We start from the raw sequence: 285106 nt of genomic DNA on the forward strand, positions 1-285106 counted from the left end.
AAGCCATGTCTGAGAGGCCCGTGGGGACCCTGCAAATTTGAGCAGCAGTTTCTAATCACTGACGATCATTAGCATTTTAGTGAATAGATTTTTGATAAGAAAAATCTTTGCTCTGTGGGAAGGGGGAAAAAAAAAACCCTGACATTTGATAATGCAAACAGAGTTGCAGTTTTAATTAGCACTCCAGCACTGCTTGACTCGCAGGCACACTGCAAAGGGCCCAGATGTTTCCCAGCTTGGAGGATGCGGGCTGCGGGCTGTGGCAAGGTCACTGGCAGTGGCTAGCACACTCTCCAGGCCCGATAAGCATAGCCGCTGTTTCCTGGGCACTGGCCTGCTGGGTGCCAGGTGCCCTGCAATTTCACATACACTCTCTCAATCGTATCAGCCAGTCCCATTTTACAGATGGAAAAACTAAAGGTCAGAAATGTTCACCAACCCAAAGGCCATGAGCTTGTTCGCGGTGGACACACTGCCTGTGTGACTCCGGAGTCTCTGCGCTCCCCACTTAGCCACACTGCCTCCCTGATGCCACTGAAGTGGGCACAGGGTGAGTGGGCAGGGAGGAGTATTGGGCTCTGGCTCTGCTTCTGTCACTGCGGGTCCTGTCAGCTGTGTGTTCTTCACTGGACTCCCCGGAGACTCTGGGGAGGAGCACGGCTCTCCCACGGCGAGTTTTCTTCCCATCGATCTTTCCCTACTCTTGGGGGTCACTGGAGGAACTGAAATGCCTTGTCCTCTGAGCTTCTGGAATTTGTAAGCAGCTCTGCGGTCTTCTCAATGTTGCGGTCTTCTCAATGTTGCGTTCTCCAGCTAAGCACCTGCAGTTCCTCCAGCTGGTGGCGCTGGGCTTCGATACTTTCTGTAGCAGAGAATCTGCCATCTGCAAAATGGAATACTACCAGGCGAGCTGTGAGACCCAGGCCGGCCTTGGGATTGTGCGGGTGTCCAGTTTCCCGCCCACGATTCCTTCTGCCCTTCTGCCTCGTGATGGAGCTGACTTAACCTATCCCGGGGGCGTGACTGTCCTGCCTCCCTTGCAGGTGGCGGCCGACCCCGCTGGTGTAATTTGTAGTGAGCGCTTCGGGTCCTAAGTGTGTGTTCCATCAGTTTCACGAGCACATTATTAAGACAGGGCTTTGGGGGCGGTGCTGTGGCGTAGCAGGTAGAGTCGCCACCTGCAATGCCGGCATCCCATATGGGCACCGGTTCGAGTCCCAGCTGCTCCACTTCTGATCTCACTCTCTGTTGTGGGCTGGGAAAACAATAGAGGATGGCCCAAGTCCTTGGGCCTCTGCACCCATGTGGGAGACCTAGAGGAAGCTCCTGGCTCCTGGCTTTGGATCAGTGCAGCTCCAGCCGTTGTGGCCAATTGGGGAATGAAGCAGTGGATAGAAGACCTTTCTCTGCCTCTCCTCTCTCTGTGTAACTCTGACTTTCAAATAAATAAATAAATCTAAAAAAAAAAAAAAAAAAAAAAAAGACAGGCCTTTTCCAGGCAGCCCCACCTCAACTAATCTGAGTTCTATTAGTACAGGTCAGCTGGGCCTGTTCTAGACGAAGTGGAATCATGAATTACAGTTTTTGCTTCAGGCTTCTTCCATTTATCATCATACTTTGGGAGTCTTCCATGTTGCTGCACGCATCTGTGATGGTCCTCCCTATTGCTGAGTGGAATTCCACTGAGTGACTACACACAGCTTCCTAACCCATGCCCTGATGGTAGACAGCCAGGTTCCTGCCAGTGTTGATCTCTTGTGGCTTTCTCTGTGCCAATCCTCGTACTGCCTCTCTGAGGACGCAGGCTTTTACTTCTCTTGGAAGAATGCTGGAGGTGAAATTACTGGGTCTACAGTAGGTCTACAAGGGGCTTCGCAAAGATTGTGGACATTTCGCGCCATCTTTTCATGCTATTTTTCTTGCATGTTTAACTTTTTTAAAAAATATTTATTCATTTTGGAAGTCAGAGTTAGAGAGAGAGAGAGAGAGGTCTTCCATTCTCTCATTCACTCCCCAGATGGCCACAATAGCGAGGGCTGAACCAGACCAAAGCCAGGAGCCAGGAGCTTCAAAAAGATCTCCCATGTGGGTACAGGCCCAGAGCACTTGAGCCATCCTCTGCTGCTTTCCCAGGTGCATTAGCAGGGAGCTGGATCAGAAGTGGAGCAGCTGGGACACAAACCAGAGCCCATGTGGGACGCCGGCATTGTAGTCAGCAGCTTTACCTGCTATGCCACAGTACTGGTCTCGTAAGTCTAACTTTTCGAGAAATAGTGGGGCAGTTTCAGAAGTGGTTGTACCAAACCACAGTGCATGTGACTTACGTCCTGCATCATCTTAGCCATTCTAGATGGCAGGTGGCCTTGCACCATAGTTTTGATTAGCAAATTCCTGATGGCAGATGATGTTAAATGACCTTTAGAGCACGTATAAGGCATTTCTATATCTGCCTTTGTGAAGTGCCTGTTCAAGTATTTTGCCCTTTTTAAAATATAAATTGTACTACTTACCTCTGTTTCTGGGTTATGGGAGTTTATATACTTTGGATACACGTCTTCCTGTCCAGTGTTGTAAATACCTTCAGTCTAGGGCTTCCCTATTTATTTTCTTGCTAGCACTTGCTGATGAGATTAAGCTTGAAGTTTGATCAAGTCCATTTTCTCAATTTTTTTTGTTTGTAATTGATATTTTCTGTGTTCTTAACAAAACTTTGCTTTCCCTAATATCACAAAGATATCCCATGCTCTTTTAAAATAATTTTATTGTTTTCACTTTTTTTTTAAAAAAAAGTTTTGTTTATTTTTAGTTGTTTGAATGACAGAGTGACAGAAGGAGAGAGAGGGAGCTCTTCCATTTTGCTGGTTCATTCCCCAAATGCCTCCAACAGCCAGGGCTGGGCCAGACCAGAGTCAGGAGCCCAGAACTCCGTCTTGGTCTGATGTGGGGAGCAGAGACCCAAATATATGATCCATCACTCGTTGCCTCCCAGGGTGCTCACTAGCAGGAAGCCGGATCAGAAGCAGAGGAGGGACTCCAGCCAGGCAGTCTTTATGTGGGCTGAGGGGTCCCCAGAGGCACCTTAACCACTGCACCACAACACCTGCTCCCACAACACCCGCTCCCACAACACAACACCTGCTCCCATGATTTTTTTTTACCTTTAGGTTAATAGCCACCTTGAAGTACTGCTACATATGGTGTGAGGTGGGTCAAGGTTCCTGTTTCTCCTACGATGGCCAGCTGTTCCCGTGCCGTTTGTCTTTCTGCATTTAACTGCTGTGCCTTCCTCGTAAAAAGCTGAGTGACAGTAGATGTGTCCGGACCCTCTGTTCTGTTCTTTTGACTGATTTGTCCTTCCTTTCACCAAAACCACACTGCTTTGACTGTTATAGCTTCATAGTAAGTCTTTTTTAAAAGATTTATTATTTATTTGAAAATCAGAGTTACACACAGAGAGAGAAGTCTTCCACCTGCTGGTTCACTCCCCAGTTGGCCGCAATGGCAGGAGCTGCACTGATCCGAAGCCAGGAGCCAGGAGCTTCTTCCGGGTCTCCCACGCGGGTGCAGGGACCCAAGGACTTGGGCCATCTTCCACTGCTTTCCCAGGCCACAGCAGAGAGCTGGATGGGAAGTGAAGCATTCAGGACTTGAACAGGTGCCCATATGGGATGCCAGCGGAGCAGCTGGTGGCTTTACCCACTATGCCACAGTGCCAGCCCCCTTAGTAAATCTTGAAATCTGGTAGGGTAAGTCTCCTCATTTTGTAATTAATTTTTTTAAGATTTATTGATTTATTTAAAAGGCAGAGCTACACATAGAGAAGGAGAAACAGAGAGAGAGAGAGAGAGAGATCTTCCATCCACTGGTTCATGCCCCAAATGTTCACATTGGCTGGGGCTAGGCCAGGCAGAAGTCAGGAGCCTGGATCTTCTTCTGGGTTTTCCACGTGGGTTCAGGGACTCAAGCACTTGATCCATCTTCTACTGCTTTCCTAGGTGCACTGGCAGGGATGTGGATGAGAAGTGGAGCAGCCAGAACTAGAACCGGCGCCCATACGAGAATCTGGCGTTGTGGAAGGCAGCTTACCCCCTGTGCCAAAATACTGGCCTCAATATAATTCACTTTTGGGATTGTTTCAGCCATTATCAATCAGCCTTTGCCTTTCCAAATAAAATATAAAATTCTTTTGATTGGGGCTGACACTGTGGCATAGCTGGTAAAGCCACCGCCTGTAGTGTCAGCATCCCATATGGGCACAGGTGCGAGTCCTGGCTGCTCCACTTCTGATGAAGCTCCAGACGTTGCGGCCGTTCAGGGAGTGAACCAGCAGGTGGAAGACTTTGCTTTCTCTCTCTGCCTCTGCCTCTCTGTAACTCTGTCTTTCAGATAAATAAATAAATAAAAATTTTTAAAAATCCTTCTGATTAGGATTACAATAGATTTTTATATCCAGTTGAGGAAAATTGATCTCATAAAAATATTGAGTCTTCAATTTATTATTTTTACTTCAAGTTTTCACTTACTCAATTTGTTTGTCTTTTAAATTCCTTTCAACTTTGTTTTACAGTTTCAGTATAGAAGTTTTTCATATATTTTGTTAAGTTTATCTTTTAAGTTTTTGAGTGTTATTATAAATGGTATTTAATATTATTTTCTAATTGTTCACTCCTAATATATAGACATTCAATAGATTTTTATACTGGTTTTTTACATAGTTAGTCAAAGTTCACTAATTAGATTTTTTGGTAGTCTTTAGGATGTCCTATGTCCATAGCCATTCCATCTGCACACTTTGTAAACTGTAGGCCATTTATTTATTTTTCTTGTCTTACTGCACTAACTAGAAATTTCCCCTTAAGATATCCAAGATGTTCTTGATTTTAGTAAAAGTCAATCTTTGAATAGATCTTAAATGTTTTCTTTTTCTTTTGCTCTCCTAAAAAAGCACAAGTAGTCAGTTGCAAAAAAAAAAAAAAAAATCCCCTCTCTCCAGAGTTGATATTTGCCTGAACTTAAAGACAAGCTTGAGGATTTGGCTTTGAGGTGGGCTTTTAGTCAGTTAAGATGCCCCAGGCCACATCAGAGTACATGGGTTTGGCTCTTAACTCTAGCTTCCTGCTAACACAGACCCCAGCAGGCAGTGGTGATGGTCCCTGCATCAGGTGAAAGTCCTGGATTGAGCTTCGGGTGCCCAGCTTCCACCGGCCAAGGCCCTGCTGTTTCAAGTATTTGGGTGGGAGCTGTCTGTCTCTCTCATGCATGTGCTCTCTCTCTCTTTCCCCTTCTCACATACACACAGAAGCATTCTTTAACAGCCCAGAATGTGGCCTCAGCTTTCCTGGCGTGTGGTGAGCATGAACTTGTACAGCAGTTTTCCTGCCGTGTGCCAGGTATTTCCAGCCCTCTCTACCTCTGGAGACAGAAGCCTCGTACTTCCCGGATGCCTTGTGGTTCGGTGGAACCACGCGATTGGTTTTGGCCAAGAAGCCAGTGCTGAAATGAGGACTTGAGATCCCACTAATGCAACAGTTCCTGTGATCCATTTTTTCCTTTAGCACATTGACCAACGATGTTTGAAATGAAAGCTACTTCATCCGCCTGCGCCTCTGGGTGTCTGCAATGAGCAGAGCCCCTGCCCCCACTGCTGGCTTGAAGTCGAAATTTTGCAGTGTAAAAGCACTGTGATTTGGGGATTGTTTGTCATAGCACCATTACGTGGCTGAGCCTGACTGATAACAACTAGCAAGGAGTTTCCAAAGCGAGACGGCCAAGCAAAGCATTAGGTGGAGGTGACGCAGATGCCACACTGTCTGTCTCTCTGGGTAAGACACAGGTCACCCAGACATGTGCTAGAGCCTGGAATGAGATGCAGGGCTGTGTCCAGCCAGCTCCCAGGACCCAGCGCATAGTGGGCATTCTAACAAAATGGTGCTTGCATTCAATTAGGCCAGAGTTCTCCTTTCAGCTCACGCTCCGCCCAAGCAGAAGCACAGCACAGCGCTCCCCATCCCCTTCCCACACTACCTTCTCCGCCGCTGCGGATGGGAATGCCAAGGGCAAGCTGTCCTGGAGAATTGTTGGGAGAAGTCGTGTTGATTACACAACACTTTGCGAAATGTAAAACCCCATCTAAGCAGCAATTTTCTCCATTTTCCTGCCAGTTGTAATAAATAAATAGTGTGTTTTAAAGCCTGCTCCTGGCTTGCTTTCCCACGCCTGTTGTATGAAACACGCCAACACGCCTGGGGGCCTGGTGCACTCTGGATTTGCCTGTGTGTGCACGGTGCTTGTGTAATGCTGTCTACTGTGGAGGGGAGTCAGCCCCTCCGGTAGCAATGACACCTGAGAAGGATGTCATAGTTCACTGGAGAGGGGCTGGGTCGGAACAACCCCCACAGCGGGACTGTACCATGTGCTCCCCCAGGGCAGGGGTGCTGGGCAGCCGTTTAGGCAGCCCCAATGTGCCTGGACCAGGGAATGTTCCCCATAGTGATGAAAATATTTCCATTCTTGGTTCAGCTCAGATTAGGGCTCTAGGTCCATGGCTCATGCTGTAACCTTAGGTAGTGCCCAGGAGCTGTCATAAACTGTGCACCTGCTGATGTTCAACTCAAGTTCACTGACCATCTCCTGTGATTGCATGCCGGGAACGATGAGGGGTGTAAAGACCAGTGATATGGTCCCTGAATCCAGCGAGAGAACTAGGCGAGACCTTTATTTCAGTCCTTCCTTTGCACGTTCAGTCACTGATTCTAGCAGTACAGATTCCACTAATACTGACAGAGGCTCCAGGCGCCATTCCAGTTACAAGAAAATGGTCTCAGCCTTCAGGAGCATGTTACAGGCGTTAGTCAAATAGTCATTGGAAATATTTCATATGTTACTATGCATGCTCAAGAAGGATTTCGAGTGCAGTGAGCACGGGAAAACAACGGAAATAAACTTGGCCAGGGGAAGGCAGTCCAGTTTTCTCTGAATGAGGGACCTTTGAGTTGAGACCTAGAGAGTGAATTGTGAATTAAGAGTTATCCATGCTGGGGCAGGAGAAAAGGTGTGTTTTATTAAAATATTTATTTATTTAAAAGTCAGAGTTACAAAGAGAGTGAGAGTGAGAGAGAGAGAGAGCAAGAGAGAGAAATGTCTTCCATCTGCTGGTTCATTCCCCAAATGGCCACAATGGCTGGAGCTGGGCCATTCTGAAGCCAGGAGCCAGGAGCTTCTTCCGGGTCTCCCACACCGGTGCAGGGGCCCAAGGACTTGGGCCATCTTCTACTGCTTTCCCAGGCCATGGCAGAGAGCTGGATCAGAAGAGGCGCAGCCAGGACTCAAACTGGCGTCCATATGGGATGCCTGCACTGCAGGCGGCGGCTTTACCCACTACACCACAGCGCTGGCCCCAGAAACAGAGTATCTGGTGCAAGACAGATTACGTGTTGGGCCACAGAGCGCAGAGCAGGGCGGGCCCAGCATGGCCGCATTAATGTGGGGGATGAAGCCTGCTGAGGGGTAGGCTGGGCCTAGAAGCAGAGGGAGGACTTCCGGAGGTGAGGAAAGGGGAGGGAGAGCACAAAGACTCAGAGTATGAAAGAGAGGATGAGGCGTCCAGGGTGAGCTGGGAAGGCTCTTGAATTCCAGGCTAGGACAACTGGGCTTTCCCCGACGGCCAAGAGGAGCCATTGAAGACTGAGGCAGGAGAGTGACGTGGTGTGAGCACCTAGGGGAGAGGCTCCTTCATCCCACAGGGAGCTTTACGTGTAACCCAGAAAGGTCCGGGCCTCTGGCCACCCATGAGCCCAGAGACGGGTTGCAGTAGTCAGCTGTCCTCTGCCCATGAGGAAGACGCTAAGACCTTGGGGAGACAGGGCAGGAAAGGCAGAGGGGCCACAGGGTCCCGCAGCTGGCATCTTCTTCCCCAGCGATGGACAGTGTGCATGTGAACACTGTACCCAAAGCGGCTCCAGCAGAGGGCTGCCCCGTGCCAACTGTTGTATAAAACATGCTGACAGGCCCGGCACTATGGTGTAGTGGGTAAAGCTACCACCTGCAGTGCAGGCATCCCATATGGGTGCGAGTTCTAGTCCCGGCTGCTCCACTTCCGATCCAGCTCTCTACTAGGGCCTAGGATAGCAGTGGAAGATGGCCCAAGTCCTTGGGCCCCTTCACCCACGTGGGAGACCTGGAAGAAGTTCCTGGCTCCTGGCTTCGGATCAGCACAGCTCCTGCCATTGCAGCCAAATGGGGAGTGAACCAGTGGAAAGAAGACCTCTCTCTCTGTCTCTCTCTCTCTCTCATTGTCTGTGGCTCTACCTGTGAAATAAATAAATAAAATCTTAAAATACAAAAACAGACAAACAAACAAAAGCCATGCTGATGGGGCCGGCATTGCTGCATAGTGGGTAAAGCCGCTGACTGCAATGCCAACATCCCATAAGGATGCCGGTTCATGTCCCGGCTGCTCCACTTCCTATCCAGCTTTCTGCTGATGGCCTGGGAAAGCAGTGGAAGATGATCCAAGTGCTTGGGCCCCTGTGCCCACATGGGAGACTTGGAAGAAACTCCTGGTTCCTGGCTTCAGACCATTCCAGCACTGGCTGTTGCAGCCATCTGGGGAGTAAACCAGAGGATGGAAGACTCCTCTGTTTCTGTCTCTGTCTCTGTGTCTGTCTTCCTCTAACTCTGACTTTCAAAATAGATAAATAAGGGGCTGGCGCTGTGGCTCAGTGGGTTGATGCCCTGGCCTGAAGCGCCAGCATCCCATATGGGCACCGGTTTGAGACCCGGCTGCTCCACTTCTGATCCAGCTCTCTGCTGTGACCTGGGAAAGCAGTAGAAGATGGCCCAAGTCCTTGGGCCCCTGCACCTGTGTGGGAGACCCAGAAAGAAACTCCTGGCTCCTGGCTTCGGATCAGCGCAGCTCCGGCCATTCTTGTCATCTGGGGAGTGAACCAGCGGATAGAGGACCTCTCTCTCTCTCTCTCTCTCTCTTTCTCTCTCTCTCTCTGCCTCTCCTCTCTCTGTGTAACTCTGCCTTTCAAATAAATAAATAAATAAATATTTTTAAAAAATAAATGTAAAAAAAATCACAAACATGCTGAGAAGGGCTTTGCACTAGTCTGAGCAAGGAGAAGAATCCCAGATCGATCTAATGTAAAGACTAAAGAAGATCAGTTGATCCAGGAGACTAGGTACCTCCCAGTTCCTGGCTGAATCCAGGCTTAAGCCAAATAAACAGAATTCTCTCTTTTTCCCTCTATTTCTGGGATTTTCTTCCATTTGTATATTGACCTAATTGTTTCCCACTTGCCGTTTGGTTTCCTTGATGCAGGTTAAAAAAAAAAAAAAGTTGTTGAAAGCTTAAGCCCTACATCACAGCATACAGCAGAGAGGGAGTTTGTGTACAGAAATCCCAGGGAAGCACTCTGATTGGTCCTTACGGATCATATGCTCATTTCCTAGACCAATCATTTTTGCTGGAGGGAAGAAGTACTAGAGGTGGTGAGGCCTGTCCTGAGAGATTGACTCCCAGCCCCAGCCAATCAGACACAGTGCAGGAGAGCAGAGCCCCAGTGGGAGCAAATCTGAGCCAACCAAACAGCCCCAGGGCTGTGATGGTCCTTTCTCAGCTGTCCATGGCAGAGGAAATGAGCCGTGGGAGGTGTTCACAAATCAGCTTCTTCATCCCAGAAATGTGGGAGACCAGGCCATTTGAGGAGTGAATACACACACACACACACACACACAAACACATATAGGCTGTAGAAGACAGATATATCGGTAATTTCAATATGACAAGGTTGATTAGCACTGTGGACTCTAGAAAGGGGTCTTGTTGCTTCTCCATGAAAGTTTTTTTTTTTTTTTAAGGTTTATTTATTTTATTTATTTGAAAGACAGAGTTACAGAGAGAGGCAGAAACAGAAAGGTCTTCCAACCTCTGGTTCACTCCCCAGATGGCTGCAAAGGCTGGAGCTGTGCTGATCCAAAGCCAGGAGCCTCCTTTGGGTCTCCCACATGGGTGCATGGGCCCAAGGACTTGGGCCATATTCCACTGCTTTCCCAGGCCCTAGCAGAGAGCTGGATCAGAAGAGGAGCAGCCAGGACTGGAACCGGCGCCCATATGGGATGCTGGTGCTTCAGGCCAGGGCTTTCACCCACTGTACCACAGCGCTGGCCCCCTCCATGAGGTTTTGATGCCAAGGGGCAAGTGGCTGTGCTGTGTTGTGGGGAGAGCCCTGGTGGGAAGTCAGGTGACCTGCGCCCTGGCTCCGGGCTTGCCTCTGGCTCATGCTGTGGTCTCGGATGAGTCCTGTCCTCTCTCAGGGCCTCAGTTTGGATCTCTACAGTGAGAGGGGTGGTGTCGACCGGAAGGGCTCACAGGCAGGCGCCCACGCCGGAAGCATCAGCTCTCTCTACAAAACTCTGCAGGAGAAGTCCAGCGCCCCCGCAGGCACTGGCGGCTTCACACAAGCAGCGGAGTTCTGCTGTGACCGGCTTCCCTGAGGGCTGCAGAGCCCAGAGCACAGGACTTGGAACGAGCTGCAACAGCATCTGGACGCTCCTGGCCTGGCCCACAAACAGGACATTTGCCAGCCGGGGTGCACAGAGTCCCGGGGAGCCTGGGCTCGCAGATCCTGGGCGGTTTCATCCTGCAGTGGTGGCTCCTGGTGGTCCCAGGCCTGGGACCTCTCCCTACAGGGCCCTGTGCAGAGAAGAGAATCCCAGCCAGCGGAAGGGAGGGGCCCCACGATGGGTGAGGGAGGGGCCGGGGAGAGGGAGCCCTTGCTCAGAGACTCAGGGAACTAAGAGCCCCGGAGGGCTGGAGCGTTGAGCAAGTGGCAGGAGCAGGAGGAAAACTGGGCTCCGAGGCTGACCTGCAGTCTGCCAAGCTCAGCCCCCTTCAGAAGGGCCCCAGACTGCAGTGCAGGGGAGGGTGGTGGGGCCACACTGGCCTGGGAGCCCCACCAGGCGAGCGGGGTGCGAGCCAGAGAGAGATGACGGACCCTGGCACTGGGGGAGATGGGGGCTGGGCAGGCGGGAGACCGAGCGGTCGCTGAGCAGCTCTGGTGGGTGACCTGTTAGGTATGGGTTACAACACAAGTCAGAGGACAGGGGCTGTCACTCAGCGCAGGTGCAGGAACGTTGCCCTATCCCCTGGGAGTCAGGGGCTCTTCTGCACCGCCCAGGTCCCCAGCTGGTGTCTCGCAGGGGTGCCCCCAGGTAAACTCATCTGGGCATTTGGGGCAGGTGAGGGGCCTGTGGCCCCACCCGGAGAGTTCAGGCAGAAGGGTCAGACCAGGGCGCCATATCTGTGCAGGCTCCACCCTGGGCACCCGAGGGAAAGAATCAGACTGACTCCTGGGGGGAGGGGGGGCTCCTGATTGCATAGTCCTGCGGGGTCTGTAGGACCGTGGAAGGGACTGGCGGGGGCACCTGGGCCGGGCAGAGGTGGCAGAGGTACTAGAGGTAGGCCCTGACTCTCGGGGGACACGGCGAGTCCCCCACAGTGACAGCTCCAGGCCAGCTTGGCGGGTGGGTGTGAGCCCCCAGGTGGCAGGGCTGGCCCCAGTGTCCTCTGTGCTGCTGGTTGACCAAATGCACCTGGGGACCCTTCTTTGTGCCAGGGGCCACCTGAGGGGACCCCGAGAATGTCATGCGCATTGAAGAAAGGCAGAGTGCCAGGGTGACAGCGGGCCTGGGTTCCCCACCCCTGTCTTCCAGGTCCAGCCCGCGGTCCTGCAGGCCTTGGCTTTGACCTTGGGCCACCTCCTCCGGAAAATGGGCCGAGGCGTCCGGCGGCGGTGTGGGGGCGGGGCGGGCGGCCTACAGCCAGGGGGCCCGAGCTGCTGACGGGCACGAGGCAGGGGACGCGGGGAGCCGGCTGGAAGCTGGTAATTAATAAATGAAACGCCCTGGGACCGCCGCGAGCCGCCTCAGATGACATATCTGTCGCGGGCTCGGCAAACCATTAAATGACCATTTTCTGACAGAACGACTTCCCCGCCGCCGCCGAGCTGCCACGGCTTGCCAGGGGACGCGTCTTCTCCCCTCGCCCTCTGCCCCCGCGGCGGCCCCCGGCCCTGCCCTCCGGCGCCCCGGCCCCCGCCGGGCGGCGCCCCCGGCGGGTGCGCCCCCTGCCGCTCCGGGCCGCCGGCCGCCTGGGCCCCGCACCGCCGGCGCCGTCTCCCCGCGTCTCCCGCTCTCCCGCCTGCGCCCCTCCCCCCCGCCGCTCCGTGTCTGGCTCAGCCTCCCCCCTCCCCGGCTGCCTGACGGCTCCAGTTCATTTCTGCCTGTTTAATTGGGCCCCGGATGAGTTTGGTCGACAGGGCCATTCATCATGTGGCCGCGGCTGGCGGCGGAGCCCGGGGGAGCCGGGCTGACAGCTCCGCCAGGCTGGGATGCGGCCTGCGTCGGGAAGTTCACATATTTGGGCATTAGTGCAGCTATTAGTTTAACAAGCTTCGTTTATCCTTGTCACTACCACTTCAGCTTCCCATGTAATCATTTGAAATGTAGATTACAGCCAGACAAATGGGACAGCGCAAGACGCGCGGGGTGGAGGGAGTGACACGCAGCTCGTTAGGGCCGCCTTCCCGGCCGCAGCCCTGCCCAGGCAGGCTTTTGATTAGCTTAATATTCGCATGATTTCGGTGGGAAGCGCCAGTCACCTGTGCCCAGCCCGGGGGCCAGGCGGAGGTGTCCAGGGTACACGCAGGTGAGGGTCCGGTCCTGCCAGGGAGGGGTCTCTCTGACCCAATGACTGACCCCAGCCCTTCATGGGCCTTGGCGGTGGGCGGGGCCTCAGACGCGCCCCGCCCCCCAACTCCGCGGCCTCCTGGGAGGAGGGGGCTTCCAGACCAGGTTGTTCCTCCCACCTGGATTTCCGCACCTGAATCCTGGGTTTCTCCCTAAGCAGGATCTGCCCTCTCTGGACTTGGTGCCCCGATCTGGGAAGTCGGGGTAGGGGTCTCAGATTACAGTGGGTCCACTACTTCCTCTCCCCTGCCAAGAGCTGGCTCACTCCAGTTCCTCTGACCTCTGGAGTTACCCAGCCTCCTGCCTGTTTCAGTTCTGTGCAGTGTGGACCCAGGGCTCTTGTGCAAATGTAAACCTGGCCCCCAGGGAGCAGGCAGAACCCTTAGCAGGGCTGGGGCGGGGGCAGAGAACTGCAGATCTGCACGCCGCACCCCCCACACCCTTGTGTGTGCAAGCTCCCTGCACCCCTGGCAGCTGTCAGACGCCCCGGCGCTCCTATCTCTGCCTTCTGTGCCTGCTGTCCCCTCTGCCACGAACACCGCCGTGTCTCTTTCTCACCCTTGGGCTTCTCAGCTTGGATGTTCCTTTCTCCAGGAAACCTTTCCTCCCAGCCCCTCTGCCCAGAGCCTCCGCTCCTCCGTGCTTTCAGAGCCCCGAGCCGCCTTCTGACAGCACTTAATGCATAGGATCATAGGAGCATGGGTGTATGTTCACCACTGCGCTAGAAACTCCACGAGCACAGATCCTGCCTGGGCCCTGCAAGTGGCCCATCCAATTCTTCCATGTTTGTTGAGAGATTAGATGAAGCACAGGGAGTGACGTGCCTGGGAAGCCTCAGGTGAGAGGCAGCCAAGCCCCAGTATTCCTCATATAACCGCTCCATTACGGCCAGGCTCCTTCTCCCTGGCTCCCCTCACCCCATTCTGCAGGCTCCGCCTTCCCCAGGCCCCTTGCCAGCTCCCGGGAGGAGCAGGATCTGATTCCCTTAGGAAAGGCTCTACTGCAGGGTCCCTTCAAGAGTTTCACTGTTTCCCGGTTCCCAAGGCCCCGCCCAGTTCCAGGAATTCACCTCTGCCTGCTACCCCTACCTGCCCCCATCCTTAGCCCTCCTAAAATATAGGGGGTGGGGCCTTCTGCCACGTGTTCCGTCATGTGCACACTGACAGTTGGTCTCTCACCTCTGCGAATTTATTTTCCCTGGATAAATCTGGTCTGGCTTTTTTTTTTTTTTTTTTTTTTTAAGAGTTTCGCTGGGAAGACCACTGGCTGAGCGGTGAGCAGGCAGGGCTGGGGCAGCCTCAAGGGGGAGCCCAAGGGCAAAGGGAGGGAGGGAATGAGTCACCAGGACCTTGACAAAGACCAGGAGCCTTGGGAGAGTTCTAGGTGGCAGCAACTGCGGAAGGCGAGGAGAACAGGGGGATAAGTCCCTGGACCCTTCACTCCTCTTCTTCGGTCTCCTGCTGGTGCCACCCATTGGTCTGCTCCATCCAATCAGAAGGCAGAGGGCCAGGGGGTCTGGGTGATGTGGTCCACAGAGATTGACCTCCTGGGATCCAGGATGGAGCACAGTGCAGAAGTGGTGGCAGGAGAGGACAAATTAAGAGAACCCAGCCTGGCCCGGTAGTGCCTCAGGCCAGTCCCGCTACAGGGGGGCCACAGGCACCCCCAGGAGAAACGATCCCAGGACCAAATGGAGGAGTCTCTAGGGCAGACTCCCAGGGAGTGGGCCAGGTCCTCAGCCGTCATCCCTCGCTGTCACGTCTCCCTGCCGGCTGAGCCGTCCCCAACTCTGAGCTGCTTCTTTCGCCTCCCCCGCTGAGGAGCTTGTCTTTGCTTTTCCTGACACCTCCTGAGTAATGACACCAGACCTTGAAACCAACGAGTCGTGAATCAAAGTGGCTTCTTGCTATCATAAAAGAGATGTTCTAAACCCCAAACATAAAGATCGTTTTATCTTTATTAATAGTTTAATGCATCTGAGAAAGCTATTTGACATTTTTTACACCTCCAACTCTTTCCTTCATGCATTGCTGGTCAGATTACACCAGGGTTCAGCCACTTAAATCCACTTAATAACTGACTAAATTCTACACTGAATTTACATTGAGCTACAAGCTGATTCTAGGATACAGATGAATTTTCTAGTGAGGAAAAAAAAATGCGCCCAACACCCTGACTCCAAAGTTGTAAATCTGCTGTAATAATGAAAAAGGAATTAGTCAAACGATTGGGATTGATGTCATGTTTAACAGCACTCTGATGAAGCCTGCACTGCATAGTGACGGAATGTACCTCGATTAATAATTGGGAGTGAGACATTATCTTCACCTATATAATCAAAGCACTGCACTTGCAAACACACATGTGAAATCAACTGAAAACACACAATAGTTGGGGCAGGGAAAACAATTTAACCCTCCCAACTGCTGTCAGGTCCAACACACATCTGTGCAGGATGTTGTGAGGAGAAAAGAAAGGCTTAGTTATTAATGACATTGGAACTGGACTAACATCCAATTGGTTAATGTTTCTATCATAGACATACACACATACCCCACCACTGCCTAATCACAAACCCATTTCCAAATATATAGGACTATCCTTAACAGGTACATGTCCAGAACTTCAGCCCAGCATACAATACACAAACATATTACCCCACATCTGGACACACACACTCAAATACTGTTCAGCAGGAGTTGCACATAGATGCATATTCAATATTACACACAGAAGCTTCTAAGCAAGACCTAGTGGAAGAGGGGAAAATGTGTTCTCTGACTCTCTCTAACTTCCCAGAAAGAAAAAAAAATTGTAACTGTCGGAACTGTGACAGGACTGTCAAAGACATATGGACAGAACCTAAACAAACCACACAAGTTGTGAAACATAAATCCCAATTCTATTTGTTCTGCGACAGTGTATAAACCACACATTTTTCATCAAGATAGAAAATTAAAACCCTCACCAGGCTCAGAATTGCCAGGGAAGTCAGATAGAAACCTTAGCATCCTGGCAAATGGAGAAACATCTGTTGGCAGGGCCAGGCGGGGATGACGCTTTCAGGACCATGGACAGCAGGTTGAGGGGGCCTCCGTAGCCCTGAATGTTGGCCTGCCAGGGCTGTGATCAGCCAAATAGTACCTAGGCGTATCCCCCTTTAAAACTTTCTCCAGTTAAGCTTAAGTTCCACTTGTAGAGAGTCCTCAAGCAGCCTTAATCTGCACCTGCTCCTGAGCTGTGTCTCCTATTCCTCCAAATCCCCCAACTCTTGTCCACCTAGTCTGATTCAAATCTCCACTTAGCCTGGGAGCCCTTCTGGTGCTTGAATTCCAATGGGCTTAACTTATTCCTCATGAGAAATGGTCCTAATAGCTATCAAATATTAACTAAACCCTGTTAATCCTAGTCCTTAGAGAATTACATAGTGTTGCTATATTCCATTCAGAGAAATAGCTATCTCCACATTTGTTTTTTCTTTCTCTAAGCCAGTTTGTTTATCATGATGAAATGTCCAAAGCTCAATGTTTTTAGTGGATTTCCTAAAGAATGTCCCCAAATCCATTTGAAGTCCAAATAACATATTTTGGCTTATTCTTATCTAGACATCATTGTGAAACACATCTGGGTCCTCTACCATCCCCCACACAAGTCCCTCCTAGCTCCCATCTTCCCTCAGTTCAGCAAACATTTATGCAACAGCGATTGGTTGAATAAATGAAGGAATGGGTCTCTACTCTGAACCCACAGGCGATGCAGATGTGGCAGAGGCATCTAGGTGTGTTCCAGTGTCCACCTCTCTCCCCTTCCCAACACAATAGAGTTCATACCCAGACAAGTAGCGCTCTCAGAATTGAGATCACACCCCAACCTCTCTTGCAGCGATGTGTGGCCATGCACTTCTGTTCGAGTCCATGGGATAAATGCAGAAATGGGATAAACGCAGCTGCTAGCCTCTGGAACCTCACTCAATAGACAGCTGGTTCTCTTATCTTTGCTTCTCTGGCTGCTTGAGATCCTGTTGCTCCCTCTCGGACCTTGGAGCTGAGGAACACAGCCTCGAAAGCCCGCAGAAAACGGAGTCTGGCCCCTGCAGGCTTTCGCAGCTGAGGTGTCATTTCAGCCATGGGTCACTGGCCTCCAGACCCCATGTGTGAGGGAAAATTCTGTCTTGTTTCAGCCACTATTATTCTGGATCTTTCATTCATAGTCCACCCAGTTCTAACTACTACACGTGGGGTTGAAAATATTCCTATTTACCAAGGAAAAATTAGACTTTTTTTCAAAAGGAAGTTTTACTGAGAAACTGGGTTCTATGGTTGAAAATATTTTAAGTGAAGTGGTGTATGTATAAATATGTACAGTCTGCCTACATATATGCTTGTATAACGTATGCATTAATCATAAGGGCACAGAGACAAGAAACTGCAGGTGGGATGGAGACTCACGTTTTGCTTTTTTGTGTTAGCTTTTTTCAAACACTTTAAAAATGACACTCCAGCTTATCCCGTACGGTCCCCCAGTGCAGTCTCCATCGGATGAGCCCTTTCAATGCAGCCACAGGGACATTCAGCTTGTGCTTGGCATCCCGGTGACATCCTGCCTCCTCCTCAGACAGCTTTATCTGTGGAGAATGAGAAAAATGACAACAGTGCCAACCTCTCTGGATGCATTTCTCCATCCGGCAGAGGTGCAGAGTGCCCTCAGGGTGGCCTGGAGAGCTCACCAGGCGCGCATCGTCGGCACAGCCTCTGCCCGAGCGCTCCTAGAGGGCCTGCCCCTCAGCACCCAGCAGAGCCCCCTCTTGTTACTGCTGTTCTGCTCTGGGTTTGCCTCCCCATCCACCAGAGAGGGTGCCCCTGCACCCATGGCCCCATCTCGGCATGAGGCAGAGACCAAGGAGTGTTCCTGGCAATTGCAATCAAGCAGCAATCATTTCAGAATGCAGATCCCACCAGCAGTTCCAAGTCAGCCCAGTTGATTCATGATCTTTGCTGGTGTTTTGTTTTTTTCTGGATTCGATTTTCCAGTGTATCCAGAAGTGCCAAGATGAGACCAATAGGAGGAGGGGCCCTGGGAACGCTGCTGGAGGAATCACCAGCAGATGCTTTCCCTATGGAGGACAAGAAACCCCCTTGGCTTCTCCACCAAGCATGCACCACACGCTGCAGAGCATGCATTGTGGTGTAGTCTTGTTCAGGGACCTCCACCCTGGGGGCTTATGGTCTTGCTTTAAGTCGAGCACGCTGCCTGACAGCTATGTGACCCCAGGTGAGGCCACCAAGCTCTCCAGGCTTGGTCCATGCCAGTGTAAAAGTGAGGATGGCAACAGCCATACTTGCCTCGTGGATTTGGTGAGATGATGCACGTGAAATCGGCTCATGAGGGGGTCACAGCTCTCGGGGGTATAAGTATGACATGAGGTTAATGTTTCCCTCCAGTTCTCCCTGTGTAGCTGTGCTATGTAGAACTCTCTCTTCCCTGTTTTTGGAGGGGTAGCAGGACCCTTACTGAGCTCTTGGTCACATTCCAGAACTTCTGGTCATTTTGGTATTTAACACTCAATCTTACTCCTTTTGAAACTGCAGCCCCAAACATAACTCAAAGCTGAGCCTCTGCCCCCCTCTTCCCTGCCCTCTTGCCTCCTGCCATGCCCCAGAACAGGCTGGATCTTTCTGTAGAGAATCTATATTAATTTTCTTTTTTTAAAGGAATTCCTGGTCAAAGGATGCACTTTTTTTTTTTTTGACAGGCAGAGTTAGAGAGAGAGAGAGAGAGAGAGAAAGGTCTTCTTTCCGTTGATTCACCCCCCCCAAATGGCCACTGCGGCTGGTGCACCATGCCAATCCAAAGCCAGGAGCCAGGTGCTTCCTCCTGGTCTCCCATGCGGGTTCAGGGGCCTGAGCACCTGGGCCATCCTCCACTGCCTTCCAGGGCTACAGCAGAGAGCTGGACTGGAAGAGGAGCAACTGGGACTAGAACCGGCACCCATATGGGATGCCGGCACCACAGACAGAGGATTAACCAAGTGAACCACGGCACCAGCCCCTATATTAATTTTCAATCACTGTATAACAAGTCACCACAACAAATTCGGTGGCTGACAACAGCACTGGTTTACCCTCTCCCAGTCTCCGGGGTCAGGAGCACAGGCCTCCCTTAGCTGGTCCTCTCCTTGGAGCATTGCAGGGTGGGAGTCAAGGAGTGAGCTGGGGCTGCAGCTCACCCTGAAGCCTTGGGGTCCTCTCCCATGTCAACTACTTGGTGACTGAACCTGGTTCCTCATGGTTGTGGCGTGGATGCCCTCAGCCCTCGAGTTTGCCAGCCATTCCTTACCATGTGGCCCCCTCTACCACCCAACACCCTGCTTCCTGGTGGTGGGGAAAGGGTAGCTGTTTTCAGATCTCTGCTTAGATTCAGCCCTTGTAGCTTCCCTTTTGTGTTTAAAGACTCACTTTTATTTATTTGAAAGGTAGAGTGATAAGAGCAAGAGCGAGAGAGATGGATCTTCCATCAGCTGGTTCATTCCCCAAATGGCAGCAACAGTCAAGGCTGAACCAGGCTGAAGGCAGGAGCCAGGAACACCATCTGAGTCTCCCTTGTGAGTGGCAGGGGCCCAGGTACTCGGGCCATCGTCCATTGCTTTCCAGCTGCATTAGCAGGAAGCTGGATCAGTAGTGGAGCAGCCAGGAATTGAACCAGCGCTCCAACATGGGACGCCTGTGTGGCAGCAGGTGGCCACAATGCCAGCTGCCCTTTCTAATACTTAAAGTCAACGGATGAGGACCTTTGATTGCCTTTTCCGTCTGTGCTGATCCCCTAGGCCTGTCCTTCCGACTCCTGCACACAGCCCCCGGGCTGTGGGAAGCGTGCCCCTATTTCTTTGGCTCCTTCCCTCAGCCCTCACCAAAGACCACGCATTGCACAGGCTCCAGGTGGCAGACGTCTCCTTGGAGGGCGAGGCGCTTGGGATGGGGGTCCCAGCAGGGCAGTGTGAAGGCAGCTGTGCCTCTGCCTCACCCCGAGAGGTGAGAGTCTCCCACAGCCAGTGTGCTCTGGCTCTGAGAGAGGGAGCAGCAGCCTGCCTGGGGCTGGGGGGTGGGAGGTGGGGGAGGAACTAGCGTCTTTCCTGCCCCTGCAGCAGCCTGGAGCTGACCACCTCCTCCTCGCTCAGCCTGCTCATATTTGCGCTGGGGACATTGGGGGTGTCATCGGACGGTCAGGTCAAGTCTCTGAACTGTCACCTCTCAGCACTGCAGGGGGTGACTGCACCATCCGGAATTCGCAGATGTCACCAATGAACAGCTCTGCTAACCTGTGCCCCTGGATCCCTGCCTCCTCACCGCACAGCCCGACCACGTGCCTCAGCCACCCTTGCAGCGGGGGTGTGGCCGCGGGACGGAGCTGTGGCCAATAGGATCTGGGCGGAAGTGACGCGTGCCGCTGCTGCCCCGCCCCCCAGGGCGGGGCCCGCCGCGTGCTGCCCTGCTCTGCAGGCCTCACTGAGGCACACGGACAGGGCGGCCGCCTCGTGGAAGGTGCCTGCCGGTATCCAGCGGTTCTGAGAGTGAGAGACAGGTGTCTGTCGTGTTGGGACACTGGGGTTCTGGGACATGCTCGTTAGGCCAGCTGGCGTGGCCTTGACCGCACACACGGGTTCGCGGGGTCAAGGAGACGAGTCTGCAGCCGCGGTGGGAGCTTCCAAACGCCCAGGAGTTTCAGGAGGCCGGCTGCGCGCTCTGCCGCTAAGCACAGGGTTTCCATTGCACTTCCCAGAAAGGGCTTCTTGCCAAGCCCTCTTCAGGGGCCGTTCCTATCCACAAGGCCCATTTATAGAAACCACGACTTAGCGTTTTTGGAACTTGTTATCCTACTCAGCAGAGTCTGAGTCAGACGGCTTTGAGCTCGGACAATTACTGCTCTTGATTAACAACAAGAACTGATGAGCTGGCCTTTCCCGTGCTCGCAGCGAAGTCAGCCAAGCAGAAAATACCACTGAAGGGGAAACAACGGGCGGCGATTTTCTCAGTGACATTACGAGCCGTCGCGATATTTACACGTGTTTGTGGATAATGCGGAACCTCTGCTGCTAGCGCCTTCCAGAGGGTCCCGCGGGGCGGGGGGCCATGCTTCCCACCCGACCTGGGCTCTGCGTGCCTCCCGCAACCGCTGGCAGCTGGCCATACGGAGACCACAGATCTGGGGGTAGCCTGGGATTCCCCGCTCTGGCCCTGCCGGGCCCCCGCTCCTCCCAGAGTCCCAGGGACCAGCACCCAGGCCGGGACACGAACCCTCGGCTCTGGATCCTACCATCAAGCCACTCAGCCACAGGGACGAGTGTCCATTTCTCTGTACCCTCGCCAGTGCTGTTTCCTTTAGTTCTTTTTGCTTGACTTATTTGAAAGGCAGAGAGAGAGAGAGAGAGAGAGAGAGAGAGAGAGAGAACTCTTCCATCCACTGGTTCACTCCTCAAATGGCCACAACAGCAGAATTTTATATGGGTCTCTTAAGTGGGTGCAGGGACCCAAGTACTTGGGGCACCTTTCACTGCTTTCCCTGATGTCTTAGCAGGGCGCTGGACCTGAAGTGGAGCAGCCAGGACTCAGTCTTGTGGGCATCACCAGCAGGGGCTTAGCCTGCTGCACCACACCACCGGTCTGTTTCTTTTCTTTTCTTTTCTTTTCTTTTCTTTTCTTTTCTTTTTTTTTTTTTTTTAGACTTATTTATTGATTTGCAAGTCAGTTACGGAGAAGGAGAGACAGAGGCAGAAAGAGAGGAAGAGATCGATCTTTCACCTACTGGGTCACTCCCCAGATGGCTCAGAACAGCCAGAGCTCAGCTGGTCTGCAGTCAGGGGCTTCATCCGGGTCTCCCGTGTGGGTGCAGGGGCCCAAGCTCTTGGGCCATCTTCCACTGCTTTCCAAGCCCACAGCAGAGAGCTGGATCAGAAGTGGAGCAGCTGGGACTCAAACTGGTGCCCCAATGGGATGCCAGCACTGCAGGCAGTGGCTTTACCCACCATGCCACAGCACCGGCCCCAGTCTGCTTCTTTAAAAAAGGGTCTTTGTGACCTTGAATTTTGTCTTCACACTTATATTGAACATTTACTAATAGTACGTGTTCATTTGTGAATGATCTGTGCGTGTCCTTCCACACATTTCCCTGCTGAAGATGGTAGTATCTTCATATGGTTGCATACAAAATTTTCATATATTAAGGGGATCATAGCTTGTCACACCCCTTAGGTTTCTTTTTTGGTTATTTGTATTTTTAAAAAGATTGATTTGTCTATGTGAAAAGCAGAGTTACAGAGGGAGAGGGAGAACCAGGGAAAGAGAGCTCTTCCATCCGCTGGTTCACTCCCCAAGTGGCCGCAATGGCCAGGGCTGGGCCAAGCCAAAGCCAGGAGCCATCCAGATCCTCACGTGGGTGGCAGGGGCTCAAGCACTTGGGCCATGTTCCACTGGCTTCCCAGGCACACGAGCAGGGAGCTGCATGGGAAATGGAGCAGCCAGTACTTGAATTGTGCTCATATGGGATGCCAGCATCAGAGGCCATGCCTTAAGTCACAGCACCATAATGCCAGCCCCTGGCATTTGTATTTTGTTAAGATTTTTGGGACACATAAAAGTAAACAGAATTAAATATGTCAGTCTTCTCCTTTGAGACGCTTCCATCTTTTTGAGCTTGCAAAGTCCCACTCCACATGGAGGTGCGAGACACATAGCCATCTGCAGCCCACTGGTCTCGTGCATGTTGTCAGTAACTCTACTCCTCCAGAAATGCATCTGAACGCAGAGTGGGAGTGGGAGACTCTACCTGGGGGTTCCTGTGGGAGTTAACTGGGGGCAGAGCCTCTGGCTGGACATGCAGAGGGAACAGCGCTGGGTGAGGCGGCATTGCACAGCCCAGGTGGGGTGACTGTGGAAGAGCAGTCTGATCCTCAGGGCGTGTTCCCCCAGATGTGTCCCCCCAAAGTCCCACGTGGAAGTCCCAAGTGGCTCAGGATCTGACTGCACTGGAGACAGGGTCTGAAGAGATACATTGTATTTATTTATTTTATTTATTTATTTGAGACTCAGAGTTACAGAGAGACAGGGAGAGACAGACAGAGAGGTCTTCCGTCTGCTGGTTCACTCCCCAAATGGCCGCAATGGCTGGAGCTGGGCTGATCCGAAGCCAGGAACAGGAGCTTCCTCTGGGTCTCCCACGTGGGTGCAGGGGCCCAAGCACTTGGGCCATGTTCCACTGCTTTCCCAGGCCATAGCTGAGAGCTGGATAGGAAATGGAGCAGCTGGGACTCAAACCAGCACCGACATGGGATGCCAGTGCCTAAGGCGGAGGCTTAACTTACTGCGCCACAGCATTGGCCCTGATAATTAAGTTTTTTAAAGAATTATTTTATGTATTTGAAACAGTGACTGGGTTGGGGGCTGGGGGGAGGTCACAGTAACAGGCCAGACCCCCCTCCCCCAACACAGCGGTCTCCTCACTCCCACGGCTTTGTTCACACTGCTGCCTCCGCCTGGAATGACTCTTATTTGCCATAAAATTTCCTGTCAAAGTCCTATCCACTCTTTTCAGATTAGAGCAAAAGCCACCTCTTCCAGGAAGCTTTCCATGCCCTCCTTCAACTGAATGGCATCCACTACTGGACCCACACTCTGCACCTGCCTTACCAACACGTGACACTGGTCATGTGGTGCCTAGAATTCAGCTATCACGTCACCCGCCCCACGCTCCTGGGCAGTTCCTTCTGTATTGCACCCTCCTCTGGCCCCCAGCACAGAGAGATTCTGAGTTGAGTTGGACTTTGAGGTATAAAATTTGAGGTGGTTTTTTTTTTTTTTTCCGGCAGAGAAAACATCTTGAGAGACTCGTATTTCTCACTTGGCAAAGCTTTCAGGCGATGCACAACATTTGTTTCTTGTAACACCATTGAGATAATGAGGTTTTATCCCCATTTCACAGATGAAGACTCAAGGCTTCTTTGAGATGTCAAGAGACTGCTTAGATCAGCAGGAGCTGGCGCTGAGACTCGCACACAGTGCCCCCGAGGCGCCTCCCCCCGCTCCAGAGGGCTCTTTCGCACTCAGCACCAGCATGGGAGAACGAGGGAGGGGAGGGCCGGAGCCTGACGCGGGCAGCGCCCTGTGGCCTCTGAGGCTATTGCGGGGCCTTGCTCAGGGCTGGCCTGTCCTCCGTCCTCCCCTTGTGGTGGGGGGGCTGCACCTGCCCTGTTGATTGCAGATGCTGACGCCCCATTTCTGAGAGGGGCAGGTGGGAGGCGTCTTTCCCTGCGACACCAGGGACCAGGGCCGTGGCAGCCTCAGGGACCAAAGCGCCTGCCCTACCTCACCTGCTCCTGGAGCTCCGGACTCCAATTTCAGTTCCAAAACCCGGCTACTTTTCTTGGCGGCTTGTGCTCTAACAGGCAAGCACTGGGGAGATGGAGGGGCCCGCGCTGTGCTGTGGCCGTCTCTCCCCCAGGAATCGCCTTCGTCACCATCCATTGTGGAAATGAATGGAGGCCGCGCAGCCTGCTTTATTAAATATGAATGAGCCGCAGTCCACGGCCCCCACGCGGTCACTCACCCACTCCATCTCTGGCAATTACGGAGTTGCACACACTGTGCCAAGGGGCGCCAGGTCCCTGCCCACCCTTGCACGCTGACCCTGCCCGGCAGGGGCAGGGCTCGGGCCTGCAGCTGCCTGGCCCTGATGAGAAGCCACTTCTGGGCTACCCGGCAGCCACATACACCCAGTTTTAAAGGCTTCGGGGCACGGCACCTCCCGCAGAAGGATGGTAGTGCCCCGGGCTCTGAGTCCTGACACTGAATAGCTATCCAAGCACTGAAATGACATTTCGTGCGGGGCCCAAGGCCAGGGCTCCACCTGAAGCCAGGAGCCAGGACCTTCTTCTGGGTCTCCCAGGGGCCCAAGGACTTGGGTCATCTTCTACTGCTTTCCCAGGCCGTAGCAGAGAGCTGGATGGGAAGGGGAGCAGCTGGGACTCAAACCAGCACCCATATGAGCTGCCAGCGTTTCAGGCCAGGGCGTTAACCCACTGTGCCACAGCACCGGCCCCAACTTCATTCTTTCTTAAGACTTATTATTATTATTTTTTTATTTAAAAGGCAGAGTAAGAGAGAGAGAGAGGAAGGGAGAGATACAGAGAGAGACTCTTTCATCTGCTGGTTCACTCCCCCAAATGGCAGAAATGGCTGGGGCTGGGCCAGGTTGAAGCCAGGCGCCTGTAACTCCATCCAGGTCTCCCACGTGGGTGGCAGGGGTCCAAGCACTTGGGCTTCCCCGGGTACACGAGCAGGGAGCTGGATCGGGAGCAGAGCAGCCGGGACCAGACCCGTTGCTCCCCGCTGCGCCACAACACCAGCCCCGTGAGTGACCTCGAGGCCATGCCTGTCCTCAGACAACTTTAAGTTCTGGGCGGTTGGGACCAGGTCAAGGGTAAACGCCTCAGTGCAGGCTCACTGTACACCATCACTGAGCATCTTCCCTGTGTTGACTTAAGCTTCCCCACAACCCACTGGACTGTGTGAGGGTGTGCGGGGCCCGGGTTGCCCAGGTCCCTGCTGTCTCCCAGGGCTGCGGACACAGCAGCCACTGCAGCGATGTCTCTAGAATGAATGTACGGACTTGGAGCTCAGGAGCTGCCACTCAGAGAGCCGGCCAAGGCTCCACGGCGAGTGAGGACTGCACATCCTGGGGCCTCGCAGGTGGACTCTGCCCGCTGCCCTCTGCCCACAGGGGCCCCTGCCCCCACGCCGGTCAGTCCAAGCTGTCACAGACCCTCTAGGAACCGGAAAAACGAAGGAGATCAAGGGCCTTTTCTGAACTTAAAAAATTACTTTTATTTTAGGAACCAATAAAATTATGGCAAATATTTACAAATAATTATCTCACATAAAGTTTACATAAAACCAATTCTTCACAAGTAACAGTCACTCATGAAAAGACACACAGATATTGAAACTACGCCAATCTTATTGCATGTTTCTCCGACTAATCTAAAATAAAGGTGTTGCAGTCAATCATTTAACTTAAAACAAAACCACAAACTCCAGGTTTGACGAGAAAAATTTTTTTTAAAAATTAAACCAAATCCCCCCCTTGTTCTTCTCCCCAAGTCCCACCCCCAGCCCCCTGCCCACCTCCCAACCAAAGAAAAATATGTCCAACATCTTTGGCAAATTGGCACTGCTGTAATTACATTCAAATAGTATCACACACAAAAGCAACACACGGCACTAAGAAAAAAAAAACCACCAATATTTCAAGTCAGTTATTTTCTACTAGAAAAAAAGAATACAAAACATACACATTTTTAAGAAGCATTTTTTTTCAATCTGTTGGAGACCGATTATCTCCCACTTTCAAAGGCAATTCAATTGTGGGTTTTTTTGTTGGGTTTTGTATTTTTTTTTTTTTTTAACAAGTAAGCGTCTATGCAGGCATCACAAACTTTGGCGGATACAGTAGATATGTATTTCTTTGATGCTGGAAATTCAGTCCCTAAGACAATGTCAATTGCCTCAAAGGATGAGAAGCAAAATCCATGTTTTCCTGGTAAGGAGCTCCACTGGCAATGCAATCTGCTCTTCTACTCAACGTCCAAAGGCCACTCGAGGGTGAAAAACCAGGGTAGCGTCTTCCAGCAGGAGTCAGGGTGAATGCAGTCAGAATGCCACCCTCAGCCCACGCGTGGAGGCCCCGCTGCTGCGACTAAGGGGCCCTGGCAAGGCCAGGCCCTCACTGCCTGCTACTAGCCACTGTGCTGGCGGCTGGGGCCGGGCCCAGTCTGCCCCTTCCTGAGCCCCGTGGCGGGCCGCTACCAGGTCTGCTCCCCCTCTGTGACCAGAGGCAAGGAGAGCAGGCAGAAACTGGCAGGGGCCCCGTGCTTTTTCTGAGCTTCAAGTACATCTCAGGTGTGGGTACGCACACCCACGCGGGCTCCTGTGCACACGGCAGGGGGAGGGAAGGCAGAGTCTGAGGCTCCGAGCTTTGCAGGGTGTTTAACATAGACTCAGGATTTATTTTCTTTTTAGCTTTATAGCAATTAATTGGCTATTGATTGGTTGGAATGCTCAACTCTCTGTTTCCTCAAATACAATAAAATAGTTTCATTAAAATGTATTCATGCTTGAAAATAAGGAAGCCATCAAGCGGTTTCCTTTCTGTTCCACTCCAAGGGAAATGCACCGTTTGTAAATCAAAAGCCCATCACCCAAATCATCCGTTCTTAATGGTGCTTTTGGAGAAAACGAGGGACGTGACCAGGAGCATGGCAATTTGGGGGACTGGGCAGGGGCACCCAGCGGCCACCACCACCAGTGACAGGTGGATCAGGGTTACAGCAAGTGAGGCTGCAGAGTGGCCTCTCCCATGGACCCCAGAGTCAGAGAGGGGGCACAGAACTGCCGAGCCCCTGCCCCCGCCCCCCCCCCCCAAATCAGGCCCAGAGCTGTCCAAAGCTGGAGGGCGGGTTCCTGCCCCCTGTGTCTCCTGTCACCTGCCAAAGGCACTTCCTGAGGCCAAGTCTCTTTCAGAATCCACTGTGATGCGCCCACTAAGCAGATGTGCAGCTGAGTTTTCTCCTGGGGCTGCTTGGGGAAGGAGGAAGACCGTGTTGACTAATTACAGACACGGTCCAGCTCACTGTGACTGGGACATCAGCTACACAGGCCCCTCTGGGCTGAAATCCTGAATGGCAGTGATGTGGTTGGTTCTGAGGTCCACTTCTTTCCAGGAACTGGGCTTGGGCGCTGAGAAGTCAGCAGACAATGAATGCAAGACCTGGTACCCGCTCCCCAGCCAGGCAGCACTCACCAGCAGTTCTCTGCTGCCGCGGCCCTTGGGGACCTGGCTGACAGTGGGAAGTGCCCATCAGCACTGTGGCTCCCTCATTAATATGCAAGAGGGAATCCTGGGCTTGGGGACAATGGGCTGCAGTGGCTGCCAGGAGTCGCGGCCTGTCCAACTTTCCCAGTGACTACCTTGTTACCTAGCCTGAAACCTCTCCGAGGTCACAAAGAGCTAAAGGAGTAAATTTAACCAGGAGTGCGGCTGTGCATGCCTGCAGTCTGTCAGAGGTGGGCTCCAGATGGGTGACGAGGCCAAGGCTGTGGAGCTGGTCTCAGTGAGTGCAGGCTCCCACGGATCCACCTTGTCTAACCTGGACCTGGACTATCCAGGGGCTCGGTGCTTTCTCTACCCTCTTGGGAAGCAGCGTCTCAAACACAGCTTGCTGCCAGCTGTCTGTTGGGAGTGCTTGGTTTGTTTTGAAGATTTGCTCCCCAGGGCTTAGAGCTGTTACAGCTGAAATGCCATCTGGAGGCCGGGGGTGGCTGCTAAAGGCAGTGCAGGCGATCTGGGGTCTGCTTCTCATAGAGGGCTTTCTCCCTTGTGTCCTGTAGCCTCATCCAAGGCTCGTCCCCTATCCAGGAAAGGCCCCCAGCAGTTGCTGGGTTCCCACCACCGGCCCCCGCCTTCAGAGTTCTCACCGTATGCAAGAGCCTGGCTGAGGCCTGGGGAGGTGGCAGAGCCTAGGGTTGGCCTGGTTGTGCCATACCCTGAAGCCCATCTGCACCTCCACCTCCTCCTGACCTGCAATGCAGAATAACGGGGTGTGAAGCAGCAACGGGCATTGGACAGAGACTGGAGGTGACAAGCTGGCAGGCAATGGGTCAGCTCTGGCTACCAGTGCTTTAAACATTTCCACATTTGAATGCTATGCAGTGCAGCAAGCGCCCTCCTGGGTGTCTCAGCTCCACCACACCATGTGGCGTGCGCCCTGTCTGGTGGTGTGAGGTTCTGCCACCCAACTGGCCTGGGAAGCAGTTGATGCAGGACTCTTCAGACTGTGTTTGCCAGGCCTCCTGGCACCCAATGGCCCTGGCGTGGCCACTCCTGCCTTTGGTCACAGCCAGGCCGGGTCTCTTCCTAAGTGGGCAAAGTGAAAAAAAGAGAGTGAGCTCTTGAGCCTGGTCCTTGGAAGTCCGAGGAAGCCCACGTCCACGCCCTGCTGCAGGTCGTGGTGTGGCCCTGGACAGGCGCCAATCCCCGCTGAGCCTCAGCGTGTAACAGAGAAGTCTGGACGAAGCCTCGGAAGAGTCGCTGTGAACCTGCGCAAAGACGCGGCCGCTGTCAGCGTTACTGGGACTCACACTGGGGCCGCAAAGCCACCAACCCTGGCCCTGCTTCCAGCTCCTGGTCTTTCCTCACTGCGGGCCTGGCGGGTAAGCATCTTTAAGCCATACACCCCCCAAACTCTGGCGAGAGAAGGGGGCCCGGATATCTGCAAACTCACTTCTCCTCTGTCTTCCCATGTGAGCCCCAAAGCTTGGCTTCCCCATCCAGAAAGTGGATGTGACCTTTGCCCCATCGAGTGGCTGGGGGTCGCAAAGCACCGTTCGATGTCAGTTATGAAAGCGCTGCTCCTAACTAGGGCACTTGGGAACAGGGCGTTGGGTTTGATATGTCACCAGATTTTCCTAGATGGAGCTAGACAAATGGTATGAAAAATTTTCACAAAATCCACAATGTCCTTTTTCCAAAAGTCAGAGCTGGAACACGGGCTGAAGGCCCGGGGGGCAATGAACGCCCCAGGCCTCCTGCGGCGATGCTGGTGAAGCCCCGGGCTGCTGTGTCCCATCCTGAATTCTCTGGCATCTACTCGGCGGCTGGCGTCCTGTGGAGCCCTCCTTCCCAAGCCCCCGCTGGTGCGAGCAGGTGTGTGGGAGAGAGAAGGTCCGTGTGCATCCTGTGCGCTTGTGCTTCTGCCTGGCAGCCCGGGCGCCGAGTGCTCGTCTGCTAATCACCAATTCCATCTGAGGACCGGCAAGGCCTCGGGTGAGGGAGGCCAGGAGGAAACAGGAGAGGGAGAGGAGGCCGCGGTGGGGCCAGGTGGGCTTTGCAAGGAGGGCGGGCGTGCGGCATAGGCTGCTGCCGGGGGGGGGGGGGGCTGACTTCCCACCAGCCTGAAATCAACAGGAGGACCCCAGATCCAAAGATGTGGGTGCACCTCACACAGGGGCCCAGCGGAGAGGCAGAGGCCCAAAAGGCTCTTACTGAAGACCCCAAGCCCGCCACTTCCTGCCAAAGGGAGGAGCCAGGGAGCGATCTTCTCCCACCTCACCCAGGCCTCCTGGCTCCTGCAGGTGGGCATGGTCTCAGCTACCTCCTCTCCTTGCCTAGCAGGTTCCAGGGGTAGGTGTGCCTTCTGTGAGCTCGAGGGCCCCACAGCTGCTGGCGGTCACCTCCTGCGGCTCTTAGGGTGAACTTCTCTCCCAGGGTTGGGGTGATGAGGAGCTCAGCCTGCGCCAAGGGCAGGGGCCCCGAGTCCCAGCCCACCCCGCCAGTCTCTGCTTGGGAACCCCATCTTGTTCAGCCTGTGCCCCACCACCCTGTGAGGGTGCTGATGGACAAAACACATGGTGCTGGCCAGAGGAGACGTGCTTGGTCCCCTGCACGGCCCAGGCTTCCTCTGGCTGAACCTCAGTTTCCCCCCGAGGGGAGCCAGACCAGGTCGTTGCCAAGACCCTTCTGGTTCTCCCCATGCCTCTGAATGTCACTTCCCACTTGGTCCAGGTACTAGAGGACGCGGCCCCACCCCGACCCCACAGTCGCCCAGGAGCCGGGTCACAGCTTCAGCTCTCTGGGAGGAAAGATGAGACGGAGGCAGTGGTCAGGTGACTGCTATCCCTAGGCGGCCGAGGCTCAGAGAGGTGAAGGGGGCTCTGAGGCCCCACGGCGAAGCAGAGGTGAGGCCAGGCCTCCCAGGCTGTGCCGTCTCCGCCGCACCTCTCTGTCCACCTAGTGACAGGCAGACACTGGGGGCACTGCCACAGGGGAAGAGCCAGCCTGCTGCTGCTGCTGCTGCGCTCTGGCCCAGCTTTGCCAGGACGCTGCTGTGGGCTGTTCCAAGTTGGCAAGAGAGATGGCAAGGAGTGGAGTCCCCCAGAGAAGACATGGTGGCGCCGAGTACCTCTGCTCCCCGTCTCACACCCATTCCTCCCTGCTCGCCCTGCCCTTCCCCCCAGGGAGGGCTTCCTCCCTCCCCGTTTCCCCAGATGGCTTCCTCTGGCCACCCCACCCCACGCTCAGCCGTGACCCTGCGTGTCACCGCTCCTTGGATCAACGGTTGGGCACACACTGTGCGAAACAAGGCATTGGCTCCCACTGCAGCACCTCTGCACCCAGCCACAGGCCAAGCTCAGAAGTTCTGGCTGGTGGTAGTAGGTTCTTGTGGCCCTCGGCACAGGAAAAGTCCTCCTTGTTGACCACGGTCTGTGCTGCTGGGCCGGAAGCCACTCGCTGGGGTCCTGGAGGGTGGGTGATGTGTCCACGGTGGTATCCGAAGTGATCTGAACCTGGGCGCACCTCAGTTTGGTTCAGGGCTCTCCGGGCGTCAGGAGCGCCTCCGTCACCTCCACCCCCAGGTGCCACAGCCCAGAGCAGTGATCTCCCGTGTCCCGTCCAGCCCTGACATTCCAAGTCCCCCTGCCACCAGCACTCGATGCCACCTGGCTCTAGGTCAGCAGTGGAGGACTCTCCCAGACAGGCTCTTTGAGTCCTCTGATCTGGAAAGCAGTGGCTTGCACTGCCCTGGCCCCGGGGGAAGGAGGCAGAAGCCAGGGCATCACCCCTGGGAGATGACTCTCAGGGGAGGCCTACAGTACAACCAGCCCCAGGAGACTCCAAATCAGGGCGTAGGGAAGGAGAGGTGAGCAGGAGGCTGGGCCCTGAGCTGGGCCAAGGCAGTCTCTGACCGGGGCAGCCAAGGCAGAGGCGTCCGCAGCACAGGACGTGTAATGGGTGGGGCCACAGCAGAGCAGGAAGGTGTGTACCTGGGGGCCGGCGAGGCGGCAACAGCAAGCTCTACTGTCTGCCTAGGCCGTGGGACGGACGGACAGACGGTCGACGGCAGGGGAGGGGGCTGGGCTGCAGCTGTCCCTAGAATAGTCTGTTGGTTTGCAGAGACCCAGTCACCACTGGGAGAAGCTCACGGAAACAGACAAGTGTCCCAGAGTCCCACTGTCCCTGCCAGGGAACCTGGGAGTCCCTGGCAGGGGCAGGGGCGGGAGGGAGTCATGGCGAGGAGGTTGCTATGGGGGGACGGTCTTGTTGGGCCCCTCTGGTTGTCTTGGGTGGGGGCTGGGAGGCTCTGGCCCTCAATGATATGTGACGGAAGTGCTCGGCGCCCGCCGGGCTCCACGGGTCAGTGACGGTCGTAGGCGGTGGCGGCTGCGGGTGGGGCGGCTCCTCGGGCAGCGGCGCTGTAATAGTACGGGGAGCCTGGAGGAACAAAAGAGGCCGCTGTGATGGGGTCCGGGCCTGCTGTCCACTGTCTCCCCACCTCCGTCCTCCCACCCCTTCACCCGCTCCGGGCTGCCCTCCTCTGATCCCCGGCTGTCCTCACCACCCACACGCCCCACAGGGCAGCGTGAACTTGACCGCAGGTAGCAGACCACTTGCCCGCAGGGGGCCACAGGGGTGCTCCTGTGAGGGCACCACGAGAGGAGGAGGAAAGCACTCTGCAAACTTTAGTTCTTTCACTGTCCACCCCAGCCCATCAGGTAGCAACTATGAGTCCCCTGGTTTCACAAATAAAGAAAAAGGCACAAAGAGGCTAAGGAACCTGCCCAAGGCCACACTGCTGGTCGTAACGCCAATCGGGAAGCGATCCCCTGCAAACTCAGCCCAGGTCAGCAGGTTCACAAACTGCCTCCCCCAGCGCCCAGGAAGGCCACCGCAGCAGTGGCGGGCGCAACGTCTGGCCATCCCACAGGCGCCAGCTCCCATCGCACGCCCGAGTTCTCGTATTCACTGTGGTGGGGTCCTGGCTGCCTCCTGTTGCCCCCCCGGCCAGAGCCCTACCTCTGGGACACGAGGCAGCCTTTCCTCTGCTCTCTGTTGGGTGGGCTGGGGACGGCTGCAGGAGAGCCTCCGGCGGGCATCGGTGGTGCCAACCCCGGGTCCTGCCTGCAGGTGGGCCAGGACAACCACAGGGGCTGCCCCCACGAGGGAACCCCAACAGGCTCCCTAGAGGATCCTGGCTGCCTCCACCCCGGAGCCACTCATGCCCCTCCCAGCGCCAGACCACCAGGCGGGTTCAGTGTGAGAGTTTGCATTTACAGAGAGAACTGGAAACCTCGCTTCACAAAGCACTGTCTTCCGGGGCCCGCTAGACGTCCACCTGGAATAAACGTGTCCTTCCTTCTGCCCTTCCTCTCTAATTCACATGCCCATCCCCTAACTTTTTTTTTTTTTTTTTTTTTGATAGGCAGAGTGGACAGTGAGAGAGAGAGAGACAGAGAGAAATGTCTTCCTTTTGCCGTGGTTCACCCCACAATGGCTGCTGCGACCAGCGCACCGCGCTGATCCGAAGGCAGGAGCCAGGTGCTTCTCCTGGTCTCCCATGGGGTGCAGGGCCCAAGCACTTGGGCCATCCTCCACTGCCTTCCCGGGCCATAGCAGAGAACTGGCCTGGAAGAGGGGCAACCAGGACAGAATCCGGCGCCCCGACCGGGACTAGAACCCGGTGTGCCAGCGCCGCTAGGTGGAGGATTAGCCTGTTGAGCCGCAGCGCTGGCCCCTAACTTCTTGACATAGTCGTTCTGCCAGCTCCCTCTCTGACCCAGCTCCCATTCCAGCCCTGATCGACTTTCTCCCGGCGGCCCTGGGTGCAGTTCACTGGCTGGGTGGCGTGCAGCGAGCCCTTGTCTTCACTCATGGGCTCTGCTGACCCTCACTCTGACTGTGCTTCTGTGGAGGGGGCTTGAGCCAGGCTGCTCGGGGTGCTGGCAGCGACGGTGGGTGTGAGCACGCGCGCGGTGTGCCCAGTGGCCCTGCTGATCTGAAGGAGCTCCGGGGCAGGTCTGCGCATCCCTGCACCCTCCCCCGAGAGCAGAACTGAGCAGGCTGGGTGCCCCTAGACTGAATCCCTGAAGGACGCTCCCCACTAGGGCCCTGAGGGTGCTGTGGGCAAGGGCAGGCTGATGGGTGTGAACCGGCCTGCAGCTCCACGCAAGGCTATGCTGGGCTGCGTCCCTGCTCCCTGGAGGCTCCAGCAGATCTCGGGGGACGCTGGGGGCGACTGAGGCCCCAACTGGTTGAGGGCCTCCGAGAGTTCCCAGATCGCAGAGCCGGGTAGCGGGAGCAGTAGGAATGTGTCCTCCCAGCTTCCCTTGCTGCTAAGGTTCTGCACGTGACCCCGACTGGGCAGGGAGAAAGGGAGGCAGAGGCTGCAGGGCTCCACCCACTGGGAGGGTGACAGGCCTGCGATTGGAAGGTGGCAGGGCAGCTTCCAAGGCCTGGGGGGGGGGGGGGGGGAGCTGCAGTGAGGGCGCCGGCTGGTGGCACTGCTAGGGCGGCGCCGTGGATGTGGCTGGGCGCTGTTCCAGGCTGTGGGGCCTGTGCCTCCTGAAGATTCTGGGAGCCCCTAGACACCCTTAATAAGTTTGTTTTCTGCTAAAATCAGCCAGAGTGGATTCTGTTGTTTGCAGCTTAAAGTCTGACAGACGCATACACCTAGGGTAACCTGTTTTTCAAAATAGCCAGGAGCCTTTCTCATCATGCACAGGACCCGCCAGGCCGGTCTCTGCAGCCCCGGCTTTGCTGAGACCAGCTCGGGACGGAGGGAAGAGCACCGCGCCACACCCTGGCTCTGGGGCCAGGCAGACCTGAGGTCCAGATCTCGTTTTGCCACTTGAATTAACGAACCTCTCTGGGCTTCACTTTCCTCATCTGTACACCAGAGAAATTACACCACGTGCTCCACAAGAGGATAAAACGAGGTAGCCCACGCCAAGGGCTTTGCCCAGTGCTGGGGGCAATTAACCAGTGCTCGTTTACTGGAATGGATTTTTTTTTTTTTTTTGATAGGCAGAGTGGACAGTGAGAGAGAGAGAGACAGAGAGAAAGGTCTTCCTTTTGCTGTTGGTTCACCCTCCAATGGCCGCTGCGGCTGGCGTGCTGCAGCCGGCGCACCGCGCTGATCCGATTGCAGGAGCCAGGTGCTTCTCCTGGTCTCCCATGGGGTGCAGGGCCCAAGCACCTGGGCCATCCTCCACTGCACTCCCTGGCCACAGCAGAGAACTGGCCTGGAAGAGGGGCAACCGGGACAGAATCCGGCGCCCCAACCAGGACTAGAACCCGGTGTGCCGGCGCCGCTAGGTGGAGAATTAGCCTAGTGAGCTGCGGGGCCGGCCCTGGAATGGACTTTTGATTCCTCTTCCTCCCCTCCACACTGTGTCCGCCCCAGCCCTCCAGGCCCTGGTACGTGGCCTGCGTCGTCTCCGTGTGAAGCACACAACCCAGGTGCGGGTGTGAGCTGGATGCCCTTCCAGCTTGGGCAGCAAAGCCTGGGGTGCCATCTAGCACCCCCGCCCTGTCCCCCTGGGCGCCTGGCTGCCCACACTCCAGCTCCAACACAAGGGGAGCCCTGAGTGCTGCTCCGCCTGGCGTCCGAGGCGCCTCATCTCCAAAGGATTCCCGCACAATGTCCTCCCAGCGCTCTGCCTCTTGAATCCCCCAGGCGAGTAAACGAAGGCCACTGCTGTCCTGCAGCACAGCCCGGGCTGGACTTCAGCCCCCACCCCCACCCCACGTCACCCTGGGGTGCTACGCTGCCATGTACACGGCAGCCCCATGGCCTCCTGGGGGCCACATGCCCACCGGAAGGAAGCACTCCTGCAGGCTGCCACCCCCGCCTCCCTACTGCCACATCCCCTGTGTGTCTCCCAGCAGCACTGGCACCAGGGCCCTGCCCGAGGCCGATTTCCAGCAAGGGACCCCAGGCTCAGGCCTCAAGAGCCCTCCCCTTGCCCCATTCCAGTGGGAAGACACTGGCTGGGATAGAGCTGACCGGGCTGGCCCCTGCCTCCTGACCTGACAGCTGGGCCAACTCAGAAAGTCAGCTGAAGGAAAACTATCAGGTTCGCAGAGACCCCGGTTCAATACTTAGAAATGATTCTGATCAAGGCCAAAACCAGGAGTCTGAGAGGAGGTCAATCGGCAGATTCGGCCCCTCTGGGAGACTACAGATATCGGGCGCACACCGGTTGTGTGGGATGCTCACCGTCTCCCGCACACAGGGGCCTGCAGCACTAATTGGCATCGTTCCTGATCTCACCCACAAGTTAAGCACAGCACAGCGAACTGCTCTGGGCAGCCCGGGTCCCAGGTGCAGGGCATTACAGCAGCAAGCGAGGCGGCGTCCGTAGCATGCGTATGTCCTAATCACCACGCCAGGACTGGGACGGGGCCGAGGTGGAGACTTCCTGGCCTCCTCTGAAGCCCTGGGACCTGGCACCCTGATTTGAAGATGCCAGGATATTGCATTTCTGAAGAAGTCTATGTTTCTCAGTCCTAAAATAATTAAGGACCCAGGGAATTAACAGGCTCTCACTTGAGGAGGCCTTGTTAAGCTGGACAGGCAAACCTGGTGGTCTCACAGGGCCCTTCCGCGTCTGACCTTCCACTGCTCCAAGTGCAAAATTCTTAGCCGATTGCCAGGGGAGGAATTGGTGGTGCTGCCCGCAGGCTGATGGGCTGGCTCCACCCCCTGGGTGAGTGACATCTGTGAGCCCAGGGCCCCTGCTTCATGTTCCAGAATTTTCAGCCCCCCACCTGGCTCTCGTCAGCTGGTTTCATGTGAGTGTTTTTCAATAAACCCAAAGGCTCTTCTTGGCCCTGTGAGGGCTGAGTTAGTCCTGCTTGGCCTCTGGGGTGCTGACATTCAGAGACAGCATTGGCACCAGTCAGGGACAGCCTGTCAGTTCAAGGCGTGGGTACAGGCTGGGGACCAGTTGAACTCTGAGTGGCATCCTTGGCAGGCCTCAGAACAGCCAGTTCCCCACTAAGCTGGTCCTGGTGGTGTCCATGCAGACATCATTGATCAATCACAGAGCCTTGGAGTTCTTATCAACACAAGTTCTCCAGGCAGCCACTACCAATCCATCCAAGTTGGCATCTCTCCTGCCTCTTACAGAGCTCTCACCTGAATACAGGACGATTTTTAGGCAACACCACACACTCATGGACAGGTGCTGTCCCTCCCCTCCCCTTTTGTTCCCAACGCTCTTTCTGCTTTTTGTTCCCCTTCTGTGCTGCTGTCCTTGATCCACAAAACATCCAGGGGTGAGATGGGGCTGGAGTGTGCTCACTGCCCTCAGGCCCCCCGGGACCCCCATGCCCCACCCCACCTCAGAGACCAGACCTTAGGATGTCGAGGGGCCCAGCCCGGGGAGAAGGTCCAGGCGGGCAGCCGACAGCCCAGGGGCCCTGTGGCGCCTCTCTCTGCCAGTACTCACCGAGCAGCCCTGGATTGGGGAACCTCCAGGAGTCATTGTACGAGGAATACTGAGGGTGGCTGTAGGGACTCCCGGAAAACTCACTCCCTGCAGTTGGGGGTGGGGGAGAGAAACAGAAACCGAATGTCAGAGCAAGTTCTGAAAAGGCCCTGGGCGCCGCCAGCCGGGGTGTGGTAGCTCTCTCCCCTTCCGTGAGCGGCAGGCACCTATAAAGGCAGGTCGTGCCCATGCGCTTACCAAGAGGGTGGCCGCCATCAGCACTGTATATTTCCCCTGAAACCCTTCATATCACACGTGGGTCACAGAACTCCCATGCCCTCAGTGTCCCCTGAGGTACTGGCCCATTTTACAAGTGAGAAGACTGAGGCTCAGGTTCTCTCATGAAATGGCCTTGCTACACGCTGCCAAGTCCAAGACCCCAGACTGCCTGGTTCTCAGTCCTGACTTCCGCTCCCTGGTCACACCTGAGGGGCTCTGGCCAGAGAAGCCAAAGGAACCTCAGCTCTGGTCTCGCCCTCTGCACTGTCAACCCGGCAATGCCTGCTCCAGGCAGGGAGATGAGATGTACACCCAGGCACTCTTCCTGGAGGAGGAAGATGGCACTCAGTGGAAATGAAGGCACAAGCCACGGGACCGGGAGAACAGAGAGGGAGTGGACGGGAGTCTTCCGGGGCGCTGGGCAAGCGCAGCTGTGAGAGGCCCTGGATGTGCTCAGGCAGGAACCCTGAGGGGTGCATGGGCTGTGGGGAGCCTGGTGGGCCCCGAGAGTCCCTCGCTGTGGCCTGGCCACTCACAGGGCGCTGCTGCTGGCCTTGGGCACCTCCTGGGCACTCCCTGCAGCCCCAGCAGGGCCGGTTCAGCACCAGCCAGGACAGAAGGGAGTGTAAGCATCCTGTCCTTCACACCCTTGCTGCCCATCCCCCACGGCACCCCTGCAGGGCTGGGAGCGCCTGAGGCCAGGCTTGGGCCCTGGGTCCTGGCTGGGTGCCCAGCAGCTGGCTGAGGATATGCACACAGAGGCCCGGGGGCGATGCATGGAGAGCTGACTGCCCAGGCGCCCACAGCACATGAGCCCTCCCCGCCTTACACAGCCCCACGAGGCCACCTGCGGCCCGAGTCCCCCCAGCAGGCTTCGAAAGCGCTTCCACTGTGCTCCCAGGAGGGAGGCAAGCAGAACCTAGCACCAGGGTGATGCTCTTTCCAGCTGCAGTGAAGCCCAGAGGTGGGGCCTACAGCACTGGGCTGGGCCTGGACGGGGCAGGAACAATGAAGCTGGACCTGCTCCTTCCAGCCTCCTCCCGCCTCCAGACAGCCACAGGCGCGCGTGTGCGCGCACGCACACACACACACACACACACACGCGCGCGTGCTGCTCCTCCTCGGGCCTCTCTGGGGGCCACTCCCAGCCTGACAGGCTGAGCCTTGCAATTCTCTGTTTTTTATGCCTCAGTGGTCAGGGTGTCAGGCTCTGGCGTATGGAGGGAGAGCACTGGTGACAGTGCGGCCCGCAGCCCAGCCTCGGCATATCCATCAGCGCCACACGCCTCCTCCGGGGCAGGGCGGGGGCGGCCGAGAGACAGAGCAGCCTGGAGTGGGGCGGCCGCTCTCCCGTGCGGGCTGTGGGCGCTGTGGGCCGCCCCATCAGATGCACTTCCTGACAGCTCTGGGCCAGGCCCCGGGGCAGAAGCCCGCTCTGCAGCACCTTGTAGTGGCTTTGCTATTGCTGCCAGGCCCAGCACCAAGGCTGCCTCTTCCAGGAAGCCTCCCTGGTCGCTCTCCAGCCCCTAAGAGTGCAAGCCTTGGGTCCACGTGGCTGGAGGAAAGTGGCCAGACAACTGTGTACATGTCTTCCATGCCCCAGCTGGCATGGGTCCTGGAGGCCAGTGGCTCCTGCCTCCCCTGGACAGCAGACCTGAGTCAGTGCCGCCCACTATTCCCAACCCTGCCCCCACCCTCTAGGCTTACAGCACCAAGGACAGAGTTACTCAGATACCCCTTCCTCCGCGAAGCCCTCCTTCCTGCATTGTCCCGCAGCACCAGATTTGCCCTACCCTGTGGTGTGGGAGTGCCTGGTTCCTCTCTGTGCCCCAATGTCACCTCCACCTGCCAGCTTAATGCCCTGTGCCCAGCAGACAGTGACACTCCCTGGCCGCCCCTGCACCACAACGCCCTCCCACTGCTGTCCACCGGGCTCTCGCCCGCACCAGCTGCTCTGGGAGCCCTTCCCTGACTGTCGCGTTCTACAAGGAGACCCCTTCCACCGCTTGCCTCACTCCTACTTTCCTTTCCTTCTGAAGAACGGATCACACACCCCAGCCTCCCCGTTTCCATGCTCGGCTCATTCGTTGCCTGCCTCTCCCACTAAGGTACAAGCACTCGGGCTCACAAGCTGCGAGCTCACATCTCTCCCCCGACTTCCAGCACAGGGGCCGGGCACCTGGCAGGCACAGGGAACTCCTTGCTGAATGAAGGGAGGGCAACTCCTAAGTCAGCCAGGACCTGCTTCCAGAGCAGACTTTTCTAACTCAGGTGGCGCTGGCGTTAGCACCCACTGCCGGGGGTCCTGAGCACCTGCTACGCGCCAGGACTCAAACTGATTTCTCTGCCGTTATTGCCCACCACTCCGCCCTGCCCGTTGGTGGAGGAAATGTACCCAGCAGGCAGCCAGTGTGCTAAGTGTTGTGGTGTGGTGGGTACCCTCTGCAGGAGACCTTGTCCTGTGAGAGTGATGCACTCTGGGTAAGGAGAACTTGGCATATGTGGGGCAAGAGGCTGATCTAGGGCCTGGTGCAGCCATGTGATTATAAGTGTTACACAGGAAGCTGGCTGAGGGTAGGGAACCCTCACTGCATGAGATGTGGGGGAGGCCAGGTCCTCCATCACTGAGGAAACTACCTGTCTGTAGACCTGGCCCTGCCAGGCTGCAAAGCTGGCCAGGCAGTTAGCAGACCACCCAGGCACAAGCCCACATGCTACCACTGGACCCCAAGGGCTGCAGTCAGTTTGGCACAGAGGCAAGGTGTCAGGGCTCTGGAGCCAGACTTCATGGGTTCAAACCCTGGACCTGCCTCTTCTTAGTTCTGTAACCTCCAACAGGTCATTCAGCCTCTCTGTGCCTCCACTGGCTCCTTAGTAAAGCAGGGGGATGAAGAGGCTGCAGCCCAGGCCATGTGGTGGGTGTGGAGACCACTCAAACTGACACTCACAGTGCCTGGCACACAGTGAACACTGAGCAGGTGTCCGCATGGCAGCAATGACCCCACACCGGTCACCAAAGCCTGCTGGGCCTCCAGAATCCCATTCACCCCCCTGGCAACCCTGTGGGGCCCCCAGGATGGAGACAACTATCTACATTTTACACGTGAGAAAACAGAGTCTCGGGAAGGGGGTGGAGTTTGCTTCCCCTTCCTGCCCTGCGCCTCTGCCTCCCCATTTGTGAAAGGCAGGTTGGGCCAAGCAAGGTCTAAAGGCCCCTCTTGTCTGCGGAGCCTGACTGCGCTCAGCAAGCAGGGGGCTCCTAGCGGGGGGGGGGGGGGAGGCCTGAGCTCCCCTGGATGTGTGGGGGGGGTGCAGTCCTTTTCCCTTGCTTGAATGCATCACATCATCTCCTGTGGGGAGCACACACCGGGACCTCACAAGAGCCGCTTCCAAAAGTGACACTGGTCCAGCCCAGGGAAGGCCTGGGGACAGCACCCCGAGGTGCCTGCTGGGCTGCAGGGGAGTGTGAGGGCCCGGCCTTGGAGGACGGCAGGACTTTGATGGCACAGGAGGCAGGCAATCTGGCCACCAGCAGAGGCCTGGGGGTATGGCTGGCCAGGCCCTCCAGAGGGTCCCAGCAGAGGCAGCCACAGAGCACAGCTGCTGGGGGCAGGAATGCTGGGGTTTTCTTCCCGGCAACCAGGACCCAGGGAATACTTCAGACCAGGAGCACCATCGGCCCGAGGACAGGCTGCAGGAGGAAAGCCTGGGGCCATGGCCTCCTACCAGGTGGCTACTGCCACAACACAAGTAAGAGGACACAGAGCCTGGGGGTCATGTAGCTGTGATGTCCACAGGCACGAAGTGATGTCCCTCAAGTGCAGGGACAGCGTTTGCAGGCCAGGAGAGCCCCTGGTTCTGGCTTTAGCTGGAGGCTCCAAGGTGCAGACAGCAGGCCCAAGACCAACAGCACACAATGGGCACCTTTGCTGTGCACCCAGCACAGGGGATGCCAGTGGCCCCCCGGTCTTCTACGAACTGGTCCATAAGTCGGCATCGCTCAAAAACACTGTGTTCTCAAACTGGGAGGCCTTTGCTCTGTGTTCACGGGCACTCAAAAAGTTCATGGAAAATGAAAGATAATTTTGTTTCCTAATTTTTAAGAGGGAGGGGGAGGGGGAGGAAGGGGGAGAGGGAAGGAGAAACCACAACCACCCATTGGTTTACTCCCCAAATGCCTGTCACGGCCAGGGCTAGGTTGAGCTGAAGCCAGAAGGTAGAAACTCAACGAGGTCTCCCCACGTGGGTGGCAGGAACCCAGTGCCTCCCAGGGTCTGCAGGAGCAGGAAGCTGCAGTCAGGAGCCAGCGCCTGGCATCAGATCCAGGAATTCTGATAGGGGGTGGAGGGCTGAGCACCTGCCCCAGATAAGTTCCTTTTGGTGCAAAACACTTTGAAATCCAGGCACAGTGCTTTCATAATATGCATTTTTCATGAACTTTTTGGAGTCCCCTCCTATTAACAGGAATCTCCCATGAAGCTTGACCAGGGTGCCGGCTCATGCTGAGGTGGCTGTCACTCAGCGGGCGGTGAGACCTCCACCTGGGGCCTTCCTCAGGGACAGCTCCTGGCACTCGGTGGAGTTGGGCAGACGTGAACCCCTACGGGCTCTTCAAGAGCCAAACACTTGCCGTGAACCTCTCCATCCTCAGCCCCCTGGGAGTGAGCGGGCCCAAGGAGAAACCAAGGCTGGACCCAGGGCCTTCTGAGGCCAGGCCCAGAGTCCACACTTTGTGGTCCTGTGAGGGCGACAGCAGGTGCCTGGCACAGGCACTCCTGGGGCAGAGCAGAGCACACACGCTGCAGGCAGCCCCTCTCCTCACCGGCCGTGTGGCCTGGGCAAGAAGCCGCACCTCACGGGGCAGGGTTCCCTCCTCTTGAACATGGACCTGGCAAGGCACCCACATTATAGGATGAGTGGGAGGTACATGAGATCATGGAAGAACAAAGCTGGGAAGTTGGGAGACGGGGAGAGGAAAGCGCCGCCCCTAAAGGGTGAATCAGGCCCTGAGAGTCATTTTACAGCTCTCCCCGGAGTGGGATTCTCGGGCATGCCACAAAGGAAGCCCGGGTTAGGGTTAGGTTGGGGTGGAGGGAGTTGTAGTGTGTGCCCAGTAAGATGGAAGGGATTGAACTGTGTGTGTGTGTGGAGGGGGGAGGCTGTTATTGAGAGCAAGGGAGGAGGAGAAAGATGCAGGCGGCCCACGGTGCGGGGCAGTAGGGTGTGGAAGGATGTTAAGAAGGGGGTGTCAGCAGTCCCATGGTAAGTGGCCCGCGCTACCATCGCCCACACACCCAGTGGAGCCTGCCACACAGTCCCAGCGCCTCGGATCGCTGGGCTGTGGTTTGCTCCCTGCAGAGAAATCAGAGCAGGAGGCTGAGCTGCGATGGAAGAATGAGGCCAAGGAGCAGGAGGGAGCGCAGAGTCCGTGGAGCCTGGCGGGGGGCCACAAGCCTGGGGAGGGCTCTGGAGCGTCCCACTAGGTGCCATCCATCTGGTCTCGATTCCTGGACCCAGGGAGATGCCAGCCAAGCCACCACAGGCTGAATGCGGCAAGGGGTGGTGCGGCCAGAGGAGGCAACCACAGGAGCCGAGGACTGGCACATGGCCCACGGGGCCTTCTGGGGCACACAGGACTGAGAACACAGGCTCCTGCGGAGTCACACCCGGGGCATGCCCCTCCTCCACTCCGGCCCAGAGCTCCCCAAAAACAGCCTTTGCGCAGTCACAGAGAGGTGGACAGGTGACCCCCTAAGTCTCAGCTTCCTCATCTGGAAACCGGAGGAGCTTCTGCTTGTTCACTGTTAGGACAGATCTTTCCCAGCCCCTATGTGGAGACAATTTGGTATCTTCTCCTCCCTGATGCTAGGAAAAAACAAATTCAGGAGCAGTGCCTCCAGCCGAACCCTCTGACCCTGGTTCCACCCCCTCCGCCCTTCTGTCTTGGAGCAGTGTGCAGAGGAAAGCTAGAGAAAGAAACAGAGACACACACATGTCGGAGCAGGAAGCGCCCTGACGGCTCAGCGCACACGGCACACTCAGCTCCAGTCACAGGTTGGGAAACTGAGGCTAGGAGAGGCTCCTGGGGTCCCATATAGGTGAGCACGCTGCCGGTGGCTTTAGTACTGGGACCCATGGGGGACAGGAAAATGAGAGTGAGAGCCCTGCATTCCTGGGGCATCTCCCAGGGTGTGGTGAGCCATCCTTGCGGTAAGCCCGGCTCTGAGCATCTCACAGCCAGACGGCCTCCCCGGGCACCTGAGGGCTGGCAATCACTGCCTTCATATCCACCCAGCCCTGGGTAACCCGCCCTTCCCTGCATTGGCGGAAACAGAGCTGGCCGCCGCCCTCTGCACACAAACTTACCGTGGGGTAAATCTCACTCTTACTCACAGGACATTAGGACTGGGGGACTCCACAGATCATTTCCCTCAACCCCCCCAGCCCCAGCCCCAGTGCCATGAAGCCAGGCAGGGACAATGCAGGGCCCGGGACCCTGGCCTCTTCCCAGGCCACAGGCTTCCAGCATCCCAAGGGACATCTCATTGGGCGGGGTCGGTGGGGTCAGCAGGGGAGAGGGATCTCCCGCCCTGTCATAACCTTTCCCAACCTCTAAACACATAGCAAAGTTGGCAGAACTTCAAGCAGGCAGCCAGGGACTCGGTGAGCCGAGGAGCTGGCTGTGTCTCTCCGTCCCTACTCTGGCCTTTCAATAACCTCACTGCTAACATCAGTGCACTTCCCCCAAGGACCTGGCACGCACGTCACTAACCACAGTTCATTACGTGTTCCCATGTTTTCTCTTCGGATGTAAAATCTACTCGAAATGCACAAATCTTGACGTACTCTTTTTCTTTTAAAAATTTATTTGAAAGGCAGAATTACAGAGAGAGGAGGACAGAGAGGGACACACACACACACACACACAGAGGGAGTGGGAGAGGGAGAGGGAGAGGGAGAGGGAGAGGGAGAGGGAGAGAGGGAGGGAGAGAGAGAGAGAGAAGAGACGTTCCATCCACTGGTTTACTCCCCAAATAGTTGCAATGGCTGAGGCTGGGCCAGGGCAAAGCCAGGAGCTAGGAGCCTCATCCAGGTCTCCCAGGCAGGTGGCAGGGCCCAAGCTTTTAGGCCATTCTCCACTGCTTTCCCAGGTGCATTAGCAGGGAGCTGGACTGGAAGTGGAGCAGCCGGGACTTGAACCAGCACCCATATGGGATACCAGTGTCCCAGGTGGAGGCTTAGCCTGCTACACCACAGCACTGGCCCCACTTGACTATACTCTTGCTGCCTTTTGACAAATATGTGTTGCTGTGTAACCCAAACCCCACCCCTGCCCCTGAAGCACAGAACATCACAAAGAAGGTTCTCTCATGCCCAGACTGGGCCACCTAGGGATCTGGGTGAGTAGTCCCCCCATGAGCACACAGCTCCAGGCCTGGAAGTTCCCCAGTGCCACTAAACAGAGCAAAGCGAGAGAGCAAGTATTCTCTGCTCAAAGACCCAGAAGAGAGCAGGGGCCCGAGACACTTAGGATGAGGAGCGGGTTTCCCCCAACAGCACCGTCACCAAAATGTGGATAAAAGCCAATGGAGGGGCCGGCGCCATGGCTCACTAGGCTAATCCTCTGCCTGTAGTGCTGGCACCCCAGGTTCTAGTCCTGGTTGGGGTGCCGGATTCTGTCCCGGTTGCTCCTCTTCCAGTCCAGCTCTCTGCTGTGGCCTGGGAAGGCAGTGGAGAATGGCCCAGGTGCTTGGCCTCTGCACCAGCATGAGAGACCAGAAGGAAGCACCTGGCTCCTGGCTTCAGATAAGTGCAGCGCCGTCCGTAGCGGCTATTTGGGGGGGTGAACCAACGGAAAAGAAAGACCTTTTTCTCTGTCTCTCTCTCTAACTCTGCCTGTCCAAAAAAAAAAAAAAAAAAAAAAAAAAAAAGCGCCATTGGAGGAACCAGAACGTTCTGAGTGAAATACGACGCTCACAAGGACACACAGACAGTGGCCCTGGAGGTCCTGTGCGCAGGGCCAGCCCAGAGTCTCAGGTCTCCTCCACTTCTCCTACGCCAGGAGCTGCGAGGTGGTGAGAAGTCCAAGTCCCCTCAAACTCTGGGAAGTGACAGGTAAACGGCTCAGTATAGCTCTTAATTAACCCAAAGCGACACCTGCCAGATGACGGGGATTTGCCGCCCTCGATGGGGGCCGACCCCAGCGGCAGCTGCGGCTCCTGCCTCTGCTTGAGACCTTGGCCTGTGGTGATTAACATACGGAAAGTCTTTCAAAGTGACTTCCCGGCCAAGTTCTAGGTCTCAAGGATTCAAGCCAGGCAGAGGAGGAGCGAGCTGCAGGGACCCTGAGACTGCAGCAGCCGCACGGCGCACAGCGGCTCAGGGGAGAGCAGGGACACAAGTGTGCAGGACGCAGCACAGCCAGCCTCTCCTGAACATACGCACACGCGTGACTGACATGTGTACACGTACTGTCACCCCACGCATGACGTTATATTCATGTGTGCATGCCTGCACATGGATGTATAATATACAAGGGCTCTTCATAAAGTTCATGGAAAATGCATATTATGAGAAAACGGCATGGATTTCAGATTCTTGGCACCAAAAATGAACTTCACATTTACCTGCATCTCCCATAAGCTTTCTGAAGTATTCGTGTATATGAGTGTAAAGTATATGTGTGTGTGCACATGTGCACACAGAGACACACAAACTGGATTCTGGGCTCTGTCAAAGCACTTCCTGAGCCAGTCCCCTCCCACCTAGACTCAGTCTTCTGAGAGATTTAAATAAACGACCCACCCGTGCCTTCCCTCTCCGGTCTGCACCCTGTCCACCCTGCAGCCAGGCCCCTCAGCAGGCCAAGGCTCCTCACGCCCCCTCTCTCCACAGCAAGACCTTCCTGGGTTCCCAACGGCCAGCGAAACCCGTGCTCGGGAAAGGTCAGCCCTGTCATGCTGGACAGCCCCGCATGCCGGCCATCGATCCACGCCTGGGAAAACCTCTTCCCCAGCAGTGCGAGCCCGCCCCGGAGGCTTTCAGAAAAGCAGAGGGAAGAGAAAAACACAGAGAGAGGGTGGGTGGGGTGAGGAGGCTGAGTGCCTGGGGCTTTGCGGCTGGAGTGGCAGCTCCGGGGGCGGGGGCCATGGAGCTGCTGATCAGAGACCAGGGCTGAGCGCCAACCCCACCAGCTAGTTGTGGGGCAGGCGAGTGGACTTGCCTGGCCGCAGTAAAGAAGAGGCCTTTTTGCCCACCGCCTGCTGTCCACAACTCCAAAAACATGAATGGAAGGAACCTTCTGGAAACTCAACGGAAAGGAGTCCCAGTGCTGCGTGGTGCCCCCCACCCCCCACATACACACCCAGCAGCCAGAAGCCCATCCAAGACAAGGACAGGGCCCTCAGGCCACCTGGGCTGGGCTACAGAGCAGGCGCCTGTCCCCACCCCCCCCACCTCCCTTTTCCCATGCCAGTCCTCGATCCTGCGAACAGAGAGGCAGAGAACACGGCACCACACACAGAAGACAGGAGGGGGCTGTTGGCTGCAGGCCCCCTGGGGAAAAGGGACATTGCCTGGGTGCTCCCCTGGGGGACCTCGCCCCTGCCACTTAACAACAGTACCAAGCCTGGCTCACTCCAAAAGAGCACAACAGCAGGAATGTTTAAAAATAGAAAATAAGAGCGAATAAAATATTTCAAAACGGAAGGTGCAAAAACACTTTACTGGCAGTTACAGCTCAGAAAAGAGCAGGACCAGACTGAGGCTGGGCTGGAAAGGTGAGGAGTTCTGGGGTTTTCCCTTAGCATCTTTTCTCAGCTCCCACTTGGCCCCTGGAAGCCTGAAGGCCCCCTGCGAGTGCCCCTAGTGCTGCTGGAAGCCCCCATCCTATGGCTCAATCCACCAGGCCCCAGGTCCCACGGGACTCAGCTGGAGTAAGGTTGAAATTGTGTTCCCAGGAAAACCTGATGTATGTGTCTCCTTGGGGTGTCATGTGTGCGCCCAGACAGAGTTCATGCGTGGCACGGTCACAGCACACCCTCCACTGCTAGGGCAACAGATGACTGACAGGAAGCTGCATTCCCTGCAGACTGACCTCCTACAGGAAGTTGGGAGAAACTAAAATTACGTCTCTTCTGACTTTGGTTCCTGCACACTGGTGGCCGGCTGTGCTTTTGTAGATCACTCTCTGCAGCTCCTCTGCTCAGAGCTCTGTGCGGGGTCCCCAGTGGTCTTAGTAGAACAGACCCAGGCCTCCATCCCCAGGGAACTCCACGTATTGAAGGCAGTGCTCAGCTCCAGAACTAGAGATCTGGGTGCGAGTGAAGGGCAAGGTAGACTCAGATGTGTCCCCAGGAAGGCTTCCTGCAGGAAGCGACTACAAGCTTCACCAGTTCGTGGGTTGTGAAATCTGTCCCTGTCCACCAACTGCCAGCCCTGGCTGCACTCGGAAGACTGAAAATGCACTGTCCCCGTGTCCGCGGCAGGGAGTCCCCAGCTCCTCCCATGAGAGAGGCCACGTCGGCAGGACACAGTGTGTCCTGGCACAGGGCGCGCCCCAGGGACCCGACCTCTCTCTTCCGACATACACCTGCTCATGACAGACACTGACAGATGAACTCCAGACCCTGGCCGCTCCACACCATACCGCGGTCTTTGTGAATAGCTGTCAACAGGTGAGCGCTGATTTCCTGCACAGGTAAGGAGAGGATGCCCCGTGTTGACCCGTGGGAGGCCTGGGAAGCTCCCGGCCTTGGAGCCAGCGGGTCCTGGCCACGCTCTGACCTCTTAGCTGAGTGGCCGTGGAGAAGGTCCCAGCTCTCTGAGCCTGAGTTCACGGGTGCGGTCTGTTATGGCACGTACAGGACGAAGAAATCCTGACGCATGTCAGGGGCCTTTGTGAATTAACAAATTAACAAGCGCTAGAGAAACAGAGGTCATCGGACACCTAGTCAACCCCTGGCACACAGCACACACTCTGGCCGACTGCAAAAAAAAAAAAAAAAAAGAAAGAAAGAAAAAGGGATGGACCAGGGCTTGACTATGTTCCCAGAGGTTTGTCTCGTTTGTCTCATATTTCAACAAATGTCTAAAGTTCTAGCTTGTAAGGAAAGCCAGAAATCAGTAGTCAGGGCCCCTGACCTCGCTCTGTCTCTGTGGCTTTGGGCATGTCCCTTCTAGGTTCAACTTGGCCTCCGTTTCCCCAAATAGGCCATGGCAGGTGGGAGGAAGACACGATTGCCTTCCATCACTAAGGCATACTTTTCCTCCCCTGACTCTGGCCCAGACGACCCTTTGCTTGTTCAAGGGATGAGCTCAGCCCCATCGGTTCTGAAAATGTTCTAGGAGGCCTTTCTATGGGCACATGGACACCATCCACCCTTGTCATCAGCTCTCCAAGTGAACACCTGCCCTGCCCCTGCAGCCAGATACCCTCCCTGGGGGCCTGGCTGGGACTCTCCCTCCAGCCCAACACTCACTTACTTGCCTGTGCCCTTGACCTTGGCCTGTCTCTCCAAGCAGCCAGGGGTCTGCCTCCTCCACTCGCCAGGCCTGTGCTGAGGCCTGATGCCCCAGCGCTGACTAATGAGACGGAGGTGAAGGTGTCACACCTTGCTGGGAAGTCCCAGTGCTAGTCCCCGACCTGCACTGCCTGCCATCAAATTTTAATGCTGCTGCTGACATATTTATGGAGCATCTCGCCAAGTGTTTGTGAGCAGACCAGACAAGATTTACCTCCACAATTACGGCCGCGATGTGCGCACTTGGCTGTGCGCTTGGAAATTCGGCCGCCAAGAGGCCCTGAGCCCCTCGGCGCCCTGGGAAGGCACTCAATTCTGCACACCTTTCCAGGCCCCGGCAGGCAGGGCCTGGGCCTGGGGGCGGCAGAGATGAATCAGACACGGTCCCTGCCCACGGAGAGCCCGCAGTCTGCGGGAGCAGGCAACACACACATAAATCCCCTGCTCCCGGGCGGCCGGGGACCGGCATGCTGGCGGAGACAGGCACTGGGGCGGGCTGGGGCTGAGGCAGGGATGGGAGAGCCACGTCTCCCATCGGAGTCAGGGTCAGGATGGAAGCTGAGGCTGGGGGCTCTCCTGGCCATGCCCCCAGCCTGGAAGGGCTCCCGGGATCCTGATCCCCCCACCCCCTAGCTGGCCTCAGGGACTCAGAAACCTCCTCTGCTCCAGTGCCCACACCCCCTCTGCAGTCCTCAAGGGGTCCCTCTCCCAAGGCCGACTGGGAGTGGGATGTGGCCCCTGGCTCCTTCTCTTACTCCCATAGTGCGCTGCCCCACGCAGGGGTGGGCACAGCGAGGGGTGATCCAGGCTACCTGGAGGATGTCCATGTCCCACAGTGGAGTGTCTGGGCTCGGCACCTGCTCTGGCTCCAGACTCCAGCTTCCTGCTAATATGGGTCTGGGAGGCAGTGGGGATGGCGCAAGTGCTTGGGTCCTTGCCCTGCGTGTGGGAGACCCGCATGGGGTTCTCTGTTCTCCGCCTTGCCCACTGCTACTTCACACACTGGGGGAGAGAACCAGCACATGAGAGATCGCCCTGCCCCATCTGTCTCTCTACCCTTCAGATAATTTTTTTGAAAGTGTTTTTTACCTCTAAACTATCAGGCCCCACCCCACAGGAGTTAATCACGACCTCCACGGGGCAAGGCCGCATATCAGGATTTGCCCAAACTGCCGAGGTCCCAGCGTGCAGGGAGGCCCTGAGACCCAGAGCGCGCAGCACAGCCCGCGGCCAGGAGCCTGCTAGCGCCGTGGCACCAAGTCCCTGCCAATGACTCCTATGACCCATGTACAGTAAAGCTGGAGATGCACCTGTCCACTTGTAGTCTCCCGGCACCCCCAGAGGCTCATCGACATGGGGCTGCCGACCTCTACGGGGGCTGGGCTGTACGGGAGGACCCCAGGCAGGCCGAGGGGAAGCTGCCACCATTGTACCCGACAAGGCACGTGCTCGGGGCGTGTGGGTTTGCCCTCGGGACAGTCCTCACTGTCCCTCCCCAGCTGGACAGGGAGGCAGGGGCCTCGAGGAAGTCCTGTCTTTTCAGCCAACTCACGGGGCGGGCCCTTCCCTGGGAGCACAGGGAGGGGTCGGCCCTGAGGGTGGCCGTGCTGGTGGGCATCTATCTTCCTTCAGTTCAATGGCTGCTTTCCTCTGAGTTCCTGTGCCCAGCCCCCAGACAGGAGGCAGCTGCAGGAGGAGAAGGTAGGGGTGATGTCTTTGGGGGCCGAGGAAGAGGGGCTTCACCCAAGGAAGCAAAGGCCAAGCAGGTGGGAGAGCCTCAGGGGGCCTGGCGGGTGTCTGCACAGACCCCAGGCACGCTGTGGTGTTGGCTCACTGCTGCCTCCCACGCCAGGGACACGGCCCTGAACCAGACAGAAGTCCCCTCCCTCTCAGAGCTATAGTCCAGCAGTGCCAAGAGACAAGAAGCAAGCCACGGAAGTACAGCGTCCAGCGTGCATGGCAGCGAGAGTGGCACGTGTGAGGAGGAGCCACAGGGCCAGAGATATGGTAAGGAAGGGCACGGGGGAGCCAAGTTTTAGGTAAACAGGTGTGGCTTCACTGAGAAAATGATTTTTGAATCAAGACGAAGGAAGTGAGTCTGTCACGTGAATACCTAGCCCAGGGGCAGTGAGTACAAAGGCCCTAGGGCAGGAGTGTGGGTGGGTGGCAGCTGGGCAGAAGAAGAGGGAGGGAGAAGGGGGGGTGAGAGAAAAGGAGATCCTGCAAGGTCTTTGGCCCCCACTGTGAGTGAACAACGGAGGGACCTGAGCTGACCCAGAACATGACCTGACTCAAGCTGAAGGGGACGAGGCTGGCAGTGGGGAAACCAGCAAATGTTTACTGAAAGACGACCCTGGGCAGGTGTTTAGCCTGGTGGTGAAGACACTGGTTAAGATGCCCGTGTCCCACATCAGAGTACCTGGGTTCGATTCCCAGCTCCAGTTCCTGAGTCAGCTTCCTGCAAATGCAGACCCTGGGAGGCAGCAGGGATGGCTCAAGTGATGGATTGCCTGGCACCCAGGTGGGAGATGCAGACTGAGTTCCTGGCTCCTGGCTCCAGCTGGCCCAGCCCCAGCCATTGTAGGTACGAGGGGAGTGAACCAACAAACCGGGATATTGTTTGTCTCTCTGATTCTCAAACTTTGAGAAACAACAGAGAAAGACTGACCTCTTCCCTCTGGCTGTTTTTAGCCTAATGCCGCAAGGTGGGGAAGGGCCAGGTCATGTGGCCCTGGGAGTGGATGGCTAGCTGGCCAAAGCCAATGGCAGTCATGGGGCAGGGCCACGTGTGGGCTGCTGGGTGGACGGGAAGTTGTCTTGGGTTCTAGACCTGCCTCTGCTCAGCCTTGGGGCCAGCAGCCTTCCCCTCACTGAGCCCATGACAAAAAGGCACCTGCAGGATCGCGGTGAAGATGCAGTGGGAGTATGGGTGTGGAAACTCTGGGTAAACTGAGGAAAGACTGGGCAAGGGGGTCTCCCAACCCCCACACAGGAGGAACACAAAGGGGCGATGTGCCCTGACTCTCCACTAGGGGGAGCCTGGACAACTCTTCCTCCTCCAGAAACGAAGTTGGCAGGCTGAGTCCCCATCATCAGGGAATTTCAAAGCCCGCGGCATACCCTCGGGGAGGGGATGGGGTGCTCCTGCGCTGTCCTCACCGCACCTGGGATCTGGTGGTCTGCAAAAGCCCTTCCTAACAGCAGCAGGCTGACAGCGGGTCCGAGGGGCTCTCAGTCCCTCCCAGCTCATGGCAGGCATACCGCGTGGGAAGGAGGAGCAGCCCGGGGCAGGCTGATGGCATGGCTGCCCCTACACACACATGTGTGCCTGCTTCCTCTCTTGGCCCCCAAGCCGAGCGTCTGCCCTGTGCCAGGCTTCGTACTAGGTGGTGGCTGGGTCTAGGACACAGCAGAAACAGACTCACACGACCTCCTGCTGCCCCCATTCAGTCAGGGGTTTGAACTTCTCAGGGTCTCTCACTTTACAATTTATCTGGAGTTTAAAAGGCCCAGTTAGATGCCCTTAAAACAGAAACAGTGGCGGGGTGGCCAGGTCGGGATGAGTAGGTTGTTCACTGCACAAGAACAACCAGCTGATGGGGCAAGAGGGGACTGAGATCCAGTCTGCTTACCTCGCACTGAACTCTGAATCCTAGCCTGGCCTGGCTGGCGCTACATCTGCTCACGAGGAGGGAGGGGAGCAGCCTGCGCACAGCTCAGGAGCTCACTGTAGGAGGCACTGCCAGGCAGAGGCGTGGTGTGGGGCTCAGGACCCCGCATTTCCTCCTGTCCAAAGGGCTCCAGAGCCAGCGAGACTACTAGGTTCTACCCTGGTGCTGTCGCTCGGGCAAGTGATGCCTCAGTTTCCCCCGCTGTGGAATGGGACAGCAGCCACGCTGACCCGGTGGAGTTGCCGGGAAAGGCGAGCATTTTGGGGAATGGAAGAAACAGCAGCTTGTGCTGCAAAGCAGGGCCTCTGCCTGCCACCTGGTCCCCCCCGCAGAGACTGAGGTGGGGCGACAGGAAGGGGACCACCCTCAGAGGCCCCAGGTTGCTGAGATGGGTCCCAGGCAACCCGCCCACAGCTCACGGCTTTCCCTCCACCCCCCAACTCCCCACTGCAGCCCATGGAATTCCCCCAACCATCAGGACACAGCTGTCCTAGGCACAGAGAGGACGGCCTGGGAGACAAAGGAAAGGGCAGGGCGGGGCCTGACCTTGCTCATCTTCCCGCACCTCCCCCAGGGGGCCGCTCTCAGAACCCACCAGCTGGGCGGGTCCCTGTGCCTCAGCTAGGCCCTGACCCAGGGCCCACCCTCCACCCTCCACCCTCACTCTGCCCCCACGGCCCCCAGGCCAGTCAGGGCTGGTGGACCCGAGCCTGGGCCAGCCTCCCCCACAGCCCAGCCCGCCTCCTCGGGCTGGCATGGTGGCAGGCCCTGCCTGCTCCCCGGGGAGCCTGCCGCCAGGCCTGACGGCGCTGACGGAGGGAGGGAGGCCGCCAAGCTGTCAGTCTGGAGGTGCCCCTCGGAGCCCCTCCTGGCTGCAGCGAGGAGGGTGGGCCGTTGCCGGCGCCGGGCTGTCAGGGCCTTCATGGAGACGAGGCCGGAGAGGCGCTGCCTGACAGCTCGCCCACCGAATTAGGACCATTTGCATGCTAATTTCCAGCGCTCTAACGGGCTGGCGGCTGGCTGGGGCGTGTGGGGTATGCAGAGAGAGGCAGCGGCCTCCCGCCCGCCCCGCCATGGAACAATGCTTGACTGATCTAGCTGCGTTAACGAGCAAATTATGGTAATTTTGTTATTACAAATGCATAGAAATTTCCAAAGCAGGCAGCCATTCAGGGCAGCTCCCTGCCCCTCCCTGCTCCTAAATACCGAACCCCCTGTTTGTACACACGGGCCAGGCCCCCGTTCCAGCTCCAGCGACAGGGATAGCCAGGGGCCACGCTTCGCTCAGGAGGCCCAGGATGATCAGGGCCCAGGCTGGCCACGGGTTTGTCAGGGCACCCAGCTCTCCACCCCGACAACCCTCAAGCCGCACCCTCTTCGTACCCCCCAAGTGTCTCTGCCCGGTCCCCAAGGCCTCACATCCAAGCAACACCGCCACAGTCATACCAGCTCTCCCAGGTGTGCCTGGGGCTCCAGCTGCCCCTTCGGGCATTTTTGTGCCCATTCTACGAGCCGGGCTCAGTACCCAGGAGGGGCTGGGGGACAGACTAAATGAGGGAGCGAGCAAATGAATGAAGGAGAGAGGACAGATCCCACCCAGGAGGCCGATGAGAAGCCCCCTGCGGGCAGCTCCCTGATGGTGCGCTGACTCTGAGCAGGCACAAGGTGCTTTATCTGCCCCTGCAGCAGCAGTCCCTCCCGCTATGTGAAGTCTCCACTGCTCCACCATCTGTAGGGTTCTCCTGGTGATCCTTGCGATGAAAAGTCTGTGTTTGGAAGTGTGCTTTGGAAAGGATCTGGACAGGAACCATTTCCAAGGAAGGGAGGTGCCCGTCCCCAGTAGGGAAAGGGGGCTGGGCACAGAGGGGAGCTTCGAGGCTGTCGGGGCAGCTGGGCCCGTGGGCCGGCTCCTGGGTCCTCCTGCTTGCTCGTGGGGGTTTCAGGTCAGGGCTGCAGTGGCTGAAAGGTCAAGACGCTGCCTCAAACCCACTTTGGAAGCCAGTGAGGAATAAATCAGCAATTACGGAGGGAGCAGCAGGGGGCAGAGCCACTCCTGTTGGCTGCCCATCCCTCCACCCCACCCCACCCCCGCCCTGGGGAGGAGCAGGAGAGACAGAGGGCTGCGAGGAGACCCAGAGACCCCATGACCTCAGCCAGGGTCATGGTCAGTGTCTTCTATTTGATTTTCTAACTGGGTCCCAACTTCGAGAGAGGAACAGAACCTGGGAAAAGAGCACCGTTGCTTCCTTCTGTGGGGCTGGGTGAGAGTGGGAGGGGGCCGGGTTGAATCCCAGGGCCTGTGCGAAGGATCTGGCTCAGAGAGATCTCAGCAAAGCTTGGGTGGAGCAAGGGTCTTGATCCAGGCCCACCATGCAAATACCAGGTCTGCGTGAGACAGACGCGTCCCCGATCACACCGATCACACCGGGGCAGAACAGGAGGGCGCGTGGCCTTGAGCAGGCCCTTTCCTGGTCCTCATCTGCGCATGCCTGAGCTGACTCCTGAAGTCAAGTGCAGCCCTGGCCATCCGCAAAAACAGGGGTACAGCTACAGACTGCACGAGAGCCGTCTCCCACCCTCGGGGAGGAATGCGTAGAACAGCACACAGACACCGCAGTCGAGACTTGAGCCTTCCAGGCCTCTCTGTTCCCAAGCCAAGGGCAAGACCACAGCCTGGGGCCTCCTTGAGTCACTGCCTTGTGGCTGGAGTCCTGGCTGGCACTGGCTGGCCCAGGGCTAAATGAATTTTTTTTTAAGATTTTTTTATTTATTTACTTGAGAAGGCACTTGGACCACCTTCCACTGCTTTCCCAGGCCATAGCAGAGCTGGATTGGAAGAGGAGCAGCCCGGCTAGAACCAACGCCCATATGGGATGCCGGCACAGCAGATTAACTGATTGTGCCACAGCACGGGTCCCTGGGCTCCTATCTCACAAAAAAAGGCTGATACCACTTTCCTTGCAACCATCGTTGCTGGTGGTCCCTTGAGGGCAGTTGTCCCTTCAGGAACCCCGCGCCGAGTGCTCTGGCAAAGGCTGTGCACTCACCAGGCCCCGACACGGCGGGGTTTGCCTCAGTACCACGTAGCAGCTCCTGGGATGTCAGCCTGCTGGGGCCATGCCCTTCCCCGGGTCGCTGACAGCACGGAGTTCCTGAGAGTCAGACTCCAGAGGGGAAGAGCCTTTCCCCCGCCATCTAGATTTGGCCTTTAGGAAAACCCTTTCTGTAAGCCTTGGGTCCTTAAAACTATGCTTATTTGTTTTATTTGACAGGCAGAGAGTGAGTGAGTCTGAGTGTGCATGGGTGTGTGCACTCCCATCTGTTGAGTTACTCCTCCAAATGGCCACCTAGAGCCAGAAACTCACTCCAGGTCCCCACGCAGGTGGCAGGGACCCAAGTACTTGAGCCATCACCTAGTGCCTCCCAGGTTGTGCACGAACAGGAAGCTGGAATCAGCGGCGGAGCTGGGACTTCGTCCCAGGCACTCTGATGTATAGCGTAGGCGTCGCATGGAGCGTCTTAACCGCTAGGCCGAATGAGTGCCCGCCCCTGGGCCTTGAGCTTCGTCTCTGTAGAATGGAGCAGACCACCATGAGGGTCTCCTGGGAGGACACAGGAAGGCGGCCTGGAAATGGTAAAGGCCTGTGTGGTTAAATTCTTAGTGCTGCCATGGACAAGACCTCAGAGTGGCACGACTGTTGCACGCGCCGCCCTGCAGGATGCTGCCTGGGGCACTTCTGACCTGCTCTTCCAGAGAAGGACTGGAGGACACAGCTGTCACCAGAACCCTCGTCCCACTCTGAGCTCCGTGTTCTCCCTCCCACTCCCTCCCGCTTCCTTTCTCACAGCCTCACAAGCCGGGGTTTAAGCCTCCCTGCTTCGGGCCCTGTCTTTGTGCCACTGCACATAGACTCCTTATAAAGAAAATTCATTTGTTCAGGGTCACTGCGTGGTTTTTCATTAAAAACAAATTACCCGCATTCAGGGGGGACATCTGGGCTTCGCGGGGCCCGTTAATGACTATATTTCCAGCCTCCCGGCCCGCGTGGACTCCCCCTGCCTGTCACCCCGCGTGCCCGGCCCCCGGAGGACAATGACAGTGACAGTCGAGTGAAAGGGAAAACATGAGGGATGAGGGCGAGAGGCGAGTCCCCTGAGAGGGGAAGGAGGGAAAAGTGAAAAAAATAAATAACTCAAACAGAGGGCAGCAAGGGCCATTGTCTCAGCAGCTTCCAGTGAGAAAACAGCAAACACTGGAAAGGCAGCGGGGGCGTCAGGGGAGCTCAGACCCTGTTTAATCACATGGTTGGACCCTAAGTCCTCGACTCTGCACCGGCCAAGATGGGGAGGGGCGGGGGCTGGCGTGGCACTGGGTTAAGCCACTGTTTACAATGCTGGCATCTGACATCAAGAGTGCGGTTCAGGTCCTGGCTGCTCTGCTTCTGATCCAGCTCCCTGCTAATGCGCTGGGAAGGCAGCAGAAGCGGGCTCATGTACCAGGACAGAGTTTTTGGCTCCTGCTATTGCAAAGACTCGGAAAGTGAACTAGCAGATGGAAGATCTCTCTTTCTCTCCCCCACCCCCTTTAGTCTCCTCATTACTCTTTCAAATAATAAATAAATCTTTAAAAAAGATAGAAAGGGACATGAGCTGTATTCAAATAAACGCCACCCGTATCTACTGATCACCTACTCAATGGAGGGACTGATTGGCTGAAGATTCTGGAAGGGGGGCCGGTGCCATAGCACAGTAGGTTAATCCTCCACCTGTGGCTCCAGCATCCCATATGGGCACCGGTTCTAGTCCTGGCTGCTTCTCTTCCAATCCAGCTCTCTGGCCCCAGGTCCTGCCGCCCCTGGCTGGCCGTGTGGCCTGGCCAGGCAGCGCAGGGCCCTGAGCTCGGTCAACTTGCCTCTGCAGCAGGAGCAGCCCAGCCTCATAGGCTGCCTGCAACTGGCAACTGGGGTTGGCAGGTGGACATTTCCTTTATAGACTGCAGGGCACTGAGCGCATGAGGGGCAGGGGCCTGCTAGTGGCATTGGTCTATGAGTACGGACCGTTTAGCTTCATTTGAGAACATTATTTTGGAGGGCAGAAGCCCTCTCACCGCTCTCCCTGCCCCAAGGGCTTTGGGCACTGCCAGAGTCCTCTGGATGGAAGTGTCCCACAAAGGTGACCCCTGGGTCATAGGTGGCGCTTGGTTCAGCTGAGGCTGACAGCCGGTGCTGTGGAGTCCAGCCAAAGGGAGTGACACACAGAGAGGCTAAAAGATGCCAGCTGGGTTTAGGAAGACTCCGCTGTGCACCAGAGTGTGCAGAGTGATCCAGTGTGTCCTGCAACCTTGACCTCGCTCTATCCCTGACAACAAAGCTAGGAATCGTCTCTTCCTGAACTGCCTTCCAGGGACAGCACCACAGGCAGCTGGGAAGGCTTTAGCTATGCCCCTAATTGCGCCCATTCTCTGAGGTAGACAACAGTGCCATCTCAATATTAGCAAAACTCTCAGCAAAAGTGCCTCAGGTTTGTCCCCACCCACCCAACCCTTCTGTGCAGAAGTCGTGGAGCCTGCTAAGCCTGTGTTCCCACTGTGGGCTAGCGGCCCCTTGTCTGTGCTCCCAGAGTCCCTGGGCTCACCTGTCACCACACCTGTCTCTCTACTTCACTGACTTACCTGACAAGGTATCCCTAGGCTTACACCTGCCCAAAGTAGCTGCTTGATAAAGGAGGAAAGGAAGGACAGATGGAAGGAAAGAAAGGAGAGGATAATGGATGGATGACAGATGGAAGGATGATGGATGGATGGATGGATGGATGGATGGATGACAGATGGATGACGGATGGATGGATGGATGACAGATGGATGGATGATGGATGGATGGATGACGAATGGACGGAGGACACATGGATACTACAACCTGCTCATCTCGAGGCCCCACCACTTTTAATTACATTCAGTAGGAAATTGGGGTCTTTGCCAAGCCCCACCTTCCCGGATCCCGAGGTACCGCTTCACCCACCTTCCAGCACACTGTACGCCAAATGTACCACTGTAAAGACACTTTTTACTCTGAAAATATGGAGAGCTCACTTCTATGATTTTACTTTGGTGACATTATCTGGCCACAAGCGTTTCAGTAGATGATCAGCTTTGATTTCTCAGCAATCAAGGCCCAGGCATAGAAACCCTTGCAAAGTGAGAAAAATCTAACCCAAAATCTGTTTTCAAATGTAACAGAATTTCTCTGAGCCTGGAGTAGTGGTGAAGTTAGCATAATGTTACAATTTGTGGACATGGATACATTTACTCATGTCAGTTTTCCAGTTTTCTTTTTGAATTTTAGAGGCAAAAATAGTTTTTTCACATTTCAAATTGTAAATATGTGCCCTGCACCCTCACCGCACCTCACTTCCTGGTCCTGCACTAAGTCCTGTCTAGGACACCAAGCCTGCTCCGGCGCTAACTGTGGCAGGGGCTGGGACCCACACAAACGTGATAGGAGGAAAAGGAGAGTGAACACGCGGGAGAGGGCAGGGCGCCGAGCCTCAGCTGGGAACAATGCTGCGGTCCAGTGGGCCGAGCGGGCGGCCTGAGCCCCGGGCACTCCTGTGCGGGGAGCTGGCTGGGCCGGGCACCGCCTCCTCATTTCCCCTCTACCAACTCTCAACCATGTACTTCGAGACTCAGAAGCGGCCTCCACGGCCCTCTGAGTGAGAAGTGGCCCCGGGAGGCGTCTGTAGCAGAGCGGCTACAATCTCAGACCCGCTGCTTGGCCAGGTGCCAGGGTGGCTTCCCGGCTGCCCTGGTCCAACCCTTAGGGCTTATCTCCTGGATCTGGGTCCCCCCTGCCTCTGCTCAGGCTCTGACTCGGTTGTGAGGGGGCCAGCAAGGCCATCCAGTCTCCCTGGGATGCCGTACCCCTCCCATGCCCCTCTTTGCACCCCCGAGGACCCCCGGGGTTGGCAGGCTCCACTACACCTGCCCAACGCTCAGATTTCACAAAGATGGCCATTTCTTCCAGAGCATTTCCCGATGATGGTCCTTTCACCTCCTAAGAAGAATCATAACCTAGTTGCTTTGTTTGATGCTTGCTTGTTAAGAAACAGCACCAGGGAACCCCAGAGAGGAACAGGCCCACTGGACCGCACAGCTTTATGGACTCACGACCCTGGACTTGGGCCCCGCCAACCCCTGGCAGAAGGATCCAAAGCCTGGGGAGAAAGAGCCCACAGGCTCAGCCCAAGGAGCACCAAGGGGGCCGAGGGGTCCTTGCGGCCTGCTGCAAGCTCTTCTGGCACCACACACTTCCTAGGCGGGCCTTCCCCTCCAGGCCCCTGTTCCTCACCTGTCCTTGCAGTGAGGGGTCTGCTGGGCGTGAAAACAGAGCCATCCCCAGCACCTGCCCCAGCCTGGGGTGTGCTGCCTCCCCGCTCCACACTCCCAGAGGAGACACCTTGCTCGCGAGGACGGAGCACCCAGTGGTGCTGATCTCTGCTGCCTCTCTTGCCTTCAGGTTCCAGATCCCAGTATCTATAAGCACCCATCGCAGGTGCAGAGGCCCCAAAAGCCCGTCCTGGTTGGCACAACAGCTTCAGGGGCTTTCCCCTGAGGCCTGGGGAGGAGGGCTGGCAGCACTGGCACTGAGGTAACCGGAGCTTCTTCCTCCTGTTCTGGCCCTCAGTCAAGTCCCTGTCACACGGGACAGCCCCGGGCCAACGTCTTCTCCCTTCACAGCTCCGCATCAGAAGGGAACTGGTGGCATTTGCTGCCCACTTGGAACGGAAGCAACAGGGCTCAGGGGCCATCGATTCTGGCAGAAGGGACATATGTAGGTGTGGACAACACGGATTCTGCAGCCCCCAGAGTGGCAGGGCCAGGAAGGCCCCCTGGAAGCATCCAGTAAGGTCTCCCTGCACCCTGCTTCCAAGGTCACTCCCCAAGGTCACACTGTGTCTGCGGCTGGAGTCGGAGCCCAGGTCTTCTGAACTCTAGCAGGACTGTCACACCTCCAGCGTCCTCCCCATCTCTGAGTCTGCACTCTCCTGATTCTTTGCTTGCCAGTGTGGCCGTGAGCTCAGAAAGCCTGTGCAGGGACGCCAGTGTCTCCCTTGTCCCAGTGCCTGGGCCCTCTCATCAGAGCATCCAGACCAGACCACTGCACATTCCTGGTCCCCACCTTGGAGGGGCACAGGCAGCCTTATCGCTCAGACTCCCGTCCAGGTCTGTCCTGGTGCCCGAGCTTGCCACGGGCTGAGGCTCTCAGGCCTGGCCTGGCCTTTCTGCTCCCCCAGGCTTCGGTCCCTCCCGGCTCCTCGCTGGCACACGCTGCTCTCTTACCTATCAGAGCCTTCTTGATCAACAAACTCACCCCTCAATACCCAGCTCAAATGGCCTCCTCTGGGAAGCCTTCTCGGGCTTCTCCCTCTGGGCCCCAGGTCCCAGCAGACTCGGCAGCCCACTCCTCTGAATTCCTCAATGCTTTGTACATTTCTAGGCTTTAGCTCTTAATACAGCCATGGGGATGAAAAATATGTTTTTAATTAATTTATTTATTTGAGGGGCAGAGAGACAGAGGGCTCTCATCTGCTAGTTCATTTCTCAAATAAATGCCTGTAAGGGCCAGAGCTAGGAACAATCCAGGTCTCCCATGTGGGTAGCAATGACCTTGAGCCGTCACCACTGTGTCCCAGGGTCTGCATTAGCAGAAAGCTGAAGCAAGGAGCAGAGCTGGGACTTGAACCCAGGTACTCTAGCACAGCACATGGGCATCTGAATCACTGAGCCGAACACCTATCCACTTCCCTTCAGTGGGGAGGAGACCTTTTACCTCTGTCGCCCCAACCAGACTGTGAGCTTCCTGAGGGCAGGGGCTCATCTACAACTCCACAGGTAGCCCAGAACCAGCACCCAGGACCTCTCGGGAAATGTCTGAAGAGTGAATGAACTGAAGAAATGATTGGCCACCTCTCGTCTTTCCAGTTGTGTCTCCCTCATTTGTATGCCTGGTGTGACACAGTGACTGGAGGCCACTAGAGGGCAGCAAAGAGTCAGGAACCAGCAACAGGTGTGCATCCCCTGAGCTCGGGGGGAGGCTGCAGAGGTGTAGAGGGGGCTGAGAAAGTGCCCAGGCCTGAGAGCCAGTAGGATCTGGGGCGAGGGCTCAGGAAGGAAGTCAGGGTCAGGAGGGAGGAAGAGGTAAGAAAAATTCTAGATCACTCACTCCGAGATCAAACACCCACCCGGCCTGATGCGTGGGCCAGGGAGGCACTCAAAGGACGGACCCGTCTCCCATCTGATGCCTGAGTCCTCTCCCCAAGTCCTTACCAGCAGCTTTGCCAGCCCTCCCATGCCTGCCCATTCCCATGGCTACAACTCTGATTATGGGGCAGGTTCTTTATACAGGGCTAAGAGGGTGCCAGAGTGGAGACGCGTGTCAGATCCCATGGTGGCTGAGCTGGGCCTGGCCCCTGCCTGGGGTTTGCCCCACCCCTTCCACAGGGCAGGCCTGCAGAGCATGCAAGACTCCAGACAGAGCAATCATCCTCCCCTTCCCACCCCGGGCCCCAGAACACTTCCCACATCCTCGGCTGGTGCCTCCACCGAGCCACAGCAGGCCAGGCAGCTGGGAGAGCCATGGAGCTGGTGCGTGTGCCATAACTCTCAGTGGCGAAGCCACTCTTCCCACAGCGCCCTCCCTTCTCCTGGGCCACGTCCACACTTCTCTCACTAGACCAGACCTTGAGCCTGTGCTCCTGGCCTCTTCCCCCACCTGTCTGCAGAGGCCCCCAGCTGGATGTCTGTACGGCCAAGACCAAGTGCAAACCCTCCCCTGTTGGCTGCCAGCCAACAGGTTGTCAGCAGCTCCTCTTCCTGACAACCCCGCAGGTCTGGGCTGGGCTGGCTGGGCCACATTCCCATTCACGGGAACCTATGCCAGCCGCTGGGTTCGGCTCCCGCCATCCTCTGCAGACAGTGCCACACACACTCCACAGCCCAGCGAGGCCAGGACACCTTGCCCAGCTGCGCCGACCCTGCCTGGTGCCTGAGTTCTCCAGGCCCACAGCGCTCAGAGTCTGCCTCTGAATCCCACCTGTCAATGGCAGGGTTTGCAACCGGGTTTTTTTCTCATCGGCTCTCCTGTTGATCCTTGGGCTCCGTAGGGGTGTGGGCTGTGCTGAGGAGCTCCAGGCGTGAGGCCAGGCCAGCACCAGGCCCACTCTCTAGGCCTCAGTCTTCCCCACCACACCCAGCTCAGACCCCAGTCTACACAGTAAATTTCATCATAATGAACGCTTACATGCACCTGATACATGGCAGGGGACATTCCCAGAGTGTTCGCATCACCTGGGGCTCGCATTCATCACTGTGAGGGCCTCAGTCACATGGCTGGTGAGAAGCAGGACAGTGAGTCTGGCTCCAGAATCCATGCTCTCTCTCAGCCTCCCACTGCTTCACCACGTGACTGCCACCCCAGCCCCAGCATCCCTGGCTGCACCCCGCCTGCCTCAGACTTGCTGGGGCCAGAATGGATTGGGCCAAGCCCTCACTTGAAGCTGAGCCCAAAGTCCTGTGGTTACGGGGCAATGCTTCTGTATCCCAGTCTGGAGGGAAGCCAGGCTAGGAAGGAACCCGCTCACTGAAATGCCCACTGAGCCAGGCTCCATGAATGGGAAGAAGTTGCTTGAGACAGGGATGCAGGCGGCCTGGCTTAGGGGGGACCTGGCAGGTGGAATAGTGGGTCCCTCATCCTTACTCCCTGGGATCTGCGATGACGTTAGGTTTCAATGCAAGGGAAATGAAGGTTGTAGATGGAGACTATCAAAGTGGGTCCAGCAGAATCCCAAGAGTCGTTGTAAGGGGAAAAGGGAGACAGGAGAGAGAAAGGTGGCGGTGTGATAAAGGCTCCACCCAACGGGCACAAGCCAGGGAGTGGGGCAGCACCCGAATGCTGGAAAAGGAAACAGGTGCCCCCTGCAGTATCCGGATGCTGCGGTGCTGACCTCCAGACTCGGGAGGCAACGCTGTCTGCCATTTCCGGGCACAGTTACAGTCACTTTTGGCTCAGTGATAGGAAAGTCCTATGGGTCAGGTGTTAGGGACGGCCTCTCTGATTAGGGGATACTCAAAAGGATGAGAAAGAGCCAGGCAGGCTGGGCAGATGGCAGAGGGCCGAGCTGGAGGAAGTCACATGTGCCTCCCATCCCTCCTGCTGCCCCTGGGGGACCCCGGGCCCGCCTGGCACTCACAGCTACTTTACATCCCTCACCCTCACCTCCTACTTCTTCAGTATAAAGCAGGGTAGGTATTTGGTTAGCAGTTAAAATGCCACTCTGGATACCCCCATCCCATACAGGAGTGCCAGGATTCAAGACCCTGCTTCCTGCTACTGCACACCGGGGAGGCAGCAGGTCATAACTCAGGTACCTGGGTCCCTGCCGCCAGGTGGGAGACCTGAGTTGAGTTCCTGGCCCCTGGCTGCTGCCTGGTCCAGGCCTGGGTGTTGAGGGCATTTAGGTAATGAGTCAGTGGACAGGAGATCTCTGACTGTCTCTCTCTCTCTCTCTCTCTACCTTTCAAATAAATAAAATTAAATTTTTAAAAATATGAGTATAAATATTCTAAAAACAAGAGCCAATATAAAGCATCAGTCCATTGAGCAGCTTAGCAGGAATGCATCTAGACGTGCTGGCCACCAGGCCATGGTGAGAAGAGTGGCCAGGAGCACAGGGTTCTGGCCAGGCTCGTTTTGTGCGCACTGCACTGGCAGCTGCCCATCGATCGGCTTCTGCCTCTGCTAGAGCCCAGAACAGGGAGAAGACGGCACTCCCGGGTCTTCCAGGGACCCTGGCCTAAAGCCCCAGAAGAGGAGCCTAGGAAGAGGCTGGCAGGGCAGAGCCTGGGCCTCCCTTACTGACTCATCTCCAAGACGGGGACCTCGACTCCCAGATAAACGGAAGGCCAAGGGCGGTGAACTCTGTTTTCCTCCAGCCCGGAATCCTTAATAGTTTCAAATGCCAGGTCAATATCTGATAGGTTGCACAAATACCTGCAGGCAGGAACCCAGCAGTTACAGCCATCAAGATGCATGGAATCTTTGGTGCAAAACTTCTGGCATTTGCTTGGGCTGGCCGAAAATGCAATCTGAAAACTGACTCCATTCTAAGCTGACACAATATGCTGCGTTCATCCTCCTCAACACATACGGAGCTGGCAGGCTGTGGAAACAGAATCCACAAACACGACAGGAGCCACGTTTTACAGTCACAGGGAAGCCCTGGAGCAGCAGGGGCAGGTAGCAACTTGATGACGGAATCAGGGTTCAAGGTCAGCATAAGGGGCGGGTGTCTGGCTCAGTGTTGGGACACCTGCATCCTAGATCTGAGTGCCTGGGTTCAAGTCCTGCTCCAATTCAGATTCCAGCTTCCTGCTGATGTGCACCCTGGGAGACAACAGGTGGTGGCTCAAGTACTGGGTCCCTGAAAGCCACATAGGAGACCAGGATTGAGTTCCTGGCTCCGGCCTGGCACAGCCCCAGCCACTGCAGACATTTGGGGAATAATAGAGTATCTCCACCCCTCCACCCGTGTGTAAGTGTGTGTGTATGTGTGTGTGTGAGAGAGAGAGAGATAAGAGAGCGAGCAAGCATAGGTCTAAGCTAACAAGCTGACAGGTGATACAGAATGACCTTATAACTATTTCTCCCAGGCCGAAAGTGCCACCGTCCTGGGGCAGTCCCTCCTCTGTGTGTCCAGCAGCGACCTCATCAACAGAGGCCGTCACTTCTAGAAGGAAGCAGCAGCAGCTCGCCCTGAGGTTGCAGTAGGAAGAACAACCCAGGAGATCCCCGGTTTCCATGTGGTTGCGTTGCCAGCCAGCCAGAGGCCAGGAGTGGGGGAAGCAGACAGGTGCAGCATGGCCCCTCAGAGGGAGGACACACAGTCCTCCCACAGCCACCTGTATCTCCACGTGGGCCTCCATGTGGGGGTTGTGAACTGGCATCATCACCCTGCACCCCGTCATGATGGGATGGGTGTACCCCTGCATTCAGAAGCCCAGGAGGCTACACATCAGAAATCTGAACAAGCGCAGAGTGAAACGCTGGGCTAGGCTGTGGTGCCTCCATGTGCTGGCCCTGGGAGCTGTGGCTGCTACGTCTACCTCAGAGGAAGGGAGGGGCAGGGTCTCTGCAGGTGTGATCGCACTGGGCAGATTATCCGGATGGGCCCTACAATGTGGATCCCCACAAGCGGGAGAAGAGGGAGAACCGACCCACACCCAATAGCAGGTGATGCAAAGATCCTGGCCTTGGAGCAGCACAGCCACAAGCCAAGGACAGCCGGGAGCCACGAGAAGCTAGAAGAGGAAAGGAATGGGTCTCTTCTTTGGGCTCTGCCGACACCCTGATTTTGGCCCAGGGATGCGGATTCCCGACTCGTGGGCTCTGGCACTGTGAGAGGAACACTTCCGTTGCCTTCAGTCACTAAGCCCGTGGCAACTTCTTAGAGCTGCCACAGGAAATGACGACACCGGCCAGTGGCACCAAGTGTGAAGACTGCTCAGCTGTCGAGGCAAACGCGGAGCAGGGCCAAGCTGCCCGCACCACGTGTGTGTCCCCCGGAGCAGGCCACCCCTGCACCCAGGGCAGCTGGGGCTTGCACTTAGCTCGAAGGGAGAGGCTGGGTCGGCGTGGGTTGAGCTGGGCGGTGGTCCAGTCAAAGGCACAGAACAAGGAAGGACACTGACTGGTCAGAGTCTCAGGTGCACGGGGAGGGGAGGGGAGCGCGGGGAGAGGAGGCAGAAGAGGCACACTGGGGCCAGACCACAGTGAAGAGTGGTATGGTAGGAAGGCCCAGGACCCCCACCCTGCTGCAAGGTGAGCCCTGTGTGCTGTGGGACAGCCCTGACGCGGTGACAAAGGCCCCCAAGAAACCAGACTGGGAGGTTGTGTCAGGAACAGGAGCCGCAAAGCCATACCGCTGGGCGGGACGCTGAGCACCATGAACCAGGGCCTATGCCTGCTGAGCTCGGAGCTGGCCCTGACATGGCGCCTGGTACCGAGCAAGCAGCAGAGAAAGCGAGGGAGCCGGGCAGGAGGAGGAAGAGGAGCGAGAGGAACGCAGAGAAGGAAACAGCAGAGGGAGAGGGAAGAAGGGGGCAGCAGGCGCCCCTGCCAAAATGCCTGCCTCCCTCCCTCCACACTGTGCCCCCTCCCCCATGCCTGAGGACCCTGGAGCTGTCCAGGGGCTGCCAGCAGGCACGGCCAGGCTGTGCCCTCGCTTGGGCCTGTGGATCCCGCTGCCACCGTTAATGGACGAGGGGCAGTCGTCCGTTCCTGCTGGGGACTCTGCCAGGCCCATGGCCATTTGTATCCCGAGCCTGGTAATTAGGGCTGGAGGAGCAGGCTCTGTTTGGACAAACTCGTGGAAGTTCGGCTGCTTCTCTGAACTTGGCCTCTTGAAGGTTTGCAGTGGGGAGCCAGGAGGGCCAGCCTGAGAACCTCAGCTTCACCGACCGGGGCCAGGGCCGCCGCTCCCCTTCTGCCATCGCTGAGCAGGAGCTCTGACCAGCAAGCTGTGCAGCCTAGAGCAACTCCCTGACCTCTCTGGGTTCCAGCAGGCCCTCCTGGAAAATGGAGATCACCATCCTGACCTTGCCCACCTCACCTCGGGCTCCAACAGCCCTCGGCTTCTACAAAGTGCTGTATAAACAGGCTGGACCCTTCCCAGACAAGGCTTGGAGACCAGCTCTGAAAGCAGCGTTACTTTGCTCGGTGCTGGGAGACATGGAGCTGGGGGAGGGGAATGAGAGAGTGGGGGCATCACACTGCCTGTCTGCCTCGTGTGCCCACTCTCCCTGGGACCATCACCGGACCACGCCCCAATCCGGCAGCGTCTCCACAGGGAGAGCCTGGCAGGCCTCCACTGCACTGACCAGGCCCAGTGCAAGGGCGCACACAGAGGCTGGCTCCCATATGTCTCAGATTTAGAAGTCATAAATCAAGCTAACAAACCGTTAAATGAAATATGCTCTATCCTCCTACCTCATTAAATACATCTTGGAGACAACCTGGAAGGCAAGGACGCAGTTGAGAATTCTGGGACCCCTCTGTGTTCTGGGCCAGGATGTGCCGTGCGGGGAAAGCCCCACCCCCAGCATGATCTGACTTGCCTCGCCCTACCCTGCCAGCTCCACTAGCCACAGTGTCCAGGCTCTGTCTGCACCATGTGCAGAGCCAGGCCTTGGGCCCCGGGGTGCACACACAGGTGACATGGGCTATCTCTAGGGGGCTGGCCCTTGAGACAAGGCTGGAAGAAGCTTGGCCCAGTTTGGGTAGGCTCTGGGGTGGGCTGGAAGGAGGGGTGTGGGCACATTCCCATGGCCCTGTAGGCCGCCCCCAGTCTGTGGGGGCACGGAGAGCAGGGTCCTCTAAGGAGCGGCTCCCAGAGCAAGGGTCTCTCTTGCCCGAGTTGAAGGCTGAGCCCAGGTGGTCCAGGCCCTTACTCGCTGGGTGACCTTGGCACCTCCTAGCCCCTTTCTGGGCTGTTTCCTCAAAGGGATAGAAGGCTTCAAAGAGAAAGCTGGCTGGGGTGGGGAGGCAGCAAGACCTCCAACACGAGCTTCTTTCAGTGCCCCGAGGGAGTCAGCAGTGTGTAAGGGGGAGGGGCTTAGAGCCCCCAGCACTGAGATGAGGGTATGGCTCCTGTAAATGACTAAACCAGAGACAAGGCAACCTCCCAGGAGAAGTGCAACCACATCCAACAGGGCCTGGTTTTCCTCTTGACTTTGTAAAAATCACGCTTTGGGTATCTCTGCGGGCATCCATTACCTACAGCCAGCCAGCACCAAGGGAGCATGTTGCCCCCACCCCACCATGCCAGGAGACGCACCGGCCTCCCTTCCCGATGCCGTGAACCTCACACCTCAGTGGCCAGAGGTTCAGGTCCCCACGGTCACAGGTGTTGAGAATCAAGTGACAAAGCCAGCAGCCGATATCCTGTCTGCTTGGAGACCGCTGTCCTTGACCCCAGGAACGTTGGCCTCAAGAGCATCTATCTGAGGGGCTTCCCGCTTGCTCACATCTCGCAGCTGGGTGGGAGGGGAGAGGAAGGGCAGGAAGGGAGGCGGCCTCCCCGACACCGGCTGGGTGACCTCCAGCCAGGCCGGGCACCGCCCTGTGTTCAGAGTCCCCATGTGGCCAGCCAAGGGTTGTTTGACTGACAGTCCAGGGCTGCCCTCTCCCCCATGTCTTCCCCAAGGCAGCCAGGGGCTGGCCCTAGCCCCTCCACAGGCCCAGCTGCAGAGAAAGAGGCCGAGAGCAAGACCCCTGCCTGATTTATTCAGGTCCACCCTCAGCAGCACCGAGGTCACCCGGGCTGTTTGGGGGGTGCCCCCACCCCATCCGCTGCCTGCCGTGCAGCCGCCCGCGGTGCAGACTCACCAGGCACCATCCCTGTCAGCGTCGGCGCTGAGTAGCTGCCCTGTCCGGCGGGGGGGACGTGCGGAGGGTACCCGGGGAGGGTCGTGCTCGCCAAGTCACGGCCTGAGGAATGAAAGCAACAAATCACAGGGTGAGCATCGCCGCGGCAGGGCGCTCATGTCCACGGCTCCCCAGGCGCCTCTGCACATTTGTCATGTCTGGACGCTGAACGCCAACATGCCCCAGCTCCCCCCTGTCACTCACACATGCGCACGCATACACACACACAGTCTCCAGCCACCCCTCCACCACCTGGCACAAACCCAGTCAGGGCTTGAGCCTGTCCCTGGGAAACCAAGGAGAGGTGGGACAAGGCCTGTGGCAGCAGCCCGTGGCTCCAGTCGGCTGTCCACTCCCCAAAGCTCACTCGCACTTCTGAACCTGCACGCCATTGCTTCTGCTGGGTCCCTGCACAAGGGCCCCCTTGCTCCAGCTGCTCGCAGCCTCAGCTGCCTTCAAAGAGCATCTTAAACAGTGGCCCCCTCTCTGCCTGGTCAGCCCCCGAGGTGGGCAGGGAGCAGAGCGACCTCCGCTCTCCACACCTGCCCTCTACTGACCTTCTCCTTCTTTGGCCTAGGACTGCTCCTTTATTCAGTGATCTCGTTGGCAACATCTGTGGCTGCCAGCACCATGGAGGCCGAGACCCCGGCCCTCAAGGGGTGGCCTCTCAGGTGGGCAGGGGCCCAGCTCCTGGTGGCTCCTAGCCCCACTCAGGACAGGATGACAGCACATCCAACACCCAGCCAGCCTGACTCTCCACTGGCACAGCACACAGTAGGCTCTTAGTGCATACCCACGTGAACTAACAGAGCCTCCAGGGCTGTGGTTTCCTGGGCTGGCTCAAGTCTGTAAGGGAGGAACCGCTGAGGTCTGTCTGCCTCTTAGCAGGGGCTACAGCCTTCCAATCCCCTACTGCCCGTTACAGGGAACAAGGCACCCCTGGATCAGGCCAAGAGCCCTTGTCTTGGGGGAACACTGTTCTGGGATGAACTTTGGCACTGGGGGCAAGAGCCCACCCTCTTGGAAGGAATTAGCAGATTTCTCTGAGGATAAAGGCGTGGACATACCATCAGCCAGCCTGGGAAGTGGGTGGGAAATGAGCCAGCCTTGGGGCTAAGGAGGGAGGGCAGAAATAGGGCATTTCAGGCGGTGGAGCCCGCTGAGGCCCGGGGGTGCAGGGAGCAGCTGCTGACCACGCAGAGTCAGGCCCCAGGAGCACCTCCGCAGCCTCCACGATTCCCCGCAGGACGGCCCAGGCAGCACTCAGCGCCACCTCCCACCCACGTCCCCCCAGAGAACTCAGCGCTGGGGGACCAGCCTGTGACTGCTCCCTCCCAGTGCCTGTCACTCAGTTGCTCCAGCAGCACCCAGAGCTGCCTCATTTTCCAGGGGCCCTGCCTGTTCGCAGAACCTCCCTGAGCACCATGCCCTGGCGGACAGGAGGTGCCCTCCCTCCCTCTGCTCACCGCCTCCCAGTCTGTACAGGGCCTCGGGGCCGGGGCTCTTCCCAGGCATTGTTTCAGGGAGTGCCTCAGCGAGCCCTGGACCCCCAGCTGCACCCACCAGAGCTGCTGTGGCTCCCACAGGAGCAGGGATGAAGCAAGACGCCAGCCAGAACCAACCACTTGGACAAGGGGAGAGGACAAGGCTCACCCTCCTCCAGCCCTCTCTCTGCACATGGAAGCTCCAAGGAGTAGCAGGGGCTCTGAGTGTTTGTTAAGTGAATGGAAAAAGTGGTCGTGCTACACACCGGCCTGCTTCAACCATGGTGGAGAATCAGTACAAGAAGGGCTGAGGGGGGCACCTCCTCACCACCCGCATTGTCATTTTGCAGATGGAAAAACTGAGACCTAAGGTAGGGCAGGCGAGCAACGAGCCCAGGTCCCACAGGGAGCGGGTGGCAGCGCAAGGACCTAAGACTAAGCAGCACTGTGTTTGCCCCCGCCCATGCAGTTGTCCCCCTCAGCTGCTACAGATCCCGAGACCCAGGGCTGCTGAGGAGGGTGAGTGAGTGCGGTGTGAGGCTGCCCAGTACAAGGTCGCAGTGTTGGAGTCGGCAATGTGGTGCAGCAGACTGAGCCGCTGCCTGAGACCCTGGCATCCCACACGGGAGCGCTAGTTCAAGTGCCTGCTCAGCTTTCCATCCAGCTCCCTGCTAGTGTGCCTGGGAAGGCAGTTGATAACGGTCCAAGTGCTTGGGCTCCTGCAACCCACATGGGACCCCAGATGAAGTCCCAGGTTCCTGGTTTTAGCCATGTAGGGAATGAACCAGCACATGGAAGATGGCTGACTGTCTGTCTCTCTTTCAACCCCACCTTATCACTTTCAAAAAAATAAAGATGGAAATGTCAGTGGCCAGACGGTGAGACAGACAGTGAAGGCTGGGGCTGCTTTGACAGACTGGCTCCCCACGGATCCGGGGAGGGCCCCAACCTGACCCCACGCCCAGGCTCACACCCCTGATGATGACAACAAACCCCAAACACTGACAGATGACAAAACACAAGATTTTCCTCTATGTTATTGTCTTACTTAACCCCCAACACCCAACCCTCATTTTACAAGAGTATGAGGTTTGTCTGAAGTTACACAATAAGGGCCAGGAGTTGACCCCAGGCAAGGCAGGGTCAAAGCCGCCTGTTTAGGTGCTCCAGCCCACACCAGCTTGCCAACCCATCTGCGTGTGTGCTGAGTCCAGAGGCCGCGCTTGTCTCTCACCAGACACTGTCACCACTGCTTACTGGCCCTTCTTACAGAAGGGAATTCAACTGCACAGCTTTCCTGGGCGAGTGTGCTGGGTGGAAGCTGCTGCTTCCTGGAATGTGGACCTGTGAGCCTAGGGCAGTGCCCAGCCCTTCCCAGGTACCTGGGGAGCGTGGGAGGGTCCAGAGAGGGGAGGAGCTGGCCCAGGCTGATCTGAGGCCAGCTCTCCTGCCTCCTGGAAATAGGTTCTTCCCCCACCAGGGGGCCGCTCTTTTAGTCACCCCAAGAGTCCCTGCCACTGGGGACACATGCTTTTTGAAACCTTGATCCCGAAAGCAAAGGGTCAGGAAACCAGTGCCTCACCATAGCACTCAACACAAGAAGCCAGGTAGGAAAGAAAGAAGAAGGAATCCATAAAGAAAGAAAATGAGTTAGAAACAAAAAAGCAGACACAGCAATAAACACAACCACATATTGTTATTTGAAAAGCCAATAAAATAAAAAAACTAAGTCAAAACTCAAAAAATGACACAAATATCAAGATAAGAAATGAGAAGATGTCACCAGAGATATGGAAGAAATGACATTTAAAAAATAAGAAAATTCACACTAATAAACACTGTTGGTTCATGGAAATCTCAACAAAACTTACAAATTTCTAGAAAAACATAAATTACCAAAACTAACTCCAAACGAGGTAGAAAATACCAATGGCCCAATAATCTTGGAAGAGAAAAAAACGTGCTTTTTCTTATCTTTTTTTGAAAAATTTATTTGAAATGCAGAGTTACATTGAGGGGGAGAGAAAGAAAGAGAGAGAGAGAGAGACAGAGACAGAGAGAAAGAGAGAGATCTTCCATCTGTTGGTTCACTCCCCAAATGACCACAACAGCTAGAGTTGGGCCAACCTGAAGCCAGGAGCCAGGAGCTCCTTCCGGGTTTCCCACATGGGTCCAGGGGCCCAAGTAGTTGTGCCATCTTCTGCTGCTTTTCCCAGGCCACCAGCAGGGAGCTGGACTAGAAGCAGAGCGACCAGGACATGAACTGGTACCCAGAGAGGATGCTGGTGTCACAGGCAGTGGCCAACCTGCTCTTTTAAATCTTTAAGGTACACGCACGTCTGTCATTCAAATGCCATTTAAAGCTAAGAAAGCTTCCTAACTCATTTCACCGAACTAGCGAAATCCTTAACAGAGGCCCACAAAACATGAAAATCAAAAGCTGGTCTCACAGTCTATTAATATGAATGGGAAAAATCTACTATCCAACCGACCAGGCAACGTTAGAGGAGGAAGTAATACACATGACTAAGTGAAGAAGGTCTTTCCTAGGAGGGCAAAGATGGCTCAGCATGAAAACACTCATCGGGACATCACACTAACCCATCAGAGGAGGAAACTCGCATTCCACCAGATGGGAAAGCGACACTGGCTAAGGTTCAACGTGCATTCCTGAGGACACCTCCTGAGGTAAGGACTGAAGCACACCTCTGCTCCCGAAGGCATGAAGAAGTTAGGTGAGACCCAGGTAACGGGAGCCCGTAAACGCGCGTCCTGTGCTCAGTAGCTTCTTACCGCCTCGCAGGTAAGCACCCATCTTTCTGAATACCGAACCCTCAACCTGTGCTCCACCTTTGCAGCCTCACTGATTCCTACTCCCACACCCAAACCTGCTTCCCACTGCCCCCCCCCAGGGCCCTGGCTCATGCCATCCCCCTTTCAAGCAGTCCTTCTCCTGCTCCTATGCATTCCATGTTCCATCCGATCTTCACAGCCAAGAGCCCGCTCCTCAGAGCCTTCCCATGTGCTTCCAGTTTAGGTCAAGGCACCTGCCTCTCCCAAAGGTCCCCCTGTTCCCACCCGGGCCCGGTGCATGGGGGTACTGGGCCTCAGGAACAGCCAGGCCAGCGTCATGGTGATGATAAAATCATCCTCACTGGGGCCGGCACTGTGGCACAGTGGGTTAAGCTTCTACCTGCAACACTAGCATCCCACGTGGGCGCTCATTCAAGTCCTGACGGCTCCAGTTCTGACCCAACTCCCTGTTAACGTGTCTAGGAAAGTAGCACCTGCCATCCATGTGGGAGACCCGGATGGAATTCCAGTCTCCTGGCTTTGGCCCAGCCCCCAACCATTGAAGCCATTTGGAAAGTGATCCAACAGATGGAAGATTTCTGTCAAGTAAATAAAAACATCTTTTTTTAAAAAAAAAATCTCTTACTCTTTCATATAGTAACTCGCTTTATCATCCTAATAGATTCTGTGATATGCCACATGATACATGATACGATAGCAGACTCTATAATAGTTCTGTGAGGTTGGAGCAATGATCATGCCCACTGTATCAGAGAGGAAGCTGAAGAATGAAGAGGCCACCCAGCCAGCAGGAAATGGAACTGAGACTTGAACACAGGCTGGGTGGCAACGCCCACTTGGGAATGCACTCACCAACACCAGTCTGCCAACCTATGAGCTCCCCAGGGCAGGTCCGGGTGGCACCAGCACACAGTAAGCATTTGATAACTCTCCATGGGGGAACAGCACAAGAGGGCCGGCCAGGGCCCTCTTACCGACCCCTAATCCCAGCTCTGCTACTCAACTCCTGGCAGACTCTGGCAAGCCACACCTCCCCCACGGCCCACCAGCCTCCGTGTTCCCCAACTTTGGGAAAGAGCTCTTAGCTCGCCGGTCTCCAGGGGCCCCTGCAGCACACACTGGTCTGGGAGTGCACGCACAGAGCACCGTGTGGCAGGATTCAACTGCACCTGCACCTCCCCAGTCTTGTGGCAGGTGCTGCTGCCTGGTGGACGGAGGGCCCCGAGTGTCAGGCCCTCCTCCTGGCCCAGCAGGATGGCGGCACGCTCTGCAAGTGACTGCCTGAGTCCCCCAAGACCGCTGGCTCCTGTGCATTGTGTGGGGCCCCATTCTTATCCAGAGAGTCCCTAAAACCAGAGGCTTTGAGCTTTGAGGCTCTGCCTGCATTTACTTCCTGTGGACTTGTCACAGAAGCACAGGGCTTGCGGTGGGCAAGGCAGGGAGAGACTGACAGATTCCTGGGTCAACTCAACCTCTTGAATCGCTCCAGTGTCCGGGCATCAAGGGAGACTGCTGATGGACATTAATCCATCTAATCCTCATGGCTTTTGAAATTCCCAGGAGAAACCTGCTGGGACCATGTGTGCAGGCCACAGGGGCTGATGCAGCTCAACAAAGAAAGGAAGGTGACGGAGCACTGAGGCTCAAATCCTTGCTTTTCCACTCACTTGCTGTGTGACCCACACAGTTGGTCTGAGCCTCAGTTTCCCCATCTATAAAATGGAAATAGTAACGATCAACATCTAGAAAAAGCAAACTGTGAGCCAAGTATACCACACTCATTTACTCCTCATAATGACCCTATTAGAGAGCTATTATCCCATTTTACTGAAGGGGAAACTGAGGCATGGAGCATTTAAGTGACTTGCTCAAGGCCACATAGTTAGCAGATAAAACCTATAGTCAGTGAGGTGTCAAACCCAGTCTGGCTTGCAAGTCCCCAACCCTTCTCCACTCTCTCTCCCACCCTCCTCCCTCACCCCGCCCCTCTGCCACAGGATGAACAACACCTAGGATAACACACCTCTGTTGTGTGGTTGTGAAGAGTCTGGGGAAGCAGTGTGAGGAGCACACAGTTCCGTGAGGAAGATGGAATTAGGGGTCCAACCCTTAGACCATCATTTTGAAAAACAAATAGTAAATCGAGGAGCAGGTGTTTGGCGCAGTAGTGATGATGCTGCTAGGACACCTACATCCCATCTCATCAGAGGCCCTGGTTCAAATCCTGGCGCTGCTCTCAGTTTCGACTTCTGGCTAATGTACACCTGGAGACAGCAGTGATGGCTCAAATAACTGGATTCCTGCCACCCATGTGAGAGACCTGGATAGAGTTCTGGCTCCTAGCTTCAGCTTGGCCCAGCCCTGGTTCTGCCTTTCAAATAAATTAAATAAACAAACCAAATTTTAAAAATAGCAATTTGACATAAAAAATGTAGGAAGCACAGTTCCCTGACAAGCTGGAAGGAACCCTTCACAATTAGAACAAGTGGACTCCTCTTCCCGTGAAGTTTGGGCTCGGCTGTGTGCCCTGTGCTGGCTGGTGGGCATGAGCTGCTACAGCCCAGGAGCAGCATGATGCATGCATGTGCAGCTGGCTGTGCCCTCTGCATCCCTGGTAGCTTGTGGTCCAAGCAGGAGGGGAGAGGTCTACAGTGAAGCCCAGCCTGGATAAGTACCCGCCGAGCCTAGCCCGATGCACGAACATGAAGAAAGCATTGCTACGTTAAAACCCTCAGTTTCTGGGCAGAGTGCTAAGCAGCAGCATTGTGGCAATCAGGGGCTGATGCAAGCCTTGACAAACATCACCTGTTCTTATTTTCATCATTATCCTGTACTCAACAAGGCTGCCGGACACCTGCATGAATCTGAGGTCACCAATCCAAGCAGAGGTTGGACACCTCCTGTTGGGAAACCCACAGAGCGAATTCAAGGATTCTGTCACTGTGGAGGGCCAGGGCGTCTTCACCTTCTCTGTCTCATCTCAGGCACGTACCAGGGCTGGGCTGCCAAGCAAGAAATCAACCCGAGGCAGCCAAGGAGATGTGACTGCTCCTTTGTAGCTCTACGTCAGGCCTCCGGGCGCAGCTGATAAACCAGAGCTGACGTTCTGAACTCCACAGGACGCGGAAGCACACGTACATCAGCTGTTACACTTGATCTTACCCAAAAGGCCGAGACATGATCATACATCAGTTTTTATCAAGCAAGAAAGTATCTGAATCACTTGTAGTGGCACTAAATGTTACTTATGGAATATAATGAATTTGCAAATATTAAATAAAAGGACTTGATCTGGCCTCCTTTATGTAATTGCTTCTATGAATGACACATAAGTACCTCTCGTCCAACTCAGGTGTGGACTTCACTTTCCAGGAATAATCACTGAGATTTGGCCTTGCTTACCACGAGCAAGGAATTCACGCAGAACCTGGACCTCGGGGCAAAGACCAGGCCAGCGTTGTGATGCAGCAGCTTAAGTCTGTAACACCAGCATCCCACATGAGCACTGGTTCAAGTCCTAGCTGCTCCACTTCTGATCCCGCTCTCTGCTAATGTTCCAGGGAAAAGCAGTAGATGGCCCAAGTGCTTGGGCTCCTGCCTCTAAATGGGAGATCCAGAAGAAGCTCCTGGCTCCGCCTGGCCCAGCCCCAGTTGTTGCAACAATTGGGGGAGTAAACCAGTAGATGACTCACTCACTCACTCTCTCTCTCTCTCTCCCTCCCTCTCTCTCTCTCTCTCTGTCACTCTGCCTTTCAAACAAATAAAATCAATCTTTAAAGAAAGTTCCCTCCTCCAAGGCATCAAATGGATATATTTGGTTTAAAATAACTCACTCTTTTTACTCCTGAGAGGATGCGAAAGAATTGGTACTTACCCAGTTACACAAATGAGGCAACTGAAGCTCAGAGATGAGAGTTTTAAGATGTATTTTATTTATCTGAAAGGCAGAGTGACAGAGAGAGAGGGAGGGAGATTTTCCATCTGCCGTTTTACTGCCAAAATGGCCTCAATGGCTGGTTCCGGGCCAAAGCAAATCCAGGAGCCCAAAACCCCACCTGGGTCTCCCATGTGGGTGGCAGGGGCCCAAACACCTGGGCCATCATCCACTGCTTTCCTGGGCACATTGGCAGGGAGCTGGCTTGGAAGTGGAACAGCTGGGACTATAGCCAGCACTCCGATAAAGGATACTGGCATTACAAGCGGCTCTTGTCCTGATGCACCACAATGCCAGCCCCAAGGCTTTTTGTTCGTTTTTAACTGTAACTTGTCTTCATTTTATTTGAAAGGCAGAGAGACAGAGATCATTTGCCTGCTGGTTCACTCCCCAAATTCCCACAACAGCCAGTTCTGGGCCAGGCTGAAGCCAGGAGCCAAGCACTCAATCTGGGTCTCCCATGTGGCTTGCAGGGACCAAGCACCTGAGTCACCGCCTGCTGAATCCCAGGATGTGCATCAGCAGGAAGCTGGACTGGAAAAAGAAACTCTCGTGTGGGACGCTGGCAAACCAAACAGTGACTCAATCTCCAAACACCAACACCCGGCCCCAGAGATGAGTGCTGACTGACAAGGCGCGTGGAAGTGCCAGCATGAGGACTTTAGCTCAGCACTCAGGAAATTTTGTTAAGTGCTGCTCTTTCAGGATGTCTCTAAGGGGACAAACCCTCCCAGATGTGAAAACATTCTACAAAGTCTCCATAATTCAAAGTGTTGGGGGCTGGCGCTGTGGCATGGTAGGCTAAGCCTCCGCTTGCGGTGCCGGCATCCCATACGGGTGCCAGTTCGTGTCCCAGCTGCTCCTCTTCTGACCCAGCTCTCTGCTATTGCCGGGAAAGCAGCGAAAGATGGCCCAAGTTCTTGGGCCCCTGAACACACATGTGAGACCTGGAATAAGCTCCTGGCTTTGGATTGGCTCAGCTCCAGCCGTTGCAGCCATTTGGGGAGTGAATCAGCAGGTGGAAGATCTTCCTGTCTGTCTGTCTCTGTGTAACTCTGCCTCTCAAATAAATAAAATATTAAAAAAAATGTAATACTGGCAGATGAACAGAAAACCAGAGGTTGGAATAGAAAGTCAAGAAGTACACTAAACTACATATGGAAATTTAGCATACGATGAAAGTAAGATCACACACCACGGTGACAAACCTGGACTTGTTACAAATATGGACAACTGGAGTGCCAACTGGGAGGAAAAAGGATGAAAGAGGTTGATTGTTCACATCGTTTACACCATACACAACAAACTCCAGATGGATCTCAGAGACAAAGCTAAAAACTGAAACTCTGCAGCTACTGGAAGAAGACACGGATGAATCCCTCTCTAAGCCAGGTGCACGGACAGGTTTTCAAGCTGCAACTCAGAACCATCTGCACACACCACCTACAAACGTCAACTCAGCATGCATCAATGGTGTAAATGTAAGTGTTACAACTATAAAACACTTAGAAGAAAATATAGGCATAAATATTCATGACCTTAGATTAAGCAATGGTCTCTTAGATATGACAAAAGAAAAAAATAAATTAGACTTCATTAAAATTAAAAACATTTATGCTTCAAAGGACACCAGCAAGAAAGTGAAAAGATGACCCATACAATGGGAGAAAGTATTTGTACATCCTATATCTGATGAAAGGTTTGTACCTAGAATGTATAAAGACAGCTTGAAAATAAAAAGACAAATAACCCAACTAGAAAATGAGCAAAGCATCTGAATAGGCATTTTTTTACAGAAGAATATGCGCAATGGCCAACAAGCACATGAAGGCTGTTCAACAACACCAGTCATTAGGGAAATGAAAATCGAAAGCACAATGAAGCTCCACTCCACACCCACTAGGAGGCCTATCATCGAAAAGACAGAATATAGCAATCATTGGCGGAGATAAGGAAGACTAGAACCTTCTGACACTGGTGCTGCCAATGCAAAACAGTGCAGCCGCTCTGGAAGACTCTGCAAACACAGCATTAGAATTACCACGTAACCTAGTCATTCCACTCCTCGGTAGGTACCCACGAGAACTAAGAACAGTCCCCCACAAAGTAGTCCCGCCTGTGCAGGAATGGTCACAGGAACGTTATTTCCAATAGTCCAAAGGGGAAACAATTCAACTATCCACCAACTAGTGAGTAGATAGAGAACATGTGGTATATTTGCATAATTAAATATTTGCCAGTAAAAAGGAAAGAGACACCAATACATGCTCCAACGCAGGTGAACCTGAAATGGTTACGCTGAGGCAAAGACAAGATGACATGTCATATGAGTCTAGTCATACAGAAGTCCAGAAGAGGCAGACCTAGGAGACAAAAGGTGGATCTGTGGCGCCCAGGGGTTCAGGTAGGGAATAGCGGGAACGAGGTGACGGCTAACAGGCGTTGGCAGTCTTCCACAGGGGCAGGGGCTGTGACAAAACGCTCTGGAATGGATGGTGGGGTGGGGATGGCTGTGCAACTCTGCGGTCACACCGAGCATCACCCACTTGTACACCTGAGAGGGCATAATTGTCTGATCTGTGACTTTTATCTCAATAATGCCATTTTCCCCTGCCTGCTGCTGACCTGTCCCTCTGCTGTGATTTTTTTTATCTGTATTTTTATTTTATACCATATTTGTGGAAAGGATTACTATCCAACTCCACTCATAAGGCCAGGGACCCTTGTTGTGTTAGCAAGAAATTCGCCTCTCATGTAGTACACTACCTACACTTGTGAGTTGACTAGCCAATTGTTATTACTATTTTTTAAGATTGATTTATTTACTTGAAAGACAGGAAGCGAAAGAAAGATCTTCCACCCGCTGGTTCACTCCCCAAATGGCTGCAACAGCCAGAGTTGGGTCAGGCAAAACCCAGGAGCTTCTTCTGGGTCTCCCACATGGGCGCAGGGCCTGAAGCTTTACCTGCTATGCCACAACGCCGGCCCCTGTTTCTTAAATTACCATCTATTATTACCAACATCTTGAAAAAGAAATAGTAATTTGACACCAAGAATATAGGAAGGACAAAATATTAAACAATCTTTAAATCATATGAACTTTATTTTATAGTGAAAAAATTCCAGTGAAAGACGAATTAGATGCCTTAACAAAACAAACAAAAACTCTTAGCTGCTAAAAACGGCACAAGCCGACAACAAATGGCAAACTGAGAGACAGCACAGAGAAAGGGCTACTGGGTCACTGTATCAAGAACTTGAAAAACGGGGCCGGCATTGTGGCACAGTAGGTAACGCCAGTGCCTGCGAAGCTGGCATCCCATATGGACGCCAGTTCGAGTCCCAACTGCTCCACTTCTGACCCAACTCCCTGCAAATGGCCTGGGAAAGACAGCAGAGGATGGTCCAAGTGTTTGGGCCTCTGATTCTGACGTGGGAAATCCAGGCGAAATTCTTGGCTCCTGGTTCAGGCTTGGTCCAGCCTTGGCCATTGAGGCCATTTGGGGAGTGAACCAGAGGATGGGAGATCACTGTTTCTCCCTCTCTCTCTGTAACTCTGCCTTTCAAATAAATAAATAAAAATATTTTAAAAAGACAAAGAACTTGAAAATATTGAAAAAAAAAGAACAAAAATCCCAAAGGAAAATGGGCAAAATAAATAAATACACACACATACTCTTAAATTAATTAAAAAGACATTCATGGCCGGCGCCGCGGCTCAATAGGCTAATCCTCCGCCTAGCGGCGCCGGCACACCGGGTTCTAGTCCCGGTCGGGGCGCCGGATTCTGTCCCGGTTGCCCCTCTTCCAGGCCAGCCCTCTGCTGTGGCCAGGGAGTGCAGTGGAGGATGGCCCAGGTGCTTGGGCCCTGCACCCCATGGGAGACCAGGAAAAGCACCTGGCTCCTGGCTCCTGCCATCGGATCAGCGCGGTGCGCCGGCCGCAGCGCGCCGGCCGCGGCGGCCATTGGAGGGTGAACCAACGGCAAAGGAAGACCTTTCTCTCTGTCTCTCTCTCTCACTGTCCACTCTGCCTGTCAAAAAAAAAAAAAAAAAAAAAAAAAAAAAAAAAAAAAAAGACATTCAACTCATTTAAAAACATGATGAATACAAATTGAAGGCAAATGGTACAACCTTGTGTGGGAAGGAATTTGACAAAATCTAATGAAATTGCAAACTTTGAAAGAAGCAATCCCACTTCTAGGGACTCACCCTGAGGACACACACATTTTTTTTTTTTTAATTATTATTATTATTTTTTTTTTTTGACAGGCAGAGTGGACAGTGAGAGAGAGAGACAGAGAGAAAGGTCTTCCTTTTGCCGTTGGTTCACCCTCCAATGGCTGCCGTGGTCGGCGCACCGCACTTATCTGATGGCAGGAGCCAGATACTTCTCCTGGTCTCCCATGGGGTGCAGGGCCCAAGTACTTGGGCCATCCTCAACTGCACTCCCTGGCCACAGCAGAAAGCTGGCCTGGAAGAGGGGCAACCGGGACAGAATCCGGCACCCTGACCGGGACTAGAACCTGGTGTGCCAGCGCCGCAAGGTGGAGGATTAGCCTAGTGAGCCGCGGCGCCAGCCAAACACATTTTCAACATACAAAACCACATGCGCCAGGGTTTTCATGGTAGCATTTCTGTAACTATAAGATATTGGAAATTATCTAACGCCCAGACCTAGGGAGCTGGCTGAATGAACTGTGGCGCACACACAATGGAGTACTACGCAGCTATACCAAAGCAGGACATGGTGGGTCTCAGCCTGGGCCGGGTGAAGCCCAGGAGCTAAGCGCTGGCCTCCTGGGGCCCACAGAAGGTTGCCATTCTCCAGACACTCTCCCAGCTCAGGGCCCTTAGGGAAGTTCAAGTTCAGGTTCCAAATGACTAACGGGGGGGGGGGGTGGGGGTGGCAAAAGTAGACTATTGGCTCCGGGCAGTCTATGAATTTGAAACACTCAAAATGTAAACAAAGAAAGGGAAGCTATGAACTCTTGGAATGCTCCAGCCAGCTCTGAGGGTGGCAGGACCAGGGGCCAGGAAGCCATCTATAACTCCTCTGCTTGGCACACAGCCTCCCCAGTGGCACCCAGGGCCAAATCTAGCTCCCTGAGCAGGCAGGGAGGGCTAGGGCCCGCAGTCCCATAGGCCCAAGTTTGAATCATAGTGTCACCACTTACCAGCCGTGTGACCTTAGTAAGTAAAGCTCATCCAGGCCTCAGCCGTCCTCTGATGGGATTTATTAGGAGTGGGAAGATGGCCTCTGTGACAATTTCAAACGTCTCTCTGTCACTCTTCCCATAGAGGGGGAGGTCTACGTCCCCCACCTTGAACATGAGCCACACTGGGACTGGTCAACCAACGGAGCCAGAGCCCCCTTGGAGGCTCCTGTGAGCCAGGTCCTGGGCCAGGCGCCTTACACCCAGTACCTCCTTCAGTCCAACAACTGCCTTAGGTGGGCGCTGTTATCAACCCCTTCCACAGAGCAGGAGGTACCTGCCCTGCCCTAGGCTGCACAGCGTCCTCAGAACTGCCATCCCTGTGACAGGCCCTGGTCTAACCCCAGGCAGCGCTCACTGTGCCTACGGATACTGGCTCCTTCAGTCCCCAAACACTCTCCCAAGGAAGCTCATTCCTCGGCCCCATTTCACAGCTGTGCAAACTAAAACGCAGAGCAATCAGGTACCTGCCCAAGTGCCCACAGCTGGTCACCTGGCGCCCAGGCGATTCTGGCACCAGAGTCCCCCAGCCTCCTGGGTGCTCATCTCCTCCTGCCACTGGCCTGAAGGTCCCCAGGGGTCAACAGCTGCTCTCTTGCCCCCCTCCCCGCCCCAGCCACGTGCACAGTAGAGGCTCAGGAAACATCTGTGCAGCTGAGGTGACTCCAAGGGCACGCTCGCTGCCTGGCGGCGATGGTGTTCTCAGCATCATCTCACAAAAGTCCCCACCGCGCACCTTACGAAAGAACCAGGCCCAACCAACCCGTTTGTGCTTAGATGCAACTTCTTTCCCGTCCAGCCCATTTCTAGGTAGGCTCTCTCTATGAACATTAATGGGGGGGAAATGTGAATCCAATTAACTTCAAATTTAGCTCATAATGAACTTATCTCATTTTGCTACCAGCTCGGTTCTCGTCGTGTGGCAGTAATTAACCACTGGGGGTTGTCACTCGCAGGCACCTGACATGCAGAGCTCCCAGCCCCTCGCTTCAATCCCTTGCAGGATTCATTACCCTGGCAGTATGGAAACCCTTCACTTTGAATACCACAGGGCCCCACCCAAACTCCCCCTCCACCTGCCTGGCTGTGCTCAGGAGCAGCCATTAATTACGGTGAATGAGACAGGGGTGGGGGCAGCCAGGATGGTTGGCGATGGTGCGGGGGTGGAAGAGGGGGCGCCAGCCTTGACAGTCCTGGGGCAGAAAGTCCTGCCCAGAGAAGGGAGTTTGTACACAGCAGGCCTGAGCTGGAAGGGATGAGGGTGGAGCTGGCTGGGAAAGGCAAGGTCCCTGTGAGCTGGCACACCCCAGGCAGCAGTGCGACCTCTCTGGGCCCTGGTTGTGCCATCAGAGCACTCAAGCAGTGGGAAGAGGCAGCCTCGGAGGGCTTTCCGCTCCAGCATTCCGTGAGTCTGCGGCTTCCCCCTCCCCCATGGGGGTGGAAAAGGAGGCTGTGCGGGTGCCACACAGACGGACGCAGCAGTGCCTGCCCACCGTGGCCTGGGCACTGTGCCCACAGCAGCAGTCCCTGGAGCCCCTGAATCACTCAGAGCAAAAGGAGGCTCAGCACCAGCCTTGCTTTCCTGTCTTCAGGAGAGGAACACACGGAAGGAGCCGTGGCTGCGGGTCTGCACGCCATCACCCCAGGCCCTTGACCCAAGTCCCCAATGGCTGGCAGACACCTGCCCGAGGGAGCAGCCCCTTCTCAGCTCCCGCCACCTTATAAAGGAAGCTGGAATGCTCCGTTTCTTTCCATCGTGATTCTCCTATGTGACAACTAGTTCTGTTTTAAAATATACACTGGGGCCAAAGAAATCATGGCCAAAGGACATGATTGGTGCCCAGACTGCCAGTTCCCCACCTCCACCCATCCTCAAAACCCCACCAGACACCCACCCTCACCACGCTCCCCCAGAGGCTGGGCCTTATTGAGGACGTGAGCCCTGCCTGGGTGTCCAGGCAGCAGCCAGAGGTGACCCCTGCAGAGTGGAATGTGCTAGCGCACAGAGTCAGAGCACTCAGAAAGATAACTTTTGGGAGACTGAGGCAGGAGCCCAGCCAGCTCCCTGGGGCCACCCCAAACCTCCTGCCTTGTTTCTGGGGGTGCAGCCCCAGCCCCTCACCATGCTGGCTCGCTCTGCCTCCTCAGTGCCCGAGTCCACAAGGGCCCTGCCCTGCCTGCAGTCTCTTCCACAGCCAGAGAGGGCGCCAGAGCCAGTGCTCTGAGTCTGACTATCCCATCGCGTCCCCAAGCCTCTCCCTCTAGGGTGTGTACAACATTTTCCAAGAAAACTCCCAGTCACACAAGGGCTTCCTGTATGTCAAGGCATCGCTTACAGCTTAGAAAAGCAGGTTACAAAGGCGGGCGGCACAGGCTTTCAATGTGCTGGGCGTCATTTCACAGGCCCCTGAGGATCCCGTCTCCAAGAGAAGACAGCCGGGTCTGTTATCTGAGCAGAGCTCAGACGGGGTGTGTTACCCGTTAACAAGCAGATTTCCACCAGGTATCAGAAAGGACCCGAAGGTTACACTTGTAATGCCTTGAAGGACACTAATCAATTCTGTTTCTAGACAGCAATCCTATTCTAACATTTAATGCTTTTCCTTTTTTTTTAAAAAAAAAATAAAGATTTATTATATTTATTTGAAAGGCAGAGTTACAGAGAGAAAGAAGAAGAGACAAAGAGACGGATCTTCCATCCACTGGTTCACTCCCCAAATGGCCACAGCAGCCAGGGCTGGGCCAGGCCAAAGCCAGGAGCCAGGAGCTTCTTCCAGGCCTCCCACATGGGTGCAGGGTCCCAAGGACTTGGGCCACTCTTTGCTGCTTTCCCGGGAGCATTAGCAGGAAGTGGGATTGGAAATGGAGCAGCCAGGACTCGAACCAGCACCCATATGGGATGCCAGCGTGACAGGCAGTGCCACAATGCCGGCTCCTATTTATTCTCCTGATGGATGACATAAGTTCCTGTTCTTCAAAAGCTCTTGGAATCAGTTTTACCTTTTTATAGGTTCCTTCATTAATTAACAAATGAAATTAGAGCTTCAGTATATAAATGGTATGTTTTACATTTGTAGAAGAGTTGCATTTTTAACTCTTTAAAAAAGATTTATTTTGGGACTGGCATAGAGGAGCACTAGGTTAATTCTCTGCCTGAGGCGCCAGCATCCCATATGGGCGCCGGGTTCTAGCTCCGGTTGCTCCTCTTACAGTCCAGCTCTTTGTTGTGGCCTGGGAAGGTAGTGGAGGATGGCCCAAGTGCTTGGGCCCCTGCACCTGCATGGGAGACCAGGAGGGGGCACCTGGCTCCTGGCTCCGGATCCGCGTAGCTCCGACCATGGCAGCCATTTGGGGAGTGAACCAATGGAGGGAAGACCTTTCTGTCTCTCTCACTGTCTGTAACTCTACCTGTAAAGTAAATAAATACATAAATCTTTAAAAAGATTTTTTGAAAAGCAAAGTGATAGAGAGTAGGACACACACACACACACACACACGGAGGGAGGGAGGGACGGAGGGAGAGATCTTCCATCTACTGGTTCACTCCCCAAATGGCCACAGCAGCCAGGGCTGGGCCAGGCTAAAGCGAGGCACAAGGAACTCCACCTGGGTCTCCCACGTGGGTGGCAAGGGCCCAGGTACTTCAGTCATCAACTGCCACCTTCCCAGGCACATTAGCAGGGAGCTGGATTAGAAACTGAGCAGCCAGCATATGGGATGCCAGCATCACAGACGGCAGCTTAACCTACTGTGCCACAATGCTGGTCCCCATGTTTTGAAATTTTTCAAAATATACTTTGACACCTATTGTAGCAGCCATGTCTGAGACAGAGACACGAGCTGATGATGTCTAATAAACATCCCAGCAGATGACAACGCGGGGCGGGGGAGGGGGGAGGGTGGACGGCTCAACACTGGGGTTTGGTCTGGGGAGGGATGGAGGCTGCCCACAGACCTCAGGGCCTGTGTACAGGAATCACTTTAGTTCCAGCTGGCGCTTGGGGTCAGGGTTGGGGTTTGAACGGGGCTGTGGAGAAGTGGCCCTTGTAGAGGGGTTGCCGTGGGGACACCTCACCTGGAGGGGCAAGGCGCAGGTAGGTAATGAGACCACTCTGCCTGCATACAGCAAGGGTGTGAGCTGCAGCCCAGCCACAGGTGGTCGGCGAGGCCAATGGGGCAGGATCCTAGTGACAGACTTATCAGCCGTCAGTTTAGGTGATGTTATTTACTTAGAAATAATAACCGTAAATTTCTTTTCCCCGAATTCCTTAATTCCCACTCTTAACGAGTGCTGCCTGGCCTCCCTCTCACGGTCCTGGCTGAAGGTGGAACCTGGGTTTGTGGAGCCAGAAAGACAAGCGGGAAAAGTGAGTCGGCAGGGCCCTGGTGACTGCAATGGCCGAGCCGTCCGCTCCTGCACGTGAGCCGACCTCGGGCGCTCCCTTCAGGCACCGGGAACTGTCAGCTCTGCTGCCGCACTCCCGTCTGGGGACAAGCTTGCGTCCCTCGTCCCCTCTGGCGGGCGGGCGTTGTGGAGCAGCCACAGGGGCTCAGTCCAAATTTCCACGCACAATGACCACGCGACCTTCCTCAGATTAGCAACTGTTGATCCAATGGAGTAAAACAAAGGCAGGGCTCTAATTAGTAAGGCTCCAAGGCAGCCCTGCCGGGCCAATGGCTCTGGGTATCCCTGCGAGACAGGCCTTGCTGCAGGGGTTTGTGGCAGGAGGACTCCCAGGGCCACTTCGGGCCAATGCAAGTCCTCATTCATGCATTCATTCACTCACTCACTCACGCGTCATCTGATGCCTACTAAGTTCACAGCGCGACCCCAGTGCTCCATAGGCCTCAGACTCGATCATCACAGTACTCACGGAACCACAAGGACATGGCTGCCACGGAAACAGCTCGTGCTCTGGGTCAAGCCGTGCTCCAAGCACTGCGTACACGTGACCCCCGCCTCAGCAGCACAGCCACTCTGGGGCACCTCCATCTCTACAGCCCGTGTGCAGACAAGGCGCCCGCTAGTGAGAGGTGGACCTCGGTGCAGGCTGACACTCTGCCTCCAGATCCTGAACCTCCTGCCCATGCTTTGGACTCAACGGCACATCCCAAAACACAGCACGCACCTCCCCTTTGACGGGCAGCCCCACTTCTAGGACTTTACCTACGGAAATACACAGAGAGAGACGCCAAGTTTTACAGGCAGGCAGGAATCCAAGCATGCATCCTGATGGCTGGGATAACTTACTCTACTCCCCTACGGTGGACTATCACAATTCTGGGAGGGGGAGGGATGAAGTGGACTTTGAATGTGGAGATGTGGAAAGAGCTCAGAGATACATGATTAGGTGAATGAGGCAAACTGCAGAAGAATTCTGTGTATAGTGTGATTCCATCTGTGCTGGTAAAAAAAAAAAAAACACACACACACAACTGGATAAAATCTACACCCTGACAAATGCAAAAATGGTACTGGAAGTATGCTCGAGACACAGTTAGCTCTGGCAGGCAGCACTAGGGACAGGAGGGCTCAGAGTAGGGAAAGGAGATTTATTTTTCATTTTATTTTTTTCCTGTATAGTTTGAATATTTAACCACATGCACATATTACTTTTTACTCAAAATTAACTTTTTCATTTAAAATTAGCTTTTTTCTTGAGAACCAGACACAGTCTGTGCCCCAGGGGGCTCACTCACAGTCTAAAAGGGGGGGGGTTGATAACGAATCCGAGGTGCAGGAAGTGCAGGCTCCTCCCCAGCCCTTGCTCTTGGCAGGAGTTGCCGAACCTCCTGCTCGCAGCACCTTGGCCGAGTCACATATTCAAAGCTCATGGTCCGGGGGCACCATGCATCCCTCAGCGGGGGAGGGTCTCTGCCGCCAGCCTGATGTGCTCCATCCAGCCATCACAGCCCCTACAAACCTGGCTAAGAGAACCACACGGTGGGCTCCACGCCTGTGCCTGCAGCCTCCCTGGCAGGTGTCAATCTTTGTTCACACACAGTTCCAATAGGCCCATGGCTCGGCTTCCAAGCCCTCCAGTGGATTAAAAACAGAAAAATAAGGAGGAGGAGAGAGACTTGTAAGACTAGACAAACTGGTATTAGCAGAATTGCCAGGTGACAGGTCAGGAAAGTAAGATAAGCAGACATAAAGAAGTGCACGCCGCCGCAGCCTGGGATGCTTGGTGAGAGGGCAAGCACCCACTGCAGATGCCCAGAGGCTTCTTGAGGGTATCAGGCTCGGTTCAGTTACACAGGCACACAAAGAGGAACCCGGCTGCTGGCATCAGAAGCAGGTGACATTCAGTCACTCCAGCATGTGTGTGTGCTTCTGTCACCAAAGAAATGGGCAGGACATACCCATGTTTGGTAAACCTATGTGACCATAATTAGCAGGTGAAAAATAAAAAGCCCAGTTGTGCATCTGGGCCCTGGGTGGTTCCTTGCAGAGCCCCAGGTGGTGCCCAGCCACAGAAAAGGCCTCTAGGAGAGGAAGCTGCCGATGGAGACCCACCACGTCCCCATTCCTGGTGATGCTAGAGCCCAGACCACGCCTTCTCCAAGCTGGCAGGAGGACATGGGAGAAGTGTCTTTGTCTCCTGACATGTCCAGCTCATGGAGTCCCAGGGCTGGACTGACACCTGGAAGTCAGGCTGACAGGGGCCATGCCCGCACCTCCGGCCCACGCCCAGGTCATGGTTGCTCAGGCAGAGCACACGTCCCCAGTCTAAGCGCAGGCAACGTCTGCCCTCCTGAGAGAGGGACTTGATATTAACGAGGTGCCTGCTAAAGGGAGAGACAGACCCGACAAGGAATACACTCATGGCACAGCCATCTCCTTGAGTGGGCTTCAGGGTGTGGGGACATGACTGCTTTGTACAAGGGGCCACGGGCCTTGGCGGCCTCCGTGTGGACCCTGGCTTCACACTTGCCCGCTGCGTGAACTCAAGTTGCTCAACCTCTCTGTGTCCCCGTTTTCATATTTATCAGATGAAAATAACCCTGTCTGCCTCGTAGCATTGCTGCACAGGTCAAACAAAGGCAGGTAAAGCCACTGGCACAGGCCCCAGCACAGGGAACACTCGGACCTGCTGCTACTGTCAACCGCGTCCCCTCAATCCACCGCCTCCCTCGTCCATCCTGAGGCCATGGCCAGGCCAGTCCCTGCACGCGAGGCTCTGCGGGTGCCAAGCAGCTGCCAGAAGCCTTCAGGGCCTCCCCACCCCTCACCAGGATCTGAGCTCGGGCCCTGGATCTGTCTGCCTGCACCCAAGCCCCCAGCTCTGCCCCCACCAACTGCATGACCCTGGCAGGGGACTCGGCCTCCCTTTCCTCGGCTATCTAAGGAGAGGAGGAGGAAGCCGCAGCAGCTCCGGCCTGACGCAGCACTTTTGAGGACTGAAGGAGACAATTCCCTACACACAGGCAGGCAGGGCCCAGCCGGGAGCCCTCCTTACTGCCCACCCCCCCACATGCACTGCTGCACCCCAACTGCACACCTTATGCCTTGCCAGCTCAGGACCCTCGCAGACCCTGTGAACACTGAAATGTAAATGGTGACAAGTGCAGGAGGAGGCAGGACTCCACGCAAAGGTGGACATGTAAGGACCACAGTATGAGTCGTGTGAGAGACAAGAGAGATGCCTGCGATGGCTGGAGCTGGGCTGGGACCAAAGAGCCTGGCCCCCAATCCAGGTCTCCCATGTGGGTGGCAGGAACCCCGTCACCTGAGCCATCACTGCTATTTCTGAGTCTGCATTAGCAGGAAGCCGGAGGCAGGAGCCAGAGCTGGGAACGGAAGCCAGACATTCTGATGTGGGGCGTGGGCATCTCAACAAGCAGGCCAGATACCCACTCCCTACTAGTTGTTTCGTAGCCATGGGAAAACTGGACCCCAGTTTTCTCATCTATAAAAGGGGGCTCCTTAGGCCGTTTACAAGGATTAAAGACTTAGTATACATAAAGCCCTGAGAGGTGCCTGACCCAACATTAGCTCTGCCTGCTACTACCTCCAGGGTACCAAGGCGGCAGCTGAGGCTGGGTGAGGCCAAGAGAGCTGCCCACAGCTGCACAGACAGAAAACAGGCCAGGTGGGACAGGGGTGGAAACCCTGGTGGCCTGTGCTCTTCCCCCAGGAAGGTCTTTTCCAGAATGGGTCTGAAAGGGCAAGTGTGTTGGGGCACTTACCAGACTTTTCAATAAGGGATAAGGCCAGGGCTGGACCTGCTGTCAGAGGGGTCTCCACTTCCTTCCTGTGCCTTCAGGCCAGTCCCTTCCTCTCTGAACACCCCCACCTGGGAACTGGGAACCCAGGCACCGTCTCCGCTTCTCTGCCTTGTTCCATGTTCAGCTGACAGCTCAAAGTCAATCGACGGGCAAATGTCTAAGCCTCCACTGGGTTTCTGGTCTGTTGTAAGGGGACTCAGATCCCTTCCCAAATCCTAAACCAGTGCCTTGGCCTGTCGGCCTTGGTCCAGGGGGCAACGGGATGGGATGGGAGGTGTCACAGAGCCAGACTCGGAACCCAGAAAGTCCAGTCCCACAGCAGGGATGTTTGGCAACACCGGCTCCTGCCTCTCCAGTTGTTTCTGAAACCAGACAGCAAGGCCCACGCAGAAGCAGGCTGGGCAGGCGCACTGCCTGCCAGGGGAAACAAGCCCACCCCCCCAGAGGCACCCCGGGGTGCGCGGCAAATTAAGGCGCAGCAGCAAACAGGCATTAAAGCGCGTGGCTGGGCAGGCGCAGCGGGCTGCCCGAACCCTCCTCACCAGCCCTCCCTGCACAGAGAAGCCCATCAGGTGGCCGGGCGCCACTGCCTTGCAGAGTGACAGCTGCCTCTTCGAGCCCTGCAGTTGCCTGCACTCTTGCTTGCAGACCACAGCCAGGTCTGCTCTTGGTTTCCCACTTGTGAGACCTAGCTGGCCACCCCTGTCCTGCCTCCCTCCTGGGCCATCGGGAGCCCGAGGCGGGGTCACACAAGCCATAGTGCTTCATGCAGGGCAGGGCTGGTGGCCCTACACATGGAGCAGGTACAACTGTCACTAAGGCTCAGTTCTTCACCATCCCAATGTGCTCAGGTGGGGAAACTGAGGCTCGGAGAGGGAAAGGGTCCTGAGACTGACTTCCTCCAGTGAGACTGCAGACTTCCTGGAGGAGGAAGCACTAGACCAGGCCTCTGTTGGGAGGGTTTCTTCAGGAGGATCGAGAAGGGCTGGGGCTGAGCCAGGGCATGGTGGGTGTCTGAACTGCCCCTCCCATCACTCTGCTGTGGAGGGCAGATGGGTTTGGGGCTGGGGTGAGACAGGGCAGCCACTGGGGAGATGGTATGAGGGCTGGCAAAGTGGGAACAGAGCCCAGATGAGCAGGGGACATGCGTGTTCTGAGTGGCCTTCACTCTGGCTCCACAACCGCTGTGGGACCAGGAGCAGCAGAGCCCCAAGGGTGGCAGAGCTCACCCAGCCTGGCGGGGGCGGGGCACTCTGTTTCTCCGGGACCCCACTCTCGGCTCATGAACCTCACTTGTAATGGTTCAGAAAGGCAGGGCCTTGCTCAGAGGCGTGCACAGCGAGGCCTGGGCCCCGATCCCCACTTCTTGTCCTTGCTTTCTCTCTGCCCTTCCTGTCTCTTCTCAGCATCCTGATTCTCAAGCTCCCCTCTTCCAGAGGTGCAGGGCGTAAATCTCCCTGGTGAAGCGAATCCAGATGCTCACTCTCATGAGTGCATCTCCTTGGGCTCTGCCCGTGTGGCTAAAGGCAGCAGGGTCCCTGGAGCCCAGGACACAGGGGCTTGAGCCCTCTTGGAACTGGCTGGGCAGGGCCAGCGTTGGCAGGGGGTAAGAGAGGAGTGAGAGACACACACACAGGAACCAGATGTCACAAAATTCATGAGTGACCTTTTCCATCCATGCTACCAGCAAATGACTTCACTTTGCCGAGCCTCACTTTACAAATCTGCAAAATGGGAGTAAGACTCTTTGCTCTGCCTCCCAGGGATCCCAGGCTTTAGAAACGGAAGAAGAGGGACGGGGGAGAGAATAACAAGGAAGAAGGCAGAGCTTTCTGGTAAAAAGAAAGAAAGAAAAAAAAAAACCTAGAAACATTCAAACCTGCAACCCATTGTGCTACTGTCTTGAGTTCTCAAGTTTAACAGGACAGTGCTTGCCACCCAGGCCAAATGCATTCTACACAGGGGCCCTCAGGCATCTGCCCCTCAGTTTCCTTGTCTACAAAACAGGACTTACACCCGCTCTTCCTAGGGCTGTTTGAGGCCTGAGCCACATCAACAGAGAGCAAGCGGTTGTATGAGGGCTGGGTTGACATGCAGGATCGGCCTCTCTTCTCCCCTCCAGCCTCTGGCCCCGGCCCGCAGTCCCCTCCCATCACAACACACTCCTGCTCCAGCCATCCCCACCAAAATGAAGCTCACCGGGCAGGAGGACTTGGAGAATTAAAACATGCAATCAAACTGCTTCTTGACGGGAAATGCTTTGGAAATTTTCGGCTCCATTTACTTCTCAATCTAATTTTGTCCTCGGATGCACATTATGCGCGAGATGGGATCTCATGTGGTTTGCCCGGCGCTCTGCACACCAGCAGGAGGCACCCGGCATCTCGATTGCTGTGTGCATCTCTCTCTGCCACATGAGAGGCGTAATGAGGGTGCCCAGCAGGCTCCGGGACACCCTGAGTAAGAAGGTCCCACATAGACACTCCGGCACCCACCAACACCCGTGGGATGGGGACTGGGTGAGGTCTTCCACTGCCAACTCTAGCCGCAGTGCAGACTCCCACTGCCACCCACCCCCGACGGTGCCCCTGCCTAGCTGCAGCCACCTCCACTTGGGCCCTCAGTGTCCTACCACTCTGGATCAAGTCCAGACCCCTCATGCCCATTGTCAACCATGCCTACTGGAGTCATGTAGGCTCCAGCCCCCTCCCTGGCCTAGCAAGCACCAAGCAATCTCCACGAATGTCACTTCCTGTGGAATCCTGCTCCAGATGCCTAGCCCACCCACAGTCCACACTGTCTCCTTCACACCCTTAGAGCCCCTGCACACAGCTCCATATCCCAGATCGCCTGGGACAGGTGTCCAGGAGAAGACACAGGCACAGGGACCGCTCCCCTATGTGTCTAGCACAACGATCGGGGAAGAGTTGACGCCAAATGCACCCCTAGTTCATTTACTCCTTCACTCAGAAAACATTCTCTGAGCCACTCCTCTGGGCCCAGCCCGGGCTGGGGGCTGAGAATGTTGTGCCCGCTAGGACAGGAGGCTTTCTCCTTAATCCCACCCACTGTCACCTTCTACCAATGGAGAGAAGCCTCAGGCAAGGCTCAGAAGCCGCCCAAGTTCTAGCCTAAGGCCAACACCTCTCATACAGCCACAGGACCTGCAGGGCTGGGACTGAGCCACTGAGTCCTTGCTTCTTTCCTCTCCCTCACTCTGTCCCCTGTCCAGGGACTCGCTACAGGTTGCTCAAATCCTGAAAGACAGCCCTGACTCCACAGGCTCTTGGTCCGGCCACCTCTGCTCACTCGGGCTTTCGGACTCAATTGTCACAACCGCCCTCCCAGAATCCAGCAGGATCACCCCTCCCTTTCTTCAGGTGCAGATGTCCTTGGGTTTGCATGGAACGCTGCCTCAAATCCCATGCCAGGGAGTGGGCTGCAGCAGATAAATGACTCAAAGAACAAGGCCCGCGAACCCCCAGCCAAGGGTTCTGCCCAGCCCTTCTCTGCTTGCATCTCTCCATGCACTTGAGAAATAACAGATCCGTATCTTTGTGCACTCTCAAATGCCACAAACATTCTGTGGCCCTCTGACACCACTGAATACCCTTCTCCTTTCTGGAGAATTTCCATGTTAAGAGTTTAGGTTTCTCGGGGGGCCAGTATCAGGGCATAGTGGGAAAACCCACCGCCTATGAAACCAGCATCCTACCTGGATGCCAGTTTGAGCCCCAGTTGCTCCATTGCCAATCCAGTTCCCTGCTAATGGCCTGGGAAAAGAAGTGGACAATACCAAGTGCTTGGGCCCTGGCACCCATGGGGGAGACCTGGAGGAAGCTCTGGGTTCCTGGCTTTAGATTGGTCCAGCTCAGGCTGTTATGGCCATTTGGGGAGTGAACCAGCAGATGGAAGATCTCATTCTCCCTGTCTCTCTCTTTCTCTGTAACTCTGCCTTTCAAATAAATAAATACATCTTTTTTTTTTTTTTTTTAAATGCCTCTTCTGTTCCACCAGCCAGAGAGATTCTGTTGTTTCCAGCTATGCCTGTGAGCGCCCAGCCTCCAAGGCGGCGCACCCTGGTCAGCTCTGTGCTCCACAGCCAGCTCTTCTCAAGCTTCTCCCAGTTTCCTCCTCCTCCAGTCACCCTGCTCCCCAGAACCTCTTCCCAGATCGCTCCCCCAAGCCCCGGTCCATGCATCTTCATGGACTGACCCATCTCCACCCAACACCTCTGTGCCCATGACCTCCACACCCACGTCCCCATCCCCAGCCGTTGCTTCCCCACTGCCTTCTGGACATTTCTACCTGGTTGTCCCTGGCGTTACAGGTCCAACCCTGCTCCTCTTCCCTCGTCTTGGTCTCGGCTAATGACCCCGTGACCCACCCAGTCCCCCAGACTCCAACCAGGGGAGCCGCCCTTGACTTCTACCTCTCACCATCTCCACTTCCAACAACCACCAGTTCTATCCCGGAACCCCTCCTCCCACCCTCATCACCCCCGCCTCTCTCACTGTAGTTCCACCTTTACGAACGTCTACCAAGCACTTCTGCTGGGCGGGAACGTGCACGCATGATCTCACAGACCCTCACACAACTCCATGAGGAGAGTGCTGTTTCTGTTTCCAGGCCAGGAAGCTGAGGGTCAGGCATTTCAAGTGGCCTCCCCAGGGTCAGCGGCTAAATAGTGGGGGTGCCAAGATCGGGGCCCAGGGCTATTTGCCTGCACACCCTGAGCTGATGGCAACACTGTCGCTTCACCTGCTGTGCATTCCTCGTGTGTCATCGCGTTGGCCCAGCCACTTCCCCTTGCTGATCAGTTTCCCCTTCTGTCAAATGAGGATCGGGGGGCCGGCAGAGTGGTTCAGTGGATTAAAACCAAGGCCTGCAGCACTGGCATTCCATACAGGTGCCAGTTTGAGTCCTGGCTGCTCCACATCTGATCCAGCTCCCTGCTGATGTGCCCAGGAAAGCACCGGGACATGGCCAAAGTTGTTGTGCCCCTGCACTAGGTGGGAGATCCGGAAGAAGCTGCTGGTTCCTGGCTTCCAATTGGCTCAGCTCTGGGTATTGCAGCCATTTGGAGAGCGAACCAGCAGATGGAAGACCTCTCTCTCTCTCTGCCTCTCCTCTCTGTGTAACTCTGACTTTTAAATAAATAAATAAATCTTAAAAAGAAAAAGTACTTGGTAAACTGCAAAGGATGGCGCATGTGCAAGAGGGCATCAGCACCCCTTCAGGATTTTGTCTCTGCAGATTCGCTTGTTTACCTGAGCACCCTCTGTCTCCACCTACTTGTTTCAGAGAGAGGATGTCCCCCAGAGTTTTAAAGTCACCCCCTGGCTGTTCCCATCCCCCCCCCCTCAAAACACAACTATGACAGTCAAGCAAAGAAAGGTGAGAGAGGGAAAAATCCATAGAGGCCGGCACAGCGGCGGCCGGCGGGACTCTGCAGCTCCTGGCCACCAGCTAGTGACGTCAGGATTTATAACTGTATTAAATGGTGTGACAGGCAGCCTTGATATATCAGTTCCCCCTTCTTCCCAAATCACAGACAATAAAAGCTTTGGCAGTGAAAGTCATTCATCATCATAAAGACCCGAGACATCCCCGTCATCAATTTCACTCACATCCTTAATACACTGGAGAGAGCGAAGGAGTCGAGCACCTCAGAGGGAGGGGGGAGGAAACATAGGGGAAGATTGAACAGGAATAATTACAAAGGTCAAAGAAGGGATTCTGCAGGAGGGTGTCTTGGGCAGAGCCGGTCCCCCCTGGAGAAGCTGGGCAGGGCATGGGCCTCTGCTCTGGGCAGGCCCTGTGAGCCTGGGTAGAGCAAACCGGAAACAGGGCTGCAGGGCCAGAGGAGGGCGTGTCCTTGGCCTCTTCCTCCACCAGCCATGTTAGTACAAAAGACATTCCCAAATGATGAAACCACCGAGAGCTGTCCACAGTCTGCCCCGATGGCACAGAAGCTCCCCGTGCCAGCTGCCGTCTGTGGGCAACGCCATTTGAGAACCATCCAGGCCCGCGGTGCCTGGCAGTGAGGGAGACTGTAACACTGCCAGTCCAGCTGGCAAAGACCCTCCACCCAGAGCCCTGTGTGCCCTCGGCCACTCTCACAGCCTCTCTGGGACCTTCTGCATGCTTGGAAGGAGGGATCCGAGAGAGGAGGAGATCAATCCCAAGCCCTTGATGGATTAGGTGAGGCCTCCGCCCCACCCCACTATCTTCGTAAGGACCAAACGTCCTGACTAAGCTCCTACTCCTCCTAACCCCTCCCCGTCCAGTGCCTGGGCCAAGGGTCCCACCCACCCCACACCACCTGGAGGATTGTTTGGTGTCTCCTCTCAGGGTGCAGGGCAGTAACAGGTAAGAGGCAGAAGTCCCTGGTATGGGTGTGACCAGCAGAGGACTCACTGGCTGGTGGCTGCCCTCCCTCTCCCACACCAGGGAAGGAAGAAGAAAATCTCTCTAAGGAAAGCACCATTTATTCCTTTGGCTTTTCTTCTAAAAATGAAACATCAGAAGAAAGCTCTGGGGGCTGGCGCTGTGGCACAGCAGGACAAGCCACGCCTGTGATGCACCAGCATCCCATATGGACACCAGTTCATGTCCTGGCTGCTCCAGTTCCAATCCAGCTTCCTGCTAATGTGTCTTGGAAAGCAGCAGAAGGTGGCCCAAGTGCTTGGGTCCCTGCACCCATGTAGGAGACCCGGATGAAGCTCCTGGTTTTGGCCTGGCCCAGCCCCAGCCCCAGACATTGAGGCCATCTGAGCAGATGAAAGATCCGTCTGGCTCTCCTTCTCTAAGTCTGTCTTTCAAACAAGTAAATAAATCTAAAAAGATTATAGAGGAGGGGCCGGTGCTGTGGCACAGTGGGTTAATGCCCTGGCCTGAAGTGCCGGCATCCCACATGGGCACTGGTTCAAGTCCTGGCTGCTCCACTTCCGATCCAGCTCTCTGCTATGGCCTAGGAAAGCAGTAGAAGATGGCCCAAGTCCTTGGGCCCCTGCACCCACGTGGGAGGCTTGGAAGTTCCTGGCTCCTGGCTTCGGATTGGCACAGCTCTGGCTGTTGCAGCCAACTGGGGAGTGAACCATCAGATGGAAGATCTCTCTCTCTCTCTCTCTGCCTCTCCTCTCTCTGTGTAACTCTGACTTTCAAATAAATAAATAAATCTTTTTAGAAGAATTATAGAGGAAAGCTCTGGACAAAGCAGGGAGCTGCTGGCAGTGCTGGGCTCCCCAGGCAGGGTGCACCGCAGGGTGGCCTTCCCGGGGGAGGAACATGTTAGACTGTACACAGCACGTACTTCCCAAGAGCAGGGATGCTGACACCTGCTAGCGCCTGCCCAGCCACTCAGCAAATCTGCCCTGAAGGCGCTGCAGCGGGGCCAGGCTCCTGAGCTCTGCGGTAGTGGGAGGCTGACTTCTAAGGGTAGGGGGCCAGCTTTGAGAGTATGAGTCGGCCCCTCCCCTTCAACCTGGTACTAACCAAGATGAAGACAAGCCATTCAGACCCAGCTCCCGGCACCTGGCCCCAGATCACCCTTGCGTCTTCCTATGCTCTGTCCACCAATCTCAGTCTCTCTGCCTCACTGGCATAGACGAGAGCAGTGTGGCTTGTGGCTGGGCACATGGCTGCATTTGAATCATGGCTGTACCATGTGCCTGCTGTGTGACCCTGAGCAGTTTCTGTGCTCCTCTGTGCCTCAGACATACAGGGACAAACTGCTATGCAGTCACAGCAGGTTAACATGAGCAACGTGCTTAGGATAGTGCCTGGCGGGGGCAGCGGGGGCTGGGAGGCAAGGTTAGTTGTCACTCTTGGCTTACAGGGTCTGTGCTTGGCCTGCCTCCTGGCTGGGAGTGCAGCTCCGAGGGGATAGTCCTTACATCAGATCCTACCCTAGACACCAACGCCCTAGAGGTGCTGCCCGTCAGTCTATCCTTGTGGGAGGCAGGCAGGGAACAGTGGCGAGCACGAGGGCCTCCCGAGTCTGGAAAAGCAAACGGTTCTCGGGGCGGGCTGGTGCTTGCCAGCAACAGCTGCCTCCAAGGACTCGTGCGGAAGCAGCCTGGCCCAACATTTCTAGACCACCCAGGGCGGGAGCAGAAGTTCCATGGCCTCTCAGATAATGAAAATAAAAGCTAACAGAGATAAATTAGGAAAAGGTTTCTTTCTGAGCTGAGAATATTGGCCACAAAGAAAAAAAAAGGGGGGGGAGGGCAGGATACCAGTTAATGCATTTAGGAAGAAATAATTATGATAGTATCTTGAATTTAAATGTGCCTTTTGTTCATCAAAGATATGTGTGTGTGTGTGTGTGTGTGTGTGTGTGTGTGTGTGTGTGTGAATGTCAATAACCTTGACAGTGACCTAGAAGGGCAGAGTGCAGGGAAACTAGTAACCAATCATAGTAGACAGCTAGTTTGTCCATCCATCCATCCATCCACCTAACCACCCACCTGTCCAGCCGTCCACCTCTCCATCCATCCATCCGTCCACCTACCCATCTGTCTGCCCATCCATCCATCTTTCCTTTCATTCAGTAAATGCTCCCTGAGTACCTACCACATTCTAAGACCCACACTAGGCTGTGCCAGAGGAGGCAAAGATAATTCAGTCACACAGTTCAAGGAAAAGTCAGTCTGGACACAAGCAATCATTAAGTCAAGGCACAACGGGAAAACAAGCCTGATGGTGGGCTGATACAGAGCCCAGAGCAGACATCATTTCCGATTATAGTGTGATTGCAGAGGGCTTCCAGAAAGAGGTGGCACTAGGGACTGCTCCAAGAAGACACATGCTGAGAGCAGCACATGCCAGACACAGCGGAACTGCCGGTCCCTGGGTTGCTTGGCAGGTGTCATGAGCGCCTTTCTCAGGCTAAGCTGGAACAGCTCACGGTCACCTTCCTGCCAGGGAGCATGACCTGGGCTCCTGGCACAGTCAAGGTGGCAGGCTCTCTGTGAGCTCACAAGAAAGGGCACAGCTCTTGACGGCTAAAGGAGCATTTTCACAGTATCTCTCACACGTGCATCACCACAGCTCCGAAAGGAGAGGAAGAACAGGGATTGTCGTTCCCCCTGGGCCGGTGTGAAAACGGAGGCACAAGCAGAGAAATGGGTAGGGTATCCTCAAAGTTACCAGGAGGGATGGCAGAGCTGATGAGAAGACCTGTGGCTCCACGTCAGCCCAACGCTCTGCCCTTCACAGACTCACAGCAACAGCAAGCGCTCTGCATGAAGCCCAGCCACGGCTCAGGTGGAAGGTGGGGAGGAGACGGGCCTGGGCCCAGGGCTCCACAGCAGCACCATGGATGAGGGAGGCTGATGGGGATGGCTTGGTCAGCGCATACATGAGACAGGAGAGAACAAAAGTCCCATTCTGGAGGGACGAAGGCTGGGTCAGGCATGGAGGAAAGAGCCCTGGGGTGGGAGCCAGGAGGTGTGTGTCCCAGAGCTGCCTCACTTTAGAACAGCCTGAGTCCTTGTCCCCAGCATCCATGACCATCAATGCAGGGGTTGCCTAAGGGGATCGCAAAGGGCCCATCTAGCACCTATGTCCCTACAGCCATCAACCCTGGCTGCCTGGGAAGCGCACGACTGTTACCACAGCGGGGTAGATGGAGAAGACAAACTGGGGACTGGCCAGAGTGTGCAGAGACAGTGGGGACAGGACAGCAGGGACACATCACAAGACATGGGGACGCAAGGGTGCTCAAGGAGGCACACCGGGCCCTGACCCCCAAGGACATCCACATCCTAGTCCCCAGGATCTAGGAATATGTTACCATTTATGGCAAAGGGGCCTTTGAAGATGTGATGAAATGAAGGCTTATGAGACTGGGGGTCATCTTGATTTACCTGGTGAGCCCAATATAAGGACAAGAGTCCTTATGAGAGAGAGGTAGGAGGGTCGGAGTCACAGGGCAAAGGCGTGGCCAATAGCAGGTGCTACTGTGCTGGCTTTGAAGATGGCGCAAGGGGCCACAAGCCAAGGAGTGTAGGAAGCCTCTAGGAGCCGGCAGAGGCCGGGCAGCACCTCCTCCCGCAAAGCCTCTGAAGGCGAGCCCTGCCACACTTTGACGTCAGGATGTCAGGTCCCTGTGGCTGTAGGATAAGGAACGTGTGCTGCTTCAGCCACCAAGTCGGTTATGGCAGTGGCCGTACACTGCTCCAGAAGGCCAGAGGGGTGTCCAGAACAGGGAGCAGGCAGGCCTGCCCCACGCTGGGCTGACTCTGCCCCGTGAACCCCTCCACCGGCCCACCTGCTGGGGCCCATCAGGCTGACTCTGTGGTGCAGGCTGTTTTCCTGCGCTCGAGGTTTTCAAAAACACTTGCAGAACCCAGACGGGCTGCTGAGTGAATTCCAACTCATTTGATCCACACAACAAGGCTCTGTCCCCATTTTACACACAGGGAAACTAGGGCTCACACACACACTGGAGAACTGGAGGTTACCAATCCCTAAGCTGGGATGCAAAGCCAGGTAGTCCAGTAGTCCAGTGCAGAGGATGCAAGAGACCATGCAGTGTAACCGGCTTCCTCGCTGTGCTGCAGCCGAAATGCAGAGCTCTGCTTGGATACCTATGATGACGAGGAGCTCACTACCAATTAAAACAGGACAGCACAGGAGTCAGGAGAAATCCATGCCCGCTACTCACTAGCTGGGTGAACTCAGGCAGCCTCTTAAACTCGGGACAAAAATAGTTACCTATATTTTCAAAGAGGAAAGATTAAATGAACCAGAGCACAAAACACATGCTCAATAAACATTAGCTATTGCCATGACACTCTCCTGAGGCTGCCTACTCGGCTTCCAGAGAGCTCACCCTGCCAAGGAGTTCTTTGCACTCAACTGGAGCTGCTCCCCGGGTCTTCGGCTGATGCGTCTAGAGCAGCCCCACCTCCTTCCCCACAGCCCTGAACACAAGGAAGCAGCCAATAGCCAATAGCCTCTAAGCCAATAGCCTTGGGCCTCCCCATCCCCCCAGCTGTCAGCCGTTGAGGGATTCTCCCTGTGGCCTGAGCATACCGGCTGAGTTAGCAGCATTGCTAGGGAAAAGTCCCAGATGGTTCATCCAGATCGCGGGAGAGGATTCATTTCTTTAACCAGATAGGCTAGGGTGTCCACAGCATGTAAAATGAATAAAAAAAAAATAAGCAACAATATATAAAGGATGAACCCATTTGTAGGAAATAAACACTATGAGTTTATGAACCAGGACGCGTGTTCTCTGTGTGTAGAAAGGCGTGGCGGGGATACAGCCACAGATCACCACACCTCTTCTCTACCACGCGCGTTCATTTCACAACGAGCACTCACCACTCTGTGACTGAGAAGGAACAGCTGAAAAGCAGAGAAACTAAAAATGCCCTCCCTGGAGAGCCTGGGTGTCACCTGCTCCCCCAAACTCACACCCAGCTCCAGGGCCAAAAAGAAGCCCTCATTCCCCACCCCAAGTCCCCCAAAGACGTGGCGTCTCCCCCAGCATCTGCCTTCCCTTTTCCTTTTTGCTCTGCTTTCTGTTTGTTCGTTTTTGCCTGGTGCCTGGGTGCACGTTTGCTTCCCCCATCAGACTACGAATGCTACATCCTCGAGCCCTGGTCCAGGCTCCCACGAAGGCGGGGTTCAGCTCTGACGGGGCGGTGAGGGAATGAACAAATGGCTGAGGAACAGTGGCATTTTAAGTCGTCCAGTGCTATCGCCACGTGCCCTCTCTCCGCCAGACAGCAGCACGGCAGTGCGGACATCGGACCAGTGAACAAGCTAACCAAGAGGCTGTTTTAGGAAGATGGATCACAGCAGGGTGGGCTGGGAGCCCGTGTGGGAAGGTCGGCTTCTGAGCTGCTCCCGAGGGCGAAAACCCATGCGCGCGTGACCAGGAGGCCTTCCAGCTTGGCTTATTTTTACCCTACAAAATCCAAGATCAGGAATGACTAGAGTGCTTTCTGCTGAAATTATTTCTTTTCATTGACACACTTTACACAAATATTAATTCACTGATTCAACAAACAGTTCCCAGGAACACTGTACTAGCCTGAAAGCAAATCATATTTTTTCTTCAGTGTGCATTTTAATTACAGTGATGCTTGAATTTCATTTTGGCTTTAAAATGGTCAGCATCTTCAAAGCTCTGAGCAGCCCTCCAAACACTAAAATTCCAAACTTCTAGGAAGCCCAGACCCTATCCCTGCGAGTCTACTTAGCAACCTAAAAACAAAGCTGCTCAAGCCATCAGATGCATCCAGAATCACTCTGAAATGCAAACAGCCTTGTCTCTGAAGGGAGAGTGCCAGCCCAGGACCCAGAGTTTTCACCCAGCAGCCCCGTCAGCAGCTCTGTCTGGGTCCCGGAGCAGGCCACTGCAGCGGCAGCTTGGAGAGAGTGTGGCGTCACTGCACTGGGATGAAACGCGGCTCTGTCACGCGTCATCCAGAACCCCGCGTGTGGTGCTTGGGGCCCTCCCGGCGGGAGGCTCATGCACTGCCCTGCTCCTGGGCACAGGTACTGCGGGCGGGAAGAGCAACCTGAGCCAGCGCCTGGAGGCAGGGACAAGCAAGGCTGGAGAGAGCCTGGGTCAGGCCTTCCTGGCTGGACAGGACTGGGAGAGAAGGCAGCAAGTGGGGGGTGGGGGGGAGGATGGGGCCAGAGGAGGGTGGGACACTCAAAGGCCCACAGGTGTCAGCACGCAAGGTGAGAGAGTGAGCTGACCAGCAGGAGCCTGGGGCCAGCAGGAAGTGGCTGGTGCACCTAAAAGGGAAAGCCACTTCCACTCCTCCACTCTCGCCAAGTGTGGCCACACAGGCCCCTGGGCCAAGCAGCACAGGCCCTCCAATTTTTCAACAGAAGCCAAACATCTTCAACATTATGTTAAATCTCCTTATTTGAAAAAAAAAATTCTACATATTTTCATTTTATTTGAAAGGCAGCGAGACAGATGGAAAGAGAGAGAGAGATCTTCCACCAGGTAGTTCACTCTCCAAATGTCTGCAACAGCCAGGTCTGGGCCAGGCTGAAGACAGGAGCCTGGAATTCCATCTGGGTCTCTAACTTAAGCAGCAGGGACTCAAGTACTTGAGCCACCACCTGCTGCCTCCCAGGGTGCACGAACGAGGAAGCCGGATCAGAAGCAGGGAAGTCAGGCACTCCGAAACGACCAAACGACCAAACAACATCCAGACGTCCCAAGCTCCTGCACCAAACACCTGCCCCAAATCTCCTGACTTTGAAGGCACTTTTAAATTTAACTTTTTGATAGCTGATACGCTGACAATGGTGACAAAATTAAAAACAGAAAAAGGTATTTAATGAAAAAAGGCATCTTCCTATAAGCCCTGCCTGAACATGGCTATTCCGTTTCTGGGGATCTTTGCAGGGTTTCTTCAAGATACACAAACAGAAACAGGCAGTCGCATCATCCTGCCCTTCTCTGCGGAATAGGTGGCAGGCTGTGCACGCTGCACTCGCTGTTCTGCACCTCGCTGGATCTCACCGAGCCTTCCTGGCAGGACAGAGAGCATCCGGCACCCTCATCCCTCCCACAGCTGTGCACCCCCCACGGCATTGAGGAGCTGTTCTGTACGTAACAAGCGCCCCCCCCCCGCCATGGACGCCTGGGCTCATCAAATGCTAAGAACGCAACCATGGCATCAGGACGGTTGTGTGGGCATTGCGCTCCCTGCCTGACACACGAAGCAGCTCGGATGCCCCAGCACCTCCTGTGGGACTCCCCGGACTTCCAGGCCGAGCCCTGCCTCGCTCCTGGGAATCGCGCTCTGCTCTAGGAGTCACTGTGATGCTTCACAGCCCCTTAGGGCAGCCTGGATGCACAGGCATTGCTTGCATTCTAGTTTTCCTTGCTGATTACGATTTCTCTTGGAGAAAGGAGGTGTTTAGTTGCACCAGATGAATCTCAAAAAGCCTCATAAAAATGGACCTATCGGCCGGGGCTGCAAGGCACCCAGCCAGAGGGAAGCTGGGTGGAAGAGCAGAGCACATCTGGGTGGGAAGCCCCCACAGGAAAGCTCCAAACTCACTCAGCCCAAGGGTGGGCCCCCACTATGTGACCCAAACCAGCCCAGCCTCTCTGGCCCCTGAGACCACAGTAAGGTCTGGGGTCCATGGGTTCACAGGTGGAAGCTGCACCTTGCGCCAGGTTCCAGTGTCATCCTCAAACACAGATGTCTCTGCTCCCAACCAGGGACCCTAGGACCCCAAACATGCAAGAGCGAGAGCCTCAGCCAGATGTCCCCACAGAGTCTCCAAGACAGAGCCTCTTCTGTGGGGTTCTGTGGGGTCAGGGCCTTTCTGAGAGCGCCCCACGGAGTTGTCGCTGGGCCAAGTTCTCTTTCACCCTGAGGAAGTCAAGAACCTGGAATGCAGGAGGAGCCGTTGGTCAGTGGGTGGCTGCCACATGCCCACCATGCCCAGAGCTCTGCCTGTGCCACACTGTCATCCTCCCAGGCAGTTGGGCACAGAGCTTGAGTGCTGGCCCAGCTGACAGAGCGGAGTAGAGGCCCAGAGGCTAATAACTTGCCCAAGGACACCTGGCTGGAATACAGACAGGCTGGGCTGCAGGCTCAGGCAGCCAGCTTCCCTGCTGATGTGCTCAATCATAGCTTAAAAAATGCCTTGAACTTGAACTGGGACGTTTTTTGTTCATCGGACCATACACAGCAGCAAGCCATCTCCGAGGCCCTGGGCAAGCCCGGTTCCAGCTCTCACTCACTGAATGTGGCTTTGAGTGGGTCACCTCCCCTCTCTGGGCCTCAGCCACCCGGTAGGACATTAGAGGGCCTGATGTCTGCGCCCTGCCCAGGTATGGTCAGGGTGCCTGCTCTAAGCAAGGCCAGGAAGTGCCAACACTGAATCTCAAACCCCTGCAGATCTGCTCTCACAACTGCCCTCTCTCAAACCCCTTCCTCCCACTGTCCCTTTTATCCTCGAAACAGCCAAGGGAGGCGGGTGGGGCAGAAAGTGCCACCCCATTTCATAGACAGGACAACTGAGGCTCAAACACTGAACCTGAGCCATGCAGAGAAGCAGAGCTGGGGGACTCTGGGACTCGGCAGGCCTTCCACCTGTCTTTGTGGGTGTCTTTTGGCTAAGAGAGAGCAATGACCAGGGACACCTCAGACCCCAGGTCACCTACCATAGCTGTTGCCCCAAACTTGCTTGACCCAAGGAAGCTTTTGGATCCTCCCCCAACCCCACGCCCCTTTCCAGCCTGTGGATGCAGAGATGGTCCCCAGGGACACAGGCCGGCAAGGACACAGGCTGGCCCCTTTGTTCTCCCAGACAGAAGGCCAAGCCTGCCAGGTCCTTCATCGGCAGCGAGGTGGGCAGGAGCTGGGAGCCTGGCATCCCACCTGCTGTTCTGCCAGGCAGGCTGCTGGCCCAAGGACACACCTGAAGATAATTAGTCCCAATCAGGACGGTGCAAATGGCAGGCACGGCTGCGGCTGGTCTTTGCCTTAGTAGTTAATGCAACATGGAGAGGAACTGACTCGTTCTCCAATGAGATTCTCCCCAGGCAGCCCAGAGTGCCAGGGCTGAGAGTGAGTAGTGCAAGGGCGCCTGCCCCCCAGACCCCCAAGATGAGCCCTAGATGGGCTCCCAGTCCAGCTGTGCACCTACTCCACTCCGGGTCATACAGGATGGGGAGAAGCATGGGGTGGGCCCTGGGTCAGCGCAGCCACCAACACCACCGGAGGGAGAGGAAGGCCCCATGGGGACATGGGACCCCACCCGTAAGCTCCCAGGAGACCACCTTCAGGAGGTTCTCACGGCTCTCAGTGGGGTTGGGTTTTGAAAACGTGGGGGCAGGCATGTGGTCTCGCTGTTCAGGACACTGTATCCCACACCCAAGTCCCGACTCCTGCTTCCTGCTAAGCCAGCAGCAATGTCTCAAGCAGTGGGGTCCCTGCCACACACATCACATGGGAGGCCAGGATTGAGTTCCCGGCTCCTAGCCTCTGTCCAGCCCAGCCCTGGGCAGTAAACCGTGGACGGCAGCTCTTTCTATCTCTGTCTCTCAAATTATGAAATAAGAAGAGCAACTGGGCAGGGGGTATTTTATATGACCATGAGGCAGTACTGGCTTGTAGGGGAACAGTCGCGCGTGAGGAGGAATTGCCCCCCATCCTGCACCTCTCTCATGCCGGCCAAATATTCAGGTAGGCAAAAAATCTGTTTATAATTGTTTGAATTTAGGACTGAATGTCATTTACATATAAATGTAGTCTCGAAGTTCCCATGGTCTTAATACATACTGAGTTTCCAGGAATGCAACTACCGAGTAAATCGAGTGAGGTTTGGACTTTGTTTTACTTGGAGCTTTGCCAAGAGTGCTTCCCCTCTTGGTCACTTCTCAGGCACCGGTGGGAGGGGCCGAGCCCCTGGCCCACGCTCCTGCGTAGCTCTGCATTCAGCCCTGCTGCGTTCACAGTGAGACTGTGCATGTGGACAGCCACAAGTACTTCACTGCGTGCCGTGGGTTGGACACAGAACACAGACTTCTGCTCCAGCGCACACATGGCTGGGGCGGGCATTCAGCCTGGCGGTTAAGATGCCAGTGCACGTGCCCTTGTCTCATCCCAGCCCCTGGCTCAGCTTCCTGCTAATGCACACCCTGGAAGGCAGCAGCGATAGCTCAAGTCCTTGGGTTCCTGCCTGAAGTGAGCCCCCTGCTCTGCAGGCTCTGCCCACCTCAGGTACACAGGGGACCAAGTCACTCTTGTTTTTATGCTTTTTGCCTTTTTTTTTTTTTTTAAGATTTATTTAAAGGAACAGAGGAAAACACACATACACACACATCTTCCATCCACTGGTTCACTCCCCAAATGTTGGGCCAGGCAACAGTCAGGAGCCAGGAACTCCATTCGAGTCCCCCACGTGGGTGGTAGGGGCTCAAGTACTTGGACCATCTTCTGCTGCCTTCCTAAGAGCATAAGCAGGAGGCCGGCACCACAGCTCACTTGGCTAACCCTCCACCTGCGGCGCCGGCACCCCAGGTTCTAGTCCCGGTTGCTCCTCTTCCAGTCCAGCTCTCTGCTGTGGCCTGGGAAGGCAGTGGAGGATGGCCCAAGTCCTTGGGCCCTGCACCCACATGGGAGACCAGGAGGAAGCACCTGGCTCCTGGCTTCGGATCAGCACAGCGTGCTGGCCATAGTGGCCATTTGGGGGGTGAACCAACAGAAGGAAGACCTTTCTCTCTGTCTCTCTCTCACACTAACTCTGCCTGTCAAAAAAAAAAAAAAAAGAGCATGAGCAGGGAGCTGGATCAGAAGTGGGGTACCTGGGACTCAAAGTGGCACTCCTACCTGGGATGCTGGCACCACAAGTGGCAGCTTAACCCGCTGTGCCACAATAGGGGACAGGGACCCTGGCATTCTTGCCACCTGACCGACCCCCACGTGGTGCCCAGATCTTCCAACAGGGCTCCAGCTGCTTCAGCTAGAGCTTAGCGCTGACCTGTCAGCCCAGTCTCAGAGCTGGGGCTGCTGACCCTGGGACTGAGATCCTGTCCCATCCACCCCCACTCCTGAGCTCTACCTTGAGTCCCGCCCCTTAGGCAAGCACAGCCCACCTGCCTGGTTATGAACCTCTGGCCTCTGCCAGCACGCTGTGTCTTGCCCACCAGCCTAGAGGGCACCCCAGGGATCTGGTCCAAGTGCGGCCAGCAGCCTGCCACTATTAGTGTGACATTCCAAGCTCCTGGAACTGGCAGGAGTCTGTCCCAGTGCTCCTTGTGATCCCAGAGCTGCTGGAGCCAACATGTATGTTGGCGGGGTGGGGGCAGGGGCGGTCCTGCCTGTCCTGGTCTCAGTGCAACCCCTCTGCAGCAGCGAGCCCAATGGTGACCAGTCACCAAGAGAGGACTCTGAGAAGAATGGCAATGGCTGATTACGGAGTGCTTCCTGTTGTGCTAATAAGCAAGAGTTTTCGCGCCTTGTGGGTACAAGCCTACTAATTCCCACCACAGTGCCATCACTGTGGAAGGTGCCATCACTTTTCTTATTCCACAGGTTAAGAAACTACAGTCCAAAATTCTCATAAGACCGCCCCAAGATGGCGCAGCCAGCCAATGGCAGGTGCAAGCCCAGCAGTGGGCCTCCAGGGCCCACACTCTTCCTCTTGACCCTGACAGCTAAGGACGCCAGCCCTGGCCTTCTGGAGAGGTCCCTCTTTCTGCAGACCCCAAGCAGCTTCCAGCTGGAGGCTCCAACCCTTCCTTCCCGACCTTGCTTCGGCCTGGACCTGAGAGGCCCAGCAGTCTGTGAGAGGTCCCGCTGCCCTTCCCCACCCCGCCCTGGGCTGCCCCGAGGGACAAATCCCAGAGCACTGAACACCCAGCCCCACCCACAGGGGGCCCCTCCAACAGGGGGTGCCCTGTCCCATCCCAGACCATGGCCCCTGTCATCTGCTCTATGGAAACAATATCCAGCTGCCAATCATAGCCTCAGCCCCGGCTCTGTGTCTCTGCTGGACCTGTCCCAGGACCTCATCACCTCATTAAAGCAAACATGGCCCGTGACACCAACAGCCCCCAGGAAGCCACGCTTTCCACCATGCACGCATTCTCCTCGCTCTCCAACCTCCAGGCAGGCCCCACCCCCAGGCCCTCACCTGTCACGATGGGGTAGGACTGTGGGCCAGGCACGCTGCTCCCGAGGTCAGCAGGGGTGGGGCTGGTCAGGTTGGCCTTCATGTCGTCCAGACCTCCAGCCAGCGAGGCCATGGCTGAGTACTCAGTGGTCTGAAAGAGGAAACAGGGACATCTCAGCACCAGGACTTGGAAGCATGCTCGCCAGATGCTGCCACCATGTTCTGGGCCCAGCCACTAAGCTGGGTGAGGCCAGGCCTGGGCCAAGGCCCCCACAGGGGGCTCACGCAGCCCACAAGATTGAAAGGGAAGGTTCATCCTGACACAGACTTTGGTCCGGAATGGACAACGCCCCCCTGGTGAGGAGGTGGGCAGGATGTAGTGCGGCTTCAGGAGGATTCGCACCCGGCTCTCTCACGGTCCGCAGGCTCCCCTCACCCGGCCCCAGACACCAGACAGCATCCCCCTCTGTGCAGGGTGAGGCCTCAGTGCCCTATACAACAGCCTTCGTGCCAAAGAGAAGGGAAGAGCGGTCTCTGATTTCCTTGCTCTTAAAGCACAGGAGCCAGGGTGAGAGGAGTCTGGGAGATCATCCAGTCCACGGCCTCATTTCACAGATGAGCAAACTGAGCCCCACGGTGTACAGGAAAGAACCCAGCCCAGGGTGGGCACCAGAAACTCTCCCCCTAAAACCAAGGCATCAAACCAACTGAGCCACAGCTTGGCAGGTGCCTTTGAATTCTGGAGGCCCAGGGACACCTGTGTGCTGATGACCGCAAGAGGCAGACTTCTCATGTACCAGGTCCACGCCAACCACACGCATGCTCCTGACAACTCATATTCCGGGCTCAAGCCGTTTCATAAACTCCAAGCTTGCAGTGAGCCATCTGCTTCCACCCAAGCCACTGTGAGCATCTCAGGACAGTCAAGGAAGATGCTAGCCTGACTCTTCCCGGGCAAGGCCACACTGCGTTCCCTCCCTCCCACCCAAACCCCAGGGTAAGGGAAATATCTGGAAACACATAAGCCCTAGAACTTGGTTGTGCATGCCAAGCTTCGCCATGGGCAGCTCCATGGAGGGCACACCCCGGTGTGCCCAGGGCTCGGTCCTTGGCAGGCAGGGAAGCAAGCTGTCTGAGCTGCAGCCAGCCCGGAGAGGAGGACGAGCAGCGAGCCACGGGGCAAGAGGCAAGCAGAAGGGACCACAACTCGGGCACACTCCTGGAGTTTTTCTCTGCAGAGGGGTCAGAAGGCACTCCTGGGGCAGCTCCCGTGGAGAGTGGGGGGATGGCAGCCGCGAATGCGGGAGTCCTAAGCATCCCGAGAGGATTCTCTATGGAAACAGCTTGCCCAGAGTGCCCTGGGCTCCTCCAACACTGCAGCAGACCAGAGTCCAGGCCCAGCACAAGTCCAGGGACTTCCAAGGGAGAAGAACGGGGGCGGGCAGGGGCGGGGGTGGAACGGGGGCTCCTCGACATCAGGAATCACTAGGAAGCAGCAGTAATTAAGACAGCGTGGTATTGGCACAGGGACAGATAAATAGGCCAATGCAACAGCCTCGAGTCCAGAAACTGACCCACGCACATATGAAACCTTGATATACGAGTGAGCAGACATACAAATCAGCAGGAAAGGATGGACTCTTTAATAAACAGTGCGGGGCAACTGGTTATCCATTCAGAAACGGGGGGAAAAAAGAAATTGGATCTCTACACCAGGCACGAAAATCAATCCCTGGGGATTAGGGACCTAAACGTGAAAGGCAAAGGCATCCACCGCGCTCAGTGCCAGGGCCAGGCAGGGACCCTCGGGAACAGGTCTGCCCTTCATGGAAGGGGCGTGAGTGCCTTTTGCCCCCGGGATGCTCACAGTGGGTTCCCAGTCACTGTGAAGCCAGGAGCAGGTGCCGGTCCTCCTGTCACCCTACCTCAGTGCCACCACCACCTCCAGGAAGACGTTCCAGATAGCCATTTCCTAGGAGGCACAGGTCCCACCTTCACTCTGCTGGTCTCACCAAGTGGTACAGGGAAAATGACAACTACGATTTTCACAACTGCATCCAAAGCTCACACTTACTGGGCACTTTACCTGTTCTAACTCATTTAATCTTCACAGTCACCCATTTCACAGATTTAGAAACTGAGACTTTTTACTATAGAAGGGAAGTGATTTGCCTAAGGCCACACAGTTTCTAGGTACCAGAACCAGTATTCAAACTTCGGCCTATCTGACTCCTAATACGTTCCAGCCATCAGGGTGTGAATCCTGATCCACGACTAGGTAGGTAGTGAAATCAATTCGCTGGCCTCAGCATTTTAAGAAATCAACTGTAAATAGGACAGAGCAGAAAACAATCCTGCTGTGAGCACGTCTCACATGTCGGTGAGGACGGATGCTCGAGCGAAGTCTGAAAAGCGCAGGGAGCTGCTGGGCAAGGCCACCTTCCAGGCTCCACCTCCCGTACCAGGGACGTGGTCTTGGCCTTGGTCTCCTAACTACTGCCAATGAACAGGAAGCAAAGCTCGCGGGAAGCAAAACTCACCAGAAGCAACGCTCACCCAGGAAGTTCCAGCTGCCTAGCTGGGCACCACGAGGCCTCTTAGAAGGATCTCTTCCTACTTGGTGTGTTCTAGGGGCTTTGGGCCCTGGTCCCTCCCTCCTGTCTGTGTTCCTGAATGGATGCACCGTCATTCAATGTTTGCTGAGCCCTACTGGGAGCAAGGTGAGGACCACCCCTGGGCTGGGCTGGTGCTGTGGCACAGCAGGATAAGCTACCACCTGTGATGCCAGCAGCCCGTAAGAGCACCTCCAGTTCAGGTACCAGCTACTCTTCTCCTGATCCAGCTCCCTGCTAATGCTCCTGGAAGGGCAGTGGAAGATGGCCCAAGTCCTTAGGACCCTGCCACCCACATGGGAGACCCAGATGGAGTCCCAGGCTGCTGGCTTTGCCTGGCCCAGCCCCAGCTATTGCAGCCATTTGGGAAGTGAACCAGGAGATGGAAGATCTCTCTCTATCCCCCACCCCTACTCTGCCTTTAAAATACTAATAAATCTTAGAAAAGAAAAGGACACTCTCTGACCTCCCTCCACACACCCCAAAAGAAAAGACACATGGCCCCAGGAATTCCACCCAAGAGGACCAAGGGCACAGAGCTGTCCACTGACATCAGTGGGATGGGGCAGCAAAGGCTCCCTGGGACAGGCTGTATGTAACCAGGGGCTGAGCCACCCCCAACCCCCATGGCTGAGAACAGGGCTCATCGTACAGGGCAGATGCGATATGGGAGTATGCGATGGAGGGGTGAAAGGTGTCCAAGCTGGAACTCCACTGCGAGGACATGCACAGCCAGCAGTCCAGGCTGAGAGTCAGCAGCCCCCTGTCCCCACCCCAGCCTCTCCGTCCGGACCTGGCTGGGCATCTGGCCTGGCCAGGGAAAGGCTGGATTTCCTGAGACAGCAACACAGACCTGGCTTCACGAGAAAGGCGGCGGCTGGGCGGGGGGGGGGGGGGGGGGGCGGTCTTCCTCTTCCTGCCACTTAAGAAATTCTGTCTCAGTCCAAAGCTATCCGCCACTTCAACACCTGGGCCTGCATCATCTTCTCAAAACATGAAGCCATCACCTGTGTGACACCTGCAGCGCGGGGTCCCCAAACCCAGCGGTCTTACCACCCCCGGCTTCCAGAAGACGAAATGAACGGCCCTGGAGAGCCCGCGGCCAGGACAGCAGTGCCAGGCAGCCGCTCACCATCCGCACCTCCCCCACCCCTGCACCTGCCGCGCTTCCCCGAGCTGGCCTCCCTTCCTGGAGGCACACCTCACGCTGCGTCTGCCCCTGCGGGAGTCAGGGGATGCTGTCATCCAGCATTGCCATTTCCTTCTCCCCTCATCACATCTGTCCCCTGGAGCTGCTGTGATTCTTCAAGGCAGCTGGTCGTCTCCATCCCCCAGGCTCCCTGGAACATCACTCTGCAGGCTGCTCCGTCCTGCAATTGCTCTCTTGCCTCTGCCTGGAGGGCCAACTTCACTCAGTCACTTAGAGCACTCCTCCACTGTCTACAACACTCAGCTCAGACGTCACCTCCTCCGTGTATGCAGCCTTTCCTGGGCCCTATACTCCTCCAGAGAAATTATCATTCTCTTGTCTAATCTTCCATCCCTGGTAGCATCTTTTAAGATGTATTTTTTTTATTTATTCGAAAGGCAGAGTTACAAAGAGAGAGAACAAGACAGAGAGACAAAGAGCTCTTCCATCTGCTGGGTCATTCCCCAAATGCCTGCAACAGGAGGTCTGGGCCAGACTGAAGCCTGGGTCCCCAACATGGGTAAGCGGGGGCCCAAGCACTCTAGCCATCTTCTACTGTTTTCCCGGGCACATTACAGGGAACTGAATTCGAAGTGGAGCAACTGGGTCATGAATCGGCTCTCACACGGGATGCAGGTGCTACATACAGCAGCTTAACCCACTGTGCTACAATGCTGGTCCCTGAGTGGCACTTTACACAGAACTCTGTTACTGTATTTCCTGCCATGTATGAAATTACTTCAAAAAGTTCATGAAAAAACAAACAGGATTAAAAGATATGTTTATTTTGGTGCAAAGCTTTTGGGAATCCACATATACAAGAGGCTTACACGCTATTAAAAAAAAAAAAAAAACTGCAGAGGTTTCAAAATTTTCCACGAAGTGTTAAAAGCATTCTCATGCACCTGCATTTGCCTGTCTCTATCTAGGTGCATCAGAGCGACCTGGGACATCCCAGTGCCCACCACCTGCGTGGTGAATGGATGCATGAATCCTGAACGACTAACAGCCCGGTAAGCCACGGTGTTCAAAAGCGAGCTGGGAGGTGTGGGAACAAGAGCACCAAGTGATCCGCTAACATCCCCCACTTTGCTCCACCTCCACTCCCCATCAAATCAGCAAGCAATGTCCTCGGCCAGCCCCTGCGAAAGTACCTTCACTAGCCATGATGGACCATCAGGCATTTAACATGCATTGCAGTCAAAAGAAAATAACTATACATCAACCCCTGCAGACAGTGTCCACTAGAATGCTCAAAGTCCTTGTCAACCCCTCCTACAATTCAACACCAACAAAAAGTGTCTTTCCTCTGATGAACCGTTGGTCTGCCGCTGACAGAACATCAGGGACACTGGAACCACTTCATACCCCTTTTTGCTTTGTTGGCCAGGAAGCTCAGTCACACTGAGTGTTTAACCAACATAACCATATTATTACTGATCTTCCTGCTTTTCTCTACACAATTTCTGAATCTTTTGCAGACTTAGCTAACGTAGATAGACATAACTGTCTGTTTTGTAGGCTTCCTTTGTGAAAATAGACATTGGGGCCAGTGTTGTGGCATAGCAGGTTAAGCCACTGCCTACAGCACTGGCATACCATACGGCACTAGCTCAAGTCCTGCCTGCTCCACTTCTGAGCCAGCACCCTGCTAATGCACCTGGGAAAGCAGAGGAGGATGGCCCAAGTGCTTGGGCCCCTGCACACACTTGGGGAGGACCAGATGATGCTCTTGGCTCTGGTTTGGCCCAGCCCTGGCCATTGCGGCCATTTGGGAAGTGAACCAGCAGGTGGAAGATCTCTCTCTGGGTGTCACTTCTCTCTAACTCTGCCTTTCAAATAAATAAAATAAATCTTTAAAAAAGAAAGTAGAGGCTGGGAGACACAGAATGAAAAGAAAAGGAAGGAAGAAGGAAGATCAGAGTAAGAGAACGAGAGAGAGAGGAGGGGAGGGGAGAGAAGGCATGGGTGCCTTTTCTGGAAACAAGACAGTCATTCCATTTCTCACACTCAGGAAGTCGGCACAGGATGGCGGTGTGCCGAGGTCTGCACGAAGTGACGCCTGGCACACCTATGCACCTGGGGACATGCCTGCCCCTCCCCAGCCACTGACAGTCACCCGCACAGCTGGGTTACACGTGTCCCACTCTCTGAGCCCTTGGGGTCCTTTCTTAGGATGCCATCCCAGACTTCTGCTCCCTCCTCAACTAGGTCTCTTGCTGCTGGCCTTGACCATGACCCAGGAAGAGAAAAGAACTGAGGTCAGCAATTCACAGACTGCCCACAGTGACATCACAGGCTCCTGTAGGCCTCAACGTCATGACCACCAGCTCCAGGTGTGTGCACCCCCCCTTACAGACACCACACTCCAGATGATGGGCAGCCCAGCTCTCTTAGCTGTCACAGTAGAAGGATGCTCAGGGTCACCTTTCTGAACGTGGGAAAGCTGGGGTGCAGAGACAGGGCTGGGCTTCCCGGGCCATTCTTATCTGCATCATTGATAGCCTTTGGCCCAGAGAAAGAAAGAACATAGACTAGGAGTGACTGCACAGGCCCTTAGGCCAGCTCTGCCACTTCCTCACTCGTGTAGCCATGGCTCTCTGGTCCTGAACAGGAGGTGTTGACAATGTAAGGAGTGAGGCCAGGGCAGTGCTTGGGAAACTGAGCAACAGGAGAGGCCGTGAGATCCTCGCCACCGACTCCAGGAGGCACGAGCCCCAGGAAAGTGAGCTGGGCGTCATTTGGAAATTACCTGGAAAAGGACTGCCTGGGGCTGCACCAAGTATTGTCTCATCAGCACGGGGCACCACTGCCACAGCATGGAGGAGAAAAGAAACACAGACAAGTGAGAAGGAGGCAGCGCAGCGCAGGGCAGGGCAGGGGGCGAGGCTGCAGGCCGGGCGCCTTCAGGAAGCCACCTCTGGTCTGCAGGCTGCTCGGTCACCTCTGAGCTCCTCCAGGCCTTGGGCAGCCCTCAGAGGCCGAGCCCGAGCCAGGCTGACCACTTCCATCCCGACGACCAGACACCTGCCCACCTCCACACCTGCTTGGATCCGGGCAGAAGCTGGCATGGAGAGGCAGGTCCCCGGGCCTGGATGCGGGAAGCAGAGCAGTCTGCAAGCCCAAGGCAGCCAGGGACCTGGCCCCGGGCGCCTCCCCTCACCACCTCTGCTTCCCCACCTGCGCAAGGATGTCCACTGGATGATCTCCAAGTCCCCTTCTACTGCTGTCCCCTGTCACTGACCAAGTGACAAGGCAGGGATTCCCTCTTCACCAAGTGAGGTACAGAGCAAGAGCGAGAGATGGAGGGGGAACCTACAGGTTAAAGGAGACTTGGAGACACATCAGTCGATCAGAACATAGACCTTGATTTAAACAGACTATAAAAACCGTGTGAGACACATAATGAAACAACTGGAAATGGAAACGCCGAGTATTTGATGACATTGAGTACCAGGAGGCACGGAGGATCCGCTTTAGAAGCTCTCATGCCTCCGAGGTTCATTCTAGGGCTGGGCACGATGGCACAGCAGTTCAGCCGCTGCATGTGATGCCCGTGTGCCAAACCGGACTGCCTGGTTCAAAACCCCAGCTACTGCACTTCTATCTGACTCCCTGCTTATGTGCACCCTGGGGAGGCAGGAGGTGATGGCTCGAGTACTGAGTCCCTGCCACCCACATCAGAGCCCTGGATGAAGTATCAGGCTCCCAGCTTTGCCTAGCCCAGTCCCAGCTGCCGCAGGCAATTGGGGAGTGAACCAGCAGATGCAAGTTCCATGTCTGTCTCTCCCTCTCTCTCTCCCTCTCTCCCTCTTCCTATCTGCTACCCCCTCCCTCATGTGTGTGTCACTCTACCTTTCCAATAAATAAACACTTTTTTAAAATACAAATTCATTCTCAAAGTATCTACACAATGATATGCTATCTGGAATTTGCTTGACAACAAAGTGTGGTTAACAGACTGTCTATACAACAGGATACTATGCAACAACGACAAAAATGGGGAGTCCTGATGCCTGTGGCTCCACAGGAGCATTATGCTAAGTGAGGGACGGACGGACGCCAGATACAAAAGGCATTCCTTTCAGGTGAACTGTTTAGAGATGGCAAACACACAACCCCGAAAGCAGAGCAGTGGTTGGCTGGAGCAGGAAGCTGGGATCAACCGTGAGCTCGCACGAGGGTCTTTCTGCAGAGATGGAACTGTTCTGAAACAGGACCGTGGAGGCCAGTGCTGTGGCGTAGCGGGTAAAGCCTCTGCCATACGGGTGCTTGTTGGAGTTCCGGCTGCACCACTTCCAATCCAGCTAACTGCTAATGTGCCTGGGAAAGCAGTGGAGGATGGACCAAGTCTTTGGGCCCCTGCGCCCACGTAGGAGATCAGAAAAAGCTCCTGGCTCCCGGCTGCAGATCAGCCCATCTCCGGCCATTGTGCCCATTTAGGGAGTGAACCAGTGGATGGAAAGATCTCTGTCTCTGTCTCTCCCTCTCTAACTTTGCCCTTCACATAAATAAATAAATCTCCAAAAAATAAAATCAAACAGGACTGTGCTAATGGTCACACAACACCTCAAGTTTACTACAAACCATGAACTTGTATGTTTACAATATGTGCACTTTATGATAGAAAAATTAAACATCAGGGCCGGTGCCGCGGCTCACTAGGCTAATCCTCCGCCTTGCAGAGCTGGCACACAGGGTTCTAGTCCCGGTTGGGGCGCCGGATTCTGTCCCGGTTGCCCCTCTTCCAGGCCAGCTCTCTGCTGTGGCCAGGGAGTGCAGTGGAGGATGGCCCAGGTGCTTGGGCCCTACACCCCATGGGAGACCAGGAAAAGCACCTGGCTCCTGGCTCCTGCCATCGGATCAGCGCGGTGCGCCGGCCGCAGCGCGCCGGCCGCAGCGGCCATTAAAGGGTGAACCAACGGCAAAGGAAGACCTTTCTCTCTGTCTCTCTCTCTCACTGTCCACTCTGCCTGTCAAAAAAATAAAAAAAAAGAATAAATAAACATGTAAAAATAATAACAGAATGTAGAGGAATAGAATATTGATACACACCACCAGTCATGAGTTGACGTGTGTTGGATGCAGGTCATGGGTGTTTAGGGGTTGATTATACCATTTTTGCTGACTTGGAAAGTCTCCATAGTTAAGTCAAAAGGCTCAGGCGGCACGTGATTGACTTGGGGCAGCGCTGCTGGCCCTCGCCAACTGCCTGATGCACGTCTCCAGGACGGCGGGAGCGCCCGAGGTCGGGCACAGCCGGGGGCTGCCCTCTTGCTGCTTCTTTCTTGTGCCCACTGTGAAGCACAGACCCTGGCACTTTCTAGACTACAGAGCCCTTAGTGGGCAAAACTGTCCCTGGGACTCCTAGGGTGTGAACAGGTGCACAGTGAGAGCAAGGCCAGGTGTCCAACACCGAGGTCAGAGCCAGTCCCCCACCCCCGCCCCACAAGCAGAGTGGGAACTGAAGAAGCCCTCGCTACCGGCCCTGAGCAGAAAAGACTTATGAGGGGACCCACTCCTCCACAAAGGACCTGGTGCCAGACCCAGATGTATTCCTCCAGCGAGGAGGAGGAGGGTTCCCAAAATACAGCTGTTCAGCTGGCAAAGCATAAAGTAAGGGCACAGCTCTCCTGATCACAGGGCACCAGACCAGCTGCCAGGGGGCCTGGAGTACCGCCTCTGCCTTGGACTCCCAAGCAACCTGGGGCAGACCCCTGCCCTCCCCGGGCCTCAGTGACTCCACCTGTCAGGTGAGAGACAGACCAGAGCTACCAGGGCCCTCCCTGTCCAGGTGTCTCACCGAATCCGCACCCTGCAAAGGTAGGACCCTCAGCCCACAGAATGGGTGCTCCCTGACGTGGCCCCAGCCTGGCCTGGCCTGGCAGCCATTGGTGGGACCATGGGGCCGAGAAAGGTCTGCTGGGAACACACAGCTCACGTCTGACACGGCCAAGTTCGTACTGTGTGCAGCCAGGCCCGGCACCTCCTGTCCACGGCTCCCTCCCTTGTTACAACACGAGTACGCACGAGACACAGTAAGCATGCCACATCCCGAGGGCAGCCCCTTTCTCTTTTCATTTTTGAAGTCCCCAGGACCAGACACACAGAGAAACCCTTTGAAAACGTCTGCTGGAAAGGGCTCCCTGTGACGATGGCGAGGCTAGGTCTCAGCACCGTCAGCATCCCAGCTGCTGGGGTTCGGGGCGATGCTAGGATTGCGAGAAAGCGGGCAGAGGGGCATGGGATCTCTGCGTTAGTCCCTTCACCTGCAGGTGAGTCTCCGTGGCCTCAAAGCTGAAAGTTTAACCTTCAAAAAGGGACAGACAGAACAAGGTTTCAGCGTGGTCTCTATGAAAGCAGACGATGGATCCCGCTTGGGGGAGGAAAGCCAGCTTGCAGAACGGAGGCCCTGCGAGTGACACTTGCAAAAGTACGGCCGCTGGAATTAAGCAGGGGGGAGAACGGCCAAAGGTCCTGAAAGGGCCTCCTCTTCCAGGAAGTGCCCCTGATTTTCCCTCCTCCGAGGTCCTACAACAGCTGAGGGCGCCTGTGTCTGTCACAGCACTCATCACTGTGCTGGGTACTAAACTGTTCAAGGCCCTCATCCCCCAGCCCCAGCAAGAGCTTCCCCGAGGGTGGGGCTCTGTCTGCCTCATCTTTGAGCAGCAGCTCCTGGCCCAGTGCCCAGCTCTGAACAGATGTGACATAAATGCCCGCGGAACCAAATGAATGGGGACAGGTAGCACAGCCTGGCTGTGCCAAGTACACCAGGGTGCCTCCCGGGGTCACGGGACGATGTGAAGGTGCGCTGGCTGCCCGGAAGCACCAAAGACTCGCCCACTATTCACTCGGTTCCCCAGAACTCTGCTGTGCCTGGGCCCAAACGGCTCGTGGAGGCATCCAGGGGCTTCTGGGAAGTTTCAGAGCAAAGTTTACAAGACTCCTCTGCCTTGTTCTGTGCCCAGCCTGCCAGGGCCCTGCAGCACAGCCACAGTAGGGCTCCCCCGAGAGGAGACGGCAGTCAGATGTGGTTTCTGTCTACAGCAATGACCTACCCAAGGCCCTCTGCTTCTTCCAGTCCCTTACAGAATTCGGGGGGGGGGGGGGGCAAATCTCAGGGCCCAAAGGAGCTTGAGATTATGAAGGCTAATCTTGTTCTGATGCCTGAAACCCACGAAGTAGGCATCTCCAGTGACAGGGAGCTCACTCCAGCTCCGGGGAGTTGGCTGTGAGAAGGTGCAACCCTCCCCTGCAGGCTGCCCCCCAGGCTCCTGGGTGTGCTCCCCAGGGCTCCAGTTCCCGCCAATGTCCTCTCGTGCTGTCCAGGTGCCTACTGCCAGGTGTGCTCTGGCACAGGATGCTAGCTTCTGCGTTCCTCTGGCAGATGCAAGTTGTTCTCGTGGTCAACACAGAGCTTACTCCAGGTTCATTAGAAAGGGACAGGGATGAAGTCCAGGATACAAAATCAAGCAAGGAGCATTCATCGGCCCCCTTCCTAACCAGTGTGCGACACGTAGACTCACAGAGTGTCCTAAACACGATGACAGAAAGGCTGTCCTGCCAGGGGTGTCCTCATCCCGGAGCACGAAGCCCACTTCTGGAGGAAGAGCAGGGGCCCAGCAGTCAGGGTGGGTTAAAGCCTGCAGGGTGGGGCAGGAGGGCCTCCTGTGGGAGGGGCCCCGCACCTGCTCTGGCTCTGCCTGGCTACACAAGGAACAGCTCCAGGGCCTGACAGGGAGAAGGGGAAGGAGAGTCTCAGAACCAAAGCTCCACCTGCAGGCAGCAAAATTCCACGGGCTTTGTCCAGGGGTCTGCATGCCTTCTTGCTGCAGGACTGGGAGAGGGCTACCCCCAAAGGTAGGCAGGAATCTGTGACTGTGTGCTCCAAATGTGGGGGAAGGAACCCATCTTCCACTCCCTGGCACCCCAAGGTGCACACGGTTCGCTCTCTTTCTGAGTGACTTCCCCATGTGGGGAAGACAGGGACAGATGGGAACCAAGAGGCTTTCCCTGCACCACTGGACCTGCAGGTAGGGGCAGGGCACTGAGGGTTGGATGTCCCACCCCCTAAAGGCCACCTCTCTAATACCTTCTGTGTTCTGCACCCCCAGTCCCTATCAGAAAGGACTCCCACACAGGCGGCACTGGGAGGGTTCCTGGAGCTGGGGAAGGGAACTGCCAGGAAAAGCAGGCTGAGGAGGCCAGGCCACCAATGCGAACACAGAGCCCTTGGTTTGCAGCTAAGAGGACTCGACCAGCTCCCCACTAAGGTCTCGGTCCCAGTCAATGACTTGCATTTTCTGGATGCCTGCTATACACCAGGTGCAGGTCTAAGTGTTCAAATGCATTCATTCACATGCTCTGTGTAGTAACCCTATGGCCGTCACCCTCCCCCTTCACACACAATGCCAGCGGGACACAAGGCACCAAAATAACATGTCCAGTCCCCCCCCCCCAACATACACACTCAAGCAGTGATCTCAAAGTCAACAGCGCTGTAAACCACTACCAGGTCACTGCCAGCAGCCTATCATGCTGCACAGAACACTGCAGTCCAGATACACGCAGCAGGTTGCAGGGCATGTGGTTCAACACAGCTTCCGTCCCATCCCAAAGTCCGTGTTCTTTCCCACAATTCTAAACTGCACTGGAGCCCAGCAAGGGGCAAACCCCAACTGCCAGGTCAAGGGTGTCTTCCCATGTGGCTTGACCTCTCTGGACAGCATGCCTATTCCAGACCCTAACATCTGGCTAAGCCATTCCCTGAGTCACACCAGTCATACCACGACTCTGAGATCCCACACCCTTTCACTCCTCCAACCCTTGTCCATCCACCCCTTCGGATCCTGGCTCACGAGCTACCTCCTCTTATTGAAAGTTTCTCCAGATTGGTTCAACCATGCATGTTGTTAACTTTATTCTTGCCATTTAGACTGAAAACTCTGACATGATAAACTCAGAGGGCTTAGCTTGAATGTCAACATTCGCAATCACTCTTGACACCAGCGGGAAACGATACAGAAAGAAGCCTAAGACATTGTTAGCACTATTAAGGAACAATCAGGCATCTGACTGTTCACCCAGTTAAGCCCTCTCTGTCCTTAAAAAAAAGATTAAGCCAGAATGACAGAGAGAAAGTAAGAAAAAGAGAGAGAGAGAGAGAGAGAGAGAGAGAGAATGAATGAATCTTCCATTCACTGGTTCACTTCCCAAATGACCACAACAGCCAGGGCTGGGCCAAACAGAAGCGAGGAACTTTATCCAGATCTCCCACATGGGTGCAGAGGCCCATGGACTTAGGCCACCCTCTGCTGCTTTCCCAGGCACATTAGCAGAGAGTTGGATTAGAAGTGGAGCAGCTGGGACTCGAACCGATGTCCATATGGAATGATGGTGCCACAGCGCCAGTCCCATCCCTCTCTGTTCTTTACTGTGACTCTGATCCTTGGACAGAAACCGAAGGAAGGAGTTGTGAGGCTTCGGCTTTAGCTACGATGGGTGAGCCCGGATTCCGACTCAAGCTAAGAAGCACAGAGATGAAACTAGCACCACGACAGCGGCGTTTCTGCTTCTCTGCCTTTTTCACTGAGGTTTACTTAAGAGCCGCTGCTTTTAATAGCAGAAATATGCTTGCAATTGGCAGTTACACGTTACTTCCATGAATCTTGCATTTCACACATGGATGTGAAGCATAATAACCATTGTTTGTGCTACTCCCTATCATTTAGTTAAACAAGCAAGCCATTCGCCCGGAGACTGGATGTGTGCACGGCACACTTCTGAAGGCACCGTTTGCGCTGGATTCCTAACCATCCCTTTGGCTCCCTCACACACACACATACATTAATTTTGCCTCCTGTTTTTATTTCCTCTACCTCCCTCCCACAAATCAAACCTCCAATAATATAAACGCTGCTGGCGAGAAACAAGCTTCCCACAAACAAAAAGCCTGCAAGCCAAAGGCAACTGGCTGTGCACCTCTCCCTGGCCAGCCCCCTCCAGCCATCCCTCTGCCTGGCCCCTGCCCCAGAAGACCCTGCAATGGCTCACGTTCATCGCCAAGTGGGAAAGGGGTTTGATCCCTAGATCAAAGAAAAGTTTGGTGTGACAGTCGGCTAGGGAAAACACAGGCAGGTTTCTCTCTGCCACCCCGTGTCAGGCTCACAAAGAGAAAAATCGCACCATCCGACATGGTTGGGAGAGTTTCATCCAAAGCAGTGCTAATTAATATCCCCGCTTTCCAGAAGACAGTGCCACGTACAGCTGCGAGGGTAACAAGGCTGCTCTCCCTTCGATTTGATGGGAAGAACATTTTCATTACACAGCCTCCTCCCACACCCTCCCCTCTCGGCCACATCAGCCCCAGGAAGGGAGCCAGGGAGCCAGGGAGCAGAACCCTTCTCCCCTCGTTAATTTTATTATTTATACCTCATTTTAAAGGGGGATGGGTGCTACTCCCAGTGCACCTGGCTGGAGCCCTTCTGACAAGCAGTGGTACCTTCTAGAACCTTCTTACGTATCAGTCACCATGATGTGCCAACTTTTTGAAATTTGCCTCAGATAATAAGCTGAATCCAGTGCAGTTCTTCCACGTGTGTGTGGTGTGTGTGTGTCCTAAATAAATGTGGCAGGCTCTAAACCCTTCTGTGAAGTATATGTGGACTTGATGGCCCAGTATGAGCCATGGGCGACCCCCAGGGACCCCTGAAAGCCTGGGGACGCTCTACTTGGGCCCCTCCCCCCAGTCAGGCACCTTTAGCTATTTGGGCAGGGCCCACCCTTTTTTTTTTTTTTTTTTTTTTTTTTGACAGATAGAGTTAGACAGTAAGAGAGAGAGACAGAGAGAAAGGTCTTCCTTTTTCCATTGGTTCACCCCCCAAATCGTGCTGTGCTGATCCGAAGCCAAGAGCCAGGTGCTTCCTCCTGATCTCCCATGCGGGTGCAGGGCCCAAGCACGTGGGCCACAGCAGAGAGCTGGACTGGAAGAGCAACCAGGACAGAACTGGTGCCCCAACCGGGACTAGAACCTACGGTGCCAGCGCCACAGGCAGAGGATTAGCCAAGTGAACCGTGGCGCCAGCCAGGGCCGACCCATTTTTAACCCAAACCACCAGATCACAGGCAGCATGGCGAGGCCATGCGTCTCTCCGTTTTGTTCTGAAACCCTACGTGCTCAAGGCTGTCTCTCTCCAGCCTCCTAGAGGGACCCCAAATCCAATCTACACATCTCCAATGTACCTGTTTGTCGTTTATACATATAAATAGCTGCGTTTCCATTCTCTCTTTGTTTCTCATTTTCATTTGGTTCTAATATCTGCATGTAAATGTCGGAAAATAGCATCTGTAATTGGAGATTATGAAGTATGGCCAGCTCCTGACAGCCTGCTAAGGAAGATGGATTATCCTCATTTTTCTGTAAATTTTGTCAATTTTGGAATTCATAAGCTATCAACACTGATCAAAATGGGACTTCACAGCTGTGTCAAAAAAAAAAAAAAAGGAGCAAGAGGGAGCGAGGGAGAGAGAGGGAGCGTGCATGGAGGGTGTGTGCAGGGGGCAGCCATCAGCAGCCGGCGCGCGGGCCGGCAGATTGGATGCCCGATGGTGGCGGCGTCGCATCCACCCTCCTCTTCTGTCCCCTCCTCTCCACACCGGCAGCTCTCGCGGCACAGGGCCTGCTCCCCTGGCTAAATCAAACAGCTAAATCACGAGGCGGGAAGGCCGCAAATCCTCCAAGGCACCCACTCAAACCCGGACTTAATTTATTGCCAGGCGCTGCCTCCCTTATTTATCCCGACGAGCTGGCGGCTCCCTGCGCTCAGGCCTCGGAGATGTTCTGCTCCTTCCAGGCCATCACGGCCCACTTGAGGCAATTGTGTTGGTCTCTCTCTCTCAATTTTCCCATTACTGGGAGTAAGTACTGTTGGGACTCTGTAATAGCCCGACTGCAGCCCATATCAATAACAGATGAGGTTTAATCGTCCAACACAAAAATTATTTAGGCGCAGTAAGGACATTCAATGTCATTTGCATAATGGCATTTCTATCGCACGCACCTAACCCGTCTTGCATAAACAAGGCCTTGGGACCATAAATAATAATAAATCATGACGTCTGCACGCCTCTTGCGGTAATAGGAGCCGGTCTTTGTGGAAATTATTTCAGCAGGAAATGGGCACTGTAATTTTAAAGACATGTGGTGCGGCGAGGCACGGTAAATCACGTGTGTGCGCGCCTGAGCCCTGGGAGCAGCCCGCAGACCTGCCCTGAACCCACGGCCACATCCCCAGGGCCTGAAGGAGGGTGGACCGCCAGTGCGCAGGGGCCGGGGCCTCCACAGCAGACACCAGGATACACCACTATCCCAAGAAACTGTGGGCCAGAGAGGGCAGGATGCTCAGAGCGCCACAGGAGGGAATGATGGATTTGCACATGGGGAGGCATCCAGGCGTCAGGGTCAGAGTCTTTTTCCAGGAAAAAGGAAGAGCCCCATGAAAGCAGTGAGCTTGGTTTCCCTACATCCCAAGTGTCCCTGGCGCCCAGCAGTGGTGCAGGAGACATCCAGAAGAAACTCGGCGAGAGGAGAAGATTCTGGGCCCAGGCAGTGAACAGATGAGAGGAGCTCTGAAAGCTAGTGACGGTGGGACAGACAGACAGAGGCAGAGACCGCAGGGAGAGCCTGGTGAGCAACAGGGGGAAGTGCCCTCTGGAGTCTCAATCACATTGGGAGGCAGTTGTGGGGTGAGGGAGAACAGACTCGGGGGAGGCACAGGCAGCGGCCAGCAAAGCGGCTCAACCTGTGCAGTGGAGAATCCTAGCTCAGCCATCTAAGACCCGCTGTCCCATGGCTCTCCGCCTCCACGTCTGCGCACGGAGCAAGTCTGCTGGTGGCACTGACCGGGCAGAGCTGCAGCGGGCGTTAAGTGAAAGACTGTGTGCCAAGTGACCAGCGCTTGGTGGAGCTCTGCTCTCGCTGCTCTCCGGGAAGCAGCAGCAGTGAGTCTGACACAGGTTCTGCCCTGTGGCAGCTGGGAGATTTGGGACAACCAAGTCCACCCTCTGGGCACCCCAGCTGCTTCTGCAGGAAAACTAGCCGCATGAGCCGGGCCCTGCCTCCCTCTCGACACAGGTGCTGTGAGCCTTAGCAGGGCTTGGGACTGAGAAAGTCTCGTGGGAGGAACAGGAATGAGGCGAGCCTCCCACACCCACCCGAGGGCATCGCCAGCCGTCCCCCGCCCTGGCAGCACCTGGAAGTGTGCTTTCCGTGGGCACCAGGCCCTCACCAAAATATGGAAACTTGGCTGCAAAGACGAGAAAGCCTGCAGTTTAGTCTTTAGCGTTGTTCCTCTGTCAGTTTCTTGGTTTTGACATAGACCATGGTGCCATAGGTGGGAATTAACACAGAGGTAAACAGGGTGAGTCACCTGTGGAAACTCTCGGCTCCACTTTACAACTTTTCTGTAAATTTTAAATGATTCCAAAAGTAACTATCTGTGTAAAAAAAAAATGAGAAGAAGGAGAAGCAGCAGCAGCAGCAGCTAGGCCTCACTCACGTGCAGAGGAAAGCAGATTAAAATCATGTGCGTCATTTATCTTCACTCAGAGTCAGGGCTGAGACTCCGCTGGGTGGCACACCACGGGGAAACAGGTCTTCTCACCCAGGAGAACGAACCTCTGTGCAGTGCAGCTGTGCGTGCCTGGAGCCGGCCATCCCACATCTGGGAATCCGTCCTGCAGGTGTGTCCCACATGTGCACTAACACATGTGGACAAGGATGCTCCCTGCAGACTTTTTTGAAAAAGAAAAATACTGGAAGCAACCAACAGGAGACATTAAATAAACGGGGACATCCCACATAATGGGATGCTACTGCGGTTGTTAAAAAGGATGGAGTAGCAGTCTATTGATATATGGAATCCAAGAAATACTCGTCATTGAAAAACAGCAAAGCAGAACAATGTCTCTAGAATGCTATTGTCTGTTCACAGGGGGGTTGTTACAGATACACAGTCACTTTTCTGTACATATTTACACATACACGTTGTCCTCACCAAAACACTGTAGATTCATATATAGGTATCGGTATGTCAACAGGGAAAAAAAAAACTCTAAAGGACACAGAGGAAAGTGGTGGCAGTGGCTGCCTCCCAACAGGGGAAGACCATGGCAGGAAGAGGAGCAGGAGGAAACCCACTTTTCGTTGCATACATTTAGCGTTGTCTAAGTTTCTATCATCTTTCACACACTGCCAGTTAAATTTTTTTTAATGAAAAAAAAAATGTCTTGCTCAGATAAGCACTAATGAGCAGGTGCTGCTGGGGCTTAAACAAGACCATGGCTGTGTCCAGGGGCCCCTGAGGACTGTGTCTGTGTGGAGAGCTGCCCTGTGTCACCTAGGGTGTCTGGCATCAGTCTCCTGGGCAGCGTGCCTGCAGTCAGCAGCTGGGTCCACATGCACCCTTGGGAGCCTGCCCCTCCCACCAGCTCACAGGAAGGAGCTAGGCCCTCCTCTATCAGACCCTAAGCACAGTGTCTGAGCTGGGAGGGGGTTAGGGTATCTCCATTCTCATCCCTCCCAGTTTTCAGATGTAAGCGGGGGGGCAAAGACTTGCTCTAGGGGACACTGCAGCAAGAGAGGTGGCCCCCAACCAGAACTCAGGCTCTCAAATGCTTGGTGTGCAAAATGGAACTAACAGCTTCCATCTGTCCTCCTGACAGAAAAGTGTACATGGGAACCAAAAAAGGTCACAGACGTAAGAGCAGGCAGGGGCTTCACAGCGCCTTTCAGGGACAAAGTCCCCATGACGTGCAGGTAGGAAGGCCCAGAGTGAGCACACATGCAAGTCCCTCCTGCTCCCCTGCAAAATACTGCTGCCCAGCTGTAGACTAGCCTTTGTTCCAGCTCCGGAAACGGAGGCATAGAGAGAGAAAGTTCCCCACAGTCGCACAACTAATAAAACTTGATCAGCCAGCACCGCGGCTCACTAGGCTAATCATCCACCTGCGGCGCCGGCACACCAGGTTCTAGTCCTGGTCAGGGTGCCAGATTCTGTCCCGGTTGCTCCTCTTCCAGGCCAGCTCTCTGCTGTGGCCAGGGAGTGCAGTGGAGGATGGTCCAGGTCCTCGGGCCCTGCACCCCATGGGAGACCAGGAGAAGCACCTGGCTCCTGGCTTCAGGCCCCAGCCGTAGCAGCCATTTAGGGGTGAACCAACGGAAAAGGAAGACCTTTCTCTCTGTCTCCCTCTCTCACTGTCTTAACTCTGCCTGTCAAAAAAAAAAAAAAAAAAAAAAAAAGGTAAAAAAACCCTGATCACGTGGCTCTAAATGCATGTGCTGAAGGTGGAGCTTTTCAATATTCTTAATTTTTTATTAAGTTTATTTATTTGAAAGGCAGAACAACAGAGAGAAAGTTTCGATCCACTGGTTTATTCCTCCAATAACCATAACAGCCAGGAATCCCATCTGGGTCCTCCACTTGGGTAACAGGGGCTCAGGCACTCGTGCCATCATCTACTGCCTCCTAAGGTTTGCATCAGCAAGAAACTGTATTGGAAGAGGAGGCAGGACTTGCAGCCAGGGCTCAGATATGGGATGTGGGCATCCCAGGCAGTCACATAACCCAGTAAGCCACAACGCCCGCCCCCCCGAGACAGACCCTTCAGCAGAGCAAACACTGGAGGCAACAGAGCCCGGCTTTTCCCCAAAGTGGGTGAGCATATGGGGACTGGGGGCCTTGAATGGTCATGGCCAATCAGGCAAGGCTGTGGCACATCAGCTACTTCGGCCCAGCTGACCATGCCCGGGGCCACAAGTGCCTCAGACACTCCGCAGGGAAGGTAACGGTCACAGACTTGTCTCAGCTCTTCTCTGCACCCAGGCCTCAGTGTCCCCTACCCAGAGGCTTCCGTGTCTTTGGGCTCAACCACCTGTAGGGAGGACCCCACCCCACCCCTGCCAAATCCTTCCAGTCTTCCCCATCTCAGTCCCACTTCCCTAACCTCAACCCCTTTGCACTCTAACCCCGAGCCTGGTCATGTGACCAGGGTCATCTTGTCTTCTGGGTCTCTCCAGGGACACTGCCTTGGGGGCACAGATCTAGGGTTCCCCAGGTCTCCCCATTCCCAGCTCCTCCATCTCACAGGTGATGGCCCCAATCCAGGTCCCACCCTTACCTAGCCTTTGCTCCAAATGGTTGTGCCTGGCTTCTGGGACATGCACCTGTTCTACTGGAATTTCACTCACCCACCATTAACTTCTGAGCATCAGAGCTTCATGGTACAGGAAAGCCAGACTCACTCACTCACTTCAACTCCACTAAGGACGTTCCTGAGCACTTAGAAATGTTTACTTCCTCTCTCTCTCTCTCTCTCCCTCTCTCTTTCTCTCTCACACACACACATACACACACACACCCCAAAAGCCACATCTTTTCAAACTACTTAGTACCAGAAAAGAAGGCCCAAGAGTTGTGCCGCAAGAAAATTTTCATAATAAAAGCAAAACAATGTAGCAAAGACAGAGAAGTAGACAAGCCCCAGAACAACTTTGTGGGTTGTTCAGTTCATTACCTTTCCTTATTCATTCTTGCTTTCTTTCCTACCTGGTGACTTTCAGAAAGGATCTAACCAGCTCACAATGATGCCAAAATGATGATGATGATGATGATGATGGTGGTGGTGGTGGTGGTGGTGGTGATAGAGCACAGGGGAGAGGGAAGGAAAGCAAAGGAAGAACACAAATTGGGCCACTGAGCTATTCTGCTCCTCAGTTTCCTTTTCTGTAAAGGTAAGATGGGAAAAGCCCCACCTCACAGGCCTGCTGGAGCTATTAAATGAGGCAATGCAGCCCAAGTGCTCACCCAGGCCAGTGCATGGCACAACTGACACTGCAGAGTGACACGGCCAAGGACTAGAGAGCGCTTAACTTGGGGTTCTGAGCCAGGTCGGGGGAAGCACCTACACACACCTCCTCTGGGAATAAGCACGTGCAAGAAGCTGTGTGGCTGCATCAGTGAGCGGTTCTCTCCACCCCGAACCCCACGGGGTGCTGGGGAGCAGCTCCCCAGAGTCCCAGGAACTGCACCAGCAGCACCACTCCCAGCATCCCTGTGTGCGCTCCAGGGGGCACCTGGGCCAGCCGGCATTTTTAAATCAGCTGCTACAGGGAACCAGTTAAAGCTACAGAAATCCAAGCAGTTGGGGCCAGCGCTGTGGTGCAGAGGGTAAAGACGCCACCTGCAATGCTGGCATCCCATATTAACACTGATTCACGTCCCAGCTTCTCCACTTCCGATCCAGCTTCCTGCTAATGGCCTGGGAAAAGCAGAAGAGGACGGCCCACATACTTGAGCCTCTGTCACCTATGTGGGAGACCTGGATGAAGCTCCTGGCTTCCCACTGGCCATTGTGGCCATCTGGGGAATAAACGAGCATATGTAAGATATTTCTCTCTCTCTCTCTCTCTCTGTAACTCTGACCTTCAAATATATAAATAAATCTTTAGATTAAAAACAGGAAAAAGCCGGCGCCGTGGCTCAATAGGCTAATCCTCCACCTTGCGGCGCCGGCACACCGGGTTCTAGTCCCGGTTGGGGCGCCGGATTCTGTCCCGGTTGCCCCTCTTCCAGGCCAGCTCTCTGCTATGGCCAGGGAGTGCAGTGGAGGATGGCCCAGGTGCTTGGGCCCTGCACCCCATGGGAGACCAGGAAAAGCACCTGGCTCCTGGCTCCTGCCAGGATCAGCGCGGTGCGCCGGCTGCAGCGGCGGCCATTGGAGGGTGAACCAGCGGCAAAAGGAAGACCTTTCTCTCTCTGTCTCTCTCTCTCACTGTCCACTCTGCCTGTCAAAAAAAAAAAAAAAAAAAAAAAAACAGGAAAAGAAATCCCAGGAATTGACTTTGAGTTGCAGCACTGGGAAAGTAAACCTCCACAGAACCAGTTAGAACTGGCCCACACTCCCCAGGTGAAAACCTCTAGATTTTCTGTCCCTGAACCTGCCCCACTATGGGATCTAATGGCCAGGGTCAGGCCCTACAGCTGAGCTCCGAGACAAGGAGGGGGTTCACCCTGCAAGGACATGTGAACGTGTCTCAGCTGCCTCACCACACGGCACAGATGCACCGTTCTGACCACCAGGGGGTGGAAGAGAAAGCGAGGGGCTGGACACAGGTCTCACAGCATCCAGGACCCTTTGCGGTTGAAGGTTATTTTAGGTTATTTGGAATTTGCTGGTGAGCTAGAGGGCAGCCCCAGGAGACACTTGAGGTAACTTCTCTACCACTAGGCAGGCCCCAACAGAACCTGGAAGCTCCTGGCCCACTGTCAACTTCTCAGTCCTCAACCACCAGAACCACACTGTTCTAGAGATCTTCAGAAAGTTCACAGATGGGGCCAGTGTTGTGGCGCAGCGGGTTAACGTCCTGGCCTGAAGCGCTGGCATCCCAGCGCTGGTTTGAGATCCGGCACTCCACTTCCAATCCAGCTCTCTGCTGTGGCCTGGGAAAGCAGTAGAAGATGGCCCAAGTCCTTGGGTCCCTGCACCCATGTGGGAGACCGGGAAGAAGCTCCTGGCTCCTGGCTTCGGATTGGCCCAGCTCTGGCCGTTGTAGCCAACTGGGGAGTGAACCATCGATGGAAGACCTCTCTCTCTCTCTCTCTGCCTCTCCTCTCTCTATGTAACTCTGACTTTCAAATAAATAAATAAATCTAATAAAAAAAAAAAAAGAAAGTTCACAGAGAAAGTGCATTATGAAAAAGCCAAGCATGGATTTCAAAAACTGCTGTGTCATAATAAGCTTACCTTTCAAGTCTATCCTCTACAAACTTTGAGGTCCCTCTTCTGACAAGTCAGCCACGCCCGGGACTGAGGTTACTTTTTCCAAATCTCACACTTTGACTCTGAAGGGGGCAGAAGCCCAGGAAAGGACGGAGTCTCTGGTGCTGTCCAGGACACAGAAAAGAGAGGCCTCCACATGCACTCCGTGTGCTGTAAGTTAACTCCCGGGTTCTGCTCATAAACGAATTTACTGAGAAGAACCATATCGATTAATACCCCTGCTCCTGAAGAGCTGTCCCCCAGGGATGCCACACTGCCCTTCCCAACAGTTCCAGGTGCAGCCCCTCCGCCCCACCACCAACCTCAATTCAAACGTCCCAAAGTCGTGCGTGCTGACACTTAACAGGCGATGAAAGACGACATTGTATCCAGACCTGCATATCTGCCGTGCCCGGCAAATGTGCTACAAAAGCTTTAAACCTTCATCACGCGTCCTCCCCCCCAGGTGCTTCATTTTATTCTTCTTACTTTGAGAGGGAGAGAGTTCCCATCCACTGACTCACTCTCCAAATGCCAGCAACATCCTGGGTGCCAAGGCCAGACGCCAGGCTCTCAATCCAGGACTCCCCAGGACTCCCACTGGGTATCAGGATCCATCACCACTGCCTCCCCAGGTCTGCCTTAGTGGGAAGCTGGACTCAAACCCAGGCGCTTTCACAGGGAACATGCTAACCTCAACCAGCATCTTGAACACCCCTGCTGAAGTAGTGTTAACGCTGGCCTGAGGCTGGGCTAAAACCCACCTCTTCCTCATTTCTTAAATAAGGTAGGTAAGTATCTACCTGGAAGGGTTTAAGAATTAAATTATGTACTGTCCAGATACTACATAACTACACATACTTCATTATATTGTATTGTGTGTATATTTGTGTATCTATATTCCATTTTCTTGTTGCTTACACACACACACACACTGCAAAATACAACTTTAAAATGGGGAAGGGGCTTTCCAGAGTCCTCACATGCACCCCTACCCCCCTCCTGCTCCAGCCACCTGAAACTACCCCAGTTGTCCCGGACGATGGCACCTACACCTGTCTCCATGCTTTCGCTCTTCCTCTTTCCCTTTCTCGCCTGCCTGGCAACCTCCTACACATCCGCCTCCCCACTCACTTCCTGTGCTATCCCCAAGGCCATAAACTGAGCAGGGGCAGAAGTCCTTCCTGAGGAGTTCGTAGAGAGTAATGACAGAGCGTGAGCCAAGTGCACACCCTGGCCCGGTGCTGTCCAGGGCCTTATACACAGGGGCCTCACCCTCACCCTGTGCTGGGCACAGCAGCATCACCACCACAGCAACCTATCCAGGTCACACAGCAGTAGGTGTGGGCACCAGCCTCCAGGCCCAGGCTGACTCCAGCACCCACACTCTGCCTTGACAAACTGCCAGCACAGATGTGGCCTGAGAACGAGTGACAGCATGAACTGTCCCAAAGTACATGGTCACAAGCATGGACAGTCCCACCCCTTCCTTCAGGAGGGATGTCCCCAGTTCTGCCGGGCACCTCCTCCCCACCCTGGAGGCATATGGAGAAGACCAAAGAATTTCTGTCCTCTCTCCATTGTACCACAAGGGAAATGCTCACTTGTGCATTTGGAGTGGGGAAATCTTACAGTACAACCAGGCATTAAGAATTTACTGCAGAGACATCGTCACAGCTCTGGCAGGAGCTACCTCGATTGCTCTGCAGAGACATCGTCACAGCTCTGGCAGGAGCTACCTCGATTGCTCTAACGGGAGTTTCTGCCTGCACCTCCTGGAGCCAGGGGAAGGGGAAGAAGGAAGCCTGGGGAGAAGTCAAATAGGGCCTGCGGGGGGATCTGCCGCCCCTCCCGCCCCAGCAGTTCCCAGCCACTCTGCCTCCCAGGAGCCGACTCTCACTGCCTCCTGTCCAGTTCCCTTCCTGCCCAACCCAGCCCTGGGCTTTCCTGATCCCTTGCCCACCACAACCTTGCCTCTCTGCCCTGGGACCCTCTGAATGGGCAGAATGCTCCGGCATGAAGATAACAATCCTAACACAGGGGCTCTCGTGGGCTGGGCCCTCTGCGAGGCCCTCTCGATGGTCACTTCCCCCACACAACCGCCAATGACACAGGTGCTGCTGTCAGCCCCGTCTCACCCAGGAGAAAGCCGACATCTGAGCAGTGGTAAGCCTGGTAGGTGTGAAATAACAAGAGTATTCAGAAGGCAGAAAAGCCAAGCCTTGTTTGGGGTGTGCGGGTCACACCCCAAACCTCAACCGCCTGATCAGGCAGATAGTGTCGTCCATCACTGTCGCTCCCCCTCTTCGTGGAGGAACGACACAGGACCCTGCGCTGTTCTTTCGTCTGCTCGGCCCTCCCCGGGTTTGCTGCTGGTTCTTCCCGGGTTGGCTACTATCCCTTCCACCTCCGTGGAAGGGCAGTTCCCCCTGGCCACATTCCCCACTTCCGCAGGGGAGCAGCACACCGCCGGCCGGCTCTCTCGGGGGCTGCACAGGCGTTCCTTCAGATGTTCCCCTTAGATGTTCCTAGTGCATGCCGTCTCTCTCCTCCTTTATAGTCCTCTTCCACCAATCCCAACTCTGCTACCCACACGCCGAGTACGCTGCTCTCCTCCAATCAGGAGCAGGTCCCACAGTTTATTGGTTGAACTGGAGGCAGCTGTGTAGAAGCTGTTTCCCTTCTCAGCGCCATATTGTGGGAAAGCAGATGCATAGAATAAGTCTTAATTCCAGTAACTTAGTCTAGTCCGAGTTGCTCACAGTTGCTCCCCACAATCACGGCCTCCCTGTGATTCGATGGGGCTCTGAACATGGACTTGTCGGAATTCCAGACCAACCTGGTGCCGTACCCCGACATACACTTTCTGCTGGCCACCTACGCCCCGGTCATCTCAGCGGAGAAGGCCTATCACGAGCAGCTGTCCGTGGCCGAGATCACCAACGCCTGCTTCGAGCCGGCCAATCAGATGGTGAAGTGCGACCCTCACCACGGCCAGTACATGGCCTACTGCATGCTGTACCAGCGAGCTCACACCCCAGCACGGAGGTGAGACTCTGGAGCTAAGCAGGCGACCACTTTTACACTGGAGTCTCCCAAGAGGCTCAAGACCAACAGAGCAGGTTGCAAAGTCACAAGTGGCTGCTGCTAAACCATGACACCGTACCGCCTCCTCCAGGCATGGTCCCTGACGCCCTCTCCAGGGAAAAGCACGCCTTCTCCAACGCCCTGGGAGTTTCTGCAGGCTTCCTGTTCCCCGGAACCAATCCCAGGCCACTGCTCACCACACATCCTGCCAGGATTGCTCCTCACAATTCCACACCACCTGCCTATGCCAGGCCCCCATACCAGTAGTGCAATGCCTATGTCCCTGCCACCAGATCCCCCTTCCTGGGGCCCTCCCACCGCTATCGCGGTCTTTACCTGCCCTCCACCTCTCGCGCTGAGCAACGCCCCTTTCACTCCATTGGCCCATGGGTGGCCAGAGGGATGACGTCATCCGGTCACTCAGACCCCTCTGCCTCTAAGACCTCAAATCCCAAGCACCCTTGGGAAAGCTCCTTTCTCATCAGCTTCCTTTCACAGTGTCATCCTGCGGAGCTGGCTCCTGCCAGGACCCCCAGGACCCCCAAGACCATTGTACCGACAGGTGGACAAAGCAAGGTGCACCTAAAACGACAGCATTGCAGTTCCCTCGCCCTGACCCTAGCATTGTCTGAAAGCTTTCAAAAGCACCAACTCCAAGCTGAACTATGGGGTAGACTTCAACAAATTCAGCCCATTTTGATTCAAAGCCAAGGCATCAGGAAAAGACCAACCACCTCATCTTTGCCCCAACACAGCCATCCAGAGGTGTCAGAGTTCCAGAGCGTGGAGGGGGAGGAAACCCGACTTCCTCTCCCACACCCCTCCTGATGCTTGAAGGAGCCTCCTCGGCTTCCTCCCAGTGGCCACCCTGCCCAGGCCAGCCACTCCCAGTAACAGGAAGCCTGCAGGCCTCCCCGCTCTGTGCGGCTCTGCCTGCTCAGGTTTCCTTTGCCTAGCTGAATGTTGCCTTTCTCCATTCCCACCAGGCCTGAGTGTGCCCACTCTGCCACTCTTCTGCAGAGACCCTCAGACATCAGATTACCCCCTTGGGCGTCCGCCGAGTCTTCTGTTCTCCCAGCCAGCCAGTCCCACTTCCAGGTTCCTCACAACACAATTCTCAGGGTGGGCAAAATGGGATGGACAGGGCCGGCGCTATGGCACAGCAGGTTAAGCTGCTGCCTGCAATGCTGGTATCCCATACCAGTGTCAGTTCAAGACCTGGCTGCTCTACTTCTAATCCAGCTCCCTGCTAATATGCCTGGGAAAGCAGGAGAAGGTGGCCCAAGTACCTGGGCCTCTGCCACCCATGTGGGAGACCTGGAAGAAGCTCCTGGCTTCCTGGCTTCAGTCTGGCCTGTTGCAACCATCTGGGGAGTGAACCAGCAGATGCAAGATTCCCTCCCTCCCTGTCTCTCTCCCTTTCTTTCTGCAATTCTTTCAAATAAATAAGTAAATATTTTTTTTTAAAAGCAGTGGGTTGGCCGGCACCGCGGCTCACTAGGCTAATCCTCCGCTTTGCGGTGCCGGCACACCGGGTTCTAGTCCCGGTCGGGGCGCCGGATTCTGTCCCGGTTGCCCCTCTTCCAGGCCAGCCCTCTGCTGTGGCCAGGGAGTGCAGTGGAGGATGGCCCAGGTGCTTGGGCCCTGCACCCCATGGGAGACCAGGAAAAGCACCTGGCTCCTGGCTCCTGCCACCGGATCGGCGCGGTGCGCCGGCCGCAGCGCGCCGGCCGTGGCGGCCATTGGAGGGTGAACCAACGGCAAAGGAAGACCTTTCTCTCTGTCTCTCTCTCTCACTGTCCACTCTGCCTGTCAAAAAAAAAAAAAAAAAAAAAAAAAGCAGTGGGTTGGTCTATCAGGGTTGGCAGCATCAATAGAAGCTCAAGGCACAGGCCCTAGACCCTGCTTGGCTTCACAACCTGGCTCCAAATGTTGCTACCTCTGTCTCTGTGGATACAGTGTTGTTTTCTCTCAATTTTCTTATCTGTAAAATGGGAATAATTTTTAAAAGATTCATTCATTCATTCACTCATTTATTTTAAAGGCAGAGGTAGAGAGAAAGAGAAAGATAGAGAGGTTTTCCATATGCTGGTTCACTCCCCAAATGGCCACAACAGCTGGAACTGGGCCTATTCGAAGCCAGGAGTTTCTTCTGGGTCTCCCATGTGGATGCAGGGGCCTGAGCACTTGGGCCCTCTTCTACTGCTTTCCCAGGCCACCAGCAGGGAGCTGGATCAGAAGTGGAACAGCTGGGTCTTGAACTGGTGAAAGTATGGGATGCCAGCAAGCAGGCATGGCTTTACCTGCCATGCCACAGCACAATCTATGGAGCTGTGTAAAGCTCAGTACAATACTGGCACATGCCAAGTGCTTAGGAAATGTTAGTTATTAGGGGCCGGCATTGTGGCGCAGTGGGTCAAGTCACCACCTACGACACTGGCACCCTATATTGTCACCAGTTCGAGTTCTACCTGCTCTACTTTCCAATCCAGCTTCCTGCATGTGCCTGGGCAAGTGACGGAAGATGACCCAAGTGCTTGGGCACAGCCCCAGTCACTGCAGCCATTTGGGGAGTGAACCAGCAGATGGAAGATCTGTGTCTCCTTCTGTCTTTTTCTGTAACTCTGCCTTTCAAATAAATAAATGAATCTTCTTTAAAAATGTTAGCTATCAGATTTGGCTCCTTCCCCTACCTCCCTTGGTCGTGGTCCATTGGTCCACGTTCTTCCTGGGGTGAGGCAGCCACCTGGCATCCCACAGCACGGGTGAGAGTGAGTCTGCTGTCTCTGGCAGTTTCAAGACTGAGTCCACAGACAACTACACTCCCCTAGACCTTTCTTACCAGCGTTTCTGCTCATCTGCATGGCCTCAGTTGTCCGAAATATCACTCGGTAACCATGAAGTTATCGATATTTATGAACCCTCAGATCCACTTCTCAGCTTTTTCACTTAACTCTTACAGCTGTAACTGTCTACCCAATGCTGTTGCTGGAGCATATGCGTCTACAAGTTCTTTCATTCGTTAGCACTGGCCCCTAAAGACATGGATTGGGTAAGGAGTAGAGAAAGGGCTTCATTTTTATCTCCTAGGATTCCGTGGCATGTAAACCGCTTGTAACACATCATATTATTTCTGCTTTGCCTTATTGAAAGTTGCTGCTCTTGTTTTAACTTCTCGAGTTGAATACTTAACCTATTAAGCTTTTATCTTCTTTTGTAATAAACGCATTTAAGCTTACGCATTTTCCTCTAAGTGCCACTTTAGCTTCACTGCACAAGTTCTGACACGTAGGGAAGTCTTTTGGGTTGTTCAGTTCTAATATTAGGATTTTTTTTTGAACCATGAATGTTTTTCAGAATTTTTTTTTTAAACTTGGAGATTTGGAGGCCATATTTTGCTTTGGACTACCAATTTTTAATTTTATCCTGCTGTGAGCCAAGAATACAGTCTATGATATGGATTTTTACTATAGCTGAGACTTGCTTCATACCAACACAGTCTTTGTAAGTGCTCTTTCTGAGTGTTTGAAAAACTTATTTGTTCTCTACTTGTTGTTCTAGTTATTTCTATTTTATTATTAATATGCTGTACAAATCTTACAAATATCCCTGCTAATGCTTTACCAGCTTGGTCTATCCACCAATAAGAAGGAGGTGCTAACATCATGGGATTTGTTCATCTGTCATTGATAATTTTTGCTTAAAATACTTTGAGATTGTGTTCAAGATTGCTCTGTCTTCCTAGGAATTGCTCTTGTCATCATTAAGTAATGATCTTTTTGTCTCTGTGGATGTTTTAGGATCTAAAGCTTATTTTCTATGATAGGGATATCAATTTTTTGTTGTTGTTAGTATTGCCTGGTCCATATTTTCCTGTCTCACTATTTGCAACATTTCAGTACCATTTTGTTTTAGGTTAATTTCTTCAAACAGCATGGGTTTTAGTTACCTTACATTTTTCTTACTATTTGGCAAATTTGATCTATGTATAATTATTGCAATCACTCAAATATTTTTATTTCTATGGTTTTCTAATTTTGTTTTTTAATATATCATGCTTTTTCTTTCTTTCCTTCTTTTCCCCACCATCTATTGGATTCATTTAGAATTCTATATGTCTCTCTTTGGTTCCTCTGGTTTGGAAGTTAGACATTCTATCACCATGCCTTTAGTGGCTACCCTTAATGTGCCCGCCTTCATCTTAACCCAATATAAAGTCTATCACTGTATCTATTCTATCCTCCTGAGTAGTGAAAGAATCTTAGAGCATTCTAACACACGCTCATATACTTCCTATCTTTTTTCCGTTGTATTTTTTTTTTTTTCGACAGGCACAGAGTGGACAGTGAGAAAGACAGAGAGAAAGGTCATCCTTTTCTGTTGGTTCACCCCACAACGGCCGCTGAGGCCAGTGCACCATGCTGATCCTAAGCCAGGAGCAAGGTGCTTCTCCTGATCTCCCATGTGGGTGCAGGGCCCAAGCACTTGGGCCACCCTCCACTGCACTCCCGGGCCACAGCAGAGAGCTGGACTGGAAGAGGAACAACCGGGACAGAATCCGGTGCCCCGACCAGGACTAGAATCCGGGGTGCTAGCACCGCAGGCAGAGGATTAGCCTAGTGAGCCGCAGCGCCAGCCTTTCCACTGTATTTTCTTGCAAAACTAGTCACTATTTTTACCGTCTATGTCCTTTTGGTATAATCTCATTTTGATTATCCTTCATTTATAAACATATTTTGTTATCATTGCTTCTTAAATCTCATTCTCTCCTTATCTATTTCATATCCTTGTAGGTGACATACAGTTGAGTTTTGTGGCTTTCTATATACTCTGACAATCTCTGTCTACTCAAAAGTATATTGAGACCACATTCAAAGTGACTACTGATATAGTTGAGTTAATATCTATTATGCTGCAGCTGGTATTGTAGTGCAGTGGGTTAAGCTGCCGCCACCTGAAATGCTAGCATCCCATATCTGCTCTGGTTCAAGTCCCAGCTGCTCCTCTTCTGATCCAACTCCCTGCTAATGTATCTAGGAAGCCAGTGGAGGATGGCCAAGTGCTTGGACCCTGTCACTCACATGGGAGACCCAGATGAGATGAAATGCCAGGCTCTTGACTTCATCATGGCCCCGCCACAGCTGTTGCAGTCATTTGGGGAGTGAACCAGTGGATGGAAGATTCTCTCTCTCTCTCTCTCTCTCTCTGGCTCTTTCAAATAACATAAAAATATATCTATTATGCTTGTTATTTTTCTATTTCTTGCTTTTGTTCATAGTTTTTTTCCTGCTCTTTTTCCTCCTTCTTTGTTATTTATTTGAGAGGCACAGAGAGAGTGAAAGGGATAGATAGGACTGAGCCAGGAGCAGGAATTCAATCCAGGTCTCCCAGCAGGTAGAAAGAACCCAATTATTTGAGCCATCACCACTGCATCCAGGGTCTGCATTAGCAGGAAGCTGGAGGCAGGAGTTGCAACAGGAACTAAGTATCAAACCTAGATACCCCGACATGGGGCAAGGACATCTTAACCACTAAGTCAAATGCCCAGCACCCTTCTCCGGTGTTAACTGAACATGTCACACATAGGGTTCTGCTTCATCTTGTCTGTTAGAATTTAAATTATTTTTCACAAGGTTTCAGTACCTTCCTTAGAGCTTGCAATACATATTTCAAACTCATCTAAATCCATCTTCAAAATACCATTCCTCTTCAACTGCAGTATAGGTCCCCCTAACAGAGTCTCCCACAAGTCTTCCTTTCTGTCCCTTATGGCACTGCTGCAATTCATTTCACTGGTCCATCCGTAATCATCACCCTACACATTGTTACCACTATCATTCACACAGTCACCTTGTATTTTTAAAGATTTATAGATTCATCTATTTGAAAGGCAGAGAGACAAAGGGGGAGAGAGGGAGGGGAGAGGGAGAAAGAGAGGGGAAGAGAGAGGGGAAGAGGGAGAGAGAGAGAGAGTCTTCCATCTGTTGGTTTACTTCCCCAAAAGGCCACAACAGTCAGGGATGGGGCCAGGACAAGGCCAGGAGCTCCAACCTGGACTCCCACATGGGTGGCAGGGGCCACCTTCTGCCGACTTCCCAGGCCCATTAGCAAGGAGCTGGATAGAGGCAGAACAGCCTGGACTTAAACCAATGCTCTACTGTGGGATGTCGGCATCACAAGCAGAGGCGTAACTCACTACGCCACAGTGCAGGCTCACCCCCGGCCCCCACCCTGTGACCTTTTAGACAGATTAAGAAAGATGCAAAGCTTTATTGTAGCCTCACTTTCTCTGTCTCAGACTCCCTCCTTTTCTTTACGTTGATCTGAGTTTCTGACTTGTATCATTTGCCTTCCCCTGGATGGTGTAATTTAAGACAAGACAAGCCAGTTCTGCGGGGGTGAATTCTCTCAGCTTTCATGTCACTGAGAAAGTTCCTTGGTTTCCTTTACTTTTGAAGGATCATTCCCGGGGATATAAGATTCTGGGTTGGTGGGTTCCTTCTTTCAATATTTTAAATATTTCCCTCCACTGTCTTCTTGCCTGTACACTTCTGACAAGAAATCTTATCCTTGTTCCTCCATAAAATCATGTATTTTGGGGCCAGCGCTGTGGCGCAGTAGGTTTATCCTCTGCCTGCGGCACCGGCATCCCATATGGGCACCGGTTCTAGTCCTGGCTGCTTCTCTTCCAATCCAGCTCTCTGCTATGGCCTGGGAAAGCAGAATGTGGCCCAAGTCCTTGGGCCCCTGCTTCTGCATGGGAGAACTGGAAGATGCTTTTGGCTCCTGGCTTCAGATTGGCTCAGCTCCAGCCATTGCGGCTATTTGGGGAGTGAACGAGCAGATGGAAGACCTTTCTCTCTGTCTCTCCCTCTCAATGTCTGTAACTCTATCTCTCAAATAAATAAAACCTAAAAAGAAAATCACTTTTTTTAACCTCCAGCTTCTTTCAATATTTTCCCTTTATTTTCGATTTTCCAACATTTGAATACGATACACCTAGATGTAGGTATCTGGAACTTATCCTGCTTGGCATTCCCTAACTTTCCTATATTTATGGTTTAGTAACTATCATTAATTTTGGAGAATTCTTGGCCATTACTATTTCTAATATCTTTTTCATCTGATTATATATATATGATGTGTATATACATATATACATATATATATATATATAAAATTATTACTCCTCTTAAAATTTCCCCACAGGGGGCCAGCATTGTGGCATAGCGGGTAAAGTCATTGCCTGCAACGCAGCTTCCCATATAGGTGCCAGTTCGTGTTTCTGCTGCTCCACTTCCAATCTAACTCCCTGCTAATAGCCTGGGAAAAGCAGCAGAATATGGCAATCAACCTGCACCCCCACGGGAGGCCCAGATGAAGTGCCAAGCTCCTGGCTTCAGCCTGGCCCAGCTCTGGCTGTTGTGGCCATCTGGGGAGTAAACCAGTGGATGAAGACTGATCTCTTTCAAATAATTTTTTTTAAAAATAAAAATAAAACTTGGATGTTGCCAAAATTTTTAGGGTTTTTGTGTTGTTGTTGCTGCTGTTTTGTTTTTTCATTCTTTTGTCTCTCTGCATTTCAGTTTAGAACTTTCTATTGACTAATCTTCAAACTCAGTAATTTGTTATTTGGCCATGTCCAGTCTACTGATAATTCCATCAATGGCATTCTTTACTTCTGTTGCTGTGTTTTTTATTTCTAAAATTTCCTTTTAGTTCTTAGAGTTTCCATGTCTCTGCTTATATTAATCATCTGCTCTTATTTGCTGTCTATTTTTCCATTAAAGCCACTGGCATATTATTCAGTTATTTTTAATTCTCTGCCTAAAAAATCTGGAATCTGTCATTCCTAGGTCTTGTTCTGATGCTTGCTTGTTCTCTTCTAGTTTTCTTGCCTAATTCTTCATTGAAAGCTGCACGTGATGTATTGAAACACAAACAGAAATAAAGAGGACTTTAATGTGAAATCTGGCAGATCTTGGCTGTTAAGTTTCTATATTCTTATATTGCTCCAGATTTTGCAAGTTACTTGCCCTGTAACTTCAAGTCTCTGATGGGTCAAGAAAATGTGCTGATTTTCCATTTGTCCAACTCTATTTCTTGCTGTAAAGATGGTGTGATGGCTTCCAAGCTCTTTGCTTGTCAGAGCTGAAAACAGAAGTGCTACACCTTCTCGCTGAGGCACATTCTTCAGCAGGACAGCGAGAGTCCGAGACTGGTTAACTTTTCTTGTACTTGTCTGAAAATGTTCCCATCTGTCTTCTCTATTAAATGACCATCTATCTGAGTGTAGCTCAAGTGTTACTCTCTCAATACTTGAAGACATTTTCTGCTGTCTTCTGACTTCCAATGATGTTGAATATGTGTCACGTCAGTCTGAAAGTTATACTTTCTCTCTGGTTGCTTTATACTTTTTTTTTTTTTTTTGTCTCTGATCTTCTTCAGTTTCTCTAGAGTTTTGCCTAGAAGTCCATTTCCTGTTGTCAACTTAACTTGCTTGGGACTTAGCATGCTTTTGCAATCTAACGAAATATGCCTTGCAACAGTTCTATAAAGTCCGCAGCCATTATTTCTTCAAATGTTACCTCTCCTCTCCTTGTTCTGTTTTATTTTTCCAGGTAAACTACTACATGCACACTGGACTTTCTCGTGATAATTTGATAATTTTCTTTTATCTCTTAGCTTCTCTTTGGCTATTAATTCTATGTTCCTGGAAATTTCCTCAGCTCTGTCTCCCAAGTCACTAACTTTCTACTCAGCTATGTTTTATTGTGTATTTAACCTATCCATTGAATTTTTAATTCTGTTGGCTAAAATTTTTATTTCTAGAGAATTTGTTATTTTAACTAGTCTTTTTTTGTGGTGTTTTAATCTTTCATAACAGTTTGTCTTTTTAGCCCTTTTATAGTCTCTTTCCTTTTTCTTAAAAAATAAATAAATAAAAGGTTTACTTACTCATTTTAAAGGCAGAGCTACAGGAACAGAGAGGGAGTTCTTCCACCTGCTGGTTCACTCCCCAAATGGTCACAACAGCCAGAGCTGGGCCAGGACGAAGTCAGCAGCTTGGAACTTCATCCGGGTCTCCCATGTGGGTGCGGGGGCCCAAGCACTGGGCCACGTTCTGCTGTTCTTCCCGGTGCATCAGCAGGGAGCTGGGTCAGAAGTGTGGAGCAGCAGGATGCCAGTGCCACAGGCAGGAGTTAACTGGCTGCACCCTAACACCGGCCCCTCTAGTCTCCTTCAATTTGTCTGGTTTGGGATTCTTGAGCAACCTCTCCTCCTGGTTATGTTTCTTGTATGCATGCTGTACATGCTGGATTGTGGAAGGGTCCTGATGTGAGTTTTTCATATGCTTCTGTGAGGCATCTCAGGGACCCCACAGAGTGCAGTTTTCACGTTGGTTTCTATTCTTGGATTTCTTATGCATAACATACAGTGAGACATCACACCCATGTGGGGCGCAGACTCGGGAGTTCAACTGCTCATGGGGAATTCTGTCTTCTGAGTCCCCTGTGTCGAGCTTTCTCACTGCTTCCCTTGGCCTAGGTGAACCTTACCCACTGCCCATTTCATGGAAAGTATGGTCCTTCCAGGTATCCATTGTTGGCAGGAGTTTCAGTTCTACTTCCCATATCACACAGGTCTAAGGCCACACCTTCTGTCCCAACATCAGCATCAAAACCCCAGACCCTGGTGACTAGGCCTATATCCAGGGCCAGTGCACTGGGCCACTGGGACATTGGCTGATGCATTTGAAGCTCTGGCTCTCAATTTCCAGCCCTTGAGGACTTCCCTCTATTTGAGGCAGTATTTATGTTTTCAATGTTTATTATCTGAAATGTAGAATGAGAGAGAGAGAGAGACAGATCTGCTGTCTGCTGGTATACTCTCCCAATGGCCATGACAGCCAAGGCTGGGCCAGTCAAGCCAGAGTCAGGAACCAGAACTCCATCCTGGTCTCCTACATGTGTGGCAGGGACCCAAGTACCTGGGCCGCCTTCTGTCACTCCAGGCACATTAGCAGGGAGCTGGATCAGAAGCGGAGCAGCCAGGAAGCAAACCAGCACTCTGATATGAGATGCTCTCATTGCGAGCAGCAAACTAACCCATTGTGCCACAATCCAGCCCCACCCCACCCCAGCCAGTACTTCTATTAAGATGGGAAGGAAGCCTGCAATAGCTCAGCCCTGTTATGGGAATCACAAATCTATATCCTTTTATTAAAATAACTTATAAAAAAGGTTTATTTTGTCATTTTTAAAGAGTTTAGTGAATAGCCAAATTCCTGATGCCAAATTTCCAGTGCACTTTCACAACAAACAAGCTGTAACACTGGAACTGTCTGTTGTTGTTGCTTTCCAACTGCAGTATCAGCTTTGCGCTTGGGCGGGGAGAGGGAATATGTCTGTGTGACAGTCAGTTCTCACACAGGACCTCGGGCTGCAGGCATTACTACTGCTTTATGCCACACAGCACACCACAGGTGGTCAATGTCACTGACATGGCATCGCTGGGAAAATGTCTTGGATGGATGAATGAATAAATGAATGGACGAGCATCCCAGCAAGGTGCAGGCAGCTCCTTGACAATTCACTTGTAGTCTTTAAACCCCACCGACACAGAATTTGTCCGTCATCAGAAAGAGGGGAGCAGACCGGAGGAAAACTGTAAACAAGTCAGAGTCAAAAGAGGAGATGAATATCCGATTTGCTTCACCCCTCACGAACGCCGGCCTGCAGTGGAGCTTGAGGGTGACCCCATGCCACCCCAATGCCACAGCCGTGACCCGTGGAGGCCAGCCAGGAGCACGCCTGCCTCGCAGGGGCCCCACGTCCCCGCACACATTCCCATCTGACAGAACAGGCACAGGGACTGTCCTGGGAAGTCCCCTGTGCTTGACCCACAGGAAGACAAGCATCACTCAGAAACGAGGCTGAAGCTGCGTAGGGACACGTGGGCTCCCACAAGCAAGACAATGGTCAGCACAGCAACGGAAGGGGACTGGGGCCCTGTGGATTCCTGTCACATTCACCCTCGGGCCACTTTGAGACGATGACAATAAAACGATGAGGGAGAATATGGCAGGCCTAGAGGCTCCCACTACCTCCAGGGATCTAGAGAAAGAATTCCAGAATAATCACGCACCATCTCATTCCAAAGACAAGATAACATCCAAGCAGAATCTTGTGTTAGCATCTGCTACAGCTGGCTAACAGCCCACGTATCAACACCTTATGTTAATGGTTAATGGATTAAGGGGGTGACTTGACACTAGTCAGTCAAGGAGGTGGGTCCAGTGGAAGTTCTTTGGGTCACCGAGGCACCCCCTCAGAAGGGGGTTCCATGAGAGGTTCAGTTATATCAGCCAAGTGTGGCCAAGCTTCTCTCCCTCTGCACACATTCCGCCTCCTCAGCCGATGTCAGACTAAGCCCATCTGACCTCAGACTGCGACCCCCAGAACTACAGACTACAACAAACATGACTCCTTCACAGGTAGCTTCCTGCAGGTATTTTAGTTAAAGTAATAAAAAAAAAAAAAAAAAAAAAAACTGGGGCCAGCATTGTGGCACAGTGCAATAGGTTGTACTACCTGCAGTGCTGGCATCCCATATGGACGCCAGTTTGAGTCCCAGCTGCTCTACTTCTAATACAGTTCTTTGCTGATGCACCTGGGAAAGCAGTAGGAGATGGCCCAAGTCTTGGGTTCCTGCACCCACATCGGAGACCTAGATGAAGCTCCTGGGTCCTGGTTTCAATGTGGACCAGCCCTAACTGTTGCGGCTATTTGGGGAATGAACCAGCAGATGAAAGATCTCCTCTCCTCTCCTCCCCTCCCCTCCCCTCCTCTCCCCCCTGCCTCTGTAACTCTGTCTTTCAAATAAATAAATAAATCTATCTTTTAAAACTAAATAAATAAAGTAACAAAAAGTTAACTAAGACAGCATCTTTGGGTTTGGGAAGGCATTTCTAACTCCCCACCCCAGGAAGCACCAGGAGAACTCCTGCTGCTCACCACCACCCGTCTACTATCACTCCCCCACCCCTTGTAACAGCAGGAGTCACTCACAGGGTGGGGCACATTCACTGAGCTGAGCAGGGTCAGCATCGCTGTGCAGGAAGGTGGGACATCTCCCTCTGGAATTCAGGCTTCCAGCTATCCATGAGGTCAGCCCACGCCTGCTTCCCCTGGGAAGGCCTAGCCGTGACCTCCCCACCTGCACCCGAGCGGCTAAGCCAGGGAGAGCCTGGTGCACGTGGCGGTGAGACTCAGAGATGCTGTGCAGGAAGCTTCACCTGGGTCTCAGAGAATCCAGAAATGGCTGAGGAGGGATGGAGGAGCCATGTAGGTATTGCTCAGATGCCCAGATCAGTACCTAGTCTATTTCCTCTAGGCTGGCAACCCCAGCTAGACAGGAAGATGGAGGGAGAAGATTCAGAGCCTCCCAGAACCCTCCAACTCCTACTGTCCACCAACGCAGTGCCTTCCCAACAGTGTGCTGGAAACCAGATGCTCCCGGCCCTTGGATGACCAGGGGACAACTGGAGAACCCAATGACAACCGGAAGCGGCTGCTCCTGGCCCCTCAACCCCAGCACATCATATAGATTAACATGTTGCACGTGTGCCATGGCATGGAAAAGACTGACACGGCTTGGATGAAAGCATGCCCAACACACTGTTTCCCTCAACATCTAAAACATACCACATGTGCCTTGGCCTTCGACACCTGCAAGTTCCCCACGGCTTCATCAAAGAAGCCAAATGCCAGCTACTAAATTCCCATCCTCAGCAAGAGTGGGGTTGGTGGTAACCACTCGAGGTGCCTTCCCAGAGAATGACCTGCCTCCAATTGGGCAAGATTTTTGCCCAGGGCTACCCTTTGCATGGCCAGAGGTCCCAAAGCCTCCAAGGCAACAGCACATCTTCCTGGAGCACCAAACTGGAAAACCCAGGGAGAGCTGCCAGGGTGTCTGGGACTCTGTAGTGGAAGCAGGCTATCAGCCCAGTTCAGAAATGCACTAATGGGGCTGGTGCTCTGGCGTAGCCAGTAAAGCCGTTGCCTGCAGTGCAGGCATTCCATATGGGGGCTGGTTCAAGTCCCAGCTGCTCCACTTCTGATCCAGCTCTCTGCTATGGTCTGGGAAAGCAGCAGAAGATGGCCCAAGTGCTTGGGCCCCTGCACCCACATGGGAGACCCAGAAGAAGCTCCTGGCTTCTGCCCAGCTCTGGCCATTGCAGCCATTTGGGGAGTGAACCAGAGGATGGAGGAGCTCTCTCTCTCGCTCTCGCTCTCACTCTCTCTCACTCTCTCTCTCTCTCTGCCTATCTGTAACTCTGCCTTTCAAATAAATAAATAAATCTTTAAAAAGGGAAAGAAAAGAAAACACCTGCTGAGATCAATCAGGAAACGTCTACTCTCGCAGAGGACCGGGAGTGAGGACATGAGGACGTGGCCGTCTCTTGACCACGCAGTCCGGGTCTCATTTCCTCATCTGCTGGGGGAACGACGAATTCAGGGCGATTGTGGGTTAGGTTCCACGGAAGAGGTGGTTTGGGCTTTAAATTCGAGATTTTTATTCTCAGTTGTTCATCCGGCTCTGGCAGCCTCACCCACCCCAGGCACGTGTTGGCGCCCAGGGTCTGTTTAATCTTCCTCTCTGCCGCTGTCCAGGGACCCAGCCCTGTGCTCCCAGGTGGAGGCACTGGCAGCATACGGGTTTCTCCACTGCCATCTACACAGGGACCCAGCCCTGCGCTCCCAGGCAGAGGCGGCTGGGAGATGTCTGTAGGCAGGGAGGCTGATAGCAACCACTGGTCTCTACCTGTGCTGTCTCCAGCAGAAACCCTGGGCCTGCTCCATTGGAGCGGAGCCAGAGTCACCTGTCGGCCCGAGAGATGGTGCAGCCCTCGCCTGCAGTGGCCCGGGGCCACGGCCCCTGTGGCCTGAGCTGCTGCTCTCTGCCCATTCTTGGGAAGATCGCCCTTCAAGGCCTCGGCGTCAGAGGTCTTCTTTTGTTGCCGCCTCTACCCCTCCCCCATTTCTCACAGGCCCCTTCCCAGTCTCCCTGACACAGAGTGGACAGACCTCGGTAGGCGTGGGGCTGTGAGCCACGAGGATTCTCCACTAGCTCAGGCTTGCTAGCAGTGGGGCAGGCCTCGTGAGCAAGTCCACCCCCACGGATGCTCACACTTCTAACACGGCACACATGACAAAGGACCGTTCCTACTCGCATGCCTCCGGGGACAGGCAACTCAGCACATCACAAGGAAGCCTGCCCACTGCCAGCATGCTCAAGCTACAAAGTTCTCTGAGCCTGTCTCCTTTCCTGCCCACCCCTCCCAAGCCCCGCTTCTCCCAGGCAAAGAGCCCCAGCCTCTCCGGGTGTCCCTCCTCAGAGAGATCTCCAGTGGTCTCCTCCAGAAAACCTCTACTTTGTCTGCACAAGAGGAGCATGGCCCTGTAAGAGGAAGAGGGAGAGGGAGAGGGACCGAACCAGCCCAGAGGACAACAGGGTGGTCCCCACCTGGGCATCCGTTCACGGCTCTGGAGACCATGCTGGTTCGTGGGGCAGCCCAGCAGCTCCTAACGCATGCTCAGACTGAGAAGACTGAGCCCTGGGGATGTATCCCAGGAGAGTGCTCAGCTCTACTCAGCCATGGACAGCTGTGGCCAGGGGCTGCCAGCCAGGGACCTGGCTCCCACTCTCAGCTTTGGGCTTCCTGTGTGTGCTGGGCTAAGCCACTGCCCTAACCTAAACCGCGCTACCTGCACAACAGGATCACAGGAGTGCTTGTGACTCGGTAAGGATACTGGGCGAGGACCCAGGGAAGCAGTGAACCCAGCTGCTACAGTGATTCCAGCAAAGATTAAACCCACGGCATCTACGAGCCCAGAGAAGTTGGTGCAGGCTGAAGGGTCAGGGAAGGCCTCACAGGGCAGACAGCACTCCTGCTGGGCCTGGCCAGGGTAGGAGTTAAAAATAGTCTGAAAGAAGATTCCACACAGGTGAACAGGGAGCAGGCGCTCCGAGTGTGGACAACAATCGCCAGAGTAATGACAGCTGCAGGACGGGCCGCCGAGCATGCTCAGAGCCGTCCCCTGGTGTTCACGTGCGCCCATACGCACATGCACACACCAGCCCTGGGAGAGGAGGGCGGAGGTCAGCAACCCCCTTGGACATGGGCGGGGCCCAGGCAGTGTGGGGCAGGAGGGTCAGGCCTGGCCACAGCCAGAGCTTCTCCAGGGCAAGCAAAGGGACATGGGGGCAGTGAAGAGGATGAGGGGGTGGAGGCTGCGGGAGATGACCAGGGGCTCTGACGCAGAGGTAGGCTTCAGGAAGTTAAGATATCCAACAGCAGTAGCAGGGGCCAGGGAAGAGGCAGAAGGCCCCAGCGAGGGCTGCTTCCAAGGTAGCCAGAGAAGTCCAGGCCACAAAGCCCAAACTCTCTGGGGACACTGTCCCCAGGGCCAAGGAGGTCTCCCACCTCCACTTCAGCTCTCTAGGGTTTGAGTCCCTGCCCACTGCTGCAGCCGCCTTGCTCCAGTCTTCTTTCCTCCAGCCCACATTCCAACCCCAGAGCCGCTAGCAGCTCCTCACCACACCTGCGTTCCTCCAGCCCTCCATCCACCTCTCCACCACCTCCAGACATCTGGATTCTGCCATGCCTCAAGGCACCTCCTCCAGGAAGCCTTCCCCCACACTTCCTAACCAGGCACACCTGCCTCCCAGTGGGACACAGACCCACCATGGAAGAAGAGGAGACCCCTCTGTGACTCACGCTTGGGGTCCAGGCCGCCCTTGCTCACCCGGCGCATGCATGCTCAGAAACACACACCCACTCCTCACCAGGATCAGGCTGTCCAGCAGCGTTCCAGCGCCCTGCTCAGCCACTGGCCAGGAGACGTGCCACCCTGCAGGGGCCGAGAGGCTTAGGAGAGCAGGAGGCACTTCCAGTGGTTTCTCTGTTAGACTGGGGACAGACCTTCTCCCGGGTTAACCCCCTGTGACCTTTGAACTTCCCGGGAGGTCAGCAGCACGTCCCCCTTCCCCAGCTGTCTCTCTGTCTCCAGCCCGATGGGAGGGAGGGCCCTGGGCCCGTTCCATTTTGCGCCCGTATTGATCTGTTGGCAGCAATGGGCTGGATAATTAGCCAGGAATTAGGGTTTCTATTACAGCCAGGAGGCTGCTCCAGCTGATTTATCACCTGAATAATTTACTGTGATTGAAAGGAAATTAAAATGAACTCCATTTGACAACTGTGAGCTTTTATGGGCTTTAGTGAAGGCTCAAAAGCCAGATTAATAGCCTGGTGTTGGTTAATAGTCTGCCGAGAGTAAATACGGCAGGCAGGCAGCGCGTGGCGGCCGGAGGAGGGACCCGCTCTGCCAGTGGCCAGTGCCTGCCCAGGCGTCAGGACGAGTTTTCCTGAAACAGACTCCACCGCGGGAAACACGCACACACATGCACGCACACGCACATGCACGCACTCATACGCACACGCGCACACACACACGCACACGCAGTCGCCACCAGCAGTTGTTTTTTTCCCCATCTTCTCTTCCTCCGAGGTGATTTTTACTCACTCCACATGTAGGGAAAACAGAATTGCTTTTTCAATAACCATTGTGAAGAGGAAGTGTTTCATTGCCCCAGGAGTAGGTCTGCCTTAACCCCTTCCACGTGGGCCAAAGGGTTTGGCAAGCCTCCCTGAACAGCCGGGGTCTGGGCCCACCGGCCCACCCACTCAGGGGGCATCGTGGTGGGAGCAGCAGTAAGGTCAAGAGGGCTCTGAGCCCACAGCGGTGACCAGCGGGTCCCCAGTCTGACCCTGCAGAGGGTCGCCCTTCCCAGGGGCGTGGGGAGGAGGGCTTCGGAGGGACACGCCAGGCTCTGAGGTCCTGGGAGGGCAGGCAGACTCGGGCTGCAGAGCAGGCAGCGCCTCCAGGGGGACCTTCTGCAAAAGATGAGGATGCACATCCCGAGGTCCAAGCCTACGGCCTTGACAATCCCAGAACCTCCCTGGGCCTGAAAATGGAGCAAACAATCTGGGGGTGAGAAAAACCTGTCAAATGGGGCTCACCCACCCCGGCCGGCTGCTTAGCAGACATTTCATTTGAGGACCCGAGGAGAGTCTGGGTGTGGCAACTGGACACTCCCGCGCACAGGGCAAAGAATCACTGGTGTCGCCACCATCATGATGGCGACCACACACCCACAAGCTGAGAGCTACAGAAAAAGCAGAGCCAACTCCAAGGCCAGTAAACGCTCTTCCTCTCCTATCGGTTCCTGAGCAGATGTGACACCAAGTGCCCTGCCCTTGCCCCAGGACACCAGGCCCCAGAGACACAGACTGGGACAGTTGGGCCTGATCCCCAGCCAAACAGGCAGCCAGCCTTCCTGGTCGGCCGGCAGCTCCAGGTCCCTTCCAGGAGCCACTGCCTTGCCACTCTAGGGCCTGCGGAGCACAGCCACGGAATAAGCGAGCTGACAGGGCTCAGGAACCTGTCCCCTTGACGCACGTCCCCTCCCAGCTCAGGCCGTCATTTGTCCAGAGCGAGTGGGAAGCGGGCGCGGGCCATGTCATTCATAGTCCAGTGCCCGTGAGCGTGCAGGGCAGTCCTGCAGCCTCACCTGCCATCTCTCCTCATTACAGCACATTATGGGGTGAAGCTGATTACCCAGAAAGCCCTGAGTCAGCCATTAGCGCGGCCCCCGCCCCCACCCCCGAGGCCCACACAGCTGGGGGCGGCCTGCAGCCACGGCGCACCATTCTGAAGGACACTGCTGGACACAGTGCCCCCCCGGACTCTGAGCCAGGCCTCCTCCCATCCAGGGCCCCGGGCCTCCATGAGCCCATCTCACCTGTCCTTCAGCACTGCCTCCGCCATGCTGTCACCCCTGATGCTGCCAACCCAGGCGGCTCTGCCTCCCTGACTGGACCCTTCCTCTGGGGTCTTGTCCTGTGCCTTCTAAGTCCACACCGCACTGCCCCGCGTGAGCGCAGGGGAGCATCCGAGCAAGGATGGCTCCGGGCTCCGTTCGCCTAGGAAGCCCTGTGCTCTCTGCCCAGGCTTCAGGGCCTGACTCTCCGCGACAGGCACACGACACAGAGTGTCCAACACGGAATGTCCGTGCCAAGCCTATCACGGCTGGAGAGAAAGGCGGGAGACTCGGCGCTGGGAGGCCAGGTTCTGGTTCTTCGCCACTTGCTCGAGAGGCGATCTCTGACAAGCCCCGTTCTCTCTCTGGGCCTACAAAACCTGAGAGGGTTGGAAGCCTGCCTCAGGGTTGTACGCAAGCCCGAAAATCACGCAGTCTTCACAGCACTTAGATCGGTTCTCTCGCAGATCCTGAAGGAAACGTAGCCCAAGAGGCTTTCCAGAACCAGTGCCGCCCTGACCCCGTCCTGCATCTGATGAACTGCGGCTGCCGCCACCTCTCAGGGGTTCTGAGTGGCGGGAGCACCTGCTTGTCACAGAAGCAGCTTAGGACCCACAGTGCAGGCATCAGCTCCATCTAGCACACCTTCCCAGGCTGTGGGACAAAGACCAGGCTCCACGCCACACTCTGCAAAACCAGGCCCATCACCCCAGCATCACCGCCTACTCCCTTCCCTATGCCCCAGCCACACTGGCCCTCCCTCCAGGCCTCATTCTTGTTTCTTTTCACCCCAGGGCCTTAGCACCTGCTATTCCTCCTGCCAGGCACATCCCTTCTATCCCCGATTCCTGCTCCTTGTTCTGGCCAACCCCTTGAGGTCTCAGCATAAATGCATTTCCCCTAGGAGGTCCCGGGGCCTCCAGGCCGCCTCAGCCTCTGCTTTAGGCTCTCAGAGAACCTCAAACACCTCCTTGGCACCAACACACCTGGAACCCACAGCTCTCTGGGTAATGGGTATTTATTGTGATTTTTTTCCCATTCATCTGGGACTCCCTAAGGGCAGGTGAAAGCCTGTCCTGTCCGTTGTTAACCCCCTCATGCCTGCCTCCACGCCCGGCACAACACAGAGACTCATCAGTGTTTGTGAAGACCACTGGCTGGCTGGGCGGCCCAAGACGAGTCTCTGCTTCTCTGGGCTTCCAGTTCCCCACCTGAAAACGAAGTGGCTGGAGGGCGTGCAGGAGCCCCACGGGAGCTGCTCAGAGACAGCCAGCCGGTCAGCAGTGGTGGCCCCGCGGTTCTGCCCACTCCTCACCACCCAGCATCCCCAGCAGCACCGGCCGTCTACGCAGCCAAGCACACAGTCTCCATGCTCTTGGACGGTCTTAGGGGAACCTGCATCCATGAGCATGAAGGAGGTCAGTACTTACTGCTCAGAGGGGCTCTCTGGCTCCCCCACCAGGCTGGAAGCGTGTCTGAGTCACCTGGGGCTGCAAGGCGGCCCACCCAAGGCCTGGCACAGGCACTGCGTCAGGAAACAGTGGCCTGAGTTGAATTGGGCACTGCAGGGACCTCTTCGGGCCCTGAGAGCCTCTCACTGGAGGCCCCTCTGGCCCAAGTCCACACCTCAGGCAACAACTGCTGGCTGCTCAACAGGGGTGGGACTTCCTGCTTCCTTTCCTCCGTGCAAATGACCCAGGTGGGAGTTTGTCTAAGGAGACCCACCATCATTGCTAGTCTCTTGGACTTGGTCTTTAAGAGTGTGACGAGAGAGCTGACAGTGGGCTCCACGTGGGCACCATCATGGCTTTGCTCACAGCTGGTGAGCCCCAGATCACAGGGTGAGTGCGTATTTCAGCCAGCACACTGACAGACAGGACAGCGGCCCAAGAAGTGGCCCAGAAGACCCCTACACCCCCTGCCCCCGTGAGAGCCCTGGGAAAGCACAGCGCAGCAACGGCAGAGTGGCTGGGCAAGTCACACATGCCCCCAGGCTGGCCGACGGACCCAGGCAGCCGCACAAGGAGCTGTCCCGACCCCGTGGATGCTGTCATCGGCCAGGGTCAGCCCAGAGCTGCAGAAAGCTCACCTCCGAGGAGAGGTTGGCGGGCTCTAACCCGCACCTGCTGGCTGCCCCCGCCGCCAGGACGGCGACCCAGGCCTGTGTGGCCGCGGCAGGCGTGGCAGCGAGAGTCGAGGGCGTACCTGCTCGGGCTTGATGGGCTCCGTGGTGGTGAAGATGTCGGAGTAGTGCTGCCTCTCGAACACACGGTCCAGCACCTCCAGCTGCTGCTGTGTGAACAGGTCGCCCCGCATCTGCTTCCGCAGGAAGTCTCTGCCCGGGAGCGAGTGACCGTTTGGCACTGGAGACTCCTGAATACCTTTGATGAGCACGAGAGAGGAGAGGTGAGTGCAGGTTCTCCTAGGGCCTGAAGAACGGCAGGCCAGGCCCCGAGGCTGGGGCCCTGCTGCCAGCTTTCTGGACAAGAAGAAACTGGCAGTGGCTTAGGTAAGGGCCAGCCTCGCCCAAGGTTCCCTGCTGACGAGTGCAGAGCCAGCCTCCCAAGGCCACGTGCAGGCGCCGCGCAAAGCCCTCCTGCCATGGATCATCTCGTCTAACCCTCCTGAAGCCCCCAAACATGCTATTATCTTCCCATTTTGCAGACGAGAAAACTGAGACCTAGAGGGGACAAGGGGATAGCCTGAGGACGCAAGCTCAGGTTGACTCAGAGCCTCAGTCACCAGGCGCTGCTGCTTCTCCTATACCGAGGAGCTGCCTGGGAGGTAGAGATTTTCTCAGAGCTGATGTCCTCGCCCTGAACATTTCCCATCACGTCACATGGTCAGGCCATGAAACTAGGCTATGGGGACACATGGCCTCTCCCACCATTCTGGGCCAGTGTGACAAAAATCTGTCCAAATCATGGGGCACATCCCTTCAACCACCGATTGCCCTTCAGGGAACTGAATTCACAGCTGGGCTTGTGGGACGTGAGAGATGTCTAAGACTCTTACAGCAGACTAGAAACAATACCTAAGAGGTGGGGCAGCGCTGCGGCTCACTAGGCTAATCCTCCGCCTGCGGCACCGGCACCCTGGGTTCTAGTCCCGGTTGGGGCGCTGGGTTCTAGTCCCGGTTGCTTCTCTTCCAGTCCAGCTCTCTGCTGTGGCCTGGGATAGCAGGGGAAGATGGCCCAGGTGCTTGGGCCCTGCACCCGCATGGGAGACCAGGAGGAAGCACCTGGCTCTTGGCTTTGGATCAGCACAGCACCGGCCGTAGCAGCCATTTGGGGGGTGAACCAATGGAGGGAAGACCTTTCTCTCTGTCTCTCTCTCTCACTGTCTGTAACTCTACCTGTCAAATAAATAAATAATAATAATAATAAAAATACCTAAGAGGTTATTTACAGGGACCAGCTAAATACATCATGGTGCGGTGGCATAACGTAATACTGGGAAGTCCCAAAAGGATGAGAACACCCTCAGTTAATAAGAAAAAGAGCTTCAAGACAACATGGCCATGTGAAAAACAAACAAGGGACAGCACGATACGTATGCTGTCAATGTTTTGTATTAAAAGAAAGACTACATACACACACCCACAAGGTCTTCAGAAAGTTCATGAAATGGTTATCAAAAAATCATACATTTTAGATTTTAGAAATTTCAGAACATTTTAGAAAAATTTAAAATTTTACAAAAATTTTGTGTCAAAACAAACATCTTTTTTTTAAAAAAAAAAAAAAGGATTTACTTTATTTTTATTTGGAAAGGCAAAGAGATAGAGAGAGAGGGAGAGACAAAGAGAGAAATCTTCTATCTACTGGTTCACTCCCCAGCTACCCACAACCACCAGAGGTGGGCCAGACCAAAGCCAGGAGCCCAAAACTCAGTTCAGGTCTGTGTACCTGGGCCATCATCTGCTGCCCTCCCAGGCGCATCAGCAGGAAGCTGGATCAGAAGCCGAGGCGAAGGCGGGATTCAATGCCAGGCACTCACGCTGATGCTCGGGACTCCCTCATTCTGAACTGCTACACCACAACACCTGCCCCTTAAACTTCTTTTAATTCCATTTTCCATAAGCTTTTATATTAAATATTTATTTGAAAAGCAAAGTGAGAGAGAGAGAAGAGAGAGACAGAGAATCTTCATCCACTGGTTCACTCCCCAAATGGCCAGAATGGGGCTGGTCCAGGCTGAAGCCAGGAGTCTGGAACTCCATCCGGATCTCCCACGTGGGTCAAAGGGACCCAAGTATTTGGGCCATCTTCTGCTGCTTTCCCAGACCAATTATTAGGGAGCTGGATCAGAAGTGGAGCAGCTGGGGTTCTAGTTCCCATATGGGATGCCAGTGTCACAAGGGGTGGTTTAGCGCACCGCACCACAACTCCAGCCCCTTCCATGAACTTTCTGAATACCCCTGATGTGCATGTTTATGTGAAACATCTAAGGAAGCTACCCACTCAGGAAGACAGGAATGAGTGGATGGAGGCAAAGGGGAGAGAGATTTTTTAAAGCAGGCTTTTTTTCTGTTTGGTTTGGTTTGTAAATTAAGAAAGCACAAAATTAAACACTTTCTGTGCTCCCTATTATTAGCTATTCCACCATAAGGCTCTGGTTTTGAGTCCTACATTTCAAAAACACGCTGTGAACCATCCATTGAAGGGGCCAGCATTATTGAATAGCTGGTTAAGCCACATGGGCACCGGTTAGAGTCCCTGCTGCTCCACTTCTGATCCAGCTCCCTGCTAGTGCATCTGTGAAAGCAGCAGAGGATGGCCCAGGTGCTTGGGCCCCTGAATCCACGTGGGAGACCCAAGGGAAAGCTCCTGGTTTCAGCCTGGCCCTACCCTGGTCGTTGTGGCCATTTGGGGAGTGAACCAAAGAATGGAAGACCTCTCTCCCTCCCCAACTTCTTCTGGCCTCCCCAACTCTTTAAAATTTAAAAAAAAAAATTTTGTTTTCCGGCCGGCGCCGCGGCTTAATAAGCTAATCCTCCGCCTTGCGGCACCGGCACACCGGGTTCTAGTCCCGGTCGGGGCGCCGGATTCTGTCCCGGTTGCTCCTCTTCCAGGCCAGCTCTCTGCTGTGGCCAGGGAGTGCAGTGGAGGATGGCCCAGGTGCTTGGGCCCTGCACCCGCATGGGAGACCAGGAGAAGCACCTGGCTCCTGGCTTCGGATCAGCGTGGTGCGCCGGCTGCAGTGGCCATTGGAGGGTGAACCAACGGTAAAGGAAGACCTTTCTCTCTGTCTCTCTCTCTCACTGTCCACTCTGCCTGTCAAAAAAAAAAAAAAAATTTTGTTTTCCACCAAAGGGGGGGAAAATGATGAAATACCTTTTGTGGGACTTGGCCTTGAGTTGTTCAAAGTGAAAGCAAGCACTGGTCCGTCGGCGCCTCATTCCCCGGGACTCTGGGACCATGTGGCTTAAGCCAGGCTGACCAGAGGCACTGCCGAAACCAAGGCCCAGGGCCCAGGCACCCGCCTGTGCCGTCAGGAAGCCCCAGGGGAAACAGGGACCAGTCAGCTTCAGCTGCGGGGTGCCGCTGCATGGGCCTCACCACCGCCAGCCCTAGGTCCCCCACCCCTGCCCGCACTCTGCTGCCCTAGACGTTGGCATTCCTGTGAAAAGCCCACCACTGTGGGGGAAGAGGCCCGATCAAGGGGCGGGCAGCCGCGGGCACTGCGCCGCTGAGATGCAGCCAAAAGCATGGCCTCCTCCACTGTCCTATCTCATGCTGCGCAGCGGCGCGGCCTGGCCTTTGCAAGCCCCCGAGCCTCAGAGCACCCAGCGTCCTCTACGAGAAAGGCCTCGCGCTGGCACCATGGTGCAGGTTAGGCCCACTGGCAGCACCCCATATTGGAGTGTACCATTCAAGTCCTGGCTGCTCCACTTCCAGCTCCCTGCTAATGGGCCTGGGAAAGCAGCAGTAGAGGGCCCAAGAGCTTAGGGCCCTGCTACCCACATGGGAGATCTAGATGGAGTTCCAGGCTCCTGGCTTCAGCCTGGACCAGCCCAGCTGTTGCAGCCATTTGAGAAGTGAACAAGCAAGTGGAAGATTCTCTCTCCTCTCTCTGACATTCTGCCTGTGAGACAAATTTAAAAATAAAAATAAAAAAGGCTTTCAGAGGTAGCTTAGGGGCCCCCTCAGAAAACAGGTGCCACATCAGAGGCTACAGTGAAGCCCCAGTTCTGGCTCTGGCAGCCTGGGACGAAGCGCCCCCTCTGCCCCTGCGGCCCATCCCCATGGAACCACTCTCCTAAAGCCACCCAGACTAGACGGTGCGGGCACTTGCAGCCCAGTCCGCTCCGCAGTGTCCTGCGGGCCAGCACCCACCACGAGGTCCTGTTCGCCAAGGTTCTGCGCACGCGCAATCACACACGCCTGTCCCGTCATCCCGGGCCCAGCCTCTCCTGCCGGAGCCTACCTCAGCCTTGGTCCCGGAGCGCCCACCACGTTCCTCCCGGCCAGAGTCCTCGAGACTCCCCCCGTCCGCCACCTTCAACTCTGCTCCCCCGCGCCCGCTGGCAGCCGGTGCCTCCTGCCTTCCCCTGGCCCTCATTCTGCCCCTCTGAAGGCCAACCCAACTCTCCCCGGCTCAGGCCGCCCCCTCAGACACGCCCAGGCCGGCCTCCCAGAGAGGCTCCCCGGCGCCAGCCCGCTCCTGTGGGACAGAGCCCTGGCAAGGCAGAGACCCACCTGCACTGAGCAAGCTCAGCGACGGGGGCTCCACTCAGGCCCCTGTGGGCCAAGTCACTGGACCCCGAGCGCCGCCAGCACGGAGTAAAAGTTCAGGGCATGGGGCCGACTCGAGCATGCGCACTGGGGGACCTTGGAGACCCGCGGAGCACTGCCCACAAGGGCTGAACATAAGTAGCCTGAAGCCCACCTCTGCGGGGTCTTCCAGAAATAGGACCGGCTGTGCCCCGCCTGGCTCTCAAAAGTCTGCGGCGCACCCACTGGGCAAGCCTGGGAGAACACTAGCTGCAGGCTCCTGGCTTCCTGGGCCAGCCGTTGTAGCCATCTAGGGAGTGAACTAGTGGATGGAGGACCTCTCTCTGTCTCCTTCTCTCTATTGCTCTGCCTTTCAAATAAATATTATTATTAAAAAGTTATTAAAAGAAATACGAGGGTATGTCTGAAAACTTATGGAAAATCGAGTTGAAAGAAAAATTTATTTTGCACAAACAACTTTTTAAACCCATGCATAATTCCTCTCAAAACTTGTATTTTCCGTGACCATTGTCGAGTCCCTCAGATAGGACCATGCATGGGGGCGAGAAGCAGCGTGACCTTGCCTGGAAAGGAGCCAGGGCTGTCTTCCAGGAGGAAGCCACACCTGAACTTCAAGTAGAGCACGGAGGAGTGGGCAGGGCCACAAGGGGCAGGCTGGCTGGGCAACAGAGCCTGCCTGCCACACACAGACCCTGACATTAGAAGGAGTGCAGGGAACAGAGCAGCAGAGGGAGGAGCCCTGGGGAGAATCTGGGGGGCTGGCAGGGGTGCAGCCCAGCGGCCCGGGGCCACAGAGAGCACAGGAGGCTTGCTGCAGGGGCGCGGGGAGCCACAGGAGGAGCTGAGAAACAGGGGCCTTACCCACTCCTGGCCCTGGGCCCGAGAGGATCGCCCTTTAGTCAGACCGTGCCATCTGAACTCAGCTCCCAGACCTCGCCTGCGGTAGACACCAGGGGCACCAGTGGGATTTGGCATGTGTGGGTGTCTGATGGCGGTGCTCTGGAGTCAGCTCACCAGCTACCAGCAACCCCACATGCCGTGCGGAACATAAGCCATTCCTCGCTGACGTGCACCCTGTCTCCTCAGACAGACACAGCCTGCAAGCATGCACACCTCCTCCAGGATGCCCTCCTTCCTTTCTTACAGCTCTGATCACTTTCTCCCTTGGCTTAATTTTTTTTAAACTTATCTGAAAAGTCAGAGTTACAGAAAGAGAGAAAGAGAGAGAGAGATCTTCCATCCACTGGTTCACTCCCCAAATGGCCACAACAACTAGGTCAAAGCCAAGAGCTCCATCCAGGTCTCCCATGGCGGTGGCAGGGCACAAACATTTGGGCCATCCTCTGCTTCTCTTCCCAGGCCAGTAGCAAGGAGCTGGATCGGAAGTGGAGCAGCCAGGACATAAAACAGCACCCATATGTGCTGCCAGCGCTGCAGGAGGTGACTCACCCCTCTATACCACAGAGCCAGCCCCTTCCCTTATCTTAGGAGCCAAGCCCCACCCCCGGCCCGCCCCTCCCACACTGCACTCTCACCTCTAGGGGCAAGACTTCAGGCCACTCATGTCTGTCCCTTCCTCAGGGAATATTTATAGAACAAATGAACAAATCAGTTATACGCATGGCAACACCTTTCAGTCTGCGGATGACAGAATCCCTCCTCCTGACATCATTCATTCACTCACTCATTCATTCATTTTTCTTCCACCAAAATACAGTAAGCACTAGTGCTAGGGACAGAACAATGGGCTAAAGCTGACCCAGCCCTGTCCTCACTGATGTCCAGTGCAGGAGGTGGATGCTAACTGAAAAAGAACCGGGGGCGGGGGAGGGAGGCGACTGGTACAATGGTTAAGGTGGCACTTGGGACGCCCTCATCCCATATAGAGTTCAAATCCCGGCTCCACTCCTGACTGCAGCTTCCTGCTAATGTGGACTCTGCAAGGCAGCAAGCGATGGCTCAAGTACCCGGGTCCCTGCCACCCATGTAGGAGGCCGGACTGAGTTCCAGGCTCCTGGCAGCTGCAGGCATATGGGGAGTGAACCAGCAGATGGAGCATCTCTCTCTGTGTCTGTCTCTCTGCCTTTCAGATAAAAGAAGTTCAACAAGAGAGAAAAAGACTCAGATCCATCAGGGTACAAGTAAGTATCAACCACAATAACTACTCTCTGACAAAAGGTGCCAGGTTCTGATAGCCCGGGGACGCGCTGACCTGTGCCTCCGGGTGCCGCACACCATGTGTGCACAGCGACCAGGAACCAGACAGGTTATATGCTCAGAAGCAGCTATGAAAGCATGAAGCATCCGCAGCCCAGGGACAAGGCTGCCCCCCTGGGCCTCCCCTGTGGCCTCGTGGCATTTCTCATCTGTACCGTAAAGACATCACCTGACTTCACCGGTGACGGCAGCCTGCGTACAGAAAGGCTCAAACCTTAGCCCAGGCAGAAATATGTGAACTCAGGAGGCGAATGGTATGCTTAAGTATATGGCTAGGCATGGGCAAAAGCACAAAGGGATACAGGGGGCTTGGTATCTTTAAATCTTTTTTTTCTACTCCAAATCAAATAATATGTAATAGACCCAGTGCTGGGCTTAGTCAACCATGGCTAGCAGAATTAACATTCTGGAAGCTAGCTGCAGGGGAGCAAGGGGCAGGAAGCCCCGTCTCGGGGAGCAGAGAAACGCTGCCTTGAAATTTCAGGTTAAGCCAACGTTATTCACAACCCGGCTTTGAAGCTAAAAGCTTTACACAATCGGGGCTGGTCACGCAAAGAGGGAGGAAGCCAAACAGCCCGCGATTCCCATCTGTCAAGAGAAAGCTGTCTCTTGTGTGTCTTAAAAGATCATAAACCCATAGCGTTCTCTTTGGAGCATAGCCGATCCACGGATTTTGCATTTTTCTTGGAAGGTTCTGGTTTGTTTCTTTAAAAACCATCATGTACTTGATGTGCAGATGCTCACTGGGAGGAAAACGAAAAATGAAAACAAACAAGAATCGCCAGAATCCCGCTGGCATCATGACCTTCGGGACAGAGACGGGAGCCCCAGGAAAAAGGCCGGAGCTGCTAGGTCAGCCACTGGCCTGTCTCAGCGTCCCAGGCACCTACAGAGCCCAGGCCAAAGCAAGGGCCCTGGCAGAGTCTCCTCATCCCCTCTGGGGCCACTCCCTGTGGCGGGGCAGTGGCAGGACCCAGTGGGAAAAGGATCAGGAGCCAGCAGACCTGGGTTCTAGCCCCAACTGTGCCCTTCCTTGCTGTATGAACCCAGGCAAGTTCTTCTCCCTCTCTGGGCCTGAGAGACTCCATCAGTAAACTAAAGAGGCAGAATTGGTCATTTCTAACCCTTCCTCCCCGCCCAGATCCAGGCAGATTTTGTCTACTCGGTAATATTAAATGAGGGGACAGCACTGTGGTACAGCAGGTTAAGCTGCTGCCTCTAATACCAGCATCCCATACAGGTGCCAGTTCAAGTCCCAGCTGCTCCACTTCCAATCCAGCTCCCTGCTAATGTGCCTGGGAAACCAGTGGAAGATGGTCCAAGTCCTGGGGCCCCTGCACCCATGTGGGAGACCCAGAAGAAGCTCCAGGTTCTGGCTTCAGCCTGGCCCAGCACTGGCTGTTGCAGTCATTTGGGGAGTGAATGGGCAGATGGAAGATCTCCATCTCTCTCTATATCTGAGGTTCTGCCTTTCAAATAAATAAATCTTTAAAAAATAATACCATTAAATGAGCATTAACTTATTTTCCCATTGGGGCCGTCTGTACACTTTGTTGGAGACCCCAGCCCACCCTCACCAGTATCTGTTCCACCCATAACTGAACACCCAAGCAACCAAGAGGGCCCCACTCTTTGCCACACTTGCTTTAGGAACGAACACACTTGTGAGGAGAGGCCTTTGGGGACACTGCTGGGAAAAATAAACTGGAGGAAATCTTTTTCTTCACTGGGATCCATTTATCCTTAAGCCTTTTGAAAGTGTGAAGATAACTCTCCGATCCCATTCCTGTCCTTACGCACTGTGGCACCCTCCACCTTCATCCATGGTCCAGGGTCCAAGGTCCTCTCCAGGTCAAGCCAGCTGCTGCTTCCGACCACACTCCCACCTCAAGCACCTGCCTCCCCTGGGCAGAGGGGCAGGGTCTTGGCAGGTCAATCTGCCATGGGAGGGGTCCAGACCAGGGTGACTGGGGCGGGGGTGGGGGCAGGGAGGCGGAACTGATGTGCCCTGGGACACTGCCAGCTTGGGTCAAGTGAGCCCGGGAAGCCTGGAGCTGCTTTGCTCAGGAGGCTGCAACCAGCTGATTCTAAAAGCAAGCCAGGGTGGGCATCTGGCCCAGGAGTTAAAACACCCGCATTCCATATCCCAGTGCCTGGGTTCGATTCTTGCCTCTGGCCCCTGATTCCAGCTTTCCACTAATGTGGACCCTTGGGGGAAGTGGTGATGCCCCACATACTTGGGCCCCTGCCACCCATGTGGGATATCTGGATGGAGTCCCCAGCTTCAGCCCAGAGTTCTCCTGCTTCAGCCTGGCGCAGCCCTGGCTGTTGTGGGCATCTGAGGAATGAACCAGCAGGTGAAGAGGAAGATCTCTCTCTCCCCTTTCCCTCCCCCTCCCCATCACTCTACCTTTCAAATAAATACACATCTTTTAAATAAAGTGCTGTTCTCTAAAGAAGTAGCTAGAATCTTAACTTTAAAAAGACTAATAAAGGGACTGGCATTGTGGCATAGAGGGTAAGGCTGCCACCTGTGGTGCCGGCATCTTCTGATCCAGCTCTCTGCGTTGGCCTGGGAAAGCAGTATAAGATGGCCCAAGTCCTTGGGCCCCTGAACCCGCATTGGGGACCCAGAGGAAGCTCCTGGCTTCAGATCAGCCCAGCTCCGGCCATTGTGGCCATTTGAGGAGTGAACCAGTGGATGGAGAACTTGGACTCTCTCTTTCTCTGCCTCTACCTCTTTGTGACTCTGCCTTTCAAATAAATAATCTTAAAAATAAAGACTACTAAACATTTAAAAAGCAATCCACTTAAAGCAGAAACCATCCCAATTCAGACCATGCTAATTTGCAACATTAAGGGATTGTTTCAGATTGTTTCAGATGCCATTTATAGGATGTTTGCTGAGGGCGAGGCTGCACGGCTAATCGGCTAATCAGAGCTGGAATCCAAACCCCAGCAGTGTGGTTCCCCAGTCTGCTCTCACCCCTACACTAAACTGCTTGCTCCAGGCTGGGGGCAGGGGTGGTCCAGAGAGGCCCCTGGGAAAGGTGCAGCCTGCGTTTTAAGGAGGAGTGAGAAGTCAGCGTGCATGTTCTTATCCCATTTTACAGGTGAGAAAACTGAGGCTCAGGGAGGCTGAGTCACTGAGGTCACTCAGCAACTTGTATTGTAAGAAGTGCAGCGGCAGCTTGGAGCCAGATCCCTTATCTGCGGGGCCAGGGCACGCAACACTCGCCTCTACTCTTCCCAGCGCCCTCAGTTTCTGCATCTGTAAACTGGGAACGATGACACGCAAGACAAATGCTTGGAGCTTTTAAGGATTAAAGGAGATCATCTCTGGGACACGCTGGTCACGGAGCCTGGCACCAAGCGCAGTGTCCGAGGTGCCCCCAGGAGAAAGTTCGAACTTCCACAACCTGCCCCACCTGTCAGGGTCCCCCCTCCACTCACCCCACCATGCTGTCCCTGCAGGCTACATGCCAGCCCTCAGTGTCCCTTTGCCATTGTCCCTCTGTGCTGCCTGCACTTCTGTTCCCTCTGCTGGCGTGCCCTTTCACCCCTGCCCGTCAGGTCTCAGCCTAGAAGCTACCTCCCCTCTGCACCTGCCTCCAGGTCCCATGGCTGAATCAATGGCCCTTTCCTCAGGGCTGCTTCAGCAAGTTGCCCAGGCCACCACCGGGGCCTGGCCCCACTCCTCACATCCCCTGAGCACCGCCCTCCTAGAATCCCCCTCTTACAGCTGGGACACTGACCCCGGGAGATGAGAGCACTCAATCGAGGCCACACTGGGGTCCACAGAGGAATGCCTGTCAGAGTGAGGCTGAGGGTTCCACGTGACAGCCAGGCCTCGCACACTGGGGAAGGCAGGGCCCTCCAGACACACAGAGGCCCAGGTTCATATTCCCTCTGTCTACTACTAATCTATGCCATTTGAGCGACTCCTTTGACCTTCCCAATCCTCAACTATCTCATCTGTAAAATGGGATAATAATGGGACCTGGGGTTGATGACGGAACGGAGTGAGAATACAAGTAAAATACCTAACATAAAACGCTCCCATACTAAGTGCTCGGAAAACGGAGCAGTTCCTGGGAATACCCTCTTTCTTCCCCGCTGAGTCCGAATCCTCTGAGGGCAGAGCCCACATCCAGCTGAGCTGCAGCTCAGGCTCTGCCCATCAGTGTGGGCTGACGGAAGGGGCCGCCTGCGGCTCAGGGGCGGTCAGCACTCGGCCAGCGCCTGCTGTCATGGGAGACCTCCCTCACCCCTGTGAGCCTGGAGGGGGCGAGTGGAAGCACTGCTTCCGCGACTGGAGCGGTTCCCAGATGTGAACCTGGGAGGAAGACAAACCACGGAAGCCGGGCTGGGAGCGCACACCGCGAGGGACAGCCATCCGGTGCGGTGAAGACACCGTGTGCGAGGCCCGCATCCCATACGGCGACGGCGGGGTTCCAGCCCTGGCCCCACTCCCGATTCCAGCTTCCTGCTAGTGAGCACCCTGTGAGGTAGCAGGTGATGGCTCCAATACTTGGGTGCCTGCCACCATGTGGGAGCTCCAGGCTCCTGCCTTCAGCCTGGGCCATCCTGGCGATTGCAAGCATGCGTGGAGTGAACCAGCAGATAGAAGATCTCTGTGTGTGTGTGTCTGTCTGTCTGTCTCTCTCTCTCTCTCTCTCCAGCTTTCAAACTAAGTAAAAGTAAAAGTAAATACATTTTTAAAAATTTTTAAAATAAACCCATTAAAAGAAAGAAAATTGGTGCGTCTGGTAATAACAGATGCTGCTCGCTCTTCTACCCAAACTGCTTCCTAGGTCCTTTGCTGAGCGCTCAGGGGATGGCCTGGATTTGGGCCCATCTGAGCCAGGCCGGGCAAACAGGCACAAACTGGCAAGGTCAGGGTGGGATTCCCTGCTCCGATTCATCCAGCACACACTCCTAGAGCATTCGCGGTGAGCCAGGCCCCACGCTGGGCACCAGGGTGGCAGCCCCGAACCAAAATCAATGTTCCAGGTGATCTGATAAATCCCATCCTAAACTGAGGCTGCAGACTGAGAAAAATCAAAGTGGCACGGAGGAAAATTCCATTGGAACTACCATTATTCAGCCATTAGTTTCACTCAATCTTTCTTCTCGGAGAAGTAAAACGTGAAACTGTAAAATTGCTGAATACGTTCAGGTTTGAGCAGAGGGAATGTGATTGTGCCGTGTTACCCGGGAGTCATGGGCTGTCAGGGAGGGAAGCCCCAAGGGAGACCAGTCCTCACAGCTCCGGGGCAGCGCTGGACCAACACAGGAGCCCCGACTCTGCTCCAGGCTTCCTGGATTCACGGTTTCCCAAGCAATAGCCCTGCACCTGCCCGGAGGTAGAGAGGGCTTGAAGTCTTAGCCCCGGCCCTGGAGAGGCAGAGGCAGAGCCGGATCCACAGTTTACTCCATGTGCGGAGGGACTAAGCCCCTCCTCCCATGTCAAACCCTTACAAAAACCCCCGGCAAATCTGCAGTTGCCCCTCCCATTCTGCAGATGAGAACACAGACACAACTTTCCCGAGACCACACAGCTAACAGGTGGAAGGGCTGGGATCCACACCCCAGCTGTGCGGTTCCCAAGTCTGCTCTTGACCCTACATCAAACCGCATACTCTAGGCTGGGGCCAGGGGTGGTCCAGAAAGGTCCCTTGAGAAAGATGCAGCCCGAGTCTTAGGCAGGAGTAGAAAGGAGTCAGCCAAAGAAAGGGGCGGGAAGAGGAAGTGCTTTTCCAGCTAGAGCAAACAGCACGTGCAAGGGCCGAGAGGCAGGAGAAAGCAGGACACTTGGGGATGGTTCTCCAGAGTGACTGGGGTGCAGGAGTTGGAGGCACCTTCATTCACTGTCTGGCATGCAAATGACGCAGGCATGCTCCCAACACCCTCGCCACGGGACGAGCTGCTCTCTGAACCACACTGTCCGAGTCCATTCCCTGCTAGTGTAGTACCTAATTACTCCACCTTACCGAGAGCTGGGCTCGCTAATTAGGAGGGATGTTAACCACCATACTGCAAATATCCCAGAGCCAATGAAATATTACCAGGAGCAAAAGGGTGATTTGTATCTGTGAACTGTGCTTCTAAATGAGATCAAAGAAAGCTACAGGCTGTGTTTTAATGACACCTGGAAGGACTTGCGCACGCATCCCCTTCCCCGCTCACGCACACAGCTGCCTGGGCCCAGCCCCCACTGCGCAGAAATAAATAAATAAAAGGGCTTCGAAATCCTATTGACTCTGATACCTTTACATTGCCCCCATTTGGGTTTTTAAATTACCGTCTTCATTTTGTTCCCCCAAGGACGACAGAACTCAAAAGAAGGTTCATATTTCGAAGTGTATCTATCTGCTGCCGGCACAAACGTTTTCAGGAGAAATCACTATATTTCTCCAAGATGGGTATGGGTTTTGTCATAGATCAAAGTGAGAGAGAGGAAAAAAAGATAAATCATCAGAGATCCAAAAATACTTTTCATTTGGAGGAGATATCAGGCCATTTCGATGGGGCTGATGGAGTCCCTGCTCTGTCTCCATTACCTGAGGCAGGCAGCCCCAGCCAGGAGGCAGCGCCTGAGATTATACTCCCCATAAGATGGTCCCCGAGATATATATATATATATATATGATCTTCAACCTCTATTGATTGACCAATTTCACAAGCAAAGACTGGTGAAATGAAGCTGAAATGAACATCATGCTTTAACTCATTGAACCTATCAGGCCTGAGTTAATCTCACTGTCCACTGTCTCTGATAGAATTCAATTGATCAATCATGTTTCGGTGATAGTACCATTTCACTGGCTTATTGCTTCTTCATTTCAAAGCTTGACCTGTTAGATATACTCGGACCGGCTCGACTCCTCTTGGCTACACACAGATCAGCCTCTGTCTGCCAACGTGTGTCATCCCCTGGCCCAGAGGCTTGTGCGCCTGTCCGTGGTGTGCTTTCCCAACAAGGGTGGCCTTATGATGGCTTGGAACCAAGCAAGCTCACAGTGTAAGAGAGACCCTTCATTCTGCATGGAAGGACCGCAATTTCCCTTCCCCCCAGTTACATGGACTCATCTGGGCCCTGCCATCATTCAGAATATAAGTGCCCAGAGAGAGAGCAGTGCGCCTGAGACTAACAGCTCAAATACGCATATACATGTACACAGACACGTACAGCTATGAGGTGTAGATATACGTATCTATTCCTGCTGAACATGAAGCCCTTTATCAGCTGATCCGATTTGGTTCTCCTCTTACAGAGGAGAAGGTGGGCTCAGGGAGACGGAAGTGGTGGTCCAAGGTCACACAGCGGCCACAGGGTGAAGCTGAGAGTCCTGATGCCTCAACTCTTCCACCCTCCTTACCCAAATGAGGCTGCCCCAGGCAGTTTCAGCAGAGCCCAGCCACAGGCAAGTCACTTTGTCCTGGACTAGTCAGATGAAAGAAACATCCTCTCAGAATTCAAGTCGGGGCAGGCACTTGGCTCACCACTGAAGACACCGCTGGGGACACCACGTCCCAGGTCAGAGTCCCTGGGTTTGAGTCCAGGCTGTTTCCTGTCCAGCCTGTCCTAATGCACACACTGGGAGACAGCAGGTAACAGCTCTAATACTCGGGCCCCTGCCACCCACGGGGGAGATCTGGATTACGTTCTTGGCTTCCGGCTTCAGCCTGGCCCAGCCTCAGTGGTTTAGGGGACTTGGGGAGAGAACCAGTGAGGGAAGATCTCTGTCTCTTTCTTTCAAAATAAATTAATTAAAAAAAAAAAAAAAGAAGAAGAAATCGGAGAACTGAAGAGCTGAGAGTGGATTCCAAGATCATCTGCAACTTGTTACATGGCCAGGAAACTCAGTTCGAGAGAGCAGTAAGCAGTTGTCCAAGGCCGCGGAGACAGTCAGGGACCTAACAACTCGAATGTGGGGCCCAGGCTCTTGGCTCAGGACATTTTCCCCTTTCTCTCTCCCTCCCTCTCTCTGGATGCCTCCCTAATTTATGCCAAGCCAATGAGCTCCTATCGACACAGAGAACTTCATTCTCCTCTGTCAACATACCCCAGTGTGCTATTACAGGTCCTTCGTGGCATTTAATTTAATTTCCCCAACTGCAAGCCAACACTGTGCTTTGGGAAATCAGGGGAAAGCAGCTCGCCCCGGCTGGCTGCCTGGGGGAGGTGGCTCTTGGAGGCACAAGGCTGAGCCCAGCATGAGGGTCTCTGGAGGAGGCCAGGGCAATGACAGTTTGCAAATAAGCCTTGCATCTGCTCAGAGCTGGCACAGTCTGCAAAGACACTAATGGACTTTGCTCGGCCTGCGGGGAGCTGGGCAGGAGCCATAAATAAAGCTGGCGCCTCTGGGGGGAGCCACTGCTGAAGCCAGGGACGGCTGGGGACGAGCAGGAGCAGCAAGAGGGGAGTGGGGGGGGGGGGGATGGGCCACCCACTGCACAGCCTGCCTCCTTTCGCCACCAAATGACAGCCCATCAGCACACAGCCCCGGTTCCTCTGTCCCAAAATTCCCAAATAGCCAGCCCCTTCATCCCACACACTCGAGAATGACTCCAGACACAAGGGGTGGGGGGATTCTTCTGATCCGATCTGACACCGTGCAGACTGCACTGGAAGGCAAGAGAGACAGCAGCCCAGGGACAACGGAAAGCCAGGAGGAAACAGCCAGCAAGAGAAAGGGGCTGGTGGGCATTCAGGGGAGGAGGGAAAGGCTGCCAGGGTTAGTGACTCTCAGCGGCTCCCGTTGGAGGCTCTGTGCTGCCACCACCGACACCCCTCTCACTCCCAGCAAACTCTACCATCTGTCATCGCCCACAAGGCCTTACTGACCCTGGGCCTTGCACTTACCACCCCCTCCTCTCCCTGGGGCTCACTCTCCTCAGTTATCTGCTTCTCTGCTCAAGTGTCATTTTGTCACCAGAATCACCTCCCTACCAACTCCTCCCCCCACAGCACCCCTACCTCCTGACCCAGCCTGGTCACCCCCCAGAGCCCCTGACCACACGCTGCTTCTGCTCTGTCTTGTTCATGGCTGCCATCCCCAGCATCCAGAACAATGCCTGGCACACAGCAGACACACAATAGACACTTAGAGAGTGCAGGGACCAAAGCAGCCATTTCATGGAAAGTGGGGAGAACAGGTCCAAAGGAGACAGCTGCTTCGGGCCTCCTACTGAGAAATGGCGGCCACTGCTTCCCTGAGGCTGATCCCACATCCGTGCCCCTGCCATGCCTGGCCTGGGTGCCTGGGGACAGAACTCCCCACGGGAGGACAAACGGAACCACCAGGCCTTGCCCATCCCTGAGATGGAGACCCAGACCCAGACCCAGACCGAGACCACGGGGGTGACTCCGCGGAGAGAGGTGGGCCTGGGAAGGGTGCAGTGACAAAGTCAGTGGAGCACAAATATGCGTCCTCGCTCTGCCACTTGCCTGCTGTGTGCCTTTACCCTTCCCTCATCCCATCTGTGCAATGGGCCCAGCAAGCAAGCTGGTGGGCTCCAAATGAGAGCACTCATCTACACAGCAAACACCAAGATCATCTGCAACGTATTACATGGCCTCCTCCAATGAAGACGGCACGGGAGGCCAGGAAGGAGGAAGCCTTTTACTTAACTTGAGAAGATGTGTGCAGAGAAGGGTTTCTTGCTAAACTGAGTCTCCTATTCAAGTGTTCACTGATCATTTGCTGACGTCCAACCACCAGCAGTGCCCCATAAGGGAAGCAGCAGCCCCCAGATGCCCATTCTCTCCAAGAACACAAGGCAGTTTGTTTTGTTTTTTGTTTTTTGTTTTTTGTTTTTTTTTTTTTTTTGACAGGCAGAGTTAGACAGTGAGAGAGAGACAGAGAGAAAGGTCTTCCTTTTTCCGTTGGTTCACCCCCCAAATGGCCGCCACAGCCAGCACGCTGCACTGATCCGAAGCCAGGAGCCAGGTGCTTCTCCTGGTCTTCCATGCGGGTGCAGGGCCCAAGCACTTGGGCCATCCTCCACTGCACTCCCTGGCCACAGCAGCGAGCTGGCCTGGAAGAGGGGCAACCGGGACAGAATCCGGCGCCCCAACCAGGACTAGAACCCGGAGTACCCTTGCCGCAGGTGGAGGGTTAGCCTAGTGAGCCGTGGCGCCAGCCGGCAGTTATGTTCTAAGCATGGGAAAGTATCCACAGAGAGCCCCAAACAGCAGGCACTGAGAACCCAGAGACAGAAAGAACCTGCATGGAGAGAGGGGAGTCAGAGAAGGCTTCCTGGAAGAGGAGGTGGAAACCGACTTGGACTAGGGGCATGAGGGAGGAAGCAGAGGGCATCTCAAGAGTGTGCTCACTGACCGAGGCCCCCGGGGAGCCTGGCATCCCCGGAGCAGGGTCACACCACTCTCCTAGCTCACACATCAATTGGCCAGAGCTGCCAAAGTCTTGCACACAGTAGGAGTGCAGCACGTGCAGACGCAGAGGCCCAGAGGAAGCGAGCCCAGGGTCAGACGCACTTGTCCGCGGGCTCTCAGCAGGTCAGCGGCGGCCCAGGCAGTCCTCGAGCTGCTGTTACCACTGTGCATCCCATGCCGCTGGGTCACCAAGGTGCACGAGCACGCGGCGTTTCCACGGACACCGACTCTCCCAGGAAGCCAGCCACCACCTCCACGGAGGGTGGACTGGACTGTGCTTTGCTCTCATCGCAATTTTATCAGGACAATGTCAGAGCCCCGCTTTGTGGATGGCAGCACCGCCAGGGTATTTATAATGCCAAAAATCCCAGCTGTCCGCATTTGTGGCCACCGCATCCGCAGCGAGTCTGCATGTTAGTGTGGGCAGCTAACTACCGTATTACATCCTCTGGGGTGGTGGGGCCCGACCCTGGCACAACAACATACATCATTCCGAGTTTACAGTTCTTTCTCCTTTTTGTTACAGTTGCGGCATTGTATCTATTTTTCTAACTATGGGCATAGGTTACATTTTCCCTAAATTTCCATTTAGGACAGCAAAGGAAACACTCTAATAAAATCTCTCTTCAGAAGAGGAGGCATTGGGTTGACAGGATCTAAAAATCCCTGAATATGATTTCCAAAACTGCTCCGGCTCTGCCATTTAATTCTCACTTTCCAATCTGTCTTGCCGCCAACAGAGAGAAAGAATTCTCCAGATTCCTTTCGAGAGACAGAAAGACAAGTGCCAAAAACAACGCTAAAACAAAGGTACTTCCATGGCCATGCCTAGTGAGAGCTGGACTCTGAAAGATCTTGATTCCCTCTCGCCTGTTTAGAAAACCATTTCCCAGGTACAAGCATCCGGCTAGCACGCAGCCTGGAAGGTGTGGCGGTCCCGTGGGGGTTTCTCCTGAGCCTTCGCTCAGTACCCAGGCAAAACGGGAAAAGCCAAGGAAGAAGACACCTTGACACATCCCTGCACCTGCGGCCTGCACACATACCAGGTGAGTTTGGGGGACCCCTGTGTGAGGCTAAGACTGGGGTGAGGGGGAAGAGCAGGGGAGGGGTCTTCAGGGTGTTTACACGCAACCTCTGCTGGCTAACAGAGGGGCTAAGTGCACAGGCTCTTCTTGGGTTAGACTCCCAGCCCGGCAACCTGCTGATTCTGGGAGCCTGGACTACAGATTCAGACCGCCTGCAAGGGGAGTCCCCTCTCCCGCAAGCTGCTGTGATCGGTGCTGTCACCCACTGGGTGCTCATGCTATCAGCCTCACGAGGCTGGAGGAGGCCAGTGACTTTCCCCAGTGGTCCTACTGGGAGACCAGCGAGCGCCGGCCTGGGAACGGAGAACTGGCTGTCTGCTCTGTGGGCCTCAGGGGCCTTTCATTTCAACTCCCGCTTTTTAAAGGTTGGAGCTAGCCAGGCCCAGAGCGGGGAGGAAAATGGACAACTAAGTACACAGAGCCCACCCGTGTTCCTGGTGGGCGCCGTGGCACAGAGCACAGAGAGCGAGCAGGACACAGAGGAAGGATGGCATTGCTAGGGCACAGCCCCCAACTCCCACAGCTAGGGGATTCCAAGATTTCAAGTCTTTTTCTAATTTTCCACTGGTGCCAGAGACAAAAAGTTCCCAATCAGGGCAGCACTCGGAACCCACCCTGGCTGGGGACGGAGGTCTGAAGGTGAGGAGCCGCCAGTGCAGCCAGGGAGCGATTCTGCACTGCAGGCCTCCGCGGGCTCGGGCCCCACTCGGTCCCCGCACACCATCCGCTCCCGCCCGCCACTGCCGTGCCCGCGCCCCCCGGGAGCCCAGAGAGCTGGCATCCGTGGCTACCATAACAAACTCAATTGTTCTCAGCAGGGCCCCGGCAAATAAAGTCATTCATTACGGGCCTCTCCGGCCGGCCGCCGAGGGCTGCACGCCAGCAGCGGGCAGCCGGCCGCCCCCTCGCGGGCCGAGCCACGCGCCGGCGCCGTCACCTGCCGGGGGCTGACCCGCTGCGCCCACAGGCCCAGCCGCGGGGGCAGCGGGGCCCGCCGATTAGTTTTATCTTGGCTCGTCAATTGACTTATACTGATTGGCTTCCTGCCGCCAAATGTCAATTAAATTGCAAATGCTTGGAGGAAGCAGGGCTGGGCCAACGCTGCCAGCTCTCTGAGCCTGGATCCACCGTGGTGCGTTGGTTTCTCCCAACTCGGAGGGATCGCAGAAAACCTGGACGCCCTCCTAGGGGCGGAGCCTCAGCGCTGAGACCCGCGGGCGGGCTGGAGCCTGGCTCAGGGGTCGCCAGGGCCAGCAGGGCAAGGGAGGAGGGAGAGGGGGCAAGGGAGGAGAGGGGAAGGCGGAAGGGAAGGACAAAGGGGGGAGGCGGGGAAAGGGTCGCCTCTCTGAGGGGTTTGCGCCCAGGTAACCAGCACAATCCCCGGACAGCCCTCAGAGATCTGGGTGTGGGTCTGTGGGACACTGAACGCACTCTTCCCGGCTCAGCTCCGGCTTTCCCCATCTGCCGGCCAGGGTCTGGAAGGAGATGATGGTAAGTGTGCCCAGCTTCAGGCCCCCAGCTGGGTCCGCTGCTGCGGGAGCCAGGGCTGGTGGAACCACCTGCATCCCCCTGGGGCCAGCCCTGCCGTCCTCCCTCTCACCTAGGTGGCAGAAGCTGTCTGCCTTCTCCCAGACCACAAGGCCAGGGTGCCTGCTGCTGCCTAGACAGCGCCAGTGGTTTCACATCCGCGGTGGGATTCCCGCAGGGACTGTGCACCCTCAGCGCTATCGCAATCTCCACTTTAGGGATGGGAAAACTGACCCTGGGAGAAGCCCAGGGAGGCGCCCCAGGTCACACAGCAGGTGCACCGAGCTACCCAGCTTCCACGGTGCTTCCTGGTGCCTGGTTGCTCACAGGCTCTGAAGAAGGCAGCCTCCCCTCTCTGCTGCCAGTGAGAACACGGAGCACTGGAGGGGGTGACCCAAGACCCCCAGCAAAGCAGGACAAAGCTGGGACTCACACCCGGGGCTCCATGCCTCCAAGCCCAGTGCTCTGAGCCCCACCTGGGGAGAGACCTTGAACAAGGACAGCTCCAGCATGGGCTCCACTCCTGACCCTGCCCAATCCTGCTTGGGAGCTAAGGGGGCAAAGTCATTGATTGGACTCAAGCTGGGAGCCGCCTGGGGCCCCTGGGACAGAAGGCACTTGCTCAAGGGACCCTAAATTAGGCTCCCAAAGAGACTGCATTGTATGCTTTCCACCCATTTGTCTCCCATAAATCTCTGCCACTCCTGTCTGCCTCCTAAGGTCGTGTCTGGAGAGAGAGGTGCGCAGGCTCTGAGCTGATCGAATGTGCCAGCATTTAACAGATACAAACCTGACCCATCGTCCTTTTCAGAAGAGAGATGTTCGCGGAACAAAAGTACCATTCAGAGGAGCTGGATGGCGCTTATGTCTCAGACAGAAAGGGAGCCGAGAGAGCGAGAGAGAGAGAGCAGCCGGAGGAGCGGGGGGAGCAGGGAGGAGGGAGGAGGGAGGAGGACTCGGAGCTGGCAGGGTTGCCAGGCCTCAGGGCACCCAAACAGAGACTCAGAAAGGGCAGGGAGGGGCTGGTGCTGGGGCACAGTAGGCTAAGCCTCCATCTGTGGCGCCGGCATCCCATACGGGTGCCAGTTCATGTCCCGTCTGCTCCACTTCCGATCCAGCTCTCCGCTAATGGCCTGGGAAAAGCAGCGGAGGATGGCCCAAGTGCTTGGGCCCCTGCACCCACGTGGGAGACCCCAGCGAAGCTCCTGGCTTCAGCCTGGCCCAGTGCTGGCAGTTGCAGCCACCTGGGGAGTGAACGGGCAGATGAAAGCCCCCCCCCACACACACACACACAGCAGGGCAGTGACAGGGCTTGGGCGAGGGATGCAGCTCTTCCTGCCTCATCTCAGGCTCACTGTACATCCTAGAGCCACTTCTACCCACAACTCGACCGCCCGAGTTTCTGTACTTGTCTGAGAGGCAGAGACACCGGAGAGACTTCCCATCCGCCCGTTCACTGGCCGGGCAGGGAGTTCCGTCGTTCCGTCCAGGTCTCCTCCGTGGGCGGCAGGGACCCAAGCACTGGAGCCCTTACCTGCTGCCTCCCTGCACAATATGAGGAGGAAGCTGGATCTGAGAGCACAGCTGGGTCTCGAACCCAGGCACCGCCCGGGATATGAATTCATGTTGGCATTTCTTTCCTTTCCCTCTGGGCCCAGCCTGAACAATGCTACCATTGGACTTCGCAATGAATAATAAAGCGACTACTCAAAGTAGAATAAGAGAACAAAAGAGGTAGAGTTTAGAAGATTCTCATGGAGGTCTTGTCGAAGACCCAGACCCCGGGTCAGAGTACAAACACTTGGCTCTGATTGTAGAAAAGATAACAGGTGGTATTATTTAACCTTGCTGTGTGCCATCGCTAATCACAGTATAAGAGGTGGCTTCTTCCTTTAATTACCAGAAGAGCAGGAATTGTGAACCCCTTCTGATAGATGAGGACACTGACAGTCAAGGCAGCTGACGGCCTCCACCAGCAGAGCTCAGACGTGTAGATGGGGTGGGCTGGGCTTGGACCCCCATTCCCTCGCTGCTCTGCCCAGCGAGGCCCCACCCACCGCACCTGAAGCTGATTGGCCAGTGACGAGACCGGCTCCCAGCCCAGAACTGAGAGAGAGCAGAGGACATTCTAGGGACCCACGGCCTCTGCTGATGACACGCGGGTGGGGGGCTGCCACTCCGGAGCCAACTACCCAGGTGCCAGTCCCAACACGGCCACTGCTGGGCTGGGCGACCTCGGGCCAGTGCCTCCATCTCTCTGAATCCCGATATGTGCAAATAAAGATGATCCACGCCCCACCGTGGTTATGAGCACTGAGTGTGTTAACAATTTAAAGCTCAGTGCATGCTCAGGAAGCCATCTTGGCTCCCCACAGTACCCTCGTGTGTGGGAGCACACACTCAGGGGAAGAGGCAGAGGGAAGGCTGCAGGCACCAGCGTGCATCCCTGTGCACACTCAGCTCACGGCGGAGCGCCCTTCCCCTCCACAAGGCCCGTCGCGAGATCCCTTCTACGGTTCTCATAGCAACAGCTGGAGGCTGGGGCTTTGGGGCCAGGCAGGGGTGGGGGAGGCTCAAGGTACAAGGTTCTGGGTTCCCCTCTGCATCCCGCACCCCTGGACCAGATGGGCTCGTGGCTTCCATGATATCGGGGTGGGGCCAGGGGGGGGGCGCCAAGGTAGTCAGTATTTGCTACCAGGAATCAGGCCCTGTGTGACAATAATGACTGTACTGGCAAGGTTCCTGCCTTCACGGAGCTCACAGCCTCACAAGGAAAGCCGAAGAGTGACAGAAGTGACATTTTTATGAAGCAGTTCCCGACGGTGGGTGTAACGGTTAGGACTGAGCATCAGGGAAGCCCTCCCCTAGGAAGGGCAGCCCAAGCTGGGTCCTGAAGCTGTGGCGCATCAGCTGCGTGGCCGGCGGGCGGGGGGCAGCTTCCGGGCAGTGGATGTGGCATGGTGCTGGGCCTGCTCCTGTCCCGGGGTCACCTGGGCACTGGATACGCCTGCCTTCATGCAATCCGTGCAACAGCCCAACCACAGGCACCCCTGTGCCCTTGCTCTGCAGCCAGGGACTCGGGCGCAGAGCCCACAGCCATGGGGGTCGGCATGGGCACCTGGTCCCCTGACTCCTGCTCACACACCTAACGCAAGCAGGACGCAGCACGTGGGGCTCCAGGAACAGCAGGGGCTTTGCTTCGACTGGCTTGAGCGTGTGAAGAGACTGGGAAAGGCTGGGACCTGGTCACAGAAGGTCTTGCGGCCTTGTGAAGTCTGGATGTGGGTAGGCACTTGGCCGAGTGGTTAAGGCATCCATTAAGACATCCACATATGGCCGGCATCGTTATGTAGCAGGTACAGCCCTGCCTGCATGCCGACATCCCATATAGGAGCTGATTTGGGCCCCAGCTGCTCCACTTCTGATCTTGCTCCCTGCTAATGCACCTGGGAAAGCAGTGAAAGATGGCCCAAGTAATTGGGCCCCTGTCTCCCATGCGGGAGATCTGGACGAATAAATCATTAAAGAAAAAAAAAAAGACATGTCCTACACTGGAGTGCCCACATTGGCTACCCGACTCCAGCTCCGGCTCCTGACCCCAGCTTCCTGCTAATAGAGACCTTGGGAGGTAGCAGCGATGGCTCAAGTAGGTAGACTGCTACCGACCATGCGGGGAACCTCGATTGTGTTCCTGGCTCCTGCAGCTAGGAGCCGAACCAGGAGGTGGGAGGCCTGTCAGTCTGCCCCCCACCCCGTGTGTGTCTCAAGCTAATTAGTTGGCTAACTAATTAATTTTTAAAAGAAGAGCTAGAAAAACCCAATCATTTAAGAAGAAAAAAGTCTGGATGGCTTCTGAGAACAATGGGCAGAAGGGTCAAGGGCAGATCTGGAACAGGAACCGGTCTCAGAAGTGCCCTGAGGCTGCTACGCAGCGGCAGGCGGCTTTCGAAGTCAGGGAGAGGGGAGGTGGGGCCGGGCTGGGAGGCTGTGCACACAGTCCCAATGACAGCAGGGCACTCAGACCAAGGAAGCAGCAGTGGGGTAGGAGAGAAACCAACCAGTTCAAGAGATGCTGAGGACAGAGATGCAGCGAGTTTGAGGGCACACAGGCAGAGGCACAAACCAGCCTAGCACTGAGGATGGTAGAATGCCCACTTCTGGATAGCTTAAATGACGGGGAAGTTAGAAATCGCCATCCCTCCCCTTGCAGCGCCAAAACAGATTTCAAAAGCACTCTCCAATCTATTTTACATAAAAGGCTGTGAGGAGTCATTCCCATAACCCCACAGCTGGGAATTGACTTGTCCAAGGTCACACGGCTGACAGAGAAAGATCCAGAATGTAACTCCAACTCTGGCCTCTCCGCAAAGCATCAGAACACAAAAGACACTTTAACATCACCTGTTCTGGTTTCCACCGCTGAACACGAGGAAAACAAGGCCCAGAGAGAAGTGGCTTGGCCAAGGTCACACAGAAGGGAAAAGCTTAAAGCAAAACCAAGGCCTCAACTCACAGAAAGGTTTGTATCAACACATTGGGCCGTGGAGGCAAGAAAGAGCCAGATTAGTCCCCAGTAGCGATGGTCCAATAAAAGCCAATGTCCAGTGAATTCAGTCCCCTCCTGAACTAAATGCTAGCAGAGACGTGAGACTCGGGTGGATGGTCAGTCTGACTGGGCACTGCCACCCCCAACTCGGTTACAAGGACACCAAGCTCCCAAATGGCCAGGACACAACTGCCCTGTTACCCTTTCTGTCCCTAACCCAGGACAAGCAACTAAGCTGTCCTGGGTCAATGGTGCCACCTGGTGGCTGATACTGGGAAGTGTCTGACCCCCTCGTCACTTTGCAACCTCCTGTCTCAACCACACCGTTCTCGCTTGCAGCTCAGCTGGTTTCACTGCAAGTGATCTTCCTCAGATACACCAAATCCTTTGTCCTTCTCTCATTTCTTCTTAAATTGCCTTGGCACATTCTCTTCTCTCTCCTCCATTTTATTCTACCATAAGATGATCCAAGAAAGGACTAGTGACAGTGTAAGCTGGAAATTTCAAAGTGAAATTCGGCACAGCCATGTACATCTCACACACACACACACACAGAAGCACAAGCACGTGACCCACTGACATCCCAGAAACACCCAGAAGCCTGGACAGAAGCAGAACAAAGAGCTCCCCTCTCTCCATTGCCTTCCCGACTTGCTTTTCCTCAAATGCCAGGAGTCAAGATAAATACCAAATCCATCTCCTCATTTCATTTTCTTTCATTCCCGATCAATATCATGGCTGGGTTTTTTTCTCCCACCAAAAATACGCCCAGGGTGGGGCGCCCAGCGGCCTGCAGGCTTGTGCAGAGCTGAGCTGGGACAGGCTCTCGGGGAGCACGAAGCAACTGCTCTTGGCACCGTAGGCAGGCTGCTGGAGAACAGCAGGCCGCAGACCCTACAGCCGCTGCAAGTGAAGGGCGTCCTGGGGGCCGTGCCTGGCTGGGAACTCAAGTCTGTGCGACGCAGGAAGAAACAGCACGTGCTCAGTCGGCTCCAAAGCCCAGTGTGGCTTGCTGCTCCCTCCCCAGCTCTAAGACCTGCCATGAGTCCCACTGCCTTCAGGAGCCAAGCGTGGGGGGAACGGGTGCCACCTTTCTTGCCACTCAAACCACCTGACCGCTCTCCCTTTCTGGATGAGCAACAAGCAAGCAAGTTCACAGTTTGCAGCTACCTGAGCAGGCTTCCCGGACAACACTTTTCACAATGCTGCCAAGACAGGCCCACTCTGTCACAAGGATAAGGTGGAGCCTTCCAGAGGCTGCAGGACATCATGACAGGGTGAAAGCAGAGGCAGCATGGAGACCCAGTGGTCTCCTATCAAACAGTCTGCAACTTCATAAGCCAGCGCCGTTCTTGTGAGATGTCTGGTTTAGAAGGCATGGTCCCCTTATCTCAAAACTATTATTCACCTAATGTGTACTAGTATAGTGAGTTTTATTCATCTTAATTAATCCACATAAACTAAAGCTCCTTGGGATCCTCAAATCACTTCTAAGAGTCTAAAGGAAACCCAATGCCAACAGCTTTAGAGCTGCTGGTTTCAAATCGCGGCCGGGGTGCACATTTAGCCAGCGGTTCAGCCGACTCCTCCCCGCGTCAAAGAGCCCGCTCTGGAAGCCCAACTCCAGCTCCGCCTCCTGCCTCCACCCTCCTGCTAATGCAGACCCCGGCTGGGAGCCGGGATGGCACAGGTTACTGAGGTCCTGCCACCCCTGTGGGAGACCGGGATTGAGGCTCCAACTCCTGCCTTCAGTATCAAGACAGCCCCAGGCATTAGGGAGGGAAACAGACAGAAACTATCTCTGCCTTCTAACTTAATTAATCAATTAATAAAGTAACCCCAAGAATCGAGATTGGGCCAGGAGAAATTCAGAATATTTTAAGGTTTATTTATTTGAAAGGCAGAGTTGCACAGGAGAGAGAGAGCAAGAGCACACTTCCATCCTCTGGTTCACTCCCCAATGGCTGCAACCATGAAGCCAGCAGCCAGGAGCTTCATTCAGGTCTCCCACGTGGGTGCAGGGCCCAAGCACTTGGGCCGTCCTCTGCTGCTTTCCCAGGCGCGTTAGCAGAGAGCTGGATTGGAAGTGAAGCAGCCAAGACTCCACAATGCTGTGTCCCCGACACACACTTTTAAGCAGAGCTGGACAGAAATCTCTCATTCACTGGTTCACTCCCCAGATGCTTGCAACAGCTGGGGCTGGACCAGGCTGAAGCCCAAAGCGAGGAGCTTTCCAATCCAGGTTTCTCACATGGGTGTCAGGGACCCAAGTACCTGAGCCATAACCTGCAGCCCTGCGGCCTCCCAGGACACAGATCAGCAGGAAGCTGGACCTGGAAGAGGAGCTGGAACTCAAACCCCGGCACTGCAACACGGGATGGAGGCTTCCCAAGAAGCCATGCTCATCTCTTCGCCCAACATCCACCTCGAAGCTCACAATCCTAGTGTTACAAACGACCTCAGAAATCGCTTGGCCCAGCATGACAGATGAGGAAACAGACCCAGGCAGAGGTGACCCAGTGGTCCCCGGCGAGTCAGGCCAGGTCAGGACTGGAACCCAGAGGTCTTCAAAACCACCCAACTGCAGACTGTGGTGAGGGATGAAACCGCAGGCCAGAGAGGACGATGCTGGGATCCTCTGTGCCACAGGGTGGCAGGCCAGAAGTGTGGGGGGTGGGAGAAAGCCAGGTCCCTTCCAGCCTCGGCAGGGGCTGCCCCCTCCCGGACAAGACTCCATCACCCTCCCCGGCTACCACCACTCCTGTTCCTTTTGACCAAACATGGAAACTTCGAACTGGGGTGGGGGGCCTCCCTGCCCTCTCCCGTACCTCAGGGCTGTCCAGGAGGCCAACGCACAGCCCCAGGGGACCAGAGTCTGGGGCAGAGGGAGGGGGCGGGGCCTGGGCAGAGCAGGTGTGCAAACAGGCAGGGGGGTGGCGTTCAGTGGCACTGGCTCTCACGCAGGCTCTCACTCACTGAATCAGAATGAAACTCGGGGACCCAGGAGCCGGGAGGAACTGAAACCTGACCCCCACCCGTGGGACAGGCCCCCGGCACTAGGGAAAGGCCCAAGAAGCCCCTCCAGTTGACCACCTGGCCTCTATTGTGGAGCCGCTACAACTGCCTGCCTGGGTCTCAGCCGAGGTGCCCGTGGCTGCAAGGACAGGACAGCAACGAGTGAAACCCAGGACATTGGTGCCTTTGCCACTAATGGCGCCGGCGTGTCCTGGGCAGACCTGGCACCATTTAAGCCTGGACCCCCTGACCTGGGGGAGGTGGAACAAACAACCTCAGTCGCACGTTCTGGCTCCCAGGCCGTGCCCTGAGCAGCTGCTTCCCCTACCCACCCTCCCGTGGCCCGTGAGCCTGACCCCCCCCCCACACACACACACAGTCCCAGGGCCTGGTTCTCACAGGCTTCAGCCATCACAGACTGGACTGAACCTGTCTGGCTTCTGTAGAGGCCAGCAAAGATTCTAGAAGCTCAGAGGCCTCAGGCCAAGGGAAGCCAATGCCAGGGCCCCAAGCGAGCTGGGCGGAGAGCCGCAGGCCCAGCAACCCTGGAGTAGATGGTGCCACTGGCAGAGCCACCAGCGTTGCCAGATTTTATCTCCCCACCCTCCAAGAGAAGCCAGACACCCACACATGAAGCACCCTGAATCTTAAATGCTGGGCAAGTAAGGCGTGACTGGCAGGCTGGCAACTGCCACCTGTGCTCTGAGTGACGGCCTCCCAGCAAAGACCATAGTCCCAGACCCTGCCTAGACAAAAGGACAGCCAAGGGACGGCTCACAGGGGGCCTGCCAGGTGGGGGACCTGCCCTGGGGAAGCCCCCACAGGGGCCAAACCAAAACAGTAGTAACCTCCTTCTTGCCCACAAGGCCACTGTGGGGGAAGGGGACGCCTGCCTTTGCACCTCTGGCTGGGGTAAGGGGCCCCACATCAGCCTCCGCCATCAGGGAAGCACTGGGGGCCCCCCCGCACTGAGACGCCAGGCCAAGGGCAGCGCTCCAGGAGGAGGGCCTGCAAGGCCTGGGGACAGAGGAGCCCAGGCAACAGGCAGCGCTGGAAGCAGAGGGACAAGAAGGAGAAACCGAGGCAGTGCTGGGAGGCCAGGGCTCGTGGTCAACAGCTGGGGCTGGCCCTGGGGGATTCGCGGGATCAGCCCCCCCGCCCCGGCCGGGGGACAGATGGGCCTGGGAGAGCAGGGAAAGGAGGCGGGCCCAGCACAGGGGCTTCTGGAGACGTTCTCTGGGCCTCCTGTCTTGTCCTCGGCTGATTTTGCGTCTGAATGATGACTGCAGAAGGAACGTCCCAGACACTGCCAGAGGTGCGTGCCAGGGACCCTGACGACCCAACGCCCGGCCTCCCCGGCTGCCACCGCCTCGTGCACCCCAGGCCCTTTTCCTGGAAAACTGAGACTCAGCGCTTTTACTCTCCCACCAAGGAGGCTGGGAGGCTGAGAATGGCAAAGCAAAGGCAGGGCAAGGCAAGCGAGGGGCCCTGAGTTTGCAGCCGACACCTGGGGGCACTGTTGTTCAGTCTTGCTGCCCGCGGGCAGGAGCGAGTTCCAAACAGGAAGTCGGCAGCGGGGAGCCGAGGCAGTGCAGCCTCAAGCCCCAGACTTCCCCAGTGGCCACGGAGGCCACTTCCTGTGACCAGGCCCCTTTGTGGAAAGTCACTTCCTCCTGTCCTCAAGATCACCCGCGAGGCTTGTGTCACCTCTGCTTCCAGACGATAAAATGAAGGTTCAGAGCCTGGGGAACCTGCCCGCAAGTCCTCAGGACCATTTCCACCCCGACCTGCCGACCTGGGTCCTGGCCGCCAGGATCTTCTGGGGCTCCCCAGAGAGCAGAGAGGCAAGGACTCCAGGTGCCACACACGCTGTCTCCAGGTTCTGACACAGGAATCTCGGCTGCACCCCCACACCCGCTCTCCTCCGAGTCTGACAGGGGAGTCCCTGCTCCGGCGCTCTCTGCCCCAGAGTCTGAGCGTCCAGGAGAAGAGAGGGTTCCTGGCAGGGAGAGAGACCAGGGTCTGCCTGCGGTCAGAGGACCTCAGGGCCCCTGAGCACCCGAGCCCCCTTCCCTCCCGGCCTGGCTCCCATGGAGGGCTCCTCTGTGGCACTCAGTGGGGCTCTCAGCCTGAAAGACAGAGAGGAGTTGACGGAGGGAGGGAGGGAGGGAGGGACAGCAGACCAGGAGACATAGCAGACACGAGGCGGGTTTGAGCATCAAAACCAGGTAGTGCAGAATGAGATGCACCCCCAAACAGAAGATCTGGGGAGAGACACCACCACAGAGAAGAGACAGACGCCCCCAGGAGCAAGACGCGCAGTCAGTACCGGAGTCCCCCACCTCCCCATGAGGCCGCCACAGGCCTTGGCATCCTCTGAAAGGGACAAGCCACCTCCGTGTGCTGGCTGCCCTCCCAAGGCCCGGCAGTCTGGGGCCCAGGCAGCCGGAAATTCCACTTGTGATGGGAAGCTGTCGGCCCCCGTGGGCCACACTTGGGCGAGACTGGGCGGCTCTCAGGGCGGTGAAAGGGATTCGCACTCCACTGACCTCGGTGTCTGGGGGCCTTTCAGATTCTGGAGGAAGTGGGAGGGGGAGGCAGGGGGACCTGAATGGCAGAAAGATGCCTCCAGGAGATCAAAGGGCCTGGGGCTGCCACCAAAGGGCCGGCTCTGCCAAGTCTCGCCCCAGCACCGGCTCTTCCGGGAGAGGGAGGTGCCCTGTCCCCCAGGCCTAGCGGCATTCCCCATTCCCGAAGCCCATGCCGCAGCTTCCCCTGTTCAGAACGGCCAGAGCCTGAACCAGCCCACAAGACTCTCCTGGAACCAGGCCTGGCCCACAGGGCTGCGCTGAGGACAGAGAGGCACCCCTGCCCTGTCCCGGGCACGCAGCGCGACTTGCAGACACAGGGCCACAGAAGCGGCTGGCACCCAGGTCACAACAGGCCTCCAAAATCACAGCGTCGTGACCAGGAAGCCCTCCTTCACTGGGCGACAGGGAGTTCCCTATCTGTCCTCCCTACCTTTCCAAGATAACGCCTGGGTCCCGGGCCCAGCCGGACTGCTGTTTGGAATCAGCCCCTTGACCCTCCTCTCCCCTGCCCAGCTCCGCCTGCTTGGCTCCAGGGACCTTTTTGGGCACTCAGCTGCAGAAGGATCTGTCCTTAAGGAGCCTTGCTAGAGCCTTCCCAGAGCGGCCTGATGCTCCGCCTCCAGTGGCATCCAAGGGACTTTGGGCCTGCAGCCCTCCTTGACGGGTGGCCTCCGCCACCACCCACCCCGGCCCCAATATGCAAGCGCAAGCCAAGATGAGCAAGTGATTCCATTGGTAAAGCCTCAGTCGTCTGGTCTGAAAATGGGGGCAAGGACCCTGCACCCTTCCTCTTGGCCCTCTCAGACCCTTCCTGCTCCAGGATTCTTCCTCAGGCTTCTGAGGGCTCCTGAGAACACCAGTGCCACCCTGGAGGCCCCGGATCTACCGCCTGCGGCCACCACGCCAGCCCTGGCCATTTCCCTGCGCTTTCTCCCTGGCCGGCTCTTACTTCCCCTGCTCTTCTCCAGGTCTCCCCTCAAGACGCTCCCAGCAGCACCCCACCTGCTAACGCCCCTTCTGCTGGCTCCTCCCCACCCCATCCCATGCTCTGCCCAGCCCCAGCTGCTTCAGTTCCAGGGTTGGAGGCCCCGGGCCCTACTGCTCCTCTGGGCCCCCAGTCCACACCAATTGTGTGGCCTTGACAATGTCACTGTGCTCCCTTCACTGCACTCCCTGGCTACCTCCCTCCATGAAACAAGGGTGGTGATCTCTGCTCCTTCACCACCCCCTGGAGTCCATGCAGGGGGGGGGTCAGAGGGCGGGTAGGGAAGGGCAGGAGGAGACGCCGCACAGAGCACCCAGACGCTGGCTGATATGGGCAAGGGCACTGCTGTCCACCCCTCTGCCCCACTGTGCACACCGTCAGGGAGGCCGGGCATGGCTGGGGGTGGTCTGGCTGCCGCTGGGGTCCCCCCCTTCTTCATCCTGTCGGCCTCAGGACCATCACAGCGTTCTCCCTTAGCCTTCAGACTACCCCTCCCCGAACTGGAACCCCTCCCAAATCTTCCTAGGACCCTACCACAACTGTAAAGACCATCAGTGCCACATCTGACTCGACACTCTCATACGGCAGCCCAGCAAATGGCCACTTAGTCTCTACTTGCATCCCCCTAGAGATGGGGTACTCACTACCAGAGCATCTTTTCACCCCTAGACCACCTGCATACGTGCGAAGTTCTTTCTCACACTGAGCTGAAATTGCCCCTGCAGCTGCCACACAAGTCTCTGTCCCCTCCCCTCCCACCGTCCAAAGGCTTCAACCCAGCCCTGCCTACCCTGCTCTTCTTCATACCAAACAGCCCTGGAGCTGGAGCTGCTCCCCATGTCCTGTTTCTAGACCCCTCTCTGACTGGGTTATGTTCCTCTGGACACAACCCAGTGTGTCACTGTCCTCCTTAGAAGTCAACCAGTGTTGAGCTGAAGTGTAGCAGGTAAAGCCGCCGCCTGCAGTGCCACCATCCCATATGGGCATGGGTTTGAGTCCCAGCTGCTCCACGTCCAATCCAGCTCCTGGCTAATGTGCCTGGGAAAGCAGCAGAAGACAGTCCACATACGTGGGCCCCTGCACCTACACAGGAGACTTGGATGGAGTTCCAGGCTCAGCCCTGACTATTGTGGCCATTTAGGGAGCGAACTAGCAGATGGAAGATTTATCCCTCTCTTAGCTCTTTCAAATAAAAATAAATAAATCTTTTTTAAAAAAATTCAGTAGCCCCAATGGCCCAGCAGAGATCTGACCTGTGGATAACGGGCTGCCAGTCAAGACCAATGCCACCCACATACTGACCACTCTGCACCAGCCGGCACAGCATGCCACACAGCAAAGCAATCCTGTCTGTGCACGGCAAACATCAAACTACATTTTTTCTTCTTTCTCCCTAAACCTCTGCCCGGTTCCCCCACCCGAGTTCTGAGGGAGCCTCTTCCAAGCCCTCTCTCTCCACCCTGAGCAAACACAGCCGGCCCCAGCTGAGGCCCATCTGCTGCAAGCCCAGGTGTCAGTGGGAGAAAAGATGATAGCATCAACCCCATAAACCAACAGAGGTGGACGCCCACTGCCTCCTGCAGCACCGCGGCCAGCAACCCACCGCGTTAAAGACTTCCGACATCTGCTCCTGAGCGCCAGGAGCCGAGAGGGAGGTGAGGCAGGGGCCCCCACCCTCCGGCCGGCCGGGAATCAGCCTCACACCCCGCCCCCAACTCCAAATAGAGGCTAGGGCCCGGTGCGCCCAGCCCAGCCCAGCCCAGCCCTCCAGGCTCGACTTTCCAGCTACAGCCGGGAAGCGCTCTTAGGGTGTGCTCGCCAGGGCACACCTCCTTCCGCAGAGCTGGGGCGGGCAAGCCGCCGAGGTGAGGAGCGACTGAGTCAAGATCTCGGCCACACTGCCCTCGGGCCCTCCACCACGGCCTCGTTTTCGTCCTTTTGTGGTTTTTTTTTCCCTCCTGTTTCCTGACTAAGGGCGTCATTTCTCCTCTCAAATCCATGAATAAAGCAAAGGAGCAGCGGCGGTGGGGCCGTGGCCAGGGATGGCACCGGCGCACACACCATCAGCGTCATTCCTCCTCCCAACCCAAGGGCAAGGACGTCCAGCCCCCCTCCCCCCGGAGAGCGCCCCCACGGCCTCAACCCCCGGATGCCCCTCGAGCTGCAGGTCAGGGAGATGGCTGCTCGCTCTCCTCCAAGTTTTCCGCTCCTCCCCCCAACAAGGGGACACTGGCGTAGACCCCTCCACGGCCTGTCCTCCTGTGTCTGCATCCAGAGAGCACAAAGGCTAGGGCAGGCCGCATTCTCCACCCCAGAGAAGGAGGGGGAGGGTGCCAAGGGAAGCCATCAAAGAAGCCGCAGTCTCGGGCAGTTGCCTGTCTGCCCTCCCAAAGGGCTTGGCCCTTGCCCGTGTCCACGGAAGGGACAAGGAGCGGGACTCGGCCCTGGGCCGGGAAGGAGCGCTCCAGGCGGGCACCTCCGCTTCCACCCCTGAGAGCCCTAGCCAGACGCCATCGGTCCCCCCACGACAGAGCTGCAGGGTGTCTCCTACCTTCGTCTCTCTTGCGCTTGTTGGTGTCGGCGCTGGGCGACGTGATACCCAGGATGCCGCTGATGGAGTAGGACGAGCCAGCCGCGTCCGTGCTCACCGTCGACACCTGCGTCACGGAGCCTGTGGACACTGCACAGAGGGAGAGGGGCGGTCAGGGCAGGCAGGAGGCTGGGGCGGGGCTGGACGCTCCGGGCACTCACCGTTCCCTGGGCGGGGTGTGACTGCGGAGGGAGCAGCGGGCAGCCGGCAGGGCGGCTGTGTGCCCAGGCTCCATGCTGCTGGGGGAGGAGGAATCCCGGACAGAGTGGGAAGTGCATGGGCTCAGAGCCCGCCTGCCCTAGCACTGCAGAAAGCAGAGGGATGGAGAAGAGAAAGAGGGGATCTGAGGCCCTGCGTCAGCCAATGCTAAAAAAAAAAAAGACCTAGGAGGACCCTCTGGTCAAGTTCACTCCCTGTTCACAAGTTCACCCATGCACACACAGCCACGAAACAAACTTTGAATAGTCCCTTGCTAGCGTTTCTCTCCCACTTGGATCTGGGTTTTATTTTTTATGTTCATTGTTCATAGTGAACACGCCCTCCTCTAACTCTGAAAACAGGCTTAGAATCTAGATCAGGGAAGGGAGCCAGGGCTCCCCGCGATCACTGGTGCTGGGAACCCAGAGACTGAGGATGTCACCCTGCAGCCAAGCCGCTCCTCACTGATTACTAATGAGGCGGACTCAAGGGCTGCACGGAGCGGAGCGCAGGGTTTCTCACTTGGCGCGTGCAGCACCCCAGGTGCTATCCTTTGTCCCCATTTATCAAATGAGGCAACTGAGGCTCTGCAGGTTGCTCTGAGGCTGGGTCTCTAACTTCCCGCCCCCAGGATAAGAATGGAGGAGGGGACTTTGGGGCAAGTTTCATGTTACAGCCCCGGAGTCCCAGGGAGAGACAAGTCCATGGTCAAGGTCTTCTGCAGCTGTCCAGCTGGGTCTCCAGTGCTGAGCTGTGGGAAACCTGTCTTGGTTCAGACCTACAGACCAATCTCAGATCATTTCCTTGGGCTGTGACCAGCCGCAGGCTGGTGGAGCCGCCTTTGACTCAAAGCCTAGGAAATGACTCAAAGTGGCCATGGCTGGTGAGAGACTGCTGGTTGCTTTCCTTGGAGCAGATTCAGTTCCTCGCTCTTAGAGACCCAGAGGGCACGGGCCCTTCTTCTCCCATTTGACTTTGATTTTCAGATCTTCCTTAAGAGAACAGAAGCAGAAATCGTTAACTTCTGTTTTCCTTCTGCAGAAGCAGCTCCTCAAAATAGATTCATGCAAATCTCGCCACCTTTTCTGCCTTAAGGTGCAAAGCACAGAGGAAGAAGGGTCACTTGGTCCTTTCAACAACAAGAGTCACGTGTGTGTGACCAAGGCGCACCATGCTGCTGGCAGGACCTGTGGCATTGGTTTTGGTATTTTGTGATTTTTGTCCAAAGACCCAGAGTCCAGTACTGGCTCCACCATGGACTGCCAACTTGACCTTGGCCTTGTTATTTAATCTCTCCAAGCTGCAGAGTCCTCACTTCTCACTAGGTCTGTAAATTAGAAAGGGCTGTATACATGAGGGCTGTTGTTTTAATGGACATTTCTGCGACAAAGCAAGGCATTCCGTTGGACTACAGAATTGTTCCTCTCGACCAATGGAAAAAAAGGCATCCGTTTCTACTAGCCTGATTCTCATTGCGCCGTGATCCGAAACGGTTAAAGCCACAGGTGAAATTTCACCCTGAGACATTCTCCCAAGAAACCCTCAGAGCCGGTGGTTCCCTACCTGCTCCTTGAACTTCATCTCAGTCTTGCAATTTGTGTGTCAATTTCCCCCACTGGATGGAGGAGCCCTTGGGGACAGGGATCTTGTCCCGCTTCCTTGGGGCACTGGTGCCCAGCACAGCAGGGCCTAGCACACACTTTCTGAACACACCCTATGTGAGGAATCCTCTCATGGCAGGGGGGAAGCCTTTACCGTCTCTTACCCAGTGAGGCAACCATGGAGGATCACAGAGCACCTGGTTTGTGTCCCTCCATCCGCAAAAGAGGAAACAGGCTCAGAGAGACGAAGGGACATTCTGGGTTTACTGTGAGTCCACCACAGAGCTGAACTCACTGCCAGGCCATGGTGGTGAGGACATCATGGCTGAAGTTACAGAGGGCGCGGCCGTGCTGAGGCATGGAAATGCTACCCCGTCTGCGGCATCCTTACGGGAGCCTGATCGGGGCGGGGGAAACCAGCACTGACCAAGGCCTGCTGAATGGCTGGCTGCTTCCTGACCACTGTGGAACACCTTTCCTCCCAGGTAAGCACAGGTGTTTCCTTTAGCTCACCTGGAGAAACAGCACGCCTGAAATAGACACGAATCGCTTGCACGCAACGGTCATTGAAGGCGAGGCAAAGGCAAGGTCTGAACTCCCGCCCCTTCAAGCCGTACTCTCTCTCACTTCACTCCTGCGCACCTGCAGCCCCACCGGCAGCCCTCAACAGTTCACGGAACACAGGAGATCGAAGCGACAGAGACCCAGAGAAAGAAAGTTTGGGAAGTTTTGCCACATCTTCACTCAAGACTGCAAGTGCACAAAGAATTGTAGAAGGGCTGGTTGATAGGAGAAAAAAACACATTCAAAACTACTTACTGACTAATGATGCAGAAAATGTTATGAATAAGTATCCCTTTCTTGATTTATTACTTTAATTATCTGACATTCTATAGACCCCCATTAGTGGATTTTTTTTTTGGCTTAGATTTCAATTTTCTGTCTCATGGTGAAAGCTATTTATCATAATAATCAGTAAAATTCAAAACCTTTTAGCAGTATTTATAAAATTCATTTACCAGGTTCAGCCCTTGGAGAATGACAAAGAAGGCGCATTAGTACGCATGCCGAAGTGTTTTATGCAGAATTATCTGTCCATAAGAATGATTAAAAGTTCTTTAGAATAGTTGGAGCCCATTAGAGTTCTCAATTTTTTTTTAAAGTTCTTCTTACCTATGCTGTGACTGGAAGCTGGGACCGGCTGATTGGGTGGCTGCTGTACTTTTGTCCGGATGATCCTGCAGCAATTGGGGAAAAAAAAAAAAAAGGCTGCTTACCACCACCAGGAAGGAGGAGACACCACAAGGAGCAACGAATGCACAACCGGAAACTCCATACCCAGGCTGAGCCGCAGAGCAAGCTGGGACAGGAAGAAAGGCAGGGGTGGGGCGGGGTGGCGCCCCTTGAACTTGGTCTGGGAGTTGGGAGAGGGGAAGAATGGCGGACTAGTGCAGCTCCTCCTCAGTCGCCTGGGTGTTCTGCAGTGACTTGCATGTCCTGTCTGGGCCTTGAGCACCCCTTCTGGGCAAGGGGATGATGTGCTAACATTAGGAGGAGGCATCCTTTCTCAGCTACAGTCCCAGCTCCATAAGCAGCTCACTGAGTGACTTCTGGGTGTTCCTGCCTTTGCCTAGAGCTCAGCCTCTCCTGTGGGCCTGAATACAATAGAGGAGCTGAAACCAACCACTCTTTGCCTATTTTAAGCCATCACAACCCTTTTTAAAGATGTATTTATTTAGGGGCCGGTGCTATGGCATAGCAGTAAAGCTGCTGCCTGCAGTGCCGGCATCCCATATGGGCACCGGTTCAAGTTCTGACTGCTCCACTTCTGATCCAGCTCTCTACTGTGGCCTGGGAAGGCAGTAGAAGATGGCCCAAGTCCTTGGGCCCCTGCACCTGCATGGGCCAGGCTGAAACCAGGAGCCAGCACCTCTACCCGGGTCTCCCATGTGGGTGGCAGGGACTCAAGTACTTGAGCCATGACTCCCAGGAACTTTAGCAAGGAGATGGATGGGAAGAAGAGCAGCTGAAATTCAAACCAGCGCTGAAATGGGATGCATGCGTCCCACACGGCAGCATACCAGCTGCTCCTCAACACCCACCTCCCCAAATCCTTTCTTTAAAAATGAATATCTTGGGGCCAGTGTTGTGGCATGGTGGGTAAAGTTGCCACTTGCAACGCCAGCATCCCATATGGGTGCTGGTTCGAGTCTCAGCTGCTCCACTTCAGATCTAGCTCCCTGCTGTGGCCTGGGAAAGCAGTAGAAGATGGCCCAGGTGCTTGGGACACTGCACCCATGTGGGAGACCCAGAAGCAGCTCCAGGCTCCTGGCTTTGGCCTGGCCCAGCACTGGCTGTTGCGACCATCTGGGAAGTGATCCTGCAGATGGAAAATTTGTCTTTCTCTCTCAACTCTGACTTTCAATAAAACAAAATAAATCTTTTAAAAAAAGAAAATCTTGTGAAAGAGATGACAGCAATACAGTGTCCCCTTCACCCCGGGCAGCTCTGAGGGCCTCTGCAGCACTTTGGGCCCTAGGGAGCCTCCTTTGAAAACTTTGCCCTGGGACAACGCACGGGCCCTCCGTGAGTCAGGGAACCCGGCGCGTCTGAAAGAACAGAATACAGCCTAGACCACAACTCCCTTTGGGCGCTGCAAGAAAGTTCTGCCCCGGCATTTGGGGAGATGGGCGGGTTGTAATAAAATGCTCATGTCTTTGGAAAGTTCTACTCCAACCTCAAGCTGCTACCTTTCAAAAAAGTAATTTACTAGTTTTTTTCTTTGCTCTCTCATTATAAAAGTAATGTGGGTGTGGGTGTTGTGGCACAGTGGGTTAAGTAGCCCTTGGTGGTCAGACTCCCATCTCCCATCCAGCTCCCTGCTGATGCACCTGGGAAGGCAGCAGACGGCCATCCTTGTGGGAGACCCAGATGCAGCTCTTGGCTCCTGACTTTGGCCTAGCCCAGCCCTGCCGGTATTTGGGGAGTAAAACAGCAAACAGAAGATGTCACTTTCTCTCTCTCTCTCTCTCTCTCTCTCTCTCTCTCTCTTTCTCCCTCTCTCTCTCCCCCTCCCTCCCTCTCTCTGTTGTTTTGCTTTATAAATAAATAAATCTTTTTTGAAAAATAAAAAAGACATAATGGGTTCACTGGAATCTATTTGGACATCATGGAAAAATACACAGAAGACATCAGATATCACATTTTGGAATGTCCCAAATACCAACACTGCTGTGCATATTTAGAAATAGGCACTTTAGGGGGCCAGCACTGTGGCTCAGCGGGTTAATGCCCTGGCCTGAAGCGCTGGCATCCCATATGGGCACCAGTCTAGTCCCGGCTGTTCCTCTTCTGATCCGGCTCTCTGCTTTGGCCTGGGAAAGCAGTGAAAGATGGCCCAAGTCCTTGGGCCCCTGCACCCGCGTGGGAGACCTGGAAGAGGCTCCTGGCTCCTGATTTTGGATCGGCGCAGCTCCGGCCATAGCAGCCATCTGGGAAGTGAGCCATCGGATCCATCGGATGGAAGACTCTCTCTCTCTCTCTCTCTCTCTCTCTCGCCCTATCCTCTCTCTGTGTAACTCTGACTTTCAAATAAATAAATAAATAAATCTTTGAACAACAAAAAAAAAATATGCACTTTCAACAATGTCAGTATTATACCATGTGTGCAGTCTGGTATCTTGCTCTTTTCCCATAATATTCCATGAGGAGCTTTTTCACATTCTGGACCATCACACCTGAAGTTCATTCCAAGGCCACACCAGGGCTCTGAACAGGAGTAGCAGTTGCCTCCCCATAAACTCGCTGGGCAAAGCCTCTGCCCTCCCCGACTTGACGGTTGGTCTGGGTGCCCTGGAAGCACCTGTTGGCCCCACAGTCTGGCCCCAGGCCTTTTGCCCTTTTGTTGGCCTAAGTGTTTATCTGCTTTCTCCAATATTCAAACACTTATCCTAACTAACGAAAACAGAGCATATTGGACAAAGACCTGGTCTTCCTCCCAGCTGGAATCGAGGGGGTGTCTGATCTCATCTGTGTATCATGTATGTCACACACGTCCTGTGTGTGCATGTCCATAGAGACATACAGGAAGACACGGCTACAACAAACATCGACACGGTTTAAACTTATCGTAAAACATTTCCTAACTATTTCCCACTGCAGTCTTGTTTACCGTGCTGTTTTCAAAGTCTCATCTGGTTATTAAATTTGTACATAAGCCAAACAAAGAAAATTACGCTTTCCTCCCTTTTCTTTTAAAATATTTGTAAATCATCGGTGCTCACATTCGCCAGAAGACAAATAAATGAAGTATTCATAAATCACAGGGAAACTATCCTCAAGCCCTTCAAATCATGGAGAGGCAGCTCCGGCACAGCGATTAGGAGTGCAGGCTCTGCAACCAGACTGCTGGGGTTTGGAACTCAGCCCTGCAATTAGCCGGCTCCATGGCCTTGGGTAAAACCCCCTGGCTTCAGTTGCCTTATCTCTAAAGTGGGACTGAGACTCTTGCCACCTCAGAGGGTGATTCTTAGAATTAAAATAACAAGCTACTTAGAAGAGCCATTGCTAGATAGTGAGTGAGTGCTCATAGAATATTCGTATAGTTTTACCTATGCTGTGAAAAGCACACAGCCCCTTGGGAAACTGCGGATGGGGAGGTAGCCATCTCTCTACTTATTAAAAAAAAAAAAAAGATTTTTTTTTTCTATTTGAAAGACAGAGTTACAGAGAGACAAAGGAAGAGATTGAGAGAGAGAGAGAGATCTTCCATTCACTGCTTCACTCCCCAAATGGCTCCAACAGCTGGGGCTGGGCCAGACCAAAGTGAGGAGCCAGGAGCTTCTCCTGAGTCTCTCAACATGGGCTCAGGGGCCCAAGCACTTGGGCCATCTTTGGCTGTTTTCTCAGGTGCATTAGCAGGGAGCTGGATGTGAAGTGGAGTAGCTGGGACTCGAACCAGCACTCACATTAGATGGTGGCATCGCAGGCAGCAGCTTAACCCATTACATCACAATGCTGGCCCCACTTTTTTTTTTTTTATGTTTATTTGAAAGTCAGAGTTACAGAGAGAGAGAGAGGGTGTGCCAGAGAGACAGAGAGAGAGAGAGAGAGAGAGAGAGAGATCTTCCATCCGCTGGTTCGCTCCCCAGAGGGCTGCCCCTCTCTGTTTCAGGGTTGCAGAGGGACTGTCCTCTATGGGGGAATCCCAGCATAGTAAGGAATCCCCCACAGCCATCCCCAGGGGTGAGGGATTTTACCCAACTGCTTGCAGACACCAAGTAAAAGTGAGAAGCAGCACCTTCCTCTGGGAGGAAACAGCGGTGGGGAGAGAGGCTATAACTGAATCACAGCGGCTCTACGGAGAATTTAAGTGGGGCATCTCAGACAAATGCTGGTTCAAGTCCCGGCTGCTCCACTTCCGATCCAGCTCCCTGCTAATGGCCTTGGAGAGCAGCAGAGTGCTTGGACCCCTGCACCCATGTGGGAGACCTGGATGGAGTTCTAGGCTCCAGGCTTCGGCCTGGCCCAGCCCCAGCCATTGGGGCCATTTGGGGATCGAACTAGCAGACGGAAACCTCTCCCTCTCTGTCTTTCCCTCTCTCTCTGCAACTCTGCCTTTCAAATAAATAAAAATAAAATCAGTCTTTAAAAAAAAGAAAGACATTTAAGTTAAAAAGTGACAAGCACAACAAGAATGCACTCAGGACCCTGTCAGAGCTGGAGACGGCGCAGGCTGAGTGGTAGTCACCACTAAAAGGCACGCTCCTGAGCCTGGATCCCACTGGAACATCATGAATGATCCACCAGGGAAGGCCGCTCAGCAGGTCACCTATTCCCACAGACGGGGAGACGAAAGCACAGAGTGCTCAAGTGACCTTCCCAGGGTCACACAGCAAATCAGCAAAGACTGAGCACTGTGCAAAGGAAGTCATCCCTGTGCTAAATGCTTCCTAGATGGGTACGAGTTCCACCTAGAACCTGAGCGTGAAAACTCCAAGGGCCTTCCGGTCCTGCAGGCATCTGAGGGGCCCGCCTCCACAGCTCTCCCTCTCCTTTGAAGGCTAGGCTGCCATGGGCGCAGCATGAAGCTTGGGCCATCAGCTGGGCTCAAACCCAAAAACTTGCGGTCCTCTGGGGTGCAGCCGGGGGGTGGGGCCCAGGCAGCAGCAGGCCTGAGACTGATACGGGGAAGAAAGAGCGGCTGGGTCAGCAGTCTCAGGAGCTTGAGGCCAACATCAGCATGAAGAGCAGAATTCCCAGCCTGTCTTCCACAGACCCTCTCCGGCACAGAACACTGCGTGGGATGGTTCTTTGTGTTTGAATTAGTTGCTAATAAATGCCTGACTTCTAGTTTGTCTTGAGAGCTCAGAACACCCAGCGACGCTAGCTTGGCATTCTCGCATGTCAGCCACCGTCAGTGCTAAAGTGAGCTGCCTCCCCCGTCCTGGAGAGAGTGCATATGACTAGGACCTCTGAGCCCCCGATTGAGAGCCCTGGCACTGGCACACAAGAGGAAGACCCCATTCCGCCCACCGTCGGAGCCAGCTCTGGGACAGCCACTTCCATCAGACTGGAAGGTGGGATTCCCAGAGCCCCTCTTGGAGGCAGTGCAGCGGCCCCACACCTGTTTGTCCTTAAGAAGCCCCAGGAGCGAGCTGGTGCGGTCCCAGCATGTCTCCCACGAGCCTGGCAGAGCTGGCCCAACGCTACTTGAGGACCCCATGCCGGGTCATGGTTTCTCAGGCCAATGCCCCTGCAAACAGCAGGAAGGCGCGCATTTCTGGGGGTAGACAGTGGGGAGAACTCCACGGCCACCCAAACAGCTCCGAGTTCAGCCGCGGAGGCCTCGCTAGCTGTTGGAGGCAGGAGAATGGGCGGATGCCGCCCCTTACTCAGGGGCGGTGATGTCGGCCAAGCAGGGGTTTAGAAGCTGCGTCCCTTTGAAGGCAAGGAGAGCGCTACCTTGCCTTTGCAAAACACAACAGGGGCGAGTGGAATGCCTTGGCATCAGAATGCCCGCGCTTAGTGAGCACTCATTGAAGAGGGCGGCAGTGAGGGGCCTCCACGGGGCGCAGCGGGCAGGCGAGCGATGCCGGCATCGCACATGCGCGCTGGTTCCAGTCCCAGCTGCTCCATTTCCAATCCAGCTCTCTGCTATGGCCTGGGAAAGCAGCAGAAGATGGCCCAAGTCCTTGGACCCCTGCCACCCACATAGGAGACCCGGATGGAGTTCCTGGCTCCTGGCTTCTACTCAGACCAGCCCCAGCCATTGGGGCCATTTGGGGAGTGAACCAGTAGATGGGAGATCTCTCTCTCTCTCTCTCTCTCTCTCTCTCTCTCTCTTTCTCCCTCTTTCTCTCTCTTTCTATAACTCTGACTTTCAGATACATTTTTAGAAAATATTTTTAATTAAAGAAAGGAGTGCAGTGAGGAGCCACAGGGCGTGCCTAAAGACAGCAGACAGTCAGCAAAGTGCGCAGCTGCGAGACCCTGGGGTGGAGCAGGGAAGACATCTGGCCCCACCCCGCCCGCCCCTCTCAGCTCCTCAGGTCTCCCCTGCAGATGCTACACGGCAGCGGTGGGAGGACACGGCCTCCCCTCCTCTCTCCGTCTCAAAGTCCCTGGGCCTCAGGAGACAGTCAGGCCTTGAGGGCTACAGAAGTCAAAGCCCCTCAGAGGCCCGGGACACGCGGAGGGCCCTGAGAAGCCGGCGCGGGCCCTGCCTGCAGCTCTGGGACAGAGCGCCTGCTGCCCCCATAAGACCCCCTCCGTAGCTTTGGCCACATCTGTGACCACAGCTCGGTTTGCTTCTCATGTTCACTTCTGATAACCTGCTGAAGCCACTTCATTTCCTGAGCCAATTGTAGTTTCCCACAAGGGGGGGTGGGGGTGGGGGGGCGGCCCTAAAGCCAACAGCCTCATTGGTTTGGTCTGCGAGGCATCTGTCAAGAACACATCCAAATAAATTCATCACGGAACAATGTTCAAGGCAGGTATTTGGGGTAGTGGTTAAGATGCTGTTTGTGGCCAGCGCCGCGGCTCACTAGGCTAATCCTCCGCCTAGCGGCGCCGGCACACCAGGTTCTAGTCCTGGTCGGGGCTCCGGATTCTGTCCCGGTTGCCCCTCTTCCAGGCCAGCTCTCTGCTGTGGCCCGGGAGTGCAGTGGAGGATGGCCCAGGTGCTTGGGCCCTGCACCCCATGGGAGACCAGGAAAAGCATCTGGCTCCTGGCTCCTGCCATCGGATCAGCGCGGTGCGCCGGCCGCAGCGCGCCGGCCGCGGCGGCCATTGGAGGGTGAACCAACGGCAAAGGAAGACCTTTCTCTCTGTCTCTCTCTCTCACTGTCCACTCTGCCTGTCAAAAAAAAAAAAAAAAAAAAAAAAAGATGCTGTTTGTGGGGGCCAGTGCTGTGGCACAGCAGGGAAAGCCGCCATCCACAGTGCCCACATCCCATATGGGTGCCAGTTCGAGTCCCGGCTGCTCCACTTCCAATCCAGCTCTCTGCCTATGGCCTGGGAGAGTAGTAGAAGATGGATCAAGTCCTTCAGCTCCTGCACCCCCATGGGAGACCCAGAAGAAGCTCCTGGCTCCTGGCTTCAGATCAGCGCAGCTCTGGCCGTTGCGGCCATCTGGGGAGTGAACCATCAGATGGAAGCCTCTCTCTCTCTCTTTCTCTCTCTCTGCCACTGCCTCTCTGTAACTCTGACTTTCAAGTAAATAAACAAAAAAAATCTTAAAAAACAAAAATGATGCTACTTGGCACACCTGCATTCCACACTGGAGTGTCTGGGTTCCAGTCCTGGCTCCACTCCCAACTCCAGCTTCCTGCAGGGGTGCACCTTGGGAGACAGTACAGAATAGCTCAAACACTGGGCCTGTGCTACTCACCGGGGAAGCCCAGATGGAGTCCTAGGCTCCTGGCTTAGGCTTGGCCCAGCCCTGAGTATTGCAGGCATTTGGAGAGTGAACCAAAGGAGGAAGCTGGATCTCTCTCTCTTGCCCTCTCTCTTTCTTGCTCTCTCTCTGTCTGTCTGTCTCTTGCTCTGCCTGTCTGGCTCTGGCTCTGTTTCTCTGCGTTTCAAGTAAAATGAAAAGAGTTTGTTTGCTTGTTTGTTTGTTTTTACAAAAGGGGGAAAAGTGTCAAACCTACCCTTTAAAACCAAATACTTGCCATCCTCGTATTACAGAGACTGTAACCAGAGCCAGGAGCCCCGGAAGTGGTTACGCTGTCCTGCACCAGGTCCTTTTTCCACTTGAGATTAGTTGCCACCATTCAAAGATGTAAAGATTTCACAAACACACATATGCACAAGTCCTAGCTTCTGGCTTCTCTCAATGAATGGAAAAAACCTGGTGAATAGCACCCCCACATCCTGGGAGCGCCAGCGGCAGCTGAGAAACGACTGTCCCAGGCCTGCACTGTCTAGTCTCCCACAGACCCTCTCTCTCCCTATTGTCTCATACCTGGCCTGCAGCCCTCAGTCCATTACCCGCCTGGTACCATGGAAGGCATTAGAGCTTATGACCCACGGACCACCTGAAGTTATCTTGGGAACCACTGACTATATGTAGACCATACGGTGGGAACCTTCCAGGCCTCCGAAGCCTGACTTGGCCGAGGTTCCCCTGCAGAAGAGGTGAAGCCGTGCGCCCTGCTCCTCACCCACCCTATTGGAGGCCCAGAGAAAAGTTGCAATGCTTCGTGCCATGCAAATCCTGCGGTGAGTCAGAAGCAGGGGACTCACAAAGCACCCTGGAGCATCCTTCATAGCCCAGAAGAAGAATGAGAGTTACCACTGCCCCCAGCCCAGAACCGCCACCGCCTCCCCCACAGCTGGGTGCAGGCTGAAAGGGCGCATGAGAATCCCCTGTGGAGCACAGACTGAGCCTGGTTCCCACCTCTGGGCCTCAGTAAAGGTTTGCTGATTAGAACCAAAGCCAAGGGCGTGGCCTAGCGGGTAAGCCTACAGTGCCGGCATCCCATATGGGTGCCAGTTCCAGTCCTGGCTGCTCCACTCCCAATCCAGCTCTCTGCTGTGGCCTGGAAAAGCAGTGGAAGATGGCCCAAATCCTTTGACCCCTGTACCCACATGGGAGACCCAGAAGAAGCTCCCAGCTCCTGGCTTCAGATCAGCACAGCTCCGGCTATTCGGCCAATTGGGAAGTGAACCAACGGATGGAAGACCTCTCCCTCTCTCTCTCTGCCTCTCCTCTCTCTATGTAAATGTGACTTTCAAATAAAATAAATAAATATTAAAAGAGAGAGAGAGAGAGGAACCAAAGCCAGGCGAGCAGCTCAGGAAGCAGCAGGGCTCAGCGCATCAGCACACCCACACCCACACCCTCACACAGCGACCGTGCATCTGATCACTGCCCAAGGAACAAGTGTCCCAAGTGTCCGTACCGACGGGACCTCGGAGGCGTGCCAGTGTGACCACCTCTTTCTGCACAAGTGAGGGGTCCCCTGTGCCCAGGCAGACTCTGCGTTGACCTTGGAGAGAGGGGAACTGTCCAAGTTTTCAGTCTGTTGGCTTATTTATTTATTTATTTATTGGAGTTTAGCGAACACTCATGGCTGTTCCTCTCACAGCCTCATCTCTAACTCTGGCTTTAAGTGGAGTGCAGATTATAATAGAAAACTTTCTTCTGGAAATGTATTTTTCAAGCTCTGAGCGTGTCATTCGATCAGACTGGGGAAGAGAGGGAGCCGTGGTGGCGCCCAGGCAGGTCCATGCCTGCCCCCTCTGCCCGCCCCCGGGGTTCCTCTGGCTCTTTCTCTCCAGGGGAGAGGGCAGTCCCCTCACTGCAGAGCAGCTCAGCCTCCTGTACGGGCCCCTGGGAGCTGGGAGAGCCACAGGAGAGCCGCCAGGGCCCTGGGCACTCGGAGAGAGGGGGACAGAGCTCACGGGGGCTGAGGCTGAGCAGGAATAAGGAGCCCAGCATTCCAGCCCCGCGTCAGGGCTCTGCTCTGCACTCTCCCTGGCTCAGCCTCTGGGCAAAGTGCAGGTGGAATATCCCTCCTAGGAGCCTCTGGGGCGGCCCTGGGTGAATACCCGGAGCCCAGGCACAGTGACTTTTGTCATGACTCCGGCAGGACAGTTCACTGCACGGTGCTCCACATACAGGGGCAGGTGGAGACGGGAGGGATGGGAGAAATCTCAAGCAGCCAGGGCGTCGGCACACCATCTCCCGCCCCGGCCCAGGGCCCACATTGCAGAGAGAAGAGAAAGGCAGCAGAGCCCCAGCAGCCCCGTTAGTCTCCCTCCTGTCCGGTCACCCCAGAGCAGCCCAGTTGCAAGGAGAGACCAAGCCTTTAGGGAAGGCACACACACTGCCTCTGGGCCCACGCCCCACCCAGTCCCCAGCCCCCCACGGCCACCCACCCTCACCTGTTGATGGAACTGACGCTGGGCACGGTGTCATTGTCACACACTCGCTCCGCCAGCAGCCGGTCCCTGATCTCCCAGGCGAACATGGTGGGGTTTTGGCGTTTATACTCAGCGATCTTCTCCACCACTTTGGGCGTGGCAACCTTTGGTTTGGATCCTCCGATTACCCCAGGCTTGATGCTTCCTGTCTCGTAATACCTAGGACCCAAGGACAAAGAGACTTAGCCACGAGGAGCCGCGAAATGCACAAACATTTGAGATGCGGCTGGCACTGTGAATACAAAATACACACCAGACTGTAAAGGTTCAGGACAAAAAAATGTAAAACACCTCATTAATAATTATATATGTGGACACGATCATTTTCAGAGATTGTCAACTGCAAACAAAGCTCACACATTAGACTTCCTCTGGACAGCGTTAGCAGGACACGACACACTCACAGAATTCTCTCCCATCCGTAAGCCATTCTAGAAAGCTCTCAAGTCAGTTCTCTCATTCGATCCTCGAGAGTTCCGGAGCACATTCCCCGGGTCTTGCCAAAGCTCCCGGGGAAAATACACGCTATGAAAAAACGATGCATGGGTTTCAAAATTTCCTTGCTCCGAAGTACATTTCTCTTTCCACTTCCATTTTTCCATGGACTTTTTGAAGTACCCTTGGAAAGTGCGTTGAGTGAATGAACAAATAAGTGAATCGATAACCGTCTACAAGCATAAAACAGGGATTCTCGGGGATGAACCGGCTTCCCCCGGGGGCACACAGGACCAAGCGACCAAGCCAGGACTGTCGCCCAGCCCTCTGAACTAACATTTCCTCCGAAAGGCGGCCCTGCCTGGGGACTCACCAGGCTTTCCATTCCCTGGCAGAATCGCCAGCATCCTGTGAAACTATCCCCCAAAAACACAACCTGGTTTTTGTTTTTTGTTTTTTGTTTTTTTTCTGTAGAAAAAAACAATAACCCTGGTGTGGAATTAAAAAGAGTGCTGGATTCCGGAATTAACTGGAAATGTGTGTTGTACGTCAAAACCCAAGCAATCAGCAAAACCAACCACAAGTCGCGGCAGCTCCTCCAGAGACCTCCCTGGAGGTAAATGGCTGTTTCTAAGGACATTTCCATGCTATCAGCTTTTCCTCGTTAACGCAAATAGGATGTCAGGGTTTTACAGTGAAACCGAGACCAGGGAGAGTGTGCCATGAAAGATCTTTTCAGGGGGAAAAAATGACTTGATTCCTTTCTGAATCTGAGCCGTCACTCGATGTCTCTCTCAATATGTACACAGGAATTCTTGCCTTTCTCTTTCAAAGGAGATTATCTCGCAGTTGGATGTTTTTGTCACCAATAAGACATCTCAGAAATGACTAGTAATTTTCAGCCCCGACGAGAGTTTATAATAAGTGAGGGAAGGAGGTGCTCTTGGAACGGGAGGGCAATGTCACCCAGGAACAATGACTGGGCACGTTTATAGAGTTGCCTGGGTAGGTCTGCCTAGGGCCCAGTTAGCGAATGTTCGAGAAGAGATGGAATAATTTGGGAGCAGTGATGTGGAAGTGAAAATTCTATTTTTCATCGAGAAGGAGGAATCATTCGCAAATGTTGACTCCAAGGCAAACTTCAACCTCTCTGCTCTCTCTCTCTGCGGGGAGGAAGGTTGCTTTCATCAATTTTTCTGTAATTGCTGATAAATGACCTCTTACGAACAAGTTTCCCAACATAGCCAAGAAAATACTTTCTTTGCCACAGCTCGAGAAAAGTGCCAGAATGAGGGCAGCCAGCAGCCTGTGCGGCCCTGCATCGTCCTGCCCACCTCCCCACTGAAAGACGAGTTTTATGAGAACACAGCTCGTCACTCTGGCACAGCGCTGCCTCAGGTGCGCTCGGCCCTCACACCAATCCTGTGAGGAAGCCAGGGCTTTGCTTCTAGAAGGGAAAACAGATGATCGGAAGGCTGAGCAACTCGGCCACCTTCCCGCTGGAAGGCAGAGCCAGCCCCGACTTTGAATCCTGACCCGACCCGGCGCGCTTCTCACCAAAGCAAACTGTCGTTTTGCTTTTAAAAACAGAAAGAATGATGATGAGCCTTTGCCACTCTAGAGAGGTTTCCTCTTCCCCATTTTCTCAGGCTTCTGCCATGCATTCTCTCACTTGCTCCATAGTCACTGAGCGCCTGGTGCGGCGGCTGTGGTCCCGGGGAGGTGCTCACAGACACACAGACAACCCTGGGCTGGACACTCAGAACACACCCGTCGGCAACTCCCAGAAGGCAGAGGATAAAGGCCAGGCTCGTCCATGGCAATGGGTGGCGCCGCTCAGGGCTCAGGGCCCAGGGCCCATCCCACCTGAACAGTGCCAACCGTGGCAGGCTGTGGTCTGGACGCGAGAGATCTCTGTCTTCCTTTTGACTGACACGTGGACCTGGCACTTAGAAGGCAACCTTGACCTTCCCAAACCCCTAACTTGCATGTGTGTCAGCGAGGGTTCAGACTTAACAGCCATCCTTTCACGCTGGCGAAACAGCCGAGCGGTGCTTTGGCTTACAGACAAAAGACGCCCGGCAGCCGCCACCACACGGCGTCCTCCAGTGCAGACAGCGTGGGTTTGGGAGTGAAGAGGAGCAGGTGCGAGGCAGTGGCTGGGACACTGACCCTCCACGGGGCCCTGCTCAACTCCCTCGGCCTCTCCAGGCCTGGGTCATCCCGTTTGCAGACTGCAGCAAGGACGTCTGTCCTGCTCGCCTTGCAGGGCCAGCGTGGGGACAGAAACACAGACTGGTTCGGACAGAGCTTTGCAAAACACACATCAAAGAGCAGGCCTCGAGGGTGAACAGCCTGAATGCTGATTAATACTGTGTGACCCAGCACCCAGTTGCAAAGGACCAAATCCTCCCAAGAGGTTCCTGTGAACAGAGACGACAGCCAGGCCCTGGGTGCACGTCCCTCTGCCTCCCACACCACCGGGCTGTGCCGCCTGAGCCTCTTGGGGCCAGGAGCTCTGCAGCCTGACTGCCCGTCTTCTGGAGTCGGTGATGGGGGCTCTGGCCACCCAGGGACTTTGCATGCCTGGCCATACAGCCTCTGAAAACCAAGGCCACCACATACCACATGCACTCACAATCTGTCACCTCGCATGTGCCCACTGCCGAATCCCCGTGTAACCAAAAAAAAAAAAAAATTTCTGCGGATAAACAGTCCTCCAGTTCAGAAATTCCCGGCCGCACTGTTTTAGGGCTGAACTTGTTTCTTAAAAGGCAGTTCTAATTAGAGTGACATTTTGTCCACTGTGGTTCTTAGTTATGAAAATAATGAGCTATGAAATTCCAATTTATTGTTGACAACTTAAACGGCCAGGCACCGGAGCGGCGCGTAACTTCCGCGTGCCACTCTACCTAGTGACAAATCTATTCTGGGCCGCGCGAGGCTGCCGGCTGGGCTGGGGAGGATCCTTGGCCCCCTGAGTCTCCGAGGGAGATATGGCGGGCTCCAGGGCCCCGTGACACCGGGACCCAGCACATGGACATCCCCTCTGAGACAGGCTCAGGACCCTGCCCTGAGAAGGTTTCAAATAGCAAGCAAAATGTCGGCTCCTTAAAAACAAAGGGAGGGCCTTCTTCCTCCTTCCCTCTCCCTCGGTACAATGAAGAGGCTGCGCGCAGAGCTGTCTGGGATGCATGCGGCTCTGGAGTCCAATCCTGAAACAGGCCAAACTGTTTCTTCCTCTCTCTCTCTCTCTCTATCTCTCCTCTCTTGTCTGCGTTTCTCTTTCAATTTCCATTTCTCTTGCCTTTTAAAAATCAGTCTCTGTTCTCATTAGTTTCTTACTCTCTGTCTTCAACCTTTCCTCTATTCTCACTCTCACCGCCCCCCACCAGCCAAAAGCCACCCCCTAACAAGAGCCCCCACACTGAACCCCTGGGTCCTCGCTGAGCGCTACACAGGAGTGGGGCCTCTGTGACCGGAGCGACCTGCGCCGGGCAAGACGGCGAGGAGTAAACACAGAGCTCCAGGTCCCCGAGGAGCTGGCCTGTCCCCTGGCCCTGCCACTTCTTCTGCTGGCCTCAGGCAAGGTTCCCCAAGGCTGTCAGAAACTGTTGCTCCCTTCCTCGGAGAGAACCGAAGGAAAACTGCAAGCAGAAAGTCGCGATGTCACTGACACACTTCGAGATGTTTATTTTCTATTCAGGCGTCTGTTCTCAAGCCACAATGCAAGCTCCTGGACAAGGGTTCTTTTCTGACCCAGGGAACGACATAGCAGGGAGTGCCAAAGAGCCAAGCCCCGGGATGTTCCCGTCCGCCAACACAGAGCCTCTAACGACAAACCTGCGGCCTCATTTCCAGGGTGCAGAGAGACAGAGCCTTTTAAGATCCATCGCAGCCTGCGCAGTGAGTGGCTGCAGGAACCTGGGTGGTGGCTTTGCCCTCCTAGGTTTACTTCTCTTCTTACAAGGAGCTTCCCCGGACCACAGGGAGGCCACCGAGAAGACACACAGGGGCGATCTCGGGCCACACAGCCTGCAGCCACTCACAGGGTCAGGTGGCAGCTTTCAATGAGTTGGGGTATGGTTTTTCTCCTCTCTAACTGAATGCATCCTTAGGACGCTCATCCCCATGAACACAACAAAGCACGGAAAAGGGAAAACACTGTCACCCAACGCAAGGTGGACAACGCCCCAAGGCTGGAAGTGACAGCGGAGTTTGAAAAGTCAAACGTGCAAGCACCAAACTCTTACAACCAATAGATCTCCCACCCAGCCCTACCCAGGGTCCTAAGATGTATGGGGGAAAAGTCCCAAGAGCTTCTTTACTCTTGGGTTCTTTAGAATAATTCAGGAAACACGACGTCGTCCTCCCCGGCTCACTCGCCCTGTCTCACTTGCGCATCAGACAGGGCTTTCCCGGGCTCCTCTGAATCGGATGGCCTCAGAGGGCCTGTGGGACTGCTGTGCGCATCCACAGAGCAGAAGGCGGCCACAACTCTCACTGTGACACCGGCACACTGGGCAGCCGCTGGGTCACGTTTCAGGTCTTTATTTGAAAGATGAAGGGAAGCCTGGAGCTCCTGTCTTTACCTGCCAAGAATCTTGCTGACACAACCATGGCTGACCCGAAGCTGCCTGGAGATGTCGCAGGGCCTGACACCTTGATGAGCAAGTTCCACTATCCTTTGGCGGACTACATCCGGGAGTGGCCGTCCATTCACAAAAACCCCCCCAAGCTGATTCACTCCTCCATGTCCTGAAACAGATCAGAAACAAAAGACAGGGGAAGGGTGGTTAGAACCAGTCGCACCATGAAAGCGCCGCGTGAGCACCCAGAGCCCGGCAGGCTGGGGGTCTGGCCTACAGTCCGTGCAGACCACACCAGGACCCCAGATTGCTTTGCTAAATAAATCTCAGCCCTGGCCATCTGCAGCCAGTCAGTTGAGCTATTGATAGCAAGCATCCTCGTGCTACGTTTCCTTTCATTCCCAGCATTTTCCTTGTAATTATTTTTTCATAATGCAGTGTGTGAAAACCCCAATCTGTACTAAAAGGGCACAACTTACTACATGGCGCTGAGGTTGAAGGGAGATCTTCGGGAGAACTTATGTTTTAAAATGCATTAAATTTAAAGGAAAAAAAATGAAACTCTTTTCCTTTTAACAAATGTCTTTAAAAGTGTAAAGAACTAATCCACTAAACCTATATATCAGGGGGAAAAATTTTAATCAGCAGTCTAAGTTCAAGACTTTAAAAACAATCTTTTAACAGTGCCTGCAGAGCACTGAGACGAAACTCAACCACTGCCTTGATTTAAAAAAAAAAAAAAAGAAGAAGAAGAAGAAGAACCTTTCCTAGGAAGGTGAGGCTGACGTATAGACTTGACCATGCACCCTCCCAGAGCACACAAAAGAAATGGGGTCGTGGCATCTTCTACACAGCACATTCTGCTCCGCAGACTCCGAATTTGCTATAAAGGAGTTCCCCTGGAATTTTTGTAGCATTGTGCATCAGCAAGCAGCTTTAAGTTGGTTCTGGGAGAAATAAAGAAGCCAGTGAAAGCTTCTGAGTCCCAGGTTTTACAAGGGCTCTGCGATGGATCGTAAGTAAAGGGGACTGGGAATGTGCCCCCTCCACCCACTCGCTCCCTTGTCTTACATCACAGTCCATCTGGAGGGAAACAGGGACTCAAGTCAATTGAAGAGCCAAACCAGCAAACACAGAGCGATCCAATGTAGCAACATCATTGACCTTGTAGCTGTTAATCAGCCACTAACTGATGTCGCTGAGGATTGGAGCCAAAAGCCAAGTCCAAGCATTTACTGATGCTGCTGGCAGCTCAGAGGCCAAGGAGGGGCAAACCTCCTCCCCAAGCTGGGCCTGGACTGGCACTAGGCTGGACAGGGGAGCACAGGCACGCCAGAGGTCACACACATGTCCATACTCCAAGTCTAAAACATAAATTAGCCACCTCCTCTCAACCATTTCCTCCTCTCCAGGACTCAGTTTCGTGAACGACTGAAATTTTAGGCCACCCGGTGGCCTAAAAACCGGCCAAGCAACCCACTGAAGTTTCCCTTGGATATTGCCCAAGCTGTCCAGGCTCAGGCTTATTTCAAGGAAAAAACACAATCGTGTAGAACCCTGCATCCTCATTTCCAGTTCTAAGCCAAATTTCGCTGTGATTTCCAAAATGAGCTTTAATTGTTATACAACACCCCAGCCATAAGAAAAAAGGAAAACCACCCTGGACAGGATGTGCAGAAAGGAACACAATTGCACAGTTTACCTACAACAGAAAGACGGCAGCCTCCCTGGTCAAGAACCTTAGGATGGCTTTGTCTGGGGCTGGAAGCAGCCGGTGAAAAGGAGCTGTACAATCTTTCCAATGCAGTGGGGATTTAAGTAAAACAAAGTGAATTCAAAATCGACGTGAGCTCCCCTTGGAGGACAGAGAGCAGGACAAGGATGCTAAAACACAGAGCACACTTGTGATACGACCTGGGAGTGCAGGCACAGAGGCCCATCTGCAGTAGCCTGTTCCCTACAGCACCAGCAATTCAGACTTTCAGCCCAAAACACAGCAGCAACCTTCAGAGGATCTAAATTCCAAGAGCACTCGTGCAGGACATGTGTGAGCTTTGCGGGCTGTTTTGTATCTCGAGGGGGAAAAAAATTCCCAGGAGTCTCCTAGAGCCTGGTAGGTCTACAGACGATAGCAGGTTCCCAGACCCTCTACCCGGGACCACAAAGGCTGAGTTCCCGCAGCTCCTCCACAGTTAGCCACATCCCAGGATGACTCGGGAGGCTCTTATCTCCTTCAACTTCCTAGAAAGACCCCCAAACCCTCTTGGCCCTGTCTGCCTCATCACAGTCCTACCCAAAAGAGATCTTCAAAGGCGATGGGTGGAAGGTTTATGGCTGTGGTCTGAGGAAGGCTACTCAGCCTGGGATTAGGGAAAAAAGAGAAAGAGAGAGAGAGACAGAAGCCTGAAGTCAGAGAGAGGGGAGGCAAGACAGGGAAAGAAAAGAAGATAAGAGAGGTGTGTGGGGAAAGGTGCACAGTCTGGGAACTCAATGAGATGGAAGGGAGAAAGCCTGGGAGGGGAGCAGCAGGGTAAGCGGGCAGGGGGAAGCAGAAGGAATGGAGAAGCCAGAATTGACCACGAAAAGACAGGTGAGTGCGGCCCACAGCTGCAGGCAGGGAGGAGAGAAAACAGGAGGCCCAGGCAGGGGGCATCTGGAGCACAGAAGAGCCCTGTTTTGTGGGGCCCCCACTTCAGCTCTGTATCTCCTTGGAGAACCCAAGTCCCTGCCTCTCCCACCTACTCTAGGGAAAGCCCTGGGCTCAGCTATACTTTTCTGGGGAAGTAGAATTTAGAGTCTGATGCAGAGACAGATACAGACCATGAAACAGACACAGGAAACACAGACCAGTCCCCACAGGGCAGACTGGGTGGGGTTTGAAGGGGGATGGGAAGAAAGGTTGGATCCCAGATGCCCCTGGGACCTCTGGCTCTGGTCTGGAAGGGGCGGGGCCCACAATGCCCCTCAGGCTGCCTGTCAGTAGCCCTCCCACACCCCAAAGGCCACGGCTGGGCACGAAGTCCTGGGGAGAAAGAGTCTGCGGGTACAGCGGACGCAGACCGCTCCAGAACCTGCAGGGCATTGAAATTCCTCCTACTTACTGGCACCAGAGAGAAAAAATGAAGGGCACACAGGCATGCAAACAGCAGAACAGGCAAAGGGCAGGGGTGAATTCTCCCTAATGGGTACTCCCCGCCCAATAGGCAGGTGCTGACACACACGGAGAGTCAGCCCAGGGGCATAGATGGGGTTGGACCAGAGAGAGAGAGGACTTGAATGTGTGTGCATTCACCCACCACCCAGGTCCTTTCTGGGATGGGTGACCCTCCTGCTTCCATTCCTTGAAGCTTCTGAAGTCTCATGTTTATGCCTCTGTCAGGGAGAACCAAAAACTAGCTCCACCTTTCCCCACGTGAACTTCCTATTCGATCTTTTGTTTCTCTGACCTCAGCAGCATATTCTGTAAAATGGGTATAACTGAAGGTTTAAGGTCCAGTGTTTTGTAGCCAGTGTCAGATAGGACACATTGGCTACAAAAGTACTTTAAAGCTGATGAAAATAACTAGGGGAAGGGAAACACAAGTGGGGATGAAGGAAGGAAATTGTATTGAATAATGTATCTAAAATTATGGAGTGGGGACACCTCCAATCTCGATCTCCGGAGCCCATTTCCTGACAGTGTTTGCCCCTCCCTACTGACCTTATCCTGCACTAAACTGGCAGGGGGTGGGAGGAGGGACCCGCAAAGAGGACAGGAAGAAATTGACCAGATCCAGGAAGGAAGGTGAATAGGTGGGACTTGGACTGAGCCCCTAGTACCCCAACAACCTCCAGAGTCCAACATGCCCCTCCCATCTTCCTCGGCACCAAGTTGGCTTCTCAAAGCTGGCCCACATTGTGCAAGCAAACAGCTTTGGGCATTAGAACCATGGATAATTCCAGAGAAGCCAAAGTCTGGAAGGTTGGCGGGCTGGGGCCCAGCCCCCACTGCACTGCCGAGAGATTGGAAATGGGAGGAGTGAGCACTTCCCAAGGAGGGGGCAGATTGAAAGCTAGGACAAGGAGGCACAGACATTAGCAGTTGGCTAACCTACACCTGCTAGGAGCTGCCTTCTCTGTGCTGACACACAGCCGGCAGACCACAGGGGCTCATGCCATCTCCCCAGGGAAGGGGGCACGACCTCTGGGCCACCGGGCTCTAGGCAGAAGGAAGCAGCGGGGGTCTGCGGGTCCCCACCAGCAAGGAGAGAAGCTCAGGGGCTGTCCCTCCCCAGCTTGTCCCCCAGTGTGTCCTTGGCTGAGCCACGGGCTTGACCACCTCTCGGAGTACTGCCCCCAACCCGCTGGTTGTCGAGCTCACTCTGTTATCAAAGCCTCCCAGAGCCCAAGCAGGAAAAGACTGCGGACCGCGCTGGGGTCACCACAGACTGGAAATCTTTGGGCACAGGCCCCAAACCAGGAGTAATCAAGTAATCGTTTGGGCTGAGACCAGAGCAAGCGCTTCTCTGTGCAAATGTCCCCACTGGTTTGGGGAATGAACAGCGACTCAGGAAATTGACACAAAGAGAAACTGACCTGCCTGCAGCCTGCCCCAGCCACCCAACCCAGCCTTCCCCTGTCTGCCAGCCACTCAGCCCTCCCCTCCGTGGCAGACACTGACACACTCGCCCTGAAAGCTCGCCTTCTCTCCAGCCGGGTCTCGGCTGCCTTTGTTAAACAGGGGACCTCCGTATGGAGAAGCTGGATCCCCAGCTGTCTGAGGGGAACGGGGCTTGGAGAGGGCTCCCAGTCCCGTAGCAACTCCCTGCCCCGCAGCGAGCAGAGACCGTCGCCGGGCAGTGGACTAGAGGCTGCCAAAGCCCCGCGCCTTCCTCTGCCTGCTCAGCAGCGAGCCGAAGGGAAACTCGATTCGTTCCACTTGGAATTTCCTTAGAATCTCCGAGTCTAATCCGGCGTTAACTCACCGTGAGAGGAGCGCTCATCTCACGCGAGGCTGTGCTACAGTGAACTGGCAAGATCCCCCGAGTCAGGCAGCCAGGCCGGCCTTGCCCGGCACGGAAATGACCCTTCCCGTCTCCTACACAGGCAGTCTCAGAAGGAGGAGGGGGCGCCGGTATGGTGACTAATTGACTGCTTCTTTCTCTTTTCTTTCTTTCTTTCTTTCTTTTTTTTTTTTTAAGGGATAAGCCGGCCTGAGGCAGACGTCCTGCGGAGAAGGACCCAACGGGGTCTTTCAGGGTCTCTGTGTGAACTGGCTTAGCTCAGGGACTGTTCCTTCGTTGATTTTTCAAATTCCCCTCCTCAACACCCAGGGCACCTTCGCAGCCCTGGGCCTCTCGGCCTCTTCCTCCACACACAGAGGCACTGGTTAGAACACCACTTTCCCTCCAAGCGCCAGTCTCGATCAACCCGGTGGCTGGAAAAGGCGCCATCAGGGTTGGGATGTGGGACGCTGTCTGAGACTCAGGCTGACCTCTCCCTACAACTTCGCGCCCTCCAACTGGCCTTGCCGGGAGCCCTTTGCGAGTCCGAGCTGGGATTCTCCGGACGCGCTGAGATTTCGCGCCCCAAGTCCCCGGAAAGGCTGCGGCTAGTGACTACTGCTACGCGTTGCCGGAGGCGGGATTCCTGGACCAATGCTCAGGCCCCGGCGGCCAAGCGCGTTGTTCCACGTCCCCTGCCCGGGAACCCTGCACTTGGCAAAGTTGGCTGCGCGGCGACAGAGGTCCGGGGTCCGCCCGGCCTTAGCACCTGCCCCGCGGTCCTGCACCCCCAACCCGGTCCCGGCCGGAGAGTGAGAGAAGCGAGCTCGCCGCCTACTTACTATGCATGGATGCAAACGGGTCGTGCTTACAGTGTATTTCCATCGGGGCGCTCCAGACTGTAGGCCGGCCCACGCCGCCGCCTCCCGGCGCCAAGGGGCTGCCCAGGGCGGCGAAGGAGCCGCACCACCAGGCCGGGCACTGTGCGAGCTGGACTCCGAAAACACTGCCGGAGGTCGCCGAGAGCTGCGCGCCCAGGCGGGAACCCGCGCTAGCGCAGTCCGCCTGGGAGCTGGCGCCCAACTCTGCCTCGCCTCCCTCCCCGGCTGGCTCTCAGACGGCGGGGCCCGGCCCGGCCCGGGGTGGCTGCGGCCCAGGCGCGCGCGGCTTCGGGGGCATAGCGTAGGGGCCCACCTCCGGGAGGGCTAGGAGCCCCCGGCCCGGATCGCCGCGGCTCGGGGGAGGCCGCAGGAACGCACGGGCCTCGGCCGTTCCTGGGTGGCAGCGAGGCCGACGCGCTGCCAGGCTGGTCCCGCGGCCTCGCTGCCTCGAGGGTTCCTCTTCGACCCCTCGGTCTTCGCCAGATCGGTCCTCTCTCCGCTTTCTGAGTCTCTGGGCTCGGACTGGCCCCTCGCCCTCCGCGGCAGGCTCTCCGATGTCTCGGGCGAAGTTGCGAAGAACTTCCTCTCGGCCTCGTCGTGCCCGGCGGGTTTGAGGACGCTTCCGCTGCTGGCGTCCGGGCCGGGACGCCGGGGTCCCCGGAAGCTGGGTGCCCTCAAACCCTGGGACTCGCTGCCTTCAAAGTTCGCGCAGCCCCTGCAGCTCCCTCATCGCTGAGGCTAGGAACGGGCGCGACAGTGGCGGGCTCCTGCGCGCCTGGGGATCTGCCTCGCGCCCACCAACTCCACGAGACACGCTACCCTGTCTCAGGGGTCCGGCTAGACCGTCTTTGAGCTGCCTCTTCCGGGACGGCCGCCGCGCCTTCCCCAGGCGGGAAGCGAGGGACCGAGAGGAGAGCGGAGGGTCCCCGCCACCAAGGCCGCCAGGACTATAGGGCTGAGATCGAGCCGCTGCTTGCTTGCACTGGCCTCGCTGCCGCCGCCGCCGCCGGCGCTAGCCCTCCGCCTGCTCGGCGCGCACAGTGCGCCACCGCGCCGCCCCGGAGCCGCTTTCAGGACCCGCTGCGTGTGGACAGCGCCGCCCGGGGCTCAGCCTCCCTCCGGGCGGGGGCGGGGCGGGGGCTTACCTGCCAATCACGCTCCCCCAAGCCAATCAGAACGGCGGAAGCCCGGCCTGGCCCGAGACAGCGTTCCATTGGCTAAGCAACCCATGGGCTCCGCCTGATTAGCCGATACCTGAGCAATGGGAGAGAATAGGGGGCGGAGCCCCAGTGGCGGCGCCACGTTCATTGACAAACGCGCGCGGAGCGAAGGCCTAGTCGTGGATCGCGGATGGGGGAGGGGGATGGGACCTCGCAGTGCCCGCAAAGTCTAGCCGCCGGCCCTGCAGGGGCACGACCACCTGGCCGTGGCGCTGAGGTGCTGGGACGCCCTGAGGGACTGGGGGCAGCCAAGGTGGGGGTGAGGGTGGGAGAATGGTCTCCAGACGGAAAAAAAAAACACAGAAAAACTCATGTTAGGGAGAGCTCAGCAACGCAATAGAGATCAGGCCTTCAACTAGGTATGGGCAATCCCTGCCCTTTCTGACCTCCCACTTTCCTCATCTGTAAAATGGGCAGAGTTGGGTCAACTCGGCTTTGATGAAGGCCCCTTCCAGCAGAAGTACGTCTGGATTTTACCAAGAACTCACTAAAGAGCGCCGGGGCCTCCCCATCCTCCCCTCCCTCCCTCTACAGCAAGGTCCCCAGTGCTGCATGCACTCAGGGGAGACTCCTTAAAAACTGGTGCTGGGGGGGAGGGGGAAGGAGCTGAGGCTTTGAATCAGGTTGCCTAAGCTGCCACATGATTTGGGAGCTGGGGATGCACACATCTGAAGGCTTCTGTCAGCAGAAACAATTCCACATCCTGCACAAGTTCTCTTGGAAAACGAATGAGCCCAGTCGTGTCCAGTGCTAGAGTCCCTGAAACCCCTGAGTGGGTGGGTGCATTCCACCTATGAGGGTCTCACAAGCAGCCCGGGGCGGGGAGGGGAGGCTTCAATGCTGCAGCTTCCAGCTGTCAGGGAAACCTTCTCCCTCACAGGGAAGTTCCTGCCACTTCTGCGACAAAATGAATGGTTTCTAGCAGAACTTTCCCGAACTAGAAGGGGTCTAGCGAGTCTCAATTTCTCAGGGGGTAGAGGCTCTGGGACCACAAGCAAAGGAACCAGACCTTGAAAAGGAAACACGTGACAGCCATTCTTCACCCCAGAGGCTACAGTTCCGTGAGCCCTCTGCGTCCCGGGGGAGGATTCCTGGGCCCCAGCAGCTTGTAGGAGTGGTCTGGAGACTCACCATTTCTGTTTGTGAGGATCTTCCAGCATGAAGCATAAACCCGCCACAGTAAGGGCTCTCAGATGCCTGCTCCAGGCTTAGGCTTTAAGGGAGGCAGCGCACGCTAATTCTGGGAGGGGCCCAGCTCACCCTATTGCTTCATTGCTGTCCTCAGTTTCCCTCTCCCTAACACTGCTCCACTTCTCACACCTCTATCCTGGGTTAACCCCGGACCCACCTTCTGTCACTGTCCCAGGCCCAGCTGCCCCTGACCGGTAGACAAGTTTCCGGAGCTGACACTCGTCCCCACCCCCGCTTGGGCACAGCTGCAGAAAGCGGCCCCAGGCGGGCCTCTAGGGACACAGGAGGCTGCAGTGGGCGGGGCAGGGCGGGGGAGGGGTGGTTATCTTTCCTTTGTCCAGGACCCTGGATCTTCACCCTCTGCCCCCACCTTGGAACAGGAAGGTCACACCTGCACCAGGGACCAGGAACCAGGCTGGATTAGGGTTCCTGTGTTCACTTCACCAGGTGGCCCCAGTGGATCAGAAATGTCTAGAATTCCGAAACTGAGGTCCTAGTCCACGTGGGGGCTCTGCATTTCCCCTGGGAGTGCGGAGCTGGAGACTGAGGCTCGCTGAGGGACAAAGCTAGTGACACCCCCGCCCAGGCTCTCTCCTTGAGCTCAGGCTTGAGATTCTGGGGTCCAAAGCGCTAACCGGGCCCTGAAACTGTATTCTTTCCCCATTCTACAGATACATAGCCGGATACCCCGACCTATCCAAGGTCATACACACAGCCAGTCCAGGGGCTGGACACATCCCTTCCAGAAGCGCCACTGCAGAGCACTCTCGGGACCACAGGTGGGGGAGGAGGGTTGCTGTGAAATCAAGGAACCCGGCTGGAATAGGTCTGCGCAAGCCGACTTGCCTTCCCACACCAGCGCGGCTTGGACAGAATCCGCCGTGCACCGCCAGAGTGGATGTCACAGCACTACCAGAACAGGCGTGGCTCAGACTCGCCATCTCACACAGTAGGTGTTCGGCTCCCGGACGGCGTCCCGCGTTCCGCTGCGTGGCTCCCACGGGGCCAACCTGACCTCCCTCCCGCACCTCCCGCCGCTTAGGGAACCGGGACTTTCCCTCCGGGTGGGAGTTGTCCACGCCGCTCCAGTGGACTGGCCTCGCGGGACTTCCAGCCTCCAAAGGCGCGACCAGACCCAACAGCGTGGCCACCTAAGCCCAGCCTTACAGGCCACCAAATGGCGGCCCAGAGAGGTTAGGAGACTAGCCCAAGATTACACAGCGGTTCCATGGCGGAGGCGAGTTTCGGCGCCTCGGTCCTGCCTCCGTACGCCCACGAGCCGCAGCCCGAGCCCGGAAGACGGCGATCAGCAGGCGGCCGCTCTCGCCGCCGCGCCGAGTGCGGTTCAGCCTCGCAGTGTGCAACAGTTGCGTGGCTTCTTAGGCCTGTCCCCGTGCTGGGCGCTGAGGCCAGATGACTGGGAAAGGAAACTATCCCGGAAGAAACCCAGCGTATGCAAATCGAATTGCCTTTCAAAGTTTTGCTATTGAAAGAAAGCCCGCGGTGAACAGTGTTTGCGATGCCAGAGCACCTCCCGACAGCGCCCACCTCCGTCTCGGACCCCAAGCACACAGCCCCCGCCGGGCTTCCCCTTCCTCTCCTGCCCCCCCCCCCCCCATCGCACTGCGTTGCCGCTGAGCCAGGAGGCCCGGGCTCCTCTGGGTGCCCGGAGACTGAGACCAACTCCTGCAGCCCAGGGCCAGCCTATTTTCCTCCTCTTGCTGCCCTCAAAAGGAGGCCTCTAGGGCTCAGTTCCGGAAGGATGGGGATTGCACTAGTCCTTGGAGATCCCAACCAGGTGGGTTCTGTCTAACCCTTTAACTTCAAAAGCAACAAAGAGGCAAAGCAGCTGACCCCAGGTGACATGGCAAATGGGGGTCCAGCAGGTTCCTGGGCCTGGATCTGAAGATCTGCCCGGCCCAGGTCTGTTTGCAGGAGTCGTTGCCTTGGTCCAGGTTCTTTATCATTGCCAGCCTGCTCTGCAGACCAGAGGCAGAGAACTCTTCTCCCAGAGACTTACGACTGGGCAGCCCCTTCGTTCTCCCAGCCTCTGCCTCCCATTATCTAATGCAGAGACAGCCCCTGAGATACGGCCTCCCAAAGCTCTGTGAGATGAAGTTTGTGGACAGGGGAGTATTACCAACACTCCATCTGCGGCTCAGTCCACAGCTCTGGGACTCGATGCCCACGCCCAGTGGGAATGTGTCCAGCCCATCCAGGTCTCCCTGGCCTACGGTTTCAGGGGTACCCACCACAGGTAGCTTGCCCAATAGTAGTCCAACAGGGTACACACACACACACACACACACACACACGTCTACAGGGGGTGATCCAGCTCCTGTCCCAATAGAAATAAGAGCTCTAAGGGCAGAGAAGTCCTAACTCCTGCCTTAGGATTGCCAGGATGCCCCTGCCCCTCTCCAGACTTCTTTCTCTTTCCCATAATATGAGGAGGAGGTCCTTAAGTGGCTTCGTGTGAGTGGGGGGCGCTGACCTGCTCTGGTCTGAGGCTTACTGCCTGGAGGTCATATTCCCTCCCCACTGCAGAGTCAGGGAAACTGAGGTCAGGGGAAGGAGTGGAAAGGAGTTGTGAAGGAAGGAAAGGGAGATCCATTGGCCCAAGAAAGGCCTAAAAGTTGGAAGAGATGCCCTTCCAGGAACTGGCCCCGGCAGCCCTTTTGAGCACCAGCCTGGACACCTTTTTAACCCTTTCCTCTTCCCCAGCCTGGGTTGGGGCCTGTGCAGACAGGTGGAAGTGCAGTGTCACCTGAGCTTCTGCCCTTTCTCAGGCCAGGCGGCCCTGGCCCCAACCCCTGGTGAGAAGGAGGCGTGGCTCTCCAGATTTTAAGCTCTGGCCAGCCTAGTGCACCCCCCCAACCCCACCCAGTCCGGCTGCACAGAGGAATGAAATGCTTTATTGATTAAACGATTATTCAGGCGATTGAACTAATCAAAGAGCCCATCGACCGCCATGAATTACATTCTTCGTAGACAGCTTGTCCAGAGAGGCAGCCAGTGAGCTGCGCAGACCCATCGTCGCCTCTGACCCAGTCCACACACAGACTGAGCACCCAGTTCAGGTGCAGGGCTTCTAGGAGTCCCACCTCCTGAGGGGCCCGTGCCTCCAGAGCAGGGGAGTTGGGAGTCGACCATCGGGGAGATGGGGATGGAAGACGGAGTTCCTCCTTCCTGGCCCTTACCCCATCACTCTTCTGATTCCCCGGCCTTTAGCTCTCTGTCCTCACTTCTCTTCACTTACCATTTCAGAAACTCATCTATGCCCAAGGCATTGTCCTGAGTTTGGGGTCCAAGAGTACCCCTCTATTCTTTGAGCTTTATTTGGGACTGGAATGGAGGTATGAGCTCCCAGATGGCCCAGGAATTTTCTTACGTGCTGTGCGTGCGGCAGAGGGGACTGGCACAGTGGTCTGGTGAGTAGGAGAGGCTGCTGCAGCAATTATTCTCAGAGCAGAGGCCTACTATGCCTGCCCCCTCTTCTCAGCCATAAACACACCCTGACATCCACTGCCTGGGCCTTCAGGAGGCACCCCAGGCCCTGTGCCAGAAACACCTGTGTGCACATAGGCACTAGAACTGAAAGCCCAGGCCAGGCACCCATGTCCACCCACTTGTGCTCTCCTCCATTGGAGCGGCACCCACAGGATAAAACCTGAGCACGCAGTGAGTGCACACACACACACACACACACACTGGCGCTAGAGGCTTGACGAGGTGATGTAACTAGCGGGCTGGGGGTCTCTAGAAATGTCATCTCTAGCCCACAGGCTGCCTGCACTCATTTGCCAACATTGTGCCTGCCACCGGTGAGCTTCGTGTCCAAGCGGTGGGCTCCACGGTGCCCACACAGGGTGGCAGTGCACACTGCACACTGAGGGGATGCACACCCTGAATCACACTCGGCTCCGGGTGCAGTCTCCCCCAGAAGGAGACCTAGGCTTGACTGTGCACACCGCTAGACCCCCATAGGCTCTGACCCCCGAGACAGACACTTTGTGTACATTGGCATACACACTGGACAGCTGTTGACATCCACCGATACGGAAGTCAGAGCAATCCCCTCTTTCTTATTTCCTTAACCACTTGGGATATGACAGGTGAGTATAGGTCTCCAGAGCAGTAGATATGCACTCAGACATTTATCCAAATTATGTACATGACACGTTGTGGAAACTGAAAAATACACTCACACACACATGCAAGTCATAAACACACACCAATACACTCACAGGCATAATAATACACACAGACACACAAACTCTTGGACAGAAACTCAGACATTCTGAAAACACACAGGGAAAGACAAACCCAGTGTCACTCATGGACACGCTGAGCTCCTTATGTAAACACACACCCAAGCTTGCACTTCTCCAGACAGTAACAAACATTAAGGAAGACCCGTGGACACTTGGACTGATGCAGAAGCATGTGAACCGATTGGTGAAGACAAACAAACACGCTGCAGACAGCCAGGCCCTGCCACAATGCAGCCTACCCCCTCCTCCTCCGGGGTCGCCCTGTGCCGGGAGCAGCTCCCCACTGGGTCCCAGTTAGCAAGTGTGGAGCCCGCTTCGCGGTCCTACCTGTCCTGCCGGTCCGAGGAGTCGGGTAATTTTTCTCTAAATCCATTTTGATTTTTCAGGACTTGATGGAATGGACAGGGAAAAAAGTTTCCACTTTTTTTTTTTTTTTTGTGCCTCTCTCTCTCTCTCTCTTTTTTTTTTTTTTTTTTTTTTTTTTTTTTGGTGCCAGGGGCCGCTCACAGGTCGGAATAATTCAAGCCTTCCGCTCCCCCGCCGAGCTGGGGTAGCTGATCACTGAGCTGAAACTAAACGTTTTAGGTGGAAAAAAAGCGTCCGAAGGCACCGTGAAATGATTAAGGAACTAAAGAGCTTCTCGCCATGTGAGATCATGTCCTGTTCTCGCCAACATCACAAGATGTCCCCAGACACGCCGCGCCCCCAGCGCGCCGCCCCGCACTGCCGGCCCAAGAGCGGGGAAAGGGTGCCCGCGCTGCGCGGCCGGGCCTGCTCAGCGTGCCACAGACGGGGCGGGTCGGGCCGGGCCGGAGCAGAGCAGGAGGCCCGGAGAGCAGCAGTGCCGCCGCCGCGCCGCCCCGGACTTTTATAGGGGGTTGGGGGAGGGAAGGAAGGCTTCAGACTGCGCCGGGCGCTAGCCCGCGCGCCTACGGGAAGGGGCAGACCGAAGCCCAGCCCGGAGCCCGCGCCTCGAGGCCGCACCCTCTGTTAAGCTCCGCGTCGGGGGATCGCGGGCCTCTCCGCTGTTTGCGGGGCAGGCGACCCCTCCACGAGCAAGCCCCGCCGCACAGGTGGGCGCGGGCCGCGTTTTTGTTTTTCAAGAATTAAGCCGCGCTTCCCAGCAGGTGCCCTGCAAGGGGGTGCAAGGGCTGGCAGCGTCGCCAGACACACGGGACGGCCTAGTATCCTCAGATTCACCCCTAGGGCGGCGCCCGACCTCTGGGTTCCCAGCCACCCCACCCCCATTGGCCGCTCGCAGACGAAGGCAGGGCCCCTGACTCTAGGGCAGCAGGCCCTGAAGCTACCGGGTCCCGTTCGGCCTCCAGGTCCCAGAACCCCTCCTCACGCCCGTCTCATTGTGGCCTGGAGCACAGAGATAAAGCTGTGAAGTGCGGGAGATAAAATCCGGGCCTCGGCTTTGGAGTACCGGGTAGGAGCCCAACGGTTTCAGAAGGTCCTTGGGACAGGCAGGAGTTCCAGACACCTTACCCAGGCCCATCAGTGGAATCCCCAATGCCCTCAGGGCCGGAGACGTGGCGCAGTCTCCGAGCCCCAGGATTTGATTCCAAAGGGGAGATAAGATGGAGAGAGATGGGGTAGAGGTGTGGCATGTCCAACCCGATCTCTTCGGCCCAGGCTCAAGGTTCCCCTCCCGCTCCCGCTCCCGCGCCCCCTCCCCAGCCCCGCGTCCAGCTGCTCTGCTCGGCCACTGGAAGCCCGTGGGGCCCCGCGGCGGGGTGGTGCCGAGGGGAAGGTTCTCCAGGGCGGGGGAGCGCTCCGCGGGAGGACTCCGGGCCCGCCGGACAATGGCAGTTTCAGAGAGTGAATCGTCCTCAGCAGGAGTGTTGTTTGTTTTTTTTGGAGGGGGTGGTCACGAGGCTGGGCCGCAACCTAAGGGGAAGAGCGCAGAGCTCGAGGAAGGGGGGCGGGGGGCGGCGGGAACCGGACATCGCGCATCCACTGCGCAGATTTCGCCACCATCGGGAACGTGGCTGTGGATTCCCGGGCGCCCCCCCCCCCCAGGGGTCTGCGCAGTCCCCCTGCGCCGCCTCCTCCCTGCAGCCTGCAGATCCCGGCCTCTACCCGGAGATTTGATTTTTGGCCATTTCTGCGCGCTCGGTTCTCTCCCTCGGCAGCCGGGCCCCCAGCACCGGCTTCCCGCCCTGCGGCCTCGCCCGCGCCGGGAGGCTGCGCCGGGGAGGAGCGGCCTGCCCACGCCGGGAGATCAAAAGCGCCCCCGGAACTGACATTTCACCCCGGGCTGGGGGCGGGCGTGTGTGGGTGGATTTTCTTCTCCTTCTTCTTCTCTTTAGGGGGTTTGTTTTGTTTTTGTTTGTTTTCTGTTGAGTTTTCATTATTTATGAGAAAAGCTTTTGTTTCGAGAGTGTCGCGTGTTGGGTTTTTTTCCCCCCTGGGGGACTGATTTCAGCGAGTTTTGCCCTGCGGGTCTCGGTCTTTTGGGTGGCTTTTGTTTTCTGTCTGGTGCGTTTCGATTTTCTGTGGGTTTTGTACTTTGTCGTCTTAGGTCGTCTTTCTGGGTGTGGTTTGGAAGGCTTTTCCTCCTGCGCCGGGTTTTGGTGTGTTCTGATTTGGGGTTAGCGGGTGTCTTGTGTGCGCGCGCTGCGTGGGCGGATTTGGGGTTTGTTTTCTTTGATTTTGTTTCCAGTAGCTGTGCGTTGGGATGGGAATTTGGGGGGCTGTTTTCGTGTGCTGCCTCGAGTTTTTGTGTCTGGAGGATGCTTTGGCCTTGTGGAGCTTTGGCATTAGGGAGGGGGGACACTCGTCACTCCTCCGTTCCTGCCCGAACTCAGGAGGGCCGGAGGATTAGGCCGAACGTCACGAACTGTGGGCTTGCCGTGCTCCGAAACAACCGACCCTGGCGCCGCCGCTTCTCGCTCCGTGCGTCTGGGGCCGGCACAAAACGAACGTTCGTTCCCGAGGGGGCGCCCGCTGCCAGTAGGTCCTGCTGTGCCAGAGCTCAGGTCCGGATCCCCGGAGCCTCCGGCGCAGGGTACCCAGGCCTGGCCTGCTTCCCACGGCCCACCCTGTCGGCTGTGAGTTGGTCTCCACGCGCCGGACCCGGAGCTGTGAACCCCACCCCCACCCCTACGCGCGCAGCGTGAGGCCGAGGGGCGGCTCTCCGCCGCGGAGCCAGACGCGCCAGCCTACTTCGGAGGACGCGGAATCGTTGCTGCGGCCCTCGAGAGACAGAGCAAGGGGCCGGGGCGCCTGGAGTGTAGGCGCAGATCAACGTCGGCGTCGGGATGTTGCAGAACCCCCCGCCCCCATACACACGTCCTTCTCCCGTGCCGCAGTAGTAGAATCCTAGAAATCCAGTTCGGCCGCGTGTTCGGTTTGGAGAGGCCGCCCTGGCTTGCGACCCTAGACACATCCACACCCGCACACACGCCTACCCAGCTGGAGAACGCGCGAGCGCCAGCCGCGCCTCGCGAGCAGCGGCCTGCATGGCGGAGCCAGCGCGGGCACTGCCTCAAGGGGACACCAAACTGGAGTGACCGGAAACGTCCCGAGGACAGAGCAAGGCATTCTTTCTGTCCGCGTTTGCCGGCAGCCTCATCACAGCTCGGTTTATTTTCACGCTACGCCAGGGAGGAATGGAGAGACAAATCGAGAGGCAGAGAGACCTGCTAGCTAAGCTGTCAAGGAAATGCGAGGAGAGGCTGCCGAGAAAGAAAGAAGGAGTGAGAGAGACGAGGAAGTGGGGAAAGGCCGAGCCGAGGCCCGGGAAGGCCGCCTGGTGCGGAGGCACCTCCGGGCCCCTGCGCGCTCTGGCTTTCTGCGACGCGGGGAAAGCACCAACCGAGAACAGAGAGTGGCAGGAAAAGAGAAGAGGTGCAGATGGGGTTGGTGTAGGCACGCCGCGAGTTCCCCAGTCAGCCGAGGGAGGGAGAGGCCGAAGTCGGGAGCCCAGGGGCCAAGGCCCGGCTCTTCAACTCGGCCAGAAAGCACCGGAGGGCTCCGGGGTCTGTGACGCCGAGACTGGGGCTCTGTCTTGGCCTTGCGCCTCCCGCCCCCCAGGGCGAACGTGAGGCCAGTGCTGTCTGCTGCTGGGCCTCCCCGTGAGCGAGCCCTAGGAGAAGCTGCCGCGAGGACTCTCGTACGGCTCCCCGCGGGACCCGGCGCCGTGGCTGGGCGGGAGCCGCCGTCCAGGCCGTAGGCGAGGAAGAGGCCCCGCCCTCAAGCTGCGGGGTTCTGCCTGGACCCTCCGGCCAGAGCTGGACTCGCAGGATCCGGGGTCCGCGCAGCGCGCACGTGCTGCAGCGCCTTGAGCAGGCGGCGCCCCTGATGCCCTGCCCCGCCCTGCTTGGCTTGCCGGGCCTGGACGGTGTCAGGATGGAGGGAAGACACCGAGCCATGGCCGGCAGGCCCCAGGCGGTATAAGTTTGGGGCTCGCTTGCCCACGGCCGGTGCCAGGATGAATGGGGGCACTTCTCCACTCGCAACTCGCGCAGCGCAGAGCGCAAAAAACGCGCACCGTGCGGGCCACTCGCCGCCGCGGGGTCTCAGTTGGCGCCCGCGGCAGAAAGGGTCTGACGATTGCTTTGGGTCAGAACACCCATTTCTGCTGCCGGTAGGATCCGCTGCACCTAAAGGTCTTCGAGCTCCAGCTGCCGGCTCGCCAGGGCACCTTGTGTCGGCGACTCGCCACCCGGAAATGCTCGCGTAGCGCTGGGTTACACGATGGGGCTGTGTTCGGGGGACCTGGTGCACTCGGCGGGTCTTGGCTATTGTTATTTTACTTTACTGCCTTTCTTGCTTTAATTAAAAGTGTTACTGAGAGAAGCCTCGAAGAGCGCAGAGCTGCGTCGTTTGGCTGCATTCATTTCAGATGCAGGCTTTCAGCTCAGTTCCACGACTGGTTTGCAGCGCGCAGGCACACATGGCAGATGCCAAGGGGCTGCCTGAGACATGTGCACCGAGACGCCGTTGGAAAGCAACTCTCAGAGAATTTGGAGATAAAATTCACTGTACTGGAGTTCCAGTCGCAATATATGAATATGGAAAACAGGCAGTCAGTTGGGTTTAAAACCTGCCGGCGCGTCCCAGAAATCCACTGTTAACTAAGAATCCAAAACGCGGCTCTGAAGATTTACTGGCGTTCTGATTGTCTAACGTTGAAAGCAAGCGTGGATCAGTTCGTTTCTTTTTATACATCCTTTTAAATTCAACAATATCATAATTTGTAGGGAAAACGATCGTATTTAGCTAAAGGCAGTTCACGTGTAGAATGAGTTATTTCCATCAGTATTTATACGATGAACTGTTAGCTCTCAAGACCGGTTTCTTCTATTTCTCCAAGTAAGGTGGGCTTTAAATATTCATGTGCCAGCCCAGAGTTACATCTACTTAGTGTGTTTTAAACTAACAATATTTTAATGCGATATAATTTGAGGCCATGAAGTACTGGAGCATGGGGGAGCCTACTTCCCATGTGGTTTCCAGTGAGGGGGTGTGCACAGATTATAGATTCTCCCAGTCTGGGACGCAGATCAGAGGGTGCAAGGGAAGCCGAGGGGCCTCTAGGTAGGCCCTTGAATGTTCTCACCGACTTCCTTACCATTTCTCCGTCCTAACTGGAGAGCTGTGGCAGAGGCTCACAGCAGGACTGGGCAGCTCCCTGGATCCTGCCGTGTGGACCCCTAGATCCCCCAAGTGAGAACCCAGTTTCAGGGGCTGGTTGTCGGGCGATTTTTATGTTTTCTTGTTGGGAGGAAATCTTAGGAGGAGGTCAGGGGACTGCAGGATATAAAGCCTGGATCTGAGAACACAGCTGGAATAAAACTGTGCTCTAACTTTTTTTTTTTTTTTTCAGATTTGCTGCTGATTACTTTTTTATAGTGACTCGAGCAGCTGTTTGCTGGTAGCTTCTTCCAGAACTCAGCCCAGAGTAAGATGGAAAAGGGGGGCTAGGCTTGGGGCCAAAGGGTCTTTGAGATGAACCCTGAAGCCAGCCCCAGTGTCTGGCCCTGACCAGAAACTCTTCCCAAAGCGCTTAGTTTGTTTACTTGGTACACCGGAGGTGGGGGCAGACCCTCAGACGTGGAATACACATCTACTAGAAATTGTCTACAAAAAGAAGATGTCTTCTCTCCTGATTTATTTTCAAATGAAAGCCATTTGGAATATTAACTTACTATGAGGAGGTTAGGAACAGAGAACAAGAAAGTCCTTTTCCCCTCTGAATTAGAAAATATTTCTAATGGGAAATCATGATATTAAATTCTCTCAGAAACAGAGAACCTACCTATCACATTAGAAAACTTTACTAGTCCACTATTTCCTAAGATCCAAAGTGGGACATTAAATACAGATAAAGACTGAAGACAAAATATTTGTACAAAAGTATTCAGACTAAAAACGTTGTTGCAATTTCAATTAAAACAATTTTTAGAATAAGTGTTAATTTTCTGGTGAAAGCTTCGTAAATTTCCCCCAGAAAAATCAATTAGGGAGTATGTGCTCAGATTTCATAACGACAGTATGTGCTCACATGTATGCACATAGGAACTGTATGTTCACATACGTGTGCAAGTTCTCTGCGGAGGCAGGCTGGGAGCTCACAGATGGGCTTCTCTTTCTTGTGAACAAATTCTTAGAAACAAGATCTGAGATGAAAACAGTTTCGTGGATTGAAAGAGGGACAGTTTTCCCCCAGTTTGGTGCAGCAGTTGGTGTCTGATCTCTCATGCCATCTGCCTGCAGACTCCTGTACCCGGAGAGGTGACAAAAGAGAATCAGGCAGGGGTAGAAACCTGCCGCTGTCCGAAGGCGGTGCCTCAAAGCGCTCCCTCGGACACACGTTCCTGTGGTGGGGAGTTTGCTGCCTTTAAACCGGGCCTGACCTTTTGTCTTTTGACCTCTGATGCATGAAATTAGGTAGCAAAAGAAAATGCGAAGAAAAGGATACAAAAACATGGAAAAACAGCCCTCCTTGACAATAGTCATTGTATCAGATCATAGCGGAGCAGCCTGCACTGCCCCCAGTGCCTGTTTATAAGGCTCCCGGTCTTCCTGGCTGCTGCTGTTCCCGTTCTCTTTTGTGGGCGATCTGCATTTGTTGGGGGAGAGATTAAGCGCTCATTTTAATTAAGCTCAGAGCGGAGTTTTGTCCTGGCTCCTTTCACCAAAGCCTCTGTTTCCTCCACTTCCTTGGAGGCCCTCTGCGCAGGCCGGGTGTCTGGGCTGCGCCAGCCAGCCAGCCAGCCAGCGGGGGCAGTTTCCAGGGCCCACAGGAAAACTGCCCCTGAGGCTCTTCTGGCCACCCAGGCTGAGGCTGATTCCCAGCTGGCCTGGGGCGGGGAGGGGGGGGGGCAGCATGGCTCCTGGTCCTGAGGGGTCACATGCCCTCCACTCTCTGCAGACTCACACGGGGAGCCTGGGGTACAGTCCCCTTGGCCAGGGAGGAGGGCAGAGAAGCCAGCCTCCGCACCGCAGGCTTTGCCCTTTGCAGCCGCCCAGCAGAGGAGGCCTTGTCCCCAGGGGAGACAGACCTCTCTGCTTAGACCCCTCACTGCAGGAGGCTGGGTGGGAGCCGAGCTGGAGCTGGGAAATCCCGCACAGTGGGTGGGGGCGGGCCAGCCTGGCAAAGAGGAGGTGAGAGGGGACCTCCTGGGGGAAGGGTCTGGGCATGGAAGGGTGAGGAGGACTTGGCGGGGCAGAGGAAGGCACAGAGGGCATAATTAACATCCCCATTTTGCAGGTGAGGCTCTGTGTTCCGGCACACAAGCGAAATACTATATAAAGAGCTGACCCCGGGGCTGGGGCATGTGTGTGTGTGTGTGTGATAAGAATGACTATTGCTTCTGAGGAAAGAAATTCACAATGGTTTTGGGAACAAGCAAAGGAAGCTGGGTGGGTAAGGTGGGCGGGCCCCTGGCACACCTCATCCAGGGTGGCCAGAGCAGCAGCTGGAGATACCAGAAGGAGAAGCTGGATCCCAGGGCCCAAGGAGAGGAGCGCTGGGGAGTTCATTTTGCATCTCCTCCCCTGGGAAGTTGGCACAGGAGTTTCCTCACGAATCTTAGCCTTGGAAAACAACCCTCAGCCTGGAATGGCCCCCAGGCACCATACTAACCCCTCCACGAGCCACGCCTGCTGGCCACAGAGCCCTGAGCGCTCCCTTCCTGTTCCCTTGCGGGTTGCAGAGGAAGTGCTGTGTCCAGTCCTCGCTCCTCCTCTGTGGACTCCCATGGGGAGAGCTTCACCTCTGGGCACCAGCTTTCCCAGCCGTAAACCACGCTGTTCTCTCGTTACAGTGGCTTCCACACTTCAGTGTGAGAGGAGTCAAGTGCAGACCCCTGCCCCCGACACACACACCGCATCCGGGGGCCCAGCCCCAGCCCCAGAGAGCTTGCCTTAGTGCTGTGGGACAGTGCTTGGAACCTGAGTGTTCAGTAACTTCCCAGGTGAGGCAGATACGCAGGATGTACTTTTCCATCCGTGAGAAATACCAGCTTGATAGCTCTTCCAGGGCAGACTACATAACTGTGACTCACTGAGCCCCAACCCCTTAGCAGGCCTACCTGTTCAAACGTCACAAACTTGGAACTTTGTCAGGGTGGCTGCAACCAGACCCCCAGAGTACCAGCAGCCATATTTGCAGACCATTCCCAATGTGCTCCCCAAAAATCCATCTGGCTTTGGAGATGGATGTGTGCCCTCATCCAGTTGTGGTTTTTTTTTTTTTTTTTTTTTTTTAATAGATTTATGGCTCTCAGGTCAAAATGGCGGGGAGGCCTGCTGTTGCAGCATCAGGTCGGTGGCTAGATGGTATTCGAAGGTGGTATTACAATGCTGCAGGGGTCAATAAACTGGGATTAATGCGAGATGATACAATACATGAGGATGAAGATGTAAAAGAAGCCATAAGAAGGCTTCCTGAGAACCTTTATAAAGACAGCATGTTTCGCATTAAGAGAGCACTGGACCTGACCATGAGACATCAGATCTTGCCTAAAGAGCAGTGGACAAAATATGAAGAGGATAAATTCTACCTTGAGCCATATCTGAAAGAGGTTAATTGGGAAAGAAAAGAGAGAAGAATGGACGAAGGAGTAGTAATGTATTTGAAATCTGTAGATACAACTGTCCTCATTTTTTTTCCAAAACTGATTAAACCTGAAATACAACTTAAGAATTATTTGGTCTGTAGATGTACTACTTTATACAAATGCCTATTGTAGTCATTGTTGGAGTTTGTTAAATTCTAGACTTTATCCTGGACAATTACTGAATCCAGTTATCTGTAACAATTCTTTACAAAGACAATTCACCCCTTAGTTTGCTAGGACTGGGAAGCAGCCCCTTCACCACTGCTCTCCAAATAGATTTGACTTTGCATCCCGCTGTTTTAAAAGATATAACATATGCACTCCTGTGTCAATATAGAATAGAGGCCTTTAGGAAATTCATGGAAGATACATACTATAAAAAAAACTAAAAAAAATTATATTTATTTGAAAGGTAGAGTGATAGAGAGAGAAGGAGAGATAGTGAGAGAAAGATATGTTCCATCTTACCAATTAACCCCCCTGAATGCCTGCAATAGTTGGTGCTGGGCCAGGCTAAAGCCAGGAGCCTGGAACTCCATCAGGGTCTCCCCTGTAGGTGGCAAGAATCCAAATTCTTGGGCCATCATCTGTCTCCTAGGTACAGGAGCAATAAGTTGAGTTAGAAGCAGAGTAGTCGGGACTCAGTCCCAGGCACTTTGATGTGGAATGCTGGTGTCCCAGGCAGGGGCTGAGCCTGCTGAGCCACAATGCCAGTCCTCCGTTTTAAATTCAATCCTATGAGAGACAGAGAGAGAGAGAGAGCAGGAGACAGAGAGAGAGAGGCAGGAGACAGAGACAGAGGCAGAGAGAGACCAGAGACAGAGGCAGAGAGAGACCAGAGAGAGAGGCAGGAGACAGAGAGAGAGAGAGAGAAAGGCAGGAGACAGAGAGAGAGAGAGAAAGGCAGGAGACAGAGACAGAAGCAGAGAGAGAGGCAGGAGTCAGAGGCAAAGAGAGAGAGGCAGGAGACAGAGGCAGAGACAGAGGCAGAGAGTGAAACAGGAAACAGAGAGAGAGAGAGAGGCAGGAGACAGAGACAGAAGCAGAGAGAGAGGCAGGAGACAGAGGCAGAGAGAGAAGCTGGAGACAGAGACAGAGACAGACAGAGAGAGAGAGAGGAGACAGAGGCAGAGAGAGAGGCAGGCCAGGGCTTCATCCTAGAGGGGAATCAGAGCCTCCTGCCCACCAGTTGCTCACAGTCAGGTCAGAGAAATAAGCCTATGATACAAAGTCAGAATTGATAGAATTTGAATTAAATACAATTAGGAAAACGGAGGTGGAGTCCGTCCTGCCTGCCAAGGGAAATCTAAGGAGAGTTCTCAAAGCAGAGCATTTGATCTGAGTGTGGAAGGCTGAGCTAAAAAAAAAAAAAATGGGGAGACGAATGCTACAGACCAAGGGTTCTGATAAGCAGTGGCTTAGATGTAGAACATACTTGGCTGTGTTGAAACTGCCAAGGCAGGAAGATAGAGAATTCCCTGCTGATGCAACTGGGGTCAGCTCAGTAAAGAGGATCCCCATGGGGATATCATAAGAACTGCACCAGAGCACTCTTCAGGCTTGGTCCACTTCATTATTCCCACACGGCACCCATGGGAACAAACAAGCTTCCTTTGGAGCTTTGCAAGTCTGTCTTGTGGAGCCTGCTTGGCTGCGCAGGGTTCGCCAGCTCTTGTGTCCGCACTGTGCTCAGGGTCACTGTGTAAGTGATCCCACCGGGCTCCTTCAGGGGCCCACAGATCTGCTGATGCCTTTGTCACACTCTCATAGCCCTTGGCCTCTTTTCTTGCTCCCATGAAAGCAACGGTGCGGTGTCAGATACACCTCTGTGACCCCAGAACAGCATAGAACTTGCACATAAAATACGTTCATTGAAGTGTCTGGTGGGGGCAGGTTAAACTACCATCTGGAATGCCAACATCCCATATGAGCGCCAGCTGGAGTCCTGGATGCTCCACTTCTGATCCAGCTCCTTGCTAATGTGCCTAGGAAAGCAGAGACAGATGACCCAAGTGCTTGGTCCCCTGCCAACCACAAGAGACCCAGATGGAGTTCCAGGCTCCTAGCTTCCACCTGGCCCAGCCCTGGTCCTTGTGACCATTTGCAGAGTGAACCATTGGATGGAAGATAGCACTCCCTCTTGCTCTCTCCCTCCCCCATCCCCATAACTCTGCCTTTCTAATAAACAAATGCATCTTTTATAAAAGATTTATTTATTTATCTGAAAGGTACAGTTACAGAGAGGCAGAGGAAGAGAGAGAGAGAGAGAGAGAGAGAGAGAGAGAGAGAGAGAGAGAGAGAGAGAAAGTCCTCCATCCACTGGCTCACTCCCCAAATGGCCACGGCAGCTGGAGCTGTGCCCATCCAGAGCCAGGAGCTTGGAGCCTCCTCCAGGTCTCTCATGTGGGTGCAGGGGCCCAAGGACTTGGGCCATCCTCTGCTGCTTTCCCAGGCATAACAGAGAGCTGGAACAGAAGAGGAGCAGCCAGGACTCGAACCGGCATCCACATGGGATGCCAGCACTGCAGACCGCAGCCTTATCTGCTATGCCACAGCGCTGGCCCCAACAAATAAATCTTTAAAAACAAATCTGGGCTGGCACTGTGGCTCACTTGGCTAATCTTCCGCCTGCGGCGCCGGTACACCGGATTCTAGTCCCGGTTGGGGCGCCGGATTCTGTCCCGGTTGCCCCTCTTCCAGGCCAGCTCTCTGCTGTGGCCCGGGAGTGCAGTGGAGGATGGCCCAAGTCCTTGGGCCCTGCACCCGCATGGGAGACCAGGTGAAGTACCTGGCTCCTGCCTTCGGCTCAGCGCGGTGCGCCGGCTACAGCGCGCTGGCCACAGCAGCCATTGGAGGGTGAACCAACGGCAAAGGAAGACCTTTCTCTCTCTCTCTCTCTCACTGTCCACTCTGCCTGTCAAAAAAACAAAACAAAACAAAACAAAACAAAATCTGATGAAACAATCAATGTGGTGATGGGGAAATCTTCCCTGTATTGGGCCTCTGCAGCCTATGACGCTAGCTCCTGTTTTATCATATCCTAGAAGTGTGGCTTCACTTCTCTGTCCCTCAGTTTGCTAACCTGTAGAATGGGGAGAATCCTTGCTGCCCACTCAACCCACCTCTCAGGGCTGTCGTGAAGAACAAATGATGTAACAGCTGGACACTTGCTTCAGGAAGTAACATTACGATGGGTTTATATTCCCCAACTCTGCTCAAGGAAAATTTTTTTTGGCTGACTAAATATATTTCTCCTTTGGTCGAGTAGCTGATGGCCCAGCATTTGACAGGAGTTATGAGTAAAGGTTTGTATAGGAAGAACCCGACAGTACTCATGTGTTAAAAAAATGTGTGTTTCTTTTTAAAGTATCCTTTTCTAGCACTGAAAGAGAGAAAGCAACGAACAAAAAATTCAACTCCAGCACATCCCAGAGCCAGAAGTTAACAGCTGTCATGATACTGCTGCTAAGATTCTGAAAAGACAATGTTGGATCTGGCTGGGTTAAAATACAGCTGGGCAGAGCTGAAGTGGGGGAAAAAACCTTAAGCATGCAGGGAAAATGAAACGACATAATTGCCGTCAATAGTGCATTAATGAGGTGACCTCTACTCTATACACCCACGTGCATGTACACACACACACACACACACACACATCATGAACTGCGCAAAGAATTCACTCTGTGGACGGGAAGCCTCAGGAGGATGAGTCGTAAGTGTTCTGTCTGATTCTCCACCAACTCCTGCCTCCAGGATTCTTCCAGGGGGCATTTTCTTCAGTGAGCAACCAGAATAGACCAGAGCCTCTAAAATGGTACAACCAGTAGTTTCCCAATTGAAGGACCGCTAATGAAGTACTAGTAAGTGGACAAACAGTTCATTAATGGCAGAGAGACTCGGAGCAGCCGGCCTTATGAATCCATAGGTAGGCTTGCCATGCCACAGCCTCCCAGCCAACAGTCGCGCAGCCCCAGGTTGGGTTTCTCGGGGGACAGTGAGCTCACTGGTTCCTCGCGTCGGGGGATGCCTGTCGGGAAATGCTTTCCCTCGCTGAGCACGCATCCGCCTCCAGGTAGCTTCCATCCACTTGTCCTAGTTCTTCCCTTTGGGGTCATTACCATCAAGAAAGAACAAAGCGGGTGGCCCCATGCGCGGTGCTGCCCAAAGCCCTGCTCAGCCAGTGTGAGACTTCCATCTCCCCCGGGAATGAGCCCAGCTGGAAGGGGTGGGTGGTCTGTCCGGGAGCGGCCAGTGGAGGAACTGCATCAGCCGTAAAGCAGGGGCGATGTGGGGCTGAGAGCTCGGTCTGCAGAAAGTCTCAGGGACCCGAGCCCCACCCCACCCCAGGGGGTTTTATGGTACCCGCTTCAGAGCTGTAGCCTTGAGTCCGGGCCTCAGACACACCCACAGTTGCCCTGGATCACACAGTTAGGAGACGCAGAGGTGGGATTGGAAAGCCAGTTCTGGTTTCAGAGCCACATCCTTTAACCGTGAACACTCCACTGCTTTCCTAAACTCTAGCCCCACTTCCTCTTCCGCACTCACCTTGCTTCTACCCCTGTGTGCCCTCATTGTGCTGCACTGACTCCCAAGCAAAAAAGAGCCAGGTGGCCACAGTGCTGGAGGGCCTGCCAGGCACTTCCGTGTCTCCCTACACATTGTCTCAGGGGATCCTAACGCCCCTCCAAGTTGTGGCCTGGGCAGAAGTTAACATCTTCTTTCCTTTTCTTTCTAATATTTTTATTTACTTGTTTTCATTTTATGTGAAAGGTGGAGAGACAGAGAGAAATTTTCCATCTTCTGGTTCACTCCCTAAATGCTGGCAACAGCCAGGTCTGAGCCAGGCCAAAGCCAGGATCCCAGAACCCCATGGAGGTCTCCCGTGTGGATGGCAGGGACCAACTACTTGGGCTATATCACCTGCTGCCTCCCAGGGTGTACGTTAGCAGGGAGTTGGAATCAGGAGCACAGGCAGGAAGTGAACCCAGGCACTCTGTGAGGACACGCAGGTGTTCCAAACACTGCCCAGGGCTCACCTCACTTGCTCATTTCACAAGGCAGAAACTGCTGGGGTCCCTTCAGCCTGACAGAACCCTCTCCACCATTGTCAGTGTAAGGGCATGGAGGTCGAGAGACTGAGAAACGCATGCAGTAGCAACGGGGACCTGTAGCCTGGACACAGGGAAGAACAGACATGGAACGTGCCTGAGAAACTTAATACGAAAGAAAAAGAGTGTATTTTCTTCCTGTATATGTTTGAAATAGAATAATGAGATAATCCTGGATTTTAAAAACTCAACTCTGGCGTTTCTATTTTAATTTATTCTCAGAAGGGTAGGAGGGTCGAGAGGAAAGGCAGTATGTGGGTCGTGTTTCATGATTTGCTGTGGTAAGCCACAGTTAATCCCTTTCTTTAGTGAAAGGATTTATGAAGAATCACACAGAATGCATCTATCTGTTGCATTCATTGCACTTTCTCCAGATTTGCAGTTTATAATATTATACCAATCATGGAAATTAAAGGGAAAGAAAATGATCTCTAGCCCTCCCACTCCAATCAGTCAACTGTATGGCTTCCTCTATGTCCTTTTCTCACAGGATGGAAGAGGAACCTGGGTGGACTTCACCTGTGTGGCTCGGCTTTGCATTCTGTCTTCTCACTTACACAGTGATCATTATCATACCACACAGTCTTCACAGTTATCATTTAAAAATCAATGTTTCAATAATTAGTTTAATGGATGCTTAATACTCTTTTAAGTGGTTATATCACTCTCTAGTGGAAGGACTCCAAGTTTTCACTATCACAGGCAATCCCGAAGTGCACGTCTTCTTCATGCAAACCGATTTCTCCTATTTGTGTCATTTCCTTAAAAGTCCCAGGTCTAGATTTGCTGAGTCAAAGGACCTGGATTCATGCATGATTCTTAATACCTATGAGTATATCACTTTTCAAAAGCTTTTATACATTCATTTTGCCTCTAGCAATAGACCATAGCTTCAAACCACACTCTCGCTGCAGTTGAGGGAATCTACTAAGACATAAATATAACTTGATAAGCAACATTTTTACTTCACTAAAAAAATGATTTGGGGGCTGGCGTTGTGGTGCAGTGGGTTAAACTGCCAACTGCAGCACTGGCATCCCATATGGGTGTTGGTTTGAGTCCTGGCTGCTCCACTTCCAATCCAGCTCAATGCTAATGCATCTGGGAAAGCCTTGGAGGATGGTCCAGGTATCTGGGCCCCTGTACCTCTGTGGCAGACCTGGAGGAAGCTCCTGGCTCTTGGCTTCGGCCTGGCCCAGCCTCAGCTGTTTCAGCCATTTGGGGAATAACATTGGACAGAAGATCTCTGTCTCTCCTTTTCTATCTCTATAACTCTGCCTTTCAGATATATAAATAAATAAATAAAATAAATTTTAAAAGATGTTATTTAATTATTTGAAAGGTAGAGTTACAGAGAGGCAGAGAGAACAAGAAAGAGAGAGAGAGGTCCTCCATCTGCTGGTTCACTCCCCAGATGGCCGCAATGGCAAGAGCTGTGCCAATCCGAAGCCAGGAGCCAAGAGCTTCTTCTGGGTTGCCCATGTGGGTGCAGGAGCCCAAGAAGTTGGGCCATCTTTTATTGCTTTCCCAGGCCATAGTAGAGAGCTGGATCAGAAGTGGAGCAGCCAAGACTTGAATCAGTGCCCATAGGGGATGCCGGCACTGAAGGTAGTGGCTTTACCAGCTATACCACAGTGCTGACTTCATAAACGAGCTTTTAAAAAATAAAAAAATAAATGATTTGGAATTGGCACTGTGGTGCAGCAGGTTAAGCCACTGCCTGCAATGTTGGGATCCTATTAGTATGGGTTTGAGTCATGGCTATTCCATTTCCAAGCCAAGATGACCCAAATACTTGGGCACCTGCCACTTACCTGGGAGACCTGGATGAAGGTCATGGCTCCTGGCTTTGGTCTGGCCCAGTCCTGGCTATTGCAACCATCTGGGGAGTGAACCAGTGGACAGAAGTGTGCTCTCTCTCTCTCCTTTTGTCTCTCTCTCCCCATTAAATAAATAAAATAAATCCTAAAAAAAAAATAAAAATCTATTGTAAGTTCTCTACTATTTCTGTTGCTGTCATAAGGTAGATGCCTCTACAAGAATTTAGGGAAGCAGTAAAGCAATTATTATACTCTCTTTATAGCTGAGGGAACTGAATCTCAACTCGGGGCTTCACCCAAGGTTGCTCAGTGAATGTAGGGAAGTGGGGAGACTTGTGCAGCATTCTGAGGAGTGTAGCTATTGTGAACCAAAGGTGATGGCACTGGCTTCTTATAACCTCCTGGAATAGCTCCTGTTTTGTCTAGTCCCTGGGGTTCTTAGAGAAACTGGGAGAATCCATCCACACCAGGCACACTTACATCTGATGCTGAACAAGCACACAGATGCCCACTCTCCAATCGCACCTTTTGGGACAGGGGCTCACTGTGGAGCAGACCTTTGGTATTTCTTGCCTTCAAAGCTGGAAGGGACATGGAGATGGCCGGATACAACTGACTTCTTTTGGAGATGAAGAAGCAGAGGCCCAGAGAAGAGAAATGACGCGAGAGTTCATTCCCAGAGCTGGGATCTGCACCTGGCTTCAGCGGTTGCCTAGAGCACATGGGTGGGTCATGTGTGTCTGGTGAGATACTAAAAAGTTAGTACTTTTAGAAAGGACACTAAGGTCATTTGAGAAATACTGGGCATCTTCAGTTTCTTTTGAAGCTCCTGCATGAAATGTCTGGGTAACACTGAGTTAAAGTGAGACAGGATTATTTATTAAGGAACCTCCCCAAATGTAGTAACTCAAACGGCATTTATTTTGTTTTCCTTTGTTCTTTCTTTATTAAAGATTTATTTATTTGAAAGTCAGAGTAACAAAGAAACAGATATCTATCTATCTATCTGCTGGTTCATTGCCAAAATAGTCACAACGGCCGGGGCTGGGCCAAGCCAAAGCCAGGAGCTTCTTCTGGGTCTCCCATGTGGGTGCAGGGCCCCAAACAGTTGGGCCATCTTCCACTGCTTTTCCAGGCACATTAGCAGGGAAGCTGGATTAGAAGTGGAGCATCTGGGATTCGAACCGGTGCCCATACGGGTACCCATATGGGATGCTGGTGCTGCAAGTGGTGGCTTTACTGGCTACACCACAGAGTCGACATCTCCTTTATTCTTTTAGTTTTGTTCTGTGAATTTTTATTTAACTTTAAGCAAACATTTATTTTTTACTTTATATTTTATTATTTTAATTTTTCTAACTAGGAAATACTTATAGCTCAAATTCAAAGTGTCCAAAGGAACTAATTTGAGTGTTTTCCCAAGGGTTCATGTGTTGGCAGCTTGGTCCCCAGTGTGGTGATGTTAACAGACCATGACACCTCTAGGAGCCTAATTGGGCCTCTGGAGAATGAACTCAAGAGCCTGGTTAGGTCACCGGAGAGTCTCCCCTGGAAGGGATGAAGGTCATTCTTGTGGACCCCTCAGTTAGTTCTCGAGAGGGCGAGTGGTTTCGAAGCCCGGAAGCTGACCCCTGAGTCACTGGGCAGCTTCCGTCTCATCATGAGCTCTCTATCCCCTTCTCACGTGCACTCCCACCACTGTCTTCCACGTGTCAGGAGATCCTCACCAGAGCCAAGTTAACACCGGCACCACGCCCTTAAACTGCCAGAACTACGAAAACCCGTTTTCTTTATAATTACCCAGCCTGCAGTATCTCTGAAAAGTCACAAAGCATGGGTTGATACACTGAGGGAAGGTGTTTCCTACCTGTGTCTCTCAAGTGCCCAGCATAAGCCCCTGGCAACCCGGTAATTCATGTTATTGCAGTGGCAGCCTGAATATGGCAAACTTGACAACATAACTCGGTGACTGTTCCACACTGGTACGCAAAGAGCTTCTTCATTCTTTGCATATTTTTTCCTGAAGAATAGTATTCTGATCAATATGCTTTTGGATGCCCAATTGGCATTTAATACCCACTCTCAAGGAGCACACGGTCCCCTGGACAAATGAAGCATGCTCACTGTGACTGCTTAGAGAAGGCAGAAGGTGCTCAGGGGAGCAAATGAGGGTACCTCAAGAAATTCACCAAAAATGGAATTTTAAAATGTTTATTCTGGTGCAAAAAATTTTTAGAATTGATGCATATTGAGAGAGTCTTCAGAAAGTTCATAAAAAAGGGGGCTGGCACTGTGACATGGTGGGTAAGGCCACCACCTGCTGTGCCAGTATCCCATATGGGTATCAGTTCGAGTCCCAGCTGCTCTGCTTCTGATCTAGCTCTGCCGTGGCCAGGGAAGGCAGTGGAAGATGACCCGAATCTTTGGGCCCCTGCATGGGAGACCTGGAAGAAGCTCCTGGATTGGCCCAGCTCTGGCTATTGTAGCCATTTGGGGAGTGAACCATTAGACAGAAGACTTCTTTCTCTCTCTCTCTCTCTCTCTCTCTCTCTGCCTCTGTTAACTCTGCCTTTCAAATAAACAAATAAATATTTATATTTAAAAATATTTTATTTATTTATTTGACAGGTAGAGTTATAGACAGTGAGAGAGAGAGAGAGAGACAGACAGACAGAGAGATCTTCCATCTGCTGGTTCACTCCACAAATGGCCGCAACGGCCAGAGCTGTGCCGATCCGAAGCCAGGAACCAGGAGCTTCTTCCTGGTCTCCCATATGGGTGCAGGGGCCCAAGCACTTGGGCCATCCTCTACTGCTTTCCCAGGCCACAGCAGAGAGCTGGATTGGAAGAGGAACAGCCAGGATTAGAACCAGTGCCCATATGGGATACCAGCACCGCAGGTGGAGAATTAACTTACTGCGCCACAGCGCCAACCCCACAAACAAATCTTTAAAAACAAAACAAAAAAGTTCATAAAAACACTGCACATGGTTTTAATATTTTTGACACCAAAATAAAGGCATCATTAGATTCCATATATGCTTGTCCATGGTATAGCAGCCATAGGCAGAGCATGGCCAGCGGGGCTTCGGTGCTGGCTAGGCCCTGGAGCTTGAGGTGTCGGCTGCAGGTGAGCCCCCGGCTAAGGGATGGTGACAGGCAGCTGTTCCTTACACTGACCTTTGTTTTAAAACAAAGACAGCAGCCTGTATGAACCTGGCCAACATTTAGATGCTGAGCACAAAAGCCTGATTTTTATTAGCTATATTTGTTACCCATATATTGGAACCGATCTTAAACTGGAAGTCAGACGTGTAGATCAGATATCATTTGGAGTAATGAGTGTATTTTCCTAATCTTTCCAACACCAACCTAACAACTCATCTCCAATAGCATGCATACTAATTAATTTGTTTTCCATATAGTAATAAGATTAACAACCTCGCATTTACACGGGGTACTGAGTCATGTTCAAATAAAACAAGTTCTAATGAGAAAAATTGGATGCGGCAGCAAATCATGTCCCACCCGGCAATCCAGGTTTATGTGTGTTTGTCTGTCTTTGTGACACGTATTTGTGTCAGGATCTCACTGTAAACAAGATGATTCCTTTCATGTTGGGTTAGTCTGGGTAAATTTGTTTAATGAACAACAAAGTCATTGTAAACATTGCACAAATCTGAGTGCCTTGTGGCATGGCTGGGAATCTTTTAAGCTGCTTCAAAAAATAAAACGTGTTAACCAAAAACAATATTGGGGAAAACACTATTAATATATCAAGGCTCTTAGGTATTCAGCCTGGCTCGGTTCTATCCTAAACAACTGAACGGTTTGCACTGGAATGGGATGTGACCTTGCATGGTCGTTCCCCCTCCCCTAGACGGGCCTCATTTTCTTCCTCTGTCAGCTGGAGGGAATTGTCTAGGACCGTGCATGTCCCACTGCTCAGCATCAGCATCAGCAGAGGGAAGCAGCAGAAGGGGCGGCTTTCAAAATCGCACATGGGAGCAGGTGTCCGGCCTAGCAGTTAAGACACTGCCAACCTATTTTGAAATACCTGGGTTTGGAGCTGGCGCTGTGGCGTAGCGGGTAAAACTGCTGCCCACAGAGCTGGCATCCCATATGGATGCCGGTTCAAGTCCTGGCTGCTCTACTTCTGATCCAGCTCTCTGCTATGGCCTGGAACAGCAGTAGAAGATGGCCCAAGTCCTTGGGCCCCTGCACCCACGTGGGAGACCCGGAAGAAGCTCCTGGCTCCTGGCTTCAGATCGGCGCAGCTCTGGCCATTGCGGCCAATTGGGGAGTGAACCAGCAGATGGAAGACCTCTCTCTCTCTCTCTCTCTCTCTCTTTCTGCCTCTGCCCTCTGTAATTCTACCTCTCAAATAAATAATATATATATATATATATAAAAGAAATGCCTGGGTTCAATTCCCAGCTCCAGCTCCTGACTCCAGCTTCTGCTACTGCAGAGCCTGAGAGGCGCAGTGATGGCTCCAGTACTTGGGAGACCTGGACTGAGTGCCCAGCTTCTGGCTTCAGCCCTGGAGCAACCCCGGCTGTCACAGGCATTTGGGGATGAACCAATCATGGGAGCTCTCTCGGGATCTTTAATTAATCAATTAATTAGTTCATTTAAAAAATTACACATAGCCAAGCTGTCCTAGTAAATCCACTCCTTCTAGACCTCCAAACCCTAATCCCTGAGGCCTGGGGTCCCTGATATGTATTGTTTAGTTTGAATTTTTTAAAAAATTTGTTAAGTGAAGACAGAGAGACAGAGACAGAGAGAAAAAGCACTCCCATCCACCAGTTCAATCCTCAAATGCCCATAACAGGTCTCCAACGTGGGTGGCAGGAATCCAACTACTTGAGACATCATGACTTCTTCCCAGGGTCTGCATTAGGAGGCTGCAGTCAGAAACAAGCCAGGACTTGAATCCAGGTACTCCAATATGAGACACAGGGGTCCCAACCAGCAGCTTAACCTCAAGGTCCAGTGCCCACTCCTGTATTTCCAAAGAGAAAGCTCCTCAGGTGACCTGATGACTAGCCAGGTGTGGGGCCCTCTGGACTAGGGAGATTACCACTATCACCACAAAGATCTTTTCCACTGTTCTCTTTCTTCATGATTGCACAGCCATAAACACTTGTGATTCCGAAAACATTTCTTGGAAAATACTGTTGTGTGTGCCTGGGTCAAGGAAGAGAACTATTTTGAAAGGGAGGAACGTGGACTCTAGTCCTGCATTCTCCTCAAGCTACCCAGATGACACTGGAAGTCACTGCAGGGGGGTGCCGTGGCAAAGCACATAAAGCCAAGACCTGCAATGCCAACATCCCATATTGGTGCCAGTTTGAATCTCTTCTGCTCCCCTTCCAATCCAGCTCTCTGCTATGGCCTGGGAGAGCAGTAGTAGAAGATGGTCTAAGTCTTTTGGCCCTTGCACCCACGTGGAAGATCTGGAAGAACCTCTAGGCTCCTGGGTTTTGATCGGTCCAACTCTGGCTGTTGAAGCCATTTGGGAGTGAACCAGTGGATAGAAGACCTCTCTCTCTCTCTCTCTCTCTCTCTCTCTCTCTCTGCTTCTGCCTTTCAAATAAATAAATATCTAAAAAATAAGTCACCTTACTCTGTACCTCTGTCTCTTCACTCACAAAAGTAGGGTGTTGGACCAGGCAATGTCAGAGGACCAGACTCTTCACTCTGGGAGCCTAATTTCTGACCCCTTTGGGATGCACTCAGTTGTACACAAACTACCCCCAGGTTGACTTTGAGAAGGGAGACTGGTGGAGAACACTAGTTACGCTCATCTGCAGTAGCCTACTGGTTCTTCCAGAGGCCCAGGGAGTCTCTGCTGGGACCCCCCCACAGTAGGTCCCTCTGCGTCTGCCTCTGATTCAGAAGAGCTGAGGCTGTGTTCAGACAGCCAGACACTTCCCAAACCCCCACTCCATCCCCTCCACTTAGGACTCAACTCAGTCCAGCTTTTCCTATTTCTTCAAGGCAGACTCCATGCAAAATCCCACATCCCAACCAATCCCATACTCTCACCCACCGCATTCTCAGCCCAGAGACCCCGCCCTCCACATAGTTAGACCTCAAAGGAATTTGAGAAATGAATGAATGTGTATATGATTGAAAGTCACATGCAGTTGCTTCTAGATCTGACATTCAATGCCCCTGCAACTGTTGGTCCTGAGTGGGTTCTGCCATCAGTAAGAAGGCTAAGATGTCAGGTTTATACACTGTAGGAGCAAACCAAGAGCATGTCCACTTTGGGGCTGGTGTTGTGGTGTAATAAGCCTCCGCCTGTGTGAGTCCCGGCTACTCCACTTTCCAAGTTAGCTCCCTGCTAACGTGCCTGGGAAAGCAGTGGAAGATGGCCCAAGTTCTTGGGCCCCTGCACCCATGTGGGAGACCTGGAAGAGGCTCCTGGGGCCTGGCTCCTGGCTTTGGCCTGGCCTAGCCCTGGCCATTGTGGCTATCTGGGGAGTGAACCAGTGGATGGAAGATTTTCTCTCTCTCTCTTTCCTCTCTTTCTCTCTCTCCCTCTCTCTCTGCACCCTGCCTTTCAAAAAATTAAAATAAATCTTAAAAAATTTTTTAAATTAAAAAAAAAATTTTTTTTTAAAAAGGGCTGTTCACTTCGGCCAAACATGGAGCTTGCTGGTTTTTCAGACTTCACGTGTGTGGGATCATACTGCCTCTCCACTGTGTTTTGCTTCCTTTACCCAATATCATAATCTATTTCAGTGTTCACTTTTAATTATTCATGACACTAGACGTGTGTTTTAGTTGCTTTTCAGTGTCCACATTATATTTCTCAAAAGTACTGCTCAACTTTGTCTTCAGAAACAACCTAGAATGAGTGCTCTCTCTTAGAAAAAAATGACTTGAGAACTTGCAAGAATTTTCGCAGAAGGTTAAGATCCTTGAGGAAGTTTTTCACTGGAGACACTGCCTTGGAGCTTCTCCAGTATTCCCAGGCCATAACGAGTATCCAGTCAACAGCACCACTGGCCTTCCTTCACACATCAAGCGACTGCACTTGCCTGCGCACAGCAAGGGGCAGGGGGTGGGCACACATAACATGAGGTACCAGGACTCAACTTGTCACACCCAGCCTGGGTCTGAATCCGCACATATGGCTAAGTTGCAGTGTGGAAAACAGGGGTTACAGGCTTTATGTTCATAAACCTTAGAAAGAGTGAGGAAAAATCATTTTCCATTAGGAAACCCAGTTCAGCAACACTCCAGTATTACCTGCCCTGGCTGCCTCATGCATGGCTCTGTGGGGAGTCAGGGTTTAATGAAGTAGGATAAACCACACGCGCACATTAGTTAGCCTCAGCACAGGCAGGATTAACTTTACACTCCATTTGCAGGAGCAAAGCTCCTCTCCTAGAGTTTGTTATAAAGGGATTTAGAATCACAGAATGATAGAGCTGGAAGAGAGCCCCTAAGACATCATCATAATCCTCTCCCGTCATTTGACAGAGGGTCAAACTGAAATCCAGGGAGCAGAAGGGACACCCAAGGTCACCTACTGAGTTAGCAGCAGTGCTCAGAGCGGCAGCCAGTGTCCCACTCCCTGGTCCTGTGTCCTCTCCACTTTGGGTCATGTTCAGGGTGCCTTGTAACACAGACGGGGAAGCACACTTCTCTTCCGCTTCGCTCCACCCTTTGGTGCCCACACTCTCCACATTGAGGTTCCACGGGTGCACATCCAGGCTTTGCACTTACTCTGCTTAGCCAGGCTCCCTCCCATCAGCTGGCTTTGCACTTCTGGTTCGTTTTGTCCAGATCGATCCTCCCTCTCTGCTCCTTCCAGAGACTCCTCCAGTGTCACCTCCGCTAGGAAGCCTTCTCTTCAGATCCTCTAGCCCATGAGCCTCCTCTAGAGTAGGCACTGTTTTCACCTATCTTTGTATCCTTACTACCTCGTTCGAGAACTGCCATCCGGAAAGCACAGAGCCGACATTTGTTGCATAGATGCTAAGTGATCAGACAAAAATTAATCAATAGTTAAATGCATGGATGAGTGAATGAAAAAGCCCCAGGTAGTATTAGGTCGTATCTCTCTTTGTGGAGGTCTGGCCTTTTCTTTCTTTTAAAGATTTATTTATTTTTTTGAAAGGCAAAGTTACAGAGAGAGAAGAGGAGAGAGAGAGAGAGAGACAGAGAGAGAGAGAGAGAGAGAGAGAGAGAGATCTTCTATCTGCTCCCCAAATGGCTGCAATAATCAGGGCCGAAGCCAGGAGCCAGGAGTTTGATCCAGGTCTCCCACGTGGGTGCAGGGATCCAAGCACTTGGGCCATCTTCCCTATGAGCACCCCAGTTCTAAGAACACTTGATTGAAGATGCCTGTGGATAGTTCTTGTTGATATACAGATTCCTGAAAGGAAAGCCTGGGAATGTGCATGTGTAAGTGCATATAAACCAGGCATCTTCAAAAAGTTCATAGAAAATAAGTATTATTAAAACCTGGTTTAGGGGCTGGCGCTGTGGCATGATGGGTAAAGTCACTGCCTGCACTACCAGCATCTCATATGGGGGTTAGTTCGAGTTTCTGTTACTCCACTTCCAATCCAGCACCCTGCTAACGCACCTGGAAAAGCAGCAGAAGATGGCCCAAATCTTTGGGCCCCTGCACCCACAGACTTGGAAGAAACTTCAGGCTCCTGGTTTCAGATGGGCCCAGCTCCAGCTATTGCAGCTATTCAGGGAGTGAACCAGCAGATGGAAGGTCTCTCTCTCCTTTCTCTCTCTCTGTAACTCTACCTTTAAAATAAATAAATCTTTTAAAAAATGGCTTAAACTTTTTAAAAGTATTTTATTTACCTAAAAGGCAGAATTACAGGGAGATGGAGAGAGAGAGACAGACAATCTTACATTCACTGGTTTACTCCCCCAAATGGCTGTAACAGACAGAGGTAGGCCAGGTAGAAGCCAGGAGACTGGAACTCCATCCGAATCTCCCACATGGGTACAATGGTCCAAGCACTTGGGCCATCTCCCACTCTTTTCTCAGGTGCATTATCAGGGAGCTGGATCAGAAGTGGAGCAGCCAGGACTGGAACCAGTACTCATAAGGAATGTGCAGATGGCAGCTTTACCCACTGCACCATACAGTCCTGCTTAATTTATTTTTGGCCTAACAATAATTTATTTTTCATTTCTGTTTTCTCATGAACTTAGTCCCTTGTATGTGCATTATTATGTTCACATAATAAGCATTATAACAGAACTCAAGAGACCTGGGTTTCAGCCCCACTTTTGTCAACATAGCCAAATAATTACACATGAGGACTCTGGAGTTGCACTTGCTGGGTTTGAGTCCCAGTTCTTCCACTTACCAGCTGTTCAGCATTGGGCAAACCATCTTAATGTGCTCGGATTCATTTCCTCACCTGTGAAATGAAGGTAATGATATCGCCTCTCAGGGTTCCTGCGAAGAATCAATGAGGCAATGTATGTAATATGCTTAGAATTGTGCCAGCACATAGTGTTAAGTGAATTTTAGGAATTACTGGCATAGCAGAACCACGGCTGATGCTATTCTCTGCTGGGAATGTTTTTCCCTGTGGCGTGTTGCATGCCTAACTCATCCTTACCTTTCCAGTCCCTCTTAGGTGCCATCTCCTCAGAGAACTTCCTTGGCTATCTAGCTTGGGTTTTCACCTCCACAACCGTAACATCATTCAATATAATCTGGAGTTGATTAATTAATCTGTATAATTGTTGCCTTTTTCCTTCCTCTAGACTGAGAAAGGGAGCTCCAATAAGGCAGGCTAAATTTGCCCAGTGCTCAGCACAAGGCCTGGCAGACCATAGGTGCCTGATAAACTTTTTTTTTTTTTTAGCTTGCTGTTTTGGAGGTTCAAGTGCAACAGTAGGAAGCCCATTGGTTTGGTGTCTGGTGAGAATGGCAGAGACAATGGTGGAGTGCATGGAGAGGGTCATGAAGCAGACCCAAAGTTGAGAACCACCTTCCATGGGCATGCCCACAATGACCTAAGGACTCTCCACCAGGCCCCAGCTCCTAAATACATAACTGGATTCAGATTCCACCCTTTTATTGTCATTGACATATGACTTTGGGGTCCAAAGTCCTGCATGAATTCAGGGTCCAAATCACATTCAAAGCATAGCAATTCACTGTGGAACCATGAAATGCCTCTTCTCTGCAGCCTCACTGCCTCCATTAATACAAGAATCTGCACTACAGGCTTCTAAGGTTCTCAGACTCCTTAGAAGATCTGCTTATTGGCCAGCGCCATGGCTCATTAGGCTAATCCTCCACCTGCGGCGCTGACCCCGGGTTCTAGTCCCAGTCGGGGCACCGGATTCTGTCCCGGTTGCCCCTCTTCCAGGCCAGCTCTCTGCTGTGGCCTGGGAGTGCAGTGGAGGATGGCCCACGTTCTTGGGCCCTGCACCCGCATGGGAGACCAGGAGAAGCACCTGGCTCCTGGCTTCGGATCAGCGCGGTGTACCAGCCGCAGCGCGCCGGCCACAACGGCCATTGAGGGGTGAACCAACAGAAAAAAGGAAGACCTTTCTCTCTCTCTCTCTCTCTCACTGTCCACTGTGCCCTGTCATCTTGGTGAATCTGTCCGGGGAGAGCTGGAACCAAACCATGAATGAAATGCAGCTGCAGATGCAGAGTCAGGGACGAACACCCGGCTCCTCTTTCTCCTCACCCTGCAACCCCCTGCCAATGCCTCTCAAGGGTCCCATCCACCAAGACACAGCTTACAGGGAAGTCCTGTTCCCCTGCAATACAGATGGGGGCAGGGCAAGGCAAATAGTGAACATGAGGGCCAACAGGCCAGGGGCAGACACTACCCCCGTAGCCAGGGAGGCCAAATACTCCAGTCCAGAACCACAGGGAATGAAGTGGCAGTGCCCCGCCCCCCCCAGAAGTGGGTATTGTAATTACAAAGGATCCTGGGCAGTTTTTGCCAACTGTCCGATTATGAAGCCGTTGCTTGGAGGTGGTGAGATGTCCATCGCCGGAGGTGCTCAAACAGTGACAAGAAGCCCATCTGTCAGGGGTCCCAGAGGGGCATTGCTGAGCGCATGGAAGGTGGCGCAGAATGTCTCTAGATCCCTTCCAATTCTTACCCTGTGTATTTTTGGGATGATGTTATTATTCTCTAGACCTGCTGCTCCTCCCATGGTCCCATTCATGTGATTAGCGCAGAATAGCGAACGTGGAAACCACAAGCATATCTGATTTGGAGCACTCTGAGGAATCTGGCACCCTCAGGCGGGCCACTGACTGCATTTCCAGCTCGCATCTGGTCCTTCTTCTTACATCTTTGCTCCTGTGCCAGAAGTGCTGTTGCCAAAAATGGGTAGAGGCTTCAAAGTTTACTTTGACCTTTTGGGCAGTATCAATAAACTGGATTATTAAAGTTTTGTCTTCCCTCTTTGAAGCTCCCCAAAGAAAGGAAATCACAGGAACAGATCTCAGCACAGAAAGAAAATGAGACAAAGAATGTAATCATAATCCCACTGAATAGTTTTCCGACTGACATCTGTACATTAAGAATATGTAAAAATACCAATTTCATGCTCTGACAACTTATTCTGCATCAGGGGTGGGGTAGCGCCTTGGGAATGCCAATGTCAAAGAATTACATAATGTCAGCTATTCATGGCCTCCTTTGATGAGATATCACTGGGAATGGGAATTCCTGAAGGGAGGGATGTCTTAAAAAGAGGGAGAGGAGAGGGAAGCCAGAAGGAAACGGAGGAAAGGAAGAAAAGAAGGACAAAGGAAGAGAGAGGCTGTTAAGCCCAGAATAAAAGAGTAACCGTGCGAAGAAAAGCTAATGTGTATAGCTGCATTTTTAAGCAATACACACAATCGCAAATCTTAGCCACCATGTACAGAGGTTACTCGTCTGTTCTGATTTCTCACAGTTAGAACATCCACGTTTAATTTCTTTTCTTCATGTGTGTAGCAACGCTGATTTTTGCCTGAATTTTCATATCATCAATACAAGCCTCAGTGTAAAATATATGATTCACTCCACCAAATCAAATCTGCTTAATTTTTCTGTCCCATTCTAGTTCTTGTACAAATGCATAATTTCACACAGAGTCTACTGTAAGTAAAAACTCACAAGCTTTCTAAAATTTTACCAAGGGAATTTCCCCATACAAGGGCACTTCAAAAGGTTTTGGGAAAAAAGATAAGTTAATTTTGGTATATGGAAAATGGAGTTAAAACACAAGTCTATTTTAACTAAGATGCCCCTTAGGATGCCCACATCCCATATTGGAGTGCTTGGGTTTGAGTACAGGCTCTGTTTCAATTCCAGCTTCCTGCCCTGGAAAGCAGCAGGTGACAGCCCAAATAGTTAGGTTCTTGCCAGCCATGTGAGAGACCCAGATTGAGCTGTGGGCTCTTGACTTTGGCCTGGCCCAGCCCCTGCTGTAGATGGCATTTGGGGAGTAAAGCAGTAAATGGAAGATCATTTTCTTTATATTGATCTCTCTACTTTTCAAATAAATAAAAATATATAAATTAAAAAAATTTTGTTTTAAAGACATACTTATTTGGAAGAGTTATAGTGAGAGAAGGATAGACAGAGAGAAAGAGAGCTGTCTGGTTCACTCCCCAGATGGCTGTAATGGCCAGGGCTAAGCCAGGCCAAAGTCAGAACCAGGAGCTTCATCTGGGTCTCCCATTGGATGGCAGGGGCCCAAACACTTAGGCCATCTTCCACTGCTTTTCCCATTAGCAGGGAGCTGAATGGGAAGTGGAGCAGCTGGGACACAAACCTTATATGGGATGCCAGTGTCACAGGCAGTGGCTTAATCTGCTGTGCCACAACATGGGTCTCAAATTTTACAAATTTAAATAAAAAAATACAAAAGATCATTAGCGATTACTATGAACAACTATATGACAAAAATTTGATAGCCCAGAAGACATGGACAAATTCCTGGACACACACACCTTGTAAAGATTGAATCATTAAGAAATAGAATACCTAAACAGACTAATAAAGTGTAGTGAGGTTTAATTAGCAATAAAAAGTCTTCCAACAAAGAGAAGCCCAGGCCCAGATGGACTCACTGCTAAAATCCATCAAATGTTTAAAGAAGAATTAACATCAATCCTTCTTAAATTATTTCCAAAAAATAGAAGAGGTGCAAATTTGGGGTTGGCACTGTGGTACAGAAGATTAAAGCCCTGGCCTTCAGTGCCAGCATCCCATATGGGTGCTGGTTCCAGTTCTGGTAGTTGCACTTTCAACCCAGTTCCCTGCTAATGCCCTGGGAAATAGAGGAAGATGGCCCAAGTCTGTGGGCCCCTGTACCCATGTGGGAGACCTAGAAGAAACTTTTGGCTCCTGGCTTCGGATCTGCTCAGCTCCGGCTGTTGCATCCACTTGGGGAGTGAACCAGTGGGTCAAAGGCCTTTCTCTCTGTCTCTATGTTTCTCCATAACTCTTTAAAATAAATACAATAAATGTTTTTTAATAAATCTTTTTTTAAAAGATTTATTTATTTATTTGAAAGTCAGTGTTACACAGAGAGAGGAGAAGCAGAGAGAAAGAGGAGAGGCAGAGAGAAAGAAGGAGAGGAAGGGAAGGAGGAAGGGAGGGAGGGAGGGAGAGAGAGAAAGAGAGAGAGAGAGAGAGAGAGGTCTTCCATCTGCTGGTTCACTCCCCAGAAGGCCACAATGGCCAGAGCTGCACCAGTCTGAATCCAGGAGCCAGGAGCTTCTTCTGGTCTCCCACGTGAGTGCAGGGCCCCAAGTCTTGGACCATCTTCTACTACTTTCCCAGGCCATAGCAAAGAGCTGGATTGGAAGTGGAGCAGCTGGGACTTGAGCTGGTGCCCATGTTGGATGCCAGCCCTGCAGGCAGCAGCTTTAGCTGCTATGCCACAACACCAGTCCCAATAAATGTTAAAAAAAAGAGGTGGGAATTCTTCCAGATCCATCCTATAATGCCACCATCAACTTGACACCAACACCAACATCCTTGATGAACAAAGATGCAAAAGTCCTCAATAAAATATTAGAAAATTAAATCAAACATCACATTCAAAAGATTACTCACCACAATCATCCCAGAGATGCAAGGATAGTTCAACATATGAAAATCAATAAACATAATTTACCACATAACAGAATGAAGAACAAAAATCACATGATTACCTTAATACATGCAGAAAACATACGTGATAAAATTCAACATCCTTTCTTAATAAAAGCTTTGACCAAATTAGGTAGAGAAGGAAAATACCTCAACATAATAAAAGCCCTACATAAGAAAACAACAGCTAACAGCATACTGAATGGAGAAAAGCTGAAGGCTTTCTAAGATCTGGAACTAGACAAGGATGCCCATTTTTACCACTTGTATTCAACACAGTACTGGAAGTTCTAACCACAGCAACTAGACAAGAGAAAGAAATAAAGGACATGCAAATAGGAAAGTAGAAAGTCAAACTGTCCCTATTTGAGATGACCTGATCTTATATATAGAAAACCCCAAAGACTTCACCAAAAAGCTATTAGAACTAATAAACAAATTCAGCAAAGTCACAGAATACAAAGTCAATGTGCAAACATCAATAGCACTGTTATACACTTATAATGAATTATCTAAAAGGAAACCAAGAAAGCAATCCTGGGGTCAGTGCTGTAGCGTAACATGTTGCTGCCACCTGCAACGTCAGCATCCCATATGGGTGCTGGTTCAAGTCCTAGCTGTTCCACTTCTGATCCAGCTCCCTGCTAATGGGCTTAGGAAAGCAGAGGAAGATGGCCCAAGTATTTGGGCCCCTGGACCCGTGTGGGAGACCTAAACGAAGCTCCTGGCTCCTGGCTTTGGTCTGGCCCAGCCCTTGCCATTGCAGCCAACTGGGGAATGAATCAGCGGATGGAAATCTTTCTCTCTCTCTCTCTGTAACTCTGCCTTTCAAATAGAATAAAATAAATATTAAAAAAACAGAAAGCAATCCTATTTCTAATAGTTGCCAAAAAAAAAAGAATAAACTTAACTAAAAAGGTTTCTACAGTGAAAATTATAAATCACTGGTGAAAGAAATTGAAGAGAAAACAAAGAAATGGAAAGATATCCTGTGTTCATGGATTGGAAGAACCAATATCCAATACATCATCTCAAAAGTTATGGGATACAGCAAAAGCAGTGTTAACAAGCAAGTTTATAACAACTGGTGTCTACATCAAGAAATTGGAAAGGCACCAAATAAATGAGCTATCAATGCATTTCAAAGACTTAGAAAAACAACAGCAAATCAAACCAATACTAGTAGGAGAAAAGAAAAAATTAAAATTAGAGAAGAAATAAACAAAATTGAAACAAAAAATACAAAAGATCAGCAAAATGAAGAGCTGGTTTTTTTTTTTTTTTGAAAAAAATAAACAAAATTTACACACCATTGACCAAACTAACCAAATCAATACAATTTAGAGATGAAAAAGGAAATGCAACAGCAGACACCACAGAAATAAAAAGAATCATCAGGATTACTGATGATTCCTACATTAATACATAGAGCTGTATGCCAACAAACCAGGAAACTTAGAAGAAATGGATAGATTCCTGGACACATACAACCTATCTAAATTGAGCCATCAATATATAGAAAACCTAAACAGGGTCTGGCACTGTGGCACAGAGGGTAAAAGCCCTGGCCTGAAGTGCTGGCATCCCATATGGGCGCTGGTTCAAGTCCCGGCTGCTCTACTTCTGATCTAGCTCTCTGCTATGGCCTGGGAAAGATGCAGAAGATGGCCCAAGTCCTTGAGCTCCTGCACCTACGTGAGAGACTTGAAGAGGCTTCTGGCTCCTGGCTTCGGATCTGTGCAGCTCTGGCCATTGCAGCCATTTGGGGAGTGAACCAGCAGATGGAAGATCTCTCTTTCTCTCTCTGCCTCTATCTAACTCTGCCTTTCAAATAAACAAATCAATTTTTTAAAAAGAAAACCTAATCAGACCAATAACCAAGACAGAAATTGAATCAGTAATAAAGACCCTCCCAGAAAAGAAAAGCCCAGGACCAAATGGTTTCACTGCTGAATTCTACCAGACATTTAATGAAGAACTAATTACAATTCTTCTCAAGCTATTCAAAAACAATTTAAAGGGAGGGAATCTTCCCAAACTCCTCTGTGAAGCCAGCACGACCTTAATCTCTAAACTTGAAAAAGATACAACAGAGAAAGAGAACTACAGACCAATTTCCCTGATGAACATAGATGCAAAATCCTCAACAGAATACTAGTCAAACGAATCCAACACCACATTAGAAAAATCATTCACCCAGGCCAAGTGGAATTTTTCCCTGGTATGTAGGGATGGTTCAACATTCACAAATCATTGTGATACATCACATTAACAAATTGAAGAACAAAAACCATATGATGATCTCAATAGAGGCAGAGAAAGCATTTGATAAAATACAACACCCTTCCATGATGAAAACTTTAAGCAAATTGGGTATAGAAAGAACATTCCTCAACACAATCAAGAAAATTTATAACAAACCCATGGCCAGTGTCCTGTTGAATAGGGAAAAGTTGGGAGCATTCCCAGTGAGATCCAGAACCAGACAAGGATGCCCACTCTCACAACTGTTATTCAGTATAGTCCTGGAAGTTTTAGCCAGAGCCATTAGGAAAGAAAAAGAAATCAAAGGGATACAAATTGGGAAGGAGGAAGTAAAACTATCCCTATTTTCAGATGACATGATTCTATATATAGGGCATCTAAAAGATCCACTTAGAGACTATTGGAACTCATAGAAGAGTTTGGTAAAGTGGCAGGATATAAAATCAACGCAGAAATATCAATAGCCTTTGTATAGACAGACAATGCCATGGCTGAGAAAGAACTTCCAAGATCAATCCCATTCACAATAGTTACAAAATAAATCAAATACCTTGGAACAATTTAAACAAGGCTGTCAAAGATCTCTATGATAAGAATTACAAAACATTAAAGAAAGAAATAGAAGATGGTACACAAAAGAAGGAAAAATATTCCATGTTCAAGGATTGGAAGAATCAATAGCATCAAAATGTCCATACTACCCAAAGCAATTTATATATTCAATGTGATACCTATCAAAATACCAAGATTTCTTGGAAAAGACCCCAGAGGCACAAGCAATTAAAGTCAAAATTGACAAATGGGATTACATCAAATTGAGAAGCTTCTGCATTGCAAAATAAACACTAAGCAAAGTTAAGAGGCAACTGACAGAATGGGATAAAGTATTTGCAAATTATGCAACTGATAAAGGATTAACAACCAGATATATAAAGAGATCAAGAAACTAAACAACAAAACAAACAACCCAGTTAAGAGATGGGCAAAGCACTTAGACATTTTTCAAAAGAAGAAATCCAAATGGCCAACATACACATGAAAAAATGCTCAGGATCACTAGCCATCAGGGAAATGCAAATCAAAACCACAATGAGGTTTCTAAGCCCATTAGAATGGTTTTCATACAGAAATCAACAAACAACAAATGTTGGTGAGGATGTGGGGAAAAAGGTTCCCTAATCCACTGTTGGTGGGAATGTAAACTGGTACAGCCACTGTGGAAGACAGTATGGAAATACTTCAGAAATTTGAGTATAGACTTACCATATGACCCAGCCATCCCACTCCTGGGAATTTATCCAAGGGAAATGTAATCAGCATATGAAAGATTCATCTGTACCCCCATGTTAACTGCAGCTCAATTTACAATAGCTAAGATATGGAATTAACCCAAATGTCCATCAACTGAAGATTGGATAAATTATAGGATATGTACACCATGGAATACTACACAGTGGTTAAAAAAATGAAATCATGTCATTTGCAACAAAATAGATGAAACAGGTAAACATCATACTTAGTGAAATAAGCCAGTTGCAAAAGGACAAATACCATGTGTTCTTCCTGATCTGTAATAACTAATAGACACCTAAAAGGTAATCCATAGAAGTGAAATTGACACTTTGAGAAGGAATGAGTTTTAACAGTCCTTGTCTTGACTGTTGAGGAATAGTTTTTTTTTTTTTTTTCATTTTACTCCTTGAACTTTTTACTTAGTATAGAGTTAATCATATGTCTATAAAGTTAATTGAAAATAGATCTTAGTATAAAATAAAAATGGGACTAGGAGAAGAAGGAGGTGGGAGTGTGGGTGGAAGGGCAAGTATGGTAGGAAGAATCATTATACCCCTAAAGTTGTATTTATGAAGTGCAATAAGTTTGTATTCCTTAAATAAAAGGTTTCTGGGGAAAATTTATTGTGGCAATTCTAAAAAAAATTAAATCCATATCATTAACATATGCATACTACCCAATGTAATTTACAGATGCAAGGCAGTCTCTATGAAACTATTTACAACATTTTTCACAGAAGTAGAAAAAACACTACTAAAATTTGTATGGAGCCACAGAAGACCCTGAACAGCCAAAAAAATCTTGAGAAAAAGAAAAAGCAGGAGGCATTATACTGTCTGACTTCAAAATATATTACAGGGCTGGTGGTTGGCATAGCAGTTAAGACACCACTTACAGGGCAGGGTTCATGGTGCAGTCGATTAAACAGCCACTTGGGATGCCCAGTATTAGAGCGTGGGATTATTCCTGCCTCCACTTCCAATCCAGCTTCCTACTAACAGATGTGTGAGGCTGAGGATGATGGCCCAAGGACTTGGGTTCCTTCCATCCATGTGGGAGACACAGATGGAGTTCTGGGCTGCTGGCTTCAGCCTGACTCAGCCCCAGCTGTTGTGGGCATTGGGCTCTACCCAGAAGAAGGTTTGGGAGGTACTCAAGGACCTCATCAATGAGGCCTGCTGGGATGTCAGCTTGCGTGGTGTGGACCTACAGAGTTCATCTGTCCCACGGCTCTTTGGTGCAACTCACCCTGTGCTCCGGGGGCTGTGACTGCGACCTGGCTTTGGTCCTAAATCTCACCAGCATGTCCAAAATGCTAAAATATGCCAGTGAAGAATATAGTGAATCTGCATGTATATGTTGAGACCTCAGCCTTATTGGAGATGCTGCTGTAATATCCTGTGCAAAAGATGGAGTGAAATTTTCTGCAAGTAGAGAGCTGGGAAATGGAAGCATTAAGTTACCACAAACAAGTAATGTCACTAAGGAGGAGGAAGCTGTTACCTAGAGATGAATGAGCCAGGGCAGCTAACTTTCGTGCTGAGGTACCTGAACTCCTTTACAAAAGAAAGCACACTTTCTCCTATGGTAACAACTCAGTAGGTCTACAGATGTGCCCTTGTTGTATAGTACAAAATTTGATTATTCAAAGTCCTATTGGTTCCCAAGATCGAGGAGGAAGAAGAATCTTAGGCATCCTTGAAATCTAAGAAAATAAACTAAACTCTTTGAGAGCAGCTTCTGAGAAGCCAGCATTACTGAAGTCTTTTCTGTCATCAAATTTGTATCTCTGAGTACACATGTAGACTGTCTTTTCTATAAGTAACCTAATTTTCCCAACATTTCCCACAATTTGTTTAAAGAACAAAGACCAGGAATCAGTGTTGTGGCATGGTTGGTAAAGTCATTGCCTGCAAACCCAGCATTCCATATAGGTGTCTGTTCAAGTCCTGGCTGTTCACTTCTGATCCAGTTCCCTGATAAAGGCCTGGAAAAGCAGCAGAAGATGGCCCAAGTCTTTGGGCCCCTGCCTTCTACATGGAAGACCGGGGTGAAGCTCCAGTCTCCTGGCTTTGGTCTGGCCCAGCGCTGGCCATTGCAGCCATATAGGGAGTGAATCAGTAAATGGAAGATCGATCTCTCTCTCTCCCTCTCTCTCTCTCTGACTTTCAAAATAAATAAAATAAATCTTTTTTTCTTTTTAAAAATTTTTATTTATTTATTTGACAGATAGAGTTAGATAGTGAGAGAGAGAGAGACAGAGAGAAAGGTCTTCCTTCCGCTGGTTCACTCCCCAAATGGCTGCTACGGCCAGAACTACGCCGATCCAAAGCCGGGAGCCAGGTGCTTCTTCCTGGTCTCCCATGCGGGTATAGGCACTCAAGCACTTGGGCCATCCTCCACTGCCTTCCCGGGCCACAGCAGAGAGGTGAACGGGAGGAGGAGCAGCTGAGACTAGAACCTGGCGCCCATATGGGATGTCGGCGTGAGCCACGGCGCCGGCCCCTAAAATAAATCTTTTTTTTTAACTTTTATTTAGTAAATATAAATTTCCAAAGTACAGTTTATGGATTACAATGGCTCCCCCCCCCCCATAATTCCCCTCCCACTCGTAAAATAAATCTTTAAAAAACAAAACAAAGCAAAATAAAATTCCAAGGTTAAATCTGGTCTCGTTAACCTGGAAATACTTCTGCCTTACTTAGAAATTCTTGTGATTTTTATAATGAAAGGATTTTAACTCTAAATTTAGGTTTTAAGAATTGTTTTTCAATTTAAATAAAGTTTTCTGAATTTCAAATGTCACAAGAAGCTGTTGATTTCCACAGTATAAATAGTTCCATGTGGTGGGTTTGGAGTTACCACTGTGAAGTCACTGAATGTGTGGCTGGGAGGAGGTGCAGCAGCACACTGTTCGGTAGCATCTCCACCACACAGACACAATAGATGTGAACCACCTACCATAGAAGCACAAGAATAGTATAGCAATTGGGAAGTGATGCATCGTGGATGCTTATAACCACCAGAAAATAGAATTACTTCATTGTAAGTTTATAGGATTTAATGGCACAGTCTTATCTATGGTGTGATCTACACCCTGAACACCATCCTAGGCTCCCACTGCCATTGCTAGAAGCCAGATGACCACATGGCCAAACCAAAGGTGGCAGCTCCACCCCCATCCTAATGGGATTCGCAGCTCCTGCTTCCCTGCCTGCCCCTGGCAAAGGTTTAAGAGGGCCTGTTCCTGAACACATGGCTCTCTTTCCGTCTCTCTGTCTCTCTCTCTCTCGCTCTCTTGATCTCCCTCTTACACTCTCCCTCTCTCTCTTTTTCCTTCTTCGCTCCTTCCCTCCAGACTGCTGGGTTTCCCCCAATAAACCCTTTCCCTTAAAAAAAATTTTATATGATTTAATTTTAATAGTATCTTCCGCCCTCCCCCCGGCCCCACCAAAGTTAGAGTTATATGAGAGAAAGGCAGAGGCAGAGAGAGATTTTCCATCTGCAGTTCACTCCCCAAATGGCACCAACAGCCAGGGCTAGGCCAGACTGAACCCAAGAGCTTCATCTGGGTCTCCCAGGTGGGTGCAGCGGCCCAAGCACTTGGGTCATCTTCTGCTGCCTTCACAGGCACATTAGCAGAGAACTGGAGCAGAAGTGGATCAGCTGGGACTCAAACTGGCACCATATGGGATGCCGGCACTAGAGGCTGTGGCTTAACCCACTATCCCACAGTGCTAGCCCCTTAATAGTGCCATTGTTTAACAACTGCCTTACAAAGTTCCTGAAAGTTTGGAAGTCAGTTTCTGTAAGCAAGAACAAGCCAGCTTAAGCACATTCCGGCCCCAACTCCCCACGACTGTGTTTCACTTCTCCTGGTCTAAGCCGAGAGTCTCCTATCTGACCTCTTTTCTCCAGTCTCACACTCCCCACGAGTCACTGCAGGGATCGTGCAAATCACACATTTGACCACCTTGCCCTTCTTAAAGTTTCCATGAGCTCTGCCCTGCCCTTGGCCATCTCCTTTGTCTTCCTCTTCCCTCCTCAACCATTCCTTTGCCTTCCCTTTCTATTCAATAACAGATTAAGTTCAAGCCTGAGGCCAGCGCCACGGCTCACTAGGCTAATTCTCCACCTGCAGCGCCGGCACCCCGGGTTCTAGTCCTGGTTGGGGTGCTGTATTCTGTCTCAGTTGCTCCTCTTCCAGTCCAGCTCTCTGCTGTGGCCCGGGAAGGCAGTGGAGGATGGCCCAAGTCCTTGGGCCCTGCACCCTCATGGGAGACCAGGAGGAAGCGCCTGGCTCCTGGCTTTGGATCTGCGCTGCGCATGGGCCGCAGCAGTCATATGGGGGTGAATCAACAGAACCTCTCTCTCTGTAACTCTGCCATATAGGTGGTGAAGCCAGTGGACAAGGACCTGAACTCATTTCCCTTCTGCCCTCCTAAATCCAGACCATGCCTCCCATTACCCAACTCCAACCAAAGTCCAGAAGACAAGCAAGCTCCTGATGCAGTCCACAGAGACAAGCCCTCCCAGGACATTGGAGCAAGGGAGAGAAGAGTGGATCTGGAGAAAGATAAGATATACCACACAGGATTCAAAACCAAGATTTCCAACATCTTAACATGCATTGTGAGGCTTCAGAGCACACCAATAATAGCAAACGGTCAGTTAGGCTGATTTTTAAAAACCTATACAAAGAAGGATATTTCTAAAATTTAATTTTAAAATACTGAGTTTTGGGGCCAGTGTTGTAGTGCAGCAGGTTAAGTTGCTACTTGGGATGCCCACATCCTATACTGGATAATCCCACCTCTGTTTCCAATCCATCCAGCCTCCTGCTAATGTGAACCTTGGGAGGCAGCAGGTGATGGCTCCAGTGCTTTGGTCCCTGCCACCCATGTGGGAGACCTGAACAGAGCACCTGGCTCCTGGCTTCAGCCTGATCCAGCCCCGGCTGTTAGAAACATTTGAGGAGTGAACCAGTGGACAGAATATCTGTCTTTCTCTATCACTCTGCCCTTTGAATAAATAAATAAACTTTTAAAAAATATTGATTTGGGGCTCTGGTATGATGGGGCAGAGGGTTTAGCTACTGTTTATGATGCCAGCATTCCACATTGGAAGTGCTGGTTCAAGTCCCGGCTGCTCTGCTCCAATCCAGCTCCCTGCTAATACACCTGGGAAAGCAGCAGAGGATGGCCCAAGTACTTGGATCACTGTCATCCATGTGGGAGTCCTGGGTGGAGTTCCTGGCTCTTGGCTCAGCCCTGGTCATAGCAGGCATTTGGGAGTGAACCAGCAGATGGGAGATCAATTTCTCCCCTCCACCCCATCCCACTCCCGTACACACTACTGTTGCTCTGCCTTTCAAATAAATAAATACACCTTTAAAAAAATACTGATTTTAAAACTACAGTATGGATTTATAACAAAACTTCCAAATCTCCATTAAGTAAAAACTGAAAGTCATCCAACTTCCCATTTCCCTTTCTCTCTCCTTCAAGTGACTTCCTAGATGCAGCCCTCTCCCAGATATTCTCCACCACTAAAGCATACATGTTTGTGTGTGGTTATCAGCAGGGTTTGTTCCTTCCGCTGGCTGGAGGAGAGAATCTGTTCTATGCATTTCACCTAGTTTTTGGTGGTTTGCAGGCATGGTAGCATTGCTTCTGCCTTCATCTTTATAATGTATTTTTCCCTGTGTATGCATTTCTGTGTCTAAATGTGCTCCTTTTATAAGGACTAGTTGTACTGGATTATACATTGATTAACTCATCTTAACTAATTACATTCCTAACAAGTCTATTTCCTAATACAGTTACATTCTTGGGCAGTAGGGGTTAATATTTTAATATATGAATTGGTGGGGAGGGGACAACATATAACACTAGAAAAGACACTATTCTTCAAAATATTTATTTACATTTTTAACTTTATTTGAAAGGGGAGACAGAGATCTCCCATTCCCTAGTTTGCCACCCAAATCACTGCAACAGCTGGGGCTGGGCCAAGCCCAAGCCAGGAGCTGGGAACTCAGTGTGGGTCTCCCATGTGTGTGGCAGGGACCCAACCACTCAAGCCATCACCAACTGTTTCTCAGGGTGCATATTAGCAATACGGTAGAAATAAGAATGCAGTCAGACTTGAACCCAAGCACTCTGATATGGTATGTGGGTGTTCCAAGTGGTGTCTTAGCCACTGTACCAACTGCCTACCTTCTTGAATTATATTAAATATGTTCAAGAATATGAGGAAAAACACCACAAAGAACGAAAGGCAATCAGGAGAACAATGCATGAACAAGTAGGGAATATAAAGAGACAGAAATTATCAAAAGAAACCATATAGAAATTTTGGAGCAGAAAGATACAATAGCTGAAACAATAAAACTTATTAGAGGGGCCCAACAGCTGATTTTAGCAGGCAGAAGAAAGAACTAGTGAACTTGAAGACAGGGTAACTATAATTACCCACCCTGAGGTGCAGGAAAAAAATAACAGAACCAATGGGACACATAGGACACCATAAAGCATATCAACACACAAATTATAGGAAACTCAGGAGGAGAGGGGAGAGAAGGTCATAAAGCCTACTTATAGAAATAATGGCCGAGGCCGGCATTGCGGCACAGTGGGTCAATCTGCCTCCAGTGACACCAGCATTCCATATGGGCACCAGCTCTCTGCCAATGGCCTGGGAAATCAGTAGAGGAAAGCTCAAGTGCCAGGGACCCTGCACCTACATGGGAGACCTGGAGGTAGCTCTGGCTCCTGGCTTCAGCCTGGCTCAGCCCTGGCCATCTCAGCTATTTAGAGAGTGAATCTCTCTCTCTGTCCCCCCCCCACCTCACCCCCATAACTCTGCCTTTTGAGTGAATAAATAAATAAATCTTTTAAAAATATTGGCTAAAACCTTCCCAAATTTGATTTAAGACATGAAGATGAACATTAAAGCAGTTCATAAAAGCAGTTCAACAGTTTAACTACCAGCAAAATAAATTCAAAGAGATCTATACTAAGGTTATAATAAAACTGATCAAAAACAACCTTTTTAAAAATATTTTTATTTTAATACATTTTATTTATTTATTTATTTATACTCACTTTGAAAGGCAGAGAGGAGAGAGGGAGAGAGAGAGAGAGAGAGAGAGAGAGAGACTCCCAATGCCTATAATAGTCTGGGCTAGGCCAGGCTGAAACCAGGAGTCCAGAACTCAATCCAGGTCTCTTATGTAGGCGGCAGGGACCTACGCACCCGAGCCATCACTGCTACCTTCCAGAATGTGCATTAGCAGAACACTGGAATTTGAGGTGGAAAGGCCAGCATTTGAAACAGACACTCCAATACGGAATGCGGACATCCTGATAAGTGTCTTAACTGCTGAAATAAATGCTCAGAAAAATTGAAAGCAGTAAGAGAGAAGCAACTTGCCATATGCAAGGGATTCTAAATGAGATTAACAATCACTCATAAGAAACCTTGGGTGCTTAAAAGGGATTTACATTTAAAGTTCTAAATAAGATAACAATAACCCAAGAATTTTATACCCAGTAAAGCTATCCTTCAAAAAACATGAAGGTTGGGGCTGGCGCTATGGTATAGCAGGTAAAGCTTCCACCTCTAGTGCCAGCATCCCATATGGGCACCAGTTTGAATCCTGGCTGCTCCACTTCTGATCCAGCTCTCTGCTATGGACTGGGGAAACAGTGGAAGATGGCCCATGTGCTTGGGCCCCTGCACCCACATGGGAGATCACAAAGAGGCTGCTAGCTCCTGGCTTTGGATCAGCCCAGTCCCAGCTACTGTTGCCATCTGGGGAGTGAACCAGTGATAGAAGACCTCTCTCTCTGCCTCTGCCTCGACCTCTCTGTAACTCTGCCTTTCAAATAAATAAATAAATCATAAAAAAATGAAAGTCAATTAGATAAACAAAACCTAATGATTTTTGTCCCTCGTGAACTTCCCCTCAAGAAATACTGAAGAAAATTCTTCAGGACAAACTAAAAGATCATTAGGATGACAACTCGAATCCCTTTGAAGAAATTATTTCTGGCCAAGGTAACTATGTAAGTAAATTCAAAATTCAGTATTTTAAAAAAAGATTTATTTATTTATTTATTTGAAAGTATTCACTTGTAGTTATTTGTAACTACATAGAGAGAGAGGGAGAGGCAGAGACAGAGAGAGAGGTCTTTTATCTGCTGATTCACTCCCCAATTGGCCACAACAGCCAGGACTGTGCCAATCTGAAGCCAGGAGCCAGGAACTTCTTCCTGGTCTCCCATGCAAGTTCAAGGTCCCAAGCACTTGGGTCATCTTCCACTGACTTCCCAGGCCATAGTAGAGAGCTGGATTGGAAACAGAGCAGCTGGAACTAGAACCAGCACCCATATGGGATGCCAGCACTGCAGGTGGTGGCTTTACCCACTATACCACAGCACCAGCCCCTCAGTATGTTTTTTTTTTTAACAATACTCCTCTTTTTTATTTAAGATTTATTTTATTTATTTGAAAGACAGAGTTATAGAGAGAGGTAGAGACAGAGAGAGTGGTCTTCCATCCTCTGGTTCACTCCCCAGATGACCACAATGGCCAGAGCTGAGCCAATCCAAAGCCAGGAGCCAGAAGCTTCCGTTGTGGCCATTTGTGGAGTGAACCAGCGGATGGAATCTCTCTCTCTCTCTCTCTGTAGCTCTGCCTCTCAAATAAATAAATAAATCTTTAAAAAAATAAAAGAAGGTAATATCAGAGGAATTAAGAAATTAGAAAGCTACCAGCCATATAGAAAACAAATAGCAAAATGGCAGAAAGAATTCCAGACTTATCAGTAATCATTCTGTAGGTAACTTAAACTCACCAATTAAAAGACATAAACTGGTAGAATGGAGAAAAAATAAATATGATCCAACTATATGCTGCATATGAGATTCACTTTTGACTCAAAGACACAAATAGTTTAAAAGTGGGAAGAAGAAAAAATGCATAGTAACTGAAAGACAGTTGGCTGCATAAATATCAGACAAGAGATAGGTTTTGTGGCACAGTGGGTTAAGCGGCCATCAGGATGTCTCCATACCTTATTGGAAAGCCTAAAATCAAGTCCTGCCTCTGCTGCTGACCCAGCTTCCTGCTATGCACATGCAGCAGATGATGCCTAAATACCTGAGTCCCTGCCATCCACGTGGGAGGCTGAGATGGAGTTTCTGGCTCTTGGTTTTGGCCTGGCCCCACCCCGGCTGCTGAAGGCATTTGAAGAGTGAACCGGTGAAGGGAATCTCTCTCTCTCTCTCTCTCTCTCTCTCTCTTTCTCTGTCGCCTAGCTTTTTAAAAATAAAACAAAACACTGTTGGTAACAGCCTGGCAGTGTCAGGCCTGAGGGAAAAAAATGCCAGACAAAATATAATTTAATGGATTTTTTTTGGAAGTCGGAGTTACAGAGAGGGAGATATAGAGATAGAGAGAGAGAGAGAAAATCTTCCATCTACTGGTTCACTCCTCAGATGGCCACAATGGCCAGGGCTGCCAGGATGAACCCAGGAGCAAAAAGTTTCATCTGGGCCTCCCACATAGGTGGCAGGAAGCACTTGGGCCATTTTCTGCTGCTTTTCCTAGGCCATTAGCAGGGAGCTGGATCAGAAGTGGAGCAGCCAGGATTTGAACCAGCGCCCATATGGGATGCCTGGTGTCTCAGGTGAAGGCTTTACCTACTATACCACAAGATGACCCCAACAAAATATAATTTAAGCTAAAAAATTGTTAATATATAACGACATCATATAGTAAGAGAATCAGTTCATCAAGAAGAAATAATTATTATAAACATATGTGCATCAAACAACAGAGGCCCCAAATACCTGAAGCAAATCTTCACAGATTTGAAGGAAAAGATAATTTTTACAATAATAGCTGGAGGCGTCAATATTCCCACTGTGATGGTTAATTTCATGTCAAGTTGATTGGACCACAAGTGCCCAGATATTATCCTGGTTGAGTTTGTGAGAGTGTTTTTTGAATGAGATCAACATTTGAATTGGTAGACTGAATAAAGGCAGATTGCCCCCTCTAATGTGGGTGGCCATCATCCTAACAGCTGAAGGGCTAAAGAGAACAAAAAGATTGATCCTCTTGCAAATAAGACAGAACTCTTACCTGATTGATTGGGATGGGACATTGGCCTTTTCCTGACATTGGATTCAGACTGAAATGTTGGTTTTCATGGGTTGTAAGCCCACTTGCTGTTGGACTGGTACACTGTTGGCTCTTTTAGGTTTCCAGATTGCCAACTACAGAGTTGGAGGCTTCTCGGTCTCCTGAATTGCACAAGCCAATTCCTTCTAATAAACATCTCTATACAGCTATATGTCCTATGGTTTCTCTGGGGAGCCCTAATACACCCACTTTCATTAACAGATCATATTTCTTAACAGAAGATCAATAAATAGAAGGCTCGAACAACACTACATAAATCAACATGACCTAAGATATCTATCTATCTATCTAGAACACTCAACAAAGGTTGAATACACATTAATCTCAAGATTGCATGGAACATGCTCTAGGATAAATAATAACTTAGGCCATTAAATAATTCTCAATAAATTAAAAATATTGAAATCATTGAAAGTATCTTCTCCAACCACAATGAGATAAATAAAAACCACTAATGGAAGGGAAAACTGGACAATCTCCAAAGACATGGAAATTAGACAACACTATTAAACAATCAATGAGTCAAAGAAGAAATCACAAGGGAAATTTGAAATTATTTGGAGAAGAATGGACATGAAGACACAACATACAAGATGCAGCAAAAGAAGTTCCCAGGGAAATTTACAGGTGTAAAGCCTTACATAGAAAAAGGAGCCTTTGAATCAACAATATAACTACACATATTAAGGAACTAGAAAACGAAAAGCAAATTAAGTGTAAAGGCCAGCAAGAAGGAGAGAATAATAATGATTAGAGCAATATAAATGGAAAAGCAACAGAGAATCAATGAAACTAAAGGTTGGTGCTTTGAAAAGACCAACAAAATTGACAAAACTTAAACTAGAACTGATCAAGATACAAGAGAGAGAGAGAGAGAACATGTTAATGACTAACATCAGAAATAAAAGTGGGGACATTACCACTGAATTTAGGAAATTAAAGGGATTATGAGAGTATTATGAACACCTATATAGCAAAACATAGATAATATAGATAAAATAATCACCTCCCTAGGAACACAGAAATTACCAGAACTGACTCAAGAAGGAAATAGAAAATATGAATAAATCTATAATAAGTGAAGAGATTGAATTAGTAATCAAAAAAAAAAAAAAATCCCAAGAAAGAAAAGTCCAGGACCAGATGACTTCACAGGTAAATTATTTAAAGAAACATTTAAAAAATTAACACCAATGATACTCAAACTCTTCCAAAAAATTGAGGCAGAGGAACTAATTCCTAACATATTCCATGCACCAAAGCCATACAAAGATACTACATGAAAAGAAAATGACAGAACAATATCCCTTATGAATATGGACAAGAAAACCCTCCACAAAATACTAGAAAACAGAATCCAAGAGCCAACTAAAAGGATTATACACCATGACCAACTGGGATTTATCCTAGGGATGCAAGAGTGGTGCAACATAAGGAGATCAATCAATGTAATACACAATATTAATAGAACAATGGAGGGAACCACATAATCATCTCAATAGACTCATAAAGGCATTTCACAAAATTCATCACCCTTTCATGATAAAAACACTCAGCAAACCAGGCATAGAAGGGAATTCTGTTAACATGATAGAGTGCTTTTATGAAAAACCCACAGCTAACATCATACTCAACAGTGAAAGGCTGAACGCTTTCCCCTTTAGAGTAGAAACAATTCAAGGACACCTGCTTTCATCACTGCTATTCAGTATTATACTGGAAGTCCCAGCCAGACCAATTTGGCAAGCAAAAAAATTGTCATCATTTGGCAATGATGGCAATCAATGTCAGGTGAAAGCCCTGGATGACAATTGTCATCCAAATTGGAAGGGAAGAAGTAAACTATCTACAGTTGCAGATGACATGGTTTTACATACAGAAAATCCCCAGGAACACACATAAAAAATCTACTAGAGCTAACAAATGAATGTAGGAAAGTTGTAGGATATAACATCAACACACAAAATCCAGCTATATTTCTATAAACTATCAATAAACAAACTTGAGTCATCCTCTACTGTTTTCCCAGGCCATAGCATAGAGCTGGACTGGAAGTGGAGCAGTTGGGACTCGAACCGGTGCCCACATGGGATACCGGCACTGCAGGTGGCAGCCCCACCTGCTACACCACAGTGCTGGCTCCAGATTTTATCATTTTAATTACTTATTTTAGTTCTATCTATATCTATGTTTAAATCCTTGGCTATTTCTTTCTAGGTTGCATATGATTTTCTAATTGATTTGTGAAAACTTTTTCTATATGGGACATATCTTTTGAAATATGTGAGGGAAACATTTTTTATCTCTATAGTTCTTTCAACTTTGTTTACAGTATTCCCCCATAAACTATTACCTTTTAATATATTTTTTCTAATACATTTATTTTATTTTTTTTTTGTTTTCCAAGGAATTTATTTAGTTAGACTTCAGAAGGCCCTAAAGAATACGTATTTTTCACAAGGACCCCAGATGATTGTAGGTTTTGGTTGCTAGTTTTTTTGTTTGTTTTTTATTTGTTTGAAAGGCAGAGTTGAAGAAAGAGAGAGAGAGAGAGAGATCTTCCATGTGCTGGTTCACTTCCAAAATGGCCGCAATGGCTGGGGCTGGGCCAGGCCAAAGCCAGGAGCCCAGAGCTTCTTCAGGTCTCCCATATGGGTACGAGGGTCCAAGATCTTGGAGCATTTCTGCTGCTTTCCCAGGTGCATTAGCAGGGAGCTGTATCAAAAGTGGAGCAGTCAGGGCACAAACCAGCACCCATATGGGATGCTGGGGTTGCAGGCAGAGGCTTAACTTGTTATACCACAACACCATTCCCGCAAGTATAGTTTAAGAAAATAAACCTTCATTGTCTGTCAGACTATTGAATTATAAGTTATGTAATTGAACAACTTTTTAAATATTAAGATACCCAAGTAGTTCAAAAAGATAAATATGCTAAAGCAAAAGCTATATAACAGCAACTCCAAGTACAGATGAAGATAGTCCTCTGAATTTGCACATGTCATTGAACATCAAAACCCACCAATCTTCTTGTTTATTCTTGTACATGATCCTGTATCCACATTCTCTGCATCTGATTGGATCCCTGGTTTTTATTTCAGTTTTGGTGTGACATTCTCCACAAATATATATCATTAGCTGCTGCTATGGGGGCTGAACATCCTTCTGGGTGTCCATTGTCAGTCCCTGTGTAGCATGGAGAAATTCTTCTAATACATTTATAATTTCATTTATTAGTAATTTATCTTTTGAATGGCATTATGTAGGATCTAACTTCCCATTTGTAGTTCTTTCAACACCATTTATTGAACATTTCATATTTTCCCACGGATTTGAAATACTAATTCTGATCATTAATTCGAAACTCTTCATCTGTTGGTTATTCCTGCTCCAGTATCAGGTGACAGCGCCTTTCGGTCCTGCACATCTGTGGTGACACTGCTTATCTTCACCTGCTCACCGGACTGCTATGCTCCTGTGGCCTCTCTTACTTTCTTATTTGCATATACACCATTTATTCTCTACCATCCAGTGTAACTCCTAGCGTTGCCTGTCCACTGCTTTCCTAGATCCATGTTATACAATTCTATCCTGTTCTTTTTTTATTATTATTATTTTTGACAGGCAGAGTGGACAGTGAAAGAGAGAGACAGAGAGAAAGGTCTTCCTTTGCCATTGGTTCACCCTCCAATGGCCGTGCGGCCAGCGTGTGGAGGCCAGCGCACCGCGCTGATCTGAAGGCAGGAGCCAGGTGCTTCTCCTGGTCTCCCATGGGGTGCAGGGCCCAAGCACCTGGGCCATCCTCCACTGCACTCCCTGGCCACAGCAGAGAGCTGGCCTGGAAGAGGGGCAACCGGGACAGAATCCGGCGCCCCGACCGGGACTAGAACCCGGTGTGCCGGCGCCGCAGGTGGAGGATTAGCCTAGTGAGCAGCGGCACCAGCCTCTATCCTGTTCTAATCTGGTTGAGGTTTGCCTTGATGACCCCTTTTTTAAAAAAAGAGATATAAATTTAAATATTTAAAATTTTTATTTATTTGTAGAGAGAAAGATACAGAGGAAATCTCCCATCCATTGATTTATGCCTGCAATAGCCAGGGCTGGACCAGGCCATAGTCAGGTGTCTGTAACTCAATCTGGGTCTTCCATGTGGGTGGCAAGGACCCTAGTACTTGAGCCACCACCTGTTGCTTCTCAGGGAGTGCAATAGCAGGAAGCTAAATCAGAAGTGGAGTCAGGAATTGAACCCATGTACTCTCATATGAGATGCAGGCATCTCAAATGGTGTCTTAACTGCTGTGCCAAATGCCTGCTCGCCTAGATGGAGCCTTTGGAAATACTATTGTCTTCTAAGTAGTCTAGAGTGTTCTTTGCATGATACTCAGTCAGATAGGTAGGCTTCTCTCTCAGCCAAAAAAAAAAAAAAAAAAAAAAAAAGGCAGTTAAGACTGTTATGGCATAGCTAAAAACACAGATACAGAACAACATTAGAGGAAGCTATATGAGCACCAGCACAGCACAAAGAAGCCATTCTTGGGAGAGAGGCATTGAATGTAATGAAAGAACACATGGCGTAGTTCCAGGATTGTAATAGACCTTCAACAGCAAAGCGAGACAGAGATCACTAGAGCCCTGCAAATACGGTTGTTGAAGACTGTACTGAGTGTGAAGTTTGAGTCAGAGCAAACAAGCAGACAGAATCTTCTCCAACTGGGGGATCTGATATAAGAAAACATACTCTCCAATGCAGAGTGGTATCAGTCATAATAGAGTATCAGATTCAGAATGGAGGCAGAGGAAAAAGATACAGACTGAATTCAGAATACAGACAGTCCTTTAAAAATAAAACAAAACATCTATTTATTGAAAGGCAGAGTGACAAGGCTGAAGCCAGGAGGCAGGAACTCCTTCTGGGTCTCCATGTGAATGGCAGGAACTCAAATACTTGAGGGGCTGGTGCTGTGGTGTAGTGGGTAAAGCTGCTACCTGCAGTGCCAGCATCCCATATGAGCACCGGTTTGAGTCCTGGCTGCTCCACTTCCGATCCAGCTCTCTGCTATGGCCTGGGAAAGCAGTAGAAGATGACCCAAGTGCTTGGGCCCCTGCATCCATGAGGGAGACCTGGAAGAAGCTCCTGGTTCCTGACTTCGGATTGGCTCAGCTCTGGCCGTTGTGGCCACTTGGGGGAGTGAATCAGCGGATAGAAGACCCTTCTCTTTCTCTGTGCCTCTGCCTCACTGTATCTCTGCCTTTCAAATAAATAAATAAATAAATAAATAAATCTTTTTAAAAAATACTTGAGCCATTATCCACTGTTTCCCAGGTGCATTAGCAGTGGGCTGGATCAGAAGCGGAGTAGCCAGGACTGAAACCCGCATTCCAATATGGGATGCAGGTGTCCCAGCAGTGCTTGAACACACATACCACAACACCGGCCCCTAGAGACAGTCTTTTTTTAAGCCCCACGTTGCTAATGGTTTCACCAAGTTAGTAAGAAACAATTAGAATTAATAGTTGAAACACAGCAAAGGGCTTATTACACATAGTCTATTGTGTATAATGACACTCAAGTTGACTGTAATAAATTATATATGGCTCATTTGATAGTCTGATCTTAATTATTCTCAACTTTTTCAGTCGTTAATCTAAAGTCCTGAATAAAATAATTCGTGCTAATGTTGTTACAAAGATATGTCAGGACTGAAAATTGCAGCTTTAGAAACCAGGCCTGATACAGGAGGTCTATATAAGATCTATCCCTGTTTAAGTGTGTGTCTCTTCATTTGGAATCTGTGCATCTAAGGCTCATGGACACTTAAAATAATGTCCTTTGGAGTATGTAGCTTCTCAACATATTACTGATGAAATGCTTTCTTAAGTGGAATCTGGTGATTTTTTTTAAAAAGATTTATTTATTTGAAAGACAGAGTTACAGAAAGAGACAGAGACAGAGAGACAGAGGGGTCTTCCATCTACTGGTTCACTCCCCAAATGGCCACAATGGCTGGAGCTGTGCTGATTTGAAGCCAGGAGCCAGGAGCTTCTTCTGGGTCTCCCACATGCGTACAGGGGCCCGAGAACTTGGGCTATCTTCTGTTGTTTTCCTAGGTGCATTAGCAGAGAGCTGGATCAGAAGTGGAGCAGCTGGGACTCTAACTGGTGCCCATACGGGATCATGGTGCTGCAGACCAGGGCTATAACCCGCTATGCCACAGTGCCAGCCCCAATTCTTAAATAAATAAGAATCTCAATAGTTTTACTCATCAGTGTTCATTATCTAGTCACTTCGCCTTAAGCTTTGAGGAATTCAATCCCACCTAGGAATAATAACAAATGTGGGGCAGCCATTTTGGCACACTGGGTTAGGCCACTCCTTGAGATACTGGTATCCCAGCTTACAGTGATGATTCAAGTCCTGGCTCGTCAGTTTCCAGTGCAGGTTCCTGCTAATGTGAACTCTGGGAGGCAGCAGATAACGGCCCAAATACTCGGATCCCTGCCACCCACATCGGTGACCCAGATGGAGTTTCATGCTCCTGACTTCAGCCCTGGCTAGTGAAGCATTTGGAGAGTGAATCAGCAGATGGAAGATCTCTCTCCCTCTCTCTGTGTCCCTCTGCATTTCAAATAAACAAATAAACAATCAAAACTTTAAAAATTATAACAATAAATGGCAATGGAGTCCTTGGAATCCTAGCTTGCTATCGCTAGAATTTTGTTGTAATGAGAATATCATCACTCGTATTATTAAATTTAAGGTATGTATTTTTTTTTACATTTCATGATTTTATAATGGATGCAGTCTCCAAGAGAAATTAAAAGCCATCTATATGAGTGTCCAAATTTTCAAGAACGATTTCATAGTCTGGTTGAAAATTGCATGCTCTCTCCATCACCTTTCAATTTGAAGAACTGCAAAATCATGAATAATAAAAAAGGATGTTAAACTTTTCAACAAATCCAGATGGGTACCAATGTCATTGAGAATTCCTGAGAATCACCTTGATTGCTGCTTGAGACCTAGGAGCATGCACTGAATGGCACTCACTAGCGGCAGCCTATTGGCTTTAAGTGACGATAGTTTCCCTAATCACAGTGGTGTCTACATTTTTTACTGTTAAAAGTTGTACAGACATTAAGTCTGTATTTTTGGCACACAGAAAACATTCTAGCTTTACAGGGCAACATCCAATCATTTTACTTTCTAGCGTTCTATTTCTGCCTCATCCTTCCGACTTCGGTGCAACAGAACGAATGATGGATTATGAACAAGAGGCCAGCTTTGGCATTAACTTTGCCTAGGACCTTGCATATCCCTTCCCCCTTTTGAGTCTTAGTTTTCTCTTTTGCAAAAAGCAGGAGTTGGATTCTTACAAACTTGATTCTAGGGATTCATCAGAGGATGAATTGGAGAAAAGAAACTGCCAAAGAAATGACTGAGAAGCCCTAAGGAATCAAGTTATTTTCTATAGGGTTTGAGGCTGGGTGTAAGACAGACACAATATCTCCCTTGTCAATATTAGGTGGCTGGGAAGTGTGTCCATGCTGGGCGGTGTGGCTCATCACTGCCCTTTCCCTGACTGTCCTCCCCATATCATGCTGTGCTCGGGACATGCACCTGTCAGCTTCCTTTGATCCTCGTATTCCTCTGCCAGAAGATGCCCCTGCATTTTCTATCTGGCAAACTTTTTATTCATTCTTTTTATTTTCTCCTTTAATATTTTATCTGGGCAGAATTTCAGACTTAAGAGAAAAATTGCTAATTTCATACAAAGAATTCTCATTTATTTTTACTCAGATTCCCAAAATGTTTCTACCTCTCCTTCCACCCCTACAATTTTTTTCTGAGCCACTTTCAGCCATGATGCTCCTTTCCCCCAGTATTTTGTGGATATATCCTAAAAAATGAAGACATTCTTTTGCATAACCGTAAAATAAATATAAAAATCAGGAAAATAACATTGATCTGGTACTGTCATCTAATCTAGATTTGGATTTTACCAACTGTCCCACTATCCTTTATGGCAAAAGAAAATCCCAGATCCTGTCTTGCATTTATTGTGTCATGCCTCTTCAGTCCTTTTCCTATGCAGCAGTTCCTTGGTCTTTCTTTGTTTCTTGACACTTGGTACTTTTGAAGAGATAAGTCAACCCCCTGCCCCACACTGCGGCACAATATGTTAAGCCGCTGCTTGCCACGACAGCATCCCATATGCACACTGGTTCTGAGTCTTGGCTGCTCCACTTCCATCCCACTCCTTGTTAATGCTCTGGGAAAACAGTAGAATATGGCGGAGCTTGGGCCCTTGGCACCCACGTGGGAAGCCCAGATGGAGTTCCAGGCTCCTGGATTATGCCTGGCACAGCCCTAGCCCCAGTCCTTTGGGCCAACAGGGGAGTGAACCAGTGGAAGGAAGATCTCTCTCTTTTAACTCTGCCTTTGAAAAAAAAAAGTCCTAAACATTAAATATTTGAAACAATACCTCCTCCCATTAAAATAAAATTTTTTAAAGAGGTCGGTCAGGTATTTTGCTGAATGTTCTCCAGTTTACACTTGTCTGGTTATATTCAGGCTACATATCTTGAATCTCAGTGAATCACATTTTATTTTAAAGTGAAAGTTTCTCTTCAAAAAATAATTTAACATTTTTAAAAATTTCCTCTTTATCTCCCTTCACTTCTACTCCCTTCCTCAGAGGTAAATAACCACTGTTTTCAATTGCTATGCATTCAGTATTTTCTCTGTGCATTAATATATACACACATATATGCACAGGCATATACAAACATCCACTTACAGTGCAATAAAAACGAATGCATAATGGGAAGCCAAGACACTGTTTCAAAAAATATTCTACATGAAGGATCTCTGTGAGACCCCAGTCGAAAGAAGGATGTACTTTTCTCTGAAGGGAGGAGAGAACTTCCATTTTGCTTATGGCCTTGTCTAAATACTGACGAAGTTTGTGGATTCAAAAGGCTGCCATAATCTGGCTAAAAGGCCCATGGGAGCCTCACAGGCATGAAAAGCCATGACACGGTGGCAAAAACAACCTAAATGAAAGATCTTGGTGAACAAGACCCCAGCAGAAGGAACAGGCCATCAAGGAGGGAGGCGCCTTTCTCTGAAGGGAGAAAGGAACCTCCACTGTGATACGGCCTTGACTAAACAAGTTCAGAGTTGGTGAACTCAAGGGGCTTCCATAGCCTAGACAGCTCATGGCAAGAGCCTCGGGTGATTGCTGATGTCATGAATAAGAGTGCCAATTGTTAAATCAACAACGGGAGTCACTGGGTACATGCTCCCCACGTAGGATCTCTATCCTTAATGAAACTTAAAAACAACACTACTAGTCAAACAATACCCTATACCTTGTGCGGTTGTGTGAGGGCAGCCTGTTGAAATCCTTGCTTAGTATATACTAAGTTGATCTTCTGTATATGAAGGTAATTGAAAATGAAACTCGATGAAGGGCGGGATGGAGAGGGAATGGGAGAGGGGAGGGCCGCGGGAGGGAGGGATGTTGGGGGGGGAGCCACAACAACACAAAAATTGCACTTTGTAAATTCACATTTATTAAATAAATAAAAAAAAAAGGCTTCCATAGCCTTTGCAGTTCATGTCAAGAGCCTCGGGTGGTCACTGATGTCATACATGAGTGTTAATTGTTAAATTAACAACAAGAGCCCCTGTGCACTAACTTCCCACGCAAGACCTCTGTCCTCAATGAGTTGCATTATGAGAGTTAACTGTAAAACTTGTTTTCAAACAGCTTTTTTTTTTTTTGACAGGCAGAGTGGACAGTGAGAGAGAGAGACAGAGAGAAAGGTCTTCCTTTGCCGTTGGTTCACCCTCCAATGGCCGCCGCAGCCCGCGCGCTGCGGCCGGCGCACCGCGCCGATCCGATGGCAGGAGCCAGGAGCCAGATGCTTTTCCTGGTCTCCCATGGGGTGCAGGGCCCAAGCACCTGGGCCATCCTCCACTGCACTCCCTGGCCACAGCAGAGGGCTGGCCTGGAAGAGGGGCAACCGGGACAGAATCCGGCGCCCCGATCGGGACTAGAACCCGGGGTGCCGGCACCGCTAGGCGGAGGATTAGCCTAGTGAGCCGCGGCGCCGGCCATCAAACAACTTTTATATTGTGTGTGTGTGTGTGCAAATTGTAGAAATCTTTACTTAGTATAGAGTTGGTTTTCTATGTATAAAGTTAATTGAAAATTCATCTTAATGGAGACTGGGAATGGGAGAAGGAGGAGGAAGAGGGGTATGGTAGGACAATCACTATATTCCTAAAGTTGTACTTATTAAATTTGTATTCCTTAAATAAAAGGTTTCTTTGGAAAAAAAAATCAGTGCGTGATACACTTACTGCTCTGAAATTTGCCTTTCCCCACTGAACTGTGTGTGTCTTGGAGATTTTTCTGTCAGTACATGCAGATTTATCTCATTCTTTTAAAAGCAGCACTTAAAATAGTATAGATATGGCCTTTGTTATTTTGTTCCCTATAGATGAGTATTTGTCTCCACTTTTTTCTACTACAATCTTTGTACACACATTTAAGAACATAGCTTATTTACAATTTGGTAGATACTATCAAATAGCTCTCCTAAAACACTTTCCCAATTTGTATTCTCATTCACTATGTATGAGACAATTTGCATTTTTCTGATTAGTGATGTTGAGCACCTCTTATCATAGTTCATGGTCTTTTGGATTTCTTGTTCTGTGAATTGCCTGTTAGTGTTCTTTGCTGATAGAATGCTGAATTATTGGTCTTTTTCCTAGTTATTTTTTTATATGTCCAGGCCCTGTTTAATTCACCTCTTCTGTGGAGCTTCTCTACTTCCCTTATGCAGCCAGCTGCCTCCTCTGCTACTGTCCCACAACACTGTTTGTATTTTTTACTGTGCCCAAGTCTTCATTTACCAAACATCCCAAACTGAATCCACTCATTCCATAAGTGCTCACCGTGAGCTTGTCATGTTCTTGGCCTTGGGTGAGATGCGAGGTAGAAAGTGAGGAGAAGGTCATCATAGTCTCTACACTCAATGAGTTTAGTTTCAACTAGAAAAAAGTAGGAGTTTTGGATTCAGACAAGATTTGGCATTGAGGAGCCAGCATTGTGGTACAGCGGGTTACACTGCCTTCTTAACACTGTCATCCCTTATGAGTGTCTGTTGAAGTCGCAGCTTCTTCACTTTTTTTTTTTTTTAAGATTTATTTATTTGAAAGGCAGAGGCAGAGAGAGAAAGAGAGAGAGAGATAGGTCTCCCATCTGCTGGTTCACTCTCCAAGTGGCTGCAACAGTGGGAGCTGGGCCAATCCAAGGTCAGCAGCCAGGAACTTCTTCCAGGTCTCCCAAGCAGGTGCAGGGCTCAACGACTTGGGTCGTTTATCTGCTTTGCCACAGCGCCAGCCCTTCTTCACTTTTTTTTTTTTTTAATTTACTTTATTTATTTGAAAGGCAGAGTTACAGAGAGGAGAGGCAGAGAGAGACAGGTCTTCCATCTGATGGTTCACTCCTAAGATGGCCACAACGGCCGGAGCTGGGCCGATCCAAAGCCAGGAGCCAGGAGCTTCTTCTGGGTCTCTCACGTGGGTTCAGAGGCCCAAGGACTTGGGCCATCTTCTACTGCTTTTCCAGGCCATAGCAGAGAGCTGGATCAGAAGAGGGACAGCTGGGTCTTGAACTGGTACGCATATGGGATGCTGGCACTGGTGGCAGCAGCTTTACCCGCCACAAAGCACAGGCCCTCCTTCTTCACTTCTAATCTAGCTCCCTGCTAATGCGCCTGGGAAAACAACAGAAGACGGCCTGAGCGTTTGGTCCCCTGCCAGCCATGTGGGAGAACTGGATGGGGTTCCAGGTTGCTGGCTTTGAGCTGGCCCAGCCCCAGCGTTGTGGCCATTTGGTGAGTAAACTATTGGATGGAAAAATCTCTTTCTCTGTTTCTCCCTCTTTCTCAGTAACTCTGCCTTTCAAATAAATAAATCTTAAAAAAAAAAAAAAAAGACTTGGGTTTGAATCCCAGCACTACCACTGTGTGATACAGATCAAATCACTTGACCTTTTCAAGTGTGAATTTCCATACTATTGAAACGGGCTAATATCTCCCTTCTAGACATTTTGAGGCTGGGTAAGAGACAATGCATCTGAAGTGGCTATCAAGGGCCTGCTACATGGCAGGCTCACAGTGAATGGATGGTAAGTGAAGAGCAACTGTTAAGAGATCAAAATGTTTAGCTGGTTCTCACAGGTTCTAGAACCTACAAGTAGACTGGGAAAAAAGAAGAGAGGCATTTCCTTGCTTTTGCAAGGACAAGGATAAGGTTGAGTAACACGCACCACTCCCCTAGATGCTGCTGCAGCATATCCCCAGGCTTGCCTGCCTTCTACCGCAGGGCTCTGCTTTGTCTTGGCCCCTTCTCCCAATCCAGCTGCTCTCTGTTGATGTAGTACCACCTCTGCCCCGCGGAAAACAGGTGCTTCCTTCCTCAAATAAATGGTCTCTTTAGAACATTCTCTGTAAGAAAGCCTTCGAGATACTTGCGCATGATGCCACCCACCATTTGAAGAAGTGGGAACCACAGACTGAGTGGGAAGAGAAATGGTGCATGTGTGTGTAGGCGGGGACTCAGATTTATCCCAGACCTGGATTACAGACACAACCTTGCCTCTGCTAAAGGACTCTTAACACATCTCCTTTCTGGTTTCAGTATCTCTATCATTGCAATAGGAGACTGGATTTCAAGATCTGTAAAGGCCTTCTTGGTATGAATCATTGTGTAAAGGCATGGGGTATGTGTATACACACCACTCTGTCAGAAATCTCTGTGCCCTTGGGACCCCTTCAGCTCTTTATACACATCTTAATACCATGGAGCACCACAGTTCTGGTTACCTGGAGTCACTGCATGGTTTTCCCAGTGAACTGACAGCTGGTAGACCCAAAGTTTTCTTAAATCTATCCTTTTATTGAGTGTCTTGCGGTCTTCCAGGTAATGTGAAAATACAAAGCTGAAATATCAAAGCTGATGACTTTGGGAGGTCTGCAGTCCAGCCAGGAGACAACAGGACAAATACAATGTAATTGCCTCAATGGAGGTTAGTCCAAGGCATAGGGAGTCTGGGGAACTCAATGCTGTTCTGTATGGCTGAACTGGAAGATTTCCCTTAAGACTTGGACTTCAGCAGAGTAAAGTGAGTAGGGGTACGTTGGGACAGGGGTGGAGGCTATCTGGTCAGCAGGCCACCTAAAGCCTGCAAAATCATTTTTTTTAATTGATAGGTAGAGATATAGACAGTGAGAGAGAGAGACAGAGAGAAAGGTCTTCCCTCCATTGGTTCACTCCCCACATGGCCACTACGGCCAGCTCTGTGCTGATCCAAAGCCAGGAGCCAGGTGCTTCCTCCTGGTCTCCCATGTGGGTGCAGGGCCCAAGCACTTGGGCCATTCTCCACTGCACTCCCGGGCCACAGCAGAGAGCTGGACTGCAAGAGAAGCAACTGGGACTAGAACTCAGCACCCATGTGGGATGCTGGTGAAGCAGGTGGAAGATTAACAAAGTGAGCCACGGCGCCGGCGCAAAATCATTTGAATTGGCCTTGCCAAGGCAATCGCAGGTGGGACTCAATACCCAATAAATCTATAGCAGGCTAATTTTTGATGATATTGTATGGCCCATGAAGAATGTTATAAATATCCAAATGGCCCGTGGCAGAAAAAAGGTTCCTCAACCCTGCATGAGAAGCAGCACTGCACAGGCAGTGGATGCGCCCTTCGTAAAGGCGTCTGTGGGAGAGCTTGTGTCTTCTGGCGTCTGCTCACGGTTTAGTGTGGTGAACACTCAGGCAGATTAGCAGCTTGTGAAGAGACTTTTCTGCCACTCAAAGGACTTTAGGTTTGAAGACAAACTAAAGGGAGTGAATGAAGCATTTTGATCACAGGAAAGCAGTACATCCTTGTCGAATGCATTAGTAATAGTGAAGATGGAGCACCATAATTAGGATTATTTTCCTAAACGTGTGACCTTCAGAAAGTTACCTAACCTCTCTATTCCCTTTTTCTGTGAAATGGGAATTGGGGAAAAAATCTACCTCATAGGGTTTTAGAAATTTAACGGAGAATATACATAATACACTTACAAGAAAGTAAGCCTGGCCCTTGATAAAAGTTTAATTAAAAAAAAAAAAAAAAAACAAAGATAACACTTGTTTTACAGAATACAAATTACCTGGGGCTGGTGCTGTGGCGCAGCAGGTTAACACCCTGGCCTGAAGAGCTGGCATCCCATATGGAAGCTGGTTCCGGGCCCAGCTGCTCCACTTCTGATCCAGCTCTCTGCTATGGCCTGGGAAGGCAGTACAAGATGGCCCAAGGCCTTGTGCCCATGCACCCACATGGGAGACCCAGAAGAGGCTCCTGGCTTTGGATCAGCGCAGCTTGAGCCTTTGTGGCCAATTGGGGAGTGAACCATTGGATGGAAGACCTCTCTCTCTCTCTGCCTCTCCTCTCTCTGTGTAACTCTGGATTTCAAATAAATAAATAAATCTTTAAAAAAAATTACCCAAATGATTTAGTAATGTCTGTGAGCCACTTCTACATCTTTTTTTCTTTATAGCAAAATGGGTCCCCCAGTTCTGCCTTTTCATGGTAACTTGTACTTCTCTTTAGAATGTTAATTAAAATTTTTACTAATTTTTACAGCCAAGCTCTTTAAGCACTATCTATAATTGAACTCTTTGTATTCTGTTTCCCCAGCTAGACTCTCAGCTCTTCTTTAAGGTCTCACTAGAGACCTTAAAAATTCACCATTTAACAGGCTGGTCTTGACAGATATTCAACAAATGTTGGTGACAAGTTGAAGTCAGGCTTCTGTTTCAGGACTGTTGTGAGAGCCAACCAACAGAAGAACACTTTATTTGTAAGGTTGTACAGATGCATTTACTTGGGACCAGTGCTGTGGCTTAGTCGTCGGTAAGCCTCGCCAGCAGTGCCGGCATCCCATATGGGCACGGGTTGGAGTCCCAGCTGCTCCACTTCCAATCCAGCTCTCTGCTGTGGCCTGGGAAAACAGTAGAAGATGGCCCAAGTGCTTGGGCCCCTGCACCCATGTGGGAGACCCAGAAGATCTTGGCTTCCCATGGGCCCAGCCATTTGGGGAGTAAACCAGCCAATGGAAGATCTATCTCTGCCTCTCCAATAAATAACTAAATCTAATAAATCTTTAAAAAGATGAGTCTACTACGATGAAGCATTAAAATGTGAGAAGGGGAACCCAAGCCAGAGGCTTCGAAAGGACCACCACAGGCTCAATCTTTCGAGAGCAGCCCTTCGAGGGTCACGAAGGGTTAAATCTGTCGCCTAGTATTCTAGAAAGAAGCGGAAGGAAGCACCCGGTGTGAACTGCTTTCAACTTAAGCCCTCAAAGTGTACAGACCAGCCAGGGGCAACCAGCACACGCGAGAAGAGCCGCAACTGCAACCCACGTGCTCTCAAGGAGGCTTCTTCTTCGCAAGGGCTCCTCCAGCACCCCGACAAGTCTCCGGCCGCACGCCCACTCCCACGAGCCCTCAGCCCCCTTGTCACGCCACGTGGCGCGGAGAGGGCGTCCCCGGAGCGTAGGGGAGGAGGCGGCGGAGCCCGCCCCGAAGCCCGCCCGCGGCATTATGGGAGTTGTAGTTTCCTCCCGGGAGCAGAGGGCGCAAACTCCTCCTGTTTTGCCTTGTAAGCAGCTTTTCTTGTGTGCGAGTCATCCAAGTAAAGTATGACTCATCTCAGATCCTCAAAAGGGAAGGGAACAAGGCAAGGAATGCCGAACTAAAAGCTTATGGGAGAGGAGGAGAAAGGGTTAACAAGCAGCGCGCCTGCGCACAGAGGGGGCCCAGGGTGGGCGGGGACGGAAAGACGACTCCCGAGAGCCTTGTTTTCCCCGGAAGTGCCTTCCCTCCTCCCGGGTCCGCACGGACGCTGCCGCCTTACCTCATTTGTCCTCGCCCCTCCCCGTCCGTCTACGCGTTTTGGTTCCTGGTTGGTGCTTCCTGGTCGCAGCCGCGGCAGTGAGTATGTGTGTGACGGACCCCGAGCTGCCCGCGGCCCGGGGACCCCTGCTCGTGCTCGGCCTCAGCCGCCGGGCTGTGGAACTAGCGCGTGCCCCCTCGCCGGCCCCCGCGTCCTCCGTCGGTCCCCCTGCGTGTGGCGGGGCGCCCTCCGGCCCCTCGGCCGCCCCACGCGGCTCGGCTGAGGTGGCCGCGAATCCCTGTCCCTTCCAGGCCCGAGGCCGTGGTTCAGGAAGGGCTGGGCGCCGGTGGCCACGGTGGCGGCGGCGGCGTCTCTGCCTCTGCCTCTCTGACCTGCCGCCCCAGGCATCTCAGGTGTTAGAGAAGCCGCTCGGTCAGTTAAACGCGGAGGTCCCGCCGCGCCGAGGAGGAGTCCGGCCCCTGGAGGAACGGACAGCCTTGGCTGTCGGAAGCTGCACCTTGGCGACCAAAATTTCGGGAACCGTGCCCCTTCCCTCATGCCAGACCAGGAGACGTGGACTGTGTTCCCTAGGACTCCCTCTCGTGCTCACGTCCTGTCAACTTCGGGCATTGAGGAACCTGTGGCTGGGCGGCGGCCGCCTGGGTCCCAGCCCCTGGGCCGCCTCTGGCTCGCTGGAGATTGCAGACGGCCCTTCCCGGGGCAGGATGCGCGTTAGGCTCAGACTGCAGGGTTGAGTGAGGAGAACTTTGAGGACCTTTGGAAGCTCAGGGACCAAGTTTCCCCGAGCCCCCTTCTCCAGGTCTAAAGTGAGAGCGTTGAATTTGCTGACTCTGGGGCCTCTTGAGAAGCTCCTGACTGCGTTTTGAATACGCAGGCGGTCATATACAAGGACTTCTAAGTGGACTAAGTGTGTGTTTAAGACGGTCCTATGCTTTGGGGACCACTTTTTTATTTTATTTTAAAATTTTATTTATTTTTACCTACCGTGGGGACCTCTTAGTGCAGTTTCCGAGGGAATCCGAAGGTGGAGAGTGGAGGGTGACATAATTGGAAGGGAGAAATTTTATGGTAAGAGACTGCATGACAAAAGGGAAACGGGCCGAGCGAAAGGTGCAGGAAGTAGTTCCAGATCGGATTTGTTCCTATAAAAAGCCTTTTGTATCCCAAGAACAGCTGGGGCTTACCTGAATAAATTTAGCATGCTTTTCTTCTACCAAGATACTGTGTTCTGTCTTCCTCTGTTTGTGAACATTGTTTAACATTTGGATTCTCTACCCGAGTTAGATTTGATCCGAAGTAGCAATCACATTTGAAAAACAAATTTTAACCCTATAGTTAATTGTGTTTCAACAGGCACTGTCAGAGCAGCGCACCAAGAGTAGGTCAGAAAATTTCAAGTGTGAACAAGCTATGTATTAATCACTTCCCAATGAAAACCATGCATTTAAACATCAGGCTGTGGGTTGGATTTAAAATCTGGCCGAGGTGGATACCAAGTCATCAAGAAGGAACATCTAGGCTAAAAGTGCTTTGGGTGGAAATTGGAGCAAAATGTCTGAAATAATCGGTAGGTAGACTGTTAACGCAGGATTGGCTTTAGCGGTTGTAAAAGTAAACTCAGAGCTTAAATGAGCCTTAAGTTGTCTACTTAAAAAACAAATTCGTTGAATGAATGCTGCTCCCTCTTTGGAATGGTGAGCACCTTTGCAGTTATCCTCTGTCGCTGTTTTAGATTTGCTGAGCCATTTAAATTCTTAGGTGACTTTCCTGCTGCCATATTTTCAGTGCTCAACTTTGGTCACTGGATTGATAGTCTTGAGTACCACTTTGGGAGGTTCTTGGATGGTACACTGATAGATTTAAAAGTCCTTTTCCTTCCTTCTAATTAAAATGCTTCTTTGATAGTTTTTATAGTCCACTGGGAATGAATGGATGTTTGTGAGGTAAATCTAGGTGTTAGAACCAGTGCAAATATAGCAGTGAAGGGAGTTTTAAAGCATCTTTATATGAAATTATTTGTTTTGAAAATCTTATTTTTAAAATCTTAACACTTGATTGAGAGTCAGGAAAATAGGCCAACATTTGTAGCCGTTTCTTAAACCAGCTGCATATCCCAGATAGGCTTCATTATCTTTTTGGGCCTCAGTTTCCCTGTGCTTGATCGATTCCATGTTTAGGATTTTGTGACTGTCATAGGGACCTTCTGTTATCTAGTTAATAAGTATGCATGGGAATTGTTTACAGTGATTAAAGCCGAGAAAGCCTTCCCAATCAAGGAGGGTGTGTGTGTACATATTTATAAAAATTTGTCTTTGTCCTCTGAGTACACACTTTTTTTTTTTTGGAAGTAAATTAAATGCATTTGAGTGTAATTAAATAGTAACATAAACCAAAACAGCCTCAGGCAAACCTTAACCCTGGCATACATAAGCTACATAAATAGAAGAGAGTAGGTTATGCTGAGCACAATTTTCAAGTACAGAAGATACAAAATCCTCTTAAAGGCCATAGGGGCTAAATTGTTAAATTCATTTTTCTACATTTCAGGGAAGGAGATAAATCCTTAGACCCAAGGAAGTCAGTTTTCATTATGGTTCTGTAGTTTATTTTTGGCATACATTCACAGGTGTGCCTATGGCTCTATTCTTAATCCTTTTCCTTTGGGACGGCTCCAAGAGTAGTACAAATTTGTAACTCTGTAATTTAGCTCTTTAATTTTTTCTGTGCTGCACTAGAATTATGTTTTATCTTAAGTCCACACTGGATCCTCAGGATGGATCCAGTGAGGATTTTGAAGAAAGCATAATTCTTTTGACTTCTTTTAGAATTAATTTACCTATTAAATATAAAGGACAGGATTCTTCTTTTATTTGAATTCCTCTGAGGCTAACATTTCAATATAAACTGATAAATGCTATGAGTATTATTCAGTCAGCCACATTCAACCTGTATGACAATAATAGCATAGCAAACTGAAGGACAGTGCAGCAAGGGAACAGATATATTGTACCTTTTAGAAAAACAGAAGGGCGTTAAGAGTTGCTTTCTTTATTTTTGGAAAACGAGTCCGTTTTGACTCTTGTTCATTTGACTTTTAGGATCAGCTGTTTGTATTACCAAAACTATCATTACAACCTTCCAACATTTTGGACAGAAAATTGGGAAACTAAGAAAATGACTGGATGGAGGGAACATTTAACCTGATGATTGAGATGCTGGTTGCGTGCCTGCATCCTGTGTCAGTGTGCCTGGATTAAAGTTGCTGGCTTTAGTTCCTGAATCCAACTTCTTTCTGGTGCAGACCTTGAGGGGTAGAAGTGATGGCTCACGTGGTTGGGCTGCTTCCACCTGCACAGGAGACCTGGATTGAGTTCCTGTCTCCTGGTGTCAGCCCTATCTATTGCAGGCATTTGGAGAGTGAACTGGCAGATGGGAGCTCGCTCTCTCTCTCAAATACACATACACACACACAAAATAAATAAAGAAAGAAAAGAAAAGAAAATGGCTGTAATTAGATCTGTATAGCTAAAAGTAGATAAAAAATATATTGGTGGTATTAATGTTTTCTAGGCTGTTCCTGATTTTGAACAAGCTACCATGTAGATTTTTGGCTGCTCGTGGGAGAATTTAAGACTTTCAAAAAGGTGAAGACAAGTGAGAAATTTATCAACCATAGTTTCTGTATTTTAGGCACATACTAAATTTACCAGGACAAAAAACAAATGCCTGGTGATATGATGCGTTCATTCATTCATTCATTCATGCAGTCAATAGACCTTTACAGAAGTCTCCCTAAACACTCTGCTTGGCTTTGGTGATCCATTGTTTGCCAAAGTACATATGCATCCTGCCCTCCTGAGGTTTGTGATCTGTGCTTTTGAGAGATGTACATTGAATAATAGGGATGTAATGAGTGTTTTGAAAAGGTAAAGTACGATGGAAGTTTAAAAGGGGCAGTTAATTTAGTCTGGTGGGAAGTATGTTTAAGGTCAGTTGAAAGAAGAGCAGGATTTAATTTTTTTTTTTTTTTTTTGACAGGCAGAGTGGACAGTGAGAGAGAGAGACAGAGAGAAAGGTCTTCCTTTGCCGTTCGTTCACCCTCCAATGGCCGCCGCGGCCCGCGTGCTGCGGCCGGCGCACCGCGCTGATCCGATGGCAGGAGCCAGGAGCCAGGTGCTTTTCCTGGTCTCCCATGGGGTGCAGGGCCCAAGCACTTGGGCCATCCTCCACTGCACTCCCTGGCCACAGCAGAGAGCTGGCCTGGAAGAGGGGCAACCGGGACAGAATCCGGCGCCCCAACTGGGACTAGAACCCGGTGTGCCGGCGCCGCTAGGCGGAGGATTAGCCTAGTGAGCCGCGGCGCCAGCCCAGAAGAGCAGGATTTAATAAGCTTACGTTAGGAAAGTGAAGTGTTTCTCTTTATATATTTTTTCTCCAACTTTGCAGTTTTGCCACAGATTTAGATCTTTAGTAAGTTTATATCTCATACATATTTTTATAACACTTTACTATGGAACTGAACAGTTTTAGTAAATATTTTTATGTATTATTTTGGCCAAGAATCAGAAGGCATTGAGAATAATTCTTTAATTGAGACTAAACATCTGCACCCAAAAAGTAAACCTAACAGTGATTCCCTGTTGTGGTTTTTAGTCATAACTGAATCCGTATTTCTGTGTGAGAATGTGTAACTGAAAAGATGATATACAGAACCGAAAGGAAAGAAAAGATGAATGGAAAGAATAGTCAAAGCTCTTGAAATTGTTTTGCAATGTTTAACATTTTGGAGAACAGTTACTTGGTGTCAAGCAGTGCATCTCAACTTGTTTTTCCTTTCCAGTGTATGTATGAAATATATTTCCATTAATACCTATAATTCAAGTTGTTGGTAATAATTTCTCATTTGAGAGGGGTGGGTGTTATTATAGTAGGCCATAAAAAAGGTACTGTAAGAGAAAAAAGATTGTAAAAATGTGTTTATTTGAAGGCTGGCGCCGCGGCTCACTAGGCTAATCCTCTGCCTGCGGTGCTGGCGCCCCAGGTTTTAGTTCTGGTTGGGGCGCTGGATTCTGTCCTGGTCGCTCCTCTTCCAGTCTAGCTCTCTGCTGTGGCCTGGGAAGACAGTGGAGGATGGCCCAGTGCTTGGGTCCTGCACCTGCATGGGAGACCAGGAGGAAGCGCCTGGCTCCTGGCGTTGGATCAGCGCAGCGCGCTGGCCGTAGCAGCCATTTGGGGGGTGAACCAACAGAAGGAAAACCTTTCTCTCTGTCTCTCACTGTCTAACTCTGCCTGTCCAAAAAAAAAAAAAAAAAAAAAAAAATGTTTATTTGAGAGGCAGAGAAAGTGAAAAACAGAAAGCTCCCATCCCCAGGTTCACTACCTCCAATGCCTACAAGAGGACTTGGTCTAGATCTCACACATGGATGGTAGGAACGCAGTTACTTGAACCATCACCTGCTGCCTCCAAGTGTCTATATTATCAGGAAGCTAGAATCAGGAGCTAGAGCTATGAATTCAACCCAGGTACTGCAGTGTGGACTATGGGTGTCCTAGCAGAACATCCTAACTGTTAGGCCAAATGGCTGCCCAAGAAAAAGCTATTTTAATGTGTCTGAAAAAAGTGATGACTTTCACATAGTAGTGGGTTCTAACAGGTGAAACTGCACTAACCAGACATGATTAGAGTTTTTAAAATATGCTCTTTGTATGATTTTCTCTTTTACAGCATCAAAGTTACTTTTCATGATGTTTGGTGGCTATGAGTCTATAGAAGCATATGAAGATGACCTTTATCGTGAAGAGTCATCTAGTGAGCTGAGTGTTGATAGTGAGGTGGAAT

The 285106-nt window shown here is 53.0% G+C and overlaps 2 protein-coding genes and 2 pseudogenes across 10 annotated transcripts in view; 2 read left to right on the plus strand and 2 right to left on the minus strand.

Moving 5' to 3' along the window:
* Positions 1 to 25610: 25610 nt before the first annotated feature.
* PAX5 (paired box 5) lies at positions 25611 to 220211 on the minus strand. Of its 4 annotated transcripts, none has more exons than XM_070054521.1 (11): positions 219719 to 220211; positions 206847 to 207012; positions 201781 to 201978; positions 191563 to 191627; positions 188552 to 188680; positions 155101 to 155276; positions 115859 to 115915; positions 109327 to 109456; positions 68973 to 69074; positions 37086 to 37172; positions 25611 to 32067 (listed from the first exon to the last, which is right to left on the minus strand). In XM_070054521.1, the coding sequence occupies exons 1-11, from the start codon at positions 219762 to 219764 to the stop codon at positions 31991 to 31993; spliced, it is 1233 nt and encodes a 410-aa protein (XP_069910622.1). In that variant the 5' UTR covers positions 219765 to 220211; the 3' UTR covers positions 25611 to 31990. The 4 variants fall into 4 exon arrangements, with proteins under 4 accessions (XP_069910622.1, XP_069910623.1, XP_008263358.2 ...); XM_070054522.1 differs by lacking the exon at positions 219719 to 220211 and adding an exon at positions 212668 to 213772; XM_008265136.4 differs by lacking the exon at positions 115859 to 115915.
* Positions 220212 to 227903: 7692 nt separating this feature from the next.
* LOC100349550 (cytochrome b-c1 complex subunit 7 pseudogene) lies at positions 227904 to 233636 on the plus strand (annotated as a pseudogene).
* Positions 233637 to 266284: 32648 nt separating this feature from the next.
* Positions 266285 to 266460, minus strand: LOC108178508 (DNA-directed RNA polymerases I, II, and III subunit RPABC4 pseudogene; annotated as a pseudogene).
* A 12594-nt stretch (positions 266461 to 279054) lies between these two features.
* The window catches only part of ZCCHC7 (zinc finger CCHC-type containing 7), a 273573-nt gene continuing 267521 nt past the window's right edge, over positions 279055 to 285106 (plus strand). The window contains exons 1-3 of one of the 6 annotated variants that reach the window (XM_017337500.3): positions 279055 to 279344; positions 280621 to 280834; positions 284993 to 285106. The exon at positions 284993 to 285106 is cut by the window's right edge and continues 513 nt beyond it. In XM_017337500.3, the coding sequence (XP_017192989.1) occupies positions 280819 to 280834; positions 284993 to 285106 (130 nt within the window). In that variant the 5' untranslated portion in view covers positions 279055 to 279344; positions 280621 to 280818. Of the gene's footprint in view, positions 279349 to 280220; positions 280336 to 280620; positions 280835 to 282837; positions 282912 to 284992 lie in introns of those variants that run through there. The other 5 variants (XM_070054548.1, XM_070054546.1, XM_017350928.3 and 2 more) reach the window with 5 other exon arrangements.

The sequence above is a fragment of the Oryctolagus cuniculus genome, chromosome 1 (genome assembly GCF_964237555.1).
Source record: "Oryctolagus cuniculus chromosome 1, mOryCun1.1, whole genome shotgun sequence".
NCBI classification, from domain to species: domain Eukaryota; kingdom Metazoa; phylum Chordata; class Mammalia; order Lagomorpha; family Leporidae; genus Oryctolagus; species Oryctolagus cuniculus.

Excerpts from the sequence above, each read along its gene's own strand:
- PAX5 (XM_070054521.1), bottom strand. The coding sequence starts at position 219,764 with ATGGATTTAGAGAAAAATTACCCGACTCCTCGGACCGGCAGGACAG. Across the intron at positions 191,628-201,780 it reads AGCGTCAGTTCCATCAACAG|GATCATCCGGACAAAAGTAC; the intron begins GTGAGGGTGGGT and ends CAATTGCTGCAG. Across the intron at positions 188,681-191,562 it reads AGCTTCCAGTCACAGCATAG|TGTCCACAGGCTCCGTGACG; the intron begins GTAAGAAGAACT and ends CCCTCTGTGCAG.